The sequence below is a fragment of the Trematomus bernacchii genome, unplaced genomic scaffold, assembly GCF_902827165.1.
Source record: "Trematomus bernacchii unplaced genomic scaffold, fTreBer1.1, whole genome shotgun sequence".
NCBI classification, from domain to species: Eukaryota; Metazoa; Chordata; class Actinopteri; order Perciformes; family Nototheniidae; genus Trematomus; species Trematomus bernacchii.
Window position 1 is genome coordinate 433,915 of NW_022987671.1, and position 241,421 is coordinate 675,335.

General features: G+C 41.4%; 8 protein-coding genes and 1 non-coding gene across 15 annotated transcripts; 7 read left to right on the forward strand and 2 right to left on the reverse strand.

Annotated features, from left to right (window-relative positions):
* Positions 1-2,249: 2,249 nt before the first annotated feature.
* LOC117487442 (GTPase IMAP family member 7-like) lies at positions 2,250-44,065 on the forward strand. Of its 2 annotated transcripts, none has more exons than XM_034136061.1 (2): positions 2,250-2,330; positions 42,422-44,065. In XM_034136061.1, the coding sequence occupies exons 1-2, from the start codon at positions 2,306-2,308 to the stop codon at positions 43,603-43,605; spliced, it is 1,209 nt and encodes a 402-aa protein (XP_033991952.1). In that variant the 5' UTR covers positions 2,250-2,305; the 3' UTR covers positions 43,606-44,065. The 2 variants fall into 2 exon arrangements, with proteins under 2 accessions (XP_033991952.1, XP_033991953.1); XM_034136062.1 differs by lacking the exon at positions 2,250-2,330 and adding an exon at positions 39,431-39,495.
* Positions 2,251-225,276, forward strand: LOC117487435 (GTPase IMAP family member 9-like). 3 transcript variants are annotated; one of them, XM_034136054.1, is made up of 2 exons: positions 2,251-2,330; positions 223,195-225,276. In XM_034136054.1, the coding sequence occupies exons 1-2, from the start codon at positions 2,306-2,308 to the stop codon at positions 224,613-224,615; spliced, it is 1,446 nt and encodes a 481-aa protein (XP_033991945.1). In that variant the 5' UTR covers positions 2,251-2,305; the 3' UTR covers positions 224,616-225,276. The 3 variants fall into 3 exon arrangements, with proteins under 3 accessions (XP_033991945.1, XP_033991943.1, XP_033991944.1); XM_034136052.1 differs by lacking the exon at positions 2,251-2,330 and adding an exon at positions 97,150-97,615; XM_034136053.1 differs by lacking the exons at positions 2,251-2,330; positions 223,195-225,276 and adding exons at positions 97,150-97,615; positions 98,599-100,229.
* Positions 36,135-38,844, reverse strand: LOC117487441 (GTPase IMAP family member 9-like). Its single transcript, XM_034136060.1, has 2 exons — positions 38,769-38,844; positions 36,135-37,923 (listed from the first exon to the last, which is right to left on the reverse strand). Exons 1-2 carry the CDS (start codon positions 38,791-38,793, stop codon positions 36,656-36,658), a joined length of 1,293 nt encoding a protein of 430 aa, XP_033991951.1. The 5' UTR covers positions 38,794-38,844; the 3' UTR covers positions 36,135-36,655.
* On the forward strand, positions 90,821-97,191 carry LOC117487406 (neoverrucotoxin subunit alpha-like; the record flags this gene model as incomplete). Its single annotated transcript, XM_034136018.1, has 2 exons — positions 90,821-91,015; positions 95,585-97,191. Coding segments are annotated over exons 1-2 (1,800 nt in total), but the record flags the coding sequence as incomplete, so codon positions are not given.
* On the forward strand, positions 108,851-119,193 carry LOC117487444 (GTPase IMAP family member 9-like). 2 transcript variants are annotated; one of them, XM_034136065.1, is made up of 3 exons: positions 108,851-108,921; positions 117,230-117,340; positions 117,616-119,193. In XM_034136065.1, exons 1-3 carry the CDS (start codon positions 108,897-108,899, stop codon positions 118,566-118,568), a joined length of 1,089 nt encoding a protein of 362 aa, XP_033991956.1. In that variant the 5' UTR covers positions 108,851-108,896; the 3' UTR covers positions 118,569-119,193. The 2 variants fall into 2 exon arrangements, with proteins under 2 accessions (XP_033991956.1, XP_033991957.1); XM_034136066.1 differs by lacking the exon at positions 117,230-117,340 and having other exon boundaries at positions 108,853-108,921.
* Positions 120,448-124,639, forward strand: LOC117487449 (zinc finger protein 622-like). Of its 2 annotated transcripts, none has more exons than XM_034136073.1 (4): positions 120,448-120,558; positions 121,569-121,841; positions 122,499-122,781; positions 124,289-124,639. In XM_034136073.1, the coding sequence occupies exons 2-4, from the start codon at positions 121,575-121,577 to the stop codon at positions 124,594-124,596; spliced, it is 858 nt and encodes a 285-aa protein (XP_033991964.1). In that variant the 5' UTR covers positions 120,448-120,558; positions 121,569-121,574; the 3' UTR covers positions 124,597-124,639. The 2 variants fall into 2 exon arrangements, with proteins under 2 accessions (XP_033991964.1, XP_033991965.1); XM_034136074.1 differs by having other exon boundaries at positions 124,292-124,639.
* LOC117487445 (GTPase IMAP family member 9-like) lies at positions 135,398-144,757 on the forward strand. 2 transcript variants are annotated; one of them, XM_034136067.1, is made up of 3 exons: positions 135,398-135,895; positions 142,479-142,580; positions 143,195-144,757. In XM_034136067.1, the coding sequence occupies exons 1-3, from the start codon at positions 135,871-135,873 to the stop codon at positions 144,097-144,099; spliced, it is 1,032 nt and encodes a 343-aa protein (XP_033991958.1). In that variant the 5' UTR covers positions 135,398-135,870; the 3' UTR covers positions 144,100-144,757. The 2 variants fall into 2 exon arrangements, with proteins under 2 accessions (XP_033991958.1, XP_033991959.1); XM_034136068.1 differs by lacking the exon at positions 142,479-142,580.
* LOC117487443 (GTPase IMAP family member 9-like) lies at positions 150,032-153,895 on the forward strand. The gene is made up of 3 exons (XM_034136064.1): positions 150,032-150,111; positions 151,614-151,715; positions 152,409-153,895. Exons 1-3 carry the CDS (start codon positions 150,084-150,086, stop codon positions 153,374-153,376), a joined length of 1,098 nt encoding a protein of 365 aa, XP_033991955.1. The 5' UTR covers positions 150,032-150,083; the 3' UTR covers positions 153,377-153,895.
* trnae-uuc lies at positions 154,776-154,847 on the reverse strand. Its single transcript has one exon. It is a non-coding gene; the product is annotated as a tRNA-Glu (tRNA).
* Positions 225,277-241,421: the final 16,145 nt, after the last annotated feature.

Consider the following 241,421-nt stretch of genomic DNA (forward strand, 5'->3'; position numbering starts at 1 on the left):
TATGCATGCCTTTGTCATTTGATAAACTGCTGCAGTTTTTAACAATAAACCAGTAGAATGAGTGAAAAATATACGACATTGTTCTCTCAATACTTCACAAACCAGCTCTGACAGGGTGATTTCAAGGCGCTCGAGATTATCCCTCCATCTCCCCACCATTCGTCCGCCTGTATCCACAATCTCGTTATTCCAGTCATGAAGAAGAGATATTTTATTAATCCCCAAGGGGAAATTACTTGTTTCATTCTGGTTTTATTTGTACGTTATACAAACATAGTTGATATGATCACATACACAAACAGGACCACATGCAGTAGTGGAGAGGTGGCAGAGGGAAGAGGCTGCCAGTCGTCCTGCGCCCAGGAGTAGATGTGGGTTCGGTGCCTTGCTCAAGGGTGACCTGGCTCCGACCGGGACAACCTTAATGACCATAGGTGAGGGAAGGAATAAGGATGAAAAGGTTGATTGAGAGATTTACCTTCTGGCTCAGCTGAGAACAAGACCCACAGATACTTGATCTCCTTCACTTGGGGTTATGACTCACTCCCTGGGAGTATCAGGGCCTCAAATAAGGAGATGCTGATCAACAGGGACTTCGAGCTGCAATTCAAAGGCCTGGCTTCACTCTGTATGTGCAGTTTTGTTTGGCATTTAGAAGAACAGGGGGCATTTATTGTAAATGCTGAAGGGAGGGGGGAGCAGGGTTTACTGAGGGCAGTTATCTAAAAGTGAAAGGAAAATACATTCGGGACATTAATGGTGTCAATCATTTCAGTCCCTGAATAAGAGGTTGAATAAAATCATATCACATGAACGTGAAAGCCTACAGGGGAAAGAAAAGGAAGTAAATCAATGAACATGGTCAGTGTCACTATTATGTTGTATGCTGAATCAGCCAGTCAATGTTTCTTTTGAAAACACTTTGACAAAGTTCAGGCTGCTGTAACAGTGTGGATCAGTCCCACACAGCAGCTGCTGAAGGAGCTGGAGTAAAACTATACAGTGTCAATAAAAGTAGCATCTAAAATTGCATTCATCTGGACTGTGTCTCCGTGTCTTAACATAAATCCCATTTGTGCATTGACATTTCTGATATCAAATACAATGATGAGGTGCTCAGGGTTGTGATGGAGGGGAAGACTGAAGCTGGGAAGAGCTCCACTTGAAACACCATTGTGGGAATGGGGGAAATTTGTATGAGGATTCAACGGTGTACATTCCAAAGGAAGTGAAGAACAACTTGTTTATTTCAAAGCCCTGCTGAAGGTTTGGAAAGTTTACAAGCTTGTGAGTGCAGCTTAATATTGCATTCTGTCATGAACAGAGACTGAGAGCTGCAATCCCAAGTGTTGACTGCAGTCTGCAGGTTTTTGTGGGATTTAGAAGAACAGGGGGCATTTCTTGTAAATGCTGAAGGGAGGGGGGAGCAGGGTTTACTGAGGGCAGTTATCTAAAAGTGAAAGTAAAATACATTCTAATGGGTAATGTAAGGGTATCAATCATTTGAGACCCTGAATAAGAGGTTGAATAAAATCATATCACATGAACGTGAAAACCTAACGGGGAAATAAATGGCCGTTTAAACACTTACATGCCCCTTCCCACCAAACCAGTTCGGTTCTAGCTCCGTGCTTTTCTGGTTCTGAACTGGTTCTCCTTTTTAGTCCCAGTTGTGTTCCCAGCCGCTCACAACCACAACAATAGCGGACTGCGTTGGGTTGATTCGTGTGTTGCTTTTAATAATAGGAAACCAGATTAGATTAAATCACTATTATGCCAAATGCTGAAGCCAACTGTACATGTTTCTTTTAAAACACTTTGAGAGCTGCAGACTGCTGGAGGTGCAGTCAAACTGTAAATAAAATGTAGCTCTACATGTCCATGTGACCTTGGGCAAGATACTTAACCACAAATTGGTATGGCCAACGTGTGTGAGTGTGTGTGAATGTTAGTCTCCCTGAGCACCTTGCATGGCAGCCTCTGCCTCTGTATGAATGTGTGTGAATGGGTGAATGTTGATATGTAAAGAGCATTGAGGACTTATATCTAAAATATGTAGTCTGTTCAATTCAAACAAATCTGAACACATGAGGCTGTATTTCCCCTTGTTCTGTTTATTAAGGGAAGGATTTTATGCTTTTTAATCTATACATCATCCCACTGTAGCTGAACTTCAGACTGTGATGTCAGCAGTGTGTGTGGGTGTGGTTTGCTGCATGAAGTCTGTGTTTAAGGAGGTGTTGTTGCAGACTAACTTCACTTCTTCAGCTCAGCAGCAGACCAGCTCCTCCCTCCATCACCAACTATGGCCAGCAAATTTGCCCAAAATGGTAAGTGAATAAACTTTATTGTTAATAATGATTGCAACTTATCTAAATACATATTTATAGATTGGATATGTAGCGTGTCATATTTCCTAATAATTAACTGATCAAAACAGTCCAATAAAAAATACTTATTTCTTAAATTCCAAGCACAAGGTTCTTTTTGTTATTTTTTTTAAGTGAAAAACAAAACAAATTGGAAACAGAATTAACATTGATTTATTTGATGTATAGTGTGGATTATGGGCTGCTAGCACACATAACATACCTGCAGTGGTGGTAGTAACTAAGTAGATTTACTCAAGTACTGTAGTTATTTTGAGGTACTTAAGTATTTCCACTCTTGCTTATTTGTAATTCTTCTCCACTACAGTCCAGAGCTAAATTGTGTACCTTTACTCCAATACCCTTAGTTACTTTACAGATGTGGATGAATGATGTGAAATCTCTTAAATCAGACTTTAGTCACACCTGGAGTAAATTCACAAGCTACCCTGCAGTATACCACTTTTACTTAAGTACTTGATCTGAGTACTTCTCCCACCTTACACGTAATTGGGGCAACATAACTCCGAGTTAAGGAAGTCGACAACGGTGCATTACTCTGTATGAATATGATGCCTTTTGGCCAGCTGATGGACAGATTGCTCGTGTTTCCGCCTTTACAAGAAAATACTTATGGCAAACGAGCATTGACCACATCGAGCCTTGTAGATTTTCCCTTTTGAACGCTCTGTTCTCCACCGGCAGATCTCTGTGTGCATGCCGCTGCAGAGTATGGAAAGCCAAGTGTGCCACTATTCACCAGTTTATTTCGCCCCAAATACGCAAATATTTGTGCGTTTTTGTATATGATAATTAGCCCCTCCTTCTGATTTGCATAGCCACCAAGTTCTAAGTGTCTGTAACCAATCAGTGAAGAGTAAAGCCAGACCAAAGCAATCTGTAGATGAAAAGTTCCTGACATTGTGAGGCTGTGCTGTGAATTGTACATTATTCCAGATTCAGAGGACTAAGTATTAATTTGCCTTTGAATATAATCAATATATCAATATAACCTGCCTTCATTGTCTGAGAGAGAGAGAGAAAGAGAGAGAGAGAGAGAGAGAGAGAGAGAGAGAGAGAGAGAGAGAGAGAGGAGAGAGAGAGAGAGAGAGAGAGAGAGATGGAGAGAGAGAGAGAACGTTAAATGTCCAGGGAGTTGTATGCCTCATTATACTTTGTTGATTTGGGCATTATAGCTGAAAGGCTTGTCGTGGGCTCGTACACTTTTCTTTTAACAGCCGGTTGTGTTAAAAATGTGTCAATTTCATTGATGTTACGAGCAACATAACATGCAATAGCGCTGCACCTCCCCAGGTTGGAAACCATTGCCTTAAAAGTTTTTTTAGGCCCAAAATTGTGTAATTTGTCAAAGTAGGAAAGATAGAAACTAAACATGTCATAGGGACTCTATGGCAAACATGTTTTCTTATTAAAATAAATGTATAGCTAGAGGCCACTACTGCTTCATTTCATTTCAGGGGCGCGCCCCCTAGGTTATGAACCACTGCATTCAATGTTTTTTTAAGGTCCCTTCAAGGTGCATCACTTGACATTGACAGACCCACTGCCTTTATCACCAAGCCTGCCATTCACTAATAAATGCTTTTTATGGTGCCAATAGGGGCGTTCACACCAAGTACTTTTCCCACAATAGTTCATGAGAACTTTAGTTCATGAGAGCTCTTTTAGTTCTGATGAACTAAAGCAGATCGCGTTCACACCAAAATGAGTTCCTGGGGGTGGATTAGGCAAATGAGCCGCTGACGTCACTTCTTCTTCTTCTGCTTTGGGTTTACTGGCAGGCCGCAAACAACTTCACGGCGAGTACAGTAGGTGGCGGTATGCACCTTAAAGTTGCAATTCGCCAAAAAACCGAGAGAAGAAGAAGAAAAAAAACGTCCGCTTCCGCTGTATGCTTCTGTTTACCTTCCGACCTCAGACACGGTATGGAGTTGACGTTTTGGTGCTCGTGTTATACAGCTTCGTAAATGAGTTATTTAAGCCAATAACTCAGCCACAAATACAAATACAAATCGACCATTCAAATGCAATAGAAAGGCTGAGTCGGAGGCGAAGGCGGTTAAGAAGCCTTAACAAAAGGATTGGACGACGAAAAGCACACGCTATGGACATGTTTCGCCGTAGGACAGCTGAGGATGATGGCCGTTATCACGCCCAAAGAACAGCAATGGTACGTTCATTAAATCACATTAATACTATCTAATGTAGGATTTATGGAGTTATGTAGGGCTAATTTGTGTCTTTGTATGTGTTCCAGATATGCGAATACTACGGAACGCGTTGTGTCCTGCGCTCTCTCTGGGTGAACAATAGAACATCGGCCTGGTGGGAGGTGGTGCCAACGTACACCAATGTGCAGTGGATCAAAGATTTCAGAATATCCAAGGGCTCTTTTCAACTCCTCTGTATTCGCCTGGAAGCAACGTTGGGGAGACGCAACCTAAAAAAATCGCCGCAGGGCAAGACACGCGCACAGCCCTTATGAGGCATCTGAACAGCATAGAAATTGTAAATTGACAATAAAGCTGATCTTTTGTACAGTGCATTTGGTTCTCTCTTTTATTTACCACAGTCAACAGACACAATTACAATAGTGCAGATACACCTTAGTGCAAAGATTAAATGTCAGTATCAAAACAGTACTCATACTGTATATTTGTATATTAATATGAGTATATTATTATGTTAAATGTGTGTTAAAGACAATGGGATGAGGTTGAAAGCTCTTTAAAAAGCTTTTGTATGCCATCTTTACTGTGATAAATACATACATGTTAAGCATACACACCTGAAGAACTACGTTACACACACACAGGTTAGTCTGTGTACCGCTGCACTGCTGCTGGTTTAAACAAAGACAGTCATGATGCTAGTGCCGTGCATGTAGGTTCTCTTTTATTTATCAGCAGCAGATCAATAAGTGTCAGTAGTATCAAAACAATATAATAACAGTGGCAATATATATAATAACAATAGGTAGGCTCAGCAGCAGACACACCTTAGTGCAAAGTTAGGTGTCAGTATTAATAACAGTGGCATATATATAATCACAATAATACAAAATTAACTGTCCCAGGTGTAGGCAATTTGGGGTGAAGTGTCTTGCCCAGGGACACAACGACATCCTGACTGCAGTGGGGTACACAAAGAACATAACATTATAACAAAATATAATATTACAAGAATAGATAAAAGGCACACATAAGAATAGATAAAAGGCACACATAAGAATGAATACAAGGCACATAAAACTAATGAAAAACATCAATTGAATGATAGCTTCTACACATATTCTAGATTATTAAACCATCTTGAGCCCACCCCTCTCACTGTCAACATTGCTCATGTGGTAGTTGAACCATTTTATAAATACAGAGATTGCTAAATATTTCTTCATTTTTTTTCAGCCCACCGATCGGAATCGAACACGTACAATAACGAGGTATTCCGGATTGTGATGGTGGGGAAGACCGGAGCTGGGAAGAGCGCCACAGGGAACACCATTCTGGGAAAAAAGTCCTTTAAATCAAACTTCTCTGCTAAATCCTTGACTGTACACTGTGCGAAGGTCTTTGGTGAAGTTGATGCACAAACAGTTGCTGTCATTGACACCCGGGGGTTGTTTGACACCAAGGTTGAAGAAGAGGAGACCAGAAAGAACGTTGCGCAGAGCATTTATTATGCTTCTCCTGGACCTCATGTCTTCCTGGTCGTCATCAGATTGGGCAGATTCACAGAGGAAGAAAAACAGACAGTGCAGAAGATTCAGGAAATCTTTGGAGAGGAAGCGAACAAATACAGCATGGTCCTTTTTACCCACGGTGATCTGCTCGAAGACGAACCTATTGAAGAGTTCTTAAACGAAAGCGAAGATCTGCAGGAACTTGTGGACAGATGTGACGGCCAGTACCACGTCTTCAATAATAAGGAGAAGGATCGTTCTCAGGTCAGAGAGCTGCTCGACAAGATCAGATATATAACAGAGAAGAACGGAGGAAGCCATTACACCAATGAAATGTTCCAGAAGGCAGAGAGGGAGCTAGAAGAGGAAAAACAACGAATCCTTAAAGAGAATGAAGAGAAAATACGCAAACGGGAAGAGGAACAGGAAAAGAGAATAGCGAAAAAGTATCACGAACAATTAAAAAAAATCAAAGAGGATGGGAAGAGGTTAGCAAGGCAGACAGAAGCTTGTGAAAGAGAAATGGAATTTTTTCTTGCTATGAATGTTTTACAGTAATATCAGTTATTTCAGTGGTGAGTTACAATTAAATACTAACAGGGTGACAGATCGTCAACAACCAAGATGTTAAAATTCTGAACTATAGTAATGTGATGTAAACTAATTTGTTCTTTGATAGCTTTTGCTTTTACTAGAAAAAAGTATAAACAATGATATATCATGAAATAATGCTTTTAAGATGTTATATGGATACGTTTTCTTTGGCTTTCCTGTAACAGAAGGCATAATGTTGGCTTTTTTCAAATCAAAAGGTTAAAATGTATATATACAATGAATGTTGTAATTAAATATGAAAAGGTTGGAACACAAAGATGTATGTGTGTATGTGTAATGTGTAAAGACAAACATAGTCATCAATAATGTAATAATTTAATAATGTATTTAATAACCCCCAAAGCCCAAATTGTTCTAATCCGCCAAGTAATTTTCTTTTACAATTGTCTGCATAAACTATAATCCCATTAATTTCAAAGGACACCATTTATGCTAATTTTACAAATATCCCAACATATGCAAGTTAGCATCCGGACGTTTCTATGTGCTGGAGACCCTACTATACATGTCTATCATAAAACTGCTGACGACTAGACTATAAGGTCAGTTTGTAGTTTCTGGTTGTGGGAGCTTGATTTTTGCTTCTTCTTTTTCAGGAATGACTTTGTGGGACCGTGAGGACCTTGAAAATCATATTGAAGAAAGTGCACAGAGCTATAATGATTGTAATATTTTATTTTTTTATTTAACCAGATAAAAACATTGAGATAAAATCTCATTTTCAATGCAATATAGTTGCATCCGAATCAATTGAGGACAAATCTTCAGCACTAAATGTTGAAGCATCACTGAAGGCAAGTTTCTTGAGTGGACTGGTAAAGGTTGGAGGATCAGCCAAATACCTGAACGATAGTAAGACTTCCAGAAATCATGCTAGTGTAACACTGAATTACCAAGCTACTACAAAGTTCAATGAACTGTCCATGAATCATCTTGGGGATGTTAAGAAACACCAGTTTGTGTTTGAAAAAGGAATAGCAACACATGTAGTCACAGGTATCCTTTATGGCACACAAGCCTTCTTTGTCTTTGACCGTGAGGTGTCTGTAAACGAGAACCATCGAGACATTCAGGGCAACTTGAAGGTGATGATCAAGAACTGAAGTTACCTACTGTAACTCCAGCTTCTATGAGTATTGGCGTAGCCCTCTAAGGCTATCGCTATTGGGTAATCCCCCTGCGCACCCGCGCAGCACTGAAACACTTGTAGTCCACGCCCGCCCGCAAGGTGGGCCCCACCCTCGGGCTCCCTTCCGGTATAAATAGGAAGGAGGCCCGACAATCTGCTCCCACACAAAAAACTTTTCTTCAGCTATTCGTGGAGCCAGTGGGGCCCAGAACTTAGAGGGCTACGCCAATACTCATAGAAGCTGGAGTTACAGTAGGTAACTTCAGTTCTATTTCGTATATGGCTTCGCCCTCTAAGGCTATCGCTATTGGGTTAAGGGCGAAGCAAGATGTAGTCTGCGCCCCACTGGGTCGCCCCGGTACAAGAAGCACAAACACACCTGCTCAGATAATAACCCATGCCTATTGCGCCATGCCTATTGCGCCATGCGAATGGCGCATCACAGTCCCTGGAATATATCATAACATGAATATTTACCATGAGAGGACAAAGGCTGGGAATAATACATACCCGTCCGCTGTGAGAAAGTAGAGACAAAGGTCACACTTTGTCCAGTGACAGAAAGGAGGGGAAATAGCAGCTCTCTGCGTGCAGACAGGCAGGAGAGCGCACAGCTGGGTCCCCAACATCACTCACTCTGACTAGACATTCCGTATGAAATGTGTCAGGGGAAAAAAGGAGGACGTCCCTCTCATAAAAGGGAAATACAGGCCACTCTCCGTGTGCCGAGGCAGGAGAGAGGCGCACAGCTGGATCCCTGACATCACTCACTCTGACAGGACACTCAGCACAGGGTGTGTCAGAGAGGAATGGGAGACATCCCTCAAATAAAATTGAATAAATGAACAGGGAGAAGACCAAGATGCAGCAATGCAAATGTCTTCCACTGACATTCCTCCGTGCAAGCCGTGGAGGAGGAAACATTCCTCTGGTGGAGTGCGCATTGATGTTTTCCGGGGGGTCCACCCCAGCGGAGACATATGTGACACAGCTTCACACAGCCAGTGTGACAGCCGTTGTGCAGATAGAGACTGCCCTAAAGAGCGCTCTCTATAATGCACAAACAGGCGCTGAGAACGGCGCAAGGCAGCCGTGCGCGTCCACATAGCAGGACAGCTGAGATGAGACGTGGCTTCTTCCTCCGACCTGTGAGGAGGGGGAAAGAAGCCAGCCACGGTGATCACTCTTGACCTAAAACAGTTTGTGATGACCTTAGCCTTAGGCATGAAGCCGGGTTAGCATAAACGGCTGTCCTCCCTGGCGATTGAGGTAGGCTGCCGTGGCCTGTTGGCTGGGCGAATCAACACATGTTTGATTGTACAGCAACGGGGCGAAGTGTTGGAATACTTCCCAACCCGGAGAACAGCTCCAGCACATTTATCTCTGACGCACGGGTTCGGTGCGTGGGCGAATGAACCACCTCTGGAGACCCCTCCTGTGGGGGAGACCCCGGGGAATCCCCACGTGATCAGCCGACGTCATGCTGAGCAGCTGTATCACGGAGAGTGCTGTCACCACGCTGTGGGATGTGACACGCTGGATAGGGAGCTGTCAGTTCCTCCACTCGCTGCAGCGAGAGCCGCACACTGCTGGCTGAGTTTTATTCCACTCGCAGATAAATGAATGTCTGGGGGGGAAGAGGACAACTCGAGCGAGCTAAGCAGTTTATAAACCAATAGGTTAAAACAGCAGGCTTCTGCAGCGAATGACCCACCTCTGGAGTCTCCTCCTGTGGGGGAGACCCATGGGGATCACCGCGTGACCAGCTGATGCCAATGCCGAGTAGCTGCGTCACGGAGAGGGCTGTGCGGGTTAGACACGCCGGAGGAGATCTCGCTGCAGTTCCTCCACTCGCTGCCGCAAGAGCCGCGCTCTGCTGGCTGAGTTTAATTCCACTCCCAGATAAATGAATGTCTGAGAGGGGAGAGGGCAGCTCTTCTCCAAATTCATTATGAAACCCAGGCTTTGACAGATGCGATACGAGATGTAACGTCTGTAAAGCGACTTCCTCATGCTGGATCGAGCCTAGCAAATAGCAGGTCGTCCAGAGAAAAAACCTCATTCTCATCCCTCCTCTCTGTGTAGTGGCTCCAGCCTTCTCTACACAAAATGCGAGGAGCCAGGGAACATCCAAACAGCAGACGATTGTCTGGTCTGATATTCCCTGAAAAGAGAAACGCAGGAATTTCCTGTGTTTCGGGATGATGGGTATGGAAGTATGCATCACTCCCCGTTCTCTGTAGGAGGCATATATGGGACAGAGGAATGCCGCAAGCTATGCAGTTTATAAACCAATAGGTTAAAACAGCAGGCTTCTGCAGCGAATGACCCACCACTGGAGTCTCCTCCTGTGGGGGAGACCCATGGGGATCGGACGCACATGCTCGAGATGTGTTGTGGTCGTCATGGCGACGAGCCACGTCAGAGCCCTCGCCGCTGCAGCCCGTGAGGCAACCCAAGGTGGGCCTGGAGCAAAAGGGCTGTGAGGGAGCCTCCACACGCTGCGTTTCACTCCGGCTCTCATCATGAGGCGTGTACACGCTCAGGGGATGAGTGGAGGTGTGTGTCGTGACGTCCACATGAGGCGTCACTTATTATGTGTGGAGGAGACGTATCTCGGACAGAGGAATGCCGCGAGCTCTGCGGTTCATTAACCAATAGGTTAAAACCAGCAGGCTTCTGCAGCGAGCCCTGCTGTCTACTAATCAACAGATTGGTGGCAGCTGGCTTAATTAGCGAACTCTGCAGTTTATTAACCGATAGATTAAAAACTGCAGGCTCTTACACAGAGTGGGGGGTGAGAAAACACTTGATACTGATGACTCAGACAAAATGTTTGGAAAATGAACTCTCCTTTTATTTTCCACACAACCCCAACACGTCAAAAATGTCTCTGCTTCCTCGGAGGCTCTGGTGGAGCAGACCAAGAGCGGGAGTGCCTCACTCCCCGTTGACCCACCGCTGGAAGACCCCTTTGTCTCTGGGGTGGCGGGGGAGCGGAGACGTGGGACGGAGCCCCTGCAGCCGCTGAAGGACCCTGACGCCGCGGCTGTGGGCGTCTCTCCGCCTGCCGCTGTGGCCGGGTCGGACGCTGCGGCTGCTGCGGGCGTTGATGCCGCTGTGGCCGCCCAGCAGGCTGGAGCCAGCTGACGTGCTGGCGGATGTCGTCCGCCTGTTCTGCAGCAGACTTCATGGACTCCACCATGGCGTGGAACTGGGGTCCGAACAGCCCGTCCGGGCTGATTGGAGCGTCCAGAAGCACCTTCCTGGCCGTCTCTGTAAGTGACGCCTGCTGCAGCCAGAGGTGGCGCTGAATCTGCGTCACCCACGCGGCGATCCTCGCCTGGGAGACAGCGACGGACGCGCACAGTGTGAGCGCCGTGCTGGCCGCCTTGCTCTCCGGAGATCTCCTCCGCTTCATCAGCGGCCAAGGTGGTGGACCGCTCCACCAGCGTCACCACCGAGCTTGAGAGCAGCGCGATGTTGTTCGCCGCCGCCGACGCCTGAAAGGCACACTGGTGCACCCGGTCGGCCTGGCGGGCGACATACTGGTCCCTGGGGGAGGCCAACGTAGGGCGCCGTCCGGCGATCACGTTGGCCTGTCTCACCCCAAAAAACGCCGTCAGGCTCGGCTCCAAAGAAGGGGTGGCTGGGAAACCAGCATCTGTGAACCCCTCCACCTTGGTGAGGTGAACAAATGTGGCCACCGGAGCTTTCAGGGTCCTCGGATTCGCCGCCGCCCCCTCCTGATACCTCCTGATGGCGGGGAAGCGTGGCCAGACCCGGTCACTCCTGACCGTCTGCACCCGCGAAAAAACTCCGGCCATATCGTCCGGAGCACACCTCTCCTGAGCTGGGGGAACGGGGAGACCTCTGCAGGCGGCCGCCTTGCATATGATCTCCGGTAGTTCCCCCAGGATGCCACCTATCACCGGCAGCGCCGTGGTGACGGAGAAGGGGACCGCGTGCTCGTCCGCCAAGCCGGCACCCTGCTCCGACTCTGTCTCCCCCGTCCGGGGGAGAGGAGGGAGGGGAGAACCGTACGGTGAACCGTGGAGGGAGGCGGGGTAGGAGTCGTCCGACACCTGCCCGGCACTCGGCTCCAGGGACATGACGCCGCCGTCCACGGGCTCGAAAGCCTGGACGGGCCAATCGTCCTCCTCGGCCGCAGCAGCGAGAGCGTCCGCTCTTCGCTTCCTGTCGTCCGAGGGGAGACGGGCACAGTGTGTGCATGCGACCTGCTGGCTGAGAGCCGCGTATGCGTGCTCTGGCCCCAGGCAGGATTCGCACATCGTGTGCTGGTCGTAACTCATAATGTATCCAGAGCCACATGAGGGACAATCTCTCACACAATTGCTGCTCATGATTGCTCTGTTAATGAAAGTGTCTCTTGTGCTTCAGTAACGGGGTGCTGAAGAAAAAGAGGGAGCAGATTGTCGGGCCTCCTTCCTATTTATACCGGAAGGGAGCCCGAGGGTGGGGCCCACCTTGCGGGCGGGCATGGACTACAAGTGTTTCAGTGCTGCGCGGGTGCGCAGGGGGATTACCCAATAGCGATAGCCTTAGAGGGCGAAGCCATATACGAAATAGAACATTCCCTGCCTGTCAATAGAGGGCAAAGGCTTGTTGAAAATCGATGACAAGGACAAAGCAAATGTTGAGAAAGTGTCCTGCAGATTCTTTGGAGACTTTTTGATTCAGAAACCTCCTACATCCTTTCAGGAGGCAGTAGAGGTGTACCAAAGTCTGCCAAAGCTGCTGGGAGCCAACGGGGAAAACGCAGTACCAGTGAAGGTCTGGCTTTTGCCTCTGACATGTTTAGATTCTTCTGCCGCTAAACTTGTCCGTCAGATAAGTATAGGATTAGTTGAAGAATGTCAGAGTGTCCTAGAGGACTTCAGTGACCTGGAAATGAGGTTCAATGATGCACTGAGAACCCAAACTGCACAGCAGTTCCCACAGATTGTAAAAAAAAACAAAGAGAAACAAAGCAAAGCTCTTCAGCAATTTTGCAGAGGCCAACAAGGAGAACAAGAACATCACATTTCTGACAGTGGGTTTAACAAACGAGACACAGAAAGGTGCCAGCATCTACCTTTATACAGACGGCCTTTCTGTCAATGAGAACTTTGAGCCGCCTTCAAAGCCTGCAACAGTAACAGGAAGTGATATAAACCACAACAGTGTGACACTGAACATTTCTCCACCCAACTTTAGAGCAGAGGACATCACCTCCTACTCTGTTGAGTACTGTGTCAGTGGAGAGGACTGGAAACAAAAGACAGCATCCAAAGCTGAAGAAGTCACAGTGAGCGACCTGAGTCCTAACACAGAGTACATGTTCAGATGCAGGGCAGAGACACCAGTAGGTGCCGGGCCAGCCAATGAAGTCAGTGGATCCATTAACCTGTTACGCACGGCCCGCCCGGTACCGGGCGGCAACACGCGTTATTTGCAGGAAACAACGTCTAAGGAATGTTAATATTTAATAAACTATGAATGTTTTATATCCATGTAACGGGAAGAAACTCAGCTAACTGATCTTTTTAATTTTTTTTTCCAAAAAAAACCTACAATGCTAGCACTCAGCCTCTGAATTAGCCACGAGCGGGAAAATTTAACCTGAAACGGCACTTAAATTCACTCATAACTCCCTTATTACTTATCCTAGATGCACAGCCAACCACTCGTTTTTGGTGTCCTGGAGACACTGAATCTAATGGTGCCCTCCACAACACTCAGTGATAAACATTCGCGACACTATAAACGAAAGCGTACATCATAACATGTGGAGCTAAGTAGCTAGAAACGCTAACATGGCTTACCTTGGTCAAAACTGGTCTTCAATGGCATTAAAACGATAAAACGATGCTGCAGTTAATCCATAGGTTCATCCTATGTATCTGTGCCTTATTTGAAATTATTTCTGATAATCCATAAGCAATAAAACTGCGTTTTAGTTTCCAAATGCCAGAGCTAGAATGTAGCTCCACTCTAACCTAGATTTTCAAACGCGAAGCCCCCACCTTTTCTCTTTACAATGAGTGTGTGTGTGTGGGCCTCCCCCTTCGATTATATTGGCTCTAACGGTCAGAAAGAGGTGTCAACCATCAAAATCGACCAAGGTGTGCCAGAGATAGAGAAAAAAACCCATTTTCACCCAAATCACCTCAGAGGTGGGGTGGTTTGGGCTAAACCTCTCTAAAAAGGTCAAATGTCACTTGTTTTGCATCAATCTTGATACAGGGTACTTATTATATGTTGTACTTTGGATTCCTAAAGCTTTTAGTCTACTAACCCATCATCCAAGGGTAGTTTTCACTATCTGTAAAAAATAATTTTTGGACGGACACTATAATTTACAGTTTTTTACTATGTAAAATCTGAATTTTCTTTAAAATAAAAAACATTTATATTGATTCTGACACTTCTACATCCAACTCACAGATGTAACCTTGCTTTGATAAAAGAAATTATTCATATAACCCTTTTAGAAGTTAAGTTGTAGTCATTTCTTTTGGGCATGTCATTTTCGAGCCTGAAACATGAAAAACAGGCTAGGTGCTTAACAGGTTAAAACCTTACCCTGCAGCCCTCCTAGAAAACTCCACGTTGAATCTACCTCACGTGAGATATATGTCAGCTGGGAGAAGCCTGCTGAGCTCGGACAAGATGTCCACGTTTTGAGCTACATCGTGGAGTACGCTAAACCAGACCAACAGGTGAAAGAGGAGGGGGGTGCTCGCAGCGGCTCCCTCCGCCATATGAGGCACCTTCAAAGATCACACATCTATTTCCTAATAATCATCACATCACAACAGTTAATACAAAATTAATATTTCTTAAATTCCAAGCATTTTAAGAGCCTGGGTGATTTTGCGAATGCGACACTGCTTTTACTTGCTTGTATTACATTCTTCACAAGACTACATATTTAGGGGTAGCCAGTCAGAAGTTTCTTTGGGCTCCTGATTATAACTAAAGGCAACTTATACCCTTCAAAGTTTTTTAGGCCCAAAATCGGGTAATTTGTAGAAGTATGAAAGATAGAAACTATTTGTAAAAAAAAAATTCTTATTAAAATAAATGTACAGCTAGAGGCCACTGCTGCACCATTTCAGTTCAGGTTGTACGCAATTATTGTGATTTTAATTTGATGAACAAACATTTCCAGTATTTTTGTTCATCATGGTGCCTCTCTCTTGCTCCGGTAAAAAAACAAGGCCCCTTCAAGGTGCATCACTTGACATTGACAGACCCACTACCTTCACCTAATAAACCCTTTCTATTGTGCCAATAGCATCTACAGGAATAAATGAAAAATACCAATTGAATGACATAGCTTCTAGACATATTCTAGATTATTAAACCATCTTGAGCCCACCCCAACATTGTCAACATTGTTCATGTGGTAGTTGAACCATTTTATAAATACAGAGATTGCTAAATATTTCCTCATTTTTTTCAGCCCACCGATCAGAATCGAACACGTACAATAACGAGGAATTCCGGATTGTGATGGTGGGGAAGACCGGAGCTGGGAAGAGCGCCACAGGGAACACCATTGTGGGAAAAGAGCACTTTGAATCAAAGCACTCTTTTAAATCCGTGACTAAAGAATGTTCTTATGCCTTTGGTGAAGTTGATGGACAAAGAGTTAAGGTTATTGACACTCCTGGTCTGTTTGACACCAAGATTGATGAAAAGAAGACCAGAAAGAACGTTGCGCAGAGCATTTCTCTTGCTTCTCCTGGACCTCATATCTTCCTGGTCGTCATCAGACTGGGCAGATTCACAGATGAAGGAAGGCAGACAGTGCAGAAGATTCAGGAAATCTTTGGAGAGCAAGCAGACAGATACAGCATGGTTCTCTTTACCTACGGTGACCACCTCTACGACGAAACTATCGAAGAGTTCTTGGAGAAAAGTGAAGTTCTGCAGGAACTTGTGGCCAGATGTAACGGGCAGTACCACGTCTTCAATAATGAGAAGAAGGATCGTTCTCAGGTCAGAGAGCTGCTCGACAAGATCAGAAAGATAACAGAGAAGAACGGAGGAAGCCATTACACCAATGAAATGTTCCAGGAGGCAGAGAGGGCCAAAGAAGAGGCAAGACAGAGAATCCTTAAAGAGAGAGAAGAGGAAATACGCAAACAGGAAGAGGAAATGGAAAAGAGATTAGAGAAAAAGAACGAGGAACAATTTGAGAAAATCAAAGAGGATGGTGAGAGGTTAGCAATTCAGATAGAAGCTAATGAAAGAGCAATGGAGGAGGCGATGAGGAGAATAAGAGAAAAGGTGAGATCTTTCTTTTCTTGACCTCCATGATACAGTCTGACCCTCTGGAATATCTCCCCGTTAGTATATGTTGGTAGCAGCGACGTGCAGTCAGTGGAGGCAGGGGAGGCAGAGCCTCACCTGTCATACTCCAATGTAACGGAAAAACAACTAAAGAAAAACGAAATAGTAATAATAATAAAATGTCTCCACTGATCTGTGTTGTAAGTGTGATTTATGTATGATTCTAATCGCTTTTTATAGTCAAAATCAGCAAATTTGCCGAGCTCCGCTACGGGAGCGATGACAAGTGAGGCAGGGGCGAGCTCTGCCTCTCGTAAGCCCACAGTAACTTGCTGGAGCGCGGGCACTAATGCAGCGCGGGCACTTATTTTGTGAGCTCGCTCAAGCCATTTACTGTGGGCTGAAGTGAGGCACAGATGAGATCTGCCTCACCTCAGAATGCGTCACCCCACAGAAACTGGCTGGAAAGCGGGCCCTAAGCGCATGCCTGTTCCCATCTCACTGTAGGTCACCAATGTAATGTTTGTAGATCCCTTTATTACATTTATCCTCGCCATCCATAGTCTCTAAATAACTTATTTCACGTATGATATTTAGGCGCGCTGGTCTCATCATACAACGGCAATGAAAATGCACCAGGGGAGGCAGCCATAACCTCTGCCGCACTGAAGGGGGCGCACGTGAGCCCACAGGTTCTTGTTGCTACTGTTATTCTACGCAGAGACGGTAGACCAGGGGTGGGCAATTATTTTTTACAAGGGGCCACTTCAGAAACTCGAGCTGTGTTGGGGGGCCGAATCAAAAATAAGTTGAACTTAATTCTGCTCAATATACCAATACTGAAAAGATGTTTTACAGTATGTTAAAGATAAGAAATGAATCAGCTTTATACAAAAAGAAATGAGTGCTTTTGATTTTTGTTTTTCAGTTAATTTTACTTGTTCAGTGAGAAAAATCCAGTCTGTCTTGGGCTTGAACAAGTGCACGGAAATCTGGTTCAATGTCTGAGGTGGATATGCGAAGGACAGCTGAGAGGTGATCATCAGTGATAGAGGATCTGTATCTGGATTTGTTGAACTTCATCACTGAGAATGTCTGTTCACATATGTAGGTAGATCCAAAGAGGACCATCATCTTCTGAGCACGTCTCCTGATGTGTGGAAAGTTCTCCTCTTTCAGGGAAGAGTAAAACTCAGGCAGTGAGACTGACCTAAAGTGCTCTGACAGAAGTGTGTCAGACTGCAGGTCAATGAGTTCAAGCTGAACATCACTGGGTGCATCATCCACATGGCATGTAAATGGGGAAAAGATCATGTTCATTTCATTCTCAACTGTTTTGAAGTCTTTAAATCGCCTTGAAAACTCACCATGCAGTGCTTCTAACATGGATGAGTACCTCTGGAGGTGATCAGCTGATGGTGTGGCTTCCTTCAGTGTTGGCAAGTGCGTGAGAATGTTGTCCTCCATTTGGCTTGAGAGAAGCTGCAGCTTTCTCATGAAAGCCTTCACTGCACTGTACATGTCATGCACAAAAAGGCCCTTGCCTTGCATTTTGACATTTAGTTCACTCATTAGTGCAGTCACATCTACAGCAAAACCAAGGTCTGCCATCCAGTCTGCATCTGAAAGCTGTGGGATGTCGTTTCCTTTCTTCACACAGAAGTCTTGAATCTCTTCTCTCAGGTCCCATACTCTTTTCAGCACTTTGCCCAGGCTGAGCCACCTGACAGCTGCATGGTAGGGTATGTCACGATGTTCAGTCTCACTTTCCTCCAAAAGTGCAACAAACTGTCTGTGATTCAATGCTCTTGCCCTGATGAAGTTAACTATTTTAGTTACAACATCAACAACATGGTTAATTTTTAACACTGACTTACACAACACTTCCTGATGTATAATACAATGCAAAAATACCTATTTCTGCTCAGGGTTAATTTCTGTCACTTTATCCTGCATTCTCTTCAATAGTCCAACATTTTTCCCTGTCAGATTTGGACAACCATCCGTTGTCACGCCTGCCAGCTTGTCCCATTTCAGTCCCAACTTTTCCACACATGCATTTACCTCCGTGAACAAATCACTCCCTGTTGTTGTACCTTTCATTGACTGCATGGCTGCCAGCTCCTCCGTGATTTTGAAGTCTGTAGTTATCCCACGTAGGAAGATGAGTAGCTGGGCAGTGTCACGTACATCGCAGCTCTCATCCAAAGCCAAGGAAAAAAAGTCAAAGTTGACCGCTCTGTTCTGCAGCTGAAGCTCCAGATTTCCTGCGATGTTCTCAATTCTCCTCGTAACAGTGCGTCGGGAGAGCGGCACTTTCTCAAATGCCTCCTTTTTCTCCGGGCATATTAGTGTCCAACAAACACTCCTTAATGAACTCTTCGTCCGAAAACGGTTAACTTTTAAGACATAACTCGTCTTGACAGCTGCATCTCTGGATGTGGAATGTTTTGTGAAAATGTGTTGTTGGCTTTGCAGCTTAGCTAGCAAAGCATCCGACCCCTTTGCCCGCTCTTCCTCAGACAGGTTCTTGTATTTATCTGCGTGTTTGGTAGCATAGTGGCGACTCAAATTGTACTCCTTGAACACAGCGACCTGCGCACCACAAACTAAACACACAGCTTTACCTTTCACTTCTGTAAATAAATACTTAGCGGTCCATGTCTTGTTGAAAACGCGGCATTCAGTATCGATCTTTCTTTTTTTGCCCTTAGCGGACATTTCGAGGACTAGCCGGCCAGCATCACTCGTAGCTGTTACGGCATGCGCGTTTACGTAAATAAATAAAAAAAAACAGCAGCTTCCTTTTCAAAATAAAAGCAACACAGTTAGAAAAGTATTTACGCCATGCAAGCAATACAGCTGTGTTGCTTTTATTTTGAAAAGGTTGCTGTTTTTTTTCATTATGTTATAATTTATGATCAACCTCACACGGGCCGGCCAAGGCCGGCCAACGGGCCGGATGTGGCCCGCGGGCCGTAAAATGCCGGGTAATGTAAGGGTATCAATCATTTGAGTCCCTGAATAAGAGGTTGAATAAAATCATATCACATGAATGTGAAAACCTAGCGGGGAAATACATGTCAGTTTAAACACTTACATGCCCCTTCCCACCAAACCAGTTCGGTTCTTACTCCGTGCTTTTCTGGTTCTGAACTGGTTCTCCTTTTTAGTCCCAGTTGTGTTCCCAGCCACTCACAACCACAACAATAGCGGACTGCGTCGGGTTGATGCTCGTGTTGCTTTTAATAATAGGAAGTCAGATTAGATTAAATCACTATTATGCCGAATGCTGAAGCTAACTGTCCATGTTTCTTTTAAATCACTTTGAGAGCTGCAGACTGCTGGAGGTGCAGTCAAACTGTAAATAAAATGTAGCTCTACATGTCCATGTGACTTTGGGAAAGATACTTAACCACAAATTGGTATGGCCAACGTGTGTGAGTGTGTGTGAATGTTAGTCTCCCTGAGCACCTTGCATGGCAGCCTCTGCCTCTGGTTGTAACCCTGTCTCCTAAAAATTACGTTCCCACAGAACTAAACTGCATTCTCAATTACGTTTAGCTAGAAACGTATTTTCTCCCACGTTACGTTTGTTATGAACGTATCTCAAATACGTTAATTTTCTACATATCTTCTAGAAACATATTTTCTCCCACGTTACGTTTGTTATGAACGTATCTTAAATACGTTTATTTTCTACATATCTTTGCCATTTATTGTCTTGCTTATAATAATGATAATAGTCATTTATAAATATCATTTTAGAGCACACATTTGAAATCAAAGATCGGGCTCGATATCCTATGGTTCAATTAAAATCAGTAGGCGAGGCTGTAATTTCGCCAGCTGCGAGGCAGAAAATAATAGTTTTAACATGCCAAAAAGCTGCTGTGTCGTTTATTGCACCTCAAACACCTCAAACTTCCTCTAAAGGCCCTGACACACCAGGCCGTCACCAGAGAACTCGCCGACACCGACACCGACACCGACACCGACACCGACACCGACACCGACACCGACAGTTCCATCGACGAGTTCTCCTGCGTCTTGGCCAACATGGCCAAGACGCAGGAGAATTCTACTCCACTACAATTCAGAGGTTAACCTGGTATTTTTACTCCACTACATTTATTTTAGTTACTTTGCAGATTCTGATTAATGATGTGAAATATAAACAACTCTTAAAGCAGACTTTAGTTACACCTGAGTAAAATTCAGGGAAAGGTGATTGTCAAGTGCCAACAATAAGGTATTAGTTGGTGCTTGAGAAGACTAAACATTTATCTGCAGATTTCTATAAAGTATATTCATTACTCGTTATTCTCTACTAATAGTTAATTAAAGACTGTATATAATAGCTATTTTGCACATCCCTTTCAAGATTTTCTAAGGTTTATTGACATATCATATACACAACTATGTTGAAGTTATGCAATTAATGAAAAACTTGGGTCACAGGTTCCTCAACAGTGCATTACAAGACATCTATCAATATGTGTGTATACCTCCACCATTAAACTGTCAAATTCTGCACATTTCTTATACTATCTACATACATAAGAGTATAATTAATGTGTATAATATCAGTTAAAATAAGTGCTTCAACACAGTTAACATTGCAGGAAAGCAATATATTAGACATTAAGTACTTTGTCAGGCTTAATATGTATCTGTAGATAGATACCCCCAAAGCTTTTTTCTTATTTAAAAGAAGACCTTAACCTAAAGCATTCTTTAATGTGTTAATAAAGGTTAATTAGTTTGTCTGTTTTGCACATCCTCCTATTAATATCTTTGTACATCCGGCACTAAACTGTTTTATTGTAGAGATCACTTACAGTATCTTCTTGATTTTTTATATTCTATATTTCTATCATTGACCTTCTACTTTCACCCTATGAAAGTATGTACTCTTAATATTGTTTTCATCAAATAACATTATTCAACAAAAATAACATTATTCAACAAAAATAATTAAATAACGTGCTTTAACCACTAGGCCAGGGGTCACCAACCTTTTTTAGGGTGAGGGCTACTTTTAAAAAATAAAACAAGTCGGGGGCTACTTTTACTCCTCTTTTTCTTTCTTTTTTGCAGTGTATATATTTAGCACATTTTAACATTATGATATGCTGACCTTTAACCTTTGTGTGCTGTTTGGGTCTGTGGGACCCGTTTGCAGTGTTTACTAAAAGAACATAGATGCAATTTAATTATTTTAACCTGCTTTATTTGGGGGTGGACGGGCCTCACCTCCTCTAGGGGGGTCCTCACCTCCTCTAGGGGGGTCGGGGGGCATGCACCCCCGGGAAGATTATTTTTAAATGTTGAAGTTAAATGCATCAATCTGGAGCACTTTGAGAGCAAATTGAATTGATGGACATCAACACTCAGATGAAAGAGAGCTGTATACTTTTCAATAATCCAAACATCTTTAGAATATGATCACAACCAATAACAAATCATTTAAACTGGTTTATTCTTATCTTATGTTACCTAGTTAGCATTCTTTCTTTTTATGTATGCTTATTTTACTAATCACTCCCCTTTTAAACAGTTTTTTGATTTTTTTACTGTCCTATAGTACACATTGGAATGATTTCTTACTTTATCTATATTAAATAGATAAAGGTGTGCTCTCCCTAGCTCTCTCTCTCTCTCTCTCTCTCTCTCTCTCTCTCTCTCTCTCTCTCTCTCTCTCTCTCTCTCTCTCTCGCTCGCTCACAGAGGTTGTGTGCTCCTCCGTGGCGATCGACGGCTTGCGTAAAAAATAATAATAAACATATTTTTAAAGTGGGGACACACAAACGGGATTTCGAAAAGAGCGGGGGACATTTCCCCCCTGTCCCAGGTGGAAATTACGCTATGCGTGTGTGCGTCAAGTGCAATTAATATATATGCAAGTTGCAACACACAGAGTAAAACTCTGCCCCTCATGTGCTGTATAGGCTGGCATGATAGGCTGTTCAATGGGGCTGATGTGTTGTGTAGATTCTGCCAGAAGGAAAATCAGCGGGGAGGTGCCACATTGCTTTTCTTCCAGACTGCAACGCTGGTCCCGCAAATCAAGCAAGAACGTGATTGGTAGATATTCATTGTGGGGGTGGGGGGAGGAGGGGTGTTACCCCTAGATTCCACCGGGTCCGTCTGCGGCGCGTTACCCCTAGATTCCACCGGGTCTGTCTGCGGCGCGTTACGGACGCGTTACGGACGCGTTACGGCTGCGCCGCGGTGCTCAAGGTGATCGCGGCCACTCTAGTCAATGGGTGCTATTCCACCACACGCGGCGCGTTACATCCCAGAAGCGTCCCAGAAGCGTCCCAGAAGCGGCTCGGCGCAGGGCTTTTCTAAAATTAGGATCGAATCCTATTTTTGTCGCGGCGCAGCCGTAACGTAAGGTCGGGCAGGCAGGAAGTGGAACGTTCAGAGCTATATAGACCAGCGACGTGCAGTCAGGGGAGGCAGGGGAGGCAGAGCCTCACCTGTCATTCTCCAATGTAACGGAAAAAAAAAATAATAATACAAATAATAATAATAATAAAATGTGTCCACTGATCTGTGTTGTAAATGTGATTTCTGTATGATTCCAATCGCTTTTTATAGTAAAAATCGGCTAATTTGCCGAGCTCCGCTACAACTACGGGGAGCGATGAGATTGAGAAGTGAGGCAGGGACGAGCTCTGCCTCTCGTCACCCCACATCAACTGGCTGGAACGCGGGCACTAATTTAGCGCGAGCACTTATTTTGTGAGCGCGCTCAAGCCAGTTACTGTGTCGCAAGGTGAGGCACAGATGAGATCTGCCTCACCTCAGAATGCGTCACCCCACAGAAACTGGCTGGAAAGCGGGCCCTAAGCGCATGCCTGTTACCATCTCACTGTAGGTCACCAATGTAATGTTTGTAGATCCCTTTATTACATTTATCCTCGCCATCCATAGTCTCTAAATATTAACTTATTTTACGTATATATGATATTTAGGCTCGTTAGTCTCATCATACAACGGCACTGAGAAAGCGCCAGGGGAGGCAGCCATAACCTCTGCCGCACTGAAGGGGGCGATCTTGAGAGCTAGCTCTATCAAAAAAATAAAAACATTGAAAAATGCACTTCGGTTACAGCTCCACTTTCACGGATTTACTCCCACCAAATGGACTTCAAAAATGGAAAACCTTATATCTACCCTTAAACATTTCTCAAAGTTGGACTTTCAATCAAAACAAGCAGTGATAAACAATGGAAGACCGATGCCTGAGTTTAAGGACCTTCTTCAAACTAACGGACAGAAAATAACACGTTCGTTTCAAACTGAGTGGTACCAAAGAAAAGACTGGCTGTGTGGCTGTGCTACGAAGAATCTACTTTACTGCTTTCCCTGCTTTTTGTTCTCCACTAGCGGCAACGTTTGGACTAACATTGGATTTGGTGACTTGAAAAATCTACCAAGGAGCCTCAACAAACATGAGAGATCGATCACTCACATTCAAAGCCAAATCGCATTAAAAACTTTCGGGACTTCTCGGATAGATCTGGCCCTCAATGACCAGCAGAGATTAAATGTCAGCATCCACAATGCCAAGGTAAAGGAGAATCGTGAGATCTTAAAATACCTTATTAATGCTGTCTGCTTCCTAGCTAAACAGGAGTTGGCATTTCGGGGGAATGATGAGAGTGCAACATCTTCGAATCGCGGCAACTATGTCGAGCTGTTACATGCCTTCGCTGAAAAAGATGAGAAATTAGCAAGGCATTTGGAAACATCCACAGTATTTTCTGGCCTTTCAAATAGGATACAGAATGATCTCATAGAAGCAGTCAGTGATGTCATTAAAAATGATATCAGGCATGAGATTAATGCAGCCGCATTTGTTGGAGTGGAAGTAGATGAGACAACGGATGTCACAAACAAAGCCCAGGTCTCTGTCATTCTGCGTTATGTGGACACAAGTGATGTGAAGGAGGCGTTCTTGGGATTTGATGATGTGAGTGATGACAGACGAGCACCGGCTATTGCTGATTATGTTTTGGGGGTGCTGGGGAAATACAATTGCGTTGAAAAGCTGGTAGCTCAAACGTATGACGGAGCTGCTGTGATGGCATCAGCTCTTAACGGGGTGCAGGCCAAGATCAGAGAAAAGGTGCCTGAGGCCATGTTCACCCATTGTTATGCACACAAATTGAACCTCGTCCTCTCGCATTCAGCTAAATGTATGCCTGAGTGCAGGACGTTTTTTAAAACAGTTGAGGGACTTGCGGCGTTTTTCAACAAATCGACCAAGCGCACCCACCTACTGGATGAAGTTGTGAAGCGACGTTTGCCAAGAGCAGCGCCGACGAGATGGAGCTCAAATTCCAGACTAGTGCACACTATCAGCATGTACCAATCGGATCTGCGTGCCGTGTTCCGGATCATGAGCGAAAATCCCGATGTTTGGGACAATGACACCCTGATGATGGCTGCTGGATATGATCTCTGGCTGTCAAAAGCATCAACCTGCTTCTTCATAATGGCATATGAGGGCATTTTCTGTGAAACCGATGCACTCTTTCTGTGCTGCAGAATAAAGTCATGGACATTGGATTCTGCTGTGCGCGAATCCGCGACACAATGGGAGTTGTGGAACGTCAGAGAAAAGAGTTTGACAGTTTCTATGATGGGTTCGAGCAGAAATGCATCACACTTGGCCTGACAGACAATGTCCGAAGTAAACATCCGATCAGAGATGAGAGAAAAAGAATGTTTCATTGCATTCTGGAAAATATCAGTGTTCAACTGAAAGCTAGGTTTGATCACTTCGGTGAGCTAGCTTTCCTTGGTTTGGTCGATTGCACAAAATTCAATGAAATGTCACAACATTTTGATGACACCAAACTGCAGAGCCTATCAAAATATGCAAGGCACTTTGACTTTGTTAGACTGAAGACTGATCTTACCGGACTGTATAGCTCACAAACGGTGAGGAATGAATGCAAATCACCCGGACAACTCCTCAGCTTTTTGGACCAGAATGATCTGATGCAGACGGTTCCTGAGGCGACAAAGTTACTCCAGCTGGTACTCACAATACCTGCTACAACAGCGTCTGTCGAAAGGTCGTTCTCCGCTTTGAAACGACTCAAAACATACAGTCGGAATCGGACTGACCAAAGACGACTTTCATCCCTGGCGATCATCTCTATAGAAACAGAGAGACTTTTAAAACTGAAACACAATAAAGAGGACTTCTACAACAAAGTCACGGACATCTTTGTCCAGAAGGATAGGCGAATGGACTTCATTTACAAGTAAAGGTAAGGGCCTGGCCATTTAATATTTTCATTTGTGTTGAATGTAGGAATAGTGGTAGTTAGTAAAAGAAAAGGTGTAATATACTGTCCGTGCCTCCCCAGGCATTGACCTCACCGCACGTCACTGATATAGACCTATATATATACACACACACAAACTAATTTTGCAGACCCTATCCCTCCGTAGTCTTTCAAGTAGGAGGAGAAATGCCAGCGTTCTCCTCCGGTTTACAGGCACTGTGTAAATTATATATATAGAATAATTATGATGATGAATGCATTTTTTTACCACTAAAATACAGCAACACATCTTTGATTCATGTCGTTTATAACTGGAATATTACAGTTATTATTAACTTTGTCTGTACAAAGTAGCCTGTCCAGGAAATATGCCCAAATCAACAAAAACTGCGAGCCGGCAGGCAAGACGCTCCGCTTCTGAAATGCTTCTGAAACGCGCCTGGTAGGGTATGACGCCGGAGGAGGCCGGACCAAAACCGCAACGCGGCGCAGACGGACCCGGTGGAATCTAGGGGTTACGGGCGCGTTACGGGCGCGTTACGGGCGCGTTACGGGCGCGTTACGGCCGCGTTACGGCTGCGCCGCGGTGCTCACGGCGATCGCGGCCACTCTAGTCAATGGGTGCTATTCCACCACACACGGCGCGTTACGGCTCAGAAGCGTCCCAGAAGCGGCTCGGCGCAGGGCTCCTCTAAAATTAGGATCGAATCCTATTTTTGTCGCGGCGCAGCCGTAACGTAAGGTCGGGCAGGCAGGAAGTGGAACGTTCAGAGTTATATATACACACACACAAACTAATTTTGCAGACCCTATCCCTCCTCTTTCAAGTAGGAGGAGAAATGCCAGCGTTCTCCTCCGGTTTACAGGCACTGTGTAAATTATATATATAGAATAATTATGATGATGAATGCATTTTTTTACCACTAAAATACAGCAACACATCTTTGATTCATGTCGTTTATAACTGGAATATTACAGTTATTATTAACTTTGTCTGTACAAAGTAGCCTGTCCAGGAAATATGCCCAAATCAACAAAAACTGCGAGCCGGCAGGCAAGACGCTCCGCTTCTGAAATGCTTCTCAAACGCGCCTGGTAGGGTATGACGCCGGAGGAGGCCGGACCAAAACCACAACGCGGCGCAGACGGACCCGGTGGAATCTAGGGGTTAGATCAGACCTGGGCATCGTATTGCCCCCGGGCCACATACGGCCCTTTGGTTGACTCTGACCGGCCCGTGTAACCCCTAGATTCCACCGGGTCCGTCTGCGGCGCGTTACGGACGCGTTACGGACGCGTTACGGACGCGTTACGGCTGCGCCGCGGTGCTCAAGGTGATCGCGGCCACTCTAGTCAATGGGTGCTATTCCACCACACGCGGCGCGTTACGGCTCAGACGCGTCCCAGAAGCGGCTCGGCGCAGGGCTTTTCTAAAATTAGGATCGAATCCTATTTTTGTCGCGGCGCAGCCGTAACGTAAGGTCGGGCAGGCAGGAAGTGGAACGTTCAGAGCTATATAGACCTATATATATACACACACACAAACTAATTTTGCAGACCCTATCCCTCCGTAGTCTTTCAAGTAGGAGGAGAAATGCCAGCGTTCTCCTCCGGTTTACAGGCACTGTGTAAATTATATATATAGAATAATTATGATGATGAATGCATTTTTTTACCACTAAAATACAGCAACACATCTTTGATTCATGTCGTTTATAACTGGAATATTACAGTTATTATTAACTTTGTCTGTACAAAGTAGCCTGTCCAGGAAATATGCCCAAATCAACAAAAACTGCGAGCCGGCAGGCAAGACGCTCCGCTTCTGAAATGCTTCTGAAACGCGCCTGGTAGGGTATGACGCCGGAGGAGGCCGGACCAAAACCGCGGCGCAGCCATAACGCGGCGCAGACGGACCCGGTGGAATCTAGGGGTAAGGCTAATTGGAAATTACAAAATAAACATATTTTCTAACTTACCTCATGCATGGACTAAAGCTGCATTGCTTTTATTTTGAAGTTGTTTTTTATTCACGTGCATAATGACGCAATACGTATATCAAGACGTGCACATTATTGGATCCTTGTCACAAGACGACTTTAGCCCTCAAAAAAATGTCCGCTAAAAAAAGAAAGGTAGATGCTGAATGCAGGGTTTCAACAAAAATTGGACTGCTAAGTATTTATTTACTGAAGTCGGAGGTAAAACCGTGTGTTTAGTTTGCGGGGAGCAGATCGCCGTGTTTAAGGAGTACAATGTGAGTCGACATTACGAGACGAAACACGCGGAGAAATATAAAAACTTGAGTGACGCTGAAAGGGCGCGGACATCGGAAGCTTTGCTAGCTAAGCTGCAAAAGCAGCAAGGCTTTTTTACCAAGCTTCACACATCCAGTGATGCAGCAACCATGACCAGCTTTGTGATATCCCACAAAATTGCTAAAAACAGTAAGCCGTTCTCGGAGGGGGAGTTTGTCAAAGAGTGCTTGGTGGACTCTGCAGCACTAATATGCCCTGAAAAAAAAGCCGCATTTGAGCAAGTCCCGCTGTCCAGGCGAACCGTGACTAGAAGGATCGAGGACATTGCGGGGAATCTGGAGCTTCAGCTGCAACGTGAAGTGGCAAGTTACGACTTTTTCTCCTTGGCTTTGGACGAGAGCTGTGATGTCCGCGACACAGCCCAGTTACTCGTATTCGTCCGCGGGATAACACCGGACTTCAAGATTACGGAGGAGCTGGCAGCAATGCGGTCGATGAAAGGGACGACGACAGGGAGCGATCTGTTCACGGAGGTAAACGAGTGCATGGACACGCATACATATGTGAACAAACATTTTCAATTATGAAGTTTACGAAATCCAGGTATAGATCCTCTCTCACTGATGATCATCTGTCAGCTGTGCTTCGCATCTCCACCTCAGACATTCAACCTGACTTTGATGCACTCGTTAAAGCCCAGCAGAGACTAGATTTCTCTCACTGAACAAGAAAAGAGAACTTAAAAACACCAAATGAGGTGGTTAGACTACAAATGTTGGCATGTAAAGGCACCAACTAGCAGTGAACTGGGACACTTTCTTTGGAAGCCTTTTTCTCAAAATCACAGTTCAGTGATGTTTAGTGACAGTTCAATATGATGTATCTTGCTTAATATTTGGAGTACAAAGACAATATTGTGATGTCTTTAGAATGCTAAGAACCTCTTTCCAACAGTAAATCAAACTCAAAATGTGTTTGAGTGAATGTGACTGAAAATGTTCACTAATATGAGTCACAAATGGTGAAAAACGTTCATTTTGTTTACCATTGTTTTGGGAAATTTGATTTAATAAATGACATTTTTTTGTAAGGCAACCTCACTTTTTCATTGCTTAACTATAACATATACTCTTACCAGCTTGTCAAAACAATGCTATTTACTGCTTTTTATAAAGAAATACAATTAATATTATGCAGAATTGAGTTCAGCCTTTTGGCCCGGCCCTCCACAATATTTTCAGTTTCTCATGTGGCCCCATGGAAAAAATAATTGCCCACCCCTGGGTTAGATAGATATAGAGTTGTAGTAAGTAGTTTATGCATAGGGTAGATTCTTTTAATTACATCTCCTTTTTTGTTTTGTGTATTTTATACATTTTGGATTTGCTTGGCGAGCTAATTTTAGAACATGCCCCGCGGGCGACTCACGTTGCCCCTGCGGGCGACTAAGTGCCCGCGGGCACCGTGTTGGCTACCCCTGCACTAGGCGGTGCACACAAGGTACACACAGCATACTATTAATAACTTTGTATTATTAGTGTAGGACACTTATGTATGTATAACATCTGAAGATGTGTAGTTTTATTCATGTTTTTACATAATTTTACAGGATATTGCTATATTATTTCTCATGTTTTACTTCTACACATTAATATCTGATTTGTAAAACATCACAGACAGAAAGGTATATCCGTCATTTGATGGTAAGCTATTGAAATTCTGAATCCATAGATGTGTCTCCCATCACCCAAATCCCCTGACTATTCTCTCAACTCAGTATTTACATTCTTATATTCAAAGAAAATCAGTAATATCTTTAAATCCTTTTCTATCAGCTGTGCACCGTTATGGTGTAAATATAACCTATCTACCAATTGGATCAAATATAAAAGTCAGCCGAATTAGTATTGATACTGCAAGGAGACGTATTTTGTGAAAAGAAATGTAAGATGTTGTTTAATTGTTGATATATTTATGATCCACGTCACGTATTCAGTTTCGGCAGCAGTTCTTCCTGTTTGTCCAGAAGTCTTCTCATTAGGGCTCTATAAATACAGAACTATGGCAGATGTGTAATATTTAATGCAGCCGAACCGTGTATTACAATGCCGTTATGTGATGACTTTCAAAGAGAAAAGCAAGTACACTCGGGAATAAAGTATTATTATTTATTTTTTTAATGTAACTTTGTAAAGACAAAGTGAAGTGACGTACTTCCGGTTCCACGTGAAAACATTCCCAGTTAAACAACAGAAACAAATCGCTAAATAAAAAGATAAAACACTGTCATGTAATTTACGTTAGAATAAATAGAATGGTTTTGAATAATAGATGAGAGTAAAATCTACGTCACTTTACAGCTCCGCCCACTTTTGGGGAAACCAACGCTGTCATTTGAACGGCGATCAAGCCTGAAGCCACAGAGCTCTTCTGCTGTCCTTAGAGGAAGTTTGAGGTGTTTGAGGTGCAATAAACGACACAGCAGCTTTTTGGCATGTTAAAACTATTATTTTCTGCCTTGCAGCTGGCGAAATTACAGCCTCGCCTACTGATTTTAATTTAACCATAGTATATCGAGCCCGATCGTCGATTTCAAATGTGTGCTCTAAAATGATATTTATAAATGACTATTATCATTATTATAAGCAAGACAATAAATGGCAAAGATATGTCGAAAATAAACGTATTTAAGATACGTTGATAACAAACGTAACGTGGGAGAAAATATGTTTCTAGAAGATATGTAGAAAATAAACGTATTTGAGATACGTTCATAACAAACGTAACGTGGGAGAAAATATGTTTCTAGAAGATATGTAGAAAATAAACGTATTTGAGATACGTTCATAACAAACGTAACGTGGGAGAAAATACGTTTCTAGCTAAACGTAATTGAGAATGCAGTTTAGTTCTGTGGGAACGTAATTTTTAGGAGACAGGGTTGTCTCGATGAATGCGATTTTCGATGCTACTTTTATTTGAAAATGTATAGTTTGACTCCAGCTCCTTCAGCAGCTGTTGTGTGGGACTGATCCACACTGTTACAGCAGCCTGAACTTTGTCAAAGTGTTTTCAAAGGAAACATTGACAGGCTGATTCAGCATACAACATAATAGTGATTAAACTGACCATCTTCCTTTATTTACTTCCTTTTCTTTCCCCTCCAGGCTTTCACGTTCATGTGATATGATTTTATTGCACCTCTTATTCAGGGACTCAAATGATCGATACCCTTAATAGCCGCGTTCACACCGGAGTACTTTTCACCGTACTTTTCGCGTTTAGTTCCGTTAGTACCCCTTAGCCGCGTTCACACCAAGTACTTTCCTGTACTTAGTTCCGGCACTAAGAGCCCCGGCGCTTTTAACCCCAGGGCACTTAGTACAGATCGCGTTCACACCGGAGTACTTTTCCCTGAGGGAAGATTACGCAAATGAGCCGCTGACGTCACTTCTTCTTCTTCTGCTTTGGCTTTACTGGCAGGCCACAAACCACTTCACGGCGAGTACAGTAGGTGGCGGTATGCACCTTAAAGTTGTTTGCAATCCGCTACAAAACAAGACAAGAAGCAGAAGAAAAACTTCCAGCGTATACTGTCTGTTGTTTACCTTCCGACCTCAGACATGATGGAGATGGAGTCGACTGAAGTTGTGCTGTTTGTGCTCATGTTATACAGCTTTGTAACTTCGTTAATGCGGCCTGAGCCAGAGCCTGAGCCTGAGCCTATTAGGCGTCCGACACAAATCCGGAGCCGCCACACGTCGAATGCTATAATCTCAAAGTTTCTTCAGCATCAAAGGCAGTTTAAAAGCCTTAGGAAAAGGATTGGCCGACGGAAAGCACACATGACTGCCATGTTTCACCGTAGGATGGCTGATGACGATGAGCGTTTTCACGCCCTAAGAACAGCAATGGTAAGTTCAGTAAATTATTAATACTATCTAATGTAGGATTTGTGGAGTTATGTAGAGCTAATTTGCGCCTTTGTATGTGTTCCAGATATGCAAATACTACGGGACGCGTCGTGTCCCGAGCTCTCTCTGGGTGAACAATAGAACATCGGCCTGATGGGAGAACGTGGTGCCAACGTACACCGATGTGCAGTGGATCCAAGATTTCCGAATGTCCAAGCACTCTTTCCAATACCTCTGTAGTCGCCTGGAAGCAACGTTGGGGAGACGCGACACCAACTTCCGGGAGTGTGTCCCTGTGGCTAAAAAAATCGCCATAGCACTGTGGAAACTTGCGACCAACTCTGAGTACAGGACCATCTCTCATTTGTTTGGAGTCGGCAGATCTACAGTGTGTTACTGTGTGCACGAGTTCTGCTCCTCTGTTGTGAGCATACTCCTTTGTGAGTTCATGCCATGGCCGAACGCTGAGAAGTTAGAGGAGATGGCGTTATTTTTTGAGCGCAGATGGGGTGTGCCACAGTATGTAGGTGCAGTAGATGGATCACACATCCCCATTCTGAGACCAGAGGAATACCACAACGAGTATTTCAACGGCAAAGGCTGGCACTCGCTCGTCCTGCAGGGTGTTGTGGATGGTAGAGGCCTCTTTTGGAATGTTTTTGTTGGCTTACCAGGTAGCATGCATGATAGCAGAGTGTTTGGCATGTCATCACTGTGTAGTTTTGTGGATAAGGGTGGTCTACTTCCTCATGTAACAAAGAATATTGGTGGACATGATGTGGGTTACTATATCCTTGGTGACTCAGCCTACACCCTGCAAAGATGGCTGATGAAACCTTTCCAAGGAAGGCTCACACCCGAGCAACTTGTGTACAATCACAAAACAAGCCGAGCACGAGGGGTGGTGGAGAACGCTTTTGGCAGACTGAAGGGCAGGTGGCGGTGCTTGATGAAAAGAAACGACTGCAAGATGGACAAGATAAAAATCCAGGTGGCAGCATGTTGCGTGTTACATAACCTTTGTGAAAGTAATGATGATGAGTACAGGGACGAATGGACTGCCTTACCGGCGACCCAGCTTGATGGGCCAGCGCCAGCCATTGCCGAGGCTGGGGGGCCAGACACACGCACAGCCCTTATGAGGCATCTGAACAGCGTGTAAATTGTACATTGTAAACAATAAATGTAAACATTGACAATAAAGCTGATCATTTCTACGGTGCTTTTGTTTCTCTCTTTCATTTTGCAGTCAAGACAGGCAACATTACAATAGTGTAATAGTAGCCAAAACTAACATACATGTTAGTAACTAAAGTGTCAGTTGTACATGTCAGTAAACATTGTCAATATAAAATAAAGTGTCAGTTGTACTATATAATAACAGTAATAACAATATAAAATAAGGATCTGTTTAATCGCCATGTCGGTTTTCTTTATTGCACTCTCAAGACATAACATGAAATAGAACAATGTTTATGTCGTAACTCTTCTATTATACGGCTCTGCTGTCAACAAATCTTGAAAACGGAGACGAGGGGAATGTAGAAATTGGTAAATAACTTCAGAAATGTATTGATAATTTTTCTGCTTTTTAATGTAAACTTGAATTCATAGTAAACTAGCTGCTCATTCTCATTCATGTGATATGATTTTATTCAACCTCTTATTCAGGGACTCAAATGATTTATACCCTTACATTACCCATTAGAATGTATTTTCCTTTCACTTTTAGATAACTGCCATCAGTAAACCTTGCTCCCCCTCCCTTCAGCATTTACAAGAAATGCACCTTGTTCTTCTAAATGCCACAAAAACCTGCAGATTGTGGTTAGCACTTTGAACTGCAGCTCTCAGTTTCGGTTCATGACAGGATGCGGCAGTTAAGCTCAGATGCTGTGAAGCAGAGAAAGGTCAACTTTGAATGAACAGTTAGCAGTTGAAGATTGTTCAAGTCTGAAGATTTTCTCCATTGACTTCAATGGTTAAAAATGTGATGAATTATGGGATGTATCTCACGAATTATGAAAGTTATGAATGATAAAAGTAATAGCCATCGATTCCCGACCGAGCTGAACGTTTTGATGTTTGAACGGAGTTTCTGCGATGTTGAATACAGGAGGAGAAGAGGTGCAAAATTCCGGCGGAATAATAATAATTTTGTCCGTAGAATAACATATAGTTGAAATGCTGTATCAGCATTCCCACTAAACAAGTTGTTCTTCAATGCCTTAGGAATTAAACTCACACTGTTGAATCCTCATATAAACTTCAACTCAAAGTGGTTTTGCTGTATTCAAGATTGTAGTGTACGGTGCAAGGGATTCATTTTAAGTTCTGATTCCCATAATGCTGTTCTCTGGGGAGCTCTTCCCAGCTTCAGTCTTCCCCTCCATCATAATCCTGAGCAGCTCATCATTGTATTTGATATCTGAGAAGAAGGCTGAACAAAATAAACAATTTCCAAAAATTCAATGCGTTGGAAAATGTCAATGCACAAACAGGATTTATTTTCAGACACTGAGACACAGTCCAGATGAATGCAATTTTAGATGCTACTTTTATTGACAATTTATAGTTTGACTCCAGCTCCTTCAGCAGCTGTTGTGTGGGACTGATCCACACTGTTACAGCAGCCTGAACTTTGTCAAAGTGTTTTCAAAAGAAACATTGACAGACTGATTCAGCATACAACATAATAGTGATTAACTGACCATCTTCCTTTTTGTACTGACATTTATTTCCCCTCTAGGCTTTCATGTTCATGTGATATGATATTATTCAACCTCTTATTCAGGGACTCAAATGATTGATACCCTTACATTTCTCATCAGAATGTATTTGTCTTTCATTTTTAGATAACTGCCCTCAGTAAACCCTGCTCCCCCTTCCCTTCAGCATTTACAAGAAATGCCCCCTGTTCTTCTAAATCCCACAAAAACCTGCACGTACAGAGTGAAGCCAGGCCTTTGAATTGCAGCTCTTAGTCTGAGGCCCTTATACTCCCAGTAGGGAATGAGTCCTCAGAAAGTATTTGCAGACATTAATCATAAATAATAAATGTTTTAAGACTGAGATATAGTCAAAATATGTTAGAGATTGTGTATGTTAATTTAAATGTCTGTATATTTTTTTACACAGCCGCTTTAGCCGCTATCCTGGCTCGGGTCAATTTGAGCTGAACAGTACCAAAGAGTGCAAAATGTGAACAGAACACAGGGGTTAATTAATTCTTTAAACTTTAACGTAATCATTTACATTGTAGGAATGTAACTGAGTATTCATGGGCCCCACAACATAACGTATACATGTACACATACACACACTGATTTCAAATACAGGAAACCACAGACTGAGTTGCAATATTTTATTGACATTCTTGAGTTCCATTACATAAAAGTACATTTTTTAAATGCATTTTGGTTCAGACATTTCATTGTGGTTAAATGCATGGAAATGGCAAAACCCGAAGATACATCAAAAACTCTTTACTAAATATTTAAAATGGTATTTTATTTAATAAGTCTGAACCTGCCTAAACTCTCATTCAGAGGTTGGAACATTTCTTTGTCATATTCAGATATTAAATGTGGGGTAGATAAGTTTGAGAAACCGGCTCGAGATACACTTTTTGTTATATTCCATGGAATGCTCTTAACATCCCGATAGCAATGAATATCTTCAGTGCTTTGACAAAAAATCCATTAAAAAATGTCATCTGTGGAAGCCGTAGTACTGTAAAAAGTACGACCAATCATTTTAGCCAGCCCGGCTAAAATAACTGGATGGCCTACCTGCCTGTCAGCCTTCCATCTGTGCACAAACTTATCTCGTGCCCTCATTGGTCATGTGCGCGTTCGTGTGTGTTGGAGGAGGGGCTCTGTAAGGAAGTGGCAGATTTTCTCCGGCTGTGTATTTTCAAATTCTAGCGCACTCAAGCTGGTTTCTCCAAAATGACATACCCCACCTTTAAATGTGAGCTCATCCTCCATTTCTTATTTCACCATCCGCCCTCTGGAACATTTCAGTTTCTTCATTCTTCTCTGCTTTATTTCTGATCTTGTTAAACAGATCGTTGAGGAGTTTATCATCATCAAGCTCACAAGACTGCTGGAGATTTGAGAAATGTTTAACGTTTTCTCTTTCCCCATCACTACGCTGTTACTATCTGTTCATTGTGAGCTTTGAAAAGCTACATGTCTTTATATAAATATGTCATTAGGTGAATTACACTCAACACTAGAAATATGATTTATTGACCTAACATTTAAATACAGACTACATTGCTGACATCACAGTTTATTGATGTCTTAAGTTACGCTACAGTGGGACGTTTAATCAATTAAGATGTAGGAACAATCTGCTGCCTTTATAAACAGAAATGTAGCTCAAATTCATTTCCAGTTTACTTTTAATGGCTTCATGTACCTAGAAATAGTTTTTTCTATGATGTCATGAAAAAAATGAATTGAGACCAAGTTGTGAATTAAACTGACATTTCTAATAAGATAGACCCTTAAAACTTTCTTTGAAATCCTTTATTAAACAACAAAAGCACATTACACCCTCAATGTGAAGTCTACAGTCTTTTATTATAGGACATTATTGATTACTATGTTTGTCTTTACACATTCATTTCTGTTCCAAACTTTTCATATTGAATTACAAAATTCATTGCATACACACATTTTAACCTTTTGATTTGACAGAAGCCAACATTACGCCAGTTACAGGAAAGCCAAAGAAAACGTATCCATATAACATCTTAAAAGCATCAATTCATGATATATCATTCGTTATACTTTTTTCTTGTAAAAGCAAAAGCTATCAAAGAATAAATTAGTACATTACGACATTACTATAGTTTAGAATGTTAACATCTTGGTTGTTGACAATCAGTCATCCTGTTATTATTTAATTGCAACTCACCACTGAAATAACTGATATTACTATAAATCACATCAAACAACAAAATCAAAAAGGTGACTGTGAAGATTAACAGGGAGGTATTCCAGAGGGTCAGACTGTATCATGGAAACCAGTGCGACTGTTAGATTATCAAAACCAAGAACTGAAAACTTTCCAACCTGTTTTCGCAATGGAACAAATCTCGTCAATTATTGTAGGGCTCTCCTCAGCATCCTTCCTGGCCCTCCTCTCCTCCTCTTCTCTTATTCTCCTCCTCTCCTCCTTCATTTCTCTTTTGCCAGCTGCTTTTAGGCTTTCATCTTTTACTGTCATTCTCCTCATCTCCTCCACCATTTCTATTTCTATTTTGTTAGCTTCTCTCAGCCTTGCCTCCTCTTCTCTCATTCTCATCATCTCCTTTTCCATTTCTATTTTGTTAGCTTCTCTCAGCCTTGCCTCCTCTTCTCTCATTCTCATCATCTCCTCCATTTCTGTTTTGCCAGCTGCTTTTAGGATTAAATTCTCTTCTCTTATTCTCGTCATCCCCTCCTCCAATTCTTTTTTGTTAGCTGCTTTTAGGCTTGCATGCTCTTCTCTAATTTTCCTCATCTCCTCCTCCATTTCACTTTTACGAGCTTCCAACTGCCTTGCTAACCTCTCATTATCCTCTTTGATTTGTTTGAATTGTTTCTCATACTTTTTCGCTATTTTCTTTTCAATTTCCTCTTCCCGTTTGCATATTTCTTCTTCTCTCTCTTTAAGGATTCTCTGTCTTTCCTCTTCTAGCTCCCTCTCTGCCGCCTGGAACATTAAACTGGTGTAATGGCTTCCTCCGTTCTTATCTGCTATGTTTCTGATCATGTCGAGCAGCTCTCTGACCTGAGAACGATCCTTCAACTTATTATTGAAGACGTGGTACTGCCCGTTACATCTGTTCACAAGTTCCTGCAGCTCTTTGCTACCCTTCAAGAACTCTTCAATAGGTTGGTCTTCGAGCTGGTCACCGCAGGTAAAGAGAACCATGCTGTATCTGTTTGCATCTTCTCCAAAGATTTCCTGAATCTTCTGCACTGTCTGTTTTTCTTCATCTGTGAATCTGCCCAGTCTGATGACGACCAGGAAGATATGGGGTCCAGGAGAAGCAAAACCAATGCTCTGTGCAACGTTCTTTCTGGTCTCCTCTTCTTCAATCTTGGTGTCAAACAGACCAGGAGTGTCAATAACCTTAACTATTTGTCCATCAACGTCACTAATGGCATTAGAACAGTTTACAGTCATGGATTTAGCAGAGAACTTTGATTCAAACTGCTTTTTTCCCAGAATGGTGTTTCCTGTGGCGCTCTTCCCAACACCGGTCTTCCCCACCATCACAATCCGGAGTACCTCGTTATTGTACGTGTTCGATTCTGATCGGTGGGCTGAAAAAAATGAAGAAATATTTAGCAATCTAGGTATTTATAAAATGGTTCAACTACCAAATGAACAATGTTGACAGTGAGGGGGGTGGGCTCAATAACGTTTAATAATCTAGAATATGTGTAGAATCTATGTCATTCAATTGATGTTTTTCATTTATTCCTGTAGACGCTATTGGCACCATAGAAAGGGTTTATTAGGTGAATGGCAGGTTTGGTGATAAAGGTAGTGGGTCTGTCAATGTCAAGTGATGCACCTTGAAGGGACCTTGTTTTTCCTTTACCGGAGCAAGAGAGAGGCACCATGATGAACACAAATACTGGAAATTAAAATCAAACTAAATGGTAATCTTGCCTGGATGTTTGACTTCTTAATTGCGTACAACCTGAACTGAAATGGTGCAGCAGTGGCCTCTAGCTGTACATTAATCTTAATGAGAAAACTTTTTTGACAGATAAAAAAGTAGTTAATAGTTTAGTTTCTATCTTTCATACTTATACAAATCACCCCATTTTGGGCCTAAACATTTTTTTTAAAGGTATAAATTGCCTTTAGTTATAATCAGGAGCCCAAACAAACTTCTGACTGGCTACCCCTAAATATTCTTATTATTCTTAATAAGTTTCATGTAGTCTTGTGAACATTTTGTAAAATCAAGTAAAAGCAGTGATGCATTCCCAACATTGGGAGTGTATCACCCAGGCTCTCAAAATGCTTGGAATTTAATTTTTATTAGACTGTTTTGATCAGTTCATTATTAGGAAATATGACCACCTACATATCCAATCTATAAATATGTATTTAGATAAATTGCAATCATCATCAACGATAAAGTTTATTCACTTACCATTTTGGGCATGTTTGCTGGCCATAGTTGGTTATGGAGGGAGGAGCTGGTCTGCTGCTGAGCTGAGGAAGTGAAGTTAGTCTGCAACAACACTTCCTTAAATACAGACTTCATGAAGCAAACCACACCCACACACACTGCTGACATCACAGTCTGAAGTTCAGCTCCAGTGGGATGAAATATAGCCTGTTTAAAAGAACAACTGTCATTTCTTGTAAATGCTGATGGGAGGGTGAACTGTTTCTAGTTATCTAAATGAACGATGAACATGCAGGTGGACTTGATATACAAGCTGTGCTAAAAACAGACAATAAACAATAAAGGACGTGAATCAACACATTCCAACGATCAATGAAGAGCTGTGAAAAAACAGCCGTGAAACTATGAATGTGTGTGAACGGGTGAATGCTGATGTGTAAAGAACATTGAGGGCTGATATCTAAAATATGTTGTCTGTTCAATTTTAAAAAATCTGAACACGTTAGGCTATATTTCCCATTGTTCTGTTTATTAAGCCAGGGTAAGATGTTAAACATTTTAATCTATGAATCATCCCACTGGAGCTGAACTTCAGACTGTGATGTCAGCAGTGTGTGTGGGTGTGGTTTGCTGCATGAAGTCTGTATTTAAGGAAGTGTTGTTGCAGACTAACTTCACTTCTTCAGCTCAGCAGCAGACCAGCTCCTCCCTCCATCACCAACTATGGCCAGCAAACATGCCCAAAATGGTAAGTGAATAAACTTTATCGTTGATGATGATTGCAACTTATCTAAATACATATTTATAGATTGGATATGTAGGTGGTCATATTTCCTAATAATGAACTGATCAAAACAGTCCAATAAAAATAAAACTCCAAGCATTTTGAGAGCCTGGGTGATACACTCCCAATTTTGGGAATGCATCACTGCTTTTACTTGATTTTACAAAATGTTCACAAGACTACATGAAACTTATTAAGAATAATAAGAATATTTAGGGGTAGCTAGTCAGAAGTTTGTTTGGGCTCCTGATTATAACTAAAGGCAATTTATACCGTTACAAGTTTTTTTAGGCCCAAAATGGGGTGATTTGTAGAAGCATGAAAGATAGAAACTAAACATGTTGTAGTGACTATTTGTAAAAAAAAAATCTTATTAAAATAAATGTACAGCTAGAGGCCACTGCTGCACCATGTCAGTTCAGGTTGTACACAGGCAATTAAGAAGTCAAACATCCAGGCAAGATTACCATTTAGTGTGATTTTAATTTCCAGTATTTTTGTTCATCATGGTGCCTCTCTCTTGCTCTGGTAAAGGAAAAACAAGGTCCCTTCAAGGTACATCACTTGACATTGACAGACCCTCTACCTTTATCACCAAACCTGCCATTCACCTAATAAATGCTTTCTATGGTGCCAATAGCGTCTACACAGGAATAAATAAAAAATATCAATTGAATGACATAGCTCCTAGACATGTTCTAGATCAGGGGTCGGCACGCGTGCACCGTAACCAGTGGCACACTAGGAATAAGTGGAATAAGTGTGCAAAATATTTAAATTGTATTTTCGGATCCTGAACGAGACCGCCGCCAGAGCGCGTCTCCCCGTTACCTGCAGAAGGAAGCCATGCACGCAGCGCAGCCCCGCTCTCTTTAACTCCAGGTGACTTTCTGCCGCTTTCCTCCGTGGTGCAGGGCTGATCGTTTCACCACAGAGGAAAGCACTTCACAAATTGCAGTACCCATAAGGAGCTTTACAAATGCCGCAGTTTTTGCGTGGCTGTGTCTTTAGTTGAAAGCCCAGTGGCGATCTGCTCATCTCTCATTGAAATAATATGCTACAAAGGGGCGGACTGGCCATCTGTGTGTTGAACTTTCCTGTCGGCTCCCAGACCGTAGTCGAGGAGGGCAGAAGCAACGAGCTTCAGGTTCAATAACCCACTTTAGCTTAAATGACTGGAGAGAGGCGAGCTCTTCTTGAGAGGCCGTTGCATTTATTTAGCTGTTCTTCTGTTTCACAAAATACATCACAGACCTCTGTTTTTCTGCTGCCTCGTTTCACTTCCAGAAACATACACACACACCCTCACTGTCGCTCTACAGCCTGAACAAATACTAGAACAATATGCATCCAAAACATATTAACAAAGTTTAAAAAATAACCGGTGTTGTTTTTTGGTTTTTCGGAAAACCAAAAAACCGACGTTATTCAGTTTTTAAACCAAAACGGGAAAACAGATAAATCAACGTTTTGGTTTTGTTTGTATGATTTACGGATAATCCAGTGAATGCTGGGAAAACGAGGAGAAGGCGCATTATGAAAGAGATGTCCGGTCGCCTGTGTGCACTCCCGACAGCATTTAGCACTACATCGAGATTAAGATTAAACTAATTTATTTTGGGAACAGCCGCATATATGCCGGTGTCGGACAGACACAAACACACCGAACACACAGAGCTGAACTGAGCAGAGCACATGCACACACACATCATGCGCCTTGGTGACTGACTGGACATCTCCTTCATAAAACTAATAAAAGGGGGAGTAATCGGGCAGTTCGATGTGTGTAGATGTGTGTGTGGTTAACACGTAGCAGCCTGCAGTCACTCTTAAACTGTTCTGATTAAGTTAAACACAGCGAAGGCGGTGCGTAAAAAGGCACAGCTCTTTACCGAGTATACGTCCCGCTGCCTCCTGATGCTGCAGCCATTTCATGAAGTGAAGGAGGGTTTCCTTCTATAAAACAGCTGCGGGCAGCAGATACCGTGAGAGTCCCGGACATTAATTCATAGATCAAGGCAGACTGGTTTACTCTCCTGTTTTGCCAATCCGGTGCTTAAACAAATAGCTCTACACCCCTGGCCGACATGTCCTTAAAATGAAGTCCGAGTTTGAAATATATCTCAAATAATGTATGCACCACCATTTCCCCACATAAACATAACAGTCTGCAATCAAACGGTTGTCTCCTGTGCGCTCCTCTTCCTACTTGGCGCACCGGTAACATGCTCGTGCGCACAAGAGGCTGAGACCTTAGGCTGAGCCGCCGAATCCCTCGGAACATCATAAAAGCCATTTTCAACGGTTTTCTGGTGAAAGATTAACTAGCTACTGGATGAAATAATATGACTGATGGCATAGGTGCGAAAATTATTAAAAAATATTATGATAAAATATTTTTATATATTTATAATTCTGCAAATATTACGATAAACTCACAGCTATTTCGCGGCCCGGCAGTAACACCTCCGCGGACCGGGGGTTGGGAACCCCTGTTCTAGAGAATCACAGAACGGACGATCGTCCTTATTATTATGCCGTTTAAACCAATTATTTAAATGTGTTTGTTAAATTCGGCATCATGGAAGTTGTGTTGACAGGTCCACACACTGCTTCCCCGCAGCGAGGCCCCCCCGCCCTCCTGTTGATAGTTCACGTGCGTCAAGCTCCTCAACCCCCCCCCCCCCCCCCCCCGTTGATAATTCTCGATCGTTGGCACGCTGATAACAATTTTTTTTTTTAATGGCACTTCATATCAAAAAGGTTGCCGACCCCTGTTCTAGATTATTTAAACCATCTTGAGCCCCCCCTCACTGTCAATATTGTTCATTTGGTAGTTGAATCATTTTATAAATACCTAGATTGCTAAATATTTCTTCATTTCTTTCAGACCTCCCATCAGAATCAAACATATACAATAACGATGAGCTCCGGATTGTCATGGTGGGGAAGACCGGAGTTGGGAAGAGTGCCACAGGAAACACCATTCTGGGAAAAGAGTCCTTTGAATCAAAGTTCTCTGTTAAATCCATGACTGTAAACTGTTCTAATGCCTTTGGTGAAGTTGATGGACAAATAGTTAAGGTTATTGACACTCCTGGTCTGTTTGACACCAAGATTGAAGAAGAGACGACCAGAAATAACGTTCTTCACAGCATTTCTTATGCTTCTCCTGGACCCCATATCTTCCTGGTCGTCATCAAACTGGGCAGATTCACAGATGAAGAAAAACAGACAGTGCAGACGATTCGGGAAATCTTTGGAGAGCAAGCAGACAGATACAGCATGGTCCTCTTTACCCACGGTGATATGCTCGAAGACCAAACTATCGAAGAGTTCATCGAGGAAAGTGAAGATCTGCAGGAACTTGTGAACAGATGTAACGGCCAGTGCCACGTCTTCAATAATAAGGAGAAGGATCGTTCTCAGGTCAGAGAGCTGCTCGACAAGATCAGAAAGATAACAGAGAAGAACGGAGGAAGCCATTACACCACTGACATGTTCCAGGCGGCAGAGAAGGCCATAGAAGAGGAGAAACAGAGAATCCTTAAAGAGAGAGAAGAGGAAATACGCAAACAGGAAGAGGAAATGGAAAAGAGATTAGATACGAAGTATGAGGAACAATTAAAAAAAATCAAAGAGGATAGGGAGAGGTCAGAAAGGCAGATGGAAGCTCATGAAAGAGAAATGGAGGAGGAGATGAGGAGAAAAAGAGAAAAGCAGGAAAAGCAAAAAGAAGCTAGCAAAAAAGAAATGGAGGAGGGGATGAGGAGATTAAGAGAAGAGGAGGAAAGGCTGAGAGAAGCTAGCAAAAGATCAACAGAGGAGGAGAGGAGGAGAATACAAGAAGAGGGGGAAAGGGTGAGAGAAGCTCACAAAAGAGAAATGGAGGAGGAAAAGAGGAGAATAGGAGAAGAGGAGGGCAGGAGGGCCAGGAAGGATGCTGAGGACAGCACTTCATGGTTTGACGACTTTTGTTCCGCTGCGAAAACAGGTCTGACCGCTGTGGAACAAGGTCTGACCGCTGTGAGAAAAGGTGTGAGATCTTTGTCTTTGATCTTTGGGCGTCGATGATACAGCCTGACCCTCTGGAACACCTCCTTGTTCATCTTCACAGCCCCCTTTTAGATTTTGTGGTTTGATGTGATTTATAGTAACATCAGTTATTTTAGTGGGGAGTTACAATTACATACTAACAGGGTGACAGATTGTCAACAACCAAGATGTTAACATTCTAAACTATATTAATGTAATGTAAACTCATTTGTTCTTTGATTGCTTTTGCTTTTACAAGAAAAAAGTATAACGAATTATATATCATGAATGAATGCTTTTAAGATGTTATATGGATACGTTTTCTTTGGCTTTCCTGTAACTGAAGGCGTAATGTTGCTTTTTGTCAAATCAAAAGGTTAAAATGTATACATGTAATGAATTTTGGAATTCAATATGAAAAGTTTGGAACACAAATTAATATGTAAAGACAAAAATGTAATAATCAAACATTTCCAATAATAAAAGACGGTTGACTTCACATTGAGGGTGTTATGTGATTTTGTTGTTGAATTGAAAGAAGAAATAATGCCTGAACCCATAAAAATCAAACTGGAAATGAATGTGTGCTAAATCTGAGCGTTTTAAATTGTGGTACCTTTAAGGATTTTCCATTATTGACCTTTATATCCAGAAAATACCTTAAACTCATTAATTATCTCAATAATAGCTGAACTTTTTAATTGGTTTGGACAACCAATCCCTACAGCTTTGGAGAGGAACTTTAGGGAAAATCTGGTAAATACATTTGTTTGTAGCATGACAATTCTTCTGAAAACACAGCCAAGCAGTTTGCATCAACACATGTATCTGAAGGGATAAGTTATCTTGGAACTATTTATCTTTGTTTTAAACAAAAATGTTTAACTCTTTAAAGAAGAGCATGTATCTAAAGGGGAAAAGTCTTTTCAACTTATTTCAGAAACATGTCAGAACCAAAATGTATTAACAGTTATGTAATTAAACTCAAGAATGTCAATTAAATGTTGTAACTCATTTAGTGGCTTGCTCATTGGGCACTTGTGCAGGAAGTGAACCGACGACCCTTCTGTCCCAATGCCAAGAGACTGAGCCACTGCACTGTTTATTTTTGTGTTATGTCTCTGGCAACACACACTTAGTCTTTGAAGTTAAATTTGATTGAAAGAACATTTACTCAAATATTCAAAGATGATTTTGTAGTACTGGTTTCCCAAATCCAGGCTAAAAACAAAGGGTGACAGAGCTTTCTGCGCCAGAGCTCGAGCCCGAGGATCTGAGGCTGGCAAAATCAGTGAAATCTTTTAAATCACTTCTTAAAACTCACCTTTTCGTTAAAGCTTTTAACAAATTATGACACCACTCTGATTAACTCGACATCCATGTTCAATTTTATTTTTTTACTTTTTTAATTTAATATGTACGTTTAAGAAAAGTAGTCGAGCAACTTTTCTCATGTAAAATCATACAGCATGCCTCAAAAGTCTTGGCTCACCAATGAAGAGCTCTCACATCATAGGATGATCCAAAAATAGATGAGATGGATTATTTGTATTTGCACCTTAAAGGTGGGGTAGGTAAGTTTGAGAAACCGGCTCGAGATACACTTGTTGTTATATTCCATGGAATGATCTTAACATCCCGAAAGCAATGAATATCTTAAGTGCTTTGACAAAAAATCCATAAAGAAAATTCATCTGTGGAAGCTGTAATACTGTAAAAAGCACGACCAATCATTTTAGCCGGCTAAAATTCCTGGATGGCCTACCTGCCTGTCAGCCTTCCATCTGTGCACAAACTTATCTCGTGCCCTCATTGGTCATGTGCGCGTTGGTGTGTGTTGGAGGAGGGGCTCTATAAGGAAGTGGCAGATTTTCTCCGGTTGTGTATTTTCAAATTCTAGCGATCTCGAGCCGGTTTCTCAAACTTACCTACCCTACCTTTAAGTATTATTTAATGATGCACCTATGTAGGGCAGTCTGCTGTACTGAGCATCAAAAGATGAAAAATGGTTTCTTTATCATGCCTTGTACATTAAAATACATTGATTTCATAATGAAGACACAGCAATGTATAATGTATCCTCTTGAATGATTCATGCAATGCCTTGTATTAGCATAATATGACTATAGACATGTTTGTTTATCAGTGCGTAAGAGGACTTCGTAGTGGCTGCAGTTTATTTCTAGCTCACATGTGATAGCTGTTTTCAAAAAATAAATGTGCAAAACTCTGAATGTTCAGGAAGGTTCACGCTTCATTATCTAAAATACCTTTTTTAATATTTAGTAAACTGATCAAAATATTAGTGTTTTTCATTTATCTTCAAGTTGTATCTCGGTGGCTTCCATGCAATTAATTAAAAGTGAAAACATCTTTAAACTTAGTTCAAAGACATGCGAGAACCAAAATGCATTGACAAAATGTACTTTTATGTAATTAAATTCAAGAATGTCAATAAAATGTTGTAACTCAATCTGTGGCTTCATTTATTCAAAATCAGTTTGTGTACCTGTATTAGTGATGTTGTGGGGTCCATGAGTATACAGTCACTTGTGGGGACTTACCTTTTGTTTGGGGGCAAAATTAAAATCTTTACAATGTAAATCCTTGGCAGCATTACAATAATACTTATACTACTAGCACACAATAACAGCTAAAAAACACATAATATAACACTCACACAGGGTCATTATGTCACCTAAGCGTTTTTGGTACTTCTAGTACATTTAGCTGATAATGCTATTTTAATATTTATTGAATAAAAATGATAAATGTAGGCCTTCCAGTAATATTTTCCCTTTCTTCTTCCACCACTGTTTACCAGCCACATGAGGGTGCTGTATCTCAAGGTTTGAAATCAAAGTTCACCTTTCTCTGTTTCACAGCATCTGAGCTTAATTAGGTCACACATTTCAACTCTCATATCATACCTTCGACAACAGTGATTTTTTGCTAAACATTTATACAGTACCTTTGGCATTTAACCACTTAAGCCCGATTGCCCCTGCCGGCAGAGGAGGAAAGGCTAAAAGCAGCTATCAAAGAGAAATGGAGGTGGAGAGCAGGAGAATAAGAGCAGAGGAGGAAAGGAGGGCCAGGAGGGATGCTGAGGAAAGACCTTCAAAAATGGACAACATTTGTACCGTTGTGGAAAATATTTTGGGTTGTTTTTTTGGATAAACAAACAGTTGCACTGGTTTTCATGATACAGTCTGACCCTCTGGAATACCTCCTTGTTATTCTTCACAGTCACCTTTTTGATTTTGTTGTTTGTTGTGATTTATAGTAATATAAGTGATTTCAGTGGATAGTTACAATTAAATACAGGGTGACAGATCATCAACAACCAAGATGTTAAAATTCTAAACTATAGTAATGTACTGTAAACTAATTTGTTCTTTGATAGCTTTTACTTTTACAAGAAAAAAGAAAACTATATACATCATGAATTAATGCTTTTAAAATGTTATACGCAGTGGCGGCCGGTCCATAGGGGCGCTAGGGGCGCCGCCCCACCTCTTCCCATATTAAAAAATAAAAATAAAAATAAAAATAAAAATAAAAATAAAAAATATATTTAAAAAAAAATATATATTTTTATTTTTATTTTTAATGAACAAGGTAAATATTATATAATTGGTATCAGTAAAATGTATAATCTACAATAAAATCTCGTTTAAAATTGTGTTACGATGTCTAAAGTTACTGATAAGTCACATGTTTCCTGCCTGGCCTTGCCCGTGTACCTTCTCTCGTCTGGGGCGCTAAGAGAGGAGCCCTCAACCAGTGCACCAGCAGCCACTAGCAGCTGACTGTTGCTATCTGTAACGTGTAAACTATGCCGCGAAAACATAATTTCAGCCAATCAGCGTCGTCAAATATGACGGTCACGGGGCGCTAATGTCAGCGCCCCGTGCAGTCTGTGAGTAGTTTGGACAGTGACTCGTATCCGGTTGACGCAGTAGTTGATGAGGATGGCTTCGTGTGCAGGTGGAGTCTCCGGACCTCGGTCCCCGCCTAATTCTGTTCAAGAGCTAATCTCCAATCCTTTCGAAAGGAGAAGTTTGGCAGATAAATTGTTGCTTAAAGACCTTGGACCGGACCAACCCGATTTGAATATATCGCAGCAATCTCGTGAAAAAGACAAAACTTATACACGAGGCTTCGCAAGTAGCTGGTACACAAAAAAGGCTTGGCTAGCTGGATGCAAACAGGTAAATGCTGTCTTTTGTTTCCCATGCTTGGATATCACTTTATATGTAGAGAGGAGGTTTCCCATGGTTGTTAGAAGTTTATTAATAAGTGGGCATTTATCACAGAAGTGATTGTTCTGTCTCCACGTTTGTTGCATTGTCTGTGATGTATTTTCCAACGGTTCCTGGTAAAGTAGATGTTCAGGTTGATAAATAATATTTTCCACACTGAAGATTATGGAGGTATTGATCAGTCTTCTCATATTTTTAAGCCTCGATTTCTCCTTTCCCCCCCCCTCTAACATCACCAGAAGTCATCATTTAAGGGGTCATTTCTCGAAAAAAAATTCCGGGGGGAAACCACCCGGACCCCCCGGGCAGGTCACTCCCGGTACGTCAAGAGCCCCACCAAAAAAATAGACCACCGGCCGCCACTGGTTATACGGATATGTTTTCTTTGGCTTTCCACAATAACTGAAGGCGTAATGTCAATGTTGGCTTTTGTAAAATGAAAGGTTAAAATGTATGTATGCAATGAATTGTGTAATTCAATATGAAAAGGTTGGAACAGAAATGAATCTGTAAAGACAAACATCTAGTTATAAATAATGTCCCATAATAAAAGACTGTTGAGTTCACATCGAGTGTGTTATGTGCTTCTGTTGTTTAATAAAGGATCTCAAATATTTGTTTAGGGTCTATCGTAATAGAAATCACAGTATTAATCACCACTGGGTCTCAACTATTTTGGATCTGGGTCTCAAGGATTTTCCATTATACTGTATCCAGAAAATACCCCAAACTCATTAATGATCTCAATAATAATATCTAATAATACAATTATAAAATGCAATAACGTGCTTTAACCAGTAGGTGTCCCTTTATATCAGCTGTGCACCGTTATGGCGTAAATACAGCCTATTAGTGTTGATACTGCAAGGAGACGTATTGTGTGAAAAGAAATGTAAGATGTTGTTTAATTGCTTATATATTTAAGATCCACGTCAAGTTTTCAGTTTTGGCGGCAGTTCCTGTTTGTCTAGAAGTCTTGTCATCAGGGCTCTATACATAGAGTTAACTACGGCAGATATGTCATTTTTAATGCAGCCGAAACGTGTATTACAATGCCGTTATGTGATGACTTTCAAAGAGAAAAGCGAGCACACTCGGAATAATGTATTATTTAATTGTTTTATACAGTCTATGGTTGCTACAGAGGATTGTGGGTAATGTAATGTCTTCGGCCATCCAAAACTCATAGAAAACGACTTGTTTCTCAGAATTGAAGGGGAAAACGTGACAAAAGCATTGTACACACACTAAAACCGTCGTTTAATTAACAAGGTTACAGTAATCTGGTGTTTTTGAGTTGATGAGTAGTGGAGATATCACTGTCAAATCAATCGACAGTAAGGGGAATACTTACTTCCGGGTGTACAATTCTCTGTTATCCAATGGGAATGGACGCTCACATTGCCTTTAACAGCCTCCGACACAAACGAATGCCGTGCTTCCCTAAGCGTCAAATACCGCCGCCGATTGCAATCAGTTGAAAGCTCTTTGCGTCTATTAGAAGTATTCGATGTTCTCGCGCCCAGGACAGGAGCTTAGAATGACGAGACTAATGGAGTCTCCGAAAAGGTTCAAATTGGTTGAGTTTAATTAAATGGCACGATGATACAACAAGCAGAGGGTAAGGAAAAGACAAAGCCGGTGATGTCTCTCGTGAGGCTGCAGCGAAGAAGAAGTCCCGTCTTGTCCTCTCCGATCTCCTTTATCTTCTTCTCGTTCTCTCCTGCTGTGCAGATAGGGGGACCGCCCTCCTTGGTCTTCAATGTTCGACATCGCGTAAAACAGAGGACTTAGACATTCTGTATTCTCTGCCTACTTCCTTAAGCCTTTTCTCCTCCTTATCTCTTTCATGACTTTCTATTTAATACCTTATAAACAGCTGTAATAGTTAGTTTAGAAATCCTAGAAACACCTTTACGGCACAGTTCTCATTTACGGTAGTTCACTTTACATTCCAATATGGTCTAGCTGCGGCCACGGACAGTACACGACACTACACGACACGCCCACTACACGACACGCCCACCTGACACGACACTACGGTGGCTGAGAGACATTACCGTACATGGCAGATTAAAAGCGAATTGACGACACTTATTATTATTGAGATCGTACATGGCAGATTAAAAACGAATTGCAAATGTTATTGCAGCATTTTAAGCAACTATTAGGCAAATAAATTAATAACCTAGTCTATCCGTTTGAGACACAACAGTATAACTTTCAACCCAAATCATTTTGTCAACAAACGGTGGTTTAGTCAACTTTTTTTTAATATATAAAATAGGTATTAATGAGATGATCTATTGATTATGTTTGTCTAACTGCTACACATGTATTTTATACATAAATGTAGATATTTGTGAACATCTAAATATAGTTGTTAAAGGTTTTAAGATATACATTATCACATCATGGGGTCATTAAGGAACAAATTAGGAGGGCCAGTCAGGCCACTAATGAGCTCAATCATTCACATGTATTATTATTACTTTATAAATTAAAAGTACTAGGGGTCTATTACAAAACCTTTGAAGGAATCGCATAAATTAAAATAAATGTATGGCAAGTATGATCAAATTAACATAATGTCAAGATATAGCCAATAGACAATCAACATGCTTTGAATATAAAGGAAGAAGAACAATAAACAGATGAACATTTAGGTTTTATGTGTAAATTGTGAACAAACCATCTTAATACAACTGGCAGTCTAAGACAGCAAACTAAGCTTCTTTAACTGCTGCTAGAACACTGTTTTACCATGGGGTATTTCTAACAAGACCAAAAAGATATACAAGGCTTCCAAAACAGAAGAAACCAACTCAATACAGTATTTTAATTTCCTTCAAAACGACAAAAGCACTAATAAAAACCAAATAACAATAACATAAAGGAAAAGTAATTGAAGTGGTTGCCTGTTGTAAATACCTTGGTATCTGGCTTGATGATTGTCTCTTCTCTAATAAGTCAAAGATATGTTTACTGTATATTATAAAAATGCTTGTCATGTAGGCATACTGGAGATGGGAAGGCTTTAGTCAGTGTTGTAGCTGAGATTCTTACCGTTCCAATGATGTATTAATAATAACTTGGATTTATATAGCGCCTTTCATGAGACCCAAGGTCGCTTTAAAAAGAACAGGAGTAGAAACAAACATAACAAAAGGCAGTCAGACGAACAGTTAGACAGACAACACAAATAGATTTGGGGCCAAAGACCTTGGCAGACTTGAGGGCCCTTTTGAAGGCGTCAAGCGTGGGGATGTTGCAGATCTCCGCAGGGAGAGCGTTCCAGAGAGTGGGGGCTGCCATACTGAAGGCTCTGTCCCCGAAGGATCGCAGGTTGGTGCGGGGGGCCAGAGTCTGAAGACCGCAGGTTCCGGGGTAGGGCATGTGGGAATTGTATTGATTTGATACAAGCAAGCCAGTGTTTCATTGTGTACTTTCAACTACAGTATATGGTCCGGCAAGTTCAGCATGCACTGCATTCACTGTGATGAATATACAATAAGACACTGATACCGTTTTCCTCAATGAACATTTATTGAACAGAACATCATGTGAAAAATGTTCCTTTTTAGTTGTAGGCTACAAAAACAACATGTTGTGGTTTTGCGCTTTGACATCAAAATGTTGGGGGCTGTGGAAATATTGTGCCATGTTGCTGCAGCAGCCGGAGCCATCACTGGAGCGGCCGTCGGAGCCATCACTGGAGCGGCCGTCTGGGCCATCACTGGAGCGGCCGTCGGGGCCATCACTGGAGCGGCCGTCGGGGCCATCACTGGAGCGGCCGTCGGGGCCATCACTGGAGGAGTCGTTGTGGTTGCTGGGGCCGCCGCCAACGTAGTTGGATGTTCAGTGCAGCACTTTTTAAAGTGACTAATAAACATCTCCTTTCTCCCAATGATTCTTGGGCAAAAGCCACAGTGATAATGGCTGCTGGCCACACATTTGAGATGGCATTTATAAACATTATAACCTAAAAAAAAGAGACAGAAAGTGGTTTAGAGGATTCTAGAAACAAACCAACATGAATTTCTTGTAAATATGCAATTTGAAACAAGGTGTTTGTGCGAGAGCAATAAATAATCATGTCACCAACAATAATATTTTTGCCTATAAACTGATTTTTTGCAGATTGAATGTGTGATTATGCTCATATTGTGCCTACCCCAAATAAGGATATTTTTCCAGCATTATTAACACTTCATAACCTGAATATAAATCTAATTTTTAATGTTCAATTTATAATTCAAAATGAATTTACACCAAGGATGTCCTGGGGCACAGAAATAACACATGTATCCATAATGTGTGAGGCATTAAACACATCTAACAAGTAACATGTAATGTAATGTGATGAAGTATACAATGATTATATAGAATTATAGATGTACTTACCTCCATATTTCACAAGTGCCCTCTGGTGGCTCTGCAAATGAGCCATCAGACCAGGGTATGACCCGGTCCTTTCACAAAATGGACACTGGAAGGTGTCCGAGTCCAATTTGTTGAGCTCTGGGCGTGCTCCATCACGGAGTGTTGTGTTGTTTGTCTATAGGTGAATAAAATAGAATACAATTTCAGTGACTTTAATATTGGAAATAGTTAACTCCTTAAACAAGCAGCAATGGACTGGCCTGTATAATCCTATGGGACAAAGCTGGTCATACTTCCTCACTTTCAGAAGGTAACCCTTTAACTGCCAGCGCCACCATTTGGTAGAGCACATTTTGTGTCTTGATATCTTGTTGAAAAAAAAAAAGTTTAACTCCATCTGATTCAGCCAGCTCTACCCTTTTGGTTGACATGTTATGCACAAAACAACCTCTAGATGTCACTGTGGTTCGAACAGAAAGCCCTTCAGCTAGTTTAAATCTTTATATATACAGTCTATGGTTTAAATGTCAGGCCTACAGCATGGCCACAAACCCCATCTAAAAACAGAGGCCTGATTGCATCCACCTGGGTTACTTGGCTCTACCCAATAACTATATATCATTTAACTTTAAACCACACTTAAAATAATAATATAATTATACATATGTGCATGTCAGTATAGCAGCTAATACATGTTTTTTTTTTTAAAACATTTAAATGTGAAAGACACCTTCAATGAATATTTAAAATCAGATTCTTGTAAAAATGTGAGTACATGCATTGTTCCATCTGTCAAGCTAAAATATATACATATATCTAACTAACTGAACGAGCATGTTCAGTTAGCATATATGCTAACTGAACGTCGAGCATGTCAAGCTAAGAGCTAAGATATATATATATTTATATGTATTCCATTCCTTTACATTTAATATTTAAAATACAAATTAGCTAAATAAACACAATTACACTGCGCTAAACAGCCACATCGACAAACAAACGAGAACCTAAATAGTATGTAATTATATCTAAAACCACAATACGTTAATTACCTGTACTCGGTGCGCCATATTGTTTGTCTGTTCTCTGAACCTCATGTCTCCTTAAATATCCTTGCATCAGCGTCAGTGTCGTCAATTCGCTTTTAATCTGCCATGTATGGTAATGTCTCTCAGCCACCGTAGTGTCGTGTCAGGTGGGCGTGTCGTGTAGTGGGCGTGTCGTGTAGTGTCGTGTACTGGCCGCGGCCGCAGCTAGACCCTTCTCTTACATTCAGAAAACATTGTTAGCGACATGCTACATACTGACCGGATATGAAGGATTTTCAGAATAAAAGCTTGGCATTGAGATTTTATGAGAACTTCCGGGTTTTTTCACAATAAAACAGCTTTTAAACTGACGATATATTTTAGACTAAATTATGCTATTAAACATTGATTTTAATTTCTAACACGTCCGTTTATGAAGCTGAAGGAGCCTTGGCGCGTCACAACTGGACGTCACGAGACCCCGACCAAGCGTCGCTCCTGGACGCTTAGGGAGTGAGAGTGTGTTGGCATGCACGCAAGCACACACGCACGCACACACGCAAGCACGCACGCAGGCCGTAGTTTGGACACCCCATGCACTATATAAATATACTGTGTTAAACTGAGTATTATAGAAGTAATATACTGATTACTTATTATTTTCTAATACTGAGCATCTCGTCGGGGAAAGTTCTGATCCAACAAATGTACATTTTGACTGTTCCTTCGGCAGTCTGCAACTGTTGTAAAAGTGTGGCACTGATCCACACTATTACAACAGCCTGATCTTTGTCAACGTGTTCAAAAAGAAACTAAGTGATTAAACGGACCATCTTTATTATTTTACTGCCATTTCTTTCCCCGCTAGGTTTTCACATTCCTGTGATATGATTCTAACCCTTGAAAGTCCCATGTCATTTAACTGATTGCATCTAGATAACTGCCCTCAGTTCCCCCCCTTCAGCATTTACAAGAAATGCCCCCTGTTCTTCGAAATACCACAGAAACGTGCAGACTGTAGTCAGCACTTTGAACTGTAGCTTTAAGTCTCTGTTTGGCTTTGAAATGAACCAACTTTTCTTCAATTCCTTTCAATTAAACTTAAACTGTTGAATCCTCATATAAACTTCCCCCATTCCAGGAATGGTGTTTCCTGTGGAGCTCTTCCCAGCTTCAGTCTTCCCCTCCATCACAATCCTGAGCACCTCATCATTGTATCTGATATCTGATGAGAAAGCTGAAAATAAACTATTTCTAAGAGTTCAATGTTCTTGAAATTCCATTACACAAATTGACTTTATTTCAGACACGGACAGATAATCCATGGGTATAAAGCAATTTTAGATGCTACTTTAAATTGACAATTTGTTGGGAGAGATCTCGGTCCAGGCTAGTTGAAGAGTCCGGACCTCCTCATCACTTTTCTAACAACACATTCTAACAGGAATGGAGGACGTCGCTGGAGGCAGACAGAGTACGATGCAAAATAACTTTATTTAGTCATAGACAGAAAACAAAGTCTGAGCAGACCCTGGGATCAAACTGTTAAACGATGTATTAGCATTTGTACAGTTTAAGCCTCCATGTTTCTTATTGGTTGACCTAGGTGAAGGACGATACACCACCTCCCTGATTCTTTGTTCTAACCCTTTTCACACACGTTTCCGTACACGTGTCCATGTTCCCTGCACTACATTGACCGACACGTGAGAGGGGAGTTTTACTTTTATCCACTCCCCTATCGTAACTTGGTAACCATTTAACTTCAGAGAATGAGAAGAATAGTTTACCTGAACCTACTAAAGGTGGCCTTTTCGTTTTACCTTGACATTCTGAATTCCAAAGCTTGTGAGGCCTTGTTTTTAACCTTCACACACAAACAAACTCACACACACAAACAAACTCTCACACACACACACACACACACACACAGAGAGAGACATGCAAACCAGCCTTAGCAGCAGACCCCACTACTCTCCTCCACATGTAGTTACACACACATTGTGACGGAAACACTGTTCTGACCCTGTGCACACCCTCACATTACACTATAGCAGGGGTGTCCAAACTTCTTTCACTGAGGGCCACATACAGAGAAACATTTGAAGGGCTGGACCACCCACTAGAGGTCAGGTTTATTGCCTCATAAATTCAGTTATAAGTTAGCAAAATCAATGAAATGTAGGTGAATTATGCCTGATACTTGAATAAGCTTTAAGAAAGAAAACAGCCTGCATACACTGTAAAAACAAAAATTGTAAAAAAAACGAAATTTTCTGGCGACGGGGGCGCCAGAAAATGTCCGTTAAAAAAAGGAAAAAAACTGCAAAATAAAATACGGAGATAACATGTAAAAAAAAAGTGACTTACCTTACCACAAGTAGCCTCTATTACTGTAATTTTACATTAAATCTTTTTATTTTAACATATATTTTGTTAGAATAGAGTTATACACCTCTAGAAAAGCTGAATAAATATTTTTTTAAATGATCAAAAAAAGCTGAAAGAAAGAAGATTACTGTTGTCATTTGAAAAAATACCGTAAATTCAAGATTCAAGGCTTTATTGTCATTTGTACATTAGCTTCAGTGTAGACATGGCAATGAACAACTGAAGTCACAGGCTCCTCCAACAGTGCAACATATATATAGAACATAGAACAAATAAAATAGAATAGAGATAGTGCAAGAAAAGTCTATATGCAAGTAAACGGAATATGATTGCACTGCCGTACCAGGCCGTGATGCAGCCAGTCAGGATACTCTCTATGGTGCACCTGTAGAAGATGCAGAGTATCCTGAAGTCCATGTTGAACTTCCTCAGCCTGCAGAACAATTACCTCATAATGTCCAGGGACTTTTCACACGGAGAGAAAACATACACATGTTGAGAGGAAACTGCATTTTTTTTTAAACCACCCATTCGAACAAATTCCAAACTTCATTGCATCACAACAGAAGGTGTTCATCTGTGGAATAACTGTAATGATGAGCTGAAATACTGTGCAACTTTATCTAAACTAAAACTCTTATTTAGAAACCAAATCCTGAATGGTTCCGAGCAGGACCTGTGAAGTGATGCTTGCTATTTCTTGTCGTTGTAAAAGTTATTTCTTTTTGGTTGTTTTGTACAAAAGAATGAATCCAATATCACAGATGCTGATGACGATGACCCAAACTTGTATTTTCATGAACAATGAAACAATGAACAATGTACGCTGGGGGGGGGGGGGGTAGGACCAGAAACGTTTTTAAGCTAAAATACGATAAATATTATTGTTTGTTTTGTTTCTAACATGTTCAATAAATTGACTAATACAATTTTGTTTTTAAAGAGCCGCTGTTTTGGTGATGGTGTTAGTGTGATGAGTCCATGTCAGGTCCTCAGTGATGAGTCCATGTCAGGTCCTTAGTGATGAGTCAGGTCTTCAGTGATGAGTCCATGTCAGGTCCTCAGTGATGTGGACCCCAAGGAACCTGAAGCTTTTGACTCTCTCCACCGTAGTCCCATTGATGGCGATGGGGGCGTGTCCCTCTCTCTGCTGCTTCCTGTAGTCCACAATCAGCTCCTTTGTTTTGCTGACGTTGAGATGGAGGTTGTTATCCTGGCACCAAGATGTCAGGTTTTCGACCTCCTCTCTGTACGTCAAGTCAAAGGGCAATGCTACTCTTAAATGTACTTTTCATTAACTGTTATGATCATATCTGTGCATTTAAAGCATTGGTTTGAATAGATTTTGTTATATAAAGTCGTCACTTGGCATCACTATCACACTGGACAGTATCGCAGCAGGTCTGTAAACAGGAGCAAGCGGTCACTTGAAGATTTGGGTAGCTACGAGTCCCATCTTGACAGGTTTGTGTGTAACTGGGGCAGATGAGGTGCGTGTCAGTAGCAGAGTGAGCGGTGTAAAAGCATCGTAGTTAACCGAAAGAAGTTCTAATGTGTTTGTTCACTGCAATAATACCAGGTTCTCTTTTGTTGTCGACAAAGGGCCCTCTTTCCGTCATTTTCATTGAGCTGAAGTAAACATACCACCGATTGGCTAAGAGTGAGTTTGGGCTTTTAGGGAGGAGCCAAAGCACACCACTGCAAAGGAAAGGGGTACGCTGAATTTACAACCCAAGACAAAACGAGAGCATAATGCGAAACAGAATGCAGCACAATAATCTTTTTATCTTGATTATCTTGTATTGTCAGGAGCACTTATCGTGTGTCAGAAATGTGCACAATCCTCTACTCTGTGGTTTAAGATGGAATTACTTAATAATTACAATTCAAGTCTTACCTCTGCAAGAACTCCAGGGTAGCTCCCAGTTCTGAGCAATAACTGATGTTGAGGCAGTAATATGCTGCAAACATCAGTATCAGGGCGTCGACAACATTCAGGACACTGTCACTGACGATGGTCCTCTGCTATCATGTAGTGTCCAGCTGTCAGGGGAGAACTCCCTTAAGGTACACAACAGGAAAAAGTCACAAAACATTTATAAATCCAAAAAATATTTAGTGCAGATTGTTTTTTTGTTTTTTTTACTGGTGATCAAATGGCCAATTGTATTTTAGGAATGATCAGCTCCTGCAGCTTTCTTTTCTTTCTTAAGTGTTTCCTAATGTTAACAGTGTAGAAAATGTCACATCATAAAGGGATAGTTTGGGTGTTTAAAGTGGGGTTTTATAAAGGTACTTATCCATAGTCAGTGTATTACCTAGAGTAGATGATGGCCGGCAGGGGCGGACTGGGAAACGGTGGACCTCTGTCGCCTGTCAGCTTAACTTCAATGATGCCGTTTAAAAACAGCAAACCGACCCGGCCGTTCGGTGATTCTACAGATGGTCAGTCCGCCCCTGCCGGTACCGAAGTGGGCCGAGTGGCCCGACCGGCCCATCGGGATTCGTCCCGAACGTCCCGATGGCCAGTCCGCCACTGATGGCCGGGATGCCCCGAGCTTGGAGATGCAGACAGGAGCAACCACCTGGAAGCAAAGCAATGTACTGCTCTGGACAGGGTCAGCAGAAAAACATATTTTAGCCACCTCTTGATGATTTCCATATCCTTTCACTGTTTGCATAGCAATACCATATAGGACATTGAGAATTTATAACACTTGTAATATGGCAAGAAATCTTACTTGAGGATCTCTGGCTGCTGTTTATTCTTGGTAGGTTGCAATTACTGGTACTGCAGCTACAGTAACAGCTGAGGGAAAAAAAGAGACACAAGTTTGCACATGCTTAAGCAAAAATAACTTAAATAACACAGCAGCTTTAAGTACAGTAATACCAGTCAGAGTTCCCGTTATGACCGGTAAAATATGCTGAAGACCGGCAAATCGAAATCTCTCCGGTCAAAATGTCTGGTCAAAATAATTTCCCTTTAGCACAATACCGCATCAGTTGCGCCACTTATGCGACAGACAAGAATAGTATGTGACAGACAAGAAGAGTCAATTCTAATGTCTAACACGTGGAGAAAGAGTGTCCTGTATGGGTTGATTGTGCGTTGATCTGTTGGCAATGCCTCTGGGTTCCGGTGGGCATGTAAACAAATGCATAATGCTGCGCTATACTTTGCGGCCTCACCCGGTTGCATAGCTACGCTTATTGTTTAGGTGTCTTTTAATAAGCAGGTAGTCATATCATTAGCTAGAACTAGCTAGATCTGATCGATATGGAGATAAACGCGAGTGAAGTCTAATCTGACCGGAGCAAGAGATCAGCTGCTGCTGACGAGTCGACACCCAGCTCTGCATGATCATCTGCAGCGGTGAGCGGAACAAAACACACACTTCAGGTTAGAATATCACGTAGCTATTTTAATTACCTCTCAAACTACCTAAACTAGTTATAGATATGGGTTGCTCCTTACTGGATCCGCGAGCTGCATCATACTGACGGGCTGTCAGGAGAGGGAGAGAGAGCGCTCCGTTTATTATTCCCGTGTTATAAATTACTGTACACTTTTGAATAATGTAGTACTTCAACTCTTATTCAAGTACAAGATCAGAGAACTTCTCCCACCTCTGATTATAGCCTTAACATAGGATTTAAAAGATATGGATAATGTGCATTGTGTGTAACATTATGCCCACAAAAAAATCGATTATAAAACTAAGGATTGAGCTAACATTAGGAGTTAGTGACAATGTATGCTAGTCAGCTAGCTAAACTATTTATTAAATAATATTGCGAAAAAGTAACTCTGAAACATTCACTGCACATCAGCTCAGCCACTCGAGCACCATTAAAAAATAAAAAATGAACACCCTGCATAATGACGGCATAGAACAGCTCAATTTCAAAGCATGGTAGCTAGCTAGCTGCTACCTAGCTATGGTAACGTTAGCTAACATTACTTTGTTTTCGGTCGTTAAACAAAATGTATACCATAGCTAGGACTTTGACGTTTGCAATGTTTTAAGTCTTGAGTGTTTTGAATCCGTTGATAAATAGTTTTTACCGTTACCTCTGAAAGTGCTGATTCCTCTCCTCTGGGCGAGCCACATGCAGTGCTTTTCACCTCCTGCGTGCTAACTGAGTGGTCTCTGTAGTATCAGTGCCTCAAAGCATGATGGGTAAGTGCAGCAGAAGTCTCGTCTCTGATTGGCTGCAAATCGATTGCCCTGAAAATCCTTCGATGAACATCCAATCCTTGTATTATTTTAAGAATTGGTAACGCCACACCATAAAGATTAATTTAAAAGTAAAAAAATGGGGTGCAAACTATTTACATTGCAATTATAATTGTTTAATTCTTTGGATTTTATTTTCTTAATTTACAAAATGACAATGTAACTAGTTGATAAATAATAAAACAAACACTGAAGGCCTTCCAAAGACACAAGCAAAATATGTTATAAGACTTCTTTATTGTCAGTTTATTCTTTTAAATTGAGAATAGAGAACACTGATAACTAATGTTGGTGCACAGGAATATCCCATCTGTACTTTGCAGTCCTGTCCCAAGTACAAGTTAAGTAGGTATTAATCAACGTGTACATATCATTTCTAGTCATGCATAGTACTGCCTTCCTGTTTGCTTTATTTTTGAGAAACCTATTCTGCACCTACCTGGGTTTTAAGAGAGTCCAATACCCCATGAGACTGTTCAGTCTCATAAAACATGCTCAATTTACTTTTTGAAAACACAAGCTCACAATAAAGTCAGATGGGAGATCTACAGAAGCAAAGTGTGATAGACAAAGATGCATTCCTATATTAAACAAACAGAAAATAAATCTTTGTTGTTCCACGAGGCAGTTGTAGCCATAGCAAATGGATTAACAAGTGAATTTATGTACTTAACCTTCAACTACCTGCTGCCTGAAATCCCTGTGACATCACTGTAGATTGTTGTAACCAACTAGCTGTGTGGGACATTATCACAATACATATTTAAGTTAATTGACTTCAATTGTAAATGTATTTCGCTGTAGCTACTAGCTTTGTCAACATGCTGTAAAGCCCTAGCTAGCATGTTGATGTTTTGTTATTGTTCCTGTTCTCATTTTTGGTTTCTCTCATTTCAGTTTCAGCTTTCCTGCCCTGATTGAACTCCACCTGCTTCCCATCCCTAATTAGCCTCACCTGTGCCTCATTATCATCTCTCCCTCTGTCTACTTAGTCTGCATCCACATTCCCTTCAGTGCCAGTTCGTCTACGTTATTTCCTAGTGTTACAGCAGTGTTTTCCCTGTGACCGATCTCCCGTGTTTTCGTACTTTGGCTATAAAGACCTTTTTTGCATGAGTCGCTATTGAGTCCTCTACTTGTGTTCATTCAGTCGTTACAGTACGAACTGGCCAGAACCATGGACTCAGCCGACTCTGAGACTTTGCGGACCGCTATTCGATCGCAGGGGGCTCGTCTTAACCAGCAAGATGAACAACTTACCGCTGTCTGCCAGGGAGTAAGAGAATTGTGTGAGCGTCATGAGGGTTTCCAGTCCTCCATCGGCAATCAGGTTTGCCAGCTGGCTAATCAGATCCAGCAGCTGGTGGCACATCTCGATCCACCACACTCTGCTCCTCCGCTTCCTGCGTCGGATCCGGCTACAGCTCCCGGTCCTGTTCCTGCCACCGTGCCGACACCGCAGCCTTCGTTTCCTCACCTCTCCAGACCAGAGCGTTTTTCCGGAGACTCGGATAACTGTCGTGCGTTCCTGGTCCAGTGTGGGTTGCACTTCGAGCTGCAAGCATCTTCCTTCCAGTCGGAACGGGCTAAGGTAGCCTACATCATTTCCCACCTCACCGGCAGAGCGGAGGCGTGGGCTACGGCGGAGTGGGCTCGAGATTCGCCAGTCTGTAATTCCCTGAGAGGTTTTACAGAGACTTTAAGTAAAATATTTGATCACACAACTCCGGGCAGGGAGGCAGCGAGAGCTCTAATGGATTTACACCAGAGAGGGAGGCGTGTTTCCGACTACGCCGTGGAGTTCCGCACTTTGGCTGCAGACAGTGGCTGGAATGATTCATCCCTCTTCTACGCTTTTCGCCATGGGCTGTCTGGCCCCATCAAGGACCAGTTGGCTCCTCTAGAGCTTCCCTCTGACCTGGATAGTTTCATTGCTATGGCAATAAGAATTGACACTCGCCTCGTCGAGAGAGAGAGAGAGAAGTCGAGAGCTGTGTTTTCTCCGCCCGGTCAGAGAGGGCAGTCTCAGGCCAGTCCCTTTTTCCCCAAGCAGCGTTTCCAGACAACCGACTCTCCAGCGCCGCCTACTGCCCAGGAGGAACCCATGCAGTTGGGTAGAGCAAAGCTGACTCCTGAGGAGCGCCAGCGCCGCCTACGGGAGGGGAGGTGCATTTACTGCTCACAGAAGGGTCACTTTGTAGCCAGTTGCCCAGTAAAAGACCAGGCTCATCAGTAAGTAGGAGGGTTCTGGTGAGCCGAACTGTTTCTTTTTGTCCTTCTCGTACTCTCACCTCTGCTCAGCTAATTACTCCTACTCAGACTTTGTCTCATGCTGCTCTAATTGACTCCGGAGCAGATGAGAGTTTCATTGATTGGAGATTAGCCAAGAGACTTGGACTTAATTTTGTTCCCCTGTTGAGGCCTCTTGTAGCAAAGGCTCTGGATGGACATTTATTGTGTCGAGTCACCCACCGTACTCAGCTCCTTCAACTAATCATTGCTAATGGCCACACTGAATCCCTGAGTTTTCATCTTTTTAACTCTCCTTCACACCCTCTTATTTTGGGCTACCCATGGCTGGTAAAACACAATCCCCACATGGACTGGTCCACCGGGAGAGTTTTGGATTGGCATAGGGATTGCTTGGCCACATGTTTTCCTTCTGCCCCTGCTCCAGAGAGACCTCTGCCCTCCACCCATGTGACTGTTGCCCTGACTACTGCTGTGTCTACCCCTCTCCAAACTGCAGCGGACTCTGATTTCCCGGATCTTAGCAGGGTGCCCACCTGTTACCGGGACCTGAAAGAGGTTTTCAATAAGACTCGTGCTTCCACCCTGCCTCCCCATCGACCCTATGACTGCTCCATTGACTTGTTTCCCCGGGACCTCTCCCTCTAAGGGACATCTCTACTCCCTGTCAGGCCCCGAGAGGGAGACTAGAAACTGACCCCACAAACAATAACGGGTCCCAAGGTGGATAGATTTGCAAACGAAACGCTCTGGGGGGTCAACCGAGTCCGTGTAATCACCTCTATACGAATATTTCCTGAAAAAATAGCGATAGCCCCACCTCTCCCCGCCTCTGCTGCTCACTGCTGTAGCAACTATCAAAAATAGTTGTGTTAATTAAACGCACAAGGGGTTCTTGAATGAAATAATATTATAAAAGGCAAACCAGAATTGTTAACGCCCAATATACTCCTTAAACAAAATAAACAGAGTCAGATTTCATGCATTGATCCATTATATTGACAAAGGTGCATCTCACCCGGTGTTTGTAGAGAATATCTCTCTTTCTGAGCCGTCCTCTCGATGCAATATCCACAGAGACGTGCTTCTTGGTTTCTTTCAGTTAACTTCCCCGTTGCGTTTATCCATATGCTGAGGAAATTACTATATCCCGCTGAATACCAGCAATCGCCACACACACTGACTTCCTCCTGTCAGTAGCTACTGCTAGTGCTACTGCTACTGACCATGCTACAGATATTAGTGCAAAAATATACAGCTCCTCTACCACAACCATCAGCAACAACAGATTTGGTTTCTTTCAGTTTCAGTTTCAGTTTCAGGGCTTAAACAGAAGGGTAGCCATGGCAACATTGCTGCGGGGCTGCTCCAGGCTGCTCTTCTTCGCGGCTTTTGGTGTATTTTGGCGGAAGTTACAGCGCCACTTACAGTCCCAGCATATGTACTACAGCGTTTCCAGCGGTCTCGTTTAAACAGACACGTTAAATGAAACAAATGCATGTGAACGGAAGACTTTTTTGAATACGCATACTGTGCATAAACGCAAACGGTCCCGTGTGAGCGGGGCCTTAGTCTGCATCCACATTCCCTTCAGTGCCAGTTCGTCTACGTTATTTCCTAGTGTTACAGCAGTGTTTTCCCTGTGACCGATCTCCCGTGTTTTCGTACTTTGGCTATAAAGACCTTTTTTGCATCCTAAAGCCTCTGTCTCTGAGTCGTGCTATTGAGTCCTCTACTTGTGTTCATTCAGTCGTTACACATGCTTTGGTGAAGGCCTATTCTTTCAATGTGATGCATTGAATAGTTGGATATTATTAGACGTCTAAAAGGACAACATTGTTCGTTTTACTGTAATTGCAATGCTAATACCAATTTAGCATAGTGGTAGCACTAACTGCTAACACGGTTTTGATATTCAGAGTCTGGCTGTTAGTGCATGTTCAATGTTATGGGCTAAATTGTACATGCTAGTGTGATAAGGCCTATAGGGGAAGATGCTAATGTTATTTAACTTCTAGATCCTTTCATTTTTTACTTAGAGTGAAACTCAATATGTTTTTTGCATACTGTGCATAAATAAACACATTTTAGAACATTGATACATTTCTAAAAGCTACTTTCCTAACAAACATGGTGCAGTTGTAGCAATCGCTACGAGAATGCACTCTGTGTTAGCTGCACAAGGCACTTTGCGGTAGCTTCACGTCTCTGATGATCTGAAAAGCTAAATGATGTCAGAAATGTACACAGCTTTTTCTTGTGTTGAAACAGATCAGCAGGTCAATGTTACTTGGGTTGTGAACGCACAACAGTTGGTTGTTTGTTAGTAGAGTTGCTTTACTGTAATCGCAATGCTAATACCAATTTAGCATAGTGGTAGCACTAACTGCTAACAAGGTTTTGATATTCAGAGTAGGCTGGCTGTAAGTGCTTGCTAGCATGTTCAATGTTATGGGCTTATGCTAGTGTGGCCTAGGGGAAGATGCTAATGTTATTTAACTTCTAGATCCTTTCATTTTTCGCTTACAGTGAAACTCAATATGTTTTTTGCATACTGTCTGCCAATCACCGTTAGCTGCACAAGTGACTTTGCGGTAGCTTCGCGTCTCTGATCATCTGAAAAGCTAAATGATGTCAGAAATTGGCACAGCTTTTTCTTGTGTTGAAAGAGATCAGCAGGTCAATGTTACTTGGGCTGTGAACGCACCGAACACCAAAACTGCTCCCTGGCGCCGGCTATCTGGCAGCCTCTCTGCGATCCCCTCTCCTATCCGCATGTGGTTGTGTTTGTGCATGTATATGCTCTGTGTGTTTGTGCATGTACAGTATATCCTCCCTGTATGTGTAATGTGTTTAAACACAACAGAGAGGGGGAAGACATTCCCCTCTGAGTGATGAATACATGATATCTTCTTCTTCTTCTACTTAGAAATCATTAGTGAATGGTCACATTAGGTTTGCCTGCAGTGAATGCTGACAGCTATGAGCTAGTTTATAGATGTATCATGGCATAGCCAAATGTCTCCTATATAACCCACAGGGTTACATAGTACTGGTGGGTTATAGTATCATTTTATATCTGAATTGTGCTCTGGTAGGAATTCGCACCCAACATGCTAACAGTCAAGTTTTTTTTTAACTCTATGGTTTTACACAGTTTTTATAACATGAAATTCACATATTTAACAATTAAATCTTCAAATTAATACAAATGTAGCAATAAAGTGAAAGTCAAAATGTGTTAAAATGTCGTTTTTTTTTACTATAATAGGATAGTCAATACCTGTGGTTTTCAGTTTATCAATGTAAAGTAGTGGTTACATTAAGCAAAATTACTAAATATTTCTTTCTTTACTCATATATTTTCTTGCAATTATACATTTTTTAAATGAGTATTAACAGTATTTGACAGTTATATATAGCCATAACAAAAGTATTTTTTAGTAAAATTACAGAAAATGCAGCTAATTTTGCCAACAGAAAATCATTTATTTTTACGGTTAGTTTAGTTAAATTCGCATTTAAAAACTGCTAAAAAACAGATAAATAATGTATTCCATTTCTACAGTTTTTTTTTGTTAAAATACATGACACATTTCAATAAACCGTTTATTCTTGTAAATTGAATATGATTTTCTGTAATTATGAAATACAATAAAAAACTGTAATTTATTTTGGGGAAAAACTGTAAAAAAACATTTTCTTTTTACAGTGTAGGGTTTCAATTTTTTAGTTAGCAGCTCTTTCCTTAAAACAGAAGCCTCAGATTGTTTATAATAAGGGGCAACAGGAAGGGTCTATTTCAAGCTTGTAATAAATAAGTTATTGGGCTTTTATATTAACTAAGATTTGTTAGAAAATGTCTTCAACTTTAAATGACGGAATTTATTTGACATGGGGCTCATTTACAGAGGGCCGCCGGCCATAGTTTGGACTCCCCTGGACTATATAAATATACTGTGTTAAACTGAGTATTATAGAAGTAATATACTGATTACTTATTATTGTCTTATACTGAGCATCTCTTCGTGGAAAGTTCTGATCCAACAAATGTACAGTTTGACCACTCCTTTGGCAGTCTGCAACTGTTGTAAAAGTGTTGCACTGATCCACACTATTACAACAACCTGATCTTTGTCAACGTGTTTAAAAAGAAACTAAGTGATTAAACGGACCATCTTTATTATTTTAATGCCATTTCTTTCCCCGCTAGGATCATATAACATTCATGTTATATGATTGTATTGTACCTCTTATTCAATGATTGACTGAAATGATTCTAACCCTTGAAAGTCCAATATCATTTAATTGATTGCATCTAGATAACTGCCCTCAGTAAACCCTGCTCCCTCCTCCCTTCAGCATTTACAAGAAATGCCCTCTGTTTTTCTCAATGGCACAAAAAAACTTCACGTACAGAGTGAAGCCAGGACTTTGAATTGCAGCTCGTAGTCTCTGTTGATCAGTATCTCTTTATCTGAGGCCCTGATACTCTGATGGCCCTGATGTCATCACCCCAAGTGAAGGAGTTCAAGTATCTATGGGTATATGGTTCTCGAGTGAGGGGGGGGATCATGGATCACTGGTTCACGTCCCTGTCGGACCAGAATACCGAGTGTGTACTGGTGCACACACATGAGTTATGTTGGAGCAGAACACCTCTGCTACGCGCCGTTCGTTGGATGAGGCTGGATCTCTATTAAATTAAGAAAGGAATTGAAAACACCGGAATCAAAAGTTATAACAATTATCTGAGTTTACTGGTAGGAAATAGAACAAGTATACAAGTTATACAGAGTACTCCGGACTTCAGATTTGTGATGCGATGCGGATAAAGGTGTCAGGACCATCCACTCATCAAACCAAAAAGAAATTGGACTTCAGGTTTGTGATGCGATGCAGACACAGATATCAGGACCAACAAACTCACCAAACCAAAAAGCATTTTTACATACAGAAACATCAGTATTCATATCTATTTTTGGGGCGGAGATGGCTCAACTCTTCCTTCCCATTTTCCTCCCAAGCGAATCAGAGTTCCGTGAGGAGGAGCTGTGTAAGCTGATCACCTCCCCCAAGTGTCCTGATTGGCTGGATTCACTTCTGGTCGAGGTTCAATCAGAGGTCTGACCAGCACGTGAGATCCTAAGTTACACCAGGTCAAAAGTCAACGTTTATCTCCACCCTATCTACCTCACATTCCCTTCCCATGGGGCCTCCCCCATAAAGTATCCCTTTTCAGACATTTAAACTTTCCTTCACCTTTTTAACGATGTCTTTAACGACTTAAAACCACATCTGGCTTTTAGGGGTGATAAGGAGCGATGTTGGTGTGTGACACACAGAATCTCTAAGTCAGTGAATTTAAAAGTGAGAATAACATTCTTCTTCTAAGTGATTATCAAAACCCGTTTGTGATTACCTAAAACAGTTCAAACTATACATGTTCACTAAAATACAATTCAAAATAATACATGTTTACTTCAATACAGTGTAGAATCATATCTTTTTACTTCAGTTAGCATAAGTTTCACTTTCCTTTATTTCAATTCCAACTTTGGTCATGAAGAATATGTTTCTCTGTTGTCCCCGTTTATAAAGCATAAAACAACAGCATCAGAGCACGGTGCAGAGTCTCTAGATGAGTTTACAGTAGTCCCTCGTTCTTATTAAACATCCATGTTGTAGTCCGCTGTATAGGAAACTGTAGTTTCCATAGTTTCCCCACAGCAGCAGACGCACATTTATGACGTCCGCTGGCGCATCATAAACACGTCGGATAGTGAACGTGCAGTCGGATTCTCTAAAGTACCGCAGTCTCTTCTCCTAAATCCTTTTGAATTCTCCTATCCACTATCCCTTAACCCTGTGACGTTTCACACAGAGGTCAAGGGATAGACAATAGGGATAGACGATAGGGATAGACGATAGGGATAGACGATAGGAGCTGATTTTTGGACTATTCGACCGCAACCCTGGTCTTAGTTGTGTTCATTGATTGAGGGCATTTAACAGGGACATGCATTTTTTTACGATATACAGCAAGTCAACCACCTGGTTTCGATTCGCCATTATCAAAAGAAGAACTTCAACCGGACAGATTGATGACTACGAAAAGCTAAACGGCTCATGAATACGTTTTTTTAAAGCGATGTGACAGTGAACATGACCTACAGAGTAACGGGTACGCAGATCTTTTCGGCTGATGAACCACTGAAATAAATAAATGTGGCATTATGAAATAAAAGTCTCTATAAATAAATTAGGCATTACTGTATGAAATAAAAGTCTCTATTAATAAATAAATGAGGCATTATGAAATAAAAGTCTCTATTAATTAATAAATGAGGCATTATGAAATAAAAGTCTCTATTAATTAATAAATGAGGCATTATGAAATAAAAGTCTCTATTAATTAATAAATGTGGCATTATGAAATAAAAGTCTCTATTAATTAATAAATGTGGCATTATGAAGTAAAAGTCTCTATTAATAAATAAATGTGGCATTATGAAGTAAAAGCATATAGGGAAACGCCCCGGGGTCTAGACACTGGTGATAATGCTGAAGATCTGGATTTGATGAGGAGATGGGATGAAGAGGAGGTGTGATGAGGTCTTTGGATTAGCTCTCATGGCACTGGATATGATGAAGGAGGTGGATGGGGAGGAGGCGGGCGGCAGCGTGAAAACCTGAAATCACAGCTGACTGCAGGAGAGAGGAGAACCATTTTAAAGTTTGGCTGCAGCACGGTGATTGGCTGCTGGAGATTGAGGTGAAATGTAATAGGTTAAAGAGAACACCCGTGATGAGCTGATTATATGCAGCTGCGGAGTGAATATATATACACCCAGTCTTCCTGAAAGAACTTGAGCTGAGCTTCATTTCAATCTTGAGAAAAAAAAAATGGGAAATGAAAGGGGATACAGCAAATACATTCTGCCATCACATCAAATCAAATCAAATCAAGTTTTATTTATAAAGCACATTTAAAAGCGATTTTTGGTCGAGCCAAAGTGTTGTACATGTAATAAAAACACATTACTACAATCACAATAAAAGACAATAAATTACAACAGATATATATAAAAAAAACACAAGGAAAAGTCAGGAGTCGTGCTCCGCTCTAACTAGAAGGCCAGAGAGAAGAAGTGTGTTTTTAGTGTAGACTTAAAAAACCCTAGGGTCTGGGCCGACCTCACATGGAGGGGCAGAGTGTTCCAGAGCCTAGGGCCAGCTGCTGCGAAGGCTCGGTGCCCTCGGGTTTTAAGCCTGGTCTTGGGCACTACCAGCAGCAGCTGGTCAGCAGACCTTAAAGCTCTGGCTGGGGTGTAGCGCTGGAGCAGTTCAGCTATATAGGCCGGAGCCAGCCCATTTAGTGCTTTAAAAACAAATAAAAGGATTTTAAAATCAATTCTGAACCGAACTGGAAGCCAGTGCAGTGAGGCCAGAATAGGGGTGATGTGGTCACGCTTTTTGTGGCCAGTCAGCAAACGTGCAGCTGCGTTTTGGACTAGCTGCAGGCGTTTAATTGAGGCCTGGTCCATACCCACATACAGAGCGTTGCAATAGTCCAGTCTTGAGGTAACAAAGGCGTTAATAACCCTTTCTAAGTCATTAAAAGATAAATACGACTTGGTTTTGGCCAATAGTCTTATTTAAAAAAAGCAGTTAGAGGCCTTTGCATATTTAAAACCAGTGCCAAATATGTAAAATCTGTAAACTTTTTGTAAAACTACAGTAACAAACTTTCAATGGCCACCAATCTGCAGATCACACACATCAATTTGACAAAAGATGTAACAAAGATGTTCACACTGCCGACAGTCATTATTTTAAACACTATGAACACATTTAACGCAGAATGCTTGCTCATTCATTTGTTTCCCTCGACCACGATGTTTGCCATCTTATGGTCAGATCCTAGGTTGGACCGGTCACTGATGATGGCGATATTCATCACAAGTTGTCCATCAAGGTCTGCCTCAAACTCTTTTGTGTCATTTTGAAGCAAATTAAATGATAGGTTAGCACATAAGAGATAATGAATTAGGTAATTGCATTCTTTTTAAACTGTCACTCTTAGTGAGCCATTATTACCAGCTGCTAATGCGACGCTGGTATTGTTTTCACCTTGTGAGTCTGCATGTGTGTCATCATGGCAATGTGGTCCTGAAGACACACAGAGGTGGTTTTGAGTACTTTGCCTAGTGTTTAAATGCGACAGATTTTGTCATCACGATATAATCAAAACCGTGCAAGTTTCCTTCTCATCTTTTTTGCAGGTTCCATACAATATTTTAACTGGTTAAGTGAAGAACAGAAGCCACTTGTCAACATTTTAAATGTGTCCTGATGATCAATCGGTAGGTTTCACTCTGACCTCTGGGTTGACTGTTAAAAGAATGGTTCGATGTTTATTAGGTCAAATATAGTGAACTAGGGGTGGTACATTTCCAAATATTAAAGCTTTGATTGTGCTACAGTCATAATAACTCAAGTCAGACCAGTGGCGTAGCCAGGAATTATTGTGTGGGTGGGCCTGGAGAAATGTAGGTGGGCCAGGGGGAGACTTATTAAGCGTGGGGTCTGAGCTGAAACTTCATTAATGATTTTAATGATTTTGTAATGCACTAATTGAACATAAGCATAAACTAGCAGTGAAAACAAAAACATAGGCACGGCTTTAACGGTACTTTTATCTTTTTTTTTTGAGAAAAAAATAAGGTAAACTAACTAACACAAATTGTGAACAAAACTATCATTGCTTTTTATTTTAATTAAATACATAATATTTCAGATCAAAAGAAACAACAGTGTTTTAACAAATCGTATTAAATAATGTGATGACAGAACTGTAAACAGAATAGCTGAAACTTTAACAAAATAAATAACTCTAAATTACCTCTAATCATTAGCCCATGTTTGTATAATTGAGTTAACTCCGTGTGTTGCTGCTAGCACACATAACACCTGACGTGGAAAAGTTACTCGTGGATGGGGCTACAGAGCAACTAGAAACACAGTCGAACCCGGTGCATTGCTCCGTTTGAATGTGGTGCACTTTTACAAGATGTTTAGACAAACTGCTCGTGTTACCGCCCTTACATGCTAAACTCTTATTGCACTTTTGGTAACGAGCATTGTCCACATCGAACAGGTAAAGTTTAACCACACCTCGGAGCGCGTTCTCTCCGCCATCCCCTCCGTGTGTGTGTGTTGCTGCATGTAGCAGCTGCGTGTGTGTAAACTGCCCCGCCCCCTCGCACACAGACGGGGGAGAGAGATCTCTCGTCTGGATTGGAAAGATCGAAAATACTCAAAATAATCATAGACGCATTTTGCAGTCTTTTTGCATATTAGAAACAGAGTTGGCGACACTAAAACTGCAATATAATGTTTGTGTAGCAATAATACATATGAGATATATTTTTTACATGTCTCCAGTACCGACCGATAACGTCGGAGCTTAATGGTACCACGGTCTTTAATAATTCAGCCCTGGGGCTCGGTACCCATCCCTACACATGACTGGCTCGGCGGCCACAGGTTGTTTATCCTTGACAGTCGCACAGTGGGCACACACTGAGAGTTGTCATATTCAGCAAATGTGTACACGCTTCACTGCAGACCTCAAGAAGAAATAAGACTTACGTTAACTCACGGCAAAACCTACTTTACTTACTAATTTACTCACGGTAAAAAAAATGCACTCCCTATTCCATTGTCATGAAGGTGGAATCTAACTATATCCAGAATAAGTTTGATTGGATCCAAGCTAGAAAAATGTTTATTTCTGCTGTAAAGTTGGGCATTTTAACATGGAGGTCTATGGGAATTGCTCCTTTCTGCATCCATCCCCTGTTGGCCACTAGAGGAACTGCAGTTTGTGGCACTTCCTTCTGGGCTTCCCGGCTCTGCGCTATAACGCGCTGATTGGCTGTGGGTGGGCCAGACGTGCATGTGGGTGGGCCCAGGCCCACCCGGGCCCACCCACAGCTACGCCATTGGGTCAGACTCTTGAGAAGAAGATAAGAGAAACAATGAAAGTGCAAGAAGATCCAGTGTCTCTGCTTGGGTGCCACCAGCTTCAGATCTCTTTCCTTGGTTATTTAGCCCCAAAGATCTCTCTCCTCTGTCCCTTTCCATTTCGGTACAACGTATTCCAGTACAACAGACCCCTGATGGTTGGAGGATGCATTGTATTCTCTTTCAGGGGTCAATATAGACAAAAGTGCAGATCGAAGTTCATGAAATATCAGGTACTTACAAAAGTAATAAACTATAAGGATTTCATGAAAATGTCATAATACATGTCATGCAGCAAGTCCATCAAATTAGTCCAACAAATAAGAAGATGAAGAAGATGGACCTTTAGAGGATCCCGAGGGGCATCAAGGTCTGAAATGCAGTTTCCACTCGGTTTTTTGTACAGTTTACAGTACTGTTTGTTATACAGTTACAAATGCACACAGTTATATTGATGCACACATGCACATACATTAAGAGGTCCAGGAGGTGACCTGGCATTTTAACTGGTTCCAAGTCCAAGTCCCTACGGACTGAACCACTGCCGCAATAATACATGATGTTTTTAATTGTCCTCTCTAGCATTTTCTGATCTGAAGCCCCTCTCTATAGTGGCCTCCAAAACGTTTACAAATAAGCATCTTGATATTTTTCCGATCTGCCTCCATCAAGGTTAAGGTTTGGTTTGGGTTATTTAAGATTATTGGGTTGGTTTAGGGTTAGGGTTAGGTTTAACATCAGTGGCGGCCGGTCCATAGGGGCGCTAGGGGCGCCGCCCCACCTCTTCCCATATTAAAAAAAAAAAAATTAAAATTAAAATTAAAATAAAAATAAAAATAAAAAATAAATAAAAATAAAAAATATATTTAAAAAAATATATATATTTTTATTTTTATTTTTAATGAACAAGGTAAATATTATATAATTGGTATCAGTAAAATGTATAATCTACAATAAAATCTCGTTTAAAATTGTGTTACGATGTCTAAAGTTACTGATAAGTCACATGTTTCCTGCCTGGCCTTGCCCGTGTACCTTCTCTCGTCTGGGCGCTAAGCGAGGAGCCCTCAACCAGTGCAGCAGCAGCCACTAGCAGCTGACTGTTGCTATCTGTAACGTGTAAACTATGCCGCGAAAACATAATTTCAGCCAATCAGCGTCGTCAATTATGATGGTCACAGGGCTCCTACGTGAGCGCCCGGTGCAGTCTGTGAGTTGTTTGGACTCGTATCCAAGGAGACAAAACAGGAAGCTGTCATACACTCTGGAAGCTACCATTTAGCAGCTAATGAAAACTCCGTTTTTGACATAAAAATTGAATTATGGATCATCAATCATTTTTCAAAGTGACAGACACATTGGATTAATTTATGGATTAACCTTCAGATGCGTTTTTCTCGTTTTTGATCAGAATTGTTATTCTGCAAAAGGTGAGCATATCTCCATGTTTTGCTACCTAAAGCTACGTCGTGTGATGTCTGTATTTGCTTCCCCTGTCGCGAGTTCTGATCGCTCAGTGATGATACTTATATTTCTAGAATATGTGGAATCTCAGCTTGTAAACTTGTTTGTGCATATCCGATAAGTATATCGATTGATTTATACCTAGAGTGCGTTAGCATTTTTTCGCTCAGGGCTCATTTAGACGCTTCTTGTGAGACTTGTGTTTTGTTTCGGTAAACATGGTTCATATCATCAGTTAGATGCGTTTCCTCTGAGTAGGACACATGAATAGTTTATTACATTTTAAGAAGCCCTGAGACACAGTTTCGTGAGAAAAAAAACGGGGGAAAAAAGCCCCTTAACAGGTTAAATGGGAATTAAATCAGTGTTCCCAAAGCCCCGGTGTTCTGCAGTTTGTGTGGGCCTACTGTACTGTTGCACAGTTTATGCTGTAGAAACTATGTCCAGGACAAGGTGTTTGGAAGATTCATAGCTAACCACACTGAAGTTATGGAGGTATTGATCAGTCTTCTCATATTTTTAAGCCTCAAATTGTCCTTCTCCCCCCCTCTAACATCACCAGAAGTCATGATTTAAGGGGTCTTTTCTCAAAAAAAATTACCGGGGGAGCATCCCCCCGGACCCCTCTAGTATTGTTTGATCACCATTTCCACAGCCCCACCTAAAATATTTTCCACCAGCCGCCACTGTTTAACATTATTAAACCTGAAATAAAGGATTTTTTCTCCTCCAAAGTTGTGTAAATTATATCTTCTTTCATTTTTGGAAAATATCCTGGGGTTTTGAAAAAAAAAAACCTGTCTTTTGGACTGTTCCAATCTACATACCTCTCAGAGTCACCTTCTAAACTACAGTGATTTCTTGATACTCAAAAACTGCATTTAATATGTTTCTACTTTCATGTATGGTAAGATGTGGCTGTGGGACTAAGAGACACACTGAGGTTTGTACATCCACCCACAAAGTTGGCAGAAGGCCCGTGGTACAGTGTTTTCTTGTTTAGCTGCTTTTCAGATTATTAAGAAACTCTGTATCCTAGTCGTGTTTTATTTAAAAGTACAGTTACTCAGAAATGATTTGAAAGCTTACACTCTTGTGAAAGTACAGTATCTGTAGACATATTAATTTCACATCATGTTGGGAACACACACTACGAGCTACAAGTAAAACTGCTGCTCTGTATGGGCACTTATGGTGGCATTTATAAGAACAGGTTTCATTTCTTGTAAATGCTGATGGGAGGGTGAACCAGGTTTGCTGTATAGTTATCTAAATGAAGAATGAACATGCAGGTGGACTGGATATTCAAGCTGTGCTAAAAACAGGACAATAAAGGGCGTGAATCAACAAGTTCCAACGATCATTAAAGAGCTGAGAAAAAACACGACACAAGTAAAAGATTGTGAAAGAAGTGAGAAGTGAAATGCAGAATAAATGCAACAGTTACATTTTGATGCTACTTTATGTAGGTGACTCTATCCGAAAATAATACTTTTCTTGTGGGTTATGTGTAGACTGTGTAGATCTATTGTAGGTTACATTAAAGAATGAAAGGTTCCGTTTGTTGTAGAGTTTGTGATTTTAGATGTTGGGATGTATGAATAAAAAATACTTGACAGACTAGAAACAATGAAGACTGGATAGGAGGAAACATTCAGCAAAACATTTAAATTATCTTGTTCATATTAAGACTGTCATGATTTTAGATTTGTGTTTTTAGCAGTGGCGAGCCGCCAGGGCCCTCTAGGCCCTCTGTGAGGGCCTAAGATATTCTAAAAAATAATATTTGAAAAAATAAAAAAATAAATTTTTTTTTTTTTAATATTATTTTTAATATTATTTTTTGTTACATTTTTCATTAGTTTTACCAAAATAACTTGATTGAATTGTATTTAAAATAACATTTCCAAAGAAATAAATCCTTCGAATCTGCCTGTTCAGTTTCTGTTGGAATGTGAAGGGTTAAATGCCGTCTCTGCGGTACTGTGAAGACGGGAGAGCTTGTTGGTCCCTGTGTACATTCACAGAGGGCCCGCTATAGTAACTCAATGAGAGAGTAATGTCAAATGACAGTAAAATTGACCAATCATATCCTCCCTCTAAATGGGTGGGCTTTATTTTCGCGGACTTTATGACAAGTTCCGCCCGCTGTGAGGTGGTGCAAGTGGTGCAGTGATGCGTCCTAAAACCCGGAAGTAAGCTGCGCCCGGGTTCCCTCGACAGGAAAGCAATGGGATTTCTCATGGATGTAATAGCTCGATATAAGGTCTGTGGAAAACGAACCTGTTAGATAAATGCACGTTTTGTTCAGCCGGATAATATCCACATGTCTACCCTACTTTTATTATTTTCGAATCATAAATCTAATCAAGATTTATGATCGATAGATTTATGATTAGCATAAGTTCGTTCATGATGGCTCATTTCACTGATAGTGATGACATTGTTGCGAAATTATTAACCGAGTCATTTTCAAGATTGAGTTACAATGATAAACTGGAGTGGCAAAGGATCAGCTGCATGACCCCGCCATCAAGTGCTTCATCCAAAAGGACAGCAGGATGGACTTTGTGTTTAAGTGAATTGATCATCAAAGGTAGGCCTAAGTCATTTTCAATGTGGGCCGCCGTGCCGACGTAATTCATTTGTAATTGTTACTTGGCTGTGGGTGCCCTGTCATGATAGGTGTTTATATAAATGGTGTTGTTTTGTGTGGTAGAGGGTCGCTGTCATTGATGCGTTTTGCACCCTGGGCTGTTGTTTTGATATTCCGCTGAAGTATACGCTGAGACGTAATAACTCTTCTTTTTTTTCGAGGGAAGGGGGGGGGGGTCAGAGGGCCTAGGTATAAAAGTCACGGCTCGCCACTGGTTTTTAGTCATGGTTTTATTTTGAAATTCGGTCCTTCCTGTGTCTGGACTTCCTTCCTGTGTCTGGACTTCCTTGCTGTGTCTGATTGTCTGATTGTGATCACCTGTTGTGTTTCTGCCTCCCCTGCCCAGCTGTGTCTTGTCCTGTGATTACCCTTCTGTGTATTTAGTCTTGTCTTCCCTTTTGCTCCATGTTCGTTCGTCGTCTTCCTAGCACGTCCATATTCGTCCCTGTTTTTTGTTTTGTCCGGATGCTTCCTCGTGTTACCAGTTTATGGATTTAAGGTTTTTTCATGGTCATCGGATTTTGTTGAATAAAGCTCGCCTTTTGTTATACTTTGTACCCCTTCTCCTCATTCTGCGTTTGGGTCCTGATTCTCCCCAACCCTGACAGAACGACCGAACCGAGAATGGACCAGATGGACACTTTGAAGTGGAGTTATATTCACTTACACACGGCATCGCACGCACACACGCGCACACACACCACACACACACACACACACACACACACACACACACACACACACACACACACACACACACACACACACACACACACACACACACACACACACACACACACACACACACACACCACACACACACACACACACACACACACACACACACACACACACACACACACACTCTCATGGCCCCTGGTAGTCACACGGCTCCATAATATAACTGGCAAAAATGTAAGAATGTCATGCATCGGCCTACAGTGGGAAAATTGTTGAATCTGGTGGAATAGAGTAGAAATATCAAATATCACTACTTTTCTTCTAATTGAAATGCTGACATTACAAAATGCATGGTTTTATACTGCAATGGCAGTGAGATCAAAACATGTGGTTTGAATGGAAGTCAATGAGGCATTTTTGGCCACAAAGGTGTCCAGAGGTAGTATCTGACACTACGTAAAAAATAATAATGCAGTCAAATCAACTTTTTTGTTAATCTTTGACATATCCAAGACTCTAATAACCACCAAAGCCCCCTACTAATTATTATGTGGAAAATAATTGAGGTTTTGTGTGTTTTTGTAATAAATAATGCAAATAATTAGACAGGCATTGAATGGGTTAAAATCATGAAAATAATTGAATGTTTGGTAGTTTTGAGTACGTTAGAAGTTGTTTAATTGATTCATGAAAAAAAAAAGTAGAAATAATTTAATAGCAGTTTTTTGGGGCGTGTACATTTTTGCCACGAAAGTGTTGAAAGGATGAAAATTCGAAGAGGGCACAAGGGCTAGAGACTCTGTCTTCACCGTGCTCTGATGCTGTTGTTTTATGCTTTATGAACGTGGACAACATATTCTTCATGACCAAAGTTGGAATTGAAATAAAAAGGAAAGTGAAACTTATGCTCGGCTATGGGATTAGTTTTGTGTCATAAAGATAAAGGAACACTTTCTCAGAATCAAGCAAAACTAAGAGTTTAATATGAAGCATTTTCATTGTGGGTTATACACGAATATAATTGATTATATTAACTTTCGTTTTAAGTATTCAACCTAATATGGAGATCTCAACAACACGTAATGAAGGTTATTAAGCGTTTTAGCTCCTGTGTTGTTAATATTGACCGCCATTTCCTTTATGAAGTAAATCAGCCTCCCTGTCTGTGTCCTCGCGCTGCCCTCACATCCCCGGACCCCCAGACTTGGAGGAGCACAGGGATGTCAGTATTGTTTATGAAGCTGGGTAAAGAAAGTAAATTATTGAAATGAAAATACTATTTATTTACTTTTACAAACAGTGAGCAGCTGGGCAGCTGCAGCATGTGTATTGCAGGACATGTGTTGGACAGACAGAGTGTGTGGTTGGACTCTGTCTCACAGGCAGGTTGCAGTGTAACATCAGAGAAGACTGGGACTCGGCACACACAGAGACGAGACAAGAAGAGAGAAACAGTCGGAGTAATTTCAAATGGCGTGCTAAAAAAGAGAAAGGTAGACAGCGAAAACAGAGCATTTAATGACATGTTCTCTTACTGGACCTCTTTGAAATGCAATTGAATGCAGCTGCGGTAGCTGAGCACGGACAGAAGACCCCCAGAAGAACCAGCATTTCAATTATTATAATACTACAAGTGAAAATATATGTAAGTATTGATCATTTGTGTTGTTTGTGCTGTACTATACGGTCTGTTTCTTTATTGTGTTAAGTGAGAAGTAAATTAAAGCTGTGCTATGAAAGTTAGCTTTTGCTAACTTTAGATCCATAACAATGCTAGCTAAGTAGCCTAACAGCAGGGACAGTTAGCTTAGCTACCAGAGCGTGAGCTTTCAGACACCGGCAGACACACTCACGGACTTGTGTGCCTGACTCTACCAACATGCTTTCATGATTCTGTTTAGATAGTATAAGCCATGATAGCTTATTTTATTAACATGCTCATTTGATATGAAAATCAATGGAGGCTGAGGTTACTACTTCTCTTTGTAGGAAAACCTACCGTCCATGACTGCCCCTGAGCTGAGTTTTATTTATCATACTAATGTTGAGCTTTGGCTTCTTTTCTATGCATTGCAAAATGCTACACATAGGCTACTCGTATTAAGTATCAGATGTATGGGCATAGATATGTCTCATAATTATTTGTGTGAACAGAAAAATAATTTGTGTGTAAATATGTGATTTGTAAATGTAAAACACCATCCACAAATGCATTTAAAAGATTTGCAAAACTCACAAATAAATTTGCAAATGTAAAACGGATCTGCAAATACGCTAAATATTTTCACAAATAAAAAAAAGATCTCTGAATATCTCTTTAACATTGACAACTTTCGATCAGGCATTTGTGAATCCATTTTGTATTTGTCAACCAAAAATGCGCTTGCGGATCTCAAATCTCTGCTTGTGGATCTCAAATCTCTGCTTGTGGATCTCAAATCTCTGCTTGTGGATCGTCTTTTTACACACACGGAATTTTGAGACATACTTTCCGCCGGTCTCGGCAAAAAATCTACTCGTGTCACTCGGTTGTTTTCGGAAACCACGTGATGGCCTGCTGATGACAACATTTCCGCATGATTTCAAAGTAAGAGCATGATGGTTTGTTTAATACTCTGTTTTTGTATTATAATGAATAGCGGAACGTTAGATGCATTCTTCATCACCATCATCATCATGTTATAGTGATACAGTTAGTTTGTGTTAGTTTATTGGTTCAATACAGCATATATCGAGCACATTCGTATGCATTGATGTTGAAGTACAGGCTCTGCCACTTTCGGGTCCCGGAGCAGCTGGCAGCGAAGCAGCCCAGAGGAAACTCTTTCTTCATTGTTTTTTGTGTATTCAGTCAAGCGGGTCAAAGTTACAAAGCACTTCACATCTTATTAATCGGCCTAGTTTTACCTTACCAGTGCAGATAAGGTCATCTGTAAAAAAGCACCGTATTTAGGTTAGCCTTCATAGTAAGGCTACATCAAATGTTATAATATTCATTGTGTCCTTTCTACTGTATATGCATATATTCCTGTCTATTGCTTTCATTTGTATTTCATGTTATTATGTTTATACTTGTTTCCACACATTTCACAATTTGGGATGAATGAAGTATCTATCTATATGTCCGTCCGTCTGTCCGTCCGTCCGTCTGTCTGTCTGTCTGTCTGTCTGTCTGTCCGTCTGTCCGTCCGTATAATATAATATATGTGAACTTCGTAATTTGAAAAATGATTGATTCGAAAATGATATGCTGCTACAGTACAGTACAAGTAGCCTACTTCTGGGTGTTTCATTCAAGCTCGGCTCCGTGTGTGTCTGTGTGGCACGAGTGAGCGAGCGAGAGAGAGAGAGAGAGCAAGATTGTTGTTGCTGCGCTAACCGATATTAGAAGCTGTTTCTACAACTAAGTGAAAGGAAAGTCCTCTCCTGTCAGATAACGTCAGCTCAGTGAGCTAAAGGACTCTCAGTGTTTAGATAGTTCACTTTAGTCTAAGTTATCTCAGTGGGTCTCAAAACAGTTTGATCACCATTTATGTAAACAAGTATTTCCGAGGCACACTTCATATGATCATTATAGTTAGGCTATAAAACAATAAGAGAATAAATGAAAAACAGGTATGAAATACTATATGACAGTAAAACAAGAATACAGTTTAAAAAGGGGAGTGATTTGTAAAATATCCATAAAGAAAAAGTACATCTGTTTACAGTTCTGTTTCATGGGTGTCTATCTATCTATCTATCTATCTATCTATCTATCTATCTATCTATCTATCTATCTATCTATCTATCTATCTATCTATCTATCTGTAGACAGACAGACAGACAGACAGACAGACAGACAGATAGACAGACAGACAGACAGACAGACAGACAGATGGATGGATGGATATATGGATATATAGATGGATGGATAGATGGATAGATAGATAGATAGATAGATACCTCATTCATCCCAAATTGTGAAATGTGTGGAAACAATAACATTAAATACAAATGAAAGCAATAGACAGGAATATATGCATTTAATGTAGCCTTACTAAGGCTGACCTAAATACGTTATTAACCGGCCTAGTTTTACCTTACCAGTGCAGTGGTAAGGTAATCTGTAGAAAAGCAAGATGTGAAGTGCTTTGTAACTTTGACCCGCTTGACTGAATACAAAAAAAACAATGAAGAAAGTTGAACCAATAAACTAACACAAACTAACTGTATCACTGTAACATGATGATGATGGTGATTGTTACGACCCTGGGTCGTTATGTCATTTGTGTGTAGATATTGTTCCCTCCTCCCGTATCTGTCCTGTTGTGTCCTACTTATACCGTATACTGGTCCTCTTGCTTGTCTTGAAAACCTCAGAAAAGAAACTACTTTAACCTGTCCTTGTTGGACACGCTTTAATTTATGCAAAAGTGTGAAACCCTTTTCTTTTGGTTGATTCTCGTTTTCTCCTGTTTATACGTCAGAGTAGGTAAGAAGCCTGTACGTTTATTTTTCTTATTTGTTAGGCAATATTTATGTGTTCAGAGATTTGTTTGTTTTGTGGGTTGTTGCGTTTCTTTGTTAAAAACTTTGGTAATTAAAATGACCAAACGGCATTCTCTGTCTCAGTGTCCATGTTCTTGGGAGTGGGAAGAGTTGGGAGAGGGCAATTTTATGCTGCGCCTAGTTTCCCCTAGATCTGGGCGTAACAGTGATAAAGAATGCATCTAACATAGCCGTGGGAACATGTTTCAAATGGGGGGTGCTGTGGGGATGACACCAGGGCCGGTTCTGACCAATTTGCTGCCCTAGGCAAGATTTTAGCTGGCATCCCCCCCCCCCCGTCGAGGCGTGCAGGAAACTAAACCCACCTCCCCTGAACATGGGTCGACTGAAGAGTCTCGTCATGCCTGCCTACAAGAAGTAGCGCTGAGCAAAGTGACTAGAAGGCAACAACACACTTATAAAAAAAAAAAACACTTTATAAAGTCAGGCAACACTAACCAGGCTTCGTGTGATTCTGTTTATTTGTACCTTACTTTGACCATCCGTTCGCTGTTATTGATCATTGTGGAGAGACGTTTTGTTTTGTATTATAGCAGCTATCGGATGGAATCAATACATGGGCTGCAACTTAAAGGGGACCTATCATGCAAAATGCACTTTTGTACGTCTTTTATACATGAATATGTGTCCCCGGTGTTCCAGGGAACTCACCAAGTGTCAGAAAACACAACCCTCTCTATTTTCCTCCATACCCAAATCTCTAAAAAAGAGGCTGCAACGGATCTGATAAAAACTGATCCAGATTTGAACACTGTCCTGACGTCAGGACGGTGGCGCTACGGCTATTGGGCCAACTCCACCAATCAGGAGGAGACAGCCATGACCATTGCCGTTCGAAAGCGCTGGAGACGCTGTAGTACATATGCCAGGCCAGTAGATGGTGCTGTTCTCACTGAATCTGCCCTTGCAGAGCAGAGCTAAAAAAAAGTGCAAATTGAGCAAAATGAGGCATGGCTAAAATGCATGATCTGTTTGGTATTTTGAAAACAGAAACGTATAAATATACCTTATATAGGTATGGCCCTATATCATTTAAATATACCATGATAGGTCCACTTTAAGGGGAACTGGGGATATGTATCAGCTGCTTGTGTGACAGTCAGACAGTGAATACTTTAGAGCCGTGTGAGCTAACCCGGAGCTAACGGGAGAATAAACTCCCGTGGAAGAGCAGGCAGCACTGCAGCGGTCGGTAAATGCCGCTGAAACACATTAATAAACAATGAACCACGGCACTCTGGAGAAAAGTATAAGGTTGGAGAAGTCGTTATTTAATTTAATCTGGCTTCGTATGATTAAAAGCAACACGATCATCGACCCGACGCAGTCCCCCGTTGTTGTTGTTGTTGTTGTTGTGAGCGCCGTTGGGGAGCAAATCAGCGATGTAAACGGTGACGTCATGACGCAGCAGCGGCAGCACCAGTCGGGCTCTGGGCGGTGTGAACAGAGCGGGAGCAGAAAAGGGAAACCGGAGCTGAACCAGAAAAGCTCTAGCTCGGAGCTAGAATGGGAAAAGCACTGGTGTGAAAGCCGCATTATTGACATGTTGGACAGCTTATATAAAAAGGCTTAAAATGTATTTAGTATTGTATTAACATGTTTTAACACGTCACATCCTCTAAGGGGGTCCGGGGGTATGCCCCCCCGGGAAGATTGTTTTTAACATTTTAAAGTAAAATGCTTCAATCTGGAGCACTTTGAGCATAATTACAAGAGACTGGATCTAGGGGGTACAACTCTAAAACACCCATATGAAGAAGATCGGTTTACATTTTAATAATCAAATAAGTATGTGAACATAACCAATAACCTACCATAGCCAATAACAAATAAATGTAACGTACTTTATTTTTGTTGTTCATTTATATCTTATTTTACGTAGTTAACAGTTATTTATTTATGCATATTTTTTAATCTCTCCAGTTTTAAAGGATATTTTTGGTTTACTGTCTATAGTATACATTGGAATGATTTCAAACCTGTTTTTATTTATCCTAATAATTATAAAGGAGTGCCTTGGAAATATTTGTTTACATAAATTGTGACCAAACCGTTTGAGACCCACTGAGATAACTTAGACTAAAGTTAACTATTTAAACAGTCCTTTACCTCACTGAGCCTCTCAGGGGAAATGGAAAATGTAACCGGGGTGAAAAGGGTGTTATCTTTACTTAATTATGAATGTTGTTACATCAATGCCGAAAATTAGTTTTTTTTGTATTATATTTGTATTATATTTCCATTAATCTTGTGGACGTGCAGATTCCCTGTCCTCCGTCAGGGGGTGCTGCAGCACCCTCAGCACCCCTACTTCCCATGGCCATGGCATCTAACGTTCCGCTGTTCATTAAAAAAACAGCGCTTTAAACAAACCATCATGCTCTTACTTTGAAAACCATGCGGAAATGTCGTCATCAGCAGGCCATCACGTGGCTTCCGAAAATAACCGAGTGACACGAGTAGATTTTAGCCGAGACCGGCGGAAAGGTTGTCTCAAAACTCCGTGTGTGTAAAAAGACGATCCACAAGCAGAGATTTGAGATCCAGAAGCAGAGATTTGAGATCCACAAGCAGAAACGTGAGATCCACAAGCGCATTTTTGGTTGACAAATACAAAATGGATTCACAAATGCCTGATCTAAAGTTGTAAATGTTAAAGAGATATTCAAAGATCTTTTTTTTATTTGTAAAAATATTTTGCGCATTTGCAGATCCGTTTTACATTTGCACATTTATTTGTGAGTTTGCAAATCTTTTAAATGCATTTGTGGATGGTGTTTTACATTTACAAATCACATATTTACACACAAATTATTTTTCTGTTCACACAAATAATTATGAGACATATCTATGCCCATACAGATTTGACATGATATCATTTCTCGGTCAAAATCGGTTGTTTCCCTGAATGGCCGACTATTGTGTGACGGCAAATGCTGCGGCTGCAAGGCATTGTGGGGCAGCATTTTCTCCTTTCCAGTCGTTCCTAAGATGAAGGAGGTTATAAAGGAAGTTTGAAACCTAATTTCCTATCATCTAAAGCAGGGGTCACCAACCTTTTTTAGGGTGAGGGCTACTTTCAAAAAATAAAACAAGTCTGGGGCTACTTTTACTCCTCTTTTTTTTGTTTTTTGCAGTGTATATATTTAGCACATTTTAACATTATGATATGCTGACCTTTAACCTTTGTGTGCTGTTTGGGTCTGTGGGACCCGTTTTCAGTGTTTACTAAAAGAACATGTATGCTATCTAATTATTTTAACCTGCTTTATTTGGGGGTGGTCCTCACCTCCTCTAGGGGGGTCCTCACCTCCTCTAGGGGGGTCCTCACCTCCTCTAGGGGGGACCTCACCACCTCTAGGGGGGTCCTCACCTCCTCTAGGGGGGACCTCACCTCCTCTAGGGGGGTCCTTACCTTCTCTAGGGGGGTCCTCACCTCCTCTAGGGGGGTCCTTACCTCCTCTAGGGGGGTCCTCACCTCCTCTAGGGGGGACCTCACCTCCTCTAGGGTGGACCTCACATCCTCTAGGGGGGTCCTCACCTCCTCTAGGGGGGACCTCACATCCTCTAGGGGGGTCCTCACCTCCTCTAGGGGGGTCCGGGGGCAAAAGAGCGGGGGACATTTCCCCCCTGTCCCAGGTGGAAATTACGCCATGCGTGTGTGCGTCAAGTGCAATAAATATATATGCAAGTTGCAACACACAGAGTAAAACTCTGCCCCTCATGTGTTGTATAGGCTGGCATGATAGGCTGCTCAATGGGGCTGATGTGTTGTGTAGAAGGAAAATCAGCGGGGAGGTGCCACATTGCTTTTCTTCCCGACTGCAACGCTGGTCCCGCAAATCAAGCAAGAACGTGATTGGTCGATATTCATTGTGGGGGTGGGGGGAGGAGGGGTGGTAGATAGATATAGGCCGTGTCTCAATTCAGGGGTTTCATCCTTCGAAGGGTGCATTCGTAGACCGCATACGTCACTTCCACCGAAAGAAGGCTGTCGCAATTTAAAAAAAAGACGAGACTCCTCCGAATGCGGCCCACGAATGCAGCCTACTTTTCCCCAATTTGAAGGATACATCTGATGTACACTCCGCGGCCTACCATATCCCAGGGTGCAATGCGCGCAGGGAAGAGTGAGTTTTTTTCAAATGAAATGGCTTCCGGTCTCCCCAGCAGAGTGGAGTTAAAAGCAGCAGCAAGCGGAGGAATCACTAATGAATGTGAGTATTGGGTTTGAACTTACTTTAAATTAACTAACGTCACATTTTCGTTAAATAATACGGATAAATATGTGACGCTAACTAGCTAGCTGGACGTACTGCACTGTTGTTTACACTTATATTTAATTCAATTCAGAAGTTTATCAAAGTCATACAGAGATCTTGGCTCTGTTATAGATAAGTTATAATTTATATTACATAAATAGACCAAAGTGAAAACATTTAGACCGGTATAGCCTACAGTACGGTGGGATTTATAAAAGGCTACCCTGACGTGTAGCTGCTGTTAGCTTTATTTACTTCTCTGACATGTTGCAATGTTTTACTGTTTATTAAACTTTGGGACAACATTACAACCTTTGTGTTCAGCTCATGCTGCTTTGAGGTAGGGCTAAAAGAAAAGCCTATTTTAAATATTTCCACCAGATTTGATCATCTTTTATAAGGTTAAATTGTATTTAATGTATCCTAATCCCATAATAATAAGACAATCACAAATAGACAGCAGCCTTTTGCTTGATGTTAGTTTGTGCCGTGCTGTCAAAGGGATGCAAGTGTGACTGTCATTTAATCTCTTTAGTTTTTTAAAACCCAGAACAGTACATAATTTTAAATGATCCTTTAGGGATTGTTTGTCTGAAATGCTTAGAGTTAAATTTTGTAATAATACTTCTGCAATCCTGTGTTTAATACGATTAATTCACTTTTTTCTTTTTCTCTTGTTTTTCTCTGTAATTCGTAAAATTCTGGAGAAATGGATCTGCTGGAGAAGGACCCCTAATCTGAAAAGTGCCCAGCGGATCATCAGGACAGAGCTGCCATCCACCTGGACCCCCCGTGGTGCTGGAGAAGGACCCCTAACCCCAGCGGATCATCAGGCCAGAGCTGCCATCCATCTGGACCCCCCGTGGTGCTGGAGAAGGACCCCTAACCCCAGCGGATCATCAGGCCAGAGCTGCCATCCACCTGGACCCCCCGTGGTGCTGGAGAAGGACCCCTAACCCCAGCAGATCATCAGGACAGAGCTGCCATCCACCTGGACCCCCCCGATTTACAAATATTATATTTTGACCTTAAAGGTGGGGTAGGTAAGTTTGAGAAACCGGCTCGAGATACACTTTTTGTTATATTCCATGGAATGCTCTTAACATCCCGATAGCAATGAATATCTGAAGTGCTTTGACAAAAAATCCATAAAAAAATGTCATCTGTGGAAGCTGTAATACTGTAAAAAGCACGACCAATCATTTTAGCCGGCCCGGCTAAAATAACTGGATGGCCTACCTGCCTGTCAGCCTTCCATCTGTGCACAAACTTATTTCGTGCCCTCATTGGTCATGTGCGCGTTTGTGTGTGTTGGAGGAGGGGCTCTGTAAGGAAGTGGAAGATTTTCTCCGGTTGTGTATTTTCAAATTCTAGCGATCTCGAGCCGGTTTCTCAAACTTATCGAAATATTTTTATTTTCAAAAGCTTTTTTAGTCTGATGATTGATTTTTTTAAACAGACCGTTCAACAAAAGGATACCCCAAAAATGTAGTTTCATTTAAATATTGGATTGTTCTTTCTTAGTAAGATCCAATTTTCAATTCAAATGTGGTCTTACCTTTTCTTGAAGATGAAGTCTATGCTATCCTTCTGGACAAAAATCTCTATTACTTTTTTGTAAAAGTCCTCCTTATCTTCCTCTAGTTTCAAAAGTCGAGCTTGTTGTTTGCGTCTACCGTCTCTGCGTCCCAGCGCCCCCTGTGCTCTCGAACCCAGCTTGTCTGCCAAAATGGCTTTTTTAGATTTTAGGTCTTCAATACAAACTGGATTTCCTGTGGACTCTGCAAAGCTCTGCAGTTCCACTATTTCCATCTCCAGATCTCTCATAGACTTGGTGATGTCACGAGAAACATTGAGAGTGTACTGAAGACAAAGCTGCTTGATGTCGGCTTTCCCACAATCCCACCACTGCTTCAATGAGTTAAAATCCCCCTTCCTTTCTCTAAAACCTTTCCAAAAATAAATAAAAACCTCTCTAAAATGTGTATCCAAAAGCAGAGCAGTGTTAAAATGCCAATACGCAGATTTGCTTTTTATGTTGGCAATAAAAACATCACACAATACAAGGGAGTGGTCAGAGAAACCAACAGGCAATATAGCACACTTTTTAAAAACATTAATTTCATTTCATTTCAAACCTTTATTTATCCAGGTTGTATCCCATTGAGATCATTGACCTCTTTTTCAAGGGAGACCTGCTCAAGTAGGTTCCACATGAAACATTAAAAACATAAACAGAACAACAAAAGGACATCATACAGTAGCATTACAGGGATTACAATTTACATACTATCCACATGCACAGGTACCAACAGCTTCCGATTCAGTAGCATCCAACCGAGCTTTAAAATGGTGCTTAAAACAATCAAACCTGTCTAGCCTAGCCATTGATAAAAGGTTCTCCCTAGAGTGGACCCATGTGTACTGTCTGTGATGTGTGTGATGCTCTCTCCATATGTCTGATAGACCAGGGGTACTCAAACTTTTTTATTAAAGGTCCACTTGTGAACTTTATACAAGGTCACTGGTCCGGATCAATGCCAGTAAAGTCACCCCCCCCCCCCGAAACGAAACTGAAATTGAAATTAAGAAGCAGTTTCTTATGGCGCGCTATGCATGGGGTTTCCCGACATGTCGTTGCAGTAAATGAAAGGGTGTTCCATGTTGTCGTTGCTGTGGACCTTCTTAATCTACCTTCTTTGGGGGCCCCCTTCTGGTCCAAGCACTTGCCTGCCTTGCCTGTCGGCAAACGGCGCCCCTTTATATACTCACACATTCAATACATACATACAGTATGGTGGCTTGGCTGTTTGTCTGTAGTCAATGCCTTGAACCTCGGCAAAAAATGCATTAGAAGCATTAAAAAGTCAAGGTAAACTTGCGGTTAACTCACGCTCACGCACACAAGTAAATATATATGCACGTTCATTCTCACTACGTGTCAGACACAAGACGCGCGTACATAATGATGTACATTAATTTATCAGAATCAGATTTTTTGTATATAATGGGACACAGGGTTCGGTCCGGATTGATTTGCAGTTCGGTCCGGATCCGGACCTTGGTCCGGAGTTTGAGAAGCCCTGTGATAGACTATGTGCTGCTACTAACTGCGTCATGGCTCTTTTGGATGCAGCATGAGGTTCCCTATGGTTCCTATCTAACTCGTCGTTCTGTGTGCAGTTAAAATCTCCCCCTAAAAATAAAACCTCTTCTGGTTCATACTCACTTAAAACAGCGCTGAGCTCGTTTAAAAACTGAACTCAACAGAGGCATGACACCAGACTAATCAGAGAGTTGCATGGAAATAAACGTGTGCTTGTGTCATTCAAGCTCGGCTTTGTGTGTGTGTGTGGCAATAGCGCATTTAGTGTGATAGGGAGAGAGGGGGATGGAGGGACCGGTGTCAGCATGGACCGTGTTGTTAGCATCTGGTTAGCTAGCTGCACTAACGGACATAAGGAGCTGTTTGTTCCACAACAAGCTGGAGGAGAGTCCTCTCCTCTCAGACTGAGAGACTCAGGTGAGCTAAAGGACTCTCTGAGTGTTTAGATACATAACTTTAGTCTAAGTTATCTCAGTGGGTCTCAAACGGTTTGGTCACAAATTATTCAAAAGATTATTTCCGCGGCACACCTTCATATGATCATTATAGTTATTAAAAAAAAAGAGAATAAAGGAAAAACAGTTATGAAATACTATATGGCAGTAAAACAAGAATAGAGTTTAAAAGGGGAGTGATTAGTAAAATATCCATAAAGAAAAAGTACATCTGTTTACAGTTCTGCTTCATATGGGTGTTGAGAGAGGTATCCATAGATCTCTTCATGTTGCTCTCAAAGTGCACCAGATTGATGCATTTAACTTCAATATTTAAAAAAAATCTTCCCGGGGGAGCATCCCCCCGGACCCCCCTAGAGGAGGTGAGACCCCACTCATAAAAAATACCACTTTAACCCTGCCTATATGCCGTGAGCTGATTATCGAGCCTTCATTGTAACAGTCGCGGGTGTACTGTGTGTGTGCGTGGGGAGTGTTGCAGTAAAAAATGCCACTGTAGTGCCGCCGCCACTGTGGGCTAAGCCCCGAATGTTTTCAGGTCCAGGCGACGCCCCTGCTAAGTGCCGTACATGTCCTTTTCCTCTTCATCTAAAATCTCTCGCTGTAACTTCATTTTCAGGACCTTCAAACGAAAACATTCCTGCTCAGTGAAAAGATGCATCTGAGCTTTAACAGACTGTAAGAACACAGAAGCTTCTGAGGAGTCTCTTTTGGAGTTTTTTTCCTGTTCTTTATTTCCCGCCCCCTCCCCCTGTTCTTTATTTCCCCCCCCTCCCCCTGTTCTTTATTTGCAATAGAGTTAACTATGAACAATTACAAATGAAAAATAGTTTATCAAATATAAACAATATCAAAAAAAATAAGTAGAAATTTAAAGTTAAAGTAGAGAAGGATGATCAGCAAAAAGTACACATTTTACAAAAAGATTGCCACAATAGTAGTTTCTTCTTACATATATCACATTATAAAATTGTTAATATTGTTCCCTCAATTTGTACTGCTTGTGTAAATGACGGATAACACCCTGCCTCTCACACAGTTAAACCTTTTCTTTTCACCCTATCAAGATGCACTGAAATGTTTTTGAGTTAAATGTATTATGTCAACAGATTCCACATAACTGTATTTAGTTAGGGTTTTTATTTACATTTAAACGTATTGCTGTCAACTAACCTAATACAGTTATGTTGAATCTGATGACATAATACATTTAATCAAAGATTCAGATTTTCAGTGTATTTGTTTTTTTCCTTCACAGATCTGCAGGTAAGGAAACAACCTCTGCACTCGACAACATGTTGATTACATGTTGTCTGGTTTGTAGTGTGAAGTAATGCAGGAGCGTGTGGAATAAATAGATACATTTATTAATTAACACACTGCAGTGTAAATGTTGCTTTGTAGTCCTTTTTCCCTTTCCAGTGTGTTTGTGTCACTTTCGTTTCATTGAGTCCTTTTGTGCGTCTCTTTGTTGAGAGGAAAGGTCTGATTGAAATGTTCCATATTAGGGTGGTTGGTCATGATATTACCAAATCATTGAAGTCAACTAACGAGCTGTTGTCGATTATTTTTAGTTCGTTCGAAGCGATGGACTCTGAAGGCAGTGGGACGATGGAGGTGGCGGCGCTCGGACGGCCTTTCAGCCTCGGGATGTTGTACGACTGCCGCAACGACTCACTCGTCCCTGGTGAGAACTCACATACCTCTACTACCATCATCCCGTCTCTCATGTTTCTCCTCTGGGACGGTTCACTGCCACAGCCCTCATTATGGGCTAAGATCAGGCCCTGACTCTCAATTATCCCCTGTGAGACAGGTCACCATCACTCTCAGTCTGTGCTAATAGGCCATAACCCCACACTATTAGGCTTTCTAACTTATGGTAGAACCTGTCTGGAAGGTACCATCCAGATAATGTCTCCCTCACAAAGCTGCCCATATGCTGCCAAAACCTGAAATATTAACACAAAGAAAAGTGTGACACAATTAAAAGTGTCCGTCATAGTGGAGAGAACATAAAGCTGGGTTACGTATTGTAACCCTTGTTATATTAACACAGACGGAGCCCTCTACTGGACTCTATGGGTGCTACCTTATCCTGCGAGCATTCTCCCACTGAGACTTCTATAGACGTAGCCGGCCTAGGGCGGGCTTACCTGAATGCGCGCGCATCACACCGTATAAAAGGAGGCCTTGCCTCCTGACTATCATCCTACACCTCTCTTCAGCGAGCGGAATAGGACAGACAGTGCCCTGAGTAGAGGGCTCCGCCTGTGTTTATATAACAAGGGTTACAATGCGTAACCCAGCGTTATATCTCTCACAGACTCCGCCCTCTACTGGACTCTATGGGTACAGTGGGTGGAGCCCTGATGTATACGCGCACTGTCGTCCAACAATAGCATTCCACCCTACTGCCCCTGACCGGCTTTTCTGGTCAGCAGCTGCTGCCCCACATTCTCCTTTAACCCGGTTGTGACCGTGGAGAAATCTGGGCTGCGGCTGACAGAGCACACCCTGCTGCGCTTACCCCGCAGAAAGTGTGCTCAAAAAACAGTGCTGGGCCCCCCCCCCCCTCCGCCCCTAGGCAGATGGGGAGAACCCCTAACCCTGTATGGGCTCACTGTGCACCTAACTCCCTGAGTCCCTAACCCCTCGATTCCACCGGGTCCGTCTGCGCCGCGTTATGGCTGCGCCGCGGTTTTGGTCCGGCCTCCTCCGGCGTCATACCCTACCAGGCGCGTTTCAGAAGCGGAGCGTCTTGCCTGCCGGCTCGCAGTTTTTGTGGATTTGGGCATATTTCCTGGACAGGCTACTTTGTACAGACAAAGTTAATAATAACTGTAATATTCCCCCCTAGAGGAGGCGAGGACCCCCCTAGACGATGTGAGGTCCCCCCTAGAGGAGGTGAGGTCCCCCCTAGAGGAGGCGAGGACCCCCCTAGAGGATGTGAGGTCCCCCCTAGAGGAGGTGAGGTCCCCCCTAGAGGAGGTGAGGTCCCCCCTGGAGGAGGTGAGGTCCACCCTGGAGGAGGTGAGGTCCCCCCTAGAGGATGTGAGGTCCCCCCTAGAGGATGTGAGGTCCACCCTGGAGGAGGTGAGGACCCCCCTAGAGGATGTGAGGTCCACCCTAGAGGAGGTGAGGTCCCCCCTGGAGGAGGTGAGGACCCTCCTAGAGGAGGTGAGGACCCCCCTAGAGGAGGTGAGGTCCCCCCTAGAGGAGGTGAGGACCCCGCTAGAGGAGATGAGGTCCCCCCTAGACGAGGTGAGGACCCCCCTAGAGGAGGTGAGGTCCCCCCCCAAATAAAGCAGGTTAAAATAATTAAATTGCATACATGTGCTTTTAGTAAACACTGAAAACGGGTCCCACAGACCCAAACAGCACACAAAGGTTAAAGGTCAGCATATCATAATGTTAAAATGTGCTACACTGCAAAAAACATTTAAAAAGAGGAGTAAAAGTAACTCACGACTTGTTTTATTTTTTTAAAGTAGCCCTCACCCTAAAAAAGGTTGGAGACCCCTGTTATATAACGATACATTTGACCATTTTAGGCTTGGCCTACCATTTTATTGTAGCGATGAGGAACAGGTGGGCCTTTTCAAGCCCCACCTGTTCAAAGTGGGGAATGACAGAAAAGGGTTGAGAACCACTGGTCTAAGGGCAGCCGTGCGCTCCACATAACAGTGAGTGGGGAATCTGTACAGTCATCATCATGTGTAAGTGTAGCATTGTGGAAACAACGGACACTTAAACTTGGATACAGATCAACTTTTTCTTTATTTTGAAAATATTTCAATTTAATCTGTGCATCAAATAGGGAGGAGGCGGGATTCGCCCTCGCGTCCCGGGGGGAGAGAATCTCTCCGCCCGTGCCGGCGCTTCTCCCTCCGTTTCATTGTCGCACTGCGCTCCCTCGCCTGCAGGGAAACCCGCGGAGGAGCGCATTGTGGGGCCTGAGGAGGGGCCATCGGTAGCATGCGGCTAAGCTGGACTCTCTCCTCCTCCAGGCGGCTGAAGCGCTGGGTGACCGAGGAGATCCAAAGAGCCCCTCCGTGGACACGGGGGCTCCGAGGAGATCTTCTCGGTCCTTTTTGGATAGGGCAGTGAGTCCTAACCACACGTGACGAGACGCCACTGTGGCCAAGGAAATCACCCGCCCTTCTGCGGTGGCCACGCCATGAATCAGATTATTCATCTGACCAATAGCGCGGTCCGGATATTCGCTCCCGTCTACCTGCGGGAGGGCGGGGGCGTCTGCCTGAGGGGTGATCTGGCTCCTCCTGCAGGGCATCTCTCTTCAGGAAATGCTCCCCACGATGCTGACGCGTGAGCCGCGGAATCATATGGCAGGCCGGTGCCGGGCCCATACCGCTCACGGAGTGGTCGGGCCCCATGCAGGAGAAGCAGAAGGGGTGCGGATCAGCCCCCGCGATCAGGTTCGGGCATTTCGGGCAGGTCCTGTGGTCGAGAATTGACTCCATTTTACTCTCTTTTCTCTCGTCTCAAAAGCTCAGTGGATTCACTTCCGCTGCTGAAGAGAAAAGGATGATAGTCAGGAGGCGAGGCCTCCTTTTATACGGTGAGATGCGCACGCATTCAGGTAGGCCCGCCCCAAGGCCGGCTATGTCTAAAGTCTCAGTGGGAGAATGCTCGCAGGATAAGGTAGTACCCATACAGCCCAGTAGAGGGTGGAGCCTGTGAGAGATATAACAACATGTTATAAAGCTAATGTTAGCTAGTGACAGTAACACGCTAACATTAGCGTGTTACTGTCAGTTGATGTACTTAAGCTAACGTTAGCTAACGTATGTGAGGGACAATCACAAGCTTATGTTAAAGATGGGGTAGGTAAGTTTGAGAAACCGGCTCGAGATACACTTTCTGTTATATTCCATGGAATGCTCTTAACATCCCGATAGCAATGAATATCTGAAGTGCTTTGACAAAAAATCCATTAAAAAAAGTCATCTGTGGAAGCCGTAGTACTGTAAAAAGCACGACCAATCATCTGAGCCGGCCCGGCTAAAATAACTGGATGGCCTACCTGCCTGTCAGCCTTCCATCTGTGCACAAACTTATCTCGTGCCCTCATTGGTCATGTGCGCGTTCGTGTGTGTTGGAGGAGGGGCTCTGTGAGGAAGTGGCAGATTTTCTCCGGCTGTGTATTTTCAAATTCTTACAGTACTACGGCTTCCACAGATGACATTTTTTTATGGATTTTTTGTCAAAGCACTTCAGATATTCATTGCTATCGGGATGTTAAGAGCATTCCATGGAATATAACAGAAAGTGTATCTCGAGCCGGTTTCTCAAACTTACCTACCCCACCTTTAAAGGTCACCTGTTGTGCAAAATGCACTTTTTAATGTCTTTTCTACATCAACATGTGTCCCCGGTGTGTCCCTGGTGTGTGTCCGGTGTGTCAGGAGACTCACAAAGTGTCAGGAAATAAACCCCTCTCTCTTTTCCTCCGTACCCACATCTCTAAAAACGGGGGTACAACGGAGCTGATCCAGATTTGCTGCGTCATGACGACATTACTAAAATGTGGGCGGGCTTTACACCCATGGGCAAATCAGAAACGTTGCTGTCAGAAACAATGAGACGTGTTCTGGAAGTAATATGGTCTGTGTTTACATTAGCATGCTAACACTCAGAGCTAACCTGTACTGGAGAGAGTATGTGTAAAGAAGCAGGAAATAAAAAATAACTCACCTTGTGGTAAACCTGAGAGAGAGAAAGAGTTTGAGCTCCATACTGTTTCAGAGAGAATGCTTGATGTGGTTTGGAACATGATATGGAGTTTAATCACGGCAGCATTTAGCTGAGTATCTGCTGGAAGACAGCCTTCTCTTCACAGAGCTCACTGCTTGCATGCGGGCGCTCCAAAGGGGTGTGGTCAGTAGCAGCTCCAAAGGGGCGTGGCCAGTAGCCATAGTGGTCATTTTTTTCTTCTGAAAATGTAAGAAATTGACTCGGCACCCTTAATAACCCCCAAAGCCCAAATTGTTCTAATCGGCCAAGTCATTTTCTTTTACAAATGTCTGCATAAACTATAATCCAATTAATTTCAAAGGACACAATTTATGCTAATTTGACAAATATCCCAACATATGTCAATTAGCATCCGGCCGTTTCTTTGTGCTGGAGACCCTACTATACATGTTTATCATAAAACTGCTGACAACTAGACTATAAGGTCAGTTTGTAGTTTCTGGTTGTGGGAGCTTGATTTTTGCTTCTTCTTTTTCAGGAATGACTTTGTGGGACCGTGAGGACCTTAAAAATGATGTTGGAGAAAGACCACAGCACTATAATGATTGTAATATAGTTGCATCTGAATCAATTGAGGACAAATCTTCAGCACTAAATGTTGAAGCATCACTGAAGGCAAGTTTCTTGGGTGGACTGGTACAGGTTGGTGGATCAGCCAAATACCTGAACGATAGTAAGACTTCCAAAAATCATGCCAGTGTAACACTGAATTACCAAGCTACCACAAAGTTCCATGAACTGTCCATGGATCAGCTTGGAAGAGATAATGTTAAGCATCCATATGTGTTTGAAAAAGGAATAGCAACACATGTAGTCACAGGTATCCTTTATGGGGCTCAAGCCTTCTTTGTCTTTGACCGTGAGGTGTCTGTCAACGAGAACCATCAAGACATTCAGGGCAACTTGAAGGTGATGATCAAGAACATTCCCTCCCTTTCAATAGAGGGTGAAGGCTCGCTGAAAATGGAAGACAAGGACAAAGCAAATGTTGAGAAACTGTCCTGCAGATTCTTTGGAGACTTTTTTATTCAGAAACCTCCAACATCCTTTCAGGAGGCAGTAGAGGTGTACCAAAGTCTGCCAAAGCTGCTGGGAGCCAACGGGGAAAACGCAGTACCAGTGAAGGTCTGGCTGTTACCTCTGACATTTTTAGATTCTACTGCCGCTAAACTTGTCCGTCAGATAAGTATAGGATTAGTTGAAGAATGTCAGAGTGTCCTAGAGGACTTCAGTGACCTGGAAATGAGGTTCAATGATGCACTGAGAACCCAAACTGCACAGCAGTTCCCACAGATTGGAAAAAAACTCAAAACCTTTAAACAGAAGTGCTCTCAGTTCAAACTGGAATTCCAACAAACCCTGGCAAAGAAACTTCCATCAATCCGAGGAGGAGGAGAAGAAGAAGCTGTGCTCGCAGAGATCCTGAGTAAGACATGTTCTTCTCCTTTCAGCAGCAAGGACCTGAACGAGTGGATGGACTGCAAGGAGAGAGAAATATCCATTTTAAAGTCGTACACCAACAGGATGAAAAACACCCAGATCGTTCCACGCGAAAATGATCTTCATGAAGAAATTCTCAATGCAGAGCATGCTGTGTGTTTTGTCTTCACCTCGCTGGGAAGTGATGAACCGTACCTCTCAACTTTATCAAACTACCTTAAACAAACACCCAAACCAGACGATGTTCAAGATCCACACACTCCAGATTTAGGAAAGGAACAATGGTACCTGACAATCAAAGTAGCAGAAACATTGAGAAACAAAGCAAAGCTCTTCAGTGATTTTGCAGAGGCCAACAAGGAGAACAAGAACATCACATTTCTGACGGTGGGTTTAACAAACGAGACACAGAAAGGTGCCAGCATCTACCTTTATACAGACGGCCTTTCTGTCAATGAGAACTTTGAGCCGCCTTCAAAGCCTGCAACAGTAACAGGAAGTGATATAAACCACAACAGTGTGACGCTGAACATTTCTCCACCCAGATTTGGAGCAGAGGACATCACCTCCTACTCTGTTGAGTACTGTGTCAGTGGAGAGGACTGGAAACAAAAGACAGCATCCAAAGCTGAAGAAGTCACAGTGAGCGACCTGAGTCCTAACACAGAGTACATGTTCAGATGCAGGGCAGAGACACCAGTAGGTGCCGGGCCAGCCAATGAAGTCAGTGGATCCATTAAAACCTTACCCTGCAGCCCTCCTGGAAAACCCAACGTTGAATCTACCTCAAGTGAGATATCAGTCAGCTGGGAGAAACCTGCTGAGCTCGGAAAAGATGTCCACGTTTCGCGCTACATCGTGGAGTACGCCAAACCAGACCAACAGGTGAAAGAGGAAGATCTCCACTGGGAACAAATGATGGAGCGAGCTGAGAAGGCGATCATTTCAGGACTTCAGCCAGAGACAGAATACGCTGTCAGGGTCAGGTGTGATTGTGGTGCAGCTGGAAGAAGCAAAGAAAGCATCGCTGTTAATGTCCGCACAACAAAACGTGACCTCAAAAGTAAAGGTAAGAGGATCAATTCTGTAATTCCTCAAGTCAAAGTGAGCCAGACTCTGGAAGAGCTTAAAGTCAAGTACAATAAAGCTGCAAAAGAAAAGATGACTGTTCAGGAGTTTATTGAGAGTCAAGAGGAGGAGATCGATCACCTCCAAGAGATGATAGTGCAGGGCCGCCCCTGGACAACTTGTGGTCCCACGCAAAGTTATATGATGAGGCCCTCTGTGTCGCAGCGGCTCCCTCCGCAATATGAGGCACCGTCCATGATCACACATCTATTTCCTAATAATGAACAGATCAAAACACTTCATACAAAATTAATATTTCTTAAATTCAAAGCATTTTAAGAGCCTGGATGATTTCGAGAATGCGACACTGCTTTTTCTTACTTGTATTACATTCTTCACAAGACTACATATTTAGGGGTAGCCAGTCAGAAGTTTCTTTGGGCTCCTGATTATAACTAAAGGCAACTTATACCCTTCAAAGTTTGTTTAGGCCCAAAATGGGGTAATTTGTAGAAGTATGAAAGATAGAAACTAAACATGTTGTAAGGACTATTTGTAAAAAAAAAATCTTATTCAAATAAACGTAAAGCTAGAGGCCACTGCTGCATCATTTCAGTTCAGGTTGTACACAATTAAGAGGTACATTTAGTGTGATTTTAATTTCCAGTATTTGTGTTCATCATGGTGCCTCTCTCTTGCTCCGGTAAAAGAAAAAACAAGGTCCCTTCAAGGTGCATCACTTGACATTGACAGACCCACTACCTTTATCACCAAACCTGCCATTCACATAATAAATGCTTTCTATGGTGCCAATAGCATCTACAGGAATACATGAAAAACATCAATTGAATGATAGCTTCTAGACATATTCTAGATTATTTAAACCATCTTGAGCCCACCCCCCTCACTGTCAACATTGTTCATTTGGTAGTTGAACCATTTTATAAATACAGAGATTGCTAAATATTTCTTAATTGTTTTCAGACCTCCCATCAGAATCAAACACGTACAATAACGAGGTACTCCGGATTGTGATGGTGGGGAGGACCGGAGCTGGGAAGAGCGCCACAGGAAACACCATTCTGGGAAAAAAACACTTTGAATCAAAGTTCTCTGTTAAATCCTTGACTGTAAACTGTTCTAATGCCTTTGGTGGGGTTGATGGACAAAGAGTTAAGGTTATTGACACTCCTGGTCTGTTTGACACCAAGATTGATGAAGAGAAGACCAGAAAGAGCGTTGGTAAGAGCATTTCTTATGCTTGTCCTGGACCCCATATCTTCCTGGTCGTCATCAGACTGGGCAGATTCACAGATGAAGAAAAGCAGACAGTGCAGAAGATTCAGGAAATATTTGGAGAGCAAGCAGACAGATACAGCATGGTCCTCTTTACCCACGGCGACCTGCTCGAAGACCAACCTATTGAAGAGGTCTTGAAGGGTAGCAAAGAGCTGCAGGAACTTGTGAACAGATGTAACGGCCAGTGCCACGTCTTCAATAATAAGTTGAAGGATCGTTCTCAGGTCAGAGAGCTGCTCGACAAGATCAGAAAGATAACAGAGAAGAACGGAGGAAGCCATTACACCACTGACATGTTCCAGGAGGCAGAGAGGGCCATAGAAGAGGAAAAACAGAGAATCCTTAAAGACAGAGCAGAGGAACTACGCAAACAGGAAGAGGAATTAAAAAAGAGATTAGATACGAAGTATGAGGAACAATTACAAAAAATCAAAGAGGATAGGGAGAGGTCAGAAAGGCAGATGGAAGCTCATGAAAGAGAAATGGAGGAGGAGATGAGGACAATGAGAGAAGAGGAGGAAAAGCTAAAAGCAGCTGGCAAAATAGAAATGGAGGAGGAGAGGAGAATAAGAGAAAATGAGGAAAGGCTGAGAGAAGCTAGAAAAAGAGAAATGGAGGAGGAAAGGCTGAGAGAAGCTAGCAAAAGAGAAATGGAGGAGGAAAGGCTGAGAGAAGCTAGCAAAAGAGAAATAGAGGAGGAGACGATGAGAATAAGAGAAAAGGAGGAAAAGAAAGCCAGGAAGGAAGCTGAGGACGACCTTAAAATAATTGCAATCATTTGGACCGCTGTGAAAAAAGGTTGGAAAACCATCACTTCTGCGTTGAGATCATATAACAGTCGCACTGGTTTCCATGATACAGCCTGACCCTCTGTTAACTCCTTGTTAATCTTCAAAGTCCCCTTTTTGATTTTGTTGTTTGATGTGATTTATAGTAATATCAGTTATTTCAGTGGTGAGTTAATTAAATACTAACAGGGTGACAGATCGTCAACAACCAAGATGTTAACATTCTAAACTATAGTAATGAACTGTAAACTAATGTGTTCTTTGATTGTTTTTGCTTTTACAAGAAAAAAGATAAATATATATACATCATGAATTAATGCTTTTAAAATGGTTACGGATACGTTTACTTTCTTCTTTCCACAATAACTGAAGGCGTAATGTCAATGTTGGGTTTTGTAAAATAAAAGGTTAAAATCTACATATGTAATGGATTTTTTAATTCAATATGAAAAGGTTGGAACTCAAATGAATGTGTAAAGACAAACATAGTTATCAATAATGTCTCATAATAAAAGAATGTTGACTTCAGTGTGTTATGTGCTTTTGTTGTTTAATAAAAGTTTTAAAAGTGAGTTTTAAGGGTCTATCTTATAAGAAATCACAGTATTATTCACAACTGGATCTAAATAAAATTGTTTCATGTAATTGAAAAAAAGAAATAATGCCTGAACCCATTAAAAGCAAACTGGAAATGAATGTGTGCTAAATCTGAGCATTTTAAATTGTGGTAACTTTAAGGATTTTCCATTATTGACCTTTGTATCCAGAAATACCCCCAAACTACTTAATAATCTCAACAATAGTTGAACTTTTTATTTGGTTTGGACAACCAATCACTACAGCGTTGGAGAGGAACTTTAAGGAAAATGTGGTAAATACATTTGTTTGTAGCATGACAATTCTTCTGAAAACATAGCCAAGCAGTTTGCATCAACATATGTATTAAAGGGATAAGTTATCTTGGAACTGATTACCTTTGTTTTAAACACGATAAGGGTTTGAGGAAAAATGTTTAACTTTTTAGAGAAGAGCATTTATCTAAAAGTGAAAAATATTTTCAACTTGTTTCAGACACGTCAGAACCAAAATGTATTAACAAAACTTGATGTAATTAAACTCAAGAATGTCAATAAAATGTTGTAACTCAATCTGTGGTTTAATTAATTTAAAATCAGTTTATGTCCCTGTATTAGTGATGTTGTGGGGCCCATGAGTATACATTCACTTGCGGGGACTTGCCTTTTGTTTGGGAGCAAAATTCAAATCTTTACAATGTACAATGCTACTTATACTACTAGCACACAATACAAACTAAAAAAGATAACATACCACTCACACAGGGTCATTATGTCACCTAATGGGCGTTGTTGGTACTTCTAGTACATTTAGTTAATAATGCTATTGTAATATTTTCTTGAATCAAAATGATAAATGTAGGCCTTACAGTAATATGTTCCCTTTCTTCTTCCACCACTGTTTACCAGCCACAAGAGGGTGCCGTTTCTCAAGGTTTGAAATCAAAGTTGACCTTTCTCTGTTTCACAGCATCTGAGCTTAATTAGGTCACACATTTCAACTCTCATATCATACCTTCGACAACAGTGATTTCTTGCTAAACATTTATACAGTACCTTTAGCATTTAATAAACTGCTCAATAGTGGTGGACCCCAACGTTGCTGTATTTAAAGCTAGACCAATAGAATAATAAAACAATAGGTATGACTGGTTTGTGATTCCAAGGCGCTCCCTGGCCAGCGTAGAAATATAATCCCTCCACCTAGTCTTGGCCTCCTCCCAGCTGGATGTGCCTGAAACACCTCTCTAGGAAAGTGGTCAGGTGGCATCTTTATCAGTTGCCAAAACCGACTAAACTGGCTCCTTTCTACATAAAGGAGCAGCGGCTCTGAGTCCCTCCCAGATCAACACACTCTCACTCCCTAAGCGTCCAGGAGCGACGCTTGGTCAGGGTCCCGTGGCGTCCAGTTGTGACACGCCGAGGCTCCTTCAGCTTCATAAACGGACGCAAAGAGCTTTCAACTGATTGCAATGTATTCCCATCGGCGGCGGTATTTGACGCTTAGGGAAGCACAGCATTTGTTTGTGTCGGAGGCTGTTAAAGGCAATGTGAGCGTCCATTCCCATTGGATAACGGAGAATTGTACACCCGGAAGTAAGTATTCCCCTTACTGTCGATTGATTTGACAGTGATATCTCCACTACTCATCAACTCAAAAACACCAGATTATCTTTGTTAATTAAACGACATTGATAGGTTTTAGTGTGTGTACAATGCTTTTGTCACGTTTTCCCCTTCAATTCTGAGAAACAAGTCGTTTTCTATGAGTTTTGGATGGCCGAAGACATTACATTACCCACAATCCTCTGTAGCAACCATAGACTGTATAAAACAATTAAATAATACATTATTCCGAGTGTGCTTGCTTTTCTCTTTGAAAGTCATCACATAACGGCATTGTAATACACGTTTCGGCTGCATTAAATATGACATATCTACCGTAGTTAACTCTATTTATAGAGCCCTGATGACAAGACTTCTAGACAAACAGGAACTGCCGCCAAAACTGAAAACTTGACGTGGATCTTAAATATATAAGCAATTAAACAACGTCTTACATTTCTTTTCACACAATACGTCTCCTTGCAGTATCAATACTAATTCGGCTGACTTTTATATTTGATCCAATTGGTAGATAGGCTGTATTTACGCCATAACGGTGCACAGCTGATATAACGGGACACCTACTGGTTGAAGCACGTTATTGCATTTTATAATTGTATTATTAGATATTAATAGGAGGATATGCAAAACAGACAATCTAATAAGGCTTTATTTAAACATTAAAGAATACTTTAGGTTAAGGTCTTCTTTTGAATAAGAAAAAAGCTTTGGGGGTATAGAAGATAAATATGGAGGGATGAAACCCTCTTTGATGGTCACACATGCAGAGCACACAGCACACACAGTGAAATTTGTATCTACAGATAAATATTAAGCCTGACAAAGTACTTAACGTCTAATATATTGCTTTCCTGCAATGTTAACTATGTTTAAGCACTTATTTTAACTGATATTATACATATGTATTATACTCTTATAAGATGTATGTAGATAGTATAAGAAATGTGCAGAATATGACAATGTAATGGTGGAGGTACACACATATTGATAGATGTCTTGTAATGCACTGTTGAGGAACCTGCGACCCAAGTTTTTCATTCATTGCATAACTACACCGTAGTTGTGTATAATATGATATGTCAATAAACCTTAGAAAATCTTGAAATCTTGAAAGGGATGTGCTAAATAGTCATTATATACAGTCTTTAATGTCAATAAACCTTAGAAAATCTTGAAATCTTGAATGGGATGTGCAAAATAGTCATTATATACAGTCTTTAATTAACTATTAGTAGAGAATAACGACGAGTAAAGAATATACTTTATAGGGATCCTATTAATATCTAATAATACAATTATAAAATGCAATAACGTGCTTTAACCAGTTGGTGTCCCTTTCTATCAGCTGTGCACCGTAGTGTTGATACTGCAAGGAGACGTATTGTGTAAAAAGAAATGTAAGATGTTGTTTAATTGCTTATATATTTAAGATCCACGTCAAGTTTTCAGTTTTGGCGGCAGTTCCTGTTTGTCTAGAAGTCTTGTCATCAGGGCTATATACATAGAGTTAACTACGGCAGATATGTCATATTTAATGCAGCCGAAACGTGTATTACAATGCCTTTATGTGATGACTTTCAAAGAGAAAAGCAAGCACACTCGGAATAATGTATTATTTAATTGTTTTATACAGTCTATGGTTGCTACAGAGGATTGTGGGTAATGTCATGTTTTCGGCCATCCAAAACTCATAGAAAACGACTTGTTTCTCAGAATTGAAGGGGAAAACGTGACAAAAGCATTGTACACACACTAAAACCGTCGTTTAATTAACAAGGATACAGTAATCTGGTGTTTTTTAGTTGATGAGTAGTGGAGATATCACTGTCAAATCAATCGACAGTAAGGGGAATACTTACTTCCGGGTGTACAATTCTCCGTTATCCAATGGGAATGGACGCTCACATTGCCTGTCAAATACCGCTGCAGATGGGAATACATTGCAATCAGTTGAAAGCTCTTTGCTTCCGTTTATGAAGCTGAAGGAGCCTTGGCGCGTCACAACTGGACGCCACGGGACCCTGACCAAGCGTCGCTCCTGGACGCTTAGGGAGTGAGAGTGTGTTGGAACAGTGGTGGACTCAATCATTGCTGTATTCAGAGCTACACCAATAGAAGGATTACAAATATACAACATTGTGTAGTACATTTTTTTTTTGTGTATCCTTTCCTGTGCTCTTAATGCTTCACATTTCCCCCAACCCTCTAGAGGCCCCCCTGAACCCCCTTTTGGAAACCTTTTTATATCCTTAATCTGGTAAATACATTTGTTTGTAGCATGACAATTCTTCTGAAAACACTGCCAAGCTGTTTGCATCAAAACATTCATCCAACGAGATTAGTTATCTTGGAACTATTTATCTTTTGTTTTAAACATGGTGTGGGTTTGATAAAAAATATTTTCATGTGTTTTGCATTTTTTTAACCTGTTACGCACCTTCCGCCCGGTACTGGGTGGATAAACGCGTCATTTGCAGGAAACAACGTCTAAGGAATCTTAATATTGAATAAAACTATGAATGTGTTATATCCATGTAACGGGAAGAAACTCAGCTAACTGATCTTTTTAATTTTTTAGCCTCTGAATTAGCCACGAGCTAAAGAAATGTACCTAAAACGGCACTTAAACTCACTCATAACTCCCTTATTACTTATCCTAGATGCACAGCCAACCACTCGTTTTTGTTCTCCTGGAGACACTGAATCTAATGGTGCCCTCCTCAACACTCAGTGATAAACATTTGCGACGCTATAAACGAAAGCGTACATCATAACATGTGGAGCTAAGTAGCTAGAAACGCTAACATGGCTTACCTTGGTCAAAACTGGTCTTCAATGGCATTAAAACGATAAAAAAACGATGCTGCAGTTAATCCATAGGTTCATCCTATGTATCTGTGCCTTCTTTGAAATTATTTCTGATAATCCATAAGCAATACAACTGCTTTTTAGTTTATAAATTCCAGAAGGAGACATTAATCCAATATGCTTTCGATTTCTACACGCGAAGCCCCCACTTTTTCTCTTTACAATGAGTGTGTGTGTGGGCCTCCCCCTTCGATTCTATTGGCTCTAACGGTCAGAAGGGTGTGTCAACCATCCAAATCGAGCAAGGGAAGCCAGAGATATGGAAAAAAAAACATTTTCACCCAAATCACCTCAGAGGTGGGGTGGTTTTGGCTAAACCTCTCTAAAAAGGTCAAATGTCACTTGTTTTGCATCAATCTTGATACAGGGTACTTATTATATGTTGTACTTTGGATTCCTAAAGCTTTTAGTCTACTAACCCATCATCCAAGGGTAGTTTTCACTATCTGTAAAAAACACTATAATTTACAGTTTTTTACTATGTAAAATCTGAATTTTCTTTAAAATAAAAAACATTTATATTGATTCTGACACTTCTACATCCAACTCACAGGTTTATCATTACTTTGAGAACAAAGATTATTAATTTAACCCTTTTAGAAGGGAAGATATGGTCATTTGTTCTGGGAATGTCATTTTCGAGCCTGAGACCTGAAAAACAGGCTCAGAGTGGAACAGGTTAAAGGATGATATTATTTCCTCTGCCAAAAACCTGACGGGCCAGATTCTGATTATGTGGTGAGGAGATTTATCATCGGATCATTCATCAGATCAGTTTCTTTTCTAAGGAAGTGAAACACAAAAGGTGTTGCTACAGAAGTGTACGTTGGCACAGAAAGGAGTTCAGCTGGATCAGAAAATAATGTCCTGTTAGATCTACTGAAGGAACCCTTTACTATTCTCTCTATTGTACAAATGTCATTTAGATGTATTAACAATCCATCCAATAATAACAAAAAGGGTGCAGTTGTTTCAGACCTCGAATAATGCCAAGAAAACGTTTTCATATTCTTTTCTTAACAACATAATTATTATGTTTGAACTTAGGCAGAGTTTAGAGATCAAAATCTTGGTGGAATATTATAGATATATATTTCCAATCGGAGCTTCCATGCTTGTTGGCATCCTCTCCACAAGACATCATTGCTGCTGGGTTATCTTGTGCCACCATTGATGTAAATTGTCAACCAACTATTGATTCCTAAACTATTACTACGTTAAAAGATACGTTTTGTGTTGTTTAAAACTGAATATGAACACGTTTTCTATTAATCAGTTCGTGATTTTGACCAGTTGTCCTTCTTTTACAAAGAAACGGTCTAAATTACCATATTTGAAATGTACTTGAAATATGGGAGATATGTTGGTAGAAGTTCATAGATTACATTTTATTATTTATTGTTTCATCAAAAGAATAATAAAAAAGTAAAACCAGATAAACTAACCATTGTGTATGATTTTCTCTTTAGTATTGTCTGTATTTACAAATATATCCATTTTATTCTCACATATATTAGAATATGAATACTGTACACTAGAGCTACAAAGAAAACCAATATTGAGCACACTTCAAATGAACAAAATGCCCCAAAACTGAAACCAACAACCAATCACATGAATCTCCCGCCCCGGACACACAAGCACTATTTGATTGACTAGAGCTTGTACTGGCATATGATTTGATTGGCTGACGCTTCCGTCGAAACTTCAAAAGTAGAACATTGCTCTACTTTTGAAGCGGGCAACGCCAGCAAAGCGAAGCGACGGAACCACAATGCAGTTCGGCAAAGCGTGACGTCACCCCATTCAAAGTGAATGGGCAGAAGCGTTGAAGCTTCAACGCACGCCGCCGTGTGGACGGGCCTTTACACTGTAGGTGCGCCGCATTTGCACATCAGATGAGGCTCCCTCCGCAAAATGAAGCACCCTCCGCAGTCTGCGTGATCTGCCTGTAGGGAGGGGCGGCCCAACGAGTAAAGTAATGAGTAAAGTCACGTGTTACTTTATGTAGAGAGTAACGATGTAAAGTAATATATTACTTTTTTTGAGTAACGACCCCATCTCTGCTAAGAGACACAGTGAGGTTTGTACATCCACCCACAAAGTTGGCAGAAGGCGGTACAGTGTTTTCTTGTTTAGCTGCTTTTCAGATTATTAAGTTTACACTCTTGTGAAAGTACAGTATCTGTAGACATATTCATTTCACATCATGTTGGGAACACACACTACGAGCTACAACTAAAAGTGCTGCTCTGTATGGGCACTTATGGTGGCATTTCAAAGAACAGGTTTCATTTCTTGTAAATGCTGATGGGAGGGTGAACTGTTTCTAGTTATCTAACTGAACAATGAACATGCAGGTGGACTGGATATTCAAGCTGTGCTAAAAACAGAACAATAAAGGGCGTGAATCCACAAATTCCAACGATCATTGAAGAGCTGAGAAAAAACACGACACAAGTGAAATGCAGATTAAATGCAACAGTTACATTTTTTATGCTACTTTATGTAGATGACTATCCGAAAATAATACTTTTCTTGTGTGTTATGTATAGGCTGTGTAGATCTGTTGTAGGTTACATTAAAACCATTTTGAATAAAGCGACATATCAACATGTAGAAAGTTATTTGTGTTTGCTATGCATAACTATAACTTGTCATCCCATTAAGATTTTTTGGGCCATTTTTTACTCATAACAATATAGGGTCTAAGAATGAAAGTGTTGTTTGTTGGAGAGTTTGTGATTTTCAATTTTGGGATGTATGAATAAAAAATACTTGATGTTCGCAGAGTAAGCATAACTTCATTGCTGTTTAGCATCCAAATAAGCGGAGGAATAACGAAACATCAGAGACAGCGGCATTTCATTCAACGGGCACTCCCATTGGAGGCGTGGCTTTATTTATACCCATCATTGACCTTTAACCTGTTACGCTATTGGCTTCCAGTCATGCACAACAAATAACACAAATTGGTAACACATTTACCTGAATGTTAACACCCCCACTTGATATCACATTTGTGGTCTTTTAACAAATAAAAACATTATAAGGTTCTCTACCTTACAGAAAAAATCCATAAAATAATATCATCTGTGGAAGCCGTAATACTGTAAAAAGCACGACCAATCATTTTAGCCGGCCCGGCTAAAATAACTGGATGGCCTACCTGCCTGTCAGCCTTCCATCTGTGCACAAACTTATCTTGTGCCCTCATTGGTCATGTGCGCGTTCGTGTGTGTTGGAGGAGGGGCTCTATACAAGGGACAAACTTTTGTCATCAAGAAATTGGATAAGTTCTGCATAAGCCTCTTCATTTTTCCTTTCATGGTCCGCCTCTTCATCTTCCTCAATTATGTCCGTAGGACTCCTTAAAATTGTATTCTTCAGTCCCTGTAAGCGAAGATGGCCTAAGAATTTCGTCTCCCGCAGTTCATAGTTCTTTTCATCCCCGTCAAACACTAACCGAGACCAGCGGCTACTGGAACCTGCGCCCAACCTGCTCATGGCGTTAGCTTAGCTTGCTAATCCACCACACGTGCTACGTTGCGACTTTCCATCGGTGGACAAACGCCGGAAATACTTATTTGGGTGTCTCTGGGCCCATAACCTGTTAGCAGAGTAAGCATAACTTCATTGCTGTTTAGCATCCAAATAAGCGGAGGAATAACGAAACATCAGAGACAGCGGCATTTCATTCAACGGGCACTCCCATTGGAGGCGTGGCTTTATTTATACCCATCATTGACCTTTAACCTGTTACGCTAGTGGCTTCCAGTCATGCACAACAAATAACACAAATTGGTAACACATTTACCTGAATGTAAACACTTGACATGACTAGAAACACTGAAGAATACATTCAGCAAAACATGTCATTTCTCTTGTACATATAAAGACAGTACTGCATTTAAAACAAATTAAAGAACATCACTCAAAGACAAAGTTTGCTCAACCTTTTTGATTTAGTCTCAAACAGCCTGTAAAATAACACGTACACACCCAGTCTGTATTGGGCGTGGTTTGCTGCATGGAGTTCATACAAAAGGAATTGTTTCAAACAGTCTCTTAACTTTCTATCTTTACCTCACTGTAAACCAGCACATCTGCTCTCTACAATCCAATAATGGGAGGGTTTATTACCAAAGACGGTAGGTCAGGATCAACATGTTTTTATATCCTTTATCTATCGGTGACACAGGTGTATTTTTGAATATTTGTGCATTGTTTTTCATCAGTAATGTGATGATCAAGGACATATTTGTAAACTATTATTGGTCTTTAGTGTGCTTACTTTGATTTCCCTTCTTATTTGGTCAAGATGTTTCATCAGTTCATAATTATATTAATATTGAGCTTTAATTTATGTGTGTGATTTTGCAAGACACATGGCCTTAAAATGCGGTTAGTATCATCGTTTGTCTTTGTAGATTTTCTTGACTGTAACATCTCAGTTCAGACCAGAATGTAACATTTACATTTGGGTTTCCAATATTCAGTACAGTATGCCATATATATTTGGTATAATGGTTTCAGTTCTAAATATATCAAATGAGAACAAATTGCAGGAAAATTCAGTATTTAATTAATTTCATGATCTTGGTTTTTGTATTTTAATGTTCCCTGTTTTATTTTGAAAAGTGTTCCCTACCTGTGTTGACTGTTTTTACTTTCTGCCTTTGTGTTTTCCTGCCTGTTTGATTGTCTGAATATGTTCACCTGCTACTCTTGAGTTTTTGCCTGCCCTCCCCAGTTGTGTCTTTGATTAGTGTTAAGGAATAATTCTTCTAGATATCTAACCTTTTACTCTGACATGTGTTATCCCCTCTAAGGAAAGGCCTTGGTGCCATATGTGTTGTTGTCACCAGTGTGAGACCGGTCAACTTGACTGGCACGTAGGGTAATTGTTGTGAGAACACTGAGGCACTTCTTTATCGGTGTTTGTGGGCTCTCGGATGTGAAATCCTTGAGGCCATGAGCGTTGGACGCAGATGATTCAGTGTTTAGTCTACTCCTTCAGAGATGTTGATTTCTCTCTGTGAACCTGTTAAAAGGTCTAGCATAGAGAGAGGTTCTTCAGAATTGACGTGGCAACTCTACCGTGTGGTCAGAACCTCTGACTCTTTGATTTGTGATGTGAATCCTCCGGCCGAATACTCTGAATAAACCCATCAGTGTTTGACATCAAAGCTCCAACTCTCACCGTGTCTCCTTCCTGAGTCGGTGACTCCATGCATTACTACACAGAAGTTTCCTCCACAAATTGGCGTTGTCGGCAGGATACCAACATATCTTCAGAGACTGGTAAGTGTGATTTCAAATCTACATTTGGACATTGCCTTACCAGAATCTGTGATTGACGGTATCCTAAAATTATCTGTGAAGCTAAGCAGCTGCGTTTCGTTTTGGTTAATGAACATTTGGGGCTATTAACCCCAGGGGATCATCCAGGGACTCTGTCCTGGCTGGTTCCCTCTGTGTGTGATGCTCGGACGTATGTGCCGTGCAGGCATACACGGAGATGTTTAAAAAAAAACCTTAATGAGGGCAGCAGTAAAGTGGAACTTCTGTGTGAAATCAAAATAGAGATTTGTAATGAACAAATCGCCGAGATTCCGGGGGTTTCAGCGGCCAACACTAGCAGTTAACTAAAGCAGCCATAGATATTACCCCCAGCGCCTCTAAAAAAAACACGGCTCCAGCTGCTGCGGCTCCGGGGAATGTGTGTCAAATACCTCCCCGTATCTGCATGAGCTGGTGAAGTGAACTCAGAGGGAGAAAATCACAGCTTTTGTCTATAACTTTAACTCACACCACCGCCGTCTCTATTAAAAAAAAAGAGACTGTTTAAAAGCGATCTCGTGGCTTGTGGCCATTTACGATGTGCTGGCAGGTGCGAGGTGCGTGCATTACCTGATGCGACAGGCACCCTACATTGCTGAGGAGCTGATGTCGGTCCGGGGTGCATACATAAAATTATAGGCTAATTGATCATGGGTGGGCAGTGGTATGCAAGTGTAGAGCAAAACTGTGTTTCATCGTTGGGATGAGCTTGATGGGAGGTGTGTAGGCTGGTCGAGTAGGACTACAGTTAACTGTGTGGTTTCGGATAGAAAGGGTAGAGGAAAAAAGTCTATGTGCCCCAGATCGGGGGGGGCATAGCACCACTAAAGCAGGGATAGTGGAGTCGCAAGAGGATAAGCTAGTTATTGCTCTTGGACGGTCTTCAGGCACCGATCTAAGGACTTGTATACAAGGGTGGAGGTACGAGTCAAGGTACCCCACTGGATTCCCATTGGGAGAGATCAAATAGTCCCTACCCCCTCTGAAACCTCTTTAATCCGGACTAAATTGAGCTGGATGAACTTTTGCTGTCACGCTGGTGTTTATTATGAGTTCATCATGTTTGTTTGTCTGATTGTTTGTATCAGGGGTCTATATTGGTTTGTCTAACCGCCGTCTTGTGCATGTTTTGTAACAACTAATAATGAATCAGTCCATAGCCAGGGTAAAATAAACTAAGCTTTAGTTAACTCACCAAAAGTAAATGACTTGAGAAAGATAAATAATATATAGTGTTTTGCAAAATTCTGGTAGTATAGATGTGCTGCAAAATGAAAATAAATAGCAAAAGAGTGTTTTATGTCCTGCATCTGAGTGTGCAGAGAAAACGTAAACAAGAAGCACACTGTTCAGGGTGTGCGCTGCATCTGAGTGTGCAGAGGAAACGTAAACAAGAAGCACACTGTTCAGGGTGTGCGCTGTAGGTGTAAGAAGAAGAGAAGATTATATTACTTTAAGAATACATTCTTAAATTGTATTGCTGGTATGTTAAGATATGTTTGTGACCTTTTATAAACCCTATGCCCCGTCCTGCACCCTGAGACCCTAAGAGGCATCACTGCTGGTCGTAAAAACCCTGCCTGAGGAGGTCAGGGTTGCAAAATCTGTCTGCTGTTTTAGGTCAATATTGTATTATTTGTTTCATTTATTCTTAAATCTATGTATTGTATGGTAATAATGAAAAAAAACGTAATGTATTGAACACATTCCGAAACAAAGCTGATAAGACAGAACTTGACTCAGACATAATACAAATTATTGTTGAAACCTTTTGCGCTGTTGCTGCAAAATGGAAACTTTGTTGATTATCTATTCCAACTGGCCACTGGATTCAGATAATTAATATAAGTTGAAGTTTAATTACAGTTTTAAATATAGTTTAACATTCTTTATTAAACTGCTTCAAATTATTTCTCGTATCAACCAATTGGTCTCCATAGACATTACTAAAATTCTAATAGTTGTTAAACTACTGACAAGTTTTCTGAAACCGAGTTTATGAACAAAAGAGTAAAGGTCGCTGGTTAAGCCAGGATCAATATATTTGTTGACGTTTTCATTACAGTGTGCATAATAAATGTGTTAAATGAATTGAGCAATTATTTAAAAAGTATAATGTTGCAATCTCTTTACAATAAGTAATTACAGTTAACAAAGAAGTGGAGGTTGTTTTCCAAGGGCCTCTCCTTCACAGCCCTACACTTTAAATCATGAGACTTTCAAATCATAACAGACAGAGATCGGTATCACTTTGTGTTGCAAGCCAAATCCATGTAAAGGTTCTACTTGAGCCCAATTTAAATACCATAAAGAAAGTATTGAACCCAGCTCAAGCTAAATGTCAAATGTATTTAATTAATGTACAAGTGTTTTGATTTATTTCAAATGTTCTAATCTCAGCTTCTTTCGAGTTCAGTATAAGCAACAAATTGTTTCTCATAACATTCTCACTGCTGTCCCAAATGTTTTAACCTTGGGCAGACAAGCTGTTCACACACCCACACACACCCACACACACACACACCCACACACACTTTGGATAAGTAGTCACCTTATCCACATTGTAAATTGTTGCCTTCTTTAAAGTTATTAGTAATTTAAGATTAATTATTAAATTAAATGTGGTACATAAGATAAAATAAATAAAATAACTTTGACTTGATCATTTTGTTCACAACATTAGACCTGTCCTCTAATCTCTACTAGAATAAGATAAGTGTGCATGTTTGGATGTTTTAACACTCCTGTAATGTACCTAATCTTGATATCTTTTTCATTACAGAGCTGGGAAAATGGTGTATTGATTAGATTCTGATCCGTGCACGTCCAATTTTGACTGACTTTAGTTCTAATGTTAATGTTAATTTGACTTCAACCCATAAGTAATTATTTAAATTAACTCTAAATGTCACATGATGATGGATTAGTGTTCCACATTTCTTCCATTAATTTGTTTTACAATTAGGCCAAAGGTAAAGAGAGACATTGATGACCTTGTGTCCCTTTTGTTAGTACGTGGTTCCATTTTGTCTATGGCCTTGGACGGCTTCACTAAAAGTCACCCAGTTCTGCCCTGCTGCAGTCCGGCTGAGTGCAGTCACAGAGATGCTATGGCTGCTCTACATGACATTAATGGTCTGGTCTGAATGGACACCATTTCCTGCTCCCAGAGAGAATGACACTCCTCAAACTGAACATTACAGCCGTTGATACTGTCTCACATGGGTCTGCTCCCCCCCACTGAGCCATGAACTGAAAGCATGACATCTGCTATGAACACTTGGAAGCCTCCCTGTCACACCAGCACCAACCCTTGGGTCAGTCAGATGAGACTAACGGCTTCACTTAGGGCATTTGGTTCAGATACATGACTCTCGTTACCGCAGAGTGGGTTGTTTTTAAGGCTATTCATACTGCTATGCAGAGGATGCCTGTAAGTTGGCGAGCTGGTAAAAGCCCCTACTATTGTTCAAATAGGCCTAATGTCAGGGGTCTCTTAATGTCTAGTTCTACATGTATTCACATTATATAGACAATGTTTCCACCTGGTAAAACTAAAGGCTGCACAAAACTCAGGCTACAATACAACCATTCTGTTCTGCTCTAACGATTCAATGTATAGATTCTACATCAAAACAATTAGCTTTTATTGTTTCCAATGATAACGTCACCTTAAGTGGAGGAATGCAAACCTGTTTTCAAATGTAAGGTTTTGATTTTGTTTGACATTTCTCAGTAATGACACCCTGAGACACCCAGTATCATTCATGCTATGCCTTCAGTAATAACTCAGATGTTAAAGGGATGAAACTTTTCCTCCCAAATCAGATATGCTTTGTTTTTCAACAAATGTATCAATTTCCTGCATAATATATGTTTATCACAATGGCTTTTTGTAAGCTGCACACAGGTGATACTGAGTCTTCTCGATTAATAGATTATAAACTATACCATGCTTAAATAGACTCCTAAGTTATTATTTCATATGTACCATATGTAAGAAAAGGAGGGAAGAGTCAATTATATTGAGTAATTGATTTTATATTGGGTAATTTATTTCTCAAACCTATGTTTTATGGAAGAGACTAAATATTTCTGATAAACTAATATTTTATCAAAAGGTAAATGGTGAATTAATATACATTTAGAATCATTGAGAAGGGGTTATATCCACAGGGACAAGCTCACCTTTAACTTACAATAACATGTCTCTGCTATGGACTGATGAGCATATGATTCTTGCATGTTCAATGACTAACACAAACCTTCAAAATGATAATGTGCATGTGTCAGGAAGGCTCCCAAATAATTCTGAGGGGCCTATCCTATTTTTGTAATTAAATGATAATGTGCTAATCCATTACTTTGAGTTGTCTTCACTCAGAAAAAACATCCCTATCAAGTGTTAACCCAATAACTAGGACACACTCTCCGGGTGCAGAGAGCACCCCCAGCCACGTGCAAGGAAGCACAAGGTCGTTCGAGATGGGATGCTTCTCTTCACCTTTCTGCTGAGAGGGGGTTCTTCTCTTCATCTTTCTGCTCGGTGGGCTCTAGCAGACAACCCTGCAGGACGAGTGAGGGCTTCAGAGGCTTCTATAATACAAGGTTCCATGTTTCTTGGAGGAGTTTGATGTCTTCCTAACCTCTCCCATCACGGGGGGGACACCTGGATGCATCAGGAATACGCAGTTGTACTCAAGCAGATAGCAGAAGGAATACCGGCAGATGAGCCTCCGTCTCACTGGGGGATTAACTACAGTGCTCACTGAATGAGCCACACAAAAGCAGAGCAATTGGGGGGTTGAAATATGGCGCTCTGATGAAGAAGAGTTTGAGCCAATCAGCACCTCAGTGCTAATCTACAGTATCAGGATGCCTTTACACACCAGACACTCGGTGTCATAAAGGGAGGAGGAGAACGAGTCAGGAAGACTGACGGACATGTTCTTCCAGCTCTTGTACAAAGATGAACTTTGAATTGAATGACCAGATGTTTAAAGATGTACAATTAATGATTGTTTTTTATATTTCCAATGACCAGACATGTGTTAAATAGTGGTGATAAATATATTTAGTCAGATCAGATTACATTTTCACACTAAACAAAATTAATAAATAAATATTCTCAGATTATAAGGTATTGAATAATAAGGTATTTCTAATATTATAACAGATAATGTTAATATCCTTAATCATCCAGCAATCAGGCTTAACAACACTACTCTGTAATGTATTACCCATGCACAGACAGACCTACAATGATGTTTCAAGTACTGGATTCATTTCAGTTTTGGCCCAAAACAAATATTTATAATAATTCATATAACAATTATGCAGCATATTTGATCCTCAAATTAGAGAATTATAATTTAAAGAAATTGATATTCTATATTCAACATTAGATAAACACAGAAGAACCCTTTCCAAGTACCATAAGTAGATTTTCAGGTAAGTATGGCTAATAAGGATAAGTGATAGACTTAATTTGGTACAGATCAGTTGTAGCATTTACAAATGTATGAATTAAAGTTTTAAGAATGTTTAATCTTTCCTTTCCAGGTTTTTACAAAAGTCTTTGAATATTTGCCTAACTTTTCCTTTTCAGATTTTGAACAATGTATTTGATTAAAATGAATGTATTGATTTTACTAAGACTAAGTGCCTCACTCTTGACTAAAGCGTAATGAAGTAAACGTAAAGTAATCCTAAAATTGAGGACACTGCAACTTTGCCGATTACAGATTGATCAAATCACCACTGTGAATTTTATGCCTTAGCTGGATCTCTTATGATCCTAAGTTTTAAATGCTTTTGACTAGTGATTGCCTTAAAGCAAATCTTTAAGCTGTTTCTGGTTTTGATTTTATAGTTTGCTATTATGTATCTGTGTTTTTATGTGTGTTCATTATTGTATTTATTGACAAAAGATGCTCCAAACACTGATGAGAGATAATTTTTCCTATTATGATTGCCTGTATCAATCATTGTGATTGAATGTTTCAATGTTACTCTACTTTGTGATGTAATTGAATGTAAGGTGAGACCACACTCAAATCTGAAGACGCCTATTGATTTAAGTATTGACCAGAATTATTAGACTAATGTTTTAAGGTTATCAAAAATGATAAAAAGAGAGGAACTGTTAAGGAATAATTCTTCTAGATATCTAACCTTTTACTCTGACATGTGTTATCTCCTTTAAGGAAAGGCCTTGGTGCCATATGTGTTGTTGTCACCAGTGTGTGACCGGTCAACTTGACTGGCACGTAGGGTAATTGTTGTGAGAACACTGAAGCATTTCTTTATCGGTGTTTGTGGGCTCTCGGATGTGAAATCCTTGAGGCCATGAGCGTTGGACGCAGATGATTCAGTGTTTAGTCTACTCCTTCAGAGATGTTGATTTCTCTCTGTGAACCTGTTAAAAGGTCTAGCATAGAGAGAGGTTCTTCAGAATTGACGTGGCAACTCTACCGTGTAGTCAGAACCTCTGACTCTTTGATTTGTGATGTGAATCCTCCGGCCGAATACTCTGAATAAACCCATCAGTGTTTGACATCAAAGCTCCAACTCTCACCGTGTCTCCTTCCTGAGTCGGTGACTCCATGCATTACTACACAGAAGTTTCCTCCACAATTAGTGCTGTATATATAAATATATATATATATATATTTATATGCCTGTCTTCCCTTCTGCTCTCTTTCGATTCATTGTTTATATTCCCGTCTGGTTCCTGTTGGGTTGTGTTAATCTTCCCCTCTCTGGCCTGTACTCGTTCAGTTTTAATTTGTTCTGTTTGACCTTGCCGGGTCTCCCTGTTTTGGTGTTAAACTTTACTTGTTATCAGATTTTCTTAAATAAAAACTTGCTTTTTGTGTATATATACCTGCCTTCCTCTTTTTACGGCATTTGCTCCACAACGGTTTCAATTGAAGGCTGTCTGCCCGAGTTCCTATGCCCCTTTCCAGCTACTCTCCTATATGTCATGGTCCTTCCCCCCCTCCAACCACCCTGCTGAATCCTTTTTACTGTATTTTCAGGGACGTCTGGGATCCGACTGTGTGTCTGTCATGATCATGTTTTTGTGTTTCACGTGTCTTGTTTTATTTTGAAAAGTGTTCAGAGTGTTCCTGGGACTTTGTCTGCTTGGGATTGCGATCGTCTTTCAAACAGGAGGTCGTGGGTTCGAGCCCAGCACGAGCTGTCAACATGTCGACGTTTCCTCGGGTAAGATACTGAACCATGAGTTGCTCCCGATTGCCAACAGTGTGTGAGTGTAAGCTTCCCTAGAGCAAGTGGTGCTGCTCTGCATGAATGAGGTGTGATTGGGTGAATGACTCGCAGTGTGTAAAGAGCTTTGAGGGGTCCAGAAGACTGACAGGCAGTCCTTGTGGTTTATTTGTATAACCATAAAAGGTTCTATTTGGAACCTCAAAGGTAAACAATTGTGTTTGTAACAAATGTATGAAGACATCAATAAATAGTTTTTTTCTGTTTTTCAGTCTGTTCGTCTCAACCTTCTACAAACTGCCACAACACATACTCGGGCGATGCATACTACCACAATGATAAGGTCGTCCGGATTGTGATGGTTGGGAAAACTGGAGCTGGGAAGAGCGCCACGGGAAACACCATTCTGGGAAAAGAGTACTTTAAATCAAAGTTTTCTTTTAAATCTCTGACCGTACACTGTGCTAAGGCCTTTGGGGAAGTGGATGGACAAAAGGTTGCTGTCATTGACACTCCAGGTCTGTTTGACACCAGTACTGATGAAAACAAGACCAGAAACGATGTTAGCCAGAGCATTGCTTATGCTTCTCCTGGACCCCATGTCTTCCTGGTCGTCATCAGACTGGGCAGATTCACAGATGAAGAAAGGCAGTCAGTGAAGAAGATTCAGGAAATCTTTGGAGAGGAAGCAGACAGATACAGCATGGTTCTCTTTACCCACGGTGATCTGCTCGAAAACCAAACTATCGAAGAGTTATTGAAGGAAAGTGAAGAGCTGCAGGAACTTGTGAACAGATGTAACGGGCAGTACCACGTCTTCAATAATAAGGTGGAGGATCGTTCTCAGGTCAGAGAGCTGCTCGACAAGATCAGAAACATAACAGAGAAGAACGGAGGAAGCCATTACACCAATGAAATGTTCCAGAAGGCAGAGAGGGCCATAGAAGAGGCAAAACGACGGATCCTTGAAGAGAGAGAAGAGGAAATGCGCAAAGAGAAGGAGGAAATGGAGAAGAAAATATCGGAAAAGTATGAGCAACAAATGAAGGAAGTGAAAGATGACAAAGAGAGGATGAAAAAGCTACTTGAAACTCGTGAAAGAGAAATGGAGGAGGAGATGAGGAGATTAAGAGAAGAGCAGGAAAGTAGGGCCAGACAGGAAGCTGAGGACACCCCTTTCATAATTAGGATTATAAATGGCGTAATTGAATTCTTTACAGGTTGAGATGACAGCCGGTTTGCGTGAGACAGTCAGGATTGATGCTGGACGGCAGCAGATTTAGCAAACCTTTGGCTGTCTGACTCCTTTTTAATTCCATAACGATGGCAGCCATAGACACTCGCCATGAAACAGGAAGTTGTTGTAACTTCATTGTACAGTCTCCAAACTACCAATGTTGAGTGCTTGATAAGTCATAGCACCACCTAAAGGCAGCAGGTAGTCAGTCCCATGTGACAAACATCATGAAAATAACAATGTGTGGTCTACAATTGATGTTTAGTGACAATCTGTTTGTTAATAGTGTTTCTCCAGCACCACATAGTGGACATATAAAGTGGTGCAAGGTGTGCAATATCTCTAACTTCCAGCAAATCACACTCCATGCAACATATGTGATATTAATACTTTTTTGTTTACCATAGAACATAAAGTCCATATATGGCATCTTTCTGGAATCTGGGTTTTGTGGTTTAATGGGTCATTTATCTCAGTGATGAAAGAAACGTGTGGAGTGCATACATGTTTTTCAGGTAATCAATGTGACTGCACCACAGACAATGATAATTATGTAGAGATTGTGAATAATGTGTTGCTCAGTGATCATGAAATAAAGCTGATAATAAATGAGTAATGCTTTACTGACATCATTCGAGGTATATGTGTAAAAAAACAATTAATCCTAGAGAATACAATACTTTATTTATAGAGCACTTTAAACCTCCAGAACAAAGTGCTGTACAGTCAAATAAACAAAACAAAACATACACAAAATAACACAGCACAGCTCACACACACCATAAAACAAGTACATGTAAAAACAATAGACAATTTAAAAGCAATAAAAGCAAGATGTTAATACGCTAAGGCACATGTGTCAAACTCAAGGCCCGGGGGCCAAATCAGGCCCGTGGTAGATTTAATTTCGGCCCGCAGGATAATTTCTAATGACTATTAGATCTGGCCCGCCGGTATATTGCACGCACACCTTCACTCCATCCTGAGGGTCTCCTCAGCTCAGAGCCTGACCCCAAACATTGATGAACTTGCACCCAAGATGAGATGCCAAGTATCTGGCTTGAACTAGCATCACAGAGCAGCACACTGAGTTTACATGGATGTTTCCTTCTGCACTTTCTTTCTTGAGACAACAGGGTATGTTTGTTTTTTTCTTTGAGGGAAATCGTTTTTTTGAAGCTGTTGTTGGCCTGTGGAGAAATGTAATCATAAGAAATGACTCTGCAGATAGAGCCATAAGGAATTAATGCAACTGATTATTTAATGTTTAACGTTGTTTTTATAGGCAATCATTTAAGCTTTGTTAGTTCCAGGTTTAATATGTGCAATAAGTTCATTTCAATACGTTTTGCAATAAACATTGAACCAGTCCGGCCCTCGACTAGTAGGCCTACCCATTATTTTATTTTGGCCCACTATTTGAGTTTGACACCGCTGGGTTAGATTGTTAACCCTTGGTTGTTCAGCCTGATGACTACAGAAAAAAGACTATCCTTTGTCAATATATATCAATCGAGTATCAAAAGAATACACAGTATGAAATGTAAATACTGAATTAAAACTCTCTACAATCGACCAATGTACTACCAAAACATGGTTACTATAACAAGTGTGCAAATGTATTTAGTTTCCTATCCATGTGAAACATTGTTAAGTGAGGGGGGGTATCTCACATCCTTTAGGGGGGTCCGGGGCATGACATATTTAAGATTTTGAAGTTAAATGCATCAAACTGGTCCTCTCTGATGGTAAAATTGAGATCTATGGATACATCTCTCAGCATCGATGGTTCTGGTCCACACTCCAATACAGTAGGTGGCGGTAAATCAAGAAGAGGAGAAGTTCACCCTGTGAATAGAGCCTCACGTGTTTCCTTCATTTCTCCATGCGTATTGTGCTGTAGAAAGCAAGACAGGAGCTAATTTATCCAAACAAGAGATTAAAACACTTTCTTCAGAGGAGACAGTTCACTAAACAGGTGAGTAGACATGTTTTAAACTGTCGGTTGGTGTGAGTATTTTGAATGTCGCAGATTCTAACGGTTTTTAACGGATGTTTACTTAGCCTAAAGTGTTGGTTGCTAGTCGATGTTAGCTTAGCTTGTCTAAAAATCACCAATACAATTTAATAGTTCGTGTTTTTATTATTTGTACGTGTGTTTAGTTGTAGTTGGTGGCGTTAGGGATCTATTTCAGTTCATTTTATTACGTAATTTAGTGCTTTTATCAGAGCGCTAGCTGTTGTTTAGCTAGGTAGGCTAACCGACAACTGACCAGACTTCATCTTAAAGGAGTTACACACAGGCAGTATGAGACAAATAAAGAACATTAAAGCATAGAAACAAGTTACAGGAGAGACACTAAATACCAGTGGTGTAAAGTAACTAAGTGTATTTACTCAAGTTCTGTACTCGAGCACAATTTCGAGGTACATTTTTTACTACGACTTAGGTAAATCATGTACTTTTCCTCCATTAGATGTATTTAATACCTTTAGTTACTTTACAGATGTGGATGAATGATGTGAAATCTAATCAAGTGTTAAATCATACTTTAGTTCCACCTGGAGTAAATTCACAAGCTACCCTGCAGTATACAAAGTCATTCAAACTAGCTGCACCTTTACCAGCTTTGAGAACACTTTAATGATCAATCATTATAAAACATATCATATATATTATTCTGAAATGGACCAATCTGCACAATGACTACTTTTACTGTCGCTACTTTCACTATATTTTGATGATAATACTTTTATACTTTTACTTGAGTAAAATGTAGAAAAGTATTATCATGTTAATCACATAGCTATCATATGCCTAAAACAGTCCTGATGCTCTTCTAGGTAATCAGACATCCTGTCATGTACACAGCTACAGTTGGGATACCTTTGTTATCATGTGCACTCTCATATTACTATTTACTATGACATTCAGTATTTTCCCAACAGTAAACAATCTTATTTCAACATCCCCCTTGTTTCCCTCAGGTTGCCATGTCCTCCTACACGTGCATCAGCTGCAGAGTGGCGTTCACAGATGGCGAGGTGCAGCGGGCGCATTATAAAACCGACTGGCACCGCTACAACCTGAAGCGTAAAGTCGCCGACATGCCGCCGGTCACCGCGGAAAACTTCCAGGAGCGAGTCCTGTCTCAGCGAGTGGCCGCGGAGAAACAGCTGAGCGATACGGCGGCCACTGAGGGCTGTGCCGTCTGCAGCAAGAAGTTCTCCAGCATCAACGCCTACCAGAACCACCTGCAGGTCCAAAACCACCTCATCCATCTGTTTGCAACTTATGAACATATTATATAGTATCAGGTCTAAAACCACCTCATCCATCTGTTTGCAACTCACACACATATTATATAGTTTCAGGTCTAAAACCACCTCATCCATCTGTTTGCAACTCACACACATATTATATAGTTTCAGGTCTAAAACCACCTCATCCATCTGTTTGCAACTCACACACATATTATATAGTATCAGGTCTAAAACCACCTCATCCATCTGTTTGCAACTTATGAACATATTATATAGTATCAGGTCTAAAACCACCTCATCCATCTGTTTGCAACTCACACACATATTATATAGTATCAGGTCTAAAACCACCTCATCCATCTGTTTGCAACTCACACGCATATTATATAGTATCAGGTCTAAAACCACCTCATTCATCTGTTTGCAACTCACACGCATATTATAAGTCTTCAATTTGAGTTGGTGAAACCGGCAGGAACCTTGAACACATCAATCTTATTACAAATACAAATTAATTTAGTTTTACTTGCACAATTGTATTATGTTGCTCTGTTGGAGGAGCCTGTGACGTCAGATGTTCATATACATATCCACACTGTAGCTAAAGTGCAAATGACAATAAAAGCCTTGAAACTTAAAATCTTGAATCTGCAGTCCCACAAACACCTGCAGGCGGAGAAGCAGGCGCTGCTCGCCGCCCAGAAGAAGGTGGACAAGATGAACGAGAAGGGACTCGGCGAGGAGAAGGAGGATCGAGACGCAAGAAACGAGGCGCTGCAGCAGGTGCTGAAGGAGCAGCAACGACCCGGTCCAGCGGCTCAGGCAGAGAAGAAGCCGAGGACAGCGGAGCAGCTGGAGTGTCCTCCGAGGATGATGTGGCTTGAGGAGCAAGCCAAGAGGAGGGAGAAGGACACTGGAGCGACAGCAGCTGTGGAAGGTAAGGAACTGAGACGAGTGAGGGTTTCAGAATTCTAACTTTTTGATTTATGAAGAAAGCAAGCAGTTAGCCAAGAAGCTATTTTTCATCTGTCGTCCCTGGACAGATTTTGTAATTCAACCTAAAGACACATTTCATTTTAAACAAGTAAATACAATCAAATAGAAACATGCAACAAACATGACTGGAATACTTAAGGGTCACCTACTATGCAAAATCTACTTCTTCATGTCTCTTCTACATCAACATGTGTCCCCTCTTCTTCATGTCTCTTCTACATCAACATGTGTCCCCTCTTCTTCATGTCTCTTCTACATCAACATGTGTCCCCTCTTCCTCATGTCTCTTCATCAACATGTGTCCCCTCTTCTTCATGTCTCTTCTTCATCAACATGTGTCCCCTCTTCTTCATGTCTCTTCTTCATCACCATGTGTCCCCTCTTCTTCATGTCTCTTCTTCATCACCATGTGTCCCCTCTTCTTCATGTCTCTTCTTCATCAACATGTGTCCCCTCTTCTTCATGTCTCTTCTTCATCACCATGTGTCCCCTCTTCTTCATGTCTCTTCTTCATCACCATGTGTCCCCTCTTCTTCATGTCTCTTCTTCATCAACATGTGTCCCCTCTTCTTCATGTCTCTTCTGCATCAACATGTGTCCCCTCTTCTTCATGTCTCTTCTTCATCAACATGTGTCCCCTCTTCTTCATGTCTCTTCTTCATCAACATGTGTCCCCTCTTCTTCATGTCTCTTCTTCATCACCATGTGTCCCCTCTTCTTCATGTCTCTTCTTCATCACCATGTGTCCCCTCTTCTTCATGTCTCTTCTTCATCAACATGTGTCCCCTCTTCTTCATGTCTCTTCTTCATCACCATGTGTCCCCTCTTCTTCATGTCTCTTCTTCATCACCATGTGTCCCCTCTTCTTCATGTCTCTTCTTCATCAACATGTGTCCCCTCTTCTTCATGTCTCTTCTACATCAACATGTGTCCCCTCTTCTTCATGTCTCTTCTTCATCAACATGTGTCCCCTCTTCTTCATGTCTCTTCTACATCAACATGTGTCCCCTCTTCTTCATGTCTCTTCTTCATCAACATGTGTCCCCTCTTCTTCATGTCTCTTCTTCATCAACATGTGTCCCCTCTGTGGAAAGAGACTCTGAAAGTTTCAGGAACAAAGATTCTCTCTCTTTTTGATCCATTTCTATAAAAACCTGTCTGAAAATGAGCTGATCAGATTTTGGCCCCTTTATGATGTCATAACGATGTTTTGTCTTGTGTAACCATTAGCCAATCAGCAACCAAGGAACCCCCCCCCCCCCACCTTATCACCTGAATCTCCTCCTAGAGCACCATTGAGTTCTTTGTAACCAAATGTCTCTCAGAGGGGCGTGGGGAGGGGCTCCTTATTTTCATCTAAAGTAACAGACAGAGAATCAGCACTTTGGAAACAGGGCTAAAAGAAATAAAGCTTCTGACTCCAATATTTTCCCTTAACAATCTTCCAGAAGAGTGGGAAGACGTTGAGGGGGAGGATGATGATATGGAGGAAGAGGAGGAGGAGGATGAGGAGGAGGAAGAGGAGGAGACGATGGACCAGGAGGAAGGGGCTGCTGCTGCCGTCTCCGCCCCACGTCCAGCTGCTCTGCCGGGATCCATCCCCGTCACAGACTGCCTGTTCTGCTCACACCACTCCAAGTCTCTGATGAAGAACGTGGCCCACATGACGCGAGTCCACAGCTTCTTCATCCCCGACCTCGAGTTCCTCGTCGACCTCAAGGGCCTCATGCGGTACCTCGGTGAGTTGTGGAGGTGAATGAACTCCAGGTGGAAGCGGCACAATGGTTCAAACAAACTGATTTACGGTTCAATCATTTGACTGGTTTTTACAATTCAAAGCTTTTTCTTAATTTTTAATACAGTTTTTAAGATTTAATCACATCCTTATTAGTGTTTTAACCTCAGCTTGATTATTTTTTTGAATCTAGTCTTAGTCCTGCGTCAAATGGCCTTTTTAGATGTTAAAAAAAAATACACATATATATATATATATATATATATATATATATATATATATATATTTTGTACTGAATTTAATTTTTTTTATTGCATTTATTTCTAGTCCTGTGAGAAATGCCTTTTTTTTTTATTATTATTAATTGAACCTCTACCAATTTCCTTGTCCTCGTTCAAATGTCCTTGTAACTTTTATATTATCATATAGTTTTAGTTGACTTAAAGTCTGGGCATGTTAGTCTTATCTCAGTTAAACAAAACTATCTTTTCAGTTTATTCAAAGTGATTTACAGTTCATTCCTTTGACTGGTTTTACAATTTCCCTTTATTTATTCAAAGCTTTTTCTTAACTTGTAATACAGTTTTTAAGACTTAAAGGTGGGGTAGGTCATTTTGGAGAAACCGGCTCGAGATCGCTAGAATTTGAAAATACACAGCCGGAAAAAATCTGCCACTTCCTTACAGAGCCCCTCCTCCAACACACACGAACGCGCACATGACCAATGAGGGCACGAGATAAGTTTGTGCACAGATGGAAGGCTGACAGGCAGGTAGGCCATCCAGTTATTTTAGCCGGGCCGGCTCAAATGATTGGTCGTGCTTTTTATAGTACTACAGCTTCCACAGATGATATTTCTTTATGGATTTATTGTCAAAGCACTTAAAGTGGACCTATCATGCTATATTTGAAACATATATTGTAGGGCCATACCTATATAAAACATGTCTGTGAAGTTTTTTTTTCAAAATACCAAACAGATCATGCATTTTAGCCATGCCTCATTTCGCTCTATTTGCTGTATTCCAGCACTGTTTTTGAAAGGGCTGATTCTGTGGCAAATGAGCTGCAGCTGACCACGCCGCCCTGCAAAGGAGGGGGGCGAGGCACGAGCGTCATGTTACCATGCTGTTACCATGCCACGGCAAACTCTCATTCCCCTGATAGGTGGAGCGTGGCCCATGTCATTTCTATAAATGTAGTTCTTGTCCTTGTTCAAATGTCCTTGTTACTTTTATATTATCATATTAAAGGTAGGGTAGGTAAGTTTGAGAAACCGGCTTGAGATACACTTTTTGTTATATTCCATGGAATGCTCTTAACATCCTGATAGCAATGAATATCTGAAGTGCTTTGACAAAAAATCCATAAAAAAATATCATCTGTGGAAGCCGTAGTTCTGTGAAAATCAAATCAGGTTTTATTTATAAAGCACATTTATAAGCGATTTTTGGTCGAGCCAAAGTGCTGTACATGTAATAAAAACACATTACTACAAACACAGTAAACGACAATAAATTACGACAGATATATATAAAAAACAAAATAAAAATAAAACACACGGAAAAGTCAGGAGTCGTGCTCCGCTCTAACTAGAAGGCCAGAGAGAAGAAGTGTGTTTTTAGTTTAGATTTAAAAACCCCTAGGGTCTGGGCCGACCTCACATGGAGGGGCAGAGTGTTCCAGAGCCTAGGGCCAGCTGCTGCGAAGGCTCGGTGCCCTCTGGTTTTGAGCCTGGTCTTGGGCACTACCAGCAGCAGCTGGTCAGCAGACCTTAAAGCTCTGGCTGGGGTGTAGCGCTGGAGGAGTTCAGCTATATAGGCCGGAGCCAGCCCATTTAGTGCTTTAAAAACAAATAAAAGGAGTTTAAAATCAATTCTGAACCGAACTGGAAGCCAGTGCAGTGAGGCCAGAATAGGGGTGATGTGGTCACGCTTTTTGTGACCAGTCAGCAAACGTGCAGCAGCGTTTTGGACTAGCTGTAAGCGTTTAATTGAGGCCTGGTCCATACCCACATACAGAGCGTTGCAATAGTCCAGTCTCGAGGTTACAAAGGCGTTAATAACCCTTTCTAAGTCATTAAAAGATAAATACGACTTGGTTTTGGCCAATAGTCTTATTTTAAAAAAGCAGGATTTTACTACGGTGCTGATCTGCTTGTCGAATTTAAAAGTGCTAGTGAAGGTCACTCCAAGGTTCATGACCGAGGGGAGGATGTTTTTTTTGATAGAGCCCAGAATATCAACCGGAGAGGCTGGAGGTTGCGGTCCAAAAAAGATGACCTCAGTCTTGCTCTCGTTGAGGTTGAGAAAGTTTTTGCTTAGCCAGGATTTTATCTCTGCTAAGCAGTCCATCAGCTGCTGTAGTGAGTGTGTGACATTTGCTTTGAGAGGCAGATAGATCTGTACATCGTCGGCGTAGCAGTGGAAGGGAATGTTATGTTTTGTGAGAATTGAACCTAGGGGCAGTATGTACAGTAGAAAAAGGATGGGGCCCAGAATCGAGCCTTGGGGAACCCCACAGGTAAGAGGGGCTTTGGCAGAGGAGAAGGCACCTAGCTGCACTGAGAAGCTACGGTCTGTCAGGTAGGACCTGAACCATGCAAGGGCAGAGCCTGTGATGCCAGCGGACTGTTCAAGCCGTGACAACAGGATGCTATGGTCCACAGTGTCAAAGGCAGCTGTCAGGTCTAACAGCACCAAGACAGCTGGGCTACCTGAGTCGGCGGCTAGGAGCAGATCATTAAAAACTCTTAAAAGGGCTGTTTCAGTACTGTGCATGGGTTTGAAGCCAGACTGAAACTTTTCATGGATTCCATGCATGGTTAAAAAAGACTGCAGCTGGGCGTAGACTACTCGCTCCAGGGCTTTTGATAAAAAAGGTAGCTGGGAGATGGGCCTAAAATTTGCGAGAATGGAGGGGTCGAGATTTTTCTTTTTAAGGAGTGGCTGCACCACGGCATGTTTGAAGGCAGCTGGGACACATCCTGAGGTAAGAGAGGTGTTTAAAAGTAATAAAATACTTGCACCAACTGAATCAAAAACATCTCTGAGAGGGAATGCTGTCTGAGGTGCAGTTTGTCGGCCGCAGGTGCTTGACTACATCCGAGAGAGAAGAGAGGGATACAGGCTCAAAGTGGTCGAGGACAGCAGGGCACAGAAAAGGAGCAGGATCTGGGGTAGCACTAGTGTGGGCTAGCCTAAGAGCAGATACCTTTTCAATAAAAAATGTAAGAAACTTATCAGAGAGTAGTCGATGGGACAATAGAAGAAACATCACAGGGATTAATGATAGAGTTGAGGACATTAAAAAGAACCTGAGGTTTATGGCTGTTTTTGGAGATTAACAGAGAAATGTGCTCTGTTTTGGCTGCTTTGACTGCCGTCTGGTAGTCAGAAAGGCAAGCACGAAGGATTTCTAGGGAGACATGGAGTTTATCCTTTTTCCATTTTCTCTCTGCACGCCTGCAAGCGCGTCTGAGAGCACGAGTACAGTCATTGAGCCACGGCTCTGAGAGAACTTTGGTGCGTCTAAGCGTAAAAGGAGCAACAGAATCCAGTATTAGGGTACATGTCGAGTCAAACATGGAGATAAGCTCATCAGCATTAAAAGCACAGTTCACATCTAATTTACAGATCGGAGAAGCATTAAAAACATCAGAGAACTGTGAGGCAGTCAAGGGGTTAATCGAACGCAGACGACGCGCAAGGGCACGTGATTCGACTCCTGCGGAAGGGATGTAGGTTGTAAACAGAACCGGTAAATGGTCTGAGATACGCGTTGCTGCACATATTTCATCCACAGATACAGACAGTCCAAACGATAATACTAAGTCCAAAGTGTGTCCTTTTTCGTGTGTTGGGCCAGCCACGGACTGAACGAGACCAAAGGAATCAAGGAGATTTAAAAAGTCCCTAACCAGAGGTTTGGACTCGCAACACACATGGACATTGAAGTCTCCGGAAATCAAAACACGATCATATTTCACCATGATCCCGGACAGAAAGTCAGAAAAGTCATTTATGAAATCCTTATTGCACTTTGGCGGACGATACACGACTGCGCAGAGTATAGGCGAGGCCGGGTTCAGTTAAAAAAGCTGCAACTCAAAGCTGGCATAGCTAGTTACAGGGTGAAGCAATCGGCATTGGAGGCTAGCTCTAAACACTGATGCTATGCCCCCACCATGGCCGGTGGCACGGGGGGAGCTGAAGAATGTACAGTCAGGAGGAAGAAGTTCAGAGAACGGTGTATACTCGCCTTGGACCCAGGTCTCCGTCAGGAACATAAAATCCAGTTCACGAGAGGTGAAGAAGTCGTTTAGCAGGAACGTTTTGTTTGCTATCGACCTAGCATTTAGCAAAGCCATGCAGAGTTTTCGCTCCGGGCTTGCCGAAGATGTAGTGCGTCTCAGCTGACGAAGATGTCCGTGTTGAACGCCGCGCGGGCCGGGAGCAGTCAGTCGGGCAGGAGGAGCTGCCAGCGGGCACAGCAGAGTCCGCAGCTCCGGAAAAACGGGGCGAATCCACCGATCCCTCACATGGCGTGCAGCAGGAGGGCCGTGACATCCGAGGCGTGGATAATTCACAGAAGAAGCCGTCAGGTATGCCTTCAGATGGACCAGTGCACCACCACGCTTTCCCCGTCGTCTAAAGCGCTTTCGGCGAGGCAGGATGCAGGGCGACCGGCGCAGGTAAGTGGGGATATCCGACAGTAGAGGGGGGGGGGGACGATTTATGGTTGCCAGATGTCGGTTTGGGCAGCAATATCAACTCCAGTGAGGGTCTGAGGTGGAGGAGAGCTTGGCGATCATAAACGAGCAGAGCAGAGACATTCTGACAAACATAAAACAAAAACAGGATAGCTAAAAGTAGAGAGCTGAGCGAGCGGCGAGCCGACACAGGCGCCATCTTGAAAAAAGGTTGGAACACTGTGGAGCAAGGTGTGAGATCTGTGTTTTCTTTGTTTCCATGATACAGTCTGACCCTCTGGAATACCTACTTGTTAATCTTCACAGTCCCCTTTTTGATTTTGTTGTTTGATGTGATTTATAGTAATATCAGTTATTTCTGTGGTGAGTTTTACTTTTTAGAGAATAGCATTTATCTAAAGGTGAAAAATATGTTCAACTTATTTCAGAAACATGTCAGAACCAAAATGTATTAACAAAACTGTATGTAATTAAACTCAAGAATGTGTTGTAACTCATTTAGTGGCTTGCTCATGGGCACTTGTGCAGTACCCTGGAAGTGAACCGGCAACCCTTCTGTCCCAATGTCAAGGCACTACAGACTGAGCCACTGCCGCCCATTTCAGGTAAAGATTAGGCTTTGGAACGGGAATACATTATTCAACACAATGTCCCCTTGAGTAATGAAAACATGTTTGTGTTATGTCTCTGGAAACACACAAAGTTATATTTTATTGAAAGTCCATTTACTCAAATATTCAAAGATGATTTTGTAGTACTTGTTGCCCAAATCCAGGCTAAAAACAAAGGGAAGACTTTTAAGCGTATATACGTTTTTTTCTTCATTTAAGAAAAGAGGTCGAGCTACTTTTATTACATACAATCATACAGCAGGCCTCAAAAGCCTTGACTCACCAATGAAGGGCTCTCACATCATAGGATGTTCCAAAATTAGACTCAGGATAAGGTAAAATGTTGTGTTAGTGCACTGAAAATAAAATGTTATGAGATGGAGGATTTTTATTTGCACCTTAAGTATTATTTAATGATGCACCTACGTAGGGCAGTCTGCTGTATTGAGCAGAGGAGGAAAGGCTAAAAGCAGCTATCAAAAGAGAAATGGAGGAGGAGGAGGAGAGGAGGAGAATAAGAGCAGAGGAGGAAAGGAGGGCCAGGAGGAAAGACCTTCAAAAATGGACAACATTTGTACCGTTGTGGAAAATATTTTGGGTTGTTTTTTTGGATAAACAAACAGTTGCACGGGTTTTCATGATACAGTCTGACCCTCTGGAATACCTCCTTGTTAATCTTCACAATCACCTTTTTGATGTTGTTTGTTGTGATTTATAGTAATATAAGTGATTTCAGTGGATTGTTACAATTAAATACAGGGTGACAGATCGTCAACAACCAAGATGTTAAAATTCTAAACTATAGTAATGAACTGTAAACTAATTTGCTCTTTGATAGCTTTTACTTTTACAAGACAAAATAAAACTGTATACATCGTGAATTAATGCTTTTAAAATGTTATACGGATATATTTTCTTTGGCTTTCCACAATAACTGAAGGCGTAATGTCAATGTTGGCTTTTGTAAAATGAAAGGTTAAAATGTATGTATGCAATGAATTGTGATAATTCAATATGAAAAGGTTGGAACAGAAATGAATGTGTAAAGACAAACATCTAGTTATCAATAATGTCCCATAATAAAAGACTGAGTTCACATCGAGTGTATTATGTGCTTCTGTTGTTTAATAAAGGATCTAAAATATTTGTTTAGGGTCTATCTTAATAGGAATCACAGTATTAATCACAACTGGGTCTCAACTAATTTGGATCTGGGTCTCAAGGATTTTCCATTATTGACCTTTATATCCAGAAAATACCCCAAACTCATTAATGATCTCAATAATAGCTGAACGTTTTCCTTGGTTTGGACAACAGTCACCAATCACTACAGCTGGCAACTATGAACTTATGAATAGGGTACATTTACAATATTCTATACACTAAGCATCAGGTTCCATTAATGGGTCAATGTCTTCTCATTTTTTAATAAGTAAAAGTATAACATAAGGATGCCCTTTATCTCCTTCATCATTTGCATTAGTAATGGAGCCTTTGGTAGAAATGATCAGATCTAGCACAGAAGTCTTTTATTCGCTGGACACATGGGGGTGCTGTAACTCAAACATGATCTTTCTCCATTTCACAGCACCTGGCCTACATTAGGTCACACATTTCCACTCACATATGATATCTCAGACAGCATTGATGTTTTGGAAACATTCATATATTTGGCATTTGATAAACTGCTGCAGTTGATGTGAACAGTGGTGGACTCAATCATTTCTGTATTCAGAGCTACACCAATAGAAGGATTCAAATATACAACATTGTGTAGTACATTTATTTTGTTTGTATCCTTAATGCTTCACATTTCCCCCAACCCTCTAGAGGGCCCTGAACCCCCTTTTGGAAATATCCTTAATCTGGTAAATACATTGCCAAGCTGTTTGCATCAAAACATTCATCCAAAGAGATAAGTTTTCTTGGAACTATCCTATCTTTGGTTTTAAACATGGTGTGGGATTGATACAAAATATTTTCAAGTGTTTTGCATTTTTTGAAGGGATGATATTATTTCCTGTGGCAAAAACCTGACGGGCCAGATTCTGATTAAGTGGTGAGGAGATTCATCATCGGATCATTCATCAGATCAGTTTCTTTTCTAAGGAAGTGAAACACAAAAGGTGTTGCTACAGAAGTGTACGTTGGCACAGAAAGGAGTTCAGCTGGATCAGAAAACAATGTCCTGTTAGATCTGCTGAAGGAACCCTTTACTATTCTCTCTATTATACAAATGTCATTTAGATGTATTAACAATCCAATAACAAAAAGGGTGCAGTTGTTTCAGACCTCGAATAATGCCAAGAAAACTTGTTCATATTCTTTTCTTAACAACATAATTATTATGTTTGAACTTTTAAAGACATTTCAAAAGCATATATGGCTATGTTTAGGACAAACAATTAAAGACTGCTTTAATTTAACAAATTCTACAATATAAAAGTGGCAGATTTGCTTTATTAAACAGACCAGACCTAGGTTGAATACCAACACAATTAGGAACATGCTCACATCTTACTATGTTGGTCTGAAGAGCTGAAGCATTCATACACAATGGATACAAACTGTGTTGTCTCATTCTATATCCTGTGAGAAAATGATATACATTTAGCATTAAAAACTCAAGATACTAGCCTGAGGAAGATATGAATAATCAACAGATTTGAATGGAATCTCTAACATTTCCATGTAGAATAAAGACAAAAGAGTGATTATACAAATTACATTTATTGACATTTGAACCAGAAGATGAAGTCTCAAAGAATGTTTTAAATAAAAGGACATAAAACAAAAAGGTGGATAATAATAAAATATATTAAATGTATATGTAAAGACATTTGGTCAAATTAAATGACACTGAGCAAGTGATAACAGCAACGCCCAGCGTGGATGAAGCTGGTGCAGGTCTTTCTTCATGCCCCCCCTCCGTGCTGTCCCCTCAGAGGAGGTTGGACACGGGAGAAGACCTCTGGAGACCACGCTGTCTCAATGATCCACACTGTTAATATGAGAGGAAAATAAATGTTTTAGGAAAGGAAAAATATGAAGTTAACTATCAACAGGTCTCCATATAGAAACAAATTAATTAATTGCGCCATTAACTCAACTTTTATTTTAAAATGGAATTGGAAATGAATAGGAAGAGAGCTCAAATCTGATACTTAATACGAGTAGCCTATGTGTAGCATTTTGCAATGCATAGAAGAGAAGCCAAAGATCAACATTTGTATGACAAATAAAACTCAGCTCAGGGGCATCATGGACGGTAGGTTTTCCTACAAAGAGAAGAAGTAAACTCAGCCTCCATTGATTTTCATATCAAATTAGCGTGTTAATAAAATAAGCTATCATGGCTTATACTTGCATATCTAAACAGAATCATGAAAGCATGTTGGTAGAGTCGGGCATACAAGTCCGTTTGAGTGTGTCTGCCGGTGTCTGAAAGCTCACGCACTGGTAGCTAAGTAGCTAACTGTCCCTGCTGTTAGGCTACTTAGCTAGCATTGTTATGGATCTAAAGTTAGCAAAAGCTAACTTTCATTGCAAAGCTTTGCTTTACTTCTCACTTAACACAATAAAGAAACAGACCATATAGTACAGCACAAACAACAAGAATGATCAATGCTTACATATATGTTCAATTGTAGTATTATAATAATTGAAATGCTGGTTCTTGCTGGTTCTGGGGGTCTTCTGTCCGTGCTCAGCTACCGCAGCTGCACTGTACAATCGCCGGAGGACTGGGCTGTCACTCAAAAACTGAGTAGCCAATGGGGACGCACCCCAATAAAATAAGCTGCTGTTTATTTTATTGGGTTTATTGAGCAGTTGATAATGATTTGGTACACCAAACGATAACGTTGCCAGCTAGCTAGTTAGTAACAATCTGCATAAGCAAAAACAAATAGTTACAGACAGAAAAACAAAGAAAGGGGCAGAAATTAAAAGAAACAAATTAAACAAGCAGATAAAAAGATAGTCATTAGTCAAATTAATGCAAGCAACCTTTCAATCATTGAAACCTAAAGGAATCTGACTCCTTAATGTTGCCTTTGAAAGTCTCATTACGGTCAACCCAGTATCACGGCAAGAGGATCTACCATGCTGGGAGACGTGAAGATGTCACGATTTTGTCCCTTCAAACGTGACAGTTACACGGTATTGTTAACATGGCCCAACCAGTGGAGAAATACCCGGAAATGCCAAGCAAATGCTGTACCACGACGGCCAGTTGTTTTTTTATAGTCACACTCGATTTTGCAGATTTTCTTGTTGCCCCAGCTGGTCGACACCTTTTTTAGCAGAAACAAAGGCTACATTAATGTATTAAATCAATGTTAATCCATGTGTGCGGTTGTGGAATTAACGGACGTGACGTTGTGCGATTGCGTTGCCAGGCAACAACTTGGGTTCATGTTAATTTACAAACTGTTCAACTAGAACCGTAGTTATATATTTTTTTTAAATTAGAAGGCCTCACGAAATACTAAATTTAAATTTGAAGGAATGTGTGTATAACTAAATACATCCGTCATGAACAATACCGGAAACAGGAACAACTGCCGCCAAAACTGAAAACGTGGCGTGGATCATAAATATATCAGCAATTAAACAACATCTTAGATTTCTTTTCACACAATACGTCTCCTTGCAGTATCAACGTTAATTCGGCTGACTTTTATATTTGATCCAATTGGTAGATAGGCTGTATTTACACCATAACGGTGCACAGCTGATAGAAAGGGACACCTAGTGGTTAAAGCACGTTATTGAATTTTATTATTTTTATTAATCGATCATCATCGATCATTGAAGAGCTGAGAAAAAACACGACACAAGTAAAAGATTGTAAAGTGAAATGCAGACTAAATGCAACAGTTACATGTATACAGTTTACAGTACTTTTCTTGTGTGTTATGTGTAGACTGTGTAGATCTGTTGTAGGTTACATAATTTTGAATAAAGCGACATATCAACATGTCGAACAGTTCTTTGTGTTTGCTATGTATAACTTTGTCATCCTGATTGTCCATAATGGAATTTTGTATTGTTGGTCTTTCTCTAAACACATCAAAGTTTCTACACATTTCTTTTACCATTTAAAGTGGACCTATCATGCTATATTTGAATAATATAGTGTAGGACCATACCTATATAAGGCATATTTATACTTTTTACAGATCATGCATTTTAGCCATGCCTCATTTTGCTCAATTTGACCATTTCTAGCTCTGGGCAGATTCAGTGAGCAACAGCACCATCTACTGGCCTGGCATATGTACTACAGCATCTCCAGCGCTTTCGAACGGCAATGGCCGTGGCTGTCTCCTCCTGATTGGTGGAGTTGGCCCAATAGCCGTAGTGCCACCGTCCTGACGTCAGGACAGTGTTCAAATCTGGATCAGTTTTGATCAGATCCGTTGCAGCCCCTTTTTTAGAGATTTGGGTATGGAGGAAAATAGAGAGGGTTGTGTTTTCTGACACTTGGTGAGTTCCCTGGAACACCGGGGACACATATTCATGTATAAAAGACGTACAAAAGTGCATTTTGCATGATAGGTCCCCTTTAAGGTCCCCTTTTTACTCATAAAAATCTATGGTCTAAGAATGAAAGGTTCTGTTTGTTGTAGAGTTTGTGATTTTAGATGATGGGATATACGAATAAAAAAGACTTGACATGACTAGAAACACTGAAGACTACATTCATCAAAACATGTCATTTCTCTTGTACATATAAAGACAGTACTGCATTTAAAACTAATTAAAAAACATCACTCAAAGACAAAGTTTGCTCAACCTTTTTCATTTAGTCTCAATGGATAAAACAGCCTGTAAAATAACACGTACACACCCAGTCTGTATTGGGCGTGGTTTGCTGCATGTAGCTAAAAGGAATTGTTTCAAACAGTCTCTTAACTCTCTGTCCTTACCTCTCTGTAAACCAGCACATCTGCTCTCTACAATCCAATAATGGAAGGCTTTATTACCAAAGACGGTAGGTCAGGATCAGCATGTTTTTATATCCTTTATCTATCGGTGACACAGGTGTCTTTTTGAATATTTGTGCATTCACTTTTTGCATTGTTTTTCATCAGCAATGTGATGATCAAGGACTTATTTGTATACTATTATTGTTCTTTAGTGTGCTTACTATTATTTCCCTTCTTATTTGGTCAAAATGTGTCATCAGTTCATAATTATATTAATATAAATTGATCTTTAATTTGTGTATGTGTGATTTTGCAAGACACATGGCCTTAACATGGGGTTAGTATCATCATTTGTCTTTATAGATTTTCTTGACTCAGAGACACGTTTTAAAGTGTATGTTGTTTCTTACACGAGAGCACCTCTAGTGGTCGTGTAAGAAACAACATGCTCCCGGCCCGTTCATTGCAAACGCTCCGGAGGGACGTTTATTCACAAATAACCCTCTCTGGAAAATCCTAAATTGTGGAATAGTTTGGCCATTAACCTGTTACGCATGGCCCCCCCCGGTACCGGGCGGATAAACGCGCCATTTGCAGGAAACAACGTCTAAGGAATCTTAATATTTAATAAAACTATGAATGTTTTATATCCATGTAACGGGAAGAAACTCAGCTAACTGATCTTTTTAAAAAAAAAAATTAAAAAAAAACCCACAATGCTAGCACTCAGCCTCTGAATTAGCCACGAGCGAAAAAAATGTAACGTAAAACGGCACTTAAACTCACAATAACTCCCTTATTACTTATCCTAGATGCACAGCCAACCACTCGTTTTTGGTGTCCTGGAGACACTGAATCTGTGGGTGCCAGTGGCGTCGCCTGGCCTGGGCATCCGGGGCTTTAGCCCCGAATGTTTTTTCTGTAGCCCCGGACAATTCTCCCTCAATAATATAATACATTAACCGTGCTTTACGTACGTGAACCTCATCATGACACAAGAGAGGACGGCAGCACTGTAATTTCCCGTGTTCAGTGAATGCAACAGAGGCATGACACCAGACCAATCAGAGAGTTGCATGGAAATAAATGTGTGCTTGTGTCATTCAAGCTCGGCTCTGTGTGTGTGTGGCAATAGCGCATTTAGTGTGATAGAGAGAGAGAGAGGGAGAGAGGGAGAGAGGGAGAGAGGGGGAGGGAGGGACCGTGCCAGCATGGACCGTGTTGTGAGCATCTGGTTAGCTAGCTGCACTGACGGACATAAGGAGCTGTTTGTTCCACAACAAGCTGGAGGAGAGTCCTCTCCTCTCAGACTGAGAGACTTAGGTGAGCTAAAGGACTCTCTGAGTGTTTAGATCAGGGGTCGGCAACCCCTGGCACGCGTGCCAATGCTGGCACGCGTGACCAGTGGCACACTAGGAATAAGTGGAATAAGTGTGCAAAATATTTAAATTGTATTTTCGGATCCTGAACGAGACCGCCGCCAGAGCGCGTCTCCCCGTTACCTGCAGAAGGAAGCCATGCACGCAATGCAGCCCCGCTCTCTTTAACTCCAAGTGACTTTCTGCCGCTTTCCTCCGTGGTGCAGGGCTGATCGTTTCACCACAGAAGAAAGCACTTCACAAATTGCAGTACCCATAAGGAGCTTTACAAATGTCGCAGTTTTTGCGTGGCTGTGTGTGTCTTTAGTTGAAAGCCCAGTGGCGATCTGCTCATCTCTCATTGAAATAATATGCTACAAAGGGGCGGACTGGCCATCTGTGTGTTGAACTTTCCTGTCGGCTCCCAGACCGTAGTCGAGGAGGGCAGAAGCAACAAGCTTCAGGTTCAATAACCCACTTTAGCTTAAATGACTGGAGAGAGGCGAGCTCTTGTTGGGAGGCCGTTGCATTTATTTAGCTGTTCTTCTGTTTCACAAAATACATCACAGACCTCTGTTTTTCTGCTGCCTCGTTTCACTTCCAGAAACATACACACGCTCGCTCACTCTCGCTCAGCGCTCTACCATCCACACACACACATGCACACGCCACACCCCTCTCTCTCTCTCTTAAAGGGACAGCGATCTCATCTCACTCTGCATGACCCTAATATCATAACATGTGTGTTCTGGAGAATCACAGAACGGACGATCGTCCTTATTATTATGCCGTTTAAACCAATTATTTAAATGTGTTTGTTAAATTCGGTATCATGTAAGTTGTAAGTTGCGCTGACAGGTCCACACACTGCTTCCCCGCAGCGAGCCCCCCCCGCCCTCCTGTTGATAGATCACGAGCGTCAAGCTCCTCAACATCCTCAACATCCTCAACACCCCCCCCCCCCCCCCCCCCCGTTGATAATTCTCGATCGTTGGCACGCTGATAAACATTTTTTTTTTTAATGGCACTTCATATCAAAAAGGTTGTCGACCCCTGGTTTAGATACTTAACTTTAGTCTAAGTTATCTCAGTGGGTCTCAAACGGTTTGGTCACAAATTATTCAAAAGATTATTTCCGCGGCACACCTTCATATGATCATTATAGTTATACAAAAAATAAGAGAATAAAGGAAAAACAGTTATGAAATACTAAATGGCAGTAAAACAAGAATAGAGTTTAAAAGGGGAGTGATTAGTAAAATATCCATAAAGAAAAAGTACATCTGTTTACAGTTCTGCTTCATATGGGTGTTGAGAGAGGTATCCATAGATCTCTTCATTTTGCTCTCAAAGTGCACCAGATTGATGCATTTAACTTCAATATTTAAAAAAAAAAATTCCCGGGGGAGAATCCCCCCGGACCCCCCTTGAGGAGGTGAGCCCCCCACTCATAAAAAATACCACTTTACCCCTGCCTATATGCCGTGAGCTGATTATCGAGCCTTCATTGTAACAGTCGCGGGTGTACTGTGTGTGTGCATGTGGGGAGTGTTGCAGTAAAAAATGCCACTGTAGTGCCGCCGCCACTGTGGGCTAAGCCCCGAATGTTTTCAGGTCCAGGCGACGCCCCTGGTGGGTGCCCACCTCAACACTCAGTGATAAACATTTGCGACGCTATAAACGAAAGCGTACATCATAACATGTGGAGCTAAGTAGCTAGAAACGCTAACATGGCTTACCTTGGTCAAAACTGGTCTTCAATGGCATTAAAACGATAAAAAAACGATGCTGCAGTTAATCCATAGGTTCATCCAATGTATCTGTGCCTTCTTTGAAATTATGTCTGATAATCCATAAGCAATAAAACTGCTTTTTTGTTTCCAAATGCCAGAGCTAGAATGTAGCTCCACTCTGCTTTACATTTACATGCGCGCAGCCCCCACCTTTTCTCTTCACAATGAGTGTGTGTGTGGGGGCCTCCCCCTTCAATTCTATTGGCTCTAACGGTCAGAAAGAGGTGTCAACCATCAAAATAGAGCAAGGGGGGCCAGAGATATAGAAAAAAAAACATTTTCACCCAAATCACCTCAGAGGTGGGGTGGTTTTGGCTAAACCTCTCTAAAAAGGTCAAATGTCACTTGTTTTGCATCAATCTTGATACAGGGTACTTATTATATGTTGTACTTTGGATTCCTAAAGCTTTTAGTCTACTAACCCATCATCCAAGGGTAGTTTTCACTATCTGTAAAAAATTATTTTTGGACGGACACTATAATTTACAGTTTTTTACTATGTAAAATCTGAATTTTCTTTAAAATAAAAAACATTTATATTGATTCTGACACTTCTACATCCAACTCACAGATGTAACCTTGCTTTGATAAAAGAAATTATTCATATAACCCTTTTAGAAGTTAAGTTGTAGTCATTTGTTTTGGGCATGTCATTTTCGAGCCTGAAACATGAAAAACAGGCTTGGTGCTTAACAGGTTAAAATGCTTTTTGATTCGATTTCTGGCGAGAAGTGTATATTGTAATCTTAGAATCCACGTCCAGTCGATGTGTAGGATCTATAGTTTGATAGATATTACGAAGATGATTTGAGGTCTCGCCAGGATAACGTGTATGCAGCTTCCATGTAAAGTTAGCGTGGGTGAAAACAGTTTTTCCGGTCTCGAAGTTTTCATAATAGAACCGGATATATTCCCCTCACTGTCAAATGATTACACAGTGATAACTGCATTACTCATCCACTAAAACACATCAGTTTATCCTTGTTAATTACACAATATTGATTGGTTTAAATTGTGTACAATGCTTTTGTGTTTTTAACCTTCGATTCAGAGAAACAAATAGTTTTTTCGGAGTTTAGACACTACAGTTTCCGAAGACACTACACGACCCAGAATCCCCAGCTATCGTTTGGGACTACAACATCCGCCTTGCTTTACAAACCCCATGATTAGTCATCAAGCCCTGTGATTGGATGTTGGAGTGGCAGTGTGACAAGGTTACGCTGAGCGTCAAACAGCTCTATGAAATGGAATGGAACCACGGCAGACTATCCAAAACTGGAATTGGTCGGGTCCAGCCCCCGGGTCCAGCCTCCCCCCCCCCCCTCGCGTTTCTTTATAAGACGTTTTCGTATTTCCCACAATTAGAAGTGGCCAGTATTAAACTGTGTACACCCTGGAGGTTTAGGGGATACGAAACACAGTGGTGTTATCAAATTTAAAACATATAATTAATAAATGGATGAATTAATATACCCACATGACACCTAAGGTCAGAAGAGCTTTATTTAACAGCTGGTCTTATGTCTGTGACCCCTCCTGTTGTTCATTGATAAGCCTGAAACATGCACTTGTCAAGGTTCAGAGGCAAATTTTGCAAATATGGCAGTAGCCATCGATCATCTTAAGAAAAGATAAGATAAGATATACTTTATTGATCCCAAGTTGGGAAATGTTTTTGTTACAGCAGCATACTACTTTGTTCTACTCCACTACAATTATTTTAGTTACTTTGCAGATTCTGATTAATGATGTGAAATATAAACAACCCTTAAATCAGACTTTAGTTACACCTGAGTCAAATTCAGGAAAGGTGATTGTCAAGTGCCAAAATAAACTATGCAATATATTAGACGTTAAGTACTTTGTCAGACTTCATATTAATCTGTTGATAACCCCAACGTTTTTTTCTTATTCAAAAGAAGCCCTTAACTTAAAGTATTCTTTAATGTTTAAATAAAGCCTTATTAGTTTGTCTGTTTTGCACATCCTCCTGTTAATATCTTTGGACATCCTGCACTAAACTGTTTTATTGTAGAGATCACTACAGTATCTTCTTGATATGATCTATTCTATATTTCTATCATGCCTTCTACTTTCCCCCAATTTTGTATGTAGGCTACTCTTCATATTTAAATGTTTTCATCAAATAAAACTTATTCAACAACAAAATTCAATAACGTGCTTTAACCACTAGGCGGTGCAGGTTAAAAAAACAGTGGTGTAGTTAATAAAACATAATAATATCAAACATAATATGACTATTAACTTTATTGTGAAATTAAAACAGAACGCTAAAGGAAAATACAGTTTCAGTCTCTCGATTTGAAGCTTATGCATTGTACCATGAACCTGTATAGACCTGTAACAGTCAACTGCATGAGGAGTTGGAAAGGTAGTTCAGTAAATAATATCTTTAAAAACTACAAAAAAATCCCTTTCTATCAGCTGTGCACCGTTATGGTGTAAATATAACCTATCTACCAATTGGATCAAATATAAAAGTCAGCCGAATTACTATTGATACTGCAAGGAGACGTATTGTGTGAAAAGAAATGGAAGATGTTGTTTAATTGCTAATATATTTATGATCCACGTCACGTATTCAGTTTTGTCGGCATTTCTTACAGTTTGTCAAAAGGTCTTCTCATCAGGGCTCTATAAATAAATATCTACGGCATATATGTAATATTTAATGCAGCCGAACCGTGTATTACAATGCCGTTATGTGATGACCTCCAAAGAGAAAAGCAAGAACACTCGGAATACATTTTTTTAAATTTTTTTTTAAATTTTTTCGGATTTCACATCGCATAAACACCATCTCCCAACGTGCATTGCGGCTAAACAATCCAATCACGAGCTGAGGATCTTGTCTGTTTCCGGTATTGTTCCTGTAAAAACATTCCCAGTTAAACATAAACAAATCGCTAAATAAAAAGATAAAATACTGGCATGTAATTTACGTTAGAATAAATAGAATGGTTTTGAATAATAGATGAGAATAAAATCTACGTCACTTTACAGCCCCGCCCACTTTTGGGGAAACCAACGCTGTCATTTGAACGGCGATCAAGCCTGAAGCCACAGAGCTCTTCTGTTATTGTCCTTTCTTCTTAGAGGAAGTACAGAAACACGTAACTCTGGATTTGTTTTTATGTTTGAGGTGCAATAAACGACACAGCAGCTTTTTGGCATGATACAACTATTATTTTCTGCCTCGCTCATGAGAGTAACAGCTGGCGAAATTACAGCCTCGCCTACTGATTTTAATCTAAAATGATATTTGTTAAATTACTATTATCATTATTATAAGCAAGACAATAAATGGCAAAGATATGTAGAAAATAACCGTATTTAAGATACGTTCATAACAAACGTAACGTATCGCTCCTGTGGGTCGTATTATAGGTCGGAACAATCGGCCTATTTGGTCGTATTAGTTGGAGGACTTGTTGGTTTTTTGTGTTTCACGTCTCATGTTTGCTTTTGAAAAGTGTTCCTGCGACTTTGGCTGCTTGGGAGTGCGGTCGTCTTTCAACCAGGAGGTTGTGGGTTAGAGCCCAGCCCGTACAGTCAACATGTCGACGATTCCTCTGGTAAGATACTGATCCCTGAGTTACTCCTGATTGCCAACGGTGTGTGCGTGTGTGTGTGTGTGTGTGTGTGTGTGTGAGTGTGTGTGAGTGCAAGCTTCCCTAGAGCAAGTGGTGCTGCTCTGCATGAATGAGGTGTGAATGGGTGAATGACTCGCAGTGTGTTAAGAGATTTGAGGGGTCCAGAAGACCTGATAAAGAGATTTATAAGTACAGTCCATTTACCTCCGTGTGTGATGTCTGTTTTTACTTCCTGTCTTTGTGTTTTCTTTGTCTGTTCGCTTTCGATATGTCGTCTATGATCCCCTCTGGTTCCTGATGTGTGGTTTTATTTTGTCCTTGTGTGATTCCCTGTGTTCCTGCCAATGCTCCTGCACAAGTTGGGTATCCTTCTGATTTAATGTGTTGTGATTTTAGATTATATTGTTTGGTTTGATGTAAATGTGTTAATTTTCAAAGAGAGGGGATATCAGATGCTAGAGGGTCTGACAGGCACTCCTTGTGGTTTATTGTTATAACCATAAAAGGTTCTATTTGGAACCTCAAAGGTATTTTGTGGAACTGCAAAGAACAAAAACGTATGAAGACAGCAATAAATAATTCTTTCTGTTTTTCAGTCTGTTCGTCTCAACCTTCTACAAACTGCCACAACACATTCTCGGGCCACAATGATAAGGCTGTCCGGATTGTGATCATTGGGAAAACTGGAGCTGGGAAGAGCGCCACAGGAAACACCATTTTGGGAAAACAGTACTTTAAATCAGAGATTTCTCCTAAATCTCTGACTAAAGACTGTGCTAAGGCCTTTGGGGAAGTGGATGGACAAAAGGTTGCTGTCATTGACACTCCAGGTCTGTTTGACACCAGAACTGAAGAAAAGAAGATCAGAAAATATATTGTTCAGAGCATTGTTTTTGCTTCTCCTGGACCCCATGTCTTCCTGGTCGTCATCAAACTGGGCAGATTCACAGAGGAAGAAAAGCAGTCAGTTCAGAAGATTCAGCAAATCTTTGGAAAAGATGCAGACAGATACAGCATGGTTCTCTTTACCCACGGTGATGTGCTCAAAGCTAAACCTATCGAAGAGTTCTTGAAGGAAAGTGAAGATCTGCAGGAACTTGTGAACAGATGTAACGGGCAGTACCACGTCTTCAATAATAAGGAGAAGGATCGTTCTCAGGTCAGAGAGCTGCTCGACAAGATCAGAAATATAGCAGAGAAGAACGGAGGAAGCCATTACACCAATGAAATGTTCCAGGAGGCAGAGAGGGAGCTAGAAGAGGAGAAACAGAGAATCCGTAAAGAGAGAGAGGAGGAAATACACTTAGAGTGGGAGAAAATGGAGAAGAAAATATTTGCGAAGTATGAGCAACAAACTATCTTTGAAATGAAAATGGTAATTGAAACTCTTAAAAGAGACATGGAGCAGGAAAGGAAGGCCAGGCAGGAAGCTGAGAAGAGCTCTTTCATAATGAGGTTTATAAATGGCGTAATTAAAGCATTTAAATCCTTTTTTAAATAACAGCCGGTTTGCGTGAGACAGTCAGGCTTGATGCTGGACGGCAGCAGATTTAGCAAACCTTTGACTGTCTGACTCCTTGTTAATCTTCACCGTCCCCCTTTTTGAATTTCGTTGTGTGATTTATAGTTTTCTCAGTTATATCAGGGGTGAGCTGTGACCAAGTCCTAAACAGTGTCACAGAATGTCAAGAACAAAGATGTTAATATGGTAAAGTGGTGTTATTAATCTGATATGAACTGAACAATGTTTTTCGGATGTTGTGTTTTCTTTGTTTGATTGCTTTTGCTTTTACTAGATAGTAAAAAGAAGAAATAAGGTAGTAAGGTTGCTAGATAGTAAAAATAAGGTATTAAGGTTTTGTACTTTAACTTCCTGCTCCCCCTAAGTTATGCAGATCTCTCTGAAATGTAGTAAAGCCGTAAGACAGGTGGAAAGCTGGATAGTGAAAGTTGTGTGTCTGCGTTCACCGGCTTGAACAGATAGTACTTCTGGAACGCTCTCCCTGCGGAGATCCGCAACATCCCCACGCTTGACGCCTTCAAAAGGGCCCTCAAGAACCATCTGTTTACTAAGGCCTTTGGCCCCTAATCTATTTGTTGTTTTGTCTGTCTGACTGGTTGTCTGACTGCCTTTTGTTTTGTTTGTTTGTTTTGCCCTGTTCTTCTTTGTTAAGCGACCTTGGGTCTCATGAAAGGCGCTATATAAATCCAAGCTATTATTATTATTAAAAATAATAATACATGGGACTTATATAGCGCTTTTCAATTATTATTACTTTTTTAGGGCTAAGGGTTGCATTTAGACGCACAAAACGTGTCACATGCATACACTCAGTTAACTGATATGGTTATATGTTGTCAGTTAGGCAAGGTGGCTTGATAGCTCCCTCTACACAACTTTAACAAAACTCTTGCGCTTCATTTCACCTGTAGATGTACAATATCTATCAGGTATTAACAGGTATATTTAACTTAACTATTGTCCAGTACCTTTTTAACTCCATAACGATGAGAGCCATAGACTCACCATGAAACAGGAAGTTGTTGTAACTTCATTGTACAGTCTCCAAACTACCAATGTTGAGTGCTTGATAAGTCATAGCACCACCTAAAGGCAACAGGTAGTCAGCCTCATGTGACAAACATCATGAAAATAACAATGTGTGGTCTACAATTGATGTTTAGTGACATTCTGTTTGTTAATAGTGTTTCTCCAGCACCACATAGTGGACATATAAAGTGGTGCAAGGTGTGCAATATCTGTAACTTCCAGCCAATCACACTCCATGCAACATATGTGATATTAATACTTTTTTTGTTTACCATAGAACATAAAGTCCATATATGGCATCTTTCTGGAATCTGGGTTTTGTGGTTTAATGGGTCATTTATCTCAGTGATGCAAGAAACGTGTGGAGTGCATGCATGTTTTTCAGGTAATCACTGTGACTGCACCACAGACAATGATAATTATGTAGAGATTGTGAATAATGTGTTGCTCAGTGATCATGAAATAAAGCTGATAATAAATGAGTAATGCTTTACTGACATCATTCGAGGTATATGTGTAAAAATACAATTAATCCTAAAGAAATGGTGTAAAATTCCCCACAGTGGTATGACGAAAGGTTTTCTGACGTCTGATAGTGCAGGAAGAGGTTGATATAAGAAGGCGTTAACACTCCATCCTTAAGTTTGTCACTAATATACAAATCAGTGGGACAATTTATTCTTCCCACGGAGGGGAAATTACATTTGTTACCAACACACTCTCACTCCATAAACGTCCAGGAGCGACGCTTGGTCAGGGTCCCGAGGCGTGCAGTTGGGATGAGTTTCTTCCCGTAACATGGATATAAAACATTCATAGTTTATTAAATGAACATGCTCTCAGACACTGTTTCCTGCAAGATGTTGCGGCAGTGCCCCGGTACCGGGGTCTCTCGGGCTTAACAGTTTAAAGTATTTCGCGAGGCCTTCTAAAATGTTTTTAAATATAATTAGGGTTGTATTTGAAGAGTTTGTATATTGCGTATATTACGCAATCGCACAACGGCACGTCCATTAATTCCACAACCACACACATGGATTAACATCGATTTAATACATTAATGTAGCCTTTGTTTCTGCTAAAAGAGGTGTCAACCAGCTGGGGCTACAAGAAAATCGGCGAAATCGAGGGTGACTATTAAAAAATAAATAATTATTATATTAATATTGACAATAACAACCGACCGTCGGGGAGCGTTCTCATGGCGTCTATTATCAACGCTATGGGAGGTCTATGAAGGCCTATGGGACGCCCTGCCCGTTGAAAACTGACTCTCAAGGGGTACCCTGTCCGTAATAGAGTGACGGGGAGGGGCCCTGACCGTCCGTCAACATGTGACGGGTTGGGAGTGAGAACGTGTTGAGGTACGCTGGGCATATTTGTTGTCATGCGTCATGACGTGCCGGCGGCTGAGTACCGGCATCTTACTGAGTATCGGCACCTTGCCGGTACTCAGTAAGAAGTGCCGGTACCACATGGGTAAAAATCAGGCGTACCGGTGAGTACCGGCCCAATTCAAGCACTGTTGTGGGGCCCATTAGTATACAGTCACTTGCGGGGACTTGCCTTTAGAAAAAAATTACAATGCTACTTACACTACTAGCACACAATAACAACTAAAAAAACATAATATACCACTCACACATGCACCAAAGCGGTTCCAGGGCCTGTTCGGAGCTAGAGCCTGATAAGCACCGGTTTTTCCTGTTCACACCGCAGCGGAGGTTCTTTTCCCCGAAAACCGGTTCTTAACAAGCACCAAAAAATTGTCGGTCTAGAATCAAGAACCGCATACGTCACGCTTTCGTCGGAGGGGCTTTCGTCGAACTGAGCAACAGTTTATGGCGAGAACGGCAAACAAAAGTTGTATCAAGCAGTAGCGCTGAGCAAAGTGACCACACACTTTCTAAAAAAAAACACACTCTATAAAGTCAGGCAACACTAACCACTAGAGATGGGCGAGTCCTGATTCATCCGGATCATTAACCCGGATCCTAGAAATGAGCTGGTCGTGACGAGTCTCCCCTCTCCATTAACCCGAGTCCTTGAGTCCCACACTTGGTGTGACGTACAAATTAAAACTATAAATTGCATCACTCGCTACTCTCTTTATAACATGTAAAATCACATTACAACGTACCCCAGTCCATCTGCCTACCCTTTAGCAAGTATACAGGATAGCTGCCAGAAGTTATCGTTTGGCTCAGGGGAGGGGACGCGGATCAGTGAAACTTCCTGCAGACTCGTGGGGACTCAGAGGAGCCGACGGCTCCTAACTGTAATAGCATAGCAGATCCAGCGATCCATACTTGTCATGTGCACGAGCATAGCCCCTCCTCCAGCACCCGGCTCCCGCGCTATCAACAGCAGACTCGCAGACTCGCAGATTCGCAGACTCGCAGACTCGCAGATTCGCAGATTCGCAGACTCGCAGATTCGCAAATCCTGACTCGCTGCAACACACAGCAGAGCAGACTCGTGCGGACTCGGAGCCGTATATAGCAGCAGATCCAGAGATCCAGCAGACTCGTCCTCATGCACGAGTCAACAGCAGACTCAGATTTGCCAAATCGCAAAATAACCCTTTTTTTTGTGATCAACATTTTTTATTAAAGCAAAATACACTGTGTAGGTTAATATAACGTCAGTTTAATAGATAGATAGATAGATAGTACTTTATTGATCCCAAATTGGGAAATTGTTGTTGTTACAGCAGCATAAAAGGCATTTTACAATAAAACAAAACTACAAAATATACAAGAATAGAAATAAAAATAAAATAAAATATAAAATATAAAATATACATGTCGAAATAGAAAATATACATGCAGATAATACATATATATATATATTCAAAATATATGGAATAATAATATGCTCGTGAAATGCAACAACTTTTCGGTTTCACCGATAGGATTTCACCGGTCTTGGTCATGCTGACTCATATGACTCAAATGACTCGTATGATCCGGATCTCTTCAATGACTGACTCAGAAGACCCTGAGTCCGTAAAAGGATCCGGATTTGCCGTCTCTACTAACCACTGCCAGGCTTAGTGTGATTCTGTTTATTTGTACCTTACTTTGACCATCCGTTCGCTGTTATTGATTATTGTGGAGAGCAGGCAGACGTTTTTTTTTGTATTATAGCAGTTATCGGATGGAATCAATACATATCCATCTATCACAAGTAGAATCACAATTAAAAATACGCCAGTAATACTGTATGTGCCTGTAGAAAACGGCTTATGCCACAATAGGATAGCAACAAGTAGTCAAAATAGTCAGTTTAGCTTTGGTTGCTATGCTAACATCACCCATTTTATACCAGATAAACTTTCATAACAGCGTTGTGATGCCAAACAGTGGGCAGCACTGCAGCGGTCGGTAAATGCAGCTGAAACACATTAATAAATAATGAACCACGGCACTCTGGAGAAAAGTATAAGGGTTGAGAAGTAGTTATTTAATTTAATCTGGCTTTGTATGATTAAAAGCAACACGACCATCGACCCGACGCAGTGCCCCATTGTTGTTGTTGTGAGCGCCGTTGGGGAGAAAATCAGCGACATGAACGGTGACTTCAGGACGCAGCACCAGTCGGGCTCTGGGCGGTGTGAACAAAACGGGGGCTGAATAGAAAAACCGGTTCCGAACCAGGAGAGCGAAAGCACGGAGCTAGAACGGGAACCGCGTTGGTGTGAAAGGGGCAACAGGGTCATTATGTCACCTAATGGGCGTTTTTGGTACTTCTAGTACATTTAGCTGATAATGCTACTGTAATATTTTCTTGAATAAAAATGATAAATGTAGGCCTTACAGTATTATTTTCCCTTTCTTCTTGAACCACTGTTTGCCAGCCACGTGAGGGTGCTGTATCTCAAGGTTTAAAAGTTGACCTTTCTCTGTTTCACAGCATCTGAGTTTAACTGCCACATCCTGTCATGAACAGAGACTGAGAGCTGCAATTCCAAGTGTTGACTACAGTCTGCAGGTTTTTGTGGGATTTAGAAGAACAAGGTGCATTTCTTGTAAATGCTGAAGGGAGGAGGGAGCAGGGTTTACTGAGGGCAGTTATCTAAAAGTGAAAGGAAAGTACATTATAATGGGTAATGTAAGGGTATCAATCAGTTGAGTCCCTGAATAAGAGGTTGAATAAAATCATATCACATGAATGAGAAAACCTAGCGGGGAAATAAATGGCAGTTTAAACACATCCATGCCCCTTCCCACCAAACCAGTTTGGTTCTTACTCCGTGCTTTTCTGGTTCTGAACTGGTTCTCCTTTTTAGTCCCAGTTGTGTTCCCAGCCGCTCACAACCACAACAATAGCGGACTGCGTCGGGTTGATGCTCGTGTTGCTTTTAATAATATGAAGCCAGATTAGATTAAATCACTATTATGCCAAATGCTGAAGCTAACTGTACATGTTTCTTTTAAAACACTTTGAGAGCTGCAGACTGCTGGAGGTGCAGTCAAACTGTAAATAAAATGTAGCTCTACATGTCCATGTGACCTTGGGCAAGATACTTAACCACAAATTGGTATGGCCAACGTGTGTGAGTGTGTGTGAATGTTAGTCTCCCTGAGCACCTTGCATGGCAGCCTCTGCCTCTGTATGAATGTGTGTGAATGGGTGAATGTTGATATGTAAAGAGCATTGAGGACTTATATCTCAAATATGTAGTCTGTTCAATTAAAACAAGTCTGAACACATGAGGCTGTATTTCCCCTTGTTCTGTTTATTAAGGGAAGGATTTATACTTTTTAATCTATGAATCATCCCACTGTAGCTGAACTTCAGACTGTGATGTCAGCAGTGTGTGTGGGTGTGGTTTGCTGCATGAAGTCTGTATTTAAGGAGGTGTTGTTGTTGGTGTTGTGACTAACTTCACTTCCTCAGCTTAGCAGCAGACCAGCTCTTCCTAACTAACTATGGTCAGCACATTTGACATGCTGAATGGTAAGTTGATAAACTGTATTCATGCTGTTGATTGTAACATTTTCATTTAAATATATATTTATCGTTACACATACATCATGTTATAGTCCAACTCTGCCATAGAGGGAAACGCTTACAAGCCAAACCTTTTGATTTTAAATCTGCAGTATATGAACTCCTTGGTGAGTGGAGAGGGAAGTATTTTTATTTTACAGACCAGCGCTGTTTTTATCGGCGAGGGGTGGGGGTGGATCTTTCAGAATTATTTTTTTAAACCAAATGCCTTGTTAACTTCATCTGAGAAGGTTCTGCTGGGTGGGCAGTATGGCAGCACTGGAGCACTACTCCGGTTAGATTGTTGACATGTTTGTTTATAAGAGCCGACCCACCCTCTTATTGTAGGCTATCAGTTACTGATTGAACGCTACAGCTGATCTGATACTTCTGAAACTTACTGCAGTTTCACACCGGAGTGAACACTGATGAGAGGTTAAACTCAGATCATCGCTCTAAAGGATTGTATTACATTTGTTTTCTGATTTAAGATCTAGTTAAAGGTATGTTTTAAATGTAAATGTTAAAGGGGACCTTTCATGCAAAATGCACTTTTTGATGTCTTTTATACATAAATGTGTCCCCGGTGTGTCGGGGAACTCACGCAGCGTCAGAAAATAAAACCCTCTCTATTTTCCTCCGTACGCAAATCTCTAAAAACGGGGGTAAAATGGAGCTGATCCAGATTTGCGTCCGGTGTGACGTAATATCGGAAATGTAGGCTGGCTTTACACCCACAAGGGTTAGGGTTAGGGCCTATCAGAAACGTTGTGTCCCCGGTGTTCCAGGGAACTCACCAAGTGTCAGAAAACACAACCCTCTCTATTTTCCTCCATACCCAAATCTCAAAAAAAGGGGCTGCAACGGATCTGATAAAAACTGATCCAGATTTGAACACTGTCCTGACGTCAGGACGGTGGCGCTACGGCTATTGGGCCAACTCCACCAATCAGGAGGAGACAGCTACGGCCATTGCCTTTTGAAAGCGCTGGAGACGCTGTAGTACATATGCCAGGCCTGTAGGTGGTGCTGTTCTCACAGAATCAACCCTTGCAAAAACAGATCTAAAAAATGTCAAATTGAGCAAAATGAGGCATGGCTAAAATGCATGATCTGTTTGGTATTTTGAAGGGGGAAAAAAGTATAAATATGCCTTATATAGGTATGGTCCTACACTATATTATTCAAATATAGCATGATAGGTCCACTTTAAATAAAAACTTGCCTTTTGTGTATACCTGCCTTCCTCTTTTTACGGCATTTGCTCCAAAACGGTTTCAATCGAAGGCTGTCTGCCGAGTTCCTATGCCCCTTTCCAGCTACTCTCCTATATTTCATGGTCATTCCCCCGCTGAATCCTTCCTAGCTGAATTATTTTTGACTGTATTATCAGGGACATCTGGAATCCGACCGTGTTTCTGTCATCATCATGTTTTTTGTGTTTCACCTGTCTTGTTTGCTTTTGAAAGTCTTCCTGCGACTTTGGCTGCTTGGGAGTGCGGTCGTCTTTCAACCAGGATGTTGTGGGTTAGAGCCCAGCCCGTACAGTCAACATGTCGATGATTCCTCTGGTAAGATACTGATCCCTGAGTTGCTCCTTGTGTGTGTGTGTGTGTGTGTGTGTGTGTGTGTGTGTGTGTGTGTGTGTGTGTGTGTGTGTGTGTGTGTGTGTGTGTGTGTGTGTGTGTGCGCGTGCATGTGTGCATGCGTGCGAGTGTAACCTTCCCTAGAGCAAGTGGTGCTGCTCTGCATGAATGAGGTGTGATTGGGTGAATGACTTGCAGTGAGTAAAGAGATTTGATTGGTCCAGAAGACCTGATAAAGAGATTTATAACTACAGTCCATTTACCTCTGTGTGTGATGTCTGTTTTTACTTCCTGTCTTTGTGTTTTCCCGCCTGTTTGTCTGATATATGTCTTCCCTTGTGCGCTTTCTATACGTCGTCTCTGATCCCCTCTGGTTCCTGATGTGTGGTTTTATTTTTCCTTGTGTGATTCCCTGTGTTCCTGCCAATGCTCCTGCATAAGTTGGGTATCCTTCTGATTTAATGTGATGTGATTTTAGATTATATTGTTTGGTTTGACGTAAATGTGTTAATTAATACGAGAGGGGATATCAGATGTTAGAGAGTCTGACAGGCAGTCCTTGTGGTTTATTTTTATAACCATAAAAGGTTCTATTTGGAACCTCAAAGGTATTTTGTGGAAATGCAAATAAAATAAATATATGAAGACATCAATAAATCTTTTTTTTCTGTTTTTCAGTCTGTTCGTCTCAACCTTCTACAAACTGCCACAACAAATACTCGGGCCACAATGATAAGGCTGTCCGGATTGTGATCGTTGGGAAAACTGGAGCTGGGAAGAGCGCCACAGGTAACACCATTCTGGGACATAAGTACTTTAAATCAAAGTTTTCTTCTGAATCTCTGACTAAAGCCTGTGCTAAGGCCTTTGGGGAAGTTGATGGACAAGAGGTGGCTGTCATTGACACTCCTGGTATTTTTGACACCACAACTGATGAAAAGAAAACACTAAAAGATATCGCTCAGAGCATTGGTTATGCTTCTCCTGGACCTCATGTCTTCCTAGTCGTCATCAAACTGGGCAGATTCACAGAGGAAGAAAAACAGACAGTGCAGAAGATTCAGAAAATCTTTGGAGAGGAAGCGAACAGATACAGCATGGTCCTCTTTACCCACGGTGATCTGCTCGAAGATGAACCTATTGAAGAGTTCTTGCAGGAAAGTGAAGATCTGCAGGAACTTGTGAACAGATGTAACGGGCAGTACCACGTCTTCAATAATAAGTTGGAGGATCGTTCTCAGGTCAGAGAGCTGCTCGACAAGATCAGAAATATAGCAAAGAAGAACGGAGGAAGCCATTACACCACAGACATGTTCCAGAAGGCAGAGAAGCTGATAGAAGAGGAAAAACAACGGATCCTTAAAGAGAAAGAAGAGAAAATACGCAAACAGAGGGAGGAACAGGAGAAGAAAATAGAGGAAAAGTATGAGCTACAACTCTGGGAAGCAAAGGCAGACAGGGGGAGGTTGAGCAGGGTTATGAAAAAAGAAAAGGAGGAGGCAAATAAAAAACTGATAGAGATGGAGGAAATAATCGCTAGACATGAAGCTGAGAGCAGCACTACATTACTCCAATATATAATGCAACAGATTATTGAAGTTGTTGTGAAAGTGGTGAAAGTGGTGAAACAAGTGTTTTTTAAATAAACAATTTGGTTAAGTTTTGATTGTTTTCAATCTTGTAAAAGTACAGAATAATATGTACACATTCACATTTGCAATCTTGTCGGGAAGAGAAACTAAGAGCGACAATCCAAAGAGCTGGCTGCACTCTGTACATGCATTTTTTTTTTTGTGGCTTTTAAAAGAACAGGTGTCATTTCTTGTAAATGCTGATGGGAGGTTGAACTATTACTATTACTATTATCTAAATGAACAATGAACATGCAGGTGGACTGGATATTCAAGCTGTGCTAAAAACAGAACAATAAAGGGCGTGAATCAACAAATTCCAACGATCACTGAAGAGCTGAGAAAAAACACGACACATGTAAAAGATTGTAAAGTGAAATGCAGATTAAATGCAACACTTACATTTGTTATGCAAATGTGGGTAGGTGTTTCTATCCGAAAATAATGGTTTTCTTGTGTGTTATGTGTAGACTGTGTAGATCTGTTGTAGGTTACATTAAAACCATTTTGAATAAAGCAACATATCAACACGAAGCCAAGTTCCTTGTGTTTGCTATGTATAACTTTGTCATCCCTTTAAGGTTTTTTGGGGAATTTTTTACTCATAACAATCTATGGTCTAAGAATGAAAAGTTCTGTTTGTTGTAGAGTTTGTGATTTTAGATGTTGAGATGTACGAATACAAAAGGCTTGACATGACTACACTGTAAAATATTACCATGATTTCCCAATCTGTAATATTTTACAATAAATTACTGTTTTACCACTTTACAGTCTTTACCTGTAATGTTCACAATATAATACTGTAATTTTGAATTTCACAGTTAAATCAATGCAGGCACCGTTAATTACTGTGAATGTACAGGATAAATTATTACCAGGATTTCACAACATGTTACTGTAGTAGTATTACATATGCTCCTTTCGTCTCATTAGTATGCATAAAAAAGTGACAGGTCACACCTTCTAAGTCCCGCCCCCTAATTATGCTAATGAGCCCCTTTGCTATGCTAATGAGCCCCTTTGTTCGAGGTGTTATCGCGTACAGGTGTTACATCCCCCCGGTAGCCCCCCACCCCTCTCAGCCCACCCCCCTCCCCCTCACATACAGGTGTCACATCCGCCCTGTCGCCCCCACCCCTCTCAGCCCCCACCCCTCTCAGCCCCCACCCCTCTCAACCCACCCCCCTCCTCCTCCCTTACAGTAGGCGTCACATCCTCCCTGTCGCCCCCCACCCCTGAAGATAGTGAGGGGGTGGAGTCAGTCATAAAAAAGAAATCTATGCAAAACTAGATAAAAGCCAGTCATTTGAGCTTTGAAACAAATTGATATGATTTTTTATTTTATTTCTTACATATATTAGATTTTTTTAGGACAGATAATACTTTGATTATTTTTCCCCTATAAAACGTATTCCCATACCGGGAGTCAAACCCGGGCCACCTAGGTGAAAACCAGGAATCCTAACCGCTAGACCATATGGGATATCTTTTGTGTCTATTTTCACATTTTTCGACACACTATACTGTGACTTTCTTCCACATGTTTCAACACACTATACCATGGTTTTGTTTTCACAAGAAAATATTCACCCGCCGCCGCCAGTGAAAAGAATCCTGACAAGCACCGTCGGGGAAACTAAAAGCGGCCCGTCTGGTAGATGGTATTACCGCTCAAGCCGTTTGGTGACACGGGGGAAGGACCCCTCTGATGATTTTGTCTTGGAGTATTTCAACTCTACATGTGGGGTTTTTCAAACATCTTTGCGTGTGCCTCTGGCTGCTTGGCTGAAAATGATTGATGAAAAATCTACAAAGCTTAAAGAACTTTTTAAACAGAGTCAAACAGCGATAGACATTATAATGGTAAAAAAAACTCACTTTTGCAGATGATTACTCCTCCTCCTCCTCCTCCCCCCTCCTCCCTTACAGTAGGCGTCACATTAAAGGTCTTAATGACCCCTGGTATTTGGTTTTTTCTTTATGTTTAATTACATCACTCCATTAATAAAATAATCCCTAAGTGAAGTTATATGAGATTAGAAATAGCTGCAGGTATGGAGGAAAGAGAAGATTATTTTTTTTAAATGTCCTGCTATTCATTCTAAAGCGGCCCATAAGATCTAATCGGCACAGAGGTTAGCTGTAAAAAACACTTAAGAATGCACAGACTTGAGGGTGTGATCCAAAAGGGCTCCATCCATTTCCTCCCACACCCCCCCCCCCCACACACACACACACACACACACACACACACACACACACACACACACATACCCGTATTTCCTTCTTACCCCAACTTTTTTTTTTGTAATAAATTAAAGGTCTTAATGACCCCCTGGTATTTGTTTTTTCTTTATGTTTAATTACATCATTCCATTAATAAAATAATCCCTATGTGAAATTATATGAGATTAGAAATAGCTGCAGGTATGGAGGAAAGAGAAGATTTTTTAAAATGTCCTGCTAATCAATATGAAGCGGCTCCATAAGGTCTGATTAGCACAGAGGTTAGATGTAAAAAACACTTAAGAATGCACAGACTTGAGGGTTTTAAGAAATCTCTGACAGACAAGACGTGTTAATCTGTTAAACTAGCTGTACCATCCCGATTGGCTCCCCACTTTTCTGGGGCCTATTGACATGCTTATTTGCAATACAGCTATTTAAGGGGAGCAAGTATTCACTAAAACAGAACCAAGTGACCTTTTGGAGAGAGAGAATGAGACCTAATTCGGATCTGATCTGGAAAAAACTATGGTAAGTACTTTTTATATTTTATAATATCATGTAATTATCCAATCATTAATTTTGGGGTGAAGACCTGGTCAGGTTGAGGTTTTAGGGGTTAGGCATGTGTTGGTTTTTGACTAAGGTTATAATAAGTCTCCAGGAAATGCATGTAAGTCAATGTAATGCCCCTGAAGTGGTGTGTGTGTGTGTGTGTGTGTGTGTGTGTGTGTGTGTGTGTGTGTGTGTGTGTGTGTGTGTGTGTGTGTGTGTGTGTGTGTGTGTGTGTGTGTGTGTGTGTTGTAGTGGAAAACTTTATAACAGTGTATACTTATAAAGTTTTATATGTAATGGTAAACTCTATATGTAGTGTAAACTTTATATGATGTGCAAACTAACTTTATGTGTTACCTAATATGGTAAAATGCTATGCAGTTGTCCCATGAGGAGGTATTTTAATCCATGCCCTTTGTTCAACATATAACTAGCCTTAAGGATGTCTGGGGGTGAGACAGGGTCGTAAGCAAAAAGTGAAGAAGTGTCTCAAACAAGTTCCTGTGTTTGAGACACTGTCTTGCAATGAGTTCCTGATTCCTTAGTTATATCTGTTTTGACCTCTCTATGACTTCCTGCTGTCCTCATTTGCACCTGGCCTTAACACATTGGGGGTTGGAGTTTCAACACTTCCATCTGTCTTTAACCAGTTCCTGTTTTACTAAGTTCCTGATTTACTACATTGCCCATGTGTGGCTTCTGTTCCTCTGGAATGTGGGCTTTAGCTTATCTGCCCATCCAGCCCCCCCAGAGTGACAGGTCACGAGTTATTGTTGAACTGTGGACTGACAAAGATGCTATAAAACCTATGCGCAATTCTCTCTCTGTGCGCACTCTTTCGGAATACTCTGTACTCCGTAAGACCTGTGCCTTATTTGAAGCTTCAAATAAAGATCCAGAAAGACAACTCTGTTTCCACCATTTTATTGATTGATCATTCTAATTGAATATCTCCTGAGTATTGACTAGGTCTAAGATTTCCAAAACAGTTGGCGTTGTCGGCAGGATCTCTGCAAGCTCGATTGGGGACACCTGCGGACGCTGGTGGTTGGCCGCCGGGATCTTCGGATTCTCCTCTACCTCGACAGAAAAAGTACGGGACGAGGGGACCAGCGCCGGAGGTGGAACTGATTGACTTCACGAGATCCAACGGACTCAAGGGCCCTCAATACTCGGTGAGACGTACAATTTCTAGTTGGTTAAATATAACTGGTTGTTTAAATATAAAACGTAATTAAACTCCATGACATTTATTATACGGTGGGCTGCTCATATTAAGGGTATTTGGTCGTAACTGGGTTTACGTACATTAACAAATAGTCATCACCGACGGGTGATAAATACAGTGTTTGGAACATTGGGTGTTTTATTACATTTATAGACGTGTTTGGAACACGGGGTGCTTTCTGGGTAAAGCACTTAAAGACTTTCCTCCATGGGGGCAAAGCAGGGGGGTCAGGTACAACCTCCAGAGAGCCCTATAGTGGATGTCATGCGAGCAAAACATGGTGAAGACAGTTTGTCTAAGTTAAATATCTGGACGGAAATGTTCGGATTTCCAAAGGGGGGTTCTTTAAGTAAAACAAAAATTAAAGAGCTAAGGGATAAATTACAAGAATGTGAAGATGAAATGAAAAAGAAGAGTAAAATTAAAGTGACAGACTTAGAGAAGCTGGACACTCACAGAAAGTGTTTAAAACACTGGGAGGATGAAGCAGAAGTCCGTGAAAGGAGGCAGTTGGCCTCGGCGATAAGGAAAATACAGGTTGAGGATGAAAGTGATAAGAAAGGGTAAACCACCAGCATATAACCCACACACTGCCTCTCTGTATCCCTCTTTCACAGGCGTGAGAGACCCTCTCCTCGACCATGGTTTCCCATTTCCCCCACCTCCTCCAGCCGCTCTACAACCTCACGACGCTGCTGGGCCAGAGGTCAACATACCAGACATGGCTGAGATGGGAGCAGGTGAAGAAACAGCTGCAGAAGCAAGACAAGAAAGAGTCCGCCTGAAGCAAGAAAAGAAACGCCGCGACCGCAAAGACAAAGCCCAGCTGACCATGGTCCAGGCTGTTACAACCGCCTGGTCCAACCAAGCCCAGGGTGGAGCCCAAGGTGTCAAAGGCCGTGGAGGCTTCAGAGGGAAAGGCAGAGGACGAGGAGGCAACCAGAACGGCAACAACGGGGGTTGTTTCAACTGCGGTGATATGGATCATTGGGTTGCTGAGTGCCCACATCTCGTCAAAAACAAGGCTTCTGCATCGACTACGAACAATAACAATTCTTCAAACTGACATCAATCGAAGGAGGGGGTGGAGGAGGAGGGAATTCGGTCGGGGGAGACGGAACCTCTGCCTGCTGCATCTAACCAGGGAAGTGACACACACACACATCATACAAGCTATTGAGAAATTGGAAACATTTGGGAAATCTGTTGTTAGAGAGGGTACATATTTGAAATATGGTACTGATACAGCATTTAAGAAATGTCCTACTCTGGTTTGAGCTATAATGGGTGTTGATGTTACATTTTTGGTTGATTCAGGAGCTACACATTCTGTAGTAAAATTGGCAGATTTGCCTGGTTGTAAATTTAGTGGTAGATTTATTCACTCAATAGGAGCGGCTGGGGTAACTGTAAAGGAGAAGTTTTCTGTACCACTTCAGTGTAAAGATAATGGTGATGCCAGTCATCCATTTCCCACATCAGTCAAACACAGTTTCCTTCTATCATCTGTCTGCCCAATAAATTTACTGGGCAGAGATCTGATTCTCCGGTTGGGCTTAGACCTCATTTCCACAAATGAGGGTCTCATAGTCCGACGGCCATCACCTGCGATGGTTCAAAAACTTTAATTTGATGATAAGGATCTGTTGAATGTGTACGAATGGCAGCTAGCATATCCTGATTCTCAGGAGTTGTTGCGGTTGACTCATCAGCGTGTTTTTCCACCTGCGGTGTTCATGAAGGCTTCTCATTTGCATTGTACTGCTAACGTTGTTGAAGATCAATGTAAACATTATGAAGAGAATTTTCTGTTGGAATGTGTGAATGATGAGCTCATGCTTAAAGCTATGTATTGGACTTCGCTGCACAGTGCTATTTCTGTTACACTCACACCCACACAACACAAGCTGTATCAGATCCCAGGGGCGGTCCCACACATTTCACTAGCAAGGGGGCCCACTGATAGATGGAGGGATTTGGATCCAATCGTTAAAGACTGGGAATCTATTACTGATTGGACTATCACTGATGACCCGTTAATTGAGTATTCCTCATCACGTGACGTGTTTAAGTACATCATTAACTGCTCAGTTCATGCACTGCGTTCTCTGGTTCTCACAGGCAATGATGATTATGTTAACCCCGTTTCTTAGCCCATCTGGCCCGGAGTTCTCATGTTTCACTCATGTTTCTGATCTCCCTGCCGCGCTAAAAGAGGTGCCTAAAACGCTGTGGGCAGCTCACAAATATGATGTAGGTTTGATCCGCTCTGCTGAGCCTGTAGTTATTAGTTAGCCACAAGGCCAGTTTGTCCAAACTCCAATATGTACAAAGAACAGTTACATTTTTGGGTCATGTCATTTCAGGTGAGGGGAAAACGCTTTCAGATAAGCGTATTGCATCATTGGCAGCTTTGCCAAAACCTGTCACTAAACGACAGATGATGTCATTTTTAGGTATGTGTTCATACTGCAGGTCATTCATTCCAAACTATTCTCCACTCGAACTGCCACTACGTATTATTACGCATAACCTACAGGTCACCTTATATGGACACCGGAAGCCGATCAAGCCTTCATTAACATGAAGCTGGCTCTCCAATCCCCACCGACGCTAGGTCTACCTGATCACACTAAACCTTTCACTCAGGCAGTGGATGAGCGAAATGGGTGTATGACCTCAGTTCTCCTTCAGGATCATGGGGGAAAACAGAGGCCTGTGGCCTATTTCTCCTCCAAGCTAGATCCTGTAGCTGCTGGCCTGCCAAAATGTCTCCGTGCGGTTGCTGCAGCTGAAAAAGCTCTCAACTCCTCACGTGACATTGTTGGTTATGCACCTTTGACTCTGTTGGTTCCACATGCTGTATCTCTCATCCTCTGTGAACAGAGAACATCACATCTCTCTGCTGCACGTTACCTGAGATATCACACATGCCTGTTAGACATGCCTAATGTCCATGTTAAAAGGTGTAATACCCTGAACCCTGCCTCTCTCATGCCTCTACCTCAAGACGGTGACGAACACGACTGTGTTGCCGAGCTGCTCATTGTGTGCACACCAAGACCTGACTTAAAAGACGTTCCACTGACCAATTCTGACCTCATTTTGTATGTTGATGGGTCTGCCTCTCGCGACCAAGGGGGCACTAATCGGGTGGGTTTCTGTTGTTTCAGATTCTGCTGTACTCTGTTCCGGCCCACTCCCATGCCACCTCTCAGCACAGGCAGCAGAGCTCATCACACTTACAGAAGCCTGCACGTTTGCAAAGGGCAAAACTGTAACTATCTATACTGACTCACGATATGCTTTCGGGGTAGTACATGATTTTGGGGCTATTTGGAAGAGTAGACAATTTCTGAAGTCTGATGGCAAGCCAGTACTTAACCATGTACTTATTGCAGGCCTATTGGACGCCATTCTGCTCCCGTTTGAGGTTGCAGTCTGTAAATGTGCCGCACACACAAGCAGTACAGACTCTGTTTCCCTAGGAAATGCGTCTGCTGACTCAGCTGCAAAGGCAGCTGCTCTGATTCCTCTTGCACCCCACGCACACTCATTTGTTAAAATTCCTGTTTCCTCCCTGACTGAAAACATGTCATCACTGTCTTCCATGCAGCAGCTCGCCCCACCGGTTGAGAAGGCTCAGTGGAAGGCTGCTGGTGCTGTGTTTGACCCAACCGCCAGCATCTGGGTTGGTCCAAATTGCAATCCATGTCTTCCTAGGCATTTCTTCCCTCATTTTGCTAAAGTTGACACATGGGTTAGATCATGTGTCAAAAGGAGGGATGTTAGAGGCTATCAATCAGGCATGGTTTACAAGGGGGTTCACAGTAACAGCTCAAAAGCACTGTGAATTAATTTGCATACAAAAATTCTGGTAGACCGGTAAAGGTTACAGGATCAGGAGCACATCCACCTCCCACCAGACCATTTGAGCACCTAATGCTGGATTTTATTGAGCTTAGTCCATCAGAGGGTAAGAAACATTGTCTTGTGGTGGTTGACATGTGGTCCAAATGGGTTGAAGCTTTCCCAGTAAACGCACAGACAGCAAATGCTGTGGCAAAGGCATTACTGAGGGAAATCATTCCTAGATGGGGAATACCAGATAAGATCTCTAGCGACAACATGTTGCTAATGAGGCCATTGCACAGATAGGAGAATACCTGGGCATGGACATCAGAAAGCATTGTGCTTACCATCCACAGAGTGGGGGTGCGGTGGAAAGAGAGAACGGCACAATTAAAAACAAGCTAGCAAAATGCTGCGCAGACACAGGTCTGTCGTGGACACAGGCTCTGCCCATTGTGCTGATGTACATGAGGATGCGGAAACGAACACGAAGCCAACTCAGTCCATTTGAAATCCTTTTTGGTGCTCCTCCACAGATTGGAATCAAGGCTCCAGGATATCCTCTCCCCTCCACAACCTTGTGTGAGGATGCTATGTTGTCATATTGTGTTAACCTGTCATCCACTTTAGCAGATATCAGACGTCAGGTAGCAGCAGCTCTACCTACTCCTGCTACTGGTCCACTTCATCGTCTCCAGCCTGGCGACTACGTGTTGGTCAAGGACTTCCGGAGAAAGAGCTGGAAATCCAACCGTTGGGAAGGTCCCTACCAGGTGCTTCTCGTCACCCAGACAGCGGTCAAGGTCGCCGAGAGAGCCACGTGGGTCCACGCCAGCCACTGCAAGGTCGTAGTCACAGGCCAGGAGAAACGGGAGAAACAGACGACAACAAGTGACGTGCCAAGTCACCACCAGCACTACACTGCACCACATACACCTGACTCTCACACTACACACACACAAGGTGGCATGAGCGAGTGCCAGTTGAGCTGTTTCATATGCCTCTGGTTCCTCGTTTGTGCTATCATTGTGTGGGGCTTCGTTGACATCGTTACAAAGTGAACCAAGTGACTTCACACTGACAGATGGAGCCTCTCCACCTCGTGTTGAAGGATCGCCTGGACAGACGACAACGCATCCGTAAACGATGTGAGCAATTCAAAAACTGTTGGAGAGTCTGGACGATCGCAGAATGGTTCCTTTGCATTTTCCATGATATATTTGTGATGTGTTCACTTAAACCAGCGATGGGATGTAACTCATTGATGTGTTATATCAGTCGATCCTGTCATTTTGTTTATTTTCATGATTGATCATAGTATGATCAAAAGGAGGGAATGTAGTGGAAAACTTTATAACAGTGTATACTTATAAAGTTTTATATGTAATGGTAAACTCTATATGTAGTGTAAACTTTATATGATGTGCAAACTAACTTTATGTGTTACCTAATATGGTAAAATGCTATGCAGTTGTCCCATGAGGAGGTATTTTAATCCATGCCCTTTGTTCAACATATAACTAGCCTTAAGGATGTCTGGGGGTGAGACAGGGTCGTAAGCAAAAAGTGAAGAAGTGTCTCAAACAAGTTCCTGTGTTTGAGACACTGTCTTGCAATGAGTTCCTGATTCCTTAGTTATATCTGTTTTGACCTCTCTATGACTTCCTGCTGTCCTCATTTGCACCTGGCCTTAACACATTGGGGGTTGGAGTTTCAACACTTCCATCTGTCTTTAACCAGTTCCTGTTTTACTAAGTTCCTGATTTACTACATTGCCCATGTGTGGCTTCTGTTCCTCTGGAATGTGGGCTTTAGCTTATCTGCCCATCCAGCCCCCCCAGAGTGACAGGTCACGAGTTATTGTTGAACTGTGGACTGACAAAGATGCTATAAAACCTATGCGCAATTCTCTCTCTGTGCGCACTCTTTCGGAATACTCTGTACTCCGTAAGACCTGTGCCTTATTTGAAGCTTCAAATAAAGATCCAGAAAGACAACTCTGTTTCCACCATTTTATTGATTGATCATTCTAATTGAATATCTCCTGAGTATTGACTAGGTCTAAGATTTCCAAAACAGTGTGTGTGTGTGTGTGTGTGTGTGTGTGTGTGTGTGTGTGTGTGTGTGTGTGTGTGTGTGTGTGTGTGTGTGTGTGTGTGTGTGTGTGTGTGTGTGTGTGTGTGTGTGTGTGTGTGTGTGTGTGTGTGTGGGGGTGTGTGTGGGGGTGTGGGTGTTTATATACCTGCTGTATAAATTATCCATAGTAACGTTTTATATACCTGCTCTTTTGCTACAAGGTAATGGAATCTACAGCATAAGCCAGTCATCAGTAAACCATCAGGGGGACAGATCTCTGCCGTGTGAAATCGGGGGTGACCCCCGTCCCAGATAGAAGCATCCCTCCTTCAGCAGTTCGGGGCGACCCCCAATACCACTCCAGTCTGAGAGCCAGGCATATTTTTGAGCTTCTCAGTGCGGCCGTAGAGCAGCTCTGGGCTGACCCCCGTCCAAAACATACTCCAAACGAGTTGCCATACCGGTAAATTACTTTTATGTTTATTTTTTATAAGATGATCGCTAAATGAATTGTTGTTAAATGTAATATTTCAGTGTTTCAAATACTTACCCCTTTTCTTTTTTACCTCTCTGTCTCTTTTCTGTACAGATCTGCCTCACGATCACCGCGCTGCGACCACCAAATTTATGGCTACACCAACTGAATAAGCTGGAGGCGTTTGATAGCGGTGTGGTTTTCTTCAGCAGTGAGAAATGTATTTTTGATTTCCTTTCTATTTTCTTGTGATGAGGTGATTTCATAAACGGTCAAACATGGGTGATTTAGCAGCTGGAGAAACGTCGTTTCTGCATTGTTTGAATGATATAATCCCCCTAAGTGAAGATGAATACACATATAGTGAAATGTCCTTTCCTCAGTGTTCAAACAATATTAGCGAGTTGAGCGACGAAGAACTAGATGTAGACGACCATTCCGCCCCCTCGGAAACAAACTCAAGCTATCCACCAACATTAGATAGCGCACTGGAAGTAGTTTTAGACAACCACCAAAACTATGAAGCAGACCGGGTGCTTTTAAATCAGCACACAGACAAAGTACCTCTGTCTTCAGTTCTAACTCCTCCTCCTAACGATGAAGCAGACTATATATATGATTCAACAGATAGAGAAACGTCATTTAATCAATGTTTGCATGATATAAGTGGCCTAAGCGATGATGATGAATACACGTATGGTGAAATGTCATTTCCTCAGTGTTCAGACAATATTAACGATCTAAGTGACGACGAGTTAGTTGTAAACGAACCTTCCGCCCCCTCAGAAACAAACTCAAGCGATCCAATAACATTTGATGGCGTGCTGGAATGGGTGTTAGATTGCTACCAAAACTCTGAAGCGTATCCTAATCTCGTGCTTTTAAATCAGTTCGCAGACGAAGTACTTCAAGTCCGTGTGTCAAATAATGTTAGCGAGGCTCCCGTCAATATTGAATCAGCAGCTTCCTCTGTGGAAGACGGTGGATATATTGATGATGATGACAGTATGGATGGTTCAGAAGCACTAGTTTCCTCAGTGGAATACGGTGGGTACATCGACGACGCTGACAGTATGGTTGTTTCAGGAGCACTACTTTCCTCTGTGGAAGACGGTGGATATATTGATGATGATGACAGTATGGATGCTTCAGAAGCAACAGTTTCCTCCGTGCAAAACGGTGTACACATTGATCAAAACAGCATCCCGAATGCTCCCGAGGTAGCAGGCCCGTCGTTACAAAATGGTGGAAATGTTAACGACAACCAGAATGCTTCAACACGTGTTGTGTCTCGACCTGTATTCAATAACATAGAACTGAGTCAGTCTTTAGTCCTACCCCGTCCTAGCGCTGAGGCAGATTACACATCGTATCATGGCAGTATGATGGTCAGTGTACATGATCTGCTGGATGAGGCTTTTTCACTAGCAGAGAGGGAAGATCTTGTACAGATTGAGTTAAGGGGGGAGCAACTGCAAGGTACCGTGTCAGCCATTTTGAATGCCAACCACGACAGTAATCTGAATGATTTTGAAGAAGCTCTCTTCAACGCAGTGCAGTCAAATTGGGCTGTTATGGCAGATAGCGATCTTGAATTAGTGGTGCAAATTGTTCATTCCCCTCGGGGTGGTACTAAAAGATTGGCTAGTAAAATGTTGGACAATGAAATTGTTAAAAAGAAGAAGCGTTTTCTTTACATTGTTCACAATCCCTCCAACCAGCTGTGTTTTGCTATTAATTTAGCACTGTTGCTGCATGACAACCTCACTGATAACGAAGGTTTTGAACGCGGTAGAGAGATTCAGAGGGGGGTGGGTTTGACAGATCAGACACCGGTGACATTCACAGACATTGATAAATTCGAAGAGAGTTTAAAATGCAAGATTGTGGTGTTTTACAGAGGCGATGAAGATCGGACCCTCTGTAAATTCCAGACAGACGGTCCCAAAAGAGATAAAACTGTGTTTTTGTTTCTCTTCAAAGACCATTACTACGGGATTAAAAGCCTGACGGGTTTTCTAGGCGCCTCCTATATCTGTGAACACTGCTACACCGGCTACAACTCGCAATGGGCTCATTCGTGTAGTGGCCATTGTTATGTCTGTCTTGACCCCTCATGTACTCTGGATGAGTTTAAACCCATCTTTTGTAAAGACTGTAACAAAACTTGCTGTACGGTCGGCTGTCATGCTCGACATAAAAAACAGACACAGAGAGCATCAGCCATTGCCAGTAACTGCGATTTACACAAAAAGTGTGTAGATTGTCAACTTTCTTACTACATTCCCAAGAGTAGTGCAGATAAAACACACAAGTGTCAGGTGAAAAAATGTAAGACATGTAATGAAAAGCTGCCCTCTGCTTCTACAGGCGAGTGTGTAAAACATCTGTGTTACATTGGTGTGTTACCCAAAGAGACAGAACACAACGATCATATCGTGTTTTATGATTTTGAGACAATGGCGGGGGCAGACGGTGTACATGTCCCCTTCCTGGTGTGTACAAAAACCCTGGCAGGCGAAACTTGGGTCGCTGAGGGCACCGACTGTGCATGGCAGTTTCTGACACACTTTAGGCTCCCCAAGTTCAAGAATACAACCTTCATTGCTCACAATGCTAAGGGTTTTGACAGCTATCTCATTATCACTGCAATGATTGAACAGGGGTTAAAACCGTCTTTGATAATGCAGGGAAGTAAAGTGATTTCTTTTACTGACCCTGATTTCAAACAAAAGTACATAGATTCTCTGTCTTACCTCTCGATGCGAAGCGTTGGGGTTCGAAGATAAAATCAAGGGGTATTTCCCTCACGGTTTCAGCTCTAAGGCCAATATGAGTTATATTGGACCTTACCCGCCGGCACACTGTTACGGAACTGAGCGCATGACAACTGATGAAAAGAGTGACTTTTTCGCATGGTATGAGACGGTACGCACAGGTACTTTTGATTTTCGAAAGCAGGCATTGCTTTACTGCAAAAACGATGTTGACATTCTTGCACAGGGCTCGACTTTATTCCGAAAAGGGTTCCTTGAAGAGACTGGTGTAGATCCTTTTAGTCGTGCGACCATTGCTTCGGCCTGTATGAAAGTTTTCACCACAAACTTTCTGCCCCCAAAAACCCTAGCCATCCCCCCGCCCGACCACTATCGTCGTGAAAACAAGACATACTCCAGCGTGGGTATTCAGTGGCTAGAATGGGTGGCTCATACTGAGGGGGTATTTATTCAACATGCGTTGAATGAAGGTGAGAAACGAGTGGGACGTTTCGTCGTAGATGGTTTTGCTGAAGTTGAGGGAGTAAAGATTGTCTGGGAATTTCTTGGGTGCTTTTATCATGGCTGTCCGTCGTGTTATAAGGGGCATGAGAAAAACCCCTTGACAGGTGGCACATTTGAGCGGCTCCATGCTGCTAGTGAGGAAAAGCTGCATGAGCTACAGTCTGTTCACGGGGCCAAAGTGATCGTTATGCGAGAGCATACATGGGGTGAGATGAAAAAATCCAATCAAGATTTGCAGGCTTTCCTCAGGGAATACAAAGCTCCAGAACCGCTGACCCCTAGGGCTGCTTTATTCGGTGGAAGGACATGTGCAGTGAAGTTGAGGTACACAGCAGAGGCAGATGAATTGATTCATTATTGTGATTTCACCTCCCTGTACCCCTTTGTAAACTGCACAGGCCTATATCCGCTAGGCCACCCTCAGATCATCTTCCGAGATTTCAAAGATCCTCAGAGTTATTTCGGGTTAATCAGAGCCACTGTAGACCCTCCCAGGGGTCTTTACTTTCCAGTTCTGCCTTACAAAACTGCAGCGGGTAAGCTTGTGTTCACCCTCTGTCGTACATGCGCTGAGCTTAACAACCAACAGGGGCCCTGCACGCACAGCAAAGAGGAAAGAGCATTAACAGGAGTTTGGGTGACAACAGAATTCAACAAGGCTCTGGACATGGGTTACAAGCTGACTCAGATCACAGAAGTGTGGCATTTTGAGAACAAAAGTGACAGCATTTTTGTAGATTATATACACACATTTTTGAAGGGTAAACAAGAAGCATCTGGTTATCTTTCAGAAGCAACAGATGATGAGAGCAGACAAAAGTATGTGACAGACTACCATGCTAATCAAGGCATACAGCTCGACGCAGCTAAAATCCGATCAAATCCAGCCAAAAGACAAGTGTCAAAGCTATGTCTCAACAGTTTCTGGGGTAAATTTGCTCAGAGAAGCAATCTGACACAGACTAAGATTGTGACCAAACCAGAAGAATTTCTTAACCTCTTGTTTTCAGCTAAACATAAGGTTAAGTATTTCTCATTCATCAATGACAGGACAGCTCTGGTCCAATGGTGTTATGGCGACGATGGTCATTCCCCTCCCAACAAGGTGGATAACATATTCATTGCAGCATTCACCACGGCCTATGCCAGGCTAAAACTGTACAGCGAATTGGAGAAATTGCAGCACAGAGTCTTCTACTACGACACAGACAGTATCATCTATGTAACAAGACCGGGAGAGACTCCATTGCCTATGGGGGTTTATCTGGGGGACCTTACAGACGAGTTGGGCGGCGATACAATCAAAGAGTTTGTTTCTGCAGGTCCTAAAAGTTATGCATACCAAACCAAAAATCAGAAAAAGGTTGTGATGCGAGTGAAAGGGATTACACAGACGCATGAGTGCTGTGAACGAGTGAACTTTGACAGTCTTACAGATCTGGTGGAAGGCTACGTTCAAAACACTGAGAGGGGGCGGGTTCTTGAGGTCCCACAACACAACATTGTACGAAATAAAGAGGGTTTCGTTTTGAGAAATGTGTCATTCACCAAAAAGTTCAGAGTGGTGTTTGATAAAAGACGTCTGCTAGACGGAGGAAATACTTTGCCTTTTGGGTATTGAGAAATAATAAGAAGAGACTAAATGTTTTCACCTAGCCAAATTGATTTTGAACCCAGACTGCGTGTCCCTTTTTCATGTATAATAGTCGGACCTAGCGGGTGTGGAAAAACTTTTTTTGTCAAGAATGTATTGCAGAATTGTATTCATGTAATGGATGTACAGCCTCAAAATATTGTGTGGATTTATACTTCATTCCAGCCCATGTACGCTGAACTGCAGGAAAAGAATAAAAATATGAAATTCATCAAAGGTCTGCCTGAATCATTTGAAGATGAATCTCTATTTCCTCCTGATCAAAGTCATTTGATTATATTGGACGATGTTATATTTCAAGCCTCGGAGCATCCGGAAGTAGTTCGACTTTTCACCCAATACCGCCATCACAGAAATATGAGTGTTATGATGCTGACCCAGAATGTGTTCCATCAGGGGAAGAATAGTCGAACAATTAGTCTGAATACTAATTACATGGTCTTGTTTAAAAACCCCAGAGACAGATTACAGATGAACATACTTGCTCAGCAAATATACCCTGGTAATAAATCATTTTTCCTACAAAGTTTTGAGGATTCCACCAAGAACCCCCATGGATATTTAGTCCTGGACCTGACCCCCAGCTGTCCAGACATCTATAGACTTCGGTCCGGAGTACTACGCACACAGTGGTTAGTTGTTTACGTACCAAAACCGAAAACTTGAAAACAGTATGTCTGCTCGTTTAAAAAGAATTGCTAAAGGCTTTATGTCAGGCTAAGCCCTCGAAGCGTAAGGATATTCTCAACAACTGCTCCACGGATTTTCTTCAATCACTCTGTGAGCTGTCTTTAAATCTTCTAAAGGGTAACATTCCGCTATCTGGTGCTCAGTATAAGAAACTCAAAAAACAAAAGAAAATTATCAAACTATTGGCCAGTAAAAAGACCAACATAAAAACTAAACACAAGGCCTTGAGAAAACAATCTGGGGGTTTTCTTCTGCCTCTGCTAGGTGCTGTGATCCCCATTTTAGGACAGCTTTTAGGGGGGCTTATTCGACCAAAGTAAACCATGAGTCAAAAGATGTTTTTATTAACACTTCACCAGTTTAATCAGCTCAATCCGACTGGTGTAACTACCCCCCACAGCAAGGAAACAATGAGACGTACAGCAGAAGATGTTCTGGATGAAAAAATGAGAGCCGTACTAAACGAAACAGGAATAACCCCATATGAAAAAATAAGAAAATACAACGCCTTGCTGCAGAGATACCTCAATTTACTCAAACAAGCAGGGCGGGAGGAAAGACATAATACTTTAACTCTACCTGAAGACACAGGGTTACAAAAAGGAGAAGAAAAGAAGGGCATTTCCACTGAGGGAATAAAGAATGAGGTACTCCAAAATCTTCCAAAACGTTACCGTAAGAATGCAGAGTACATTATGAATAAACTAGTCCAAAGCAGTGATGGATGGAATGAAACGGGTGAATTTATAGACAAGGGTAGAGCTGTGAAAGGATCCCATATGATGGATTTATTAAAAAATCTCTCGTGGTCGTATAAAAATACAGAAGAACCTAAAGGCTGGACGGTTTTCCTGAATACTCTCAGAGGGCTAAATGTTCCGTCGACCGTTTTTCATAACCGCCAAGCTCGTGAACAATACAGTTTACTTAAAACAGGTGAACTGCATGGAGAGCATAAGTCAAAAAGAAGAAGAAAAAGAGGAGGAAAAGACCAAGAAGAAGAAGAAGAAGAAAGTAAATTAGACCCTCCTCCGACTGTAGTAAAGCAGAGATCAAGGAGAGTTGTACAGTTAAGCCCTCGCTGGTTGAATTATTCTATTTAATAAAGACAGAGTCATTTCAATTAATTTTGTCTCCAGACCTTTTTTTATTTTAAATTTTATTTAAATTGTCAATGAATTACATTTTGTAACAATCTTTAAACATTTGTAGAGAACAAACACTGTGGTTAAAATGAGTGTCTTTATGACGTCTCTCACACCGTTGGTATTTTTTCACAAAATTAGTTACAGCAGCATCATTTTTTATCACATCATCTTGATACAGAGATAACACATTTTCGTAAGACAGCCCAGACGCTCTTTTACATAGGTAGAAAACACAATGCTGGCCACAGGCTGTAGACAGGACATTTTGAAGCTGATGATTGTGGTGTAAAATAGTTTTACATTGTTTTTCTAGAAATTGTAGAATGCTTTTAGGATAATGACTAAAATTGGGAGGAAATCCGAAAGAGTCAAAAAAAGTCCCCACATTGTCTCCTTCTAAAGTCACTGCTAGCCAGTGTTCCCCTGGCATGTGGGAGGGGTGGGTATTTACAATCATGTATACAGGGTATCTGAATAATTGTTTTACTTGGGGTAGCTGATCTGACGCCCACACTCCACCAAACGAATCCCCCACCATATGTCGCAGGAGACTGTCCAATTGATGATTATTCATTTTGTAATATTTTTCTTAATAATAATCTACCAACACTTGACGTTTTGAATTAATCTCCAGAATTGAATCAAAACAAGAATATTAAATGAACATGCCCTCAGACACTGTTTCCTGCAAGATGTTTTAAAATATAATTAGGGTTGTATTTGAAGAGTTTGTATATTGCGTGTATTACGCAATCGCACAACGGCACGTCCATTAATTCCACAACCACACACATGGATTAACATCGATTTAATACATTAATGTAGCCTTTGTTTCTGCTAAAAGAGGTGTCAACCAGCTGGTTGTGTTACGTCCCCACTAAGGTCTAGGGGACCTGGAGACAATAACACACAACAACCAATAAAATGAGAGTCAGCGTAAAGGTTTGACAAAAGGTTTATTCTTGTAAACCTAGAAATCCTTACAGAAATACTCTGTGTGTGAGGAGGAGGAGGAGTCGAAGGATTGTGCCAAACAAAAGAAACAAGCATAACAAAACCAGGCCTATCTCTACGTCTATCCTTTGAAACCAAAACTCAAACAAAAACCTAAACTACTCAGAATTGGACAAAACAGAATACTGGGGTGGCAACAATCCGCTAACCTAGTGTGTCTTAACATTAGTTATCTACGTGATGAGAAGTGTACAGGGTACCCCAGACTTACCTAACTACTCCACCTCTCAACACACACACTTTCAATATCGGTCATACAAAATAAAGAGAAATGTTTTCTCTACAAGGCAGTCAATTGCAGGCTCCTCCATCAGCAATCTACCCAGAGTGAGAGAGCGAGAAGACTTCCTGGGTGCCTCCTTTATGGTCGGCCCTGGCTGCTGATAGGCCAGCTGAGGGTGAGAGGATTCAAGCAGCCATCAGACTCTGGTGCACAGGCAGGTCCTGATCAACTGCTGATTAGCTGGTCAGAAGACAGGGGGTGTTTCTCAATCGCGAGTAAAGCTGCTTCAGAGCCACTATTTCAAGCATACTACGTCATCGAGTGCCGCCGAAGTACTGTTCCAATCTCCAGTATACTTGGAAATCTACCGAGCCCGGCGTACTCCGTTTGGAGAAATATCGAGTCTGCACATGAGTAGACTTCGCGGTCTTAAAATCCCCACAATGCTTTGCGCACGGACCAATTTCCCCAAATCTATGGCGGAAGATGTAAGAGGCGGGGCCTCTCATATGACGCACACCTGCACACTTGCTAGCGTGTTCCACACTTCGTTTTCCGAATGCCAGGAAGTATTCTTGACTCGCTTCTGAAGCAAGATGCTCGGCAGACATGTGCTACCAAGCAAGCGTACTCGCGATTGAGAAACACCCAGGGAGAAGAGAAAAACAGGAGGGAAGGAGAACTACACAAGTACAGCCTGCCTGGCACGTAACACCCCCACACATATAAATCCAAACAGTATGTTTGGACCTGACAATAAACATTTACATAGCACGAGATAGTGCATCGGCAAGAACATTATCGGCCCCCTTTTTATGGCTTATGTCAAGATTGTAGTTCTGGACGATCAATGACCAACGCATAAGGCGTTGATTGTGGTTGTACATCCTTGCAAGAAAAACCAGGGGATTGTGATCAGTGTATACCTTAATAGGTTATCAGGAAGATGAGACAAGTAATTGGGCAAATCAGCCAATACCTCAGTATTGCTTAGTCTTGCCCCCTGTGGTGTTGCACTACGCATCACCAACTCATCCTCATCCTCATTTGAGCTCACCCTTGAAACTGAAGCCATAGGAGAGACGGTTGTCTCCACCTTGTGAGCTTTGGAAGATTCATTTTGGTCATCCCTGGTGCAGTACTTCTTCAGCATGTTGATATGACACACTCTGGTAGGACGTCTGCGGTCAGGTGTTTGAATGACGTAATTTGTTTCACCGAGCTTCTTATCTACAACATAAGGACCAGAAAATGTAGTAGACAAAGCAGAACCAGGTACAGGCAGTAGAACCAACACCTTGTCACCTGGCTGAAACAAGCGCGCTACCGCCTTCTGGTCGTAGCGTTTCTTCATCTTCCCTTGAGTAGAGGTCAGAGCTTCTCTAGCCAAGGAGCAAGCACGATGTAGACGATCCCTTAGTTTGGCGACATACTCCGGAATACTGCAAACTTTTTTCGTTGGCATGATCAAATGCTCTTTAAGAACTCTTAAAGGACCTCTGACCTCATGTCCAAACACTAGCTCAGCAGGACTAAAACCTAGAGACTCCTGAACAGCTTCATGGGCAGCAAATAACACTAAAGGAACACCGTCATCCCAATCTTTATGAGACTCGTGGCAATGTTTTCTTAACATGCATTTCATAGTCTGGTGAAACCTCTCTAATGCCCCGTGACTTTCAGGATGATATGGGCTGGATGTCACATGCTTGATACCTAAGGTGTCAAGTACCCCGGGCAAACACTTTAGACATGAAGTTAGTACCTTGGTCTGTTTGAACTACCTTCGGTAGACCAAACATGGAGAAAAACTTCAGAAGTGCCTTGGTGATGACCGGGGCAGTGATCTTCCGTAGTGGGATGGCTTCTGGAAACCTAGTGGAGGCACACATGACAGTTAAGAGAAACTGGTTTCCAGTTTTAGTTTTTGGCAAGGGTCCCACACAATCCACAATCACCCTTTCAAATGGCTCTCCCATTACTGGAATGGGAATGAGAGGAGCAGGGTGAATCACCTGATTCGGTTTACCAGCCACTTGGCACTCATGACATGTTCGACAATAAAGAACTACATCAGACTTGAGTCCTGGCCAAAAGAAGTGTTTTAAAACTCTCCCATACGTTTTTGTCACCCCCATGTGACCTGACCACGGATGATCATGAGCCAAGGACATCACCTGAGAACGATAGGCTGTTGGCACGACAACCTGATAAATTGCAAAGGAGTCTGACTCCTCACAGGCATCACTAATCCAGCGACGCATTAATAGGCCATCTTCCATAATGTAGGCCATCTTCTTTGACCTGGCCTCTTCCTGACTGATAACAGAAGGGAGACATTTAGAAAGTGTTTCATCACTTAACTGGGCTGCCATGAATACTTCCCGAGTGGCAGGCAGTTGTACAAGCCCTGAGCTGTTACTGGGTGATACAGCACCAGCAGACCGGGCCTCCTCTGGCAGTCGGTCCGACACAGTCATGGCATCAAGAAACTGCCCTGTAGCAAGAAAAGAATCAGACAAGACCTCTCCATATTTCTTTGATTGGGCCCTTGTAACCACACAAGCAGGAAAGATTTCGGGAGGTACTTCAGCTGATTTCCCTGTGTCTAAACTTAGATCAGGAGAATCAATGACCTCAGGTACTGGATTAACTTTTCCCCCAGCCAAGTCATTACTGAGGATGAAATCAACACCTTTGATGGGCAAGGCAGGGAGGACAGCTACTTTAAAGAATCCTTTGACAAGACATGAGTGAATATAAACATTGTGCAAAGGAGCCGCAACTAGTGTCATGCCTACCCCTTGAACAACAGCACTTGATCCACATGATGATCTGGAGTTTAAAGGTAAGATGCCTTCTCTAATAATAGACTGAGAACCTCCTGTGTCCCTAAGTACCTGTACTGGCAGCTGGTCTTTAGGATCCCCTGTTAAAGAAACAAAGCCCTTTGAAATAAATTGGCGAAATCGAGGGTGACTATTAAAAAATAAATAATTATTCTATTAATATTGACAATAACAACCGACCGTCGGGAAGCGTTCTCATGGCGTCTATTATCAACGCTATGGGAGGTCTATGAAGGCCTATGGGACACCCTGCCCGTTGAAAACTGACTCTCAAGGGGTACCCTGTGCGTAATAGAGTGACGGGGAGGGGCCCTGACCGTCCGTCAACATGTGGCGGGTTGGGAGTGAGAATGTGTTGAGGTACGCTGGGCATATTTGTTGTCATGCGTCATGACGTGCCGGCGGCTGAGTACCGGCATCTTACAGTAAGAAGTGCCTGTACCACATGGGTAAAAATCAGAAGTGCCGGTACTGCGTACCGGTGAGTACCGGCCCAATTCAAGCACTGGTTGTGGGGCCCATTAGTATACAGTCACTTGCGGGGACTTGCCTTTAGTTTGGGGGCAAAATTTAAAAAATGACAATGCTACTTATACTACTAGCTAGGGCTGTGCAATTAATCATATTTTAATCGCAATTACGATTATGGCCTGCCACAATTACGAAAACAACATAATCGAAAAAAACGATTATTTTGCTTTGCTAGGTTGTGACAGTGCACTATAACATATTTGATCAAATTGATTTGTATTTATCATATTTATATATGTTTAGTAGCTTGTTGAAGTGCTCTCCAAAATATTTGTTGATCTTGTTTATTGGTATTTATTATTTTGATATTATTTATTTAAAGGTGGGGTAGGTCAGTTTGAGAAACCGGCTCAAGATACACTTTTTGTTATATTCCATGGAATGCTCTTAACATCCCGATAGCAATGAATATCTTAAGTGCTTTGACAAAAAATCCATACAAAAATGTCATCTGTGGAAGCCGTGGTATTGTAAAAAGTACGACCAATCATTTTAGCCGGCCCGGCTAAAATAACTGGATGGCCTACCTGCCTGTCAGCCTTCCATCTGTGCACTAACTTATCTCGTGCCCTCATTGGTCATGTGCGCGTTCGTGTGTGTTGGAGGAGGGGCTCTATAAGGAAGTGGCAGATTTTCTCCGGTTGTGTATTTTCAAATTCTAGCGATCTCGAGCCGGTTTCTCAAACTTACCTACCCCACCTTTAAATGTAGATATAAATGTATCATTTATTTTATTTATTTTTGTATTGGTTTTTCAGTTGAATTATACGTTCAGGGTAATCAACAGTTAAAAATATACTGTTCAAATTATTATTTGTATTTGTTTAAAAGTTCAATAAATGGATGTTTTCAAAGTCAATGAATAATCGTATTTAATAATCGTGATATCAATTATTGACCAAAATAATCGTGATTATGATTTTTGCCATAATCGCACAGCCCAACTACTAGCACACAATAACAACTAAAAAAACATAATATACCACTCACACATGCACCAAAGCGGTTCCAGGGCCGGTTCGGAGCTCGAGCCTGATAAGCACCGGTTTTTCCTGTTCACACCGCAGCGGAGGTTCTTTTCCCCGAAAACCGGTTCTTAACAAGCACCAAAAAATTGTCGGTCTAGAATCAAGAACCGCATACGTCACGCTTTCGTCGGAGGGGGGCGAGATCAACCTGAGCAACAGTTTATGGCGAGAACGGCAAATAAAAGTTGTATCAAGCAGTAGCGCTGAGCAAAGTGACCAGAACGCAACCACACACTTTCTAAAGTCAGGCAACACTAACCACTGCCAGGCTTAGTGTGATTTTGTTTATTTGTACCTTACTTTGACCATCCGTTTGCTGTTATTGATTATTGTGGAGAGCAGGCAGACGTTTTTTTTTGTATAATAGCAGTTATCGGATGGAATCAATACATGTCCGTCTATCACAAGTAGAATCACAATTAAAAATACGCCAGTAATACTGTATGTGCCTTTAGAAAACCGCTTATGCCACAATAGGATAGCAACAAGTAGTCAAAATAGTCAGTTTAGCTTTGGTTGCTATGCTAACATCACCCATTTTATACCAGATAAACTTTCATAACAGCGTTGTGATGCCAAACAGTGGGCAGCACTGCAGCGGTCGGTAAATGCCGCTGAAACACATTAATAAATAATGAACCACGGCACTCTGGAGAAAAGTATAAGGGTTGAGAAGTAGTTATTTAATTTAATCTGGCTTTGTATGATTAAAAGCAACACGACCATCGACCCGACGCAGTGCCCCATTGTTGTTGTTGTGAGCGCCGTTGGGGAGAAAATCAGCGTCATGAACGGTGACTTCATGACGCAGCACCAGTCGGGCTCTGGGCGGTGTGAACAAAACGGGGGCTGAAAAGAAAAACCGGTTCCGAACCAGAAGAGCGAAAGCACGGAGCTAGAACGGGAACCGCGTTGGTGTGAAAGGGGCAACAGGGTCATTATGTCACCTAATGGCGTTTTTGGTACTTCTAGTACATTTAGCTGATAATGCTACTGTAATATTTTCTTGAATAAAAATGATAAATGTAGGCCTTACAGTATTATTTTCCCTTTCTTCTTGAACCACTGTTTGCCAGCCACGTGAGGGTGCTGTATCTCAAGGTTTAAAATCAAAGTTGACCTTTCTCTGCTTCACAGCATCTGAGCTTAACTGCCACATCCTGTCATGGACAGAGACTGAGAGCTACAGTTCAAAGAGCTAACTACAGTCTGCAGGTTTTTGTGGCATTTAGAAGAACAAGGTGCATTTCTTGTAAATGCTGAAGGGAGGGGGAGCAGGGTTTACTGATGGCAGTTATCTAAAACTGAAAGGAAACTGCATTCTAATGACAAATGTAAGGGTGTCAATCATTTGAGTCCCTGAATAAGAGGTTGAATAAAATCATATCACATGAATGTGAAAACCTAACGGGGAAATAAATGACAGTTTAAACACTTACATGCCCCTTCCCTGCGGCTTCTGGGGAAGGTAAAGGCCTATCTTCCTAGTAAGGAATTTGAATTAATCCACCTATTTATAACGTCTCGTTTAGACTATTGTAACTCCCTGTATATTGGTGTTGATAAGTGTGTGATCCGTCGCCTGCACCTGGTCCAAAATGCGGCTGCACACCTTCTTACTGGGAAGAGACGTTATGACCACATCACATTGGCTTCCTGTCAGTTACAGGATCCAGTTCAAGTACTTACTTGTTGTTTTTAAATCATTGCATGGACTGGCACCACATTACCTGTCTGAGTTGTTGCACCGCCATGCTCCAGCTAGAGCACTGCGATCAGCTCAGCAAAACATGTTGGTGGTTCCTCGGTGCAGGAAAAAAACCTGAGGTGACAGGGCTTTCAGTGTTGCAGCCCCCAGACTGTGGAACAGCCTCCCAGTACATATCCGGACTGCTGAGTCTATTGAACTTTTTAAATCTCAGCTAAAAACTCACCTCTTTGCACTGGCTTTTAATACTAGTTGAACATTACATTTTTACATTTGTATGTGTTTTTTTTTAATATATTTTTCTTATTGTGCTTTTTATCATGTTTTTAATTATTGTTTTATTATTGTACTCCCATTGTGTTATTTAATATTTATTGCCTGTACAGCACTTTGGTCAACTGAAGGTTGTTTTAAATGTGCTATATAAATAAATAAAGATTGAGATTGAGATTCCCTCCAAACCAGTTTGGTTCTTACTCCGTGCTTTTCTGGTTCTGAACTGGTTCTCCTTTTTAGTCCCAGTTGTGTTCCCAGCCACTCACAACCACAACAATGGCGGACTGCGTCGGGTTGATTCTCGTGTTGCTTTTAAAAATAGGAAGCCAGATTAGATTAAATCACTATTATGCCAAATGCTGAAGCTAACTGTACATGTTTCTTTTAAAACACTTTCAGAGCTGCAGACTGCTGGAGGTGCAGTCAAACTGTAAATAAAATGTAGCTCTACATGTCCATGTGACCTTGGGCAAGATACTTAACCACAAATTGGTATGGCCAACGTGAGTGAGTGTGTGTGAATGTTAGTCTCCCTGAGCACCTTGCATGGCAGCCTCTGCCTCTGTATGAATGTGTGTGAATGGGTGAATGTTGATATGTAAAGAGCATTGAGGACTTATATCTAAAATATGTAGTCTGTTTAATTAAAAAAAATCTGAACACATGAGGCTGTATTTCCCCTTGTTCTGTTTATTAAGGGAAGGATTTTATACTTTTTAATCTATACATCATCCCACTGTAGCTTAACTTCAGACTGTGATGTCAGCAGTGTGTGTGGGTGTGGTTTGCTGCATGAAGTCTGTGTTTAAGGAGGTGTTGTTGCAGACTAACTTCACTTCTTCAGCTCAGCAGCAGACCAGCTCCTCCCTCCATAACCAACTATGGCCAGCAAATTTGCACAAAATGGTAAGTGAATAAACTTTATTGTTAATAATGATTGCAACTTATCCAAATACATATTTATAGATTGGATATGTAGCGTGTCATATTTCCTAATAATGAACTGATCAAAACAGTCCAATAAAAAATACTTATTTCTTAAATTCCAAGCACATGGTTCTTTTTGTTATTTTTTTAAGTGAAAAACGAAACAAATTGGAAACAGAATTAACATTGATTTATTTGATGTATAGTGTGAATTATGGGCTGCTAGCACACATAACATACCTGCAGTGGTGGTCGTAACTAAGTAGATTTACTCAAGTACTGTAGCTATTTTGAGGTACTTAAGTATTTCCACTCTTGCTTATTTGTAATTCTTATTTATAATCAATACATCAATATAACCTGCCTTCATTGTCTGAGAGAGAGAGAGAGAGAGAGAGAGAGAGAGAGAGAACGTTAAATGTCCAGGGAGGTGTATGCCTCATTATACTTTGTTGATTTGGGCATTATAGCTGAAAGGCTTGTCGTGGGCTCCTACACTTTTCTTTTAACAGCCGGTTGTGTTAAAAATGTGTCAATTTCATTGATTTTACGAGCAAACAATGTTTGTTAACAACTTCTTCCCAAGCTTCACGCGCCCCCCCCCCCCCCTGCAATAGCGCTGCACCTCCCCAGGATGGAAACCAATGCCGTAAAAGTTTTTTTTAGGCCCAAAATTGTGTAATTTGTCAAAGTAGGAAAGATAGAAACTAAACATGTCGTAGTGACTCTATGGCAAACATGTTTTCTTATTAAAATAAATGCATAGCTAGAGGCCACTACTGCATCATTTCATTTCAGGGGCGCGCCCCCTAGGTTGGGAACCACTGCATTCAAAGTTTGTTTAAGGTCCCTTCAAGGTGCATCACTTGACATTGACAGACCCACTGCCTTTATCACCAAGCCTGCCATTCACTAATAAATGCTTTTTATGGTGCCAATAGCATCTACAGGAATAAATCCAATCCAATCAAATCCACTTCATTTGTATAGCACATTTTAAAAACAGAGGGTTTGCCAAAGTGCTTCACAAAGAACATAACATTATAACAAAATATAATATTACAAGAATAGATAAAAGGCACACATAAGAATAGATAAAAGGCACACATAAGAATGAATACAAGGCACATAAAACTAATGAAAAACATCAATTGAATGATAGCTTCTACACATATTCTAGATTATTAAACCATCTTGAGCCCACCCCTCTCACTGTCAACATTGCTCATGTGGTAGTTGAACCATTTTATAAATACAGAGATTGCTAAATATTTCTTCATTTTTTTTCAGCCCACCGATCAGAATCGAACACATTCAATAACGAGGTATTCCGGATTGTGATGGTGGGGAAGACCGGAGCTGGGAAGAGCGCCACAGGGAACACCATTCTGGGAAAAAAGTCCTTTAAATCAAACTTCTCTGCTAAATCCTTGACTGTACACTGTGCGAAGGTCATTGGTGAAGTTGATGCACAAACAGTTGCTGTCATTGACACCCGGGGGTTGTTTGACACCAAGGTTGAAGAAGAGAAGACCAGAAAGAACGTTGCGCAGAGCATTTCTTATGCTTCTCCTGGACCTCATGTCTTCCTGGTCGTCATCAGATTGGGCAGATTCACAGAGGAAGAAAAACAGACAGTGCAGAAGATTCAGGAAATCTTTGGAGAGGAAGCGAACAAATACAGCATGGTCCTCTTTACCCACGGTGATCTGCTCGAAGACGAACCTATTGAAGAGTTCTTGAACGAAAGCGAAGATCTGCAGGAACTTGTGGACAGATGTGACGGCCAGTACCACGTCTTCAATAATGAGGTGAAGGATCGTTCTCAGGTCAGAGAGCTGCTCGACAAGATCAGATATATAACAGAGAAGAACGGAGGAAGCCATTACACCACAGACATGTTCCAGAAGGCAGAGAGGGAGCTAGAAGAGGAAAAACAACGAATCCTTAACCTGTTAAGCCCTGAGCCTGTTTTTCAGGTCTTAGGCTCGAAAATGACATTCCCAGAACAAATGACCATATCTTCCCTTCTAAAAGGGTTAAATTAATAATCTTTTTTCTCAAAGTAATGATAAACCTGTGAGTTGGATGTAGAAAAGTCAGAATCAATATAGATGTTTTTTATTTTAAAGAAAATTCAGATTGAACATAGTAAAAAACTGTAAATTATAGTGTCCGTCCAAAGATTCTTTTTTACTTATAGTGAAAACCACCCTTGGATGATGGGTTAGTAGACTAAAAGCTTTAGGAATCCAAAGTACAACATATAATAAGTACCCTGTATCAAGATTGATGCAAAACAAGTGACATTTGACCTTTTTAGAGAGATTTAGCAAAAAGAAACCACTTCTGGGGTCATTTGGGTGGATTTTCCGTATCTCTGGCCCCCCTTGCTCGATTTTGATGGTTGACACCTCTTTCTGACCGTTAGAGCCAATAGAATCGAAGGGGGAGTCCCCCACACACACACGTTGTGAAGAGAAAAGGTGGGGGCTTCGCACATGTAATCTTGCATCAGAGTGGACCTATCTCTAGCTTTGACATCTGGAAACGGAAAAGCAGTTTTAATGCTTATGGATTATCAGAAATAATTTCAAAGGGACACAGACACATTAGATTAACCTATGGATTAACTTCAGCAGCGTTTTTATCATTTTAATGCCATTGAAGACCACTTTGGAGAGACTACAGAGCCAAGGTAAAAATGTTAGCATTTTTAGCTACCTAGCGTCACCTGTTTTGATGTCCGTTTTTGCTTATAATGTCGCCATTTCGTATAATTCAGTGATAATGTGGGTACCCATCGATTCTGTGTCACCTCACGATGTGAAACGATGTCATGGATGTAGAGAAGAGATAAATAATAAGGTTTTGTGAGTGATTTTCGGTGCAGTAAGGTGTTAGCATTTTTCGCTCGTTGCTAATTCAGAGGCTCAGTGTTAGCATTGTGGGTTTTCTTTAGAAAAATAAATAAAAATGATCAGTTAGATGAGTTTCTTCCCGTTAGATGGATATAAAACATTCATAGTTTATTAAATGAACATGCACTCAGACACTGTTTCCTGCAAGATGTTGCGGCAGTGCCCCGGTACCGGCGTCTCTCGGGCTTAACAGGTTAAAGTTCCTCTCCAAAGCTGTAGGGATTGGCTGTCCAAACCAATTAAAAAGTTCAGCTATTATTGAGATTATTAAGCAGTTTAAGGTATTTTCTGGAGATAAATGTCAATAATGGAAAAAGTTACCACAATTGAAAATGCTCAGATTTAGCACACGTTCATTTGCAGTTTGCTTTTAATGGGTTCAGGCATTATTTCTTATTTTTTGTGATGACATGACATTTTTTTATTTAGATCCAGTTGTGAATAATACTGTGATTTCTAATAAGTTAGACACTTAAAACTGTCTTTTAAGTCCTTTATTAACCTGTTTCACGCCTTCCCCCCGGTACCGGGCGGATAAACGCGTCATTTGCAGGAAACAACGTCTAAGGAATCTTAATATTGAATAAAACTATGAATGTGTTATATCCATGTAACGGGAAGAAACTCAGCTAACTGATCTTTTTAATTTTTTTTTTCAAAAAAAACCCACAATGCTAGCACTCAGCCTCTGAATTAGCCTCGATCGAAAAAACGGGACCGACAAAGACACATAAACTCACTCAGAACTCCCTTATTACTTATCCTAGATGCACAACCAAACACTCTTTTTTGGTGTCCTGGAGACACTGAATCTAACGGTGCCCACCTCAACACTCAGTGATAAACATTCGCGACGCTATCAACGAAAGCGTACATCATCACATGTGGAGCTAAGAAGCTAAACACGTAAATATATCTTACCTTGGTCAAAAGTGGTCTTCAATGGCATTAAAACGATAAAAAAACGATGCTGCAGTTAATCCATAGGTTCATCCTATGTGTCTGTGCCTTCTTTGAAATTATTTCTGATAATCCATAAGCAATACAACTGCGTTTTAGTTTCCAAACTCCAGAAGGAGACATTCCTCCAGTTTAGTTTCGCTTTCCACACGCGAAGCGGCAACATTTTTTCTTTACAATGTGTGTCTATGTAAGTATCCTCCTTCGATTCTATTGGCTCTAACGGTCACAAGGGTATGTCAACCAACCAGATCGAGCAAGGGGGGCCAGAGATAGGTCAAATCCACCCAAATGACCCCAGATGGCCCAGTTTTTGGCTAAATCTCTCTAAAAAGGTCAAATTTCACTTGTTTTGCATCAATCTTGATACAGGGTACTTATTATATGTTGTACTTTGGATTCCTAAAGCTTTTAGTCTACTAACCCATCATCCAAGGGTAGTTTTCACTATCTGTAAAAAATAATTTTTGGACGGACACTATAATTTACAGTTTTTTACTATGTAAAATCTGAATTTTCTTTAAAATAAAAAACATTTATATTGATTCTGACACTTCTACATCCAACTCACAGGTTTATCATTACTTTGAGAAAAGATTATTAATTTAACCCTTTTAGAAGGGAAGATATGGTCATTTGTTCTGGGAATGTCATTTTCGAGCCTGAGACCTGAAAAACAGGCTCAGAGTGGAACAGGTTAAACAACAGAAGCACATAACACACTCAATGTGAAGTCAACAGTCTTTTATTCTAGGACATTATTGATCACTATGTTTGTCTTTACACATTCATTTCTGTTCCAACCTTTTCATATTGAATTACAAAATTCATTGCATATATAGATTTTAACCTTTCATTTGAAAAAAGCCAACATTACGCCAGTTACAGGAAAGCCAAAGAAAACGTATCCGTATAACATCTTAAAAGCATTAATTCATGATATATAATTCAACTTTTTTCTTGTAAAAGCAAAAGCTATCTTATTAGCTATATTAGACTGACTGTGGGCACCCTGGAGAGGGCCAACGAGCTGAACACCTTCTTCAATAGGTTTAGCTCTCCGCCCGCTGCTGTCTCCTCCACTTCCTCTTCTCACCTCACCTCCTCCTCTCAGCCTGGCGTCAACATCCCCCCTCTGCTCACCACCTACACTTCACACCTCTCCTCCACCACCCAGCCTGGCTTCTGCACCCCCCCCTCTGCTCACATTGCCGCTGCCCCCCCCCCCCCCCCCCTCTGCTCATCTTGCCTCAGACCCCCCCCCCCTCTATCCCCCCTTCCATCAAGCCCCCCCCCCCGCTTCACTGTGAGCACAGGACAGGTCCAGAGTCAGATGGAAAAACTCCACCAAGGCAAGGCTGCTGGCCCTGATGGTATCAGCCCCAGGGTCCTGAGGACCTGTGCACGCCAGCTGGCTCCTGTTCTCCAGTATATATTCAACCTGAGCCTGCACTTGGAGACCATCCCGGTGCTGTGGAAGACATCATGCGTTGTTCCGGTCCCTAAAAAGACAACTCCTTCTGGGCTCAATGACTATCGCCCTGTAGCACTCACATCTCATGTGATGAAGGTGCTTGAGAGACTGGTCTTGGCCCATCTCAGACCGCAGGTGAGATCATTCCTTGACCCTCTGCAATTTGCCTACCAGCCTCACCTGGGGGTGGACGATGCCATTATTTACCTGCTGCAGCGTGCTCACTCATACCTGAATGGATCGGGTTGCACTGTGAGAATCACCTTTTTTGATTTCTCCAGTGCATTCAACACGATCCAGCCTCGGCTACTGAGTGACAAGCTGCAGGCTATGAGGGTAAACTCGTCCACCATCTCCTGGATTACCAACTACCTCACGGACAGACCACAGTACGTCCGGCTGGGCAGTGTGCTGTCTGATGTGGTGGTTGGTAGTATTGGAGCCCCACAGGGGACTGTGCTGTCTCCTTTCCTGTTCACCTTATACACCTCTGACTTTCTATACAACTCAGAGTCATGCCACCTGCAGAAGTTTTCGGATGACTCTGCAGTGGTAGGGTGTATAAGGGATGGACGGGAGGAGGAGTACAGAGCGCTGGTGGGTGATTTTGTTGAGTGGACTGGAAGAAATCATCTGCTTTTGAATGTGGCCAAGACCAGAGAGATGGTCATTGATTTCAGGAGGAAGAGGACATCTCCTCCTCTGCCCCTGTGCATTCTGGGAGAGGATGTGGCAGTTGTGGAGGTCTACAAGTACCTGGGAGTGCACTTAGACAATGGGCTGAACTGGAGGATCAACACTGACGCTGTGTACAAGAAGGGGATGAGCCGACTCTATTTTCTGAGGAAGCTGAGATCCTTCAACGTATGCAGTAAGATGCTGGAGATCTTCTATCAGTCTGTTGTGGCTAGTGCACTCTTCTTTGCTGCGGTCTGCTGGGGGGGCAGCATCAGAGCCGGTGACACCTGCAGGATCAATAAACTGATCAGGAAAGCTGGGTCAGTCATCGGCATCAAGCTGGAACCCTTTGAAGCTGTGGTGGAGAGGAGGACACTGAACAGGCTGTTGTCCATCATGGATAACCCCACCCATCCTCTCCACCTGCAGCTGGACAGTCAACGGAGCTCCTTCTCCAACAGACTGCTGCAGCTCCTTCTCCTACAGACTGCTGCAGCTCCTTCTCCTACAGACTGCTGCAGCTCCTTCTCCTACAGACTGCTGCAGCTCCCCTGTCACAAGGACAGATACTGGAAAACATTCCTGCCCACTGCAATAACTCTGTACAACAAATCACCTCTGGCTGGAAGAGAACTCTCTGCTCCATAGTTTCTCTAGAAATAAAACCACCTTGTACATTTTACTCATACATAATCTGTTTCATATTTAATACTCCATAATTCCATATATTTTGAATATATATATATTTGTATATTTGTATATATATATATATATATATATAATATCTGTATGTATATTTTCTATTTTGTATTTTGACATGTATATTTTATATTTTATTTTATATTTTATTTTATTTTATTTCTATTCTTGTATATTTTGTTTTATTGTAAAATGCCTTTTATGCTGCTGTAACAAAAACAATTTCCCAATTTGGGATCAATAAAGTACGATCTATCTATCTATCTATCTATCTATCTATCAAAGAACAAATTAGTTTACATTACATTAAAGGTGGGGTAGGTAATTTTGGAGAAACCAGCTCGAGTGCGCTAGAATTTGAAAATACACAACCGGAAAAAATCGGCCCCTTCCTTACAGAGCCCCTCCTCCAACACACACGAACGCGCACATGACCAATGAGGGCACGAGATAAGTTTGTGCACAGATGGAAGGCTGACAGGCAGGTAGGCCATCCAGTTATTTTAGCCGGGCCGGCTCAGATGATTGGTCGTACTTTTTACAATACTACGGCTTCCACAGATGACATTTTTTTATGTATTTTTTGTCAAAGCACTTCAGATATTCATTGCTATCGGGATGTTAAGAGCATTCCATGGAATATAACAACAAGTGTATCTCGAGCCGGTTTCTCAAACTTACCTACCCCACCATTAATATAGTTTAGAATGTTAACATCTTGGTTGTTGACAATCTGTCACCCTGTTAGTATGTAATTGTAACTCACCACTGAAATAACTGATGTTACTATAAATCACATCAAACAACAAAATCTAAAAGGGGGCTGTGAAGATTAACAAGGAGGTGTTCCAGAGGGTCAGGCTGTATCATCGACGCCCAAAAAACAAAGATCTCACACTTTTTCCCACAGCTTTTGCAGCGGAACAAAGGTCGTCAATCCATGAAGCGTTGTCCTCAGCATCCTTCCTGGCCCTCCTGCCTTCCTCTTCTCTTATTCTCCTCTTTTCCTCCTCCATTTCTCTTTTGCTATCTTCTCTCACCCTTTCCTCCTCTTCTCTTATTCTCGTCCTCTCCTCCTCCATTTCTTTTTTTCTTGCTTCTCTCACCCTTTCCGCCTCTTCTCTCATTCTCGTCCTCTCCTCCTCCATTTCTCTTTTTCTAGCTTCTCTCACCCTTTCCTCCTCTTCTCTCATTCTCGTCCTCTCCTCCTCTATTTCTCTTTTTCTTGCTTCACTCTCCCTTTCCTCCTCTCTCATTCTCGTCCTCTCCTCCTCCATTTCTCTTCCACGAGCTTCTCTCACCCTTTCCTCCTCTTCTCTCACCCTGCCCTCCTCTTCTCTCGTTCTCCTCTCCTCCTCCATTTCTCTTTCACGAGCTTCTCTCACCCTTTCCTCCTCTTCTCTCACCCTTTCCTCCTCTTCTCTCACCCTTTCCTCATCTTCTCTCATTCTCCTCCTCTCCTCCTCCATTTCTCTTTCATGAGCTTCTCTCACCCTTTCCTCCTCTTCTATCATTCTCTTCCTCTCCTCCTCCATTTCTCTTTCACGACCTTTTAAATGCCTTTCTGACCTCTCCCTATCCTCTTCGATTTTCTTCAATTGTTCCTCATACTTTTGATCTAATCTCTTTTGAATTTCCTCTTCCTGTTTGCGTATTTCCTCTTCTCTCTCTTTAAGGATTCTCTGTTTCTCCTCTTCTATGGCCCTCTCTGCCTCCTGGAACATTTCAGTGGTGTAATGGCTTCCTCCGTTCTTCTTTGTTATCTTTCTGATCTTGTCGAGCAGCTCTCTGACCTGAGAACGATCCTTCACCTTATTATTGAAGACGTGGCACTGGCCGTTACATCTGGCCACAAGTTCCATCAGATCTTCATCATCCTTCAAGAACTCTTCGATAGTTTGGTCTTCGAGCAGATCACCGTGGGTAAAGAGAACCATGCTGTATCTCTCTGCTTGCTCTCCAAAGATTTCCTGAATCTTCTGCACTGTCTGTTTTTCTTCATCTGTGAATCTGCCCAGTCTGATGACGACCAGGAAGATATGTGGTCCAGGAGAAGCATAAGAAATGCTCTGCACAACATCCTTTCTGGTCTTCTCTTCCTCAATCATGGTGTCAAACAGACCAGGAGTGTCAATAACCTTAACTATTTGTCCATCAACTTCACCAAAGTCACAAGCACTGTCTACAGTCATGGATTTAGCAGAGAACTTTGATTTAAAGGACTCTTTTCCCAAAATGGTGTTTCCTGTGGTGCTCTTCCCAGCTCCGGTCTTCCCCACCAACACAATCCGGAGCTCAGCGTTATTGTATGTGTTCGATTCTGATCGGAGGTCTGAAACAAATGAAGAAATATTTAGCAATCTCTAGAGAGGGGGGTGGGCTCAATATAGTTTAATAATCTAGAACATGTCTAGGAGCTATGTCATTCAATTGATATTTTTCATGTATTCCTGTAGATGCTATTGTCACCATATAAAGCATTTATTAGGTGAATGGCAGGTTTGGTGATAAAGGTAGTGGGTCTGTCAATGTCAAGTGATGCACCTTGAAGGGACCTTGTTTTTTATTTTACCGGAGCAAGAGAGAGGCACCATGATGAACACAAATACTGTGAATTAATATCACACTAAATGGTAATCTTGCCTGAATGTTTCACTTCTTAACAGCCTGTGTACAACCTGAACTGAAATGGTGCAGCAGTGGCCTCTAGCTGTACGTTTATTTTAATGAGAAAACCTTTTTGACAGATAGTCACTACAACATGTTTAGTTTTTATCTTTCGTACTTCTACAAATTTCCCCATTTTGGGCCTAAAAAAAGTTTTATGGGTATAAGTTGCCTTTAGTTATAATCAGGAGCCCAAAGAAACTTCTGACTGGCTACCCCTAAATATTCTTATTATTCTTAATATGTTTCATGTAGTCTTGTGAACATTTTGTAAAATCAAGTAAAAGCAGTGATACATTCCCAAAATTGGGAGTGTATCACCCAGGCTCTCAAAATGCTTGGAATTTTATTTTTATTGGACTGTTTTGATCAGTTTATTATTAGGAAATATGACCACCTACATATTGGTCAGTGTATGTTTTGGTCATTAGATTTTCTTTTCACAAATGGATATTCAAAAACAAAAAACGACTGGATATTTGATTTTCGTTTTCAAATTGAAAAACCAAAATTGAAATACAAGGCGTTTTTCTTTATCATGGTCAAAAATGGATTTACTAAACTTAAAAAACGGGATGATTTTCATTTTCTACTTCTCAAAACAAAAAATAAAATCACTAGAAAACAGAAACAAAAAAAAACCCAGTTTTTTCATATTCTGTTACCGGAAGTTGTCTTTCAAAATAAGAGCGCAGATGAGGTCCGTGTATCTACGGTCCATTTGTTTTCACAACGAAAACAGCCAAGACACATATTGAGCCCAGAAAATGAATGTTATTAAGGGCTGTAAATATAATAGGCCTATGTCTGAAATGGACAACATTGTTTGGAGATTTCAACTATACAGTGATTTTGCACTGCGGTCAGCTCAGCCGTCTCTCGAGTTTGTTATAATTTTTTCTGCCAATAGTTCTTCGTGAGATCGATCCTGTTGGACTCAGTAGGCTAGTAGTTAAACTACTCCCACAACAAGTACTATGAAGTACTTACTGTGTACTTTTTGAGTAATCCTCTGTCAATGTCCCCTCCTGAGAACAAGAATGCATGTTTCTATATCAATATTGTTATTAACTTCAATCAAAGTCAATTTAAATAGCGGGCAAGACTTTCCAAGGGGTAAAAATGCTGCTGCCGGACTACTAACTGGAAGTATTGCTGATATCATGTCTACCATATCCTCTTAAAATACTCTGTCCAACAATATCAGTCTCATGAAGAAAGGTGTTTTAACGCTGATTCAAAATAGCAGAGAAACATGCATTCTTGTTCTCAGGAGGGGACATTGACAGAGGATTACTCAAAAAGTACTATAGCACTTGTTGTGGGAGTAGTTTCACTACTAGCCTACTGAGTCCAACAGGATCGATCTCACGAAGAACTGTTGGCAGAAAAAATAATAACAAACTCGAGAGACGGCTGAGCTGACCGCAGTGCAGAATCGCTGTATAGTTGAAATCTCCAAACAATGTTGTCCATTTTAGACATAGACATTTATATTTACAGCCCTTAATAACATTCATTTTCTGGGCTCAATATGTGTCTTGGCTGTTTTCGTTGTGAAAACAAATGGACCGTAGATACACGGATTGACCGTCCTCATCTGCGCTCTTATTTTGAAAGACAACTTCCGGTAGCAGAATATGAAAAAACTGTAGTTTTTTCGTTTCTGTTTTCTATTGATTTAATTTTTCTCAAAACAAAAAATAAAATCACTAGAAAACAGAAACAAAACAAAAACCCAGTTTTTTCATATTCTGCTACCGGAAGTTGTCTTATAAAATAAGAGCGCAGATCAGTACGGTCGTGTGTCACTAAGAGTACTGATCAACACACTCTCACTCCATAAACGTCCAGGAGCGACGCTTGGTCAGGGTCTCGAGGCGTGCAGTTGGGACGCTCCGAGGCTCCTTCAGCTTCATAAAGGGACGCAAATAGCTTTCAACTGATTGCAATGTATTCCCATCTGCGGCGGGATTTGACGCTCATGGAAGCACGGCATTCGTTTGTGTCGGCGGCATTTAAAGGCAATGTGAACGTCCATTCCCATTGGATAACGGAGAATTGTACACCCGGAAGTAAGTATTCCCCTTACTGTCGATCAGTGGCGAGCCGTGAGCTTTATACCTAGGCCCTCTGACCCCCACCCCTTCCCTCGAAAAAAAAAAGAGTTATTACGTCACAGCGTATACTTCAGCGGAATATCAAAACAACGGCCCAGGGTACAAAACGCATCAATGACAGCGACCCTCTACCACACAAAACAACACCTGTGAACCCAATTTGTGTTCTTTGACATTGAAAATGATATTGCATTGTGTTTGTTACTTTCGTTGCAGTTGTATGTCTTAAGTATAATTTGGCATGCTTTTATTTTGAAGGCGAGTTCACGCTGTTGACAGGAAGTTGTTGTTGCTATGGAAACAAGAAAAGTTTCACAGCGGGCGGAACTTGTCATCTAGTCCGCGATAATAAAACCCACCCATTTAGAGGGAAGATATGATTGGTCAATTGTACTGTCATTTGACATTACTCTCTCGTTCAGTTACTATAGCGGGCCCTCTGTGAATCGCAGAGAGGGCCAGACGAGCTTCTTTCATGTAACCCCTACATTCAACAGAGACTGAACAGGCAGATTCGAAGGATTTATTTATTTGGAAATGTTATTTTATTAAATCAAGTTTTTTTTCGGTAAAACTAATGAAAAATATAACAAAAATAATATTTAAAAAAAATATATTTTTTTTTAATGTTTTTAAATATTATTTTTTGGAATATCTTAGGCCCTCACAGAGGGCCTAGAGGGCCCTGACGGCTCGCCACTGCTGTCGATTGATTTGACAGTGATATCTGCACTACTCATCAACTAAAAAACACCAGATTATCCTTGTTAATTACACAACATTGATTGGTTTAAATTGTGTGCAATGCTTTTGTATTTTTCCCCTTCGATTCGGAGAAACAAATATTTTTTCGGAGTTTAGGATGGCAGAAGACACTACACTACCCAGAATCCCCAGCTATCGTTTAGGACTACACCATGTGCTCTGTTTGACAAACCCCGTGATTAGTTCTCAAGCTCTGTGATTGGTTGACCTCCAACTGCATTCCATATGAAAATAAACGTTTCGTAAAAGATAAAATCATACTTTATTCAGCAGTGCTTGCTTTACTCTTTGAAAGTCATCACATGAATGCATTGTAATAAATGGTTAGGCTGCATTAAACATTAAACATTAAACAGAGATCGGGCTCAGAATAGACCAGAAACTATTCTTTTCCCGTTCGGTTTTAATTTCACAATAAAGTTAGTAGTAATATTTTGTTTTGATATTATTGTTTTTTATTAACTACTAGACCGCTGGGTCATGTTAAGACCATATTTTCTGTGTTGCTGTGGGTTTTTTCCATCGCTTTTGTGTTACAAATATCAAAACAATAACTAAATATATCCGTCGTAAACATAGACTGTATATATAAATGGACGTAGGGTCCGTGACGTCACCCATAGGATTCTGCAGAGTTGCCGAGAAGCCCTTAGTAGGCGGAGTCGGCCACTAACGGCTCGACAGTGACGTCTGAGTCCAACTCCCGCCTGCTACATCCTGCTCCAAATAAGGGCAAAGAGGCGGAGCCGAGGCGGGACCTTCTGCCTCCAGCTGGGAAGTAACAGAGCTAGCTCAAGCTAAGAAGCTAAGCTAACATGCTTCCCCATCAGCACACTGCCGTCACATTTTACGTTTCTAAGGTAAGCGGACATGAAACTATTCAGCAAAACTATAAATAATAATCTAAGTTATTGAGTTTTTAGCATAATACTTCAGAATCTTAAAATCCCTTAACGTTTGTATGCAATGTGCTAAATGCAACACTGGAATCAAGCAAATATTAATATGTTTGCATGACATTAGTTATTTATATTTTGCTATCACTTAATTATACGTTTAATACATTTAAGTTAAGGTACATGTGATGGTAGCTAGTTAGTGCTCTTACCTGTGAGGCCTCCTCCAAACAGCATTATAACCAGACTGTATCATTACAACTATAAGTACCAGTTCTAGATCCTTGACTTTAGACAAACAATTCAAAAGACAAAATGTATTTAAAGACCAATCTTTATTTGAAGGTGCCTCTTAACCTGAGATATTAGTTATACAGTAATAGTATTGACAATCTAAAAAAACTGAGCAACTCAACAGTCAACTTTATATTTCTTATTGTCTAAAGCATTTATTATTTTCATTTTCCCCTCATATTCAGTGTGGACGGATTGAGACAGCGTGGTGTCCAGAGAGCTGCAGAGACTTCAGGGAGAAACCTCCGTGTGATGGACGTCCAGTCTGTTGGTTTGGCCGGAGAGGACTGAGGGTCTTTCCTCTGTGAGGAGGACCAGACCTGATGGAGGAGGCCATGCATAGCTGATACCACCTGATCAGGCCTAGTCTGTCACTTTATTTGACTAAATGTGTTTACTTATACATTTAATAGGTTTACACCTTCTGTCCATATGTGCTTTTTTATTTAAAACATGTTTGATTAACTTTTGGTTCAGATTTCAATAAATTGAATTTGTATTTGCACTCCTTTTGTCCATTATTCTTACTGAAAATGTTAGATTACACATTCACATCCGACTGAAGATTGGCCCCATTTATTTGCGTTGCAAACTCTGCGGTACAAGGTACATGTTGTGAAGCTCATAAAGTGAGGCAAATAGAAATAATCAGCTGATGGAGTGTAGATGTGGAAATAGGTGCATTCGATCAGCTGACTTCACAATAAAAATAGTTTCTTAGTGAATGTCCTGTACTGGTCTTAACATCTCATAACAATAGCTTTTAATTTTCCTCTTGGATGTTCTTCTTGACCCTCAGAGAAGGAGAACATGTTGAGTCGTGTCTTTCAGGCATGTCCTTTCCTAACAAAAATTACAGGAAACATAAAACATATTATTGCAGAACAAGTGTGTTATTTATGAAAGAGGTGTGCTTGTGTTTAGGGGCTGTAGATATAATTATTTTGTAATTGTAATGTTTTATTTTATTTCAACAGTGAGCTACAAAGACAATCAGATTATGAATGAACAGTATGAAATTCATCAACATTGAAATATATTTTATTATCAAAATAATATTTAACTGTTATCAAAACTTAGTGCAACTGTAGAAGCTTGCTCTGTTGTCTCACTGAAATCATAACTTTTACCACGTTTTTTACAGACAATATTGAGAGATAAATAGCAGTTGTCACTAATAGCTTTGCCTTCAATACCTTAAATTAGAAAGCTGACAGTCATATTGCTTGTTAACATCTAAATGTAACCCTTTGCATGGAAAAAACCCTCAACTTCACTGATGTGTAGGTGATCTAGTATTTAGTATTGTTTAATGGAATGTATATCAGTGTATTAAAGTCAATACTTCATTTATTTAAACCAATATCTTTCTTGATTCTTTGTACAGTATGAAAAAAGAGTATTTGTTCCTGTGCTGAAGTTCACTGCTGTGAGGAGTCCAGTTCTGTCTCTCACTCTCTGGTCCATCCTGTCTGCATCACCTGGAAACTTTAAACAAACAGATATATATGTAAAGAACCATGTGTACAAACAATATAACTTATTCTCTTCTGTTGAACATGTTGGATTGTGTATTGTCCGAGTCAGGGTTCTTTTTATTTTACTGTAACTTTGGAAGTTGTGTTACCAATGCTGTTGTGTTACTGTTTATTTGATACCAATTTGGTAATGCACATTTCCTGCTGAAATACATGCATACCAAGTTACTGCGTGGCACTTTGGTTTTGATAAAACAGTGTAGTTCCACTATATAAACGTTACATTCATAATCAAACGAGACAATCTGCAAGATAATGAGCTATTTGTTGTTATTTTTAATGCTTGTCCTTCACACGTTAATCAAATAAAATAAGTACCGATACATAGCAGAACAATTGTGGCGATGTTCAGCTTAATAAGCCTTGTTCAACATAATTTATTTAGCTAATACTACAGCGGGCTGCAGGCGAACCAAGTCTGCGTTTCGCTGCATTCCTTGATCTCCAGTTATAATGCCGGACTCCGCCGCCGGCCGAAGCTAACGGAGCCGCCGGGACGCGCTAGCGAGCTAGCCCCCTGCGGCTCCGTTAGCTTCGGCCGGCGTGGACTCCGGCGGCCACCACTGGGATAATTGGGTCCCCTTTTAACATTTGCTCCCGTTTAGCATTATGGGCGTCACAGCCATATACTATAAAAGGCTGAATCATAAACTAAACTGTATATATATATATATACACATGTATAAAGGGTTACGTCCTTAGCTGGCTAATAAGCTACATAATAAGCTACATAACAAGCTAAACTAACAAGCACACAAACACCTGCTAACGGGATTAACATGTATAATATTATCATTTTACTCACCGAAAAAAGCTGAGAGTAGACTTCTTGGAAGGTCTGTTAGTACATTCAAGCGCACAGCACTACATTTCAATTGTCTGGTATTTGTAACAATATTCCCTAAAAGGCACAATCACCACGAACACAGCTAAAGGGTCAAGTACAGCAACTACAACTAACTAACGTTGTAGCCTAGCAGAGTGGACAAATTGCTGTTAGCTGACAGTGAGGCACGTACCTGTCCATCAAAGTGACCACGCCCTAATTTATGCAAAAACGTTAAGACCTAATATAAATAAAAGGGTCGTGTTAGAAAACAATTCACTCACAGATCCATAATCATGAAGGTGGAATCTAACTATATTCATAATAATATTTATTGGATCCATAGGTAGAAACATGTTTTTTTAGGCTGTGAAATTGGGCATTTTAACATGGGGCTCTATGGAAATTGCTCCTTTCTGCAGTCAGCGCCTATCGGCCAATATATGAACTGCAGTTTGTGGCACTTCCGCATTGGCGTCCCGGCTCTTCCCCAGAGTTTGCCGCTTGGTCGTAAACTAAACCAGAAACAGCAGTATATTTTATTTTGTTAACACTGTAAACTTGACAGCTTTTTAACCCAAACCACCTACTGGTTAAAGCACGTTATTACACGTTTAGAGTAATGCAATGCAGGTAGATTGTGTTGCTTTTTAATGACTGTTTAAAATGCCTTTTTCTTAATGTCTTTCATTTTTGTAAAGCACTTTTGAATGTGTTATATTTTATGAAAACATTTAAATATTAAGAGTATATACAAAATAGGAGGAAAGTAGAAGGTCAATGATATAAATATAGAATAGAAAATATCAAGAAGATACTGTAAATGGTATCTAGAATAAAACAGTTTAGTGCCGGATGTACAAAGATATTAATAGGAGGATGTGCAAAACAGACAAACTAATTAGGCTTTATTTAAACATTAAATAATACTTTAGGTTAAGGTCTTCTTTTAAATACATGTAAGCAAAAAGCTTTGGGGGTATCTATATTAAGCCTGACAAAGTACTTAACGTTTAATATATTGCATGCTTTGTTTTGGGACTTGACAATCAACTTTCCTGCAAAGTTAACTATGTTGAAGCACTTATTTTAACTGATATTATACATATTTATTATACTCTTATAAGATGTATGTAGATAGTATAAGAAATGTGCAGAATATGACAGTTTAATGGTGGAGGTACACACATATTGATAGATCTCTTGTTGAGGAACCTATGACCCAAGTTTGCATAACTACACCGTAGTTGTGTATATGATATGTCAATAAACCTTTGAAAATCTTGAAATCTTGAAAGGGATGTGCAAAATAGCCATTATATACAGTCTTTAATGAACGATTAGAAAATAACGAGTAATGAATATGCTTTATAGGGATCTGCAGATAAATATTTAGTCTTCTCAAGCACCCACTACCAAATATCTCGTCTGATTGTTGGCACTTGACAATCACCTTCACTGAATTTTACTCAGGTGTAACTAAAGTCTGATTTAAGGGTTGTTTATATTTCACATCATTAATCCAAATCTGTAAAGTAACTAAAATAAATGTAGTGGAGTAAAAATACCAGGTTAACCTTAAAGAAAGCCTTCAGGATTATAAAAGACCCCCCATCACCCCAGCCACAAACTGTTCTGTCTGCTGCCGTCTGGCAGGCGGTACTGCAGCATCCGGACTAAAACCACCAGACTCAGGGACAGCTTCATCCCACAGGCCATAAGACTATTAAACACCTGAACTTTGAAACAACATCCATAACATTCATCTGGCTGCTACTTAGAAATTATTTATCTAATATATCATATTCCAATCACTTGTATATAGACTCTTATTGCACTATTTAACTTTTTACTATTTTACTATTTTTCTTTTTGTATTTACTTGCACTATTTTTTCTGTGTATCTCTTTTATTGTGTTGCACTGTTGGAGGAGCCTGTGACCTAAGGGGGGGGGGGGGGGGGGGGGGGGGGGGGTAGGACACGTTCGAGTCTTGATTTGGATAGTGTGCCGTCGATGTGTTTCATTCCATTTCAAAGTGCTGTTTGACGCCGCACTGCCACTCCAACATCCAATCACAGAGCTTGAGAACTAATCACGGGGTTTGTCAAACAGAGCACATGGTGTAGTCCTAAACGATAGCTGGTAATTCTGGGTAGTGTAGTGTCTTCTGCCATCCTAAACTCCAAAAACATATTTGTTTCTCCGAATCGAAGAGGAAAAATACAAAAGCATTGCACACAATTTAAACCAATCAATGTTGTGTAATTAAAAAGGATAATCTGGTGTTTTTTAGTTGATGAGTAGTGCAGATATCACTGTCAAATCAATCGACAGTAAGGGGAATACTTACTTCCGGGTGTACAATTCTCCGTTATCCAATGGGAATGGACGTTCACATTGCCTTTAAATGCCGCCGACACAAACGAATGCCGTGCTTCCATGAGCGTCAAATCCCGCCGCAGATGGGAATACATTGTAATCAGTTGAAAGCTATTTGCGTCCCTTTATGAAGCTGAAGGAGCCTCGGAGCGTCCCAACTGCGCGCCTCGAGACCCTGACCAAGCGTCGCTCCTGGATGTTTATGGAGTGAGAGTGTGTTGTACTGATATGTCTACCATTGTAAAATGCAGCGCGTCAGCTTCTGGCAAGCTGGATAGCGTGGCCAGCTGTAGTGACGCGCAAAGCACTAAGCGGGTAGTTAAACTCTCTGCCAAAGCACTTGCGGAAAAACTGGAGAGGTTGCAAAATGGCAGAAAGGCTAAGCTAAATAAAGCTAGCAAATTAAGAACAAATATAAAAGATTTGATGTTAAATGGTGAACATGCTAAGGTTCAAAATGCTCTTGATGGTTATATTGAATTGTGTGTTGCAGCCAGGTCTATGCATGACACTTTAATGGGTTTATTGCCACATGATGAAAGGGAAAGACATGAAACATGGTTTAAAGCCAAAATGATGTTCAATGATGAATTTATTGTCAAAATCAAGGTGTGGGTTTGTCAAACTGAAGGTACTGGTGATAATAATGATATCAGTCCTGATGACAGTGTTTCTAATGTTGGTAAATGTTCAAACAAAAGTGACAGCAGTACAAAGTCAAGTACAACTTCATCTGCACAAATTATAGCAGCAGCAGAAAGGGCTGCAATTGTTGCTCGCATGGCAGGTTTAACTGAGAGGCATGCACTGGAGGAACAGGAGCTACAATTAAAGCTACAATTAAAGCGGAGAAAGGAACAGCTTGATTTGGAAACTGAGCTAGCTGTATCTACTGCTAGGTTAGCAGTTTTACAGGGTTCACATTTACGACGTTCCTCTCTTGCACCAACAAATGGAATGAACTCATACCTGGAAAAGGAAAAAGGGAAAATGGCATCGTTAAACATACTTAACCCCCTGGCAAAGGAGTATGATTCCACATCATGGAAAATATCATCCAGCAAATCAACAAAGATGGACATAGGACCAAAGCAAGCTGAAAGGCAGTATGCATTTAAGGAAGATGCTTATGTACAAAATCAACATTATCTGGGAACATCACATGGGTTGATAACTGGTGAATCAACTGCATGGGAAAATCAACAGGAAAATCACCATCAGCAAATCAATCGAATTCCACCTGAAGGTTTATTCACGATAATGCAAAAGCAAAATGAAATAACAGCTGCACTGGTTCACCAGCAACGTTTACTGTCTCTACCAGCAAGAGACATTCCTATATTTGATGGAGACCTGTTTCAGTACAAGGCTTTCATTAAAGCATTTGAACAAGGAGTGGAAAACAAAGCCAGCAAAGCCGACTGCTTGTACTATTTAGAACAGTTCACAAAAGGACAGCCACAGGAACTGGTTCGTAGCTGCCAGCACATGGCTCCAGAACGTGGCTACATTGTGGCAAAGGGTCTGTTGCAAGAACATTTTGGGAATGAGTACAAGATCGCTGCTGCTTACATAGGAAAGGCTCTAGCTTGGCCAACAATAACAAAGGCAGAAGACATTAAAGCACTACAAGCCTATGCTTTATTTCTGCGTGGATGTGCTAATGTGATGGAATAACTTCAGTACATGCAGGAGTTGGATTTGCCCTCCAATATGAAAATGGTTGTCTTCAAGTTGCCATACAAACTAAGGGAACAATGGAGAAACAAAGCTCATAACATCATGGAAGCCTCAAACAACAGAGCTCATTTCATTGACTTGGTCAAATTCATTGAGAGACATGTACGAGTCCTTTCTGATCCAATCTTTGGAGACATCGAGGATTTAGGACATAAATCAGTTGCTATAAAATCTTCCAACATGTTTCAGCCACAATCAAAGAACAGAATGAAAGGAAGTAGTTTTGCTGCTACAGTATTCCCAATGAGTGAGGTCGGAATTAAAACGACAAATAACTCAAAACCACAGGAAAGCTTGGTGTGTCATTGTTGTGATCACAATACTCATCGTTTGGACAGATGTAAGCAGTTCAGCAAAAGGAAGCACAGAGACAAAATTCAATTTCTAAAGGAGAAAGGAATTTGCTTTGGATGCTTGTGTATTGGACACATAAGCCGGGACTGTAAACAACGCTTGATCTGTGAGGTTTGTGAAAAGCAACATCCTCCTGCGCTCCACATAAATACATTTAATGTGGAATTGGGACAAACCGCTAAAGCACAAACCCCCCCTCAGACATGTGGACGTACAGGGGCCAGAAATGATGGCTGCATTCTTTCAATCATTCCAGTGCAGGTCAAAGGGAAGTGAGATTATACAGACCTATGCATTTTTAGATCCTGGAAGCACAGCCACATTCTGCTCAGAAGATCTCATGCACAGATTAAACATCACAGGAAAAAGAACACATTTTCTTTTGAAGACTATGGGACAGAAAAAGGTCGTTCCAGCTTACTCCTTATTTGGGATGGAGGTATCTGGTCTTGAGGAAAATAACTTTTATCCTCTTCCAGAAGTCCTCACACAGAAGCAAATGCCAGTAACCAAAGAAAACATTGCTACAGCCGCAGATGTGAAGAGGTGGAATCATTTGTCAAAAGTTCATATCCCCAGCATAAATGCCAATGTTGACATGTTGATTGGAACCAACGCTCCCAAGATATTGGAACCTTGGGAAATTGTCAACAGTTGTGGAAATGGCCCATACGCTATAAGAACAGTGTTGGGATGGGTCATCAATGGTCCTCTACATGGAAGCAGCAATGGCAGCGATGTTGATATGGAGCTTTCTTCTGTTGTGGTGAATAGGATTTCTATTTCCAAATTGGAGCTCATGCTTAGCAGTCAGTATAATCATGACTTTAATGAAAAGCCCTCAGAGGAAAAAGAGATGTCAAGGGAAGACCAAAAATGTATGGAAATCATGAATACATCTGCAACACTACAGGACAACAGGTACAGCCTGCAGTTGCCCCTTAAGACACCTGACGTCCTTCTTCCAAACAACTTTGCAGTGGCAAAGCAAAGGCTACTTGGATTGAGGAAAAGATTTGTGAGTAACCCGATGTTGCATAAGGAATATGCCAGCTTTCTGAATGGAGTGATTGAAAAGGGTTATGCTGAACAGGTACCAACACAGCAGCACTGTGGCAGTGGACAATTATGGTATATCCCACACCACAGTGTTTACCATCCACGAAAATGTTTCACCAGGTCAAAGTCACAAGAGAAGACCGAGATTTCCTTCGTTTTCTCTGGTGGCCAGAGGGAGACTTCACCAGAGAAATCCAGGAATACAGAATGACGGTGCATTTGTTTGGGGCTGTCTCTTCTCCCAGTTGCGCTAGCTATGCGCTAAGGAAAACTGCTGACGACAACAAGTCTGACTTTTCTGCTGAGACTGTTGAAGCGGTTAAGCGAAATTTCTAAGTGGATGACTGTTTGATGGGTTTGGGCTCAGAGAAGGTAGCAATACAAATGGTTGAAGATCTTAATGCTCTCTGTAAAAGAGGAGGTTTTGTGCTGGAAAAATGGATCAGCAATAGTCGGGCAGTTTTGCAGACAATCGCAGAAGAGCAGAAGGCTAAAGAGCTAAAGGACCTGGATCTGGATAGAGACAATCTTCCTCTTGAGAGAGCTTTGGGACTACTCTGGTGCGTCAAGTCAGATTCCTTTAAGTTTAAGATGGAAGTGAAACAGCAGGCTCTAACCAGACGTGGCATGCTATCCACAACAAGCTTGGTGTATGATCCTTTGGGTATTTTGGCACCAGTCACTTTGCCAGCCAAGATAATGCAACAAGAGCTTTGCAGGAGAAGCTGTAGATGGGATGATGCCATGTCACCAGATATCGTACAACAGTGGAGACGGTGGTTGGAGGACATTAAGTTGTTGGCATCACTCAAAGTGGACAGATGTATGAAGCCAAAGGACTTTGGTGAACCCATACACTCTCAACTACATCACTTTGCTGATGCCAGTGAAAATGGCTACGGGACTGTAACTTACATCAGGCTACTGAACTGCAAAGGCGATGTTCATGTTGCTTTCCTATTAGGAAAGGCTAGAGTTACACCCATAAAAATGGTGACCATTCCACGACTGGAACTAACAGCTGCGGTTCTGGCTGCCAGAGTGGATATGATGTTAAAATCAGAGCTTCAACTTCATTTGGATGAGTCTGTGTTTTGGACAGACAGTACTTCAGTTCTGAAGTACATTGACAATGAGGACAAGCGTTTCCACACATTTGTGGCAAATAGGATCACAACCATAAGAGAGGTTTCAAGACCATGTCAATGGAAGCATGTAGGAACCAAAGACAACCCAGCTGATGCTGCATCCAGAGGAATGAAGATCCCTGACTTTCTGAAGAGCCGCAGTTGGCTTGAGGGTCCCACGTTTCTTGTAAAGTCTGAAGAGGAATGGCCTACATATTATGGCGGTGATGTCATATTGGATTTGGTTGACCCAGAAGTCAGAAAAGATACCTCGGTTAATATCATAGTCAATGAATCACTTGATGCAACAGACCAGCTCATGACTTACTTCTCAGACTGGAAAAGGCTCAAAGTGTCGGTGGCCTGGTTTCTCAGGCTGAAGACAATTCTGTTGGAGTTGAGTCGTAAAAGAAAGGATTTGAATCCCTCTGCACAAGCTGGTCAAGTGAAAAGACTGAAACCCAAAGTCAACCCGGAGAGTCACATCTTGACACCTAAAGATCTCTTGGAAGCCGAGTTGGCTATAATACGCTACGGTCAGCAGCATAGGTTTAAGGATAAATCTGAAACAGGAACAGTGAGCAGACACAGTTCCATCTACAAGCTGGATCCGATTCTGGAAGATGGACTACTAAGTATTGGAGGTTTTTCCTGACAAAGGAGCACTGGTGCGCTCTGTAAAGCTACAGACCAAGACCAACATTATTGTGCGACCTATTACTAAACTATGTTTAGTACAAGAAGTGTAGGATGTGCATTTCTATGTATTGAAAAATGATTTTCACATTTGGCTCCTTAATTGTTTTGAATTGTTACCTGTACTACCAATTAGGGGCCGGTGTGTAGGAGCCAATTAACACTGTGGGTATAAAGGTAGGAACCTATGTTTGTTGGTTAGAGGTTCCGCCGGAAGGCCATACAGTTTTTGACCACACACGGACCACACACACAAGGAGCACACACGGACCACACACGGAAACACGGGATTACAAACAAATGCAAAAGGTATTGTGTGAACCGTAATATCGTGTGGTGAATGATGGAAAGAAGCAAGTTAAATGGAAACCAGTAAAAAAGGAAATAAATGGACTGTTTCGAACTGGAAACTTTGTTTCTGACTTTTATTCAGCAGCAAACTTTGTGTGCGTCAATTACGCCAACATAGCGGACCCTCAAAGGCTTAAAGCGTTGGCTTAGCCTCTACACTGTACATCCAGCGTACTGTATCAAAGTTGATTTCACATGAGCTCCAGTGTGGAACCCCACTGCACCCCCTGGTGGATCAATGATCCATTGCAGCTGGCTTCATTATAATTAAATGTATTTATCACGGGGGCGGTCTCAAGTCAAGCTGGAGGTTGTCTCTTGATCGAGGGCAGACCCCGTGCCGACCACGGCCCTCATGTTTCAAACTGTCCTAAATTAGGTGCTACATCTGTATACAGCGATTCTGCACTGTGGTCAACTCAGCCGCCTCTCGAGTTTGTTTTTTCAAATCAGCTGCTCTTAATTTTTCCTGCTATATTTGACGAGTGATACAAATATTTTTTACCTCAAGTTCTTAAGAAAAATGACACTGTTGGACTCCTTACTAGTTTGACTTCTATCAGAAATAAAATGAAGTACTTTTACTGTGTACTTTGTGAGTAATCCTCTGTCAAAGTCCCCTCCATAGTAGGCTCCATAATGCATGTTTTTCTGCTATCTTTGATGAGTGATAACAATACAATTTTACCATTAGTTCTTAATGAAATTGATACTGTTTGACTTTGTATTAGTTAGCCTACTACTAACAATACATTGAAGTACTTTTACTGTGTATTTTTTTTAAATACTCTGTCAAAGTCCCCTGCTGAGAACAAAATCAAGCCACTTCTGCTAAGTTTGATGAGGGAATTATTTTTTGTTGCCATTAGTTCTTTGTGAGATTGATCCTGTTGGACTCAGTACTAGTGAAACTACCCCCACAAGTACTATGAAGTACTTACTGTGTAGTTTTCCAGTAATCCTCTGTCATGAGACTAATATTGTTGGACAGAGTAGGCTATTTTAAGAGGATATAGAGGACATAATATCAGCAATACTTCCAGTCAGTACTCCAGCAGCAGCATTTTTACCCTTTTGAAAGTCTTTAGAGTCTGGCCTGGATAGCTGGTCACAAATATCCTTCAGCAAAGTGACACACTCTGTCACTCTTGTTGGCCTCTTAATATATGATTATTTCTCAGCCGCTAGTTCGTTCCTCGCCGATTCTTCAGTCTCATCAGCCTCATCAGCCTCATCAGCCTCATCAGCCTCATCCTTCCATCAGTCCCAGTCAACGCATCAGCCTCCAGCACACTTCCAGTGTCTGACTCCATATGATATTGTCCTGATGCTGTAAGGGTGATGCCCATGCCCCATGATCACAAAATGACCCCTCTAGAGTGCCAAGGACCACATATTATGTCTGTCATTAATGTTACATCACACATTATAACCATTTGCTTTCCTTTGTTCTCTTCTCTTAACTGAATAGCCCTGTCTTTAAGTATAATACAATGTAAGGCTTCAAATTGATTGATTGATTCTGTGAGCAACAGCACCATCTAGAGGCCTGGCATATGTACTACAACGTCTCCAGCGCTTTCGAACGGCAATGCCGTGGTTGTCTCCTCCTGATTGGTGGAGTTGGCCCAATAGCCGTAGCGCCACTGTCCTGACGTCAGGAAAGTGTTCAAATCTGGATCAGTTTTTATCAGATCCGTTGCAGCCCCTTTTTTAGAGATTTGGGTATGGAGGAAAATAGAGAGGGTTGTGTTTTCTGACACTTGGTGAGTTCCCTGGAACACCGGGGACACATATTCATGTATAAAAGACGTACAAAAGTGCATTTTGCATGATAGGTCCCCTTTAAACAAACCACTATCTGAGGATTATACAAGCAACCATAAAACACCCTTTACTAGAGAGCCATTGAAGCCCATGAAGAATGTATCCTTACACAAATATTTTCAACTGCTGTATTAATAAAGTTGCCACGTGTTTTCAGATTCAAGTTAAGGCACTATCTGTGCAGAACATTAAAAATATTCTTAAATATCAATATTTTTATTAACTAACCAAAGTCAATTTAAATAGCGGGCAAAAATGGGTTAATTGCCATGCATGTGGTGTTTGATATAGTTTACATTCAATTTCAACTATTTTAGGCAGAAAGACGTATAGACTAAACCTTTTTTAATAATTTACTATAATTTAGAAAGGTTTTTGTGAGAAATAATTTCAAAAGTAAACTTTATTTTCATTTTATATTTAAATTTGATATGTTTGCACACAACATTATTAATTTATACATTTTAATCCATTTTTTAAAATTATCGTTACTGACGGGCTGTCAGGAGAGGGACAGAGAGAGAGAGGAAAAGAGATGCCTCGTTTATTTCCCCTGTGTTATTATTAGGGCTGTCAAGTTAACGCGTTAATAACGCGTTAACGCAAAAAAAAATTAACGCCACTAATTATTTTAACGCGATTAACGCATGTGTATTTTTTGTCCTCGGCCGCCGTAGTTTCAGAGCGCATCGAGTTTAAAATACCATCGACAAGCTGATGCTGACAGCCCCGCTCCTACCGCCCGCTTGTGGCAGACCACACTTCCACGCTCACTGGCAGGCCCGGACTGGCCATCGGGAGGACCGGGAGGGAGTGTGTATGTGTGGCGCGACTCGCGCGAGCGAGGCACACCTTACGTGTTGTTGTTGTTAACATCTGGTGCTAGCTAGCTGCGCTAACGGATATAAGGAGCTGTTTCAATGACATTTCGCCGACAACTGCGCCGAGCACTTGACTTTATGCAGGTAGCCAGACAGTGGGACATTGTACGAAAAGTCAGCACACTCAGCACGGATAGTACGCGCAACATGATTGCAGCATCCAGGCAGCTCCCGTTGGAGCATATATGCCTTGATCTCCACACACACACACACACACACACACACACACACACACACACACACACACACACACACACACACACACACACACCACACACACACACACACACACACACACACACACACACACACACACAGTATTATTGTATGAGAGAGGTTCCAGGTTGAATTGAAGCGAATATTTGTAATGTTCAGAGGTTGTTGTGTTTAATATTCATGAGAATATTTGTCATTGTTCAAATGATAATAAACAAACATATAAAGCATATTTGTCCACTCATATGTTGATAAGAGTATTAAAAACTTGAAAGATATCCCTCTAAGGTACATTTAGAACAGATAAAAAATGTGCGATTAATTTGCGATTAATCGCGATTAACTATGGACAATCATGCGATTAATCGCGATTAAATATTTTAATCGACTGACAGCCCTAGTTATTATCAGAAGTTACTGTACACTTTTGAATAATGTAGTTCATCTACTTTTAGTAGTTTGTTTAAATGTTTTAATTATGTTGTTTTTGTTTGTAGAAGTGCATCATTCCTTGATTTATTGTAAAATGAATCTGAACTTTTTGATCTGTTATGATGATAAACTGAAGCAATTTCTAAATTAACCCAATTAACTGAGTTTTAAATCCTAGCTATATTGTCTGCAGTTCTGGGGTTAATATGAATCTAATATGATTGTCATCGGTCTAAATTAGATTTCAAATGATTAACTGTGTTTGTAATGAAGATCATAGTGTGGGTTAAATCCATTTTCATAACCACTGTCTTTTAACTGATTTAAATGCGGAAACTGGGCTTATTCATCAGAATTTCATATGACTTGACTTGACTTGACCTGAGCAATGACTTGACTTGACTTGCTTGACTCTCACCACAGTGACCTGGGACTTGCTTGATACTTGTAGGTCAAGACTTGAGACTTGCTCATGACTTGCACATGTAGGACTTACTCCCACCTCTGGTATATATTAATGCTGCGCATTATGTACACAAGCGATTTTCACCCATTTATTTATTATATGTTTTAAATGTGTACACACCAATTTGTTTCCTATCCCCTAAACCTCCAGGGCTGTACACAGTTTAATACTGTCAACTTCTAATTTTGGGAAAAACGAAAACTTCTTTTAAAACTACAATTCCCAGTAGAGACGTGCCATAGAACATGTTGCGAAACACAATAGCCTGCATGTGTAGTTCTGGGGGGGCGTTCAAGTCCAGTTTTGGATAGTCTGCCGTGGTTTTGTTCGATTTCGAAGAGCTGTTTGGCGCTCGGAGTAACCTTGGCGCACTGCCACTCCAACATCCAATCCCAGAGCTTTAAGATTAATCACGGGGACTGTAGTCCCAAACGATAGCTGGGGATTATGGGTAGTGTAGTGTCTTCGGCCATCCTAAACTCTGAAATGTTTTTTCGGATTTCATATCACATTAACACCATATCCCGACGTGCATCGCGGCTAAAACATCCAATCACGGAGCTTAAACCATAGCTGAGGATCTTGGGTAATCAGTTCAGTGGCTGTGTATCGCAATGATGCTCAAAGTGTCCCATATAGGCCTACGTCTGTTTCCGGTTATTTTTATTTTGAAATTCAGTTCCTGACGGACGCCAAAAAAGCACGAGATTATGGAATTAAACAAATAAATAAAAACAAGGATAATTGTGTGTTATTGTTGAGTAAATAACAGTGTGTTATTTAGAAAAGAATAACAAATTAGAAGGAAAAAAAGATTACAAAAAATACAGATTTCAGTATTTTGAGGCTCTGAGCCCCATTTCTTTTCCTCACAGACGACAAAAAAAGTCCGACATTATACGATTTAAAAATAAAAACAATAATTGTGGCTTGATATTGAGTAAGAAGATGTTTTTATGAACCCCACAGCTTCCGGTCTTCCAAGACCCAACCGGACAAAAAGACGTGTTGCAGGCACGAAACATACTACCAATAGAAATACATTGCTTTTAAAATCGTTCTGTGTGACACGAAAAAAAGGGGAAAATCGTGTTGGTGAACACGAATCAATAGATTCAATGTCGTGACTATAACACGAAATGCCGTGAGACTGGGTTGCAATGTATGCTAGTTAGCTAGCTAAACTATTTATTAAATAATATTGCGAAAAAGTAACTCACATTTACTGCACATCACGCTCAGCCACTCGAGCAAACATCTTGCGCACCATTAAAAAAAAAATAACACCTTGCATGGCATAGAACAGCTCACTTTCACAGCAGGGTAGCTAGCTGCTACCGTAGCTAGCTAGCTAGCTGCTACCTAGCTAACATTACTTTGTTTTCGGTCGTTAATCAAAATGTATACCATAGTTAGGACTTTGACATTTGCAATGTTTTAAGTCTTGAGTGTTTTGAATCCGTTGATAAATAGTTTTTACTGTTACCTCTCAAAGTGCTGCTTCCTCTCCTCGCGTGCCGTGCTCTTCACCTCCTGCATGCTTACTGCGTGGTCTCTCTGTACATAGCAGTGACATGCGGTGAGGTTCATGGCTGGTGAGGCACTGACTCACTGAGTCAGATTTACAAATATTATATTTTGACCTTAATCGAAATATTCGGTTATTTTCAAAAGCTTTTTTAGTCTGATGCTTCGATTCATTTTAAACAGACCGTTCAACAAAAGGATACCCAAAATCTAAATATTGGATTGTTCTTTCTTAGTAAGATCCCATTTTCATTACAAATGTGGTCTTACCTTGACTTGAAGATGAAGTCCATGCTATCCTTCTGGACAACAATCTCTATTACTTTTTTGTAAAAGTCCTCCTTATCTTCCTGTAGTTTCAAAAGTCTAGTTTGTTGTTACGTCTACCGTCTCTGCGTAGAATAACAGTAGCAACAAGAACCTGTGGGCTCACGTGCGCCCCCTTCAGTGCGGCAGAGGTTATGGTTGCCTCTCCTGGTGCTTTTTTCATTGCCGTTGTATGATGAGACCAGCGAGCCTAAATATCATATATACGTGAAATAAGTTATTTAGAGACTATGGATGGCGAGGATAAATGTAATAAAGGGATCTACATACATTACATTGGTGACCTACAGTGAGATGGGAACAGGCATGCGCTTAGGGCCGCTTTCCAGCCAGTTTCTGTGGGGTGACGCATTCTGAGGTGAGGCAGATCTCATCTGTGACTCACCTTACCCCACAGTAACTGGCTTGAGCGCGCTCACAAAATAAGTGCCCGCGCTAAATTGGTGCCCGTGCTCCAGCAAGTTACTGTGGGCTTACGAGAGGCAGAGCACGTCCCTGCCTCACTTCTCATCGTGTGAGAAGTGCAAATCGGCAAATTTGCTGATTTTGACTATAAAAAGCGATTGGAATCATACATAAATCACACTTACAACACAGATCAGTGGAGACATTTTATTATTATTACTATTTCGTTTTTCTTTAGTTGTTTTTCCGTTACATTGGAGTATGACAGGTGAGGCTCTACCCCCCTTGCCTCCCCTGCCTCCCCTTTGTCGTGGTGCACACACGCATTTCTACAACGTCCAGGGTCAGTGTATGTTTTGGTCATTGGATTTTCTTTTCACAAATGGAAATTCAAAAACAAAAAACGACTGGATATTTGATTTTCGTTTTCAAATTGAAAAACCAAAATTGAAATACAAGGCGTTTTTCTTTATCACGGTCAAAAAGGGATTTACTAAACTTAAAAAACGGGATGATTTTCATTTTCTACTTCTCAAAACAAAAACAAAAAATCACTAGAAAACAGAAACAAAAAAACCCCCCGTTTTTTCATATTCTGCTACCAGAAGTTACCTTACAAAATAAGAGCGCAGACGAAACTCACGGAAGTGATTTCAAAACAAAAGCACTCGTAGGCTATGCTAAAATCACACTTTGAATCACTACAGTATCCTGTTGAAGGAACTGTGATTATTATAAACAAGGGGAATTTAGCGATCACAATGAAAACGGCCAAGACACACTTTGAGCCCAGAAAATGAATGTTATTAAGGGCTGTAAATATAATAGGCCTATTTCTAAAATGGACAACATTGTTAGGAGATTTCAACTATACAGCGATTCTGCACTGCGGTCCACTCAGCCGTCTGGGTGACCAGATGTCCCGCTTTGTGCGGTATTGCACAGCATTTTCACGACTTTTGGTGCGTCCCGCAAATTGAGACGATGTCCCGCATATTTCATTTTGATTGGCTAAAACGCTTTTCTAAAATCTGATTTATGACATGAATCAGATGCGGAGAAAGGCCGGCTCGGTTCGCTGACGGCCGGCACCGCCCTTTATTATTATATGTTTTAAACTTTATATATACTGTCTATGGTTTTAAACGGCATCATGTAAGTTGCGCTGACAGCGACAGAGGTTCACAGTGTACCCATCTCAAACGATCTCAAAGCACAACACACTAGGGATGTTAAGATTCACCGAGTACTAGTAGAGAGAACCAAATATATAAAGCACTTTTTTGTTAATCTATGATTTGCTGCATATAAGGAATAAAACAAAAATCCTCTGTCGTACCATATTGAAGTATCATTATTTTGCATCGTGTTGAATCGCATCGTATCGCCCCGTATCGCATAATGTTGAATCAAATCGTATCGAACTGTATCGCAACAGGGGTGAATCGTATCGTATCGCATCGCCTGGTGTTTCAAATGTATCGTTAATGTATCGTATTGTTGGCAACGTATCGAGATGCGCATCGTATCGGCCTTAGTGATGGAGATGCACATCCCTACAACACACAGACACACTTCTTCTGTTCATCTCCAGCATAAAACAATGATGAACCATCAGGTGATCTGCCCCCTTGTGGTATAAACATGCATGTGCAGGTAGACAACCTCAACCTTATGGGTGCTACACTACCAGAAATGAAATTAAGTACTTTTACTGTGTACTTTGTGAGTAATCCTCTGTCAGAGTCCCCTCCATACATAATGCATGTTTTTCTGCTATCTTTGATGAATGATAAAAAGACAATTTGACCATTAGTTTGTTGTGGCGGTCCAGCATAACACAACAGGAAAGAATGAAACAGAGAGGAATCAATAAAACACAAACACAGACATAGCTGATCAGTAATTATTATTTAGTTGTTGCAACAAACAAACAAACAATAATGGGAATTACATCACCTGCTGCCACAGCAGCCAATCGCGGAAATGCCCCCCACAGTAGCAACAATCATACAGCATATATAGCCACTGCAATGAGCACACACACATTTTCCCTAAACATGTTTAACGCACACACATTTTATCATACAGCCTACCACACAAATGTCACATGTTTTTCTCTCTGAAAGCTATACTTGTATATGTTTAAACGTCATCGTCTCATGACATCTTTAGGAGTAGTTAACAAACAAAAAGGTGAACTGTTTTTTATAACCTAAGGCCTTCTCTGAACTTCCTCTAACCTCGGTGTCAGCTCACTTAAAATGAATACATCTATTGATAATTCAGAACGACCGTTGTCTCTCTAACTGTGTGTGACCCAACTCAGTAACACACATCATATAGCTTAGCATGTGATCTTTAATGAATATCAGAAATACGCTGTATTAAACATTCTGCTATAACACTGAATGAAATTGATACTGTTTGACTTTGTATTAGTTAGCCTATACTACTAACAATACATTGAAGTAATTTTACTGTGTATTTTTTGAGAAATCCTCTGTCAAAGTCCCCTGCTGAGAACAAAATCAAACCACTTCTGCTAAGTTTGATGAGGGAATTATTTTTTGTTGCCATTATTTCTTTGTGAGATTGATCCTGTTGGACTCAGTACTACTGAAACTACCCCCACAAGTAGCTACTATGAAGTACTTACTGTGTACTTTTCCAGTAATCCTCTGTCAATGTCCCCTCCTGAGTACAAGAATGCATGTTTTTCTTTTAATAAGCGTTAAAAAACATTTCTTCCTGAGACTTATATTGTTGGACAGAGTATTTTAAGAGGATGGTAGACATGATATCAGCAATACTTCCAGTCAGTACTCCGGCAGCAGCATTTTTACACCTTGGAACTTCTTTAGAGACTGGCCATGGATAGCTGGTCACAAATATCCTTCAGAAAAGTAACACACTCTGTCACTCTGGTTGGCCTCTTATGATGCTGCTGTCTTTTAATATATAACTATATTTCTCAGCCGCTACTTCGTTCCTCGCAGATTCTTCAGTCTCATCAGCCTCATCCTTCCATCAGTCCCAGTCAACGCCTCCAGCCCACTTCCAGTGTCTGACTCCATATGGTATTGTCCTGATGCTGTAAGGGTGATGCCCCATGATCACAAAATGTGTGCCAAGGACCTCATATTATGTCTGTCATTAATGTTACATCACCCATTATAACAGTTTTCTTTCCTTTTTTCTCTTCTCTTAACTGAATAGTCCTGTCTTTAAGTATAATACAATGTAAAGTCCTTTTCCTGCACCATTTTAAGGCTTCAAAAACAGCAATTTTTACTGTATGAGTTTGGAGAAATGACACAATCAATGGCCCAGAATTGTACTTTATAAACTATGAATCTTGTGGTGCTTGAAAAAATACACACTGGCTAAGCCGGCCAGGATATATGCCTTTTTTGGAGCCCTTTTTTGCAATATTTATTAAAATGTCACTAGTTATTTAAACAAACCCCTATCTGAGGATAATACAAGCAACCATAAAACGCCCATTTATCTCATGAAGAAAGGTGTTTTAACGCTGATTCAAAATAGCAGAGAAACATGCATCCTTGTTCTCAGGAGGGGACATTGACAGAGGATTACTCAAAAAGTACACAGTAAGTACTTCATAGTACTTGTGGGAGTAGTTTCACTACTAGCCTACTGAGTCCAACAGGATCGATCTCACGAAGAACTAATGGCAGTAGTCGAAATTATAACAAACTCGAGAGACGGCTGAGCTGACCAGTGCAGAATCGCTGTATAGTTTAAATCTCCTAACAATGTTGTCCATTTTAGACATAGGCCTATTATATTTACAGCCCTTAATAACATTCATTTTATGGGCTCAATATGTGTCTTGGCTGTTTTCGTTGTGAAAACAAATGGACCGTAGATACACGGATTGACCGTCCTCATCTGCGCTCTTATTTTGAAAGACAACTTCCGGTAGCAGAATATGAAAAAACGGGGGGGTTTTTGTTTCTGTTTTCTAGTGATTTTATTTTTTGTTTTGAGAAGTATAAAATGAAAATCATCCCGTTTTTTAAGTTTAGTAAATCCCTTTTTGACCATGATAAAGAAAAACACCTTGTATTTCAATTTTGGTTTTTCAATTTTAAAACGAAAATCAAATATCCAGTCGTTTTTTGTTTTTGAATATCCATTTGTGAAAAGAAAATCCAATGACCAAAACATACACTGACCGTCCAGCAGTGAGCTTTTATTCTATAAAACGTTTTTAAAATCTACTTTATAGCTTGTAGTAACGTCGGGTTACGTATTGTAACCCTTGTTATATAAACACAGGCGGAGCCCTCTACTGGACTCTATGGGTACTACCTTATCATGCAAGCATTCACCTACTGAGATTTCTATAGACGTAGCCGGCCCCGGGGCGGGCCTACCTGAATGCGTGCGCATCTCACTTCCGTATAAAAGGAGGCCTCGCCTCCTGACCACCATCCTACACCACTCTTCAGCGAGCGGTATAGGACAGACAGTGCCCCCAAGGTAGAGGGCTCCGCCTGTGTTTATATAACAAGGGTTACAATACGTATCCCAACGTTATATCTCTCACAGGCTCCGCCCTCTACTGGACTCTATGGGTACAGTGGGCGGAGCCCCGATGTATGCACGCACTGTCGTCCAGCACACCGATCCACCTCACTGTCCCTGACCGGCTTTAGCAGCCACTGCGCCTCACTCACCTCTCCCTCGGTTGTAACCGTGGAGAAGTCTGGACTGCGGCCGATAGAGCACACCCTGACGCGCTTGCCTCGCAAAAAAGTGTGCTCAAAAATAGTGCTGAGGACTCCCGTGCGTCTGCCCATAGGCAGACAGGGAAAGTCTGCAGCCCAGTATGGGTTCACTAAGCACTCTCCCTCCTGAGTCCCTAAAGAGCACGGGGAGAACGCAAGTGCCCCCTACGTCCCCCCACTCAGCCACTGACCATGTGCAGAGTGTGTAGGGACAATAATATGGAGGGCTCTCCCCCTCCTGCCCCCAGGCAGGTGAGGGGAGCCCTACAGCCCTGTAAGGGCCCAGAGCGCATTACATCACCCCGCGACCCTCCAGGGGTCCGGGGAAATGTAAGCGCATTTACGCCCGGGGAGGGGGTCAGATGCCCACTGACCCACAGCCCCCCCCCTCCTCACCAGTCCTGTGTTGCCACAGCAAGCACAGACGATGAGAAAGAGCCAGACATATCCAAGAGATAAAACTTTATGAAGGGGCCTGGCGTTGACCAAGACGCCGCCGTGCATATATCCTCCACACTCACACCGCTGAATAAGGCTGTTGATGCAGCCACAGCTCGTGTGGAGTGCGCACGGACCCCCATGGGACAGGCTCTCCCTGCCTGCTTGTAGGCGTGTGCAATGGTTTCACAAAGCCAGCCTGCCAGGCGTTTCTTGGACAGAGCTTTTCCAGTCACCCCGCCCCCGAAGCACACAAACAACTGTTCAGTGCATCTCAGGGTAGCTGTGCGCTCTACATAATATGCTAATGCACGTACCGGGCAGAGGAGGTGTAATTTAGCTACTCTAGCCCCCCCATGGGGTGGAAGACTAAAACCCCCCAACTGAATAGCCCTCGACCTGAACACACTCCTTAGGCTCTTGGGCACAAAGGAGGGGTTCGGTCTGAGTGTCGCCCCACTCTGGTCACCCCGAATCAATAAACAGCTCGGGTGCACCGACAGAGCGATTAACTCGGACACTCTTTTGGCTGATGTTAAGGCAAGTAGCAACGCTGTCTTCCACGACAGTGCTTTCAGGGAGGAGAGCTCAAGAGGCTCAAATGGCCCCGTGACCAAAGCCTCGAGCACCAGCGGCAGGTCCCACTGTGGGGCGGAGGCGTGCACCACCGGGCGCAGCCTCCTGACCCCCTGTAAAAACCGCAACATCAGTGGATGAGAGAAGGCTGACCTGCCGTTGAGCCCCTCATGACAGGATGAGATGGCTGCTGCATACACCTTCACTGTGGAATGAGGCGGCGCATATGCAATAACCGCCATGAGACCCAGAGTCTGCATGACAGTTAAAGCTGTCACTGTTGCCCCCTGTCGCAGCCTGTGCACCGCCCTGAGAAGGGACGCACGCCTGTTCTCTGACAGGGTGGCACGCAGCGCGCCTGCATCGAGCACCACTCCCAAATACAACGCCTGTTGGTGAGGTATGGGGGTGCTCTTTCTCCAATTGATCGCAAAACCTAATTTGGTTAGGTGTGTGATCAATTGTGCTGTGCAACACATTGCCTGTTCCCGGGACCCAGCCATGACTATGAGGTCGTCTATGTAAAAGAAAACTCTCATGCCCTGGGCGCGCAGCGGTTGAAGCGCTGTGGCCACACATTTGCTGAATGTGCGTGGGGATAGGGAGTAGCCGAACGGGAGTCTGTTGTACTCGCAGGCTATCCCTTGAAAGGCAAAACGCAGATATTTCCTGTGCTCTGGCACAATCTCCACATGAAAATATGCGTCTTTCAGGTCGATGGTGGTGAACCAATCGCCCGGCTGCACTAGCCCCATTAACTGTTTGATAGTTAACATGCGAAATTTCCTGCGGCAAATGTGAAGATTCAGGCTGCGCAAATCTAGAATAGGTCTGAATTCCCCTGTCTTCTTGGAAACCAGGAAGTACATGGAATAAAAACCCCTTTCTTTTTGCTGAGGATGCACCACAGACACTGCCTGTTTCTGCACCAAAGCCTGAATCTCTGTTGAGAGGAAACCCATCTCCTCTTGGGATGATAGAATTACCTCTCGCATGCCTCTGAATGGAGGTGGGACGCTGCAAAACTGGAGTGAATAACCCCGTTTCAGCGTCCTGTCCATCCACTCTGACAGTACACAGCTGAGTTTCCATTCCCCATAATATTGAGTTAATGGACAAACCCTTAGCTGTGGGGCCGCAGCTATAAAGCTGTGATACTCTCTGGTGACCCGTTCCGCCGCAAAATCCCCCGTGAAAGGAAGATTTGCCCATGGAGGGTCGACACAGAAAGGGCCGATTTTTTATTGAGGTCCCTGAACACACCGTCGCGCGCTCTTGTGTGAGCGCGCGCTCCACCCTAACGCTGTTCTCATTACCATGGTAACCAGCATTAAGTTTTTGTTGACGTAATGTGTTCACCTGAGGTCCCTGAACACACCATGGGCTCTTGAGAGAGCGCGAGCTCCGCCATAATGCAGCTCTTACCACTACGGTAAACTGTATTAAGTGGAGCCTTTATTCTAGGCGTAGTGTGTTCCCTAACCATAATGCGCCGACTAGCAAGTCCCTGCACCCGCATAGCGCTACTATAGCACTTCCTGCGGTTTATCTCTCTCATCTGCGCATGCCCACTAGCTATCTCCTTTACAGGAGAAATAACCGGGGTAGCGAGTGGGGAATATGTACAGTCAACAATGTGTGTGAGTGCAGGATTGTGAAAACAAATGACACTCAGACTTGGATACAGATCACCCTTTTCTTTATTAGTTTTCCTAATAAAAGGGACCTGGGCATTGAACAGGGAGGAGGTGGGATTCACCCTAGCGTCCTGGGTGGAGAGACCCGATGAGACGCTTCCTCCCTCCGCCAGTCAGCTGCGTTTTGGCGGAGCTCCCCACCCGGCGGTTCTCTGCTGCTGCTGAGACTGCCGTGGCCGGGCAGCCCGCCCCCGTGAGTGCCGGTACGCTGGCCCCACGGGGCTGGTTGAAGAAGCGGAGGGTGCTACCGGCACGGGACCTTCGTACCGGCGTCTCTCCCTCCGTCTCACCGTTGCACTGCGCTCCGCCGCCCGCGGAGGACGCTGTGACACCTGGGGAGAAGCTAGCGGCAACATGCGGCTAAGCTGCAGCCTCTCTTCCTCCAGACGGCTGAAACGCTGAGTGACCGAGGCTATAGACCCAAAGAGCCCTTCCGTGGAAACGGGGGCTCCAAGGAGATCTGCTCGGTCCTTTTTGGGCAGCGCGGTGAGTCCCAGCCACACATGACGAGACGCCACTGTGGCTAAGGACATCACTCGCCCGGCTGCGGTGGCCACTCCATGGATCAGATTATTCATCTGACCTATGCAGCGGTCCGGATAATCCTCCCCGTCCTGAGACGGGAGAGCGGGGGCGTCTGCTCGAGGAGTAATCAAGGAGACGCCCAACACACCCAGATTATTAGCCGCAGCCGCCATCTGTGAACCGAGCCTGAACATTTTTCTACATCCAAATATTCTAAGGCTTCCCGGTCCCGCGGCAGCGGGGGCAGAGGTTTCTTCCCCTCCGCCCAACCAGCTGATCGTGGCAACAGATGGGCCGCCAGGCTCTCGTCGAGGGGGGGCACGCCAGAACACACCGTGTCTGATCGGCCCTGCACCCTGATAATGCCCGACATGGATGCTATGGCGGCCTTCGTCCTCAATGGACGCCGCCATGTCGCCTCCACACACTGCCAGATGTCTGGCAACGGGGGCGAGACGAAAGCCGGCTGCGCCGGAAGCACCGGGCCGTAAAACCCCTGCCTAAGGCGGCTTACAGGCCTCGGTGGCAGCGGTGGGGGGAGCGGTAAGCCTACACGCTCCGCTGCCTGGGTCATCACCGCTGGGAAGTCCAGTCGCGCAGACCTGAGTGCTGGGCCCTCCTGGCTGTCGGACCCGGGGGTGTCGGACAAGGAGATGTCGTCATCCTCCTCCGCGAAGTCGACCACTCGGTCCCTCGGAAGGACGAATTCAAACGGCACGTCCTCCAGGTCGTCCATGTCCACCACCTCGAGGTCCACATCCTCTTCCTCTCCGCGCACCTGCGGGCCGAACTTCCTCGAGAAGTGCTCCGCACGATGCCGGCGGTTTAGCATCGGGATCGAACAGCAGGAAGCACAGGCCGGTGTCTGGCCCGCTCCCTGCTCAGCATGATCCTGTCCCAGGCACTGGAAACACTGACGATGCGGGTCTGCTCCCGCAATCAGTCCAGGACACGACGGGCAACTACGATGCTCCAGGAGTGGCTCCATTTTCACAATATCTCTCTCTTTCTCTACTTCCTTTCTCCCACTTGTACGTCTCGGACTCAGTGCTAGGTTACCACCTCCGCTCGCTGAAGAGTAAAGGATGGTGGTCAGGAGGCGAGGCCTCCTTTTATACGGAAGTGAGATGCGCACGCATTCAGGTAGGCCCGCCCCGGGGCCGGCTACGTCTATAGAAATCTCAGTAGGTGAATGCTTGCATGATAAGGTAGTACCCATAGAGTCCAGTAGAGGGCGGAGCCTGTGAGAGATATAACTCACGGGAGGCTTCTTTTATTTTATTTGAATTCATAATAATTTTTATTTTTCGTCAGAATGTATTATGGTGCATTAGTTACGAATTTTTGTTCTCAAAAAACAGTGCGTTGTGTGTAATACAACTGTGATTTTTATTAAATTAGAGCTTCAGCTGTGTCAAATAGATTGTTCCCTTTAGTTAACGTTATTTAAAAGATAATTATATTCCTATTTGATCATGTCCTCTTTATTGTATTACGGACGCAGAGAGCAATGTGAGCGTCCATTCCCATTGGATAATGGAGGATTTTACACCCGGAAGTAAGTATTCTCCTTACTGTCGATTGATTTGACAGTGATATCTGCACTACTCATCGACTCAAAAACACCAGATTATCCTTGTTAATTACACAACATTGATTGGTTTAAATTGTGTGCAATGCTTTTGAAATTTTCCCCTTCGATTCGGAGAAACAAATATTTGTTCAGAGTTTAGGATGGTCGAAGACACTACACTACCCAGAATCCTCAGCTATTGTTCCGCTTTGCCTCAAGCTCTGTGATTGGTTGACCTCCAACTGCATTCCATATGAAAAAAAACGTTTCGTAAAAGATAAAATCATACTTTATTCAGCAGTGCTTGCTTTACTCTTTGAAAGTCATCACATGAATGCATTGTAATGAATGGTTTGGCTGCATTAAACATTACACATCTGTCGTAGTTCTTTATTTATCTACAGAGATCGGGCCTCAGAATAGACCGGAAACTATTCTTTTACCGTTCTGTTTTAATTTCACAATAAAGTTAGTAGTAATAATTTGTTTTGATATTATTGTTTTTTATTAACTACTAGACCGCTGGGTCGTGTTAAGACCATCTTTTCTGTGTTGCTGTGGGTTTTTTACATCGCTTTTGTGTTACAAATATCAAAACAATAACAGAATATATCCGTCGTAAACTAAACCAGAAACAGCAGTATATTTTATTTTGTTAACACTGTAAACTTGACAGCTTTTTAACCCAAACCACCTACTGGTTAAAGCACGTTATTACACGTTTAGAGTAATGCAATGCAGGTAGATTGTGTTGCTTTTTAATGACTGTTTAAAATGCCTTTTTCTTAATGTCTTTCATTTTTGTAAAGCACTTTTGAATGTGTTATATTTGATGAAAACATTTAAATATTAAGAGTACATACTCTTAATATAGTGGGAAAGTGGAAGGTCAATGATATAAATAATATGGAATAGAAAATATCAAGAAGATACTGTAAGTGATCTCTACAATAAAACAGTTTAGTGCCTGATAGGAGGATGTGCAACACAGACAAACTAATAAGGCTTTATTTAAACATTAAAGAATACTTTAGGTTAAGGTCTTCTTTTAAATAAGAAAAAAGCTTTGGGGGTATCTACAGATATTAAGCCTGACAAAGTACTTAACGTCTAATATATTGCATGGTTTGTTTTGGAACTTGACAATCAACTTTCCTTCAATGTTAACTATGTTGAAGCACTTATTTTAACTGATATTATACATATTAATTATACTCTTATAAGATATATGTAGATAGAATAAGAAATGTGCAGAATATGTTTAATGGTGGAGGTACACAGATATCGATAGATGTCTTGTAATGCACTGTTGAGGAACCTGTGACCCAAGTTTTTCATTCATTGCATAACTACACCGTAGTTGTGTATATGATATGTCAATAAACCTTAGAAAATCTTGAAATCTTGAAAGGGATGTGCAAAATAGCCATTATATACAGTTTTTAATTAACTATTAGTAGAGAATAACGAGTAATAAATATGCTTTATAGAGATCTGCAGATACATATTTAGTCTTCTCAAGCACCCACAACCAAATATCTCGCCTGATTGTTGGCACTTGACAATCACCTTCACTGAATTTTACTCAGGTGTAACTAAAGTCTGATTTAAGGGTTGTTTATATTTCACATCATTAATCCAAATCTGTAAAGTAACTAAAATAAATGTAGTGGAGTAAAAATACCAGTTAGGACACGTTCTAAGCAGGGCTGTCAAGTTAACGCGTTAATAACGCGTTAATAACGCGTTAATAACGCCACTAATTATTTTAACGCGATTAACGCATGTGTATTTTTTGTCCTCGGCCGCCCCGTAGTTTCAGAGCGCATCGAGTTTAAAATACCATCTACAAGCTGATGCTGGCAGCCCCGCTCCTGCCGCCCGCTTGTGGCAGACCACACTTCCACGCTCACCGGCAGGCCCGGACTGGCCATCGGGAGGACCGGGAGGGTGTGTGTATGTGTGGGGCGAGCGAGACACACCTTACGTGTTGTTGTTGTTGTTAGCATATGGTGCTAGCTAGCTGCGCTAACGGATATAAGGAGCTGTTTCAATGAAAACAGAGGAGCGACATTTCACCGAGCACTTGACTTTATGCAGGTAGCCAGACAGTGGGACATTGTACGAAAAGTCAGCACACTCAGCACGGATAGTGCGCGCAACATGATTGCAGCGTCCAGGCAGCTCCCGTTCGAGCATATATGCCTTGAGCACATAGCTCCAATGATCCATCACAGTGTCTCCACATTCTCTCACACACACACACACACACACACACACACACACACACACACACACACACACACACACACACACACACTTTGTATTGTATTATTGTATGAGAGAGGTTCCAGGTTGAATTGAGGCGAATATTTGTAATGTTCAGGTTGTTGTGTTTAATATTCATGAGAATATTTGTCATTGTTCAAATGATAATAAACAAACATATAAAGCATATTTGTCCACCCATATGTTTATAAGAGTATTAAAAACTTGAAAAATATCCCTCTAAGGTACATTTAGAACAGATAAAAAATGTGCGATTAATTTGCGATTAATCGCGATTAACTATGGACAATCATGCGATTAATCGCGATTAAATATTTGAATCGACTGACAGCCCTAGTTCTAAGCACATGGTGTAGTCCCATAGCTGAGGATTCTGGGTAGTGTAGTATATTCTGCCATCCAAACACTCCGAAAAAATATTTGTTTCTCCGAATCGAAAGGGGAAAATACAAAAGCATTGTACACAATTTAAACCAATCAATGTTGTGTAATTAACAAGGATAATCTGGTGTTTTTGAGTTGATGAGTAGTGCAGATATCACTGTAAATAAAATCAATCGACAGTAAGGGGAATACTTACTTCCGGGTGTAAAATCCTCCGTTATCCAATGGGAATGGACGCTCACATTGCTCTCAGTAATACAATAAAGGGGACTTGATCAAATAGGAATATAATTATCTTTTAAATAACGTTAACTAAAGGGAACAATCTATTTGACACAGCTGAAGCTCTGGCCTTCCTTAAAAACTAACTCATTTAATAAAAATCACAGTTGTATTACACACAATGCACTGTTTTTTGAGAACAAACATTGGTGAATAATGCACCATAATACATTCTGACGAAAAATAAAAATGATTATGAATACAAATAAAATAAAAGAAGCCTCTCGTGAGTTACTACACGCTATAAAGTAGATTTTAAAAACGTTTATAGAATAAAAGCTCACTGCTGGACGTTGTAGAAATGCGTGTGTGCACCACGACAAAGGAGCCTCATTCACTTTACATTGGGGTTGTTTGCGTGGTGCAGACACGTAAATGTAGCAAAGTTCGTGACTCCACCACGCAATGCGGTGTTAAGGAGTCGTGGTGGAGTCATGCATTCTGGTGAGACCAGGTTGTTCTCATCTGTTTGTCATTACTGGTGTCATTTTCTGTTTGCTAACGCCATTGTAACACATAATCAATGACGTTCCGCTGTAACGGGGGTGGACTCATCAGAACAGAGTGGCTAAACAAGTCGTTTAGGACAGAGAGTGAATACACATACTATACAGAGATGTTGTATGAGAAACCAATGTCATTTTGGAACATTGAACAATGTAAATCTATTCTAGTAGACCTCAATTATGGAATTATGATCAGTAGAAATGGCCATGACATGGGACCTTTAAAGTCACGCATTTTAGTCCATTCATACATTTCTAAAAGCTACTTTCCTCCTTTGTTTGTGTTGAAAGACATCAGCAGGTCAATGTTACTTGGGTTGTGAACGCACCGAACTCTGTCTGTTAGTGCTTGTATATCCTCCCTGTGTGTGAAATGTTTTTAAACACAACAGAGTGGGGCAAGACATTTCCCTCTGAGGGATTAATAAAGTATATCTTCTTCTTCTTCTTCTTCTACTTAGTAATCACAAGTGAATGGTCTCATTAGGTTTACCTGAAGTGAATGCTGACAGCTATTTTATTTAGCTAGTTTATAGATTAATGATGGCGTAGACAAATGTCTCCTATATAACCCACAGTCTGTTACTTGTGGGTTATAACATCATTTTATATCTGTATTGTGCTCTGGTAGGAATTCGCACCCAACAGTCAGTTTTTTTTTGTGTCTTTAACTCTATGGTTTTACACAGTTTCTGTAACCTGAAATTCACATATTTAACAATTCAATCCTCAAAGAAATACAAGTCAAAATGTATTAAAATTTAGTTTTTTTTACCATAATAGGATAGTCAATACCTGTGTTTTTCCAGTTTATCAATGTAAAGTGGTTAAATTAAGCAAAATTACAAAACATTTCTTTCTTTACTCATATATTTTCTTGCAATTATACATTTTTTAAATGAGTATTAACAGTATTTGTTTTGTATTTGACAGTTATATATAGTCATAACAAAAGTGTTTTTTAGTAAAATTACAGAAAATGCAGCTAATTTTGCCAACAGAAAATCATTTATTTTTACGGTTAGTTTTGTTAAATTTGCATTTACAAACTGCTATTAAACAGAGAAATAATGTATTCCATTTCTACAGTACTTTTTTGTTTGTTTGTTTGTTAAAATACATCACACATTTCAGTAAACCGTTTATTCTTGTAATTATAAAATACAATAAAAAAACTGTTACTTTGTTGGGGGAAAAACTGTTTTTTTTACAGTGTACCTTTATCACCAAACCTGCCATTCACCATGCTTTCTATGGTGACAATAGCATCTACAGGAATAAATAAAAAATATCAATTGAATGACATAGCTTCTAGACATGTTTTAGATTATTAAACCATCTTGAGCCCACCCCCCTCACTGTCAACATTGTTCATGTTGTAGTTGAACCATTTTATAAATACCTAGATTGCTAAATATTTCTTAATTGTTTTCAGCCCACCGATCAGAATCAAACACGTACAATAACGAGGTACTCCGGATTGTGATGGTGGGGAAGACCGGAGTTGGGAAGAGCGCCACAGGAAACACCATTCTGGGAAAAAAGTCCTTTGAATCAAAGTTTTCTTCTAAATCCATGACTGTAGACTGTGCTAATGTCTTTGGTGAAGTTGATGGACAGAACGTTAAGGTTATTGACACTCCTGGTCTGTTTGACACCAAGATTGATGAAGAGAAGACCAGAAAAGATGTTGGCCAGAGCATTAAATTTGCTTCTCCTGGACCCCATGTCTTCCTGGTCGTCATCAGACTGGGCAGATTCACAGATGAAGAAAAGCAGACAGTTCAGAAGATTCAGGAAATCTTTGGAGGAGATGCAAACAGATACAGCATGGTTCTCTTTACCCACAGTGATCAGCTCGAAGACCAAACTATGGAAGAGTTCTTGATGGAAAGCAAAGATCTGATGGAACTTGTGAACAGATGTGAAGGGCAGTACCACGTCTTCAATAATAAGGAGAAGGATCGTTCTCAGGTCAGAGAGCTGCTCGACAAGATCAGAAAGATAATAAAGAAGAACGGAGGAAGCCATTACACCAGTGCAATGTTCCAGGAGGCAGAGAGGGAGATAGAAGAGGAGAAACAGAGAATCCTTAAAGAGAAAGAAGAGGAAATATGCAAAAAGGAAGAGGAAATGGAAAAGAGATTAGAGAAAAAGTATGAGGAACAATTTAAGAAAATCAAAGAGGAAGGTGAGAGGTTAGAAAGGCATTTAAAAGCTCGTGAAGGAGAAATGGAGGAGGAGAGGAGGAGAATAAGAGAAGAGGATGAAAGGCTGAGAGAAGCTAGCAAAAGAGAAATGGAGGAGGAGAGGAGGAGAATGAGAGAAGATGAAAAGCTGAGAGAAGCTCAGAGAAGAGAAATGGAGGAGGAGAGGAGGAGAATGAGAGAAGAGGAGGAAAGGCTGAGAGAAGCTAGCAAAAGAGAAATGGAGGAGGGGATGAACAGAATGAGAGAAGATGAAAAGCTGAGAGAAGCTCAGAGAAGAGAAATGGAGGAGGAGAGGAGGAGAAAAAGAGAAGAGGAGGAAAAGGTGAGAGAAGCTAACAAAAGAGAAATGGAGGAGGAGAGGAGGAGAAAAAGAGAAGAGGATGAAAAGGTGAGAGAAGCTAACAAAAGAGAAATGGAGGAGGAGAGGAGGAGAATGAGAGAAGAGGACGAAAATCGGAGAGAAGCTAATCAAAGAGAAATTGAGGAGGTGAGGGCGAGAATGAGAGAAGCTGAGGAAAATCGGAGAGAAGCTAATCAAAGAAAAATGGAGGAGGAGAAGATGAGAATAAGAGAAGATGAGTTAAGGTGGGCCAGAGAGGAAGCTGAGAGAGCTGAGAGAAATAAACCTGGCTGTCCAATTTCATAGATTCCTTTTTTAGATCATACCTATCAACTGAGTTGTTTTGCAGGAGAGAGTCTGACCTTCTGATGCTGGACAGCAGCAGATTCACCAAACCTCCTTGTTCATCTTCAGTCCCCTTTCTGATGTATTTGTTTGGTGTGATTTATAGTTATATCAGTTATTTCTAGGATTGTGTGTTTTGACCAAATACTAAAGAAATGTCACACATTGTCTAGAACCAAGATCTCTGATTTGTTCTTTGATTGCTATTGCTTTTATCACAAAAAATCGAAATGTTTAAATCTTTATTACACTACATGACATGTCACTTGTTAGACGCTTTTATCCTAAGCGACTTACATACTCAATACTGTGGACAATCCCCACAGGAGCAATTTGGGGTGAAGTGTCTCAGGGACACAACGACATGCTGACTGCAGTGGGGTTTGAACCTGTGCTCCCCTGATCCCAACACCAACGTGCTAGTCCACTGCGCCACAGCCTCCCAAGATCTCTGATTTGTTCTTTGATTGCTTTTGCTTTTATCACAAAAAATCGAAATGTTTAAATCTTTATATGTAATGAATTTTGAAATCAAATATGAAAAGGATGGAACACACATTAATGTGTAAAGACAAACATCAGGTGATTAATAATGTGCATTAATAAAAGACTGTTGAGTTCACATTGAGTGTGTTATGTGCTTTTGTTGTTTAATTAAGGATTAAAAGAGGATTTTAAGGGTCTATCTTATTAGAAACTAAAATGCATTTCCTGCAGAAAATGCGTGTGAATGCTGTAAACTGTGAACATTTGTGGCTGAATTTAGCTGAAAATGCAGAAAAAGCTGAATATGTTATTAGCTGAATGGTAGCTGCTTTTAGCTACAACAACCAAGTAAGTGTGTTGCTGAACTTAGCACTATGCAGAAAAGTGAAATGATTTGAATCAAGTTGTTACAGCTAAAATGCATTGCAATGACTTCCATGTTAAAAAAAGACTTTAAAAAGCTGAATGTGTTAACATATAACATAAGTATAACATGTTTATAACATAAGTATAACATATTTTTCATATAGCACAACAGACTGAGCCACTGCCACCCGTTTAATAAAATGCTGCAGTTTTTAACACGAGACCAGTAGAATGATGGAAAAATATCCAACAAACCGTTCACAAACCGGCTCTGACAGGGTGATTTCAAGGCGCTCCCTGGTTATAACCTGCTTTAGCTTAGGAAACACTGACTTGCTTTACAAACCTTAGAAAATCTTGAAATCTTGAAAGGGATGTGCAAAATAGCCATTATATACAGTTTTTAATTAACTATTAGTAGAGAATAACGAGTAATGAATATACTTTATAGAGATCTGCAGATACATTTTTAGTCTTCTCAAGCACCCACTACCAAATATCTCTCCTGATTGTTGGCACTTGACAATCACCTTCACTGAATTTTACTCAGGTGTAACTAAAGTCTGATTTAAGGGTTGTTTATATTTCACATCATTAATCCAAATCTGTAAAGTAACTAAAATAAATGTAGTAAAAATACCAGGTTAACCTTAAAGAAAGCCCTCAGGATTATAAAAGACCCCCATCACCCCAGCCACAAACTGTTCTGTCTGCTGCCGTCTGGCAGGCGGTACCGCAGCATCCGGACTAAAACCACCAGACTCAGGGACAGCTTCATCCCACAGGCCATAAGACTATTAAACACCTGAACTTAGAAACAACATCCATAACATTCATCTGGCTGCTACTTAGAAATTATTTATCTAATATATCATATTCAATCACTTGTATATAGACTCTAATTGCACTATTTCACTTTTTACTATTTTACTATTTTTATTTTTGCATTTACTTGCACTATTTTTTCTGTGTATCTGTTTTATTGTGTTGCACTGTTGGAGGAGCCTGTGACCTAAGGGGGGGGGGGGGGGTAGGACACGTTCTAAGCACATGGTGTAGTCCCATAGCTGAGGATTCTGGGTAGTGTAGGGTCTTCTGCCATCCACACACTACGAACAAATATTTGTTTCTCCGAATCGAAAGGGAAAAATACAAAAGCATTGTACACAATTTAAACCAATCAATGTTGTGTAATTAACAAGGATAATCTGGTGTTTTTGAGTTGATGAGTAGTGCAGATATCACTGTAAATAAAATCAATGGACAGTAAGGAGAATACTTACTTCCGGGTGTACAATCCTCTGTTATCCAATGGGAATGGACGCTCAGCTCTTTGGGTCCGTAATACAATAAAGGGTACTTAATCAAATAGGAATATAATTATCTTTTAAATAACGTTAACTAAAGGGAACAATCTCTTTGACACAGCTGAAGCTCTGGCCTTCCTTAAAAACTAACTAATTTAATAAAAATCACAGTTGTATTTCACACAATGCATTGTTTTTTGAGAACAAACATTGGTGAATAATGCACCATAATACATTCTGACGAAAAATAAAAATGATTATGAATACAAATAAAATAAAAGAAGCCTCCTGTGAGTTACTACAAGCTATAAAGTAGATTTTAAAAACGTTTATATAATAAAAGCTCACTGCTGGACGTTGTAGAAATGCGTGTGTGCACCACGATAAAGGACCCTCATTCACTTTACATTGGGGTTGTTTGCGTGGTGCCGACATGTAAATGTAGCAAAGTTCGTGACTCCACCACGCACTGCGGTGTTAAGGAGTCGTGGTGGAGTCACGCATTCTGGTGAGACCAGGTTGGTTCTGGGGCCTCATTTATAAAGCTTTGGATTCACGTGGGAAGGTGGCGTAAGTAGGACAAAGCAAGTTAATACGCACACAAATATTCCGATTTATAAAACACTGTGCACGCACGTCCTACGCCGGTTTCCCTTTAGAAATCACAATCAACTCGAAATGCCGCGCAGCTTTTGCGGACTTCACGTAACGCCCATATTTGCCTATAAATAGTCAAAGAAATGCCCATTATTCATATTCATTCAGACTGACTGCAGGAAGAAGATCGCAGGAAATGCCGATAGAACAGCTAAAAAAAGAAATGTCACACTGTGTCAGATTTTGGTTCTTTTGAGGATTTGGTGAATGCAGTTTGAACCAGAGTAGCAGCATGGAGGTCGGATCGTCACCAAAATAAATAAGTGGTCGGAAAAAAGTTAATGACCAAATACACAAAACCTTCCTCAGGCAGTGTGTCAGTGTGTTTGTGCCGGGGACAGGAGACCCCCCCCCCCATGATGAGACTGTAAGAAATTATCGGGGGTCAGTGGTGTCATGACGACTGGATCTGAATTTTTTTTTTTATTTTGTGGTTTGTGTTCCAGCTGTCAATCTGCTGTGTGCAGCGTCTCCACTGCGGCCTGTGCCTCTCAACCCCCCCGCAGCAACTCTATATCCACCACTTAAAGGAAATAAAAAAATGTGTTATATCAGCTGCACAATTTACCAAATATATGGTGTTCTTAGTTTCCATACCTTCTGTGTTTTGTGTGCGACTTATCAAGTCTTGGCAAACGGCATAAAACACGATTAAACATGATATAAAACCATTCGTATCTATACAACCTAGAGAAAAGCAAAACGGCATCAGTTTAAAGTAATTCTGTCCTTCTGCATACCGCATCATTTATGAGAATACATTTCTTAACATTAACACAACATATTCGAGGTGGTTTTCAATAACATATCCGTATTCATTTATTTCTCTGAGTTATGTTTTTGTGTGCACTGAGGAGTCGCAAACAGGCGTTTGTTTAATCATTTTAAGATTGGCTTTAATCAATTTTTGCAAATTGAGGTAAAACTGAGGTAATAAGTCAGCGCTGAGCTTCAGTCTGCAATGTTTAAAACAACAGATAAAGCCAGAAATCTAGGTGTAGTCATGGACTCTGACCTGAGTTTCAACAGTCACATTAAAACAGCTACTAAATCAGCCTACTATCACCTAAAGAACATATCTAGGATTAAAGGACTAATGTCACAGCAGGATTTGGAAAAACTTGTCCATGCTTTTATCTTCAGTAGACTGGACTACTGTAATGGTGTCTTCACAGGTCTCCCTAAAACATCTATTAGAAAGCTGCAGCTGATTCAGAACGCTGCTGCTCGAGTCCTCACTAACACTAAAAGAGTGGATCACATCACTCCAGTTCTGAAGTCTTTACACTGGTTCCTGTGTGTCAAATAATAGATTTCAAAATGCTGCTGCTGGTTTATAAAGCACTGAATGGTTTAGGCCCAAAATACATTTCTGACCTCCTGCTAAATTATGAACCACCCAGGTCTTCTGGTCAGCTTTCTGTCCCCAGAGTCGGAACTAAACATGGAGAAGTTCCAACAAGTCCTCCAACTCATACGACCAGATAGGTCAATTGTTCAATCCCTTATTACGACCTATAATCACGTTTTAAAGTTTTCGACCTCTAGTGCTCACGTTGATTGCAAATGTTACAGAGGGTCGTTTATTCACAAATAACCCTCTGTGTAAAATCCTAAATTGTAGGATAGTTTGGCCATTAAAATGCTTTTTGATTCGATTTCTAGCGAGAAGTGTATATTGTACTTTTAGAATCCACGTCCAGTCGATATGTAGGATCTATAGTTTGATAGATATTACGAAGATGATTTGAGGTTTCGACAGGAGAACGTGTATATGCGGTAGCTTCCATGTAAAGTTACGGGGTGAAAACAGTATTTCCGGTCTCGACGTTTTCATAATAAAACCAATGATCAAATGATTTAACAGTGATATCTGCAGTACTCAGCCACTAAAAAACATCATTGTATCCTTGTTAATTATACGACATTAATTGGTTTAAATTGTGTACAATGCTTTTGTGTTTTTCCCATAGGTTTTTCCCTTTCAATTCTGAGAGACACATTTCTTTTTTCAGAGGTTTTGATCGAACTACACTCATAATCCTGGATGTTTTAGCCGCAATGCACGTTGGGATATGGTGTTTATGCGATATGAAATCGGAAAACATTTAAAAAAATAAAATAATACTTTATTCCGAGTGTTCTTGCTTTTCTCTTTGGAAGTCATCACATAACGGCATTGTAATACACGGTTCGGCTGCATTAAATATTACATATCTGCCGTAGTTCTTTATTTATAGAGCCCTGCTGAGAAGACTTCTAGACAAACAGGAACTGCCGCCAAAACTGAAAACATGACGTGGATCATAAATATATCAGCAATTAAACAAAATCTTCCATTTCTTTTCACACAATACGTCTCCTTGCAGTATCAACACTAATTCGGCTGACTTTTATATTTGATCCAATTGGTAGATAGGCTATTTACGCCATAACGGTGCACAGCTGATAGAAACACACTTGTAGTTTTTAAAGATATTACTGATTTACTGAACTACCTTTCCAACTCCTCATGCAGTTGACTGTTACAGGTCTATACAGGTTCATGGTACAATGCATAAGCTTCAAATCGAGAGACTGAAACTGTATTTTTCTTTACCGTTCTGTTTTAATTTCACAATAAAGTTAATAGTCATATTATGTTTGATATTATTATGTTTTATTAACTAGACCACTGGTTTTTTAACCCGTTAAAGCACGTTATTGAATTTTGTTGTTGAATAAATTATATTTGATGAAAACATTTAAATATTAAGAGGAGCCTACATACAAAATAGGGAGAAAGTAGAAGGTCAATGATAGAAATATAGAATAGAAAATACCAAGAAGATACTGTAGTTTTTTTATTTAGCCTTTATTTATACAGGTGTAAAATCTCATTGAGACACAAGGTCTCATTTGCAAGAGAGACCTGTCAGTGGTAACACTACCACACAAAGTTACAGACAGACAGGACACTAATCACAGAGGCAACAATAAAATGCAACATCGTAAAAAAGTAGTCATTGAAATCCATATACAGTATTCAGATATAGCAGGTGCAAACACCCACAGATGATTTCTCCAGCTTTTTTTAAATTAGTTTAAAATCCATGATGGGTATCAAACTGGTCAGCTTAAGTTCCTGCTGAAGTGTGTTCCAGGTCGAGGGGGCAGAGTATGATATGGCTTTTTTCCCAAGCACCGTGCGAACTGAGGGGACGGACAGAGTGATGTAATGTTGAGATCGTAGGCTATAGCTGTACTGTTTGTGTGATATGTAAGTGGATATGTAGAGGGGCAGCAGTCCAAGCATAGCGGTATAGATGAGTTTGTACCAGTGCAGTGATCTGCGCATTGATAATGATGTCCAGTTGACTAAAGAGTACAGCGTGCAATGGTGTGTGAGGGGTTTAGAGTTGGTTATGAACCTCAGAGCCCCATGGTAGACAGCGTCCAGCAGATGAAGGGAGTGAGCTGAGGCGTTCATGTACACAACATCCCCGTAGTCCAAGAGCGGCAAAAATGTGGCAGCTACAAGCCGTTTCCTCGCACTTGTGGAGAAGCAGGCCTTGTTTCTAAAAAAGAATCCCAGTTTTAATTTCAATTTCCTTAAGAGATTGTCAATATGTGGTTTGAAGCAGAGATTGTCATCTATAGTAATGCCTAAGTATCTGTAGGTGTTAACAGCTTCAATGGGGTTATGCTGTGCAGACATGATGCAGGGAAGAACAGTTGGTAACCTTTTCTTATTGGAAAACAACATGACTTTTGTCTTATCTGAGTTTAACACCAACCTAAGGTGGAACAGATGTGACTGAAAAGTGTCAAAAGCAGACTGCAGACGTTCAAATGCAAGGGCAACAGTGCTAGCACAACAGTACACAACAGTATCATCTGCATATAGATGTACAGAGGCATCAATACTTTGACCCACATCATTTATATAAATAGTAAAAAGGGTCGGTCCCAAGACCGAACCTTGAGGAACACCTCTGGGCACATTAAGAAAGCTTGAGGAGAGACCGCTGAATTTTACACATTGCTTGCGATTCGAAAGATAGTTTGCAAACCAACCAACAGCTTGGTCAGGCAGGCCTATATAAGATAACTTCTGGCATAGAATGCCATGGTCCACAGTATCAAATGCCTTGGACAAGTCTATAAAAAGGGCAGCACAGTAGCTCTTTGCGTCCAAGCTTTCAACAATGTCATTCACTACTTTCAAAGCAGCTGTTACTGTGCTGCTTCCTAAAGCCTGACTGGTGAGGAGATAGAATGTTGTTCAAGCTTAAATATTCTTTGATTTGATCATTCACCAGCCTTTCAAGTACTTTAGATAAAATAGAGAGCTTGGAAATTGGTCTGTAATTATTCATCACCATGGGATCACCACCTTTCAATAAGGGGAGAACATTTGCAGTTTTCCAAACATCTAGAATGACATTGTTTGTTATAGAAAGATTAAAAACATGACACAATGGTTTGGCTATAATATTTGCAGCTAGCCGTAAGAAATAAGGGGGGAGATCGTCCGGGCCTGCTGATTTTTTGGGGTCTAGGCCCTTTAGAGCCTTACAAACCTCCCCAACATTGAAGGGCTTGAAGGAGAAAGTGTGGCTACTGGAGGCATGACTATTGGCGATGGAGGGAGATGATTTACCAAAAGATAATGTGTCAAACAAGGAACTGGACGCAATAAAATGTTTATTAAAACAATTAAGCATCTCTGTCTTATTTGACACAGGGGTGGAGTCAACAACAATGTTTGGAGGCAGCTCTAAGGAGCGAGAGCTGACAGAGAGGGATTTTATGGCATGCCAAAATCTCCTAGGATCATTCAAACTGTCTGTGGTCTGGGATAAGTAAAAATTGCTTTTGGCTTTTTTAATGGAAGCAGTACAGCGATTACGCAGTTGACGAAAAAGAAGCCAGTCAGCCTCAGAGCCTGTCTTCCTCGCAGCAGCCCAAAGGAGATTCCTCTTGCGTAAGAGGGCTGCCAGATCAGAAGTGAACCAGGGGGTATAACGGCCCTTCACCCTGAACCGGCGAAACGGAGCATGTTTATCTAAAAAATAACTAAAACTGTCATAAAAATACTTCCAAGCATCGTCAACATCACCAATCAATAAAATACGAACCCATTTAAAATGAACTAAGTCATGAAGAAAGGCTTGCTCTATAAAGTGCTTAACATTTCTTTTCAGAACAACACAGGGTTTAGTACGGGGGATTTTGGTATCCCTAATAGCACCAACTAGACAATGATCACTTAGGTCATTAGCAAAGACCCCGGTTGCAGTATATTTATGGGGTTGATTAGTAATTAAAAGATCGATAAGAGATGATTTTTCTAGACACCTGGTGTTAAGACGAGTAGGACTTTCAATTACTTGTGTAAAATGTAGAGACATACAATGAGCTTTAAAATCATCAGACACTGGTGAAAGCCAGTCCCAGTTAAAATCACCTACCAGGATGATTTCCTTAAACTGTAGTTGAGATAAAAGCTGCATTAGCGAGGATAATGTGTCGTTTGTAGCAGAAGGGGGCCTATAGCAACCAACAACAGTTAAAAACTGACCACCAGATAAATCAATCTTTAGTGCTAAAATTTCAAACTGCTTAACAGCAGATTTGGAGAAGATGACCTGTGCAGCAAGATTATGTTTTACGTAAATCACCATGCCACCACCTTTCCTGGGGCGGTCCGAACGATAAATATTGAAGCCGTCAATTCCGACATCTTTATCCAATATTTTCTTTGAAAGCCAAGTCTCAGAAACAATAATTAAATCAGCTCCAGTTGACTCTGACCAAATTCGCAACATATCCATTTTGGGAAGCAAGCTGCGAGCATTTACATGGATGATGTGTAACCCAGACAGGTTCTTAAAGTATTACATGCCATTAAAGGACCAGGATTAGGCTGAATACCAGACAGAAGAAGAAGCAACATGATTAAGCACTTCTGCTTACATTTCGTTATAGTCGGGAGGCTAGAAGAGTTAGAAGAAGAATACTGGCAAAGGGCATCTGTAGGGTTTCCCACGGTGAAGGCCCCAGGAAAACAACAGATCTCGCGAACCCAGGGGCAGTAATTCAAATGAGAAACATTTCCAAAACTAATCACATGCGACAACCATCCATTATGTTCATGGCCCAGTGTGGATGTCACACCATCTGTGGTAACCAGCCGCGGGCGTAAGGAGTCTGGGTTGCCGATAGCATAGCCGCTAAAACTCCATGCCACGACAAGGCAGAGGAATACAGGAAAATACGCCATCGTAATAGCCAGAGGGGAAGAGCGGGGCAAGATCCACTCAGCAGGTAAGCATAGGCCTACCCGATCCGCCGATGGAAGCCCGTCCTGGATAGACGGGGCCCGGACTACTGGCCTTGCAGGGCTCGGCGCCGGCGATGACAGTTGGCAGTAGCCTCCACACGTGCGAGGCCCACTCTGTGTTGCTGGTGAGTTGAACGGGGCTCGGTCCTCCGCAGGAAAACACACCTCCGCAGGAAAACACACCGGGCTGTGGGTGCTCGGCGCCGGCGATGACAGTTGGCAGTAGCCTCCACACGAGCGAGGCCCACTCTGTGTTACTGGTGAGTTGAACGGAGCTCGGTCCTCCGCGCATTAGCGGATAGCAGCAGACAGGTACTGGCTGTAAAGTATGCAGCTGTAGTGATCTCTACAATAAAACAGTTTAGTGCAGGACGTCCAAAGATATTAATAGGAGGATGTGCAAAACAGACAAACTAATAAGGCTTTATTTAAACATTAAAGAATACTTTAAGTTAAGGTCTATCCACAGATAAATATTAATCTGTTAAGCACCAAGCCTGTTTTTCATGTTTCAGGCTCGAAAATGACATGCCCAAAACAAATGACTACAACTTAACTTCTAAAAGGGTTATATGAATAATTTCTTTTATCAAAGCAAGGTTACATCTGTGAGTTGGATGTAGAAGTGTCAGAATCAATATAAATGTTTTTTATTTTAAAGAAAATTCAGATTTTACATAGTAAAAAACTGTAAATTATAGTGTCCGTCCAAAGATTATTTTTTACAGATAGTGAAAACTACCCTTGGATGATGGGTTAGTAGACTAAAATCCAAAGTACAACATATAATAAGTACCCTGTATCAAGATTGATGCAAAACAAGTGACATTTGACCTTTTTAGAGAGGTTTAGCCAAAACCACCCCACCTCTGAGGTGATTTGGGTGAAAATGGTTTTTTTTTCCATATCTCTGGCCCCCCTTGCTCGATTTTGATGGTTGACACCTCTTTCTGACCGTTAGAGCCAATAGAATCGAAGGGGGAGGCCCCCACACACACACTCATTGTGAAGAGAAAAGGTGGGGGCTGCGCGCATGTAAATGTGCAGCAGAGTGAAGCGATCTCTAGCTCTGGCATTTGGAAACGAAAAAGCAGTTTTATTGCTTATGGATTATCAGACATAATTTCAAAGAGGGCACAGATACATAGGATGAACCTATGGATTAACTGCAGCATCGTTTTTTTATCATTGTAATGCCATTGAAGACCAGTTTTGACCAAGGTAAGCCATGTTAGCGTTTCTAGCTACCTAGCTCCACATGTTATGATGTACGCTTTCGTTTATAGCGTCGCAAATGTTTATCACTGAGTGTTGAGGTTTTTTACACAGATTCAGTGTCTCCAGGAGACCCAAAACGAGTGGTTGGCTGTGCATCTAGGATAAGTAATAAGGGAGTTATTGTGAGTTTAAGTGCCATTTTAGGTTACATTTTTTAGCATTGTGGGGTTTCTTTGGAGAATTTTTTTTTAAAAGATCAGTTAGCTGAGTTTCTTCCCGTTACATGGATATAAAACATTCATAGTTTATTAAATATTAAGATTCCTTAGACGTTGTTTCCTGCAAATGACGCGTTTATCCGCCCGGTACCGGGGGGGCCGTGCGTAACAGGTTAAGTCTGACAAAGTACGATCACCTTCCCTGAATTATACTCTGGTGTAACTAAAGTCTGATTTAAGGGTTGTTTATATTTCACATCAGAATCTGCAAAGTAACTCAAATAAATGTAGTGGAGTAAAAATACTAGGTTAACCTCTGAATTGTAGTGGAGTAGAACAAAGTAGTATGCTGCTGTAACAAAAACATTTCCCAACTTGGGATTAATAAAGTATATATTATCTTATTTTATTTTAAGATGATCGATGGCTACTGCCATATTTGCTAAATTTGCCTCTGAACCTTGGCATGTGCATGTTTCAGGCTTATCAATGAACAACAGGAGGGGTCACAGACATAAGACCAGCTGTTAAATAAAGCTCTTCTGACCTTAGCTGTCATGTGGGTATATTAATGCTGCCCATTATGGACACAAGCCATTTTCACCCATTCATTAATTATATGTTTTAAATTTGATAACACCAATGTGTTTCGTATCCCCTAAACCTCCAGGGTGTAAACAGTTTAATACTGGCAACTTCTAATTGTGGGAAATACGAAAAGTCTTTTAAAACTACAATTCCCAGTAGAGACGTGCCATAGAACATGTTGCAAAACACACAATAGCCAGCATGTGTAGTTATGGGGGGGGGGTTTGTAAATTAAGGCGGATGTTGTAGTCCCAAACGATAGCTGGAGATTCTGGGTAGTGTAGTGTCTTCGGAAACTGTAGTGTCTAAACTCCGAAAAAACTATTTGTTTCTCCGAATCGAAGATTAAAAACACAAAAACATTGTACTCAATTTAAACCAATCAATATTGTGTAATTAACAAGGATAAACTGATTTTTTTTAGTGGATGAGTAATGCAGATATAACTGTGTAATCATTTGACAGTGAGGGGAATACTTCGGCAGCATGTTTCTTACACGGCCACTAGAGGTGCTACACTTTAAAACGTGACTCTGGATCGTATTAAGCTGCTGAACAATCGACCTATATGGAGGACAGGCTGAGAAGTTCAGTTATTATGCTCCAAACATCTGGAACAAACTCCCAGAGACCTGCAGGTTCGCTGCAACTCTGACTACTTTTAAATCCAGGCTGAAGACTTTTCTGTTTGCTGCTGCCTTTAATTGAACTATTCACAGGGGCGCACCTTGCGAACAGGCAAGACAGGCAACTGCTTGGGGCCCCGGACCAGAAGGGGGCCCCCAAAGAAGGTAGATAAAGAAGGTCCACAGCAATGAAAACATGAAACACCCTATAATTTACTGCAACAACATGTCGGGAAACCCCCCTCAAGGCGGCCCCATGCATAGAGCGCCATAAAATGCTGCTTCGGCTTCTTATCTTAGTGCTGTCGGCTGTGCGTGGTGATAAAAAGCTGGTTCGAGGGGCCCCCAGTGAATGTTCGCCACTGACTATTCACATCTTACACTGCACTGTAACTTTGATTCATGTACCTCTGTTATTCATGTTTTATAATCTTTGCTTTTATATTTGTGTTTTTAAATGCCATTTCGTAATATGTTTCTTAATGCTCTTAACCCTCTGGAGTCTAAGGGTATTTTCTCGATTTTTAGATGTTTCCTTAAATCACCTTTTAAATGTAATTCTTATAACATGGCACCCCATGTGTTACATATCAAAATGTTCAGGACAATCTCTGGTCTTGCTATAAATGCAAATTACTCACCTTAGAACACTGTGTGATGGGATAAGTAGCTCTAAAGCTTAACATTTGACATCCGAATTTCATCCAATTGTTTTGGTGTTTTAGATTTGGTTACCAAAGTCTTAGGATCACAAAAGTAGTGAAATATTTGAATTACACTTTATATAAATGTGTAATTCATGTCTAAAATGAAACAAATTAAATTCGAATTTTGAGTAAAACAGGTGTTTTTCACCACAGCAGGGACTGAGATACATTAGGACTGAATAATGACTTCATATTACATACCAAGGTTCATGTGATGTGTACAAATACAAATTGAGCATTCAAACTTTTTTTTTCAACCAACAATTTATTATAAATATGTTTTTTTCAACCAACTATTTATATAAATATAAGAAACTGGAAAATCTCACTATTTACAATATTGAACATCAGAACTTTCAACCAATTATTCATTATAAATGTCAAGACATGTGTCAAGGTCTTTGTCTGTCTTCTAAGACAGTGGGTCTGGCTGCTGTGTAGGTGGGGGTGATGGTGCATGGGCTGCTGTGTAGGTGTGGGGTACAAGTGCTATACAGTAGAGACCTCCACGAGACCTCCTTGCTGGCTGGGTTGATGGTGATGGCTGTGGCAGAGCCTTTGTGCTGAGGTGTATCTTGACCTGGTGGCAGCCGCAGATGGAGGTGGAGGCCGCTGTAGTGATGCTGGTCTGCTGGTCCTTGGTGGTGATGGCTCTGGTGAAGGCCCTTGAGCCACGGTAGATCTTGACCTGGGGGCAGGCACAGATGGATGTTCTGGCTGCTGGATAAACGCCGCCTGTGGGCCACTAGGCCCAGGCAGCTGTGAAACATCTCTGTAAAACAAATTAAAATGTAGGACAATAATTACAACTAATTTCATTGAAATAAAGTTCAAGTAAAATGTTTCTCAAGCACAAATAACAATGCACACATAAAAAGAAAGTTTGGGAGGTTGGACAGGAGTCTCTCTCTCTCTCACACAGGTATTTCCAGTTACTTTACATTCAGTATAAAATCACAGACACACATATGCATACATCTGATTACGAAGTCTCATCTGTACAGAACAGTATGATAAAATAATCGATGGCAAAAACATGGCTAGAGCCACTGTAAATGTCTCCGTTGTGGGACGAATAAATGATTAATTTAATCATCTACACATGTAATCTCACTTTTACACACCAAAATAACGTTAACACAGAGTAAACGTTTGCTAATGGAGAGTCTATTTTGTCCCGAGAAAAGGTTCATGACTATCGATAAAAAATATCTCAATAAACCTATTGTTCATTTTCACCGTATTCCCCACACATTGCCAGTACACTATTACTGTAATATTTACACTTACCCATGTCCAAATGGATCCTTGTTGTTGTCTTTGTATTCTTCTTCTTCAGAAGAGTCGATGACATCAGGATCTGAGGCTCTATCTTCACTCCTGCTAGCGAAAAAAATCTCTAGCGAAGTCGGCGACTGTAAAGTTTATTTTAGCCATTTTCTCTGTCTCTCTCTCTCTCTTCCCTCACAGACGTAAACTGATGGGAGACATGTGGTTTATGTTTTTTTTTACTTGGTGGGGAGGTCCTTAGTGATTTCTCGATGTCCATTGGTCATTTCAGACCATCATGGCTGCCGGCCGAGATTTCCTTGACGGACACACGAATCCACCAATCCCACACAGTGTAAAGTCAAGCTGCTTTGAGCGGATATCTGAATCATATTTCTACTCCTTATAATCGAAAATATATTATTAATTACGTAAATTATGCGCACCTGGACGCGCCGGCGCCTCCACCGACTCCAGAGGGTTAATGTCTTTCATTTTTTTTAAAAAGCACTTTGAATTGCCTTGCCTTGCCTTGCCTTGCCTTGCCTTGCCTTGCCTTGCCTTGCCTTGCCTTGCCTTGCCTTGCCTTGCCTTGCCTTGCCTTGCCTTGCCTTGCCTTGCCTTGCCTTGTACATCGACCCACACAGTTGGCAGAAGGCCCGTGGTACAGTGTTTTCTTGTTTAGCTGCTTTTCAGATTATTAAGATACTCTGTATGCTAGTGTCGTTTTATTTAAAAGTACAGTAACTCAGAAATGATTTGAAAGCTTACACAACATCTTTAAACATTTCTATTTTACCTTATGTTGCAAACTCAAACTACGAGCTACAACTAAAACTGCTGCTCTGTATGGGCACTTGTGGTGGTATTTAAAAGAACAGGTGGCATTTCTTGTAAATGCTGAAGGGAGGGTGAACCGGGTTTGCTGTTTATAGTTATCTAAATGAACAATGAACATGCAGGTGGACTGGATATTCAAGCTGTGCTAAAAACAACCTGGTCTCACCAGAATGCGTGACTCCACCACGACTCCTTAACACCGCATTGCGTGGTGGAGTCACGAACTTTGCTACATTTACGTGTCTGCACCACGCAAACAACCCCAATTTAAAGTGAATGAGGCTCCTTTGTCGTGGTGCACACACGCTTTTCTACAACGTCCAGCAGTGAGCTTTTATTCTATAAAACGTTTTAAAAATCTACTTTATAGCTTGTAGTAACTCACGAGAGGCTTCTTTTATTTTATTTGTATTCATAATAATTTTTATTTTTCGTCAGAATGTATTATGGTGCATTATTCACCAATGTTTGTTCTCAAAAAACAATGCATTGTGTGTAATACAACTGTGATTTTTATTAAATTAGTTCGTTTTTAAGGAAGGCCAGAGCTTCAGCTGTGTCAAAGAGATTGTTCCCTTTAGTTAACGTTATTTAAAAGATAATTATATTCCTATTTGATTAAGTACCCTTTATTGTATTACGGACCCAAAGAGCTGAGCGTCCATTCCCATTGGATAACGGAGGATTTTACACCCGGAAGTAAGTATTCTCCTTACTGTCCATTGATTTTATTTACAGTGATATCTGCACTACTCATCTACTCAAAAACACCAGATTATCCTTGTTAATTACACAACATTGATTGGTTTAAATTGTGTGCAATGCTTTTGTATTTTCCCCTTTCGATTCGGAGAAACAAATATTTGTTCGTAGTGTGTGGATGGCAGAAGGCACTACACTACCCAGAATCCTCAGCTATGGGACTACACCATGTTCTTAGAACGTGTCCTACCCCCCCCCCCCCCCCCCCCGCCCCCCCCCCCCCTTAGGTCACAGGCTCCTCCGACAGTGCAACACAATAAAACAGATAGGCTACACAGAACAAATAGTGCAAGTAAATACAAAAAGAAAAATAGTAAAATAGTAAAAAGTGAAATAGTGCAATACGAGTCTATATACAAGTGATTGGAATATGATATATTAGATAAATAATTTCTAAGTAGCAGCCAGATGAATGTTATGGATGTTGTTTCTAAGTTCAGGTGTTTAATAGTCTTCTGGCCTGTGGGATGAAACTGTCCCTGAGTCTGGTGGTTTTAGTCCGGATGCTGCGGTACCGCCTGCCAGACGGCAGCAGACAGAACAGTTTGTGGGGTGATGGGGGTCTTTTATAATCCTGAGGGCTTTCTTTAAGGTTAACCTGGTATTTTTACTCCACTACATTTATTTTAGTTACTTTACAGATTTTGATTAATGATATGAAATATAAACAACCCTTAAATCAGACTTTAGTTACACCTGAGTAAAATTCAGTGAATTCAGCCAACAATCAGGCGAGATATTTGGTAGTGGGTGCTTGAGAAGACTAAATATTTATCTGCAGATCCCTATAAAGCATATTCATTACTCGTTATTCTCTACTAATAGTTAATTAAAAACTGTATATAATGGCTATTTTGCACATCCCTTTCAAGATTTCAAGATTTTCTAAGGTTTATTGACATATCATATACACAACTACGGTGTAGTTATGCAATGAATGAAACACTTGGGTCACAGGTTCCTCAACAGTGCATCACAAGACATCTATCGATATCTGTGTACCTCCACCATTAAACATATTCTGCACATTTCTTATACTATCTACATACATCTTATAAGAGTATAATTAATATGTATAATATCAGTTAAAATAAGTGCTTCAACATAGTTAACATTGAAGGAAAGTTGATTGTCAAGTTCCAAAACAAACCATGCAATATATTAGACGTTAAGTACTTTGTCAGGCTTAATATCTGTAGATACCCCCAAAGCTTTTTTCTTATTTAAAAGACGACCTTAACCTAAAGTATTCTTTCATGTTTAAATAAAGCCTTATAAGTTTGTCTGTTTTGCACATCCTCCTATCAGGCACTAAACTGTTTTATTGTAAAGATCACTTACAGTATCTTCTTGATATTTTCTATTCTATATTATTTATATCATTGACCTTCCACTTTC

Bases quoted from the DNA above. Each gene is read 5' to 3' on its own strand.
- LOC117487444 (XM_034136065.1), top strand. From the start codon at position 108,897: ATGGGAGGGTTTATTACCAAAGACG. The intron at 108,922-117,229 runs GTAGGTCAGGAT...TATTTTGAAAAG, and splicing joins AGGGTTTATTACCAAAGACG to TGTTCAGAGTGTTCCTGGGA. The intron at 117,341-117,615 runs GTAAGATACTGA...TCTGTTTTTCAG, and splicing joins ACATGTCGACGTTTCCTCGG to TCTGTTCGTCTCAACCTTCT.
- LOC117487443 (XM_034136064.1), top strand. From the start codon at position 150,084: ATGGTCAGCACATTTGACATGCTGAATG. The intron at 150,112-151,613 runs GTAAGTTGATAA...TGCTTTTGAAAG, and splicing joins CACATTTGACATGCTGAATG to TCTTCCTGCGACTTTGGCTG. The intron at 151,716-152,408 runs GTAAGATACTGA...TCTGTTTTTCAG, and splicing joins ACATGTCGATGATTCCTCTG to TCTGTTCGTCTCAACCTTCT.
- LOC117487441 (XM_034136060.1), bottom strand. From the start codon at position 38,793: ATGGCCAGCAAACATGCCCAAAATG. The intron at 37,924-38,768 runs GTAAGTGAATAA...CATTTTTTTCAG, and splicing joins CAGCAAACATGCCCAAAATG to CCCACCGATCAGAATCGAAC.
- LOC117487449 (XM_034136073.1), top strand. From the start codon at position 121,575: ATGTCCTCCTACACGTGCATCAGCTGCAGAGTGGCGTTCACAGATGGC. The intron at 121,842-122,498 runs GTCCAAAACCAC...TTGAATCTGCAG, and splicing joins CCTACCAGAACCACCTGCAG to TCCCACAAACACCTGCAGGC. The intron at 122,782-124,288 runs GTAAGGAACTGA...ACAATCTTCCAG, and splicing joins AGCGACAGCAGCTGTGGAAG to AAGAGTGGGAAGACGTTGAG.
- LOC117487445 (XM_034136067.1), top strand. From the start codon at position 135,871: ATGGAAGGCTTTATTACCAAAGACG. The intron at 135,896-142,478 runs GTAGGTCAGGAT...GCTTTTGAAAAG, and splicing joins AGGCTTTATTACCAAAGACG to TGTTCCTGCGACTTTGGCTG. The intron at 142,581-143,194 runs GTAAGATACTGA...TCTGTTTTTCAG, and splicing joins ACATGTCGACGATTCCTCTG to TCTGTTCGTCTCAACCTTCT.
- LOC117487435 (XM_034136052.1), top strand. From the start codon at position 97,219: ATGTTCAGATGCAGGGCAGAGACACCAGTAGGTGCCGGGCCAGCCAAT. The intron at 97,616-223,194 runs GTAAGAGGATCA...AATTGTTTTCAG, and splicing joins ACGTGACCTCAAAAGTAAAG to CCCACCGATCAGAATCAAAC.
- LOC117487442 (XM_034136061.1), top strand. From the start codon at position 2,306: ATGGCCAGCAAATTTGCCCAAAATG. The intron at 2,331-42,421 runs GTAAGTGAATAA...CATTTCTTTCAG, and splicing joins CAGCAAATTTGCCCAAAATG to ACCTCCCATCAGAATCAAAC.